The 288,358-nt window shown below is 41.1% G+C and overlaps 6 protein-coding genes and 2 non-coding genes across 20 annotated transcripts; 4 read left to right on the top strand and 4 right to left on the bottom strand.

Annotated features, from left to right (window-relative positions):
• The first annotated feature begins 7,420 nt into the window (after window positions 1-7,420).
• On the top strand, window positions 7,421-8,008 carry Ascl3 (achaete-scute family bHLH transcription factor 3). Its single transcript, XM_076844202.2, has one exon. The coding sequence runs from the start codon at window positions 7,421-7,423 to the stop codon at window positions 7,964-7,966; it is 546 nt and encodes a 181-aa protein (XP_076700317.1). The 3' UTR covers window positions 7,967-8,008.
• A 3,679-nt stretch (window positions 8,009-11,687) lies between these two features.
• C2H11orf16 (chromosome 2 C11orf16 homolog) lies at window positions 11,688-20,869 on the top strand. Its single transcript, XM_076844198.2, has 5 exons — window positions 11,688-11,854; window positions 13,309-13,465; window positions 15,022-15,256; window positions 16,064-16,705; window positions 19,783-20,869. The coding sequence occupies exons 1-5, from the start codon at window positions 11,688-11,690 to the stop codon at window positions 20,076-20,078; spliced, it is 1,497 nt and encodes a 498-aa protein (XP_076700313.1). The 3' UTR covers window positions 20,079-20,869.
• Window positions 19,624-28,878, bottom strand: Akip1 (A-kinase interacting protein 1). Of its 3 annotated transcripts, XM_076844200.2 has the most exons (6): window positions 28,793-28,878; window positions 28,353-28,580; window positions 27,817-27,897; window positions 24,952-25,056; window positions 23,453-23,533; window positions 19,624-21,472 (listed from the first exon to the last, which is right to left on the bottom strand). In XM_076844200.2, exons 2-6 carry the CDS (start codon window positions 28,572-28,574, stop codon window positions 21,329-21,331), a joined length of 633 nt encoding a protein of 210 aa, XP_076700315.1. In that variant the 5' UTR covers window positions 28,575-28,580; window positions 28,793-28,878; the 3' UTR covers window positions 19,624-21,328. The 3 variants fall into 3 exon arrangements, with proteins under 3 accessions (XP_076700315.1, XP_076700314.1, XP_076700316.1); XM_076844199.2 differs by lacking the exon at window positions 28,793-28,878 and having other exon boundaries at window positions 28,353-28,761; XM_076844201.2 differs by lacking the exons at window positions 27,817-27,897; window positions 28,793-28,878 and having other exon boundaries at window positions 28,353-28,763.
• Window positions 28,879-68,350: 39,472 nt separating this feature from the next.
• On the top strand, window positions 68,351-219,268 carry Dennd2b (DENN domain containing 2B). 9 transcript variants are annotated; one of them, XM_076846837.2, is made up of 23 exons: window positions 68,360-68,432; window positions 102,198-102,396; window positions 122,152-122,240; window positions 170,933-171,037; window positions 184,893-186,152; window positions 189,450-189,586; window positions 193,493-193,564; window positions 197,274-197,425; window positions 198,878-199,093; window positions 199,953-200,049; window positions 200,657-200,701; window positions 201,648-201,832; window positions 203,157-203,266; window positions 203,482-203,551; window positions 206,185-206,262; window positions 206,497-206,637; window positions 210,414-210,562; window positions 214,002-214,203; window positions 214,491-214,532; window positions 215,779-215,890; window positions 216,555-216,794; window positions 217,772-217,858; window positions 218,477-219,268. In XM_076846837.2, the coding sequence occupies exons 4-23, from the start codon at window positions 170,958-170,960 to the stop codon at window positions 218,509-218,511; spliced, it is 3,510 nt and encodes a 1,169-aa protein (XP_076702952.1). In that variant the 5' UTR covers window positions 68,360-68,432; window positions 102,198-102,396; window positions 122,152-122,240; window positions 170,933-170,957; the 3' UTR covers window positions 218,512-219,268. The 9 variants fall into 9 exon arrangements, with proteins under 9 accessions (XP_076702958.1, XP_076702951.1, XP_076702961.1 ...); XM_076846839.2 differs by lacking the exon at window positions 68,360-68,432 and adding an exon at window positions 68,450-68,594; XM_076846843.2 differs by lacking the exon at window positions 102,198-102,396 and having other exon boundaries at window positions 68,351-68,432; window positions 214,026-214,203.
• A 6,846-nt stretch (window positions 219,269-226,114) lies between these two features.
• Window positions 226,115-228,146, bottom strand: Rpl27a (ribosomal protein L27a). The gene is made up of 4 exons (XM_076846835.1): window positions 228,039-228,146; window positions 227,705-227,780; window positions 227,093-227,267; window positions 226,115-226,291 (listed from the first exon to the last, which is right to left on the bottom strand). Exons 2-4 carry the CDS (start codon window positions 227,734-227,736, stop codon window positions 226,163-226,165), a joined length of 336 nt encoding a protein of 111 aa, XP_076702950.1. The 5' UTR covers window positions 227,737-227,780; window positions 228,039-228,146; the 3' UTR covers window positions 226,115-226,162.
• LOC143393251 (small nucleolar RNA SNORA3/SNORA45 family) lies at window positions 226,388-226,518 on the bottom strand. The gene has a single exon (XR_013090550.1). It is a non-coding gene; the product is annotated as a small nucleolar RNA SNORA3/SNORA45 family (small nucleolar RNA).
• LOC143393252 (small nucleolar RNA SNORA3/SNORA45 family) lies at window positions 227,423-227,552 on the bottom strand. Its single transcript, XR_013090551.1, has one exon. It is a non-coding gene; the product is annotated as a small nucleolar RNA SNORA3/SNORA45 family (small nucleolar RNA).
• A 10,824-nt stretch (window positions 228,147-238,970) lies between the features above and the next one.
• Window positions 238,971-287,184, top strand: Trim66 (tripartite motif containing 66). Of its 3 annotated transcripts, none has more exons than XM_076844197.2 (20): window positions 238,971-239,053; window positions 256,578-256,681; window positions 258,497-258,644; window positions 259,653-259,785; window positions 260,106-260,222; window positions 262,458-262,572; window positions 263,120-263,266; window positions 265,508-265,625; window positions 266,718-267,625; window positions 268,866-269,027; window positions 280,435-280,956; window positions 281,109-281,301; window positions 282,751-282,811; window positions 283,258-283,432; window positions 283,848-284,053; window positions 284,533-284,659; window positions 284,980-285,054; window positions 285,457-285,609; window positions 286,048-286,266; window positions 287,009-287,184. In XM_076844197.2, exons 1-20 carry the CDS (start codon window positions 239,005-239,007, stop codon window positions 287,066-287,068), a joined length of 3,792 nt encoding a protein of 1,263 aa, XP_076700312.2. In that variant the 5' UTR covers window positions 238,971-239,004; the 3' UTR covers window positions 287,069-287,184. The 3 variants fall into 3 exon arrangements, with proteins under 3 accessions (XP_076700312.2, XP_076700310.2, XP_076700311.2); XM_076844195.2 differs by having other exon boundaries at window positions 283,764-284,053; XM_076844196.2 differs by lacking the exon at window positions 238,971-239,053 and having other exon boundaries at window positions 256,673-256,681; window positions 280,435-280,960; window positions 281,206-281,301; window positions 283,764-284,053.
• Window positions 287,185-288,358: the final 1,174 nt, after the last annotated feature.

The raw sequence follows: 288,358 nt of genomic DNA, 5'->3' as shown, positions 1-288,358 counted from the left end.
TTCAATCATGACTGAGTGAGATTTATCCCACAGCATACAAGACTAGTTCAACATTTTAAAATAATATAATCTATCACTTTTAGAGAAGAAAACCAGATGATCCTATCAGTGGACACCAAAAAAGAACTGAATAAAATCCAACACCCATTCATAATAAAAACTCTCTCCAGGCATGGTGGCACATGTCTGTAACCCAGCAACTTGGGAGATTGAAACAGGAGGGTCAGAAGTTTGAGGCCAGTCTGGGCACTTTAGTGAGACCCTGTCTCAAAATAAAAAGGAAAGGGGGCACGAGGGCAGAAAAGATGGTGGAATGAGATGGATATCATTACCCTAGGTACATGTATGACTGCACATATGGCGCAACACTGCATTGTGTACAACCAGAGAAATGAAAATTTGTGCTGCAGTTGTGTACAATGAATCAAAACGCATTCTTCTGTTATATATACCTAATTAAAATAAGTTAATTAATTTTTTTAAATTAAAAAATAAAAAGGGATAGGGATGTGGCTCAGCACACCCTGGGTTTAATCTCCAGTACCACAATCAATCAAACTAGGAAGAGAGGGGAACTTCCTAAACCAGATAGAGAATGTATACAAAGAGAAAAAATGTACAAACATTGTATTTAATAATGAGAAACTAGAAGTTTTCCCACTAAGAACAGGAACAAGGCAAGGATATCATTTCTCACCATTTCTTTTTAACATTATACTGGAGTCCTAGCTAATGCATGAAGACATGAAAAAGAAATAAAAGTTATACAGATTGAAAAGGAAGAAATAAAATCATCTTTGTTTATAGATGACATACATGATTGTCTGTTGAAACCCCAAAAGAACCAACAATAACAAAAAATCCTGGAACTAATAAATGATTATAGTAAGGTTGCAGGATACAAGGCTAATATGCAAAAGTCAATTGCTTTTCTTATGCAAATAATGAACAAGACGAATTTGAAATTAAAAACACAAGAAAATTTACATTAGCAACCCTAAAAAATGGCATTTTAAGCATAACTCCAAAAAAATATGCATAAGATTTAGGAGAAAAATTACAAAACCCTGATAAAGAAGTCAAAGAATTGAATCAGTGAGGGATAGTCCATACTAACTGATAGTAAGGCTTGGTATTGTCAAAGTGTCTGTTCTTGCCACCTTGACCTGTAGATTCAATGCAATCCCAATCAAGATCCCAGAAAGTTACTTTGTAGATATGGACAAACTGATTTTAACATTTATTTAGAAAGATGACCAGAAGAGCCACAAAATATTAAAGGAGAGGGCTGGGGTTGTGACTCAGAAGTAGAGTACTGCCTAGCATGCATGAGTCACTGGGTTTGATCCTCAGGACCACAGGAAAATAAAGATATTGTGTCCACCTATAACTAAAAAATGAATATTTTTTAAAATATTAAAGGACACTACAAAGTCTGAAGACTGACACTACCCAACTTCAAGTCTTAACTATAAAGCTACAGTAATCAAGACTGTATGGTATTGACATAAAGTAGATTAATAGATCTTTCACAAAAAAGCAAAATGGAGAAAAAGATAATCTTTTCAACAAATGATGCCAGAACAAACAACATCTATACACAAAAAGATAAATAATAATCTAGACACAGACTTTATAATCTTCCTAAAAATTAACTCAAAATGCACCATAGGCCTACAAATAAAATGCAAAAATATAAAATTTCTAGAAATAACCTAGGAGAAAATCTAGATGGTGATGCCTTCTTAGATAAAACTCTAATGGCATGATCCTTGAAAGAAATAATTGTGCAGCTGAACTTCATTAAAATGTAAAACTTCTACAAAAGATATTGTCAAGAGAATAAGAAGGTAGGCCACAGACCAGGGGAAAATATTTGCAAAAAGCATATTTTTGATTATTCAAAATATACAAAAACACTTAAAAACTCAACAAAAAAGGAAAAATCTAATTTGGCAAAAATTCTAAACAGGCATCTCACCAGAAAAGAAATACAGATGGCAAATATTTCTAAAAGATGCTCTACATCATATGTCATTGAGGAAATATGAATTAAAACAACAATGAATCCAGACGTGGCACATCCTGTAATCTTAGCTACTCAGGAGGCTGAGGCAGAAGGATCACAAGTTCAAAGCTAGCCTCAGCAACTAAGTGAGGCACTAAGCAACTCAGTGAGACCCTGTCTCTAAATAAAATGCAAAATAGGGCTGGGGATGTGGCTCAGTGGCTGATTTCTCCTGAGTTCAATACCTAGTACTCCCCTCCCCTGAAAAAAAAAAAAAAAGAAAAGGGCTGGAATGTAGCTTAGTAGTAGAGCCCCTGTGAGTTCAGTCCCCTTTACTACCACTATACATCTATTAAAATGGCCAAAATCCAGAACACTAATTCCAAATACAGAATGTAGAACAACAAGAACTCTTATTTATTGCTGGTGGTAATGCAAAATGATACAGCAATTTTGGAGAGTTTGGTGGTTTACAAAACTATATGATCTAGCAATTGTGATCTTTGGTAATTAGCCAAATGAATTGAAATCTTATGTCCACTTGAAAACCTGCACATGAATGTTTATAGCAGCTTTTGAGCTTTCCAGCTATGAAAGGACGTGGAAGAACCTTAAATTCTATCACTAAGTGAAAGAAGCCAATCTGAAAAGCCTATCTATATACGGAATGATTCCAATTATATGACATTCTGGAAAAGACAAAACCATAGAAACAGTAAGAAGATCAGTGGTTGTAGGGGTTAAAGAGAATGGAAAGATAAATAGACAGAACATAAAGGATATTTAAGGCAGTGAAACTATTGTGTATGATATTGTATTGATAGATATACACCAGTACACATTTGTCAAACCCATAGAATATAAATATAAAATATAGACTTTGGGTGATAATGGTGTATAGGGTCATCAGTTGTAAGAAGGGTACCACTAGGGTGCAGGATATTGATAGTAAAGAAGACAGTACGTGTGTGGGGGCAGGGAGTATATGGGAACTATGTGCTTTCTGCCCAGTTTTACTGTGAACCTAAAACTGCTCTAAAAATAAGAAAAAATTAGTATTTTTAAAAAGATGTAATGCTGAGCATGGTGGTGCATGCTTGTAATCCCAGTAATTCAGAAGGCTGAGGCAGGAGGATCCCAAGTTTTAATCCAAGACAACTTACCAAGACCCTACCTTAAAATAAAAAGTTAAAAAAAAAAGAACTGAAGATGGCAGTAAGACTCTGTGGTGCATGCCTGTAATCCCAGTATCTTGGGAGGCTGATGCAGGAGGATTGAAAGTTCAAGGCCAGCCTCAGCAACTTAGTGAGGCCCTTAGCAACTCAGTGAGACATTGAGACTCTGTACATGCTAGGGTTGTGGCTAAGTGGTAGAAAGCTCACCTAGCACATGCAAGGCCCTGGGGATGGATCCTTAGCAACACATAAAAACAAATAAATAAAGGTATTGTATCCAACTACAGCTAAAAAATAAATATTAAAAAAAAAATACACACACACACACACAAAAAAAAAAAAAAAAAATGCTGGGGATGTGGCTAAGCACCCCTGGAGTCAATCCCCGGTATCAAAAAAAAAAAAAAAAAGGAGAGAGAACTGGAAATGTATCTCAATGGTAGAGCGTCCCATGTTCAATCTCCAACATAACACATACACCCACCACACACACACACAAAAGATATAAGTTCTTATTGACCCTCCTAGTTCTGGCATAAATCTCTAAAAGAATATTGACCAATATTTGCACATTATGAGACTAAAGATCTTTTCCATAAATAATTTTGATATAAAATCATATATCCCAGATGAATGCAGGGGCATTCTTTAAACAAAAGAATTTGTTACAAGTGTCCAGTTTTGAAAGCAAACCTTTCTTTTTAGTATTGTCAGGTGTTGTCATGCCTACATATTAGGTAGAAAAACAGCTAAACCAGAACCAAGCAGTTCTGTTTAACTGTAAACTACTTTGCATATTGTTACTAAATGACCACCTATAAATCAGGTTAAATCTGACTCAGCCCGAAATACAACATCTTGAGCGACAAAACTCAGGTAAGAGACACTTCTCCAGAGTGACCCATAGGAGAAAATAAGAACCTGATTTTTAAGAAAGTCCCTAGATACTATTTTTAAATTATACATTTTGTCAATCTTATTATTCCATTATCTTAAAATACAAATTATTGTCCATGTTACAAAAGATCTAGATTTTACTGGTGTTTAAATAACGTGGAGGAGTGGGAAGTATTTTGTGCTAGTACCTTTGCAAGCTTAGCAACTTTTACAACCTCTGAGGGATGGGAAAAGAGGGTTTCTAAGCTTCCTCCAAGCTCTGATATTCTATAATTCAATTGTATGTGGTTTTTACCTGCCAATTTTTTTTTAATCTATGAAAACAGAAGCTTTTATAAAGTTCAGCAGAGCATCTGGAATCTCTTAGGATTTTATTATTAAGAGCTCATCATTTATTTTCCAGAAGGGCTCTAAGATAGAAACCCAAGATTTTCCCAAGATAGGTGTATTTGTTAGTTGGTCATGTGTTTGTAATCATGGAGCCCTAGCACTAACAATCCATGCTGCCTTCCTTTAAGATAAACTTGCACTTGATTCCTACAAACACATCTAGCCTAGTGGAGTCTCTACTAGGCTTCCTATCTTAATTCTCTTCACTGCTGCATTTTTTTCACACTCTTACTCTGTTGTTTATGGCTAAAATGTCCTCTTTGAACGGAAGCTGATCATATTTAGATGGTACTACCTTGATTGGTGGACTTATTAGAAATGCTCAATTAAAAAAGAAAAGCTTCTTTATCAATATGTCCCCAGATACTTTTTTTCTAAGAATTACACAACAACCTAGAAACTTTTTTTTAAAAGAGAGAGAATTTTTTAATATTTATTTTTTAGTTTTGGTGGACACAACATCTTTGTTTGTATGTGGTGCTGAGGATCAAACCCGGGCCACATGCATGCCAGGCGAGCGCACTACCACTTGAGCCACATCCCCAGCCCTAGAAACTTTTTTTTTTTTTTTTTTATTGGTTATTCAAAACCCTAGAAACTTTTAATTACCTGTAGTATATATCAATTACTCAGATTTCATCTGAATCAAGATTTAATATGTTATTTCAGTTATGCTTCAGAGTAAAATCATATCCAAAAATGTAATTTTGCATAATTAACTTTGATATCTGCTTTACTTTTGGGGGGAACCTGTTGTAGTTAATAAATTCTGGTTGGTTAGATGTACACAAAAATAAGAATGTTAGGGCTAGGATTATAGCTCAGTGGTGTGAGGCACTGGGTTCAGTCCTCAGCACCACATAAAAATAAATAAATAAAGATATTGTGTCCACATTAAAAAAAATCTTTAAAAAAGTAATAAAAGAGTGTTGTCAGAACTATAGTTGTGCAGTCTCCACATCCATTTGCCATCATTTTGTAGCTTCTGCCATACATGTTCATCTTGCCCTCTAGATTCCTAACTTAGGAATTTCCCAACTAGTTTCTCTCAGCAACTTTTTCTATTTGACAGAATCTTGGCTAATTGTTAATATTCCAGAGATTTTTGTTTTATGTTAGTTATTTGAGGTCATTTGGTCAGTAATTTGGACTCTTTCATTTCCTGTTCCTCTGTTTCAATTTTTAATTGAATATATCTCACTTATCTCATCCTCCCTCACTCCCTTTTGTAGAAAGAGTGTTTCCTGGCATTGACTCCTTTTCCAGCCTTTTTCACCATGACTTATAACCCTTCTCACTCATCCTTCTCCCCCATCCAGAACCTTGCATATCCTAGACAAGTGCTCTCCTCTGAGCTACATTCCCAGCGCCGCCTTTAAAAAAACAAAAAAGGGCTGGAGTTGTGGCTCAGTGGTAGAGCATTTGCCTGGCATGTGTAAGACCCTGGGTTAGATCCTCAGCACCACATATAAATAAATAAAATAAAAGATCCATTTACAACTAAAAAGTATTTAAAAAAAATTTTTTTTGAGACAGCATCTGCCTGCCTCCTAGTTAACTAGTCAAACTACAATGCCCCTTAAAAACCTCTTGTGGCTACCATATTATAGTTAAATGCAAAAAATCAATAGATGTTGTAAAATGAGTTAGGGATTTGGGGTATAGCTTAATGGTAGAGAGCTTGCCTCCTCAGCACAAAGCCCCGAGTTTAATTCCCCAGCATTGAGGAGAAAGTAGATGGGATTATAAGTGAGGATTAGTAAGTGAGGATTTTTGATGCTACAAAAAAAAAAAAAAAAAAAAAACACTAAATAATATTGACTCACTGGTGAGAAAGTTGTTCCCATTCCAATTCTCTTTCAATCCTTGTGACCTCAAGTTATAGTCTTAGACTGGTGCAAACATGTCTTCCACATCACTAGAATGCCTTCTAATCTCCCTCATACAACAAGAATAATATCTAGCCTGAATTTAATATTTGTACTGTTAAATGCTATTTATTGTGAATTATACTGATTTCACATTTACAGTAGGGTTATAAAGTTTCTTTTAAAAATAAATCCTTGGGCTGGGGATGTGGCTCAAGCGGTAGCGCGCTTGCCTGGCATGCATGCAGCCAGGGTTTGATCCTCAGCACCACATACAAACAAAAATGTTGTGTCCACTGAAAACTAAAAATAAATATTAAAATTCTCCAAAAAAAAGTAAAAATAAATCCTTTTGAGGGGCTGAAGATTTAGCTTAGTGGTAGAGTACTTGCCTTGCATGTGGGAGGCCCTGGATTCAATCCTCCAGTACTGCAATAAATAAATAAATCTGATTGAGTAAAAAAATGTTAAGTGTTTTTTAAAAAAATAAGTAATAGTACAAGTGAAACACAGATGTACTTTTTATCACTATGGTATATGCAAATAACTGAAGTTTAGGAAACACTGAAACCACAATATTCAAATACATGTTGGGAAAAATTACAAACTAGTTAATGATCATGCATCCTCACAGGCATAGGCTTCTTAAGTAATACCTGATATACCAGGGGCAAAACAAAATAAAAATAAGAAAGGAATCATTTGTTCTTAAATATTTACTATAAAATTTTTTAAAGAAACTCCCTCACACATTTAAAACACAGAACTTAATTGAGTAAAGTGCAGCTATATTCAGATTTTGTGTCCCCTCCCACTGCATCCCATGGAGCACAAGGATAAAGTATTATACTCCAAGAGGTCCCACACCAGCACATTCCCTCTTCCTGAATAGGTCTACATCTATCTCATTTTTAATTTTTCTTCCTTCCTTTTTTTTTTTTTAATGCTTTCCCAAATGAGCTTAGAAACTAGTAATCTAAATAGAAGACTTCAAAACACTGATCTCTAAGAATACAAACCTTGCTCTGTTTTTAATCTGGCCAAATTAATAAACATGGTTATATTTCTAGGTTAAAGACAAAATGACGGACAATAGAAGCTACTCTAATTCACCAGACAAATTTCCTGTCTTCTCTGATTCTGCCCACTTGCCGCTGCCCAGGTCCTTCTATCTGGACCCCATGGTCACTTTCCACCTGTGTCCTGAGACCCCAGTGCCATCTCCTTACTCTGAAGAGCTGCCATTGCTGCCATTTTCCAGTGACTCCCTGATCATGGAAAATTATGGTGAACCCTGCTCCTTCACATTTCCAATGCCTTATCCAAATTACAGAAGGTGTGAATACTCTTATGGGCCAGCCTTTATCCGGAAACGGAATGAGCGGGAAAGGCAACGAGTGAAGTGTGTCAATGAAGGCTATGCCCAACTGCGACATCATCTGCCAGAGGAGTATCTGGAGAAACGACTCAGCAAAGTGGAAACCCTTAGAGCCGCAATCAAGTACATTAACTACCTGCAGTCACTTTTGTGCCCTGATAAACCCGAGACCAAGAATAATGCCAGGAAAGGCTCCTCCCTAATAGCAACCACCAGTCACCATGCTGACCCTATTTTTAGAATTGTTTGAATCAGCATTTCAAAATAGAGACAGATAATTTCACAAAATAAGATCTCTGACAGCATCCTTCAATAGTTTTTTCTGTATGTAATTTCTGTGTGGGCAGATACAGTTCCCATGCTAACCTATGCTGGGTATTAATAATACATTATCTTATGTAGACTGATAAAATGCTTTGCTCATTTCTTTCAAGAGCTCTAGTAGAGCAGAATGGATTCCCCAGGAACCTCTGTACTTTTCACCCTGCCCTTCTCACACACTTGGCCCACTTCTCAGGTGTCAGAAGCTCTCACAAAAGCATGAAAAGTGACGAGTGACTACTTAGTGTTAGAGGTATATTTTGCAGCTACTTTGTGCTAAGCTGTCAAAATGAATCTGCCTTGATTTGTCAGATGTTTGGTGGTTCTTATTTATTTGGTGTTGACAAAAGTAGTCTATAAAACTTTTTGTCCTTTGAAAAGATTTCAGGGTAAAAACAAAAGTAGTCTATAAAACTTTTTGTCCTTTGAAAAGATTTCAGATTTATCTTTTTCCTGCACTTAGACTTCCTTAGGCAGCTTAGTACAGAGCTTCAGAAGGTAGTCTCTGGACACTAACTGCCTCAGTTTCAAATTTCACTCCTGCTTTCATTCTAGATCTTGGTTCTTCATCTGCAGTGTGTGAATAATAACAGCAACATCCCTGTGTTTATTATGAGGATTAACTGTGCCTAACACTGAGTACATATTCATAACCATTGTTTTCTATCATCATTATTTTTATCTTGTTTTGTCCATAGTATTACCATCCTCCAGCCCAGAAAACTTTCAGCTTCCAGGCCTTTCCTTCACCCTTGGGAAGGAGAGTCCCTGGCCTGTATCTTAGAGATTGCCTTCAAAATGTCTCCATTTCTACTCAAGGCTAGCTTCAGTGCTTCCTTCCCTCGTTTTTGTTTTTTTTTTTTTTTTTAATTATTATTTTTTAGTTGTAAATAGACACAATACCTTTATTTCTTTTTATGTGGTACTAAGGATCAAACCCAGTACCTCACATATGCTAGGCAAGCTAGCGCTCTACTACTGAGCCACAACCCCAACCCAGCTTCTTTCCCTCTTAACTCCCAGGTCCCATCTGTCACCAAGCACAGTCAAGACTTCCCTCACACTGTCACACTCATCTTCACTGTCATGTCTGAATTATTTCCCAACTTCCATTCCCTGCCATTAGTTGCACCTTCATTTTGTATACAAACTTCTCTTGTAGTTCCTGTCCTTTTATCATTATGCACTTATCTCTGTATTTTCAGTAGACAGATAACAATCATATTCATTGTATTTTCCTTTTAAAGAGCCTCAACTCAGGTAGGTATCAATAAATATATGGTGTTACTATTTTCCTATTCCAATCCTGTCATCTTGCATCTGAATCTTTGTTAACTATGGCTTCTCTGGCCTCCTAGGCTTGTGTTTCCAACTGATTCTACCCTCACTCTGATGTCTTACAGAGTTTCAGGTTACTTTGTTGCTCCAACTGTTTGATGGCTTCTTTTTAAATTCTTGTTTAAATGTATCCATTTGCTTTTCAAAGCTCACTACAGTCTATTCCCATCCCAAATGGGATAGGACACATACCCTGTCAGAAGCAAACCACAGGGCTGGGGTTGTAGCACAGTGGTAGAGCACTTGCCTAGCAGATGTGAGGCACTGGGTTCAATTCTCAGCACCACATATAAATAAGTAAAGGTCTATTGACAACTTTAAAAAATTTTAAAGATTTCTTGAAAGTTAAAGCAAACCACAGTCTTTCAAGTGTATTCTTTGCTTTGTTCTTGCCTCCTACCTAATCTAGATTATTCTCCTTTCCCCCTCCACCATTGAAATTCTATTGTCTTATTCAGGACTCCCCTCAATGGCAGCCTTCATCAGTCTTTTTTAGACTCTATGTGCCAAGTAATTCCGCCTTTAAAGTATATGGGCCTGGGCTACAGTTATTCTTGTAACTACAAAATTATGTGTTGTGTGCAATCGTCGCTTAAGATAATTTGGGTTGCAAGCAAGAAAAAACCCAGTCTAGATTGGCATAACCAAGAAAGGGACTTTATAGGCTCATATAACTGAAGGACTCAACATTGCCAACAAGGACCTATTTTTTATAGGTCTATTCTGACTTTTCCTGGAAATAGCTTTGGTGTCCCCAAAAGGCTATCATATGCCTTCTTATTTGTACACAGGAAGAAAGAAAAAGTCTATAACCCAGGATTCCCAGAAAAAAGTCTTGAGATCCCTTCTGATTGGAGAGGAACATACCATGCCTAATGAACCCCTGTGACCAGGAACATGAATGTGCTGACACACCTGGAGCTGGGAGTACAGTCTACTTCTCTGTGTATAGGGATCTGCAGACAGAAACAAGAACCCATGGAAGGAGGGAATGGATGTAGGGGAGATATCCACAAATTCCCTACATATTTTTTAGCTATTCAACACAGGGCCAGACACCATCAGTGCACAGTAACTGTGAGATTCCTCAAAATACCAGCCTCTTCCTATGGATATTCAAACAAGAGCAGAATCTAGACTTCTGTTCCTTTGGTCACCAGTGTCCACTCCCTATATTCCTAATGGTTACCACACCTCTGCTCTTCAGTAAAGTCCTGTCTGTTTCAAGCATAACCACACCTTTGGTTATTTTGTTTTAAACCTTGAAAAATTCTTGGAGTCCTTAGGCCAGCCAGTGGCTTCCCCCACCCCAGCCTCCTTTCAGTTTAGGGTAGAGTTAGATCAAAAGCACTGAGTCTCTTTAGAGGTCAGCTCCCTCCTCACATGACTCCCCTGGATCCGTGGGGGCTTCCCACTGTGAGTGACTGACTTTTCTGGCAGTAGTGAAGCCCGAGCTTTTGGAAATTGGGGTCACAATGTCTTTCACTCCTCCTCTCTTTTCCCTATCCTCAAAGACAAAGATTGAGAATAGGCCTTCTTTCCTCTTCCCTGTCTCCCATGGCCTTTCTTCATCCCTCTGCACATGCTCAGTGCTCTCACTGGCCTACAGCATTCCTTGTAGATGCATCCATGGCAACCTGCTGGGCAACCAAGAGTCAGTTGGGCTAAAGCACTGGGCCCCAACTGTCAGAAGGTATCTGAGACTGAGGCAGAGGCTGGGTTTCAAGCTGTGAGTAAGTCCCTTTGGAGTTAAAACTATAATGGGCAGGACCGATTCTAACAGGGCTCTGGTGGGCTGAAGCAGCTAAGTTTGATCTTGAGTCCTGAGTGGCAACTGTGGCTCTGACCCTGAGAACTCAGCTCCAACAGGTAGCCAGGTTAGGAGGGGAGTTTTTGGCTAGGGTTGGGGTAGTTTGTCATCAGGGTTAGAGTTTGTGAAGAGAAGAGTGGGCTTATCCCTGCCACTGGGAAAAAAAAAAGAAAGAAAAAACATACTGAGCTTATAGTCAGCTGCTTTCCGTGTCTGCCGAGGTTAAGTGAGCACCCAGCCTAAGGATTTAAAGCTGGTTTCTCTAAAACCACAATTCCTGCTCTTACAACCCCTCCTGTCTCCTGAGCTGAGGTTTCTGAGACAGATGATCCAAAGAAGAACTGGGTGTCTTGTGGGTGAGGGAGGGACAAGGATGCAGCTGTCCCTGAGACAGCTAATCTGGAGGTGAGTCCCCCCCACCCCCCGCAGGTGCCCTTTGCTGGGCTGAGGGCTGTAGCTCTAGTAACGCTGGTGCTTATTGCAGGTGGTCTCTCGGAAGGCCATGCAATCCTCCACCCAGCTCGGAATGCCTTTGCCCAAATTCTGCAGTGTGGCCACAACACTGAAGACCCCTGGCTGGAACTGTGCTGCTCCATTCTGGGATCTCTCCTTCACCTGCCCCTTTGCCCTCCAAGAACCCTACATCCCCAGGCACCATGCTCTCACAAGGTACCAGCATCAGCAACTCTGGAGGGAGTGGTGGTTGTTTTCTTTTCCCTTTGTTCTTAGTTCTAGATGGAGTCTCATGAGGAGAGAACTTTCTTTCTGTGTAGGCTGACAGGGCTCTTTACTGTTTGGCCTGTTGTGTGGGGTATAAGTCTATATTACCCTGGCCTAAGTGGTACTACCAGTGACCCAGGTTGCCTGGCTTTTGTCCTTCCCTGGGCTTTTACCTTAGTGGCTTCTTACTCTAATTGTGGCTTTCAAAATTGGCATCTGTGAGAGAAGGCTTTCAGCGATGACCAGTTTCAAAGTTTCTAACTCATTTTGCCATCAACTATAAGACTTGCTGTGGCAATGAGACTTAGAATTTCTAAAACCAACATCTAAGGTGGTATATCTAGGTTCTCCCCAGATCCCCTCAGTATTCATCCTATATGAATTTCAATTGTCATCAGGGTTAGGTTTTGTGAAGGAAAAAACAGGTTTACTCCCAGAAGTCCCACCTCTGGGTTGGAGGAAGGAGGAAAACACTAACATACATTGAGCTACTTATATGCAAGGCAATTTCCGTGTGTATCTGCTGAGCAGTAACTGAAGTGCAGAGATTAACTGAGCACACAGCTAAGGGGCTTATAAGACAATTGAAAATCCTCAACTGTTCAGGATTTTTGTGAATAATATCCTCAGTCATTTGTTTTAAAGTGTGACTACAAAGGGGCCAAGCAACCTCAGCCTATAGCAGTTACAAGTTGTGTAAATTCCAGGGATCAGCCCATGCTACTGAACATTATTAGTCAGCCTGGGTTAGAAACAGACTTTTAGTGCTCCTTTTTTTGATTCACCTATTTCTACCATCCTGTTTAAGTCCTAATTAAGCATCTTTGTGTTCAATGTTGTCTACAAAACAGTTTCTTTAAAAACCTTAACCCTCAGGCAACAGCTCCCCCATACCAGCTGGCCCTGCCCACCCAATTCCCCAAACTGGCCTCTCCTTTTCTGCACCACAGCACCTTAGGCAGCTCCTCTGTGCTGCCTCTGCTCCTGCACTAATTCATCCTTCTGAGCCCCTAATGCCAAGTGCTTTACAACTTTGCTCCTTTGGCATTGCAGTCTACACTTCCTTTCCTCATTCTGAAATCTCATATATAGCTTTAGGGTTTACCTCATGGTACCCTTTTCTGGTCTGTTTTTTTTTAGTTTCAGAGCAAACATTAATTAATTTGAATATATCAAGGATAATTATGTTTTGGTTATCTTGTAACTATTTCCAATTTAAAAATTATGGTTCCCTTCACAAAAAGCTTACCTTATCTTACTAGAAGTCATAGATAGCCACATTCCACATTCCATCACATACGCTAATGTGAATTCACATGCCTTGGCATTCCTCAGATCTGTGAAAAGTGGTCCTTAATGTTTTGGAGGTTGTTGTTCACCCCCCTAAATTTGCTTTTTTCCAGGTATTCTTCTTATCACCAGTATCTCCACATTGCTGACCCAGCATGGCAGGGGCCTGGCTGGCTGGGAAGAGTTGGAGGTGCCACTGACACTTGGGTCCTGGCTAGAAGGGAACCAGATGGCTTTTATTACCTGGCTCAAATAAAGGCAGCTCCAGAGGCAAGTCCCTGACTCCCAGCATCCCCCTAGTACACTCCTCTAGGTGATCCTATTCTATCTGATTAGTCTTAGCTACTAAGTGTGTCCAGCAGTTCAGTTTCTTAGATCTCCCATAGCCAGACTGTAGAAGTGAACATAGAGTATCAGTGAGCATATTAGTTTGCTAGAGCTGTGTGCACACAAACTGAGCAGCTTAAATAATAGAAGTCAGTTGTCTCACATTTCTTGAAGTCCAGGTATTGGCAGCATTTGGTTCTTTCTAAGGGCTTTAAGGAATAATCTGTTCCCTGTCCCTCTCCTAGCTTCAGTGTTTGCTAGTAGTCTTTGGTATTCCTTGGCTTGCATCACACTGATCTCAGCCTTCAACTTCATATGGCGCTTTCCCTGAGCATGTTTCTATCCAAATTTCCCTCTTTTATAAGAACATCAGTCACATTGGTTGGGGACCTTCCAAGATCATTATGACCTCATCTTAACTAATTTTAACCTGCAATAATCATATCCCTTCCCCAAAAAAGTCATATTATGTGATGGGTAGGGGCTTGGACTTAAATATATGAATTTTGGAGAAAGGGAAACATAATTCAACACATAACAGTAAAGAAAATGTACATTTAAAGTATTTTGCTCAGGAAAATCAGTGTATTGAATTGTTGGCACTTGCCTAGAGAAAAAGAGAAAAACATGCCTTTAGGCACACGTGGGTTTCTGTTCCTGCACACAGAGGCTCATTCCTGGCACACTAGGAACCTGATCTGGACTTTACTTCAGGGGCTTCTTACCGCTTTGGGACTTTTCAAAGTCATGTAAATTGATGAAAGGAGGATAATGTGAATTCTCAAAAAATATGAATTATAGGATTTCCAATCAGAAGTCATTTTACTATTTTCAAGCAACTAGTAGATCAATTCAAATAAATGTTAGCAGAATTTTGCTACTATACAGGTCCTGTTTTGTGATTGGTTTAAAATTATTTATAACTTGATTTTTTCTTCAAAATCATATTGAGTATTCAAACCAACTTCTATTTTGAATTAGCTGAAGTACTTTTTCTGTTGTATACTATTTATTTACTTAAACCTTCCCTCTTGCTGCTGGCAGGTTGGGGACTGCCCTCTGGCCACAATCACACCTGGCCCAGGTGGGCCTCATAAATCAATGATGAACTATCTCCAGTTGGTTTTAGACTCTGGAACACATTTGGCAGTATTGGAAGGAGAGAAGAGTCCAGAGAACCCAGGTTACTCCTGGGAATTGTAGACCAAATATTTGGTTGGAGGAAAGAAAAAATAAGAGAACAGAAAGAGAAAGACAGAATGTGGTAATAAATAAGGGTTGCCCATTGCAGGAAGTAGAGAGAACAATAGTCCCATTACCCTCCCTGTTTCCACTTCTTTCATCTCTAAGCAGCACTGCCCCAGTCCTGACCTTTATTTGAAGGGTCCTTACTCTTGGTAAGGAAGAACCTTGGCCTGGTTCTGGGTCATTGTAGGGAATCTGGGTGCTCCCTATTGCACTTTCTAATGCCAAATCTTACTCTGTTGTCTTTCCCATAGCTAGAAAAGCAGGGGATCCTGCTTGTGGAATATGAAGTTCCCCTTGTAATGTGCCCAAACCTGCCACCCCAGAAGCAGAGTGTGGTCTTAGAAGAAGATGTCATTCAACTCTCACCATCCAGAGACTATTCACTGCAACCTGGGGACAAGGTGCTGGCACCCTGGGAGGCAGACCGACAGCGGTATGGTCCTGGCACTGTTCTCTTAGGCTTGGAGACAAAAGATCCTCAGAGAGGTAAGGGAAGCTTCTCTGACCCATCAGTCCCCAGAAGGAGCCAGGCTGTGGATAAAGCCAGAGCATATAGACTGAAAGCCATTAAAGAAAGAATCTTGGGGCTGGGGCTGGGGCTCAGCAGTAGAGTACTTGCCTAGCATGTGTGAGGCACTGGGTTCGATTCTCAGCACCACATAAAAATAAATAAAATAAAGGTATGGTATCCAACTACAACTAAAATATTTTTTAAAAAAGAATCTTTATGCCATCACTTGCTGCTTAACTTGGGGGTAGCAACAGATGCATGTTCATAACTTTCATATTTTAGGGAAAATAACTCCCAACTACCATTAGCTGAATCATAGTGTGGTGGGATTATCCTGGATTCACACCAGGAGTCACCATTCATCCCTAACCAAGTCCTCTAGGGTCTAGGACTGAAGCCCACAAGTCTATAAGGAAGTGGTGATCAGTGGCCCATGAGGATATCACTCTTGCCTCAGGGGTAAGGGCTTTGTAAGTTTTTACCCCCAGAAAGTTGAGAAATTATTTTTTCAAAGAGAAACTTTCTTGGGTGACTCCTTTGAACCCTGGTTTTTGGCATGGGTGGGAGTGTATATCAGTCAGCTTAGGTTGTATTTTATGAGGGCTGCAGCTTTCTCAGGCGCCAACACTTGTACAGGATCTCAGAGAAGGGTGTGTGAGGATCCAGGCAACAGAGCAGAGAATTCAGCTGAGGCTTTGCCTTTGTGGATGGGAGAACTCTTATTATTCTAACCCAAAGAAGAGGTAATTGTAACAAAATGTTGCTTTTTTGCTGTTATTTAGCATCAAAGGAAGAAATCACTGTTCACTTCTGGAATGGCAAGACAGCTAAAGTGCCTCAAGGTGGGGTCAGGTGGGTGCCCCCTGCTGCCTGGAAGAAGGCTGTGGAGAGGCTGCACTGGCCTTGCACCAGGGAGGACCTCAGTCCCCTCCTCTGGGCCCCTTGCTGCTCTCTGTTGGGGCCAGTCACTGGATGCACCACCAACCTGCCTCCTCTGGATGCTCCTTTCCTGTGCCCTCCCTGCCAACCCCATGCCTGCTGCCGGCTGCTGTGCCAGGGCTGCTTCTGCTGCTGTTCCTTGATGGGCCCCACCTGGTGGCCTCTAACTAGGACTTCAGAGATCACAGCTAGGGAATTCCTGGAGTCAGGACTGAAGCCCACAGCACAACTTTTGCCTCTGGAGGGTTCTAAAGAGGAGGCAGTAGCAGTGCATGCTCCCATGGCTGTTTCTTCCTCCTCCTCTTCTTCTTGTGAAGAGTCAGAGAATGAGCTGGAGATGGGCCTTCCCCAGAGACTGATGGTGAACAGCGCAGTCAACACTGACCCCATCCTTCCTGAGAAGTGTTGGAGGCAGAGTGGCCCCTGCCAGCCTGAGTGGAGGTATTGGAGGAGGAATGGATCTGAACCACGTCCTGGGAAACCAGGTAAACCAAAGGCACTGCGTTGTCTTCCAAGATAGGTCTGAGGCTCCCCATCCATGTGTGTCTTAGCAATTGGATGCACCTGTCCACTCTGTTGGGCTTGGGAGTAATACTTTGGACACCAGCCAAGTGGAAGGGGAGACTATGAGAAGAGAGAAGTTATAGGGTTCCATTTAAACTGAGAGAGGAAGGATGGGCTATCCTTTGTGCTAAGGTTTGATATTTTTTTCTTTCTTTACCAATCTCTTTTGAGAGGAAACTGCCATTGTCCATGTTTTCTCCCTCCTTTTTTTCCCCTGGAGGCCTTGATTTTTCTCTAGTTGAACAGTTAAAAATGTCTGCAGGTGTTGAGATTTGAGTTGAAGCCATGAGAAGCATAAAAATAGGTCCTTAAAAACATTGGTCATCAGGCCACATAAGCCCCATAGTAAGTCAAAATGGGAAGGACAAAGCACTACCTCATGCAATTCTTTACAACTAATAGAGGAAACCATGCTAAATTGTCATGCCGCCATTCCCAAGCTTCTTTACTTCGAACTGAGGACTATGACATGGCTTGATGGATTTGAGAAGCAGCATATTATTAATCTGCTCCAGACCCATTCTATCTAAATTCCTAATAGGGCCTAGAAAGAACAGAAGCCTAGGTCAATTGGCAGAGCTGTGTGAAGAAGGGGGCCTGGATAAGCCCAGCCTTAGGAAAGATTCTTGGAGCCCTGGAGACACTGATTTAATGTTCATTGCAGAGGCATCTGGGGCAGGCATACTGTGAGCACTAAAGAACATCACTGCTAAGGGCTTAGGGGTCTCTAGCCACTGCCCACAATGGGACCCACAGGGAGTCCTTATTTGGAGCCATTGCCTTATTTCTAGGATAGCTCAGCTAGAAGGACTGCTCAGCCCATGAGGATGTCACTCTTGCCCCAGGGGTAAGGGCTTTATAAGTTTTTACCTCCAGAAAGTTGAGAAATTATTTTTTCAAAAAGAATCTTTCTTGGATGACTCCTCTGAACCTCTGGTTTTTGGCATAGGTGGGAGTGTATATCAGTCAGCTGTAGTTGTATTTTATGAGGGCTGCAGCTTTCTCAGGTTTCCAAGGTGTGGGATCTTTTCCCCACCTCTGATAGGGAAATAGAAGCATAACAATTCACTTATGGTCAGCTGAGATCTTCCTCCTCTCTCCAAGAGGAAACTGTGTATTGAAAATATAAGGTGGAGGGGAAAGGCCTTGAACTTCTATGAAATGGATCACTCTGTTCTCACAATGGTAAGCCTTGGCAACAGCTACTTGGAAACAGCTCTAAGATCTGCCCTCCCAATGAGTGATAACATAAAAAGAATGGTGCCAAAATTGTTTTCGTACAAACTTTTCCATAGCTTCTACTGTCTCTTGCTTCAGCACAGCCTAGAGAAACAAAATCTGTACTTATCCAACAGAAAAGTTGGTGGGAACAATTTAGATAGCACCAGGCCTAGCACAAGAGAAGGGAACAATAAAAGGGTGACCAGAGGCTACATGGTAGTCAGGCCCCAGTTACCATGTCTGCATTCTGTGGCTGTGGCTTCCTCCATGGCAATCTCTAGAATGGTTCCAAATTAAAATCCAAATTTTCCCTGGCTCTACACATTCACCACTCTTATCTCCACTGCCCAAAGTCACTTAAAACCTATATTTAGTCTCTCTCCCCATCAATACACTTTAAACAGATTCAATCCATTACCCCCCAATTCTAATAATTGACTGTAAAGAAGATAAATATACTATCTTTTTAAGTACTGTTTCTTTTGCTATGCCTCAGGGAAAGTTAATTCCAGGTCTGAACCCTGAGCATCATCAGGCATGTTCCCTAAACTTTGGACAGCAGGCCTGCGATGGGGCCTGGAGAAGGGGGCCATCCCCAGCCCTTGTCACAGATGCAATACTGACTGTCAGCTAAGTAGAAAAGTTGAAGTGTATCAAACCATGTATGGACCACAGCTGGAAACAATGACAAATTACAGCTTTATTCTCCCCTCCAGACTTTGTTTCCTTTAAAGAAAATGTGCTGTTTTGCTTCTCCTAAATGATTGGTATTTAATCAGTACTAGATATCAGTACTTGATCTGACAGTATTTGATCTGACAGTATTTGATCTCAGTGTGGTCAAATACTAAAGCTTGATGGTCTTGCTCTGTCTCTTATGAAACCTCTTAGTTTCTTTCAGCATAGGCAGCAAGAGGTCTCTGATCCCAGAACTCCTAGGGAGGCAGATTGTGGGTTGCCATGCCTCATGGTGCTTGCTTCCCTTAAGACTGAAACGGGATTCAATCTGCAATATTAAAAAAATTAAGTATTCCTCCTTTTTTAGATTGTTCTTCTGTTCCTCAGAAATCCCATTTGATTTTTGTCTCGTATAACTTTTTTTTTTTTTATAAATTGTCGATGAACACGGTACCTTTATGTGGTGCTGAGAATTGAACCCAGTGCCTCACATGTGCTAGGCTCTACCATTGAGCCACTACCCCAGCCCATTATTCAACTTCTTAAAACTTGTTTTTTAAAACCATCAGCCTGGGCTGGGGATGTGGCTCAAGTGGTAGCGCGCTCGCCTGGCATGCGTGCAGCCCGGGTTCGATTCTCAGCACCACGTACAAACAAAGATGTTGTGTCCGCCGATAACTGAAAAATAAATATCAAAAAATTCTCTCTCTCCCCCCCCTCTCACTCTCTCTTTAAAAAAAAAAAAAAACCATGAGCCTACTATCTTTCCTTTGTAATCAATGTTATTGATTAGTGAAGGAGTAGAAGCTTCTTCAATTAGAGGCAACTGGTTAATTTGTTTCCTCTATTGGCTGTTTAAAAAAACTCTGATAACTTCTTCCCTCCCAACTCCAAATTTGGGTATTAGATAATGACCTTTCCCAAAAAAATAATGGCCAGAAATGATTAACAAAGTTTATTTCTCTTTAAAGATACAGTACAATACTAGCAGCTTACAGATGCTTAAGTTCAGTGACCCTTAATGTAGTTCCACTTGTCATAAAGACCAATCTCATCAAAATTGTAGCATATTCACCATATCTAATTATTTTGCATTTAGGAACAAGAGGTTGCAACATCTGGAAAGAAGAGAAGGACAACAAACAGCAGAGAGTACAAACTGCAGTAGTGGGGACTGCCAAGGAGCTGACCCTGAAAGCAACCAATGTGAAGCCACTGCAGACCCCGCCAGAGGAAGCTGAACATAGAAAACTAAGTCAGGGACACATCCAAGGGACAAGAATTCCCAAGAATTCAAACTTTCAGCCTGAAAGCAGCATGGCTGAGAAGGGTCATTTCAGGGGCTCCTTACATAGTTCAATCTATCTGGAGTCACAATCACTGTGTGAGTTATAAAACCCAGGGCTCCCTTTTCCAGAAAATTGTATTCATAATTTTGTATACAATTTCAGAAGGCTTATAGAAATCATGAAACTCATCATCAGGGAGGGGAGGTACAAGGAAGGCTCTCCATTTAAATAATGCTGTCCCATGACATTAGACACAGGTCTGCTTTAGTAGGCCTTCTGTCTAGGTGAGTCTGTTCCTTGCAGGAATGCTATTATAGATCTATTTAAAACTTTGTTTGTCAGATAATATGTAGCATTTTTCCTGAGGAAAGATTAGCTGTGTTCAAAATGATATGATTCAATAGGCTGTTGGTGTGATAGATTAAAGTCTTGGGATATATCAATACTTTTTAAAAATTTAAATCCAAATGATTCTTGGATTTAAATCCAGTGATTTTTGATCCTTAAAATTTTTAAAATATTTTAAAAAATATTTTTTTTAGTTGTAGATGTACACAATAGCTTTATTTTTATTTTTATGTGGCGCTAAGGTTTGAATCCAGTGCCTCGTGTGCAAAGCAAGTGCTCTACCACTGCGCTACAACCCCAGCCCTTGATCCTTAGAATTTTAGCATGAGACTCCGGATTTTTCTTTCTCTTTTTCTCTTTAACAGAAAATCAAAGGATTATGATGGTAAATACCTAACGAAGAGTTATAAAGAGTGGCTGACAAGACCTTCTTCAATGGAAGGTAGAACACAGGCTGCAGGTGAGAATCAAGTAAGCAGCAGCATCTTCACCCCATTAAGACTTCCCTGCAGATGAGCAGCAGGAAGGCACCACTCATAAGGGGCACAGGAGCCAGTGGCTCTGTCTGGTGGCACTGCTTGAGAATGCCACTTCCACAGAGGCCACTTTGGAAGACCCATAGTAGAACTGCTTTGGGCAAATGTCTCCACAGCATCTCTGCTGTCTTTTCATAAAACCTACAGTTGTACATGGGGAACATTGACCTCTTTTTAATAGCAATAAAATGAATTCTCTGTTTCCAAATCTTTCCCTTTATTATCATAATTAGACTTGACTTGGAAAGCTAGTAGTAAAAACTGTTCAGACAGCATCATCACATTATTTCTTTGATGGGGGACTCAACGTTAAAATGGGACTGAAAGAAACAGATTCCAGTTCCCAAGAAGGCTGGCCTCTACAGTCAGCACTAAAAGCAGGATTAATGTGTAGTTATTAAGAAAATCATATGGTGACTTTATTCTCCTTGCTACTTAAAAAAGAGTGATGTGATAGCAGTGAAGGCCAACATCATACAGGGAAGACCAAGTCCACACTTTGTCCTGAATCAACTGCTACTACATGAGTCTTCTTGGTCAAAGCAGTTGAGCCCACAGTGACAGAATAGGTCCCTGGATATACTTCTATGTAGAGGTCCTTTGAGATGTTCTCAGCCTGAAAGGAAAAAAAGACACCATAAAGAATTTATATCTCAATGCCAACACAGCACCTCTACTAGGCTACCTTTGTGCCAGAGATATGATGGAATAAAGAACTGATGGAGGAGATAGAGGTTCTGTTTTCATGGCTCAGTTTGGTCATACAATAGCAATGTCATTTAGATAAACCTCAGCCTTAAGCTTGTTTCCTTATTTCTAAAGTTGTGATAATATCCACCTCACAAATAAGCAGAAAACACTTTGTAAATGTTAAAGTGTTATAGAAATATGAAGGATTATAAAAGAACACTCTAGTTGGGGTAAGAATTCGGCAGAGGGACAGACTAATGGTCATTGTTTTGCACTTGTGAGCAGAGATTGACAGTAATGACAAGGTCCCTAGGATAATGGGAAACATTCTTTTTTATTGTGTTTTGCTAAATTTGTTATCAAGAAGATGAAGCACTTCTTTTCTCCTAAAGCTAAAAACAATATGAATGGATGTCATTTTGTCACTGAAGCAGCAAGTAGCTGGAGGAATGGTTCTACACTGGAAGCTGGAGTTAATGAGTTTAGAGCTGATCTGAGTGCAAATCATTTTGTGAAATAAACTTCATACATGGTTGGGAAGTGGATCATGGCAGGTGTGCAGGCAGAAAATGGTTTCAGTAAAGAAGGCAAAAAGAAGTCACGAACCAAAAAAGAGTCAGTAACAGCAAAGTGTCAGCTATGATGCTCATTTATGTTTGGTGAATATTCAGGAGGAGACACACCAGGAAAAATGAAACCACTTGCCAGCAAATCCACCACCAAGAATAAATAATATTTATGAAACTCTCCCTGCCTTGGCCTTCAGGTAGATTTGAAGCTGACTTTACAAAAGTTGTTTTATGTTATATCCTTGTATTCCCAGTTACTGCAAAACTGGAGGTCTATTATTTAACAAATGTGAATATATATGACAATGCCCTAATTATTTACCAGTTGTCAAATATAAATAAAAGGTTTCAGAAAACAGCCGTATCAGAATTGCAAAAAAGTCAAAGATGCTCTGTAATTAAGATTAACACTGGGGTAAGACTATATTTGTGACTCCAACACTAAGGAACATCAGGAAGATTAGCATCACCTAAAATCAGCAATGATGGAGGCATCTAAGCCTAATGATTTATATTTGTACTAGAAACAGAATATTCTTAGTTGCTACTAATGCTAGTATATTCCAAATCATGGCTCCCAGCAAACTGAATATAAACAAAAAGAAATTTATTGTAGCAACATGCTGAAGTTCCTTTCCTCAGAATTCCATCCCTTCCAAGTTCCAAAAGATTCTCTGAGGCTCATAAACTAATGAGTAATTTTTTTAAAAAAATATTTATTTTTTAGTTTTTGGCAGACACAACATCTTTGTTTGTATGTGGTGCTGAGGATCGAACCCGGGCCGCACACATGCCAGGCGAGGGCGCTACCGATTGAGCCACATCCCCAGCCCACTAATGAGTAATTTACCCTAAAAATGAAAAACTCATCATTATACATTTTTTTTAGAGAAAATGGAAAATGGAAACATGCTTTTAAATGTTTTGGAATCTGATATCTCACCAAATGTATATGTTTCAGCATTTTAGCAACAGTTGCACTTTATAAAAGCAAGCAGGGTCAGGCCCTCCTGCTGCTTGAACAGATGGTGAAATTCCAGCAGGACCCAGTGCCAGCCCAGCTGAGCCTTAGGAAACAAGATGTGAATACTTCACATTCTTTCCAACCACAGCTATGAATTAGGCACAAAAAGCATGTCTGAAATTTTGAAAGAAGGATACCAATAAAACACAACTTTACACTGAACCAAAATTTTGTTCACCTTCCTTGAGTGTAAAATCATCACAACTTGAAAATACTACAGATTCAGTACAAGCAGCCCTATAGTTAACAGGTCAAATGGTTCATGGAATTGCAATGTTTGTGAAGCGCAGCACACTAGCAGCTCTGTACTCACCGGCTGGGATGACTCTGAAGCATGTGCTAATGTTTCATAGATGCTTCCTGAACTGAGGGATGTCTTTTCTCTGTCATTTTTCTGAAGAGACAAATATTGATCAGTGCCCAAACTTTGACTTCTGTATTATAAAGAGAAATTTTCTCCTGCCTTATTAGGAGAATTCTTCTGTACACTTTTTCTAAGTTATCATCGACGTTATTAAGGCTCTTTTTAGTGAAGTCTGAGTTATTTTTAGTCAGATGCTTACCATGATTACTTTTTATCCTTATATGGGCTCTGGAGTCAGAAAGGCCTGAATTTAAATACTATTTCCAGCTATTTACTAAGTCAGATAGATAAACCTCTTTTAATAAGCTTTAGTTTCCTAGACTATAACATGGGGCTATTTGGATTTTAGGGAGGACTGAAAGTGCACAAGTGATAACACTCAGACAGTGCTCAGAAAGTATTCTCTTCTGTGCTTCTAGGAGTGTGGGTACTAGAAGGGAACAGGCTGACAGAGCCAATTCCCTTAGAGTCACAACTTAAATTTTACATATATAGAGAAATGACTACCCAACAGGTAACAACTAAAGGTCAGGTGCACTTAAGGTGCTCTGATGAGGCCCCCAAAGGGAATCCAGGATGCAAACTCCTACAGCTCTCCACATCCCAGGAAAAAACAAGATGCCTCCAGTCTGTGCTCAGCCCTGCTTCGTATCCCTGCGCTCACTGCCTATACTTTTCCTAAAACTCTTTGCTCTGATACCCCAAGGTGACCCACATGCCAGAGAAGTCAGGAGTCTGACATGAGGATTAGGATCGGACTTAGGTTTTTTGCGTACAACTAGAGGAATTCAAGAAAAACAAAATGCCTATTCTCCCCTTGAAAACTACCACCACCACCTCCTATTTAACAAGTAGAACATTTGGCTTCCCCAAAATTTGACATGTGAACAGGTCGGTAGTGAGTCAGAGGCCTGTAACTGTTACTATCTTTAGAAAAAGTATCACTTGAACCCAGGAATTCAAGACCAGCATGCACAACATAGGTAGACCCTGTCTTAAAAACAAAACAAAACAAAAAAGGATTTTGAGACACCCCCCCCCCCCCCCCCCCCCGCACCTTCCTTACACTTTTTTTTTTTTTTTGGTCGGGGGAGGTAGGAGAGACACAGGGATTGAATCCAGGGGCACTGTTACACTGAGCTATATTCCCAGCCCTTTTTGTTTTTTTATTTTAAGACAAGGTCTCCCTAAATTCAGGAGGCTGGCCTCAAACTTGTGATCTTACTGCCTCAGCCTCCTGAGTCACTGAGATTACAGGTGTGAGCCAAAGAACCTGGCTGCACTTCCTTTTTAAAAATTACCAAAAACATGATAACTATCATTATCTTAATCAGATATGTAATTATTAAAAATATCTTTTCTATCCCTTGATGCAGAAAAGGACATGTGAAGCTCTTTTCTTTAAGCATATTCAGCAATCCCCCAGCCCAGGTTTTGAAGACACATACCTGACCATGCCTTCTGTAAGAGTACATGTCTAGCTCCGACTTCCCTCTGTGATAACGATAGACATGGGTTGCCCCTCCTTCCTCTGCCACAGATGAATAATATTTCTAGAGAAGTAATGTGAAAGATGTTGGGTAATTAAATAGTCTGGTCAATTTTTCAGTAAATAAATAAATAAAACCTCCAATGCTTGGGCAAAGTATGGTTAAGGAGGAAGGCAAGAGAGCAAAAGTAAATCACCTGTTTGAGAGGCCTCTGAAGGCTTAGGCCATGTAAAGTGGCTACAGAGAAGAAAACTGCATTTGGCATTACTTTGCTGCCATCTGCTGCCTCAGTAGGGCAAGAACTCTGGCCAATTAAAGTTGGGCAGGACCATGTTCTCTGCCAGGTTAAATAATTTTTCACATCTTTGCCTCAATGTCAAATACACATGCCCTTTCCTTTCCTCCCCTAACAAGGTTATCACATGCCCTTTCCTTTCCTCCCCTGACAAGTTCACCACATGCCCTTTCCTTTCCTCCCCTGACAAGTTCTGATGAACAGTTCCCCATTTACTAAGTCTTAGACAAGGACATGGGAAGAGAAGGGTACATTTGCTTGAGGTTTAGAAATATAGCAGGAAATGAAACATAAACCCAAGAGCTATACAACCTTTCTCCTTAGGGTTCCCATGCAGGGGAGTGGAAGGAGAGGTCTCCAGTTTAATAATAATTCAAAGGATCTGAAAACAGTTACATTTTTCTTGTCTATTTACTTCCCTCCCTCAAAGTTAACCTCAGATTTGCCCTTGATTATGACTAATGATGAAGACATCACAAGCCTGCTTGTTTTGAACATACTGTAGGGACAGTGTCCAAAGCACATTACTAGAAGAATAAGCCAGGGAAAGCACTCAGAACATGGATCTAATACCTTGTAGGGGCTGCTTCAAAATTGTGGAGGCATATCCATAATACTATCCTACACCTCTAGAAAACCAAAGGGTTCTGTTGGACCCATTCTAAACAGATTTGAACTGAACCATGAACTGAAAACCAACATGAAAAATATCAATTTGCTAAACCTCAAACCAAAGACAAATTGTATTCTTTTTATCAAACCATGAAGCAAGCATTTATCACTTCACAATAGAGCTAAAAAGTTATAGATTTTTCTACAACCACTTCAGTACAAATGAGAACATGAAAATATACTGAGTAACATCACATTGGTTGGAATACTTATTCTGGTCACAATGATTTTTTTAAAAAATATTTTTTAGTTGCAGTTGGACACAATACCTTTATTTTATTTATTTATTTTTATGTGGTGCTGAGGATCGAACCAGCGCCTCGCACGTGCTAGGTGAGCCACAACCCCAGCCTCCACAATGATTTTTATAAAATATGTAGAAAGATTAAGAGTTTATTTTTTTATCTTAACATATGAAATGAAAAAAGCAATAAAACAAGGATCCTCTTCCTTTTCCCTTACAGATAAGTATCCTCAGAGTCAAAAAAGATTCATAAAATGTTAAGGCTAGAAGAAGAGAGTAGAGTTTGGTGTTAATCCAAGAAGATAGAGAGTACCTTTCTTGCAGGTGATTTCCCTCAATGTTGGCTAGCCTGCCTTCAATAGTTCCTAAAAAGTACTTTTAAAATGGCCTAAGTGCATGGGTTTCAGAAGAGGAACTTAAAAAAAAAAAATTACTTTTAGTTGTTGATTGACCCTTATTTTATTCACTTATTTCTATGTGGTGCTAAGAATCAAACCCAGTGCCTCACACATGCTAGGCAAGTGTTCTACCACTGAGCCACAACCCCAGCCCCAGATGAGGGACTTTAAAACATTTGTTCACTCATTTCAATGAATGGTACCAAAACTTCACCTAAATCCTGCATCCTAGAGTTTGTGATAAATTTGCTGCTGTTCCTCTCAGTGGAAACCAAAGAAATAAACTGTAAAGGCTGGAAAGGATTTTAAAATTCTTAATTTCATGATGGGAAACTAAAATAACTTCAGGTCCTGAAGTACTTTCTCCAGCGTATCATTGTTCTTGTCATATGTTTAGGAAAGACTGAGAGAGACTAACTGGCCAAAGACATTACACTGGTAGAACATGGGTATGATTCTTGGGAAGTAGTTCCTGACACTAAATCACACACCCCTGACCAGGAAATTCCATCGGTCCTATATAACCACTTTTATCACCAACAACTGCTTATGGACCCACTGGGACATAAAGTCTGATCACCAGGGATTTGAAACAAACATTACAGGTTAAGATCCAATGCAACTGTTTCAGTTTGTGTTTCAACATGTTTTGCTGTTGTGTGTATGTGATACTGGGGATTGTATCTTCTGAGCTATACCCCCAGTCCTTTTTTATTTTTGAGACAGGGTCTCACTAAGCTGCCCAGGCTGGCATCCAAATTGCAATTCTCCTGCATCAGCCTCCCAAATAGCTGGGATTACAGAGTATTTGAGTTACAGGCCTGTGCCCATAATATTTCAATGAAAACTGAAGAAAAAGAGGCCCAGTTACAGTTTAGAGTGATCCTATTTTTTTTTTTAATCTTCAGTTCAATATTGAAAAACAACAGCAACACCCTGCAATTTGACCTGTTTTAGAATCCAACAGATATCCTCATACACGCTAGACTGAAAACTCAATGAGGGCAGAACCATTTTCTAGCTTGTTCACTATTGTATCCTCAACAATTAGAGTTAGGAATTCAATAAATATTTGTTGGATGACTTCTAACTTGGGTGCAGGCCTGGTGAACAGAAGATTCAGGAGTGTCCAGGTCTCCCTAAATTCCAGAAACATCCACATTGAGATCATCCATTGATGATCAGGGGCATGGCTTTGGTTCACATCAACTTACCCCACACTGACTTGAAGTATAGTCCATGAATTCAGCCATTGTTCTGAAGGATGCACTAAGGGTTGGGTGCCTTTCTTCTCTCTATTTGAATAAATGGCAAGTCACAAGTGAGGCCTAGGATTCCCTGATACAAAATGAAACCATTTTGGAAATAGTCTTTTCATTTTTGGAAGTCAGTAAGAAGGATCTTACTGAGAAAGAATTTCAACTCAATAAAATAGAAATGCAATTTATTCAGGACCTAAAAAAAAAAAAAAAAGTTTGCTATCTTTCCTCTAATATCATATAGTGTCTATGTGAGAATTTTTTGTTTGTTTAATCAACCATGGCCAAGCACTATCATTGTTCTACAACTACCCAACAAGAATCTGTCAAAAGGAGACTTTCCAAAGGATTTTTCCATTCATTGTCCTGATAGTTTCCATCTTTCCGACACGGGCAGAATCCCTCAGGTCCTTCTGAGGGGTGTGCCCAAGGATGCCAGAAGGCCACCGCCTACAGAATCACTGGTTGGTCGCCCAGCACCAGGTCCTCACCTCTACAGGAAGAAAAGGCTGGGGGCCCGCTGCCAGTAGTCTTTCTTGGTAGGACCCCTCCCGGGAAAGAATCCCCATGCTGCCTTTGGGGCGCTCGTGTGAATGCCAGTCCACCGCCCGCCTCTTGGCCCGCTCCAGCACTTCTTGACCCAGCCTAGCTGAGCGCTGCAGGGAACGTCGGTCCACCCCGGTCAGCGTCGCCGCGACGAAACAGTTGTCCATGTCTCCCTGGGCAGGCATATATACACACAGAGGTTCAGTCGGCCTGCCGCGACGCTGCTCCAGTTCAGTGTGGGAGCCCCGGCCTCGACCTCCCCGGCGATCACCGAACCCCTTCCGCCCCCAACGCGCACTCAGCGGGCGCCCAGCCAGAGGGCGAGGCTGCGCGCGCTGTTCCCCTCCATTTCCGCATCCCCTCCCCACGGCAGAGACCCCCTCACCAGTCCCGCTTCTCAGTGCGCACGCGTCCCGCCGGAGAGGGAGGCGGGCCTGGAGCGCCAGGCGCCGGCGCAGCAGACCCTGGGCGGAAGGCGGGGAGAGGCGAGGCGGCGGGGCGCGCCGCCTGGGCCGGACACGCCTTCGCGTCCCGTCCGGGTCCCCGAGCTCTGGTTGCCTGGATAACTGCAGCGTTCCGGGGCGAGGTGCAGGGGCGGGGCGTAGGGCTGGCTGCTGCGGGACGTGGGGTCCTGGGTGGAGCCGGCAGCCCAGGCCCCTAAGAGAACTTCGCCGCTTAACTTGGTGAACCTGGTGTAATGTGAGGTGGTCTCCGGTTGGGCTAAAACATTGTTGGGACTAAGACAAGTGCTTCCTGCACCTCTTTCTACTGGTCTATAATTTTTTTAGGGTATCTCTAAAAACACTTTTTTTTTTTTTTCTTTCTTAAAGGACGAGCTTAGTCTAGGCCAAACAAAGAGGGTGCCAAGATGGCTTTTGGAGACCGCAGATCTGTCAGACCCGCAGTCTGACAGCTCCGGACAGAGGCCGGAGGGAGGCGGGCCTGCGGCTCTGGAACACTTTGATCTCAGCCGGAAGATAGGTGTGCCCGTCTCACCGGGCAGGGGGAGCCTGGAGAGCCCGAGGGTCTCTCAGTCCCCTCACCGCCGCTTCCTCACTCCTCCAGGGGAAAAAATGAATTCGTACATTTTTGGAGGTCCCATTCTCTTGAATTTTGAATCCACCTTTCAAGAATAATTATAGGGCTGGGACTGTAGAGTGCTTACCTAGTGTGCTTGGAGCCCTGGGTTCAATCCCCAGGACCATTTTGGAAATGAGTCATCACAGCTTCTAACTTGGTGGCATAAATTTGTGTATGTATTCAAGCGGTAAAATAATTATTTAACTAAAAAGAAAAAAATGAATAATTGCACCATTTTTTTAGGTAAGGAACTGTGTGCTTCGTTACCTTTCCACTCTTCTAAGGGAGATTAATCCAAGGTCTCAGTGCTAAATAGTGACTCAGCTGCCCCACCCTATAAGCAGCAAACTACTGATGCTCAAGAAGGCCCACTTTAAGGACACTGGTGGTGGGGGGGGGAGTCATTTTAAAGGACCCAAGGAAGTTCTCAGTCTTCAGCTAGTCTCACTCAACAGATGGGCTTGATTAGCAGTGATGAGTTACTGCCAGGTGAGTATCAGGATACTAGTACAACCTCCATCTCTATTGTTGATTTTGCTCACTTCCTGCTTTCCCCTTAAAAAAGAACAGTGAAAGAAACCCTGCAGCCAGGCGCGGTGGTGCACACCTATAATCCCAGTGGCTCGGGAGGCTGAGGCAGGAGGATCTCGAGTTCAATACCAGTCTCAATAAAAGTGAGGCACAGAAGAACTCAGTGAGACTCTGTCTCTAAAAAAAAAAAAAAAAAAAAATAGGGCTGGGGATGTGGCTTAGTGGTTGAGTGCCCCTGAGTTCAATCCTCGGTAACTCCCACCCCAAAAAAATGAAACCTTGAATTTTCCCTGAATTGTTTTTTCAATTTAGGAATATTCCAAAACTTTTTTCCCATGTTTATCAGGTGCCTTCTTTAGAGCTTAGTGATTATGTGCCACAGTCTCCTGAATATCCAGTTTGGCAGCTGGTTTGAATTCTGGTTCTGCTACTTTTTTCTTTTTCTTTTTCTTTTTCTTTTTTTTTTTTTTTTTTTTTTTTTTGCTGTGGTTCTGGGCAAATTACTTCTTTGAGTCTCACTTTTCCTCATCTTTTTCTTTCTTTCTTTTTGAATATTTCTTTAATAATTATTTTTGGGGCTGGGATTGTGGCTCAGCGGTAGAGTGCTCTCCTAGGACAGGCAGGACCTGGGTTCAATCCTCAGCACCACATAAAAATAAAATGCATTGTGTTGTGTCCATCTACACCAAAAAAATAAATATTTTTAAAAGTCATTTATATTAAAAAAATTTATTATTTTTTAAAATTTTTATGTGGTGCTGAGGATCAAACCCAGGGCCTTGCATGTGCTAGGCAAGTGTTCTATCTCTGAGCCACAACCCCAGCCCATTTTTCCTCATCTTTATACCTTAAAAGATATAGCAACCCCTCTAGATTTTCCTTTTATTGAGGGCAGGAACAACTATATCTATCTTTTTCACTGAGTTTAAGGTGCATCTAGTATTTTATCTGTCACAGTAGCAGGCTAAAATAGCTATTGAATTGGGTTGCTGTAAAGTTTTTATGAGATAATTCCTTTAAAATGCTTAACAATGCCTTGGAAAGAATAGGCATTCCATAAATTTAGCTAGTGTTATTATATGCTAGGCACTGTCCTGGGAGTTGTGGAAAGTAGAAAGTGAATTAGACTAAAGGAGAATAAGAAAGCAGAGATGATGCACATAAAGTCTGTAACACCAGAAACAAAGTATTATGACATGCCATGAGACTGATACAGAAAAAGTGCTATGAATCTTAGAAAGAAACTGTATTCAGCTGATCGAGAAAGGCTTTGCACTAAAGGCAGTATTTGAGCTAGACCTTGAAAACTGGCATAGGAATTCATGAGAAAAGAGGTAGCTAAGGTACCCATGAACTTCTCTTACAATAGTGTGTTTGAGGGTGAAACAGAATTTGGTCTTTATTATTTATTCATTTAAAGATCCTGGCTCTGTAACTTTTGGCTGTTACTACATAACCATGAGTAGGTTACTTAACTATTCTATACTTCAATGATGTCATCTATAAAATGGGAATAATAATAGTACATTTCTCATAGGGTTGTTTTGAGGATCAACCAAGTTGGCACATGTATAGTGCTTTAATAGTACTTGGCACATAGTAAATGCTCAATACATATTAGCCACTATTACAATTTTAATCAAACTTCAGCCTGGTTTCTCAATATGCTCTCACTTACCCAATACTACAGCCACACCTCACCTCATTTGGATCTCTTCTCTGTATTCTATTACTACTCTTCTCCAGGATATGCCATTCATTACCATTAAGGCATTTTCTTTGTGTTCGGTCAACTCTGAAAACTTTTCCAGTTGCTTTTTTGTTGTTGTTTTATCTTTTGGAACATTGTGATACTTATCCCAATCTAATTTAAATTATGTATAGTTATGGTTCATTCCCAACAGCCTATAAACAGCTTGAAGGTGTTCCTTATTGGGTCCAAATATTCCAAGGTTTGCTAAGGAGTGGGTATTCAATGCACACTTTTAAAAATTACTCTGATTTAATTTTTAATTTAAATATACCCTTGTTAGGCCAAATAAGAGCTGACTAAAAAAAAAATCTGCCTACATGTTCTTTAATGAATGTAATGAGTATTCAATTATAACTACATTTCCCCAGAATTTAACATTTAGAAATATATAGGAAAGAAAGTGGTTGGAATGAAATTGAAGCCAAGAGGGCTGGGGTTGTGGCTCAGCAGTACAGCGCTTGCCTAGCATGTGCAATGTGCTGGGTTTGAGCCTCAGCATTACATAATAACAAATAAATAAATAAAATAAAGTTGTTTTTTTTTTTTTTTAAAAAAGTGAAGCCTAAAGACTGATAATAAATTAAATCTTTGCACTTATTTTTATTTTTCTACTTGCAAATATATTATTTATATGTTTATATTTATAATTTCAAGATCTATCCTATAAACCACAAATCAAGAGCTTTCTCTCTCTCTTTTTTTTTTTAAGTTTGATTGGGAATAGTGATGGGATACGACCTACTATCAGGACCCCTGTGAATCAGATACAGCCCAGGCCAGATACTCCTAAAAGCCACTGGTGAGTCTTGGGAAAATAAATGGAGGGAGGATAACTAATTGGGAATGTTCTGGGACTACAGAGAAATATGAGTCTGCATGATCTCTCTCTTTACAAGGATAAATTCTCTACAGAGCATAGATAAACGTTATTTAAGTTATTTCTCTTCATTGTCTATATGTTTTGGGTATATAGATGAATTGGGAAAAAATTTTTATTCTTAAGCTCTGAAGAAAAAGATTGGTAATAGATTTGTTTGGAACTTTTTGAGGAGGAAAAATAAGTCCATGTGAAAGGGGACAAAACAGGTTAAAAATCCAAGATGCAGAAGCAGATATCATGTCAGAATTAAAACAATGACTTAACATTGTACACACCAGGGAATGTACAAATCATCTTATTTGACATCTCAGTCGACTTAGAGGCTTTAGAATTATTATAGTTTTGGAAAGTAGTATGAAGTTTGAGTCATTAGGTCGTTCAGTTTCCCTGATTACGTCAACTTACTGGGTTATTAAGGAATGAAAGAAACCCATTATCGAAAGTGTCATCTTGATTATAAAGATTAAATAAACTAAATCCAACTCATGAGAATTAGCTTTCACAATCTGTTAAAAATTAACAATAAGTTAAAAAATTGGTTGCAGAGCAGGAGTGATTAAAGTTTTATCATTTTTGAAATGCAGAGATTAAATGAATAATATATGGAAGACATGAACAGTTGAACAAATCCATGCAGTTTTTTAAAAACTACTTTTGAAGTATAATATACATATCCTAAAACTCAATATTTTTTGCTAAATTTAAGAGTTGTGTCAATGCCACTACAATTCAGTTTTGGAAAGTTTTCATTTCCTGAAAAAGATGCTTATTACCCACCACATGTGACCTGATCTCAGTACCTACCTCTAGATCAAGCAAACAGTACTCTGCTCTCTGCCTCTATAATTTTGCCATTTCTGGACAATTCATATAAATGGAATATATGATATATGATCTTATCACCTGACTTTTTTATCTAGCATAATGTTTTTTGAGTTTATTCATATTGTAGATCTATCAGTATTTCATTCCTTTTTTACAGCTGAATAATATTTCATTTTGTTATCCATTCACCAGTTGACCATTTGAATTTTTTCTAGCTTGGGGCTATTCTGATAATGCATACAAGACTTTATGTAGATATATGTTTTCATTTCTCTTGTGTAGATGCTTTTTTGGGGGGCTGGTAATTTGTGTGTGTGTGTGTGTGTGTGTGTGTGTGTGTGTAGATGCCTAAGAGTAAAATGGATAGGGATATAATAAATTTATGTTTAACATTTTAAAAAACTGCCAAGTTATTTTCCAAAGTAGCTGTATTATTTTATATTCCCACAAATTACGTATGAGGGTTTTACTTTTTCCTCATCCTTCCTGAAACTTATTATTGTCCTTTATTTATTTATTTATTTATTTGGGGGGCGTTGTAGGGGATTGAACTCTGGGGCACTCAACCACTGAGCCACATCCCCAGCCTTTTTTTTGTATTTTATTTAAACACAGGGTCTCACTGAGTTGCTTAGCACCTCACCATTGTTGAGGCTGGCTTTGAACTTGTGATCCTCATGTTTTAGCATCCCAAGCTGCTGGGATTACAGGTGTGTGCCATCGTACCCAGCTGTCCTTTATTATTAATGACTAATAATATTGAATACCTTTTCTTGTAGTTATCAGCCATTCCTATTTCTTTTGTGTAATGTCTATGCAGAGCTTTTGCTGTTTTTCAATCCAGTTTGGGTTCAAATTCTGGACAAGGATACTTTATCAGATGTATGATTCATAAGTATTTTTTCCCCAGTCTTTGTCATGTCTTTAGTTTTCTTAACAATGTCTTTTGAAACATAAACATTTAAATTTTGATGAAGTTCAACTAATTTTTTTCTTTTGAGTGTGTTTTGGGTATCATATCTAAGAAATCTTTACCTAACCCAAGGTCATAAAAATTTTTTTCCTGTTTTCTCCTAAGTTCTATATTTTAATTTTTAAAATGTATGTCATTTTGCTGGGCAGTTGCGACATGCTTATTATCCTATCAGTTGGGAGGTCGAGGCAGGAGGATTACAGGTTCCAGGCCAATTGGGGCAACTTAATGAGACCCTGTCTCCAAATAAAAAGTGGTAGAGTGCTTGCCTACCATGTATGAGTCCCTGTGTTCAGTCCCCAATAAATAAAACAAAAAGAATATGTCATTTTGTGTTAATTTATAAGTATGTTAAAAAGCAAGGGTCTAAATTCATCTCTTTTTATGAAGTTGTCCATTGTCTCACTATTTGTCTAAAAGACTATCCTTTGTCAAAATTAATTTGACCATAAGTTTAATAATTAATTTCTGGACTTTTAATTTTGTTCTATATGTCTGTCTTCAAGCCGTACTACATTGTATTGATTATTGTAGTTTTATAGTAAGTTTGGAAATTGGGAAGTATAAGTACGTCAGCTGTGTTTTTCACTTTCAAATTTTTTTTCATCTGCTAGAGTATTTGTATTTCCGAAATATTTGTGAACTTCTGTGAAATGATTATTGGGGTTTTGGTAGAGTTTGCACTGAATTTGCAGTTGGTTCCAGAAGAATTGCAATCTTAATAATATTGAATATTTGAATTCATGATCATAGAATATTTGTCCATTTGTTTCAATTTTCTTTAGTTCTTCTCAGCAATATTGTATAATGATTAGTGTGTGTCTTGCATTTCTATTAACAAATTTATTATTTTCATGCTGTTGTTAATGGAGTTGTTTTCTCAATTTCATTTTTAGATTACTTACTGCTAATATATAGAAATATAATTAACTTTTTCATATTGATAATATATCCTGTGACCTTGCTGAACTCATTATCCAGTTCTAGTATTTTATTGTTGTTGAAGTTTTAGGGGTTTTTACTTACAGGATAAGATCATCTGTGGATAAAGGAAGACTAGCCTTTTTTTTTCTTCTTTCAATCAGGATTTCTTTTTCTCACCTGATTGAACTACTTAGAACCACCACTACAGTGTTCAAGGAGCTGGATGCAGTGGCACATGCCTGTAATCCCAGCAGTAGATAGAGGCAGGAGGATCAGAAGTTTGTGGCTAGCCTGGGCAATTTAGTGAGACCCTTTTTCAAAATTTAAAAAATATAAAATTTAAAAGTAATAAGTTCTATCCTCAGTGCTGCAAAAAGTAAAAGAAAAATAAAAAAGAAAAAAAGAAGAAAGAAAGAAAGGGGAATGAGGTTGTAACTCAGTGGTAGAGCACTCACCTAGCATGTGTGAGGCACTGGGTTAAATCCTCAGCACCATATAAATATAAATAAATAAAGATATTGTGTCCATCTACAACTAAAAGATATTAAGAAGAAGAAGAAGAGGAGGAGGAGGAGGAAGAGGAGGAGGAGGAAGAAGAAGAGGAGGAAGAGGAGGGCTGGGGTTGTGGCTCAGGGGTAGGGCACTCAGTGCCTAGCATGTATGAGGCCCTGGGTTCAATCTTCAGCACCACATAAAAAGATAAATAAATAAAATAAAGGTATTGTATCCAACTACAACTAAAAAATAAAATATTAAAAAAAAAGATAGGGCTGAGGATGTGGCTCAAGTGGTGGCACACTCGCCTGGCATGCGTGAGGCCTGGGTTCAATCCTCAGCACCACATACAAACAAAGATGTTATGTCTGCCGAAAACTAAAAGAATAAATATTAAATATGACACCTTTAAAAAAAATAGAAAGAAAGAAGTGGCAAAGGGGAGCATCCTTTTCTTCTTCCCAATTGTACAGCTAAAGAATGATATTAGGATTTGTTTGTTTTTAGGTTTTTTGTTTTTTTGTAGAGTCTCTTTGATCTCTTTTGGTAGATTGAGGAAGTTCCCTTCTATTCCTAGTTCAGAGTTAGTTTTTTTTTTTTTTGATTATGAATGATAGTTGGATTTTATTAAGTACTTTTTTGTGTGTCTAATGATGTAATAATGTGTTTTTAAACTTTTATTATAGTATATTATATTGATGTTTAGATGTTAAGCAAATCTTTCTTTTCAGGATAAATCCCACTACATGATGTATAATCCTTCTTATATGTTGCTGGATTTGGTTTATTAATATTTTATTGAGGAATTTAATGTATACATTCATGAGGTATTTTGATCCCTAGTTTTCTTCTTTGTGTCTTTATCTGTATTTGCATAAGATAATATTGGCCTCATAGAATGATTTAGGAAATGTTCTATTTTCTGCTAGAGTTTGTGTTTTAAAAAAAAGGATATTATTCTGCATATTCTATTGAAACCATCTGGGTTTGGGCTTTTCTTTGTGGAAAAGATTTTTTCCCTGGAGATTGACCCCTGGGTTACTTTACCACCAAGCTACATCCCCAATCTTCTTACTTTTTACTTTGAGAGACAGGGTCTTGCTAAATTCCTGAGGCTGGTCTCCCACCTGCAATCCTCTTCAGCCTCCTGAATACCTGGGATTACAGGTGTGCACCACTGTACTCAACTTCTTTGTGGGAAGATTTTTTTTTAAAGGTTTTTTTCTTAGTCATAGTTGGACACAATACCTTCATTTTGTTTGTTTATTTTTTATGTGGTGCTGAGGATCAAACCCAGTGCCTTGCATGTGCTAGGCAAGCACTCTATGGCTAAGCTACAACCCCAGCCCTGTGGGAAGATTTTTAATTACTAATTCAATTTCTTTATTTGTTTTACATCCACTCATGTTTTCTATTTTTTTTTTTAGTCAGTTTTAATATTTTGTGTCTAAGAATTTTTTTATTTCTTTTAAGTTGTCTAATTAAGACTCTGCTTTAAATTCTTTTCAGTGTTGACAAAAGTTATTCATAGTATTCCCTCATATTCCTTTTCATTTCTTTAAGATCTGAGTGTAGTAATCTGTATCTCCTCTTTTTATCTTGGTCGGTCTAATAAAAGTGTCAATTAAAAAAATCTTTTGAGGGCTGGGATTGTGGCTCGGTGGTAGAATGCTCTCCTAGCATGTGCAAGGCCCTGGGTTTGATCCTTAGCACCACATAAAAATTAAAATAAATAAATAAAATAAAGGTATATAAAAAAATCTTTTGAACCTAGGGCCTTGCTTATACTAAGCATGTGTTCTACCACTCCACTATACCTCCGGCCCTCTTTTTCCCTTTCTAATATAGACATCTATATTTGGGCAGATAATCCCCAGTGCTATGAAAATGGTTCCATTCAGTAGACATGATATGTGTACATGAAAAATTCAACACTATACAATAAACTAGGGTTTGCATTAGATGATTTTACCTAATTGTAGGCTGCTGTAAGTGTTCTGAGCATGGTTAAGGCAGGCTATGTTAAATATGATGTTTGATAGGTTAGTATTTTTGACTTATAATATTTTCAACTTATGATGGCTTATTAGGACATAATTCCACTGGAAATCAAAGAGCATCTGTCCATTCTTTGAAAGACCTAAGCAACCTCATTCTACTTGGGATCTCATTTTGCTCTAAACTTAACCCCTGATCTACTGAAGTCCTAAAGTCAGGAAAATACCACAGAAAAGCTCTGTGGAAACAGTTCTCAGAAAAGTCGCAGATGGTGATCACCTAAGATAGGCCAAGATATTGAAATATCTGAAATTCCAGAAGGCCCCCACCTAGGTGTGATAACCAATATCTAAACTAGAAGCCCTGCAACTTGGCAGGTACCCCCCTTGTGAAAACCAATCATTTTTAAGTGCATCAACCCCTTGAACTAACCAATAATTCTTTCCAGATTCTTTCCTGCCATTTGATATGCTAATCACGTTTTAGAGTTGTTTTATGATTTTCCCACAGTGTGTGATGATTTGCTAAGAGATGCTATGATGTATGTGAAGTCCCTGCCTTCCCCAAAGAGTGTATAAAACTACTGCAAACCCTGGGCTCAGGGCCTCTCAGTGTCACCAGTTACTGTGCACGGAGGACCGAGCTAGAAATAAACACCTCTTTGTTGCTTACATCGATCTGGGTCTCTGGTGGTCTTTTGGGGTCCTGAATTCGAGCATAATATCTTCTCTAATCATTGCTTTGGACTGCCTTACATACATTTTAATGTGTCATGTGTGCAAATATCTCTTTAAGACTCTGCTTTAAATTCTTTTCAGTATATAACCAGAAGCAGAATTTCTGGACCATATAATAATTCTAATTTTAACTTTTTGAGGAGATACTGCCGCAGTCTCTGGCTGGGCACAAATCACGAGCCTCCACACAGCTTGTAGATTCAAACAGCAATTCTTTATTCCCGATCTCACACTGGCCTTCTACAAACACGCTCTGGGGAAATCCACATTCTCTGCCCAAATCCACACTCCACTGGGCTTCTGTCTCCCAAATATACTGTCTGACCCTAAGAACTCAAGAGGAACTCAGGCAGCAGGATACGCCCTATTCTAAACGGGGAACACCCTAATCTCATATTATGCTAAACCAGGAACACCCTAAACACGGATCCGCCCTGGTCCTTGAGCAAGGTCACCTTACATGCAATGTAGCTGCAAAATGTCCTATTTCCACGAGTCCTTCCACTAAAGAAACATGGGGGCATGCTAGCAAGGAAATTGTCATACCTACTTGGCTGATGGCTCCCAGCATCTCCCCTCTTCTGATTAATTAAACAACAAGTAATGTGGCTTAAGGACCGTGCCTGGTAGGTTGTCCAATTCAACATATGGTTCTTACCCATCATCGGAAAATTGACCTTTAGGTGTTAGCCTCCTGTCTTAGGTTGATACCACTGCAACTGGATCATACCCGTCACTGACTACCGGTCCAGCATACAGACATACTTGTGGATAGGTCTATGCACCAGTGGGGGGGTGAGGTTCTTTGCCTCACCTCTGTTGGCCCCCAAATTTGGCCTTGGTGCCAGTGGGGGAGTGAGGTTAATGTGGCTTAAGGACCGTGCCTGGTAGGTTGTCCAATTCAACATATGGTTCTTACCCGTCATTGGAAAACTGACCTTTAGGCATCAGCCTCCTGTCTTAGGTTGATACCACTGCAATTGGATCATACCCGTCACTGACTACAGGTCCAGCATATAGCCATTGGCCCCCAAATTTAGACCATCACTAGCAGAAGGGAGGAGGATACAGAAATGCCACGACACCAAGCCAATTGACAGTTCCTTTGGAAAAATTGCATCACTGGTGACACCATCAGCAAATATATGCCAGCACTACCACAATTAACATGGGGTGTGCTGGCAAGGAAATAAAAATTGCATCACTGGTGACACCATCAGCAAAGATATGCCAGCATTACCACAATTTGCTGCACTAAACGATAGTTACATAGTCCAGGCAAGTTCTGCAAGCGGTTCAAAGTGGAGGAATCTATCAATATGTCCGTCTCCTCCCAAAGTCCGTTTCCTCCCAAAGTAAGTTGACTCCTTGATTGAGCATACTTGTTGAGTTATATTCATTGGGATGAAGATAGGAATTCTGGCAATGATGCTAAAGAGACATTATCCTGAAAGAATTATTAAATATAATGAAAAGGAAAGGTGAAAGTAAACAAACAGATCTGTTAACCTCCTTAAAAAACAATCCTTAACAGCTGTTTACCTGATTTAAATTAGTAAACAAGCAGATCTGTTAACCACCTTTAAAAACAATCCTTAACAGCTGTTTACCTAATTTAAATTAAGCCATTTAAATCATGTGAATAAAAAAAATAATAATTTGGATCCATTTTTCATGAGCGCTCCTCATATATGAAATATGGACATATGCACACACAGACATACAACACAAAACACAAATGTGCAAACAAATGTACAACACATAAGATAATAATAAAGGCCTTGTAGCTTTACCTAGGTGAAATCTCCATTGCAATGTTTAAAAACTCCACAGTCAAAAAATAAAACTGATCAGAAAAACATTAACCTAGGTTTGTATGAGCTCAAAAAATAAAAATAGAACCTTATGATGTGGAAAAATGCAATAATAAAATAGATATTGAAAAAAGCATCCTGGTTAATCACTGTCGCAGATGTAAGAATGGCCAAGCTGGAGTTCTGGATATCAGCTGTTATGGATTTGAGTCAAATCATCTTCTTTTCGATCTGTAGAAATCGTTTTAGTTAGTCTTTCTGGAATCCAAATCGGTTGCTGTTTTCCCTGTGGTAAACACAAACAGAGCCCCGACTCCAGACAATCACTGGGTCAGGACCTTTCCATTGTCCTGTTAGAATATCTTTCCAAAGTACCTTAGGCTTATGTACATTTTTTGGATACATATGCCTTTCCGCAGCACTAAGTCCTGATGAATCCAAATTTAAAAAGTTTAGAGTAAAAAGCGTTATTTTAAGTTTATCTTTGGGGGATATATACCCCCTTCCAATTCCTTCTTTTTGCTTTAATAAGTACGTTTTAATAGTTTGATGAGCTCTTTCAACTATGCCTTGTCCCTGTGGATTGTATGGGATTCCTGTTATATGAGTAATACCAAATGATGAGCAAAATTATTTAAAAGAGGTAGAAGTATAGCCAGGACCGTTATCGGTTTTTAACTGTTTAGGAACGCCCACAGTGGCAAAATTTTGTAAGCAATGAGCTATATAACATCTTTAGTTTTTTCTCCGGCATGAAGGGAGCCCATCAAAAATCCGGAAGAGGTATCAACTGTAACATGCAAATATTTTAATTTTCCAAATTCTGGCAAGTGTGTGACGTCCATCTGCCAAATATGGTTAGGTATCAGTCCTCTAGGATTGACTCCAAGATTAACTTGTGGTAAAAAGGTCACACAATTTTGACATTGTTTTATTACATGTCTGTCTGTTCCTTGATCTATTTGAATTGGTGCTGTTATACCTTGTCCTTGTTTTCCTAATCTTTTTTCTTTCCTAAAACCTTGTCTAGCCCTAGTACTAGGCGCATTAGGATTGATGTTATTTGTTAACATCAAACCTAATTGATCTAGGACATCTCGTCCCCATAAATTTATAGGAAGATGATCCAATACATATGGCTGTATAGTTCCCTCACATCCTTCAGGATCCTTCCAATCTAATACCATTGCACTTCTATGGGGATTAGTAGCCATTCTTAGGCCTCGAAGCGTTTGAGTGGCTTGTTGTAATGGCCAATGTTTTGGCCATTCCTGACTAGATATGATGCTAAGGTCAGCACCTGTGTCCAGTAGCCCATTAAACTCGTGTCCTTGAATATTTAGTTTTAGCATTGGGCGAGAATCTAAATTTAAAGACAACGTAGCCCAATCTACACCTGTGGAGCCTAATCCCCTGGAACCTCTTTCTACACTATGACTAGGAAATTTATTATGTAGGCTGGGTATTATTAACAACTGTGCTATTCTATCTCCAGGTGAAATTACTGATATACCTCTTGGAGAACTAGCTATAATTTTTATTTCACCTACATAATCGGGATCAATTACCCCAGGACTTATCAAAAGTCCTTTTAATGTAGATGAACTACGTCCCAATAATAAGCCTACTGTCCCTTGGGGAAGAGGTCCTTTTACTCCTGTGGGAATGATTTGAACTCCCATCTCTGGAGTTAGTACTGCTCTGGCAGTGGCGCAGATGTCCAACCCTGCGCTCCCTAGGGTTTGTCTGATGAGGGATTTAATGGACAATGTGTCCTGGGCATTACCCTGATGGTGTTGCTGGGTTCCTTCATTGCCCCGTATATTTGTGGTTGTGGGCCCCGGAGCATTGGGCCCCCTTGTCCGTTTTTTGGCAATGGAGCCTGATGCCTTTCTCCACGATATCGTGGGTAAATACCTGGTCCTTGTCCGTTTTTTGATAAGGGAGTACCCTCTATGGTGGTTTGAGAACGGCATTCATTAGCCCAATGTCTCCCTCTATGGCATCGTGGGCAAATACCCGGTATTCTATTTCTTTGATACCTAGTTTTGTTAAACCCTCCTCCTATGGGGCAACTCCTTTTAAAATGTCCTGTTTGTTCACAACTATAGCATGTTTTTGGCCTGGCATCTAAAGCCTGTTTTACTGCAGCTGCCAAGACTTGCCCTTGTTCATTAATATCTCTACATAATTTAATATATGTGTTTAAATCTTCATGTCTCCATGGTCTAATAACCTCTCTGCAGCAACGATTTGCTTGGTCATAAGCCAGTTGTTTTATTAATGGCATTGCTTGTTCCTTATCCCCAAAAATTTTGGCAGCCGTTTGAATTAGCCTATCTACAAAGTCAGCGTAAGGTTCATTAGCTCTCTGTATTACCTTAGATAGCTGACCTTGTAAATCTCCATGTCCTTGTAAAGTCTTCCATGCCCTAACTGCGTCTGCAGCAATTTGTGAGTATATAGCAGGATCATATTCAATTTGTTGCCGCTGACCCTCATAAGGTCCTTTTCCTAACAACATTTCTAGATTTCTTTGAGGGTAACCGGCTGCTGCATTTCGCCTAGCTGTCTCTGCGCAAAATTCCTCATTGGCAACCTTCCATAACAAATATTGTCCTCCATTTAGCACAGATTTACACATGCTAGCCCAATCTGCTGGTGTCAAGTCCAAGTTAGTAATGGACTCGACCATGCTTACCGTGAAGGGAGCTTGGGGACCGTAGGTTGTTACAGCCTCCTTTAACTGCTTCACTGTTTTAAAATCTAAAGCACGGTGAATTCGCTGCCCTCCTACCTGTTCAAGTACAGGGCATGCTAATCTTTGAGGTCCTGTCTCAGGATCCCAATTATCAACTACAGGGTTTGAGGGCCACTCAGCTGTCTCTATCGGTGGGGCTGTTGGTTGAATTACACCCTCTTGTGATAAAACGGAGTTACTAACAGCCTCCTGTTGTGGCCTTTTTCCTAACAACCCCTTTTCCTTTAAATTTTCTTCCTCTGACTAGCTCGAGAGACCTTCTCTTTTGCTTGATCTAAAATGTCTTTCTCCATGTTCTGAACCTCTAATAATTTACTTAACATCTTTTCAGTTTGTTTTAATCTACTATAAAGATAACGCAACCCAATAAGATAACACAGAACAAAACCGAAACTGAATGAAACAAAAACGGAATAAAAAATCGTTGTATCAATTTTCTCTTCCTCAGGGCCGACAAACTTCAAACTTTCAGTCAACCATTTTTTCCAGTTTGCCTGAGAAATTTCTAGGGATAGGCAGCTTGAAAGAAAAACAAAATAAATCAAAAGAAGAACATATTGTTTTTTGAAATGGTCACCCATTCTCTCGCCTTCCCTCAGGGGCGAGCAATTTCACTTACTCCCAAGCTTTAGGCGTTCCACAGACGAGCCACCAGATGCCGCAGTCTCTGGCTGGGCACAAATCACGAGCCTCCACACAGCTTGTAGATTCAAACAGCAATTCTTTATTCCTGATCTCACACCGGCCTTCTACAAACACGCTCTGGGGAAATCCACGTTCTCTGCCCAAATCCACACTCCACTGGGCTTCTGTCTCCCAAATATACTGTCTGACCCTAAGAACTCAAGAGGAACTCAGGCAGCAGGATACGCCCTATTCTAAACGGGGAACACCCTAATCTCATATTATGCTAAACCAGGAACACCCTAAACACGGATCCGCCCTGGTCCTTGAGCAAGGTCACCTTACATGCAATGTAGCTGCAAAATGTCCTATTTCCACGAGTCCTTCCACTAAAGAAACATGGGGGTATGCTGGCAAGGAAATTGTCATACCTACTTGGCTGATGGCTCCCAGCAAAACACCATACTGTTTTCCACAGTGGATGTAACACTGCATTTCCACTAAGAGTTTACAAGGGTTCTAATTTCTCTGCATCCTTCCCCATACTTATTTTCTATTTTATTATTTGTTTTTACATAGTAGTGTAGTAGTCTAATGATTGTGAGACGGTTATCTGGTTGTGGCTTTTTTTTTCTTTTCTTTTTTTTTTGGTACAGGGATTGAACTCAAGGGCACTAGACCACTGAGCCACATCCCCAGCCCTATTTTGTGTTTTATTTAGAGACAGGGTCTCACTGAGTTGCTTAGCACCTCTCTTATTGCTGAGGCTGACTTTGAACTCACAATCTTCCTGCCTCAGCCACCCCAGCCACTAGGATTACAGGCTTGTGCCACTGTGCCTGGCTGGTTGTGGCTTTGGTTTACATTTTCCTAATGATTAATGATGTTGAGCATCTTTTCATGTGATTATTGGCTATTTGTATATGTTTTTTTCCTTTTTTTTTTTATTTTGGTGGCATTAAGGATTGGACTTGGGTGCTTTACCACTGAGCTACATTGCTAGCCATTTTCATTTTGATACAAGGTCTCACTAAATTGCCCAGTTTGGCTTTGAAGTTAGATTCCGCTAACCTTAGCCTTCCAGATTACTGGAATTTTAGGCATGCACCCCTGTACCTGGCTTGTATATCTTCTTGTGTGAAATGTCTACTTGAGTTATTTGCCTACTTTTAAATTGAGCTTTGTTGTTGCTGTTATTGAATTTTAGGAGCTCTCTATATGTTTTAAATATCAGTTCCTCATCAGATACATGATATGTGTATATTTTCTTCATTTTGTGGTCTACATTCTTATTCTGATGATAGTGTTTCTTTTCTTTTTTTCTTTGTTTATTTTATACCAAGGATTGAATCCAGGGGTGCTTAACCACCAAGCCACATTCTTAGCCATTTTTTAATTTTTTATTTTTCTAAATTGCGTAGGGCCTTTCTATGTTGCTGCTGAGGCTGGCTTTTTTTTTTTTTTTTTTTTAGAAAAAGGAAAAAAATGGGCTGGGGTTGTGACTCAGAAGTAGAGCACTCCCCTAGCTTGCATGAGGCCCTGGGTTTGATCCTCAGCATCACATAAAAAAATAAAATATATTGTGTCTACCTATAACTAAAAAGTAAATATTAAAAGAAAGGAAAAAGAAGTTTTGAGAAATGCTGGGGACTCCTGTCCCAAAGGCTGTGATTCTGCCCACCAGCAGGAAATCTTCTCTGTTTGAGTTGTAATTCATTTGTTAATTTGGGAGACAGTCATTTCTGAGATCTTTTGGTACCATCCCCAAAGTCTGGATTACTATCCTTCCTTTGGTGGGTGTGTACTCAAGGACAAATAAATCTGCCCAAAATGGGGAAGAAAGGTAGTCCATTTCCCCTGAGATTAGGGAGGGAGCAAGATTAGGGAGGAGCAGGGAGAGAGGAAGAGAAAGAAACATGTTCTTTTAAAAAATAAGTTGCAGTGACAGAGCAGCAGGGGCTATATTCAAAGCATAAAATGGACCACTGTTACAATTGGACAAGGTATACAAAGTGCAGGGATCATGCGAAGACAATAAACAAGAAAGCAAAGCATTACTCTTTTGCAAACAATTAACACAAAATCAATTAGTATTTCAGCTAGTCTCTGAAAACCATGAAGACAGTAACTCACAATCATATCAGTGAAAAACAGATTGAGTATATCAACGTAGTGGTTAGGAAGATTTGTAAGTTCTATGAGATCAGGCTCAAACTAACTCAGGACCAACTTGGAACACTAGAGTCCTTTGTGATCATTATTATTGAGCACTCCCACAAAAGAACCCTTCCTTTATAGCTTCCAGCTTTACTTACTTTTTGTGGGGCTGACATAAGTGTACATGTTATGTCACATGTTAAGTTACATTTTTAAAAAATCATTGTTTTTCCTTTTAAATGACCACATAGGACTGTGCTTAGGTTATACTCTCCTGCCACGTGTTTAAGATCAAGTTGGTCAAAACTGACCTTGTTTCTACTCTTAATAGTCAGCTGAGATTCCTCAGAAATTATCCTTGGAGACATGTTGTCAGCCTCTTGGCTTCTTTAGCTTGCCTCTACCAGTGGTGCCATCTGCCAGGATGGGTCAGAATCTTGCTGGCCATACTTGGTTTCCTTTGGAAACATCAGGGACATTTCTATCTCCAGTGACCCTCCTGTTTGCAGAATGTGTACTGGTTGGCTTCCTGTTCGGCAGGGTCCTCTTGATCTCCTGGATTGGCAGATCAGTTAATCCACCAGAGTTACAGGGTCCAGAGAGAGGTCCCATCCTTCTCTAGGTCCTGGCTGACCTTAGAGGGCAAGAGCCAAAATGTTGGCTGCTTTGTCCTTTGCCCTTTTACTTCCTTGACTTTGGTCTCCAAATTTTTGGTTTTAAACATCCAGCAGGCCAGTGTTGTCAGTCTTATAGTGGGAGTAACGGGCTATAACTTCAATATCTATACTTTTACAGTTATCTCTTTCATTTAATTGGGCTTAGTGTTAATACTGGAAGTCTGCATTATATACTATCTGTCCTATTGGTGATGGTTTACTATCTCAAAGTAACTCAAGTTGTTTTGTTAGATGCAAAACTTCTGCAAAACACTAACAGGCAACAGTTATAAAGTTTACAAGGAAAATACAAAATGAAATTAACAGAGCAAAAAAACCATCAATTTGCGCAATATCTAGGAACCAAGAAAAATGATTTTTATTTGTTTATTTATTTTTATTTTTAATATTAATTTTTTTTAGTTGGACACAATACCTTTATTCCATTCATTTATTTTTATGTTATACTCAGGATCGAACCCAAGACCCTGCGCATGCTAAGCGAGCACTCTACCGCTGAGCCACAATCCCAGCCCCAAGAAAAATGATTTTTATAATCTTCAAATTTACTTAATTATACATTATATCTTCTGTTTATTTTGAGATCACAGTAATATTTACAACAATTGAACACAACTTTAAATAAGCTGAAATCTAATCTATTTTGGAGCCATTCTAATATGGAGTAAGGTGGGAGGCAGAGCCTTATCTCAGGTAAGGCGAGGCCCTTGACAAATAACAAAACACAACATTATATCTGAAACACAAATCAAACAAAGGCTAAGAGAGCTTGTAACTTTCTTTTTGTGGCAAAATGCTTTCATGTTTTACAGTGTCACCCTTAGACAGATCAGGCTTTCCTTACTACCTTCCAAAAATACATTTAAATTCCTATTCAAGTGTGAAGAGTAACACAAAAATGTATGCATAACTTATTGACAACGTTACTGTATTCAGCTATAAAACGTCAAATGACATGAATAAATGCCACCCAAATTTGTTATTTCTATACAAACCTGAGACTATTGCTACAGATAATTTTAGTTTGGAGAACATCAAATTGATAATGTGCTCTCCTCTAAGCTTTACATTTAACTAAGTTTAACTTTTTTTTTAATGGAATATATTTTTTTAAATATTTATTTTTTAGTTGCAGTTGGACACAATACCTTTATTTATTTTTATGTGGTGCTGAGGATCAAACCTGGGGCCTCTCACATGTACTAGGTGAGCACTCTATCGCTGAGCCCCAACTCCAACCCCCAACATTTATCTAAGTTTAACTTTTAAAGTACAGTTTAGAACCCATAGTGTTCCATAACAATAATCGCAGGTCTGCATGGGTTAGCAGTACTAGCAAAAAATCAAAGGATAGCCTTAAATCTCTTATACATTTAGGAAACAGTTTTACTATCAGAAATAGATTTAGTCAAAGCAAAAAGATATAAGACAAGTGATAAATGACAGTGTGGCCCTTCTATGTTAGATACAATGTATGAAGGACAGCACTTATTAGTTACCTTGCCAGTAAACCTCCAAATGCAAGACTGTACAAAAAAGAAACAGAGATAACAAGAGAAGAGCCCCAACACCATGGCCAACAGACAAGAACCTTAAATTGACCAGCTGAGATCTTTCCTGAGACACTATTGAGAAACCAGCCTCTACCTCAGAGCAAAGCCTGTCCAAGGAAGGGGGCGTGACCCTTGTCCTTGGAAAGACCCAAGGAGCACTCCTAGGCACATACCCACCCTGCTGAGTTGTTTATCTACAAATAACAGGAGAGATCTGCAGCACCAGGTGTCCCTGACTCAGTTAGGCTAGGTGAAGTATGTGCAACCCTCTAGCAACCACCAATTAGCAAGAGACAGGGAAAATACCTGGAATGCCAGATGACCCTCCCAGTAGTTTATGGTGGTGGTAACATGTTGGGAAACCATGTAGCTCAGTACGTACTCCCCTCATGGCTTAAACCAATCAGTTCAAACGAATCCCCCTCTTGTACTAACCAATCACCCTTATCCAACTTGTTTCCGCCAGTGAATGTGCTAATCATGTTTTAGAGTTGTTTTATGATTCTATGATGTATGTGAAGTCCCTGCCTTCCCCAAAGAGTGTATAAAACTTCTGCAAATCCTGGGCTAGGGGCCTCTCAGCGTCACCAGTTGCTGTGTGCGCGTGGAGGACCAAGCTAACTCGCAATAAACACCTCTTTGCTGCTTACATGGATCTTGGTCTCTGGTGGTCTTTTGGGGATCCCGAATTCCAGAATAACACTATCTATATGATCAATGCAGTATTAGACATGTCTTAAAAGGGGCATTAACAGATACAAATAAAACAAAAACAGACAGACAACTAAAAGGAATTCCCAAACCCAACGCTAACAGATGAGACTCTAGAATAGACCAAAAGGGAATAAATATCCCTAGGTTCTCAAGTCCCACTTAACCATGACTCCTACACCAGTGGTGCCACAGAAGTCCCCACGAAGTGGGTCCAGATACTCCCATGAAGACTAACCAGAGGTGTGGAATCAAGGGTCTCTGCGTGCACGCCAGGGGACTTATCAGAAGGCCAAGGGTGTCGTGACTTTAATGAGTTCAATTGTTTTTTTCTCTCTGTGACATTCAGAGAGAGAAGGTGGGATTCCCCGAAAGCAAAAGGAACTTCAGCAGCTGTTGGGATGGTCCCTCAGTCCTTACCTTTACTCACAGGAATAGTTTCTCCAGTTTGACCCAAGGCAAATTCACCCATCTCCTAACTCTTCTGCAGTTAGCTTTCAACAAGTTTGCCAACCACCTTGCATCCTCACAGGGAAATGGGGTTCCTTGGAGAGGCAGAGCTGCCCAAGAAAGCTGGAGAGGGAGCTGCTTTTGGGTCCTACCTGGGGTACCAAATTTTTTACTGAAACTTTGGTCCTTGTCCCCAAAGCCAATTCAATAATAAGGACATGGTTTTGAGAAAAGGAAAAAGAAGTTGTATTGCTTTGTTTGCAAAGGAGAAACACAGAGGACTCCTGTCCCAGAGGCTATGATTCTCCTGACTCTGACTTTGAAGTTGTGATCCTCCTGCCTCAGTCTCCCAAGTTGCTGGGAATATAGTCATGTGCCACATACCTGGCCGATAGTCTTTTGATGCCTGAAATTTTAATTTCTTAAAATCCAGTTTATCTATTTTTTTCTTCTGTTGCATTTGCCTTTGTATTATAACCAAGAAATCATTGTCAAATTTTTTTTGAAAATTTTGCCTATGTTTTATTTTAAGACTTCCATATTGCAACTTCATTCTTGCCCTCCTGTGTTAACTTCTTATTACTGTAACAAAATACCTGGGATTAGCAGCTTATAAAGAGGAAAAGTTCATTTTGGCTCACAGTTTTGAAGATTTCAGTCCATGGTAGGATGGCCCTGTTGCTTTTGGGCCTCTGGCAAGGTAGCACAAGATGCTAAGATATGTGTGGAGGAGCAAAGCTCTTTACCTCATGACCAGATCATGAAAGAGAGAAAGAGATTGGGGTCTATGGTTCTCTTTGAAGTCACACCCACATGACTGGAAGACCTTCTGCCTCTTAAAGTTTCTACCGTCTCCCAATAGTGCCAAGATGGGGACCAAGCCTTTAACACATGGGCCTTTGAGTGATATTCCAGATCCAAATGATAGCACTGCCTCATGTCTGCACCTCAGTGATCAGAAGGTGCAGTCAGCAGTCATAGCATAGATGCTGATATTTGGAGGACTAAGTCCTTTTTGCGCAAACTGGATCCTACAAGCTGCATGAACATTGCTTCAGGAACACATGCTACCTGCCATGGGGATGGGGGATGGATATCTCCTACTGTTCTGAGAGTTGTGATTCACTGAAATTTACTGTCCAAGCCTTTCCCTGGAAGTTGCATGCCCTCAATAGACCCTAGAGTTTCAAAATAATTACATCAGATAGATTCTGCTTGTGCAATTTCTGACTAGGGCATAGATTTCTGGTGGTTCCACCATCTTCCCAGAATTCTCTCTTCTTCTGAATTTTGTGAAGAGAGCATAAAAGAATCTTTACACAAAGTTTCTTTATTTTTTCCTTTCAATCCCCTATAGTAACTAAGGCAAGAATGTCCTATTGCAGAGGAAGGGCACATTGGTTGGATATTTAAAGTAATGGCTGGTAATTGTGGATACCAGGGAGGGATCTTGATGTTGAGATGGGATCCAGTTGTTATTTGAGGTGCCTTGATCATTGGATGAGGCAAATCAGGTAGGCAGGTATGTTATCTTTCATAGCACTTTGTTCCTCATTGTGACTGGGCAAGATTGAGCATAAGTTGGATGGAGCAGAGGCTGCTTCCTATGTGAGAAAGGAAGCAGAAAAGATAGGGGGTTGGGATTGAAGCTGAATAAAACTGTTGGCAGGTGGAGACAAAAAGGAGTTGCAAAAAGGCTGAGTAGACTTTATGCGGGACAGATTTCTTTGGTGGGTAGGAGGCCTTCTCACTAGGCACTTAGATTGCCATCTGCCTTTCACAGTTAAAGACATTTAAAATGAGATGAGGTAGAGGATTAATTTAGTAAAGATGGTAGTGTGATTTTCAGATTGTGATTTTCTCCACACACAAAGTGGAGACAAAGGGAAATTTTCTAGAAAATGTTTGGGACTAATTGGTTCTAGACCTAACAATCTTTGACTACAAACAAATTATTTATTATGCCTAAGTGTCAATCCTGGCCCTTATGCAATGAGATTGTAGGGGAAAATTAAGATAATGGCTATAAAATATTTTGAAAAATTTACTGTTATATAAATGTAAGAAAGAATTACCATTCTATAATGTTAAAGCATTTAAGAGCTGTTGCTAAATGAGAATTTCTCATAAGATAAAGTTTCACTAAAATCATGATGAAAATTAGTAGAAAGGTTTACTACAAAATTCCAGTAAGCAACATTGATACTAGCTTGTTGAGCAGTTAGGTTCATGTGAATTTAAAGTAGGTGCAGACCATTTAATTGTCACAGATCCTAAAGGTACCAACCTTTAAACATTCTCAGATCCCTGTTCTACTTAGTGTGTTTATGATGCTGGTTAAATTCAGTACATTTGTTTTGTAAGAAGCTGAAGAGAATGTTTTCCTAAAAAAGATGATAGTCTGTTTATCTAGGACCTCCAAAAGCATTTCCTGCCAGGCAGTTGACATGCAGCCCTGGCACAACTTCAGGAAACTATTTTCTTCTGTTTACCCTTTCCAGGATAACAGCATCTCCCAGGAATTGAGATGAGGGATCTCCTTTAACTCTTTCAAATTGTAGAAATACATTTATGTAACACTCCCAAACTACTCTTTATGTTAGAACAATGAAAATGCTTGTCTTTAAAAGGAAAATGCTTTGTTTTAGTAATTTGCTAGTAGAAAAGTTAGAGTCTTAAAGTGAGATAGTCCAATAAAATGTATTCAGAAGAATATTCCTTTCCCATAAGGCTGTTCAGGTCTTTCAGGAAACTCACTGCAGCTATATCTGAAGATACATAACCTGGCAATTATGGGATAGTTGTCCACAATTCCAAAATCCTGTTTCACCAGGAGGAAGAACCCACCATTGGTTTTCTTCAGAAGAGTATCTTCTACTTAATTCACTTATAATATTTTCTTTTATATAACATTTCTGAAATATTTTGTGAAGGGGTGTTGATACTATATTTGTAAAATAAATCACTCAAAATTTTCACTCCTTTTATGGAACCAATTTGTTTCTAGATGCTTTTAATACCATTATACAGTTAAGAATGCAAAAGTGTATTATAGCTTTATGTTAATCCCAGATCGCATGTTATTTTAATAAGTATAAATGTATCTTTGAGAAAATGTAGTGGAAGATATACTAATTTAAAGATGGGAGGGGCTGGGGCTGTAGCTCAGTGGTAGAGCACTTGCCTCGCATGTGTGAGGCACTGGGTTCTATCCTCAGCACCACATAAAAATAAATAAAGATATTATTTTAAAAAATGATGGGAAACTTGACATATGTAAAAATTTGAATTGATGCATATACTACAATTAGTTGTGAGCAAATTTATATATTCTTTGTGTAATATTGTTAAATAAATAATTTCTTAATTCTTTTGTCCTTCCAGAATGATCTAAAAAAGATTCCATGATTCTGGCCAGCCTTAGAACTGTAGGCAGCAGTGTCAGGGGAAACAGGACCAGAGCTCTAACAAGACGGAAACAGGTGGCAAGAGAATGAACTTAGTCTGTGATCAAGCATCGGCCAAGGCTTCTGGAGCCAGTTAAGGGTTTCAGATTAGGAGCATATCAATGACCCAGGATCAGAACAAGGCTTTGGATCAGAGCCAAGTGACCTCTGAATGACAAGGAACTGGGAAAACAACAGGTTAGAGACAAAAAGTAGAGGAGATTGTTACACAAATACCAATGAGATAGGTAGGTAGAGTTGAGTGAGTAAATGTCCACAATTTAGACTCTCACATTTTAGGTCTACCATTAGAATCTGACCCTTTAGAATCTCTGTACAATATAGCTATCTCACTTCTCACCCACCATCCCACTCTTCATGAGGTTTCAGACTTAGTTGGAAGATATTGTGTCTTTCACACATGGATACTGAAGGCTTACAATATGAATGGCTCCCTGCTTTAAGGGTCAGAGGTCAATATCTTGCTGAATGAGGCCTTGAGAGTTCTGCCTTAGAGACTATAGTTAAAAAGGCAAAAGATTCAGCAAACCCAAGGTCACCACTAGTACCACACAAAAAAGGGTTATCTTGGCCTTATGAATACGTGACTTTGGTCTGTTTCAGGACTTATCTCTGTCTCAAAATCATGTTGACTTCTAGATTGCCTGGCCCTATAATTCCAATCACTGAGTAACTGCTTTAACTCAGTCCTGTGAATCTAACAATTTTTAGGACTTCCAGCTACATATTCTAGAGGAACAAAGAACAGGAAATCCAGAGTCAGGATGAAACCAGCAGATTGACTGAGACAGTCCTTTCTGTAAGTTAGTAAACCAGTGTCCTCTTAGGAAATGAGCTCATCCCCACCCTCCCTGCATTGCCTGTCATGGAGGAAGCCCTTAGTAAATATTGGTTGAATATTGAATTAGAAGCTCTACAAATAATGAAAGTAACTGAATGAGAGAAGGAGTGAGGGGGACTTTCCCAGCCTAGGCACAGAGCCTGAATATGCTCAGATGTGAGATGGAACTCAGGATTGTTCTACAGGTTAACTAAGGTATGAGGTAATTCTTGACCTACCCAAGGATACAGAAACATTCCAGTCAGCACTGGAGAAGAACTAGGTATCTTCATTCTTAGTCTGATGCTACATACACTAAACAAATGGTTTGTTAGAACAAAGCTTAAGTCAGCCAAAATTTTTTATTAATATAAAGTTTGAGTAAGTGAAATTTTGAAGATGATGGAATCTAATTGACAACTTCCGTACAACTTAACCTTCAGATAATCTCCCTTTTTAAAGTGCTCATTATAGTAGTGATTATACAGTAAAAAAGCCTGTGATGAAAATATGGTATAAGATTGTTCTTTGTTGAGCAAGTTAAAACAGGCTGGTCTGTAAGCAATTATTATCTTCATCAAAATTCCTAGCTCTAATGTTTTGGCTGCAGTGGCCCAGCACGTATGCCTTCTCAAACAATTGGATGGATTTAAAACACTTAAGAGATGTTTGTGCTTATATCTTAACATAGCATCAGTTCAACAGGAAAAAGAAAAAAAAATGTAAGATTTGGCATTAAGGCTTAGTTTAGAAAAGAAAATCGAACCAAAACTAAAGTAAACAAAAATCCGAAACGCCTAATCCCTGCATATAAACGAGAATTCTTGATTCAGCCTTATAGGGCCCTTAACAGCAGTACTGTGGTAGAACACAGGGATATCTTTCTTTCTTTTCCCTACTCTTTGATCACTTAATATTTCTGGAAAAAATTATCACAGAGTTGGCATGCCAGTGGGTTACCCACTATCAGCATTTTTATATGGGTGATACATTCTAAAGAGATTTTTTTTTTTGGTCATTTTTTGGTTTTATGCTTATCCCAAACAACAAAAAAATGTGTTCTGTATTCTGTGGAAACTGTTCAGGTACCTATTTGGATGAGGAGATGATTTAAAACTGAATTAGCTTTTCAAATTCTGAGTTTATACATATGCAAAAGACTATGAAGAATGTGCTTTGGATAAGATTGGGAAAGTTTGGTTTAAATATCATACTCTTTTAAGATTAAAATAACCATAGATGAATTTTGAAACTTATGTACTACTGACTTAAGGTACTGGTTACATTTTATACTTAGTTAGAAATTACACTGTCAAATATTTATACTGTAAATTCATTTAAAGTTATTATAATTCAACACCTATTATGGAGTTAACAGTCATTTGCTAGATGTTGAGGATGAAGCTCAGGCTAACAGATGACTATTCCATGTCTTCAAGAGGCTCACAGTAAGCAGTCTACAGATTGGGTCATGGTAAACAATTCTTGTGAACAAGTGTTATAGGGTTTAAACTGAACCTTGGGTGCCAAGAGAGGGAAGAATCTATTTTGCTGAGGATCAGAAAGAAATCAGAGAAAGTAATCAGAAGTTCAGTTCTAGAACTTAAAAGAGAAAAGTGGAGCTACCAATAGTAGATTATAATAGTTTGATAATATCAGTATATTTAATTAAAACCATGTAAGCAGATAAGATGACTAGGGAGAGACTGTATGTAGAAAAGCACCAAGAAAAAAATCTTCCACTTAAAGGTTTTGCAGAAAAAGAGGTAGTAATGACAGAGACACTGAAAAAGAGGGGTCATAAAAATAGGAGAAGGAACCTACCACAGACCATAAACTAGCTTTTCCTTAAAAGATAGAGGTGAGCCAAATGTGGTGGCACATACCTATAATCCCAGCTACCTGGGAGGCCGAGGCAGGAGTATCACAAATTGGAGGCCAGTCTGGACAACTTAGACCCTGTCTCGCTATAAAAGATTAAAAAAAAAAAAAATGAGGATTTGGGAGTTAGGGTGTTGTTCAGGGGTAGAATGCCTTTGAGTCCTCAAGTTCAATCTCCAGTACCACCCCCCTCCCCCCCAAAAAAGAAAGAAAGAAATAGGAGAAGGAGTTGATAGTGACTAGGAGCCTAAAGAAGGTCAAGCAAAAAGCTCAAGATGTTATTATAAAAAGAAACAAGAGCCAGAAATTTCCAAGTATAATAGTTGAAATAAAAAATAGAGAGTTGAAAAATTAGAAGTAAAATTTTTTAAAAAAATATTTTTTAGTTGCAATTGGACACAATATCTTTATTTTTATGTGGTGCTGAGGATCAAACCCAGGGCCTCAACCCCAACCCAGAAGTAAAATTTACAAAATTTCCCATAAAGTAGAATAAAAAGACAGTGAGGTGGATAGATCAATCAAGTAAGTCATATCTACCTATCTGTCTCTAAAGGTTATGAGCCTCCAGATTAAAAGGGCCCACCAAGTGCATTAGGAGAGTGTTTGAAAAAGTACCCAGGCCAAGGCTCATCATCATGAAATTTCAGAGCCTATAAAACTTCCCAAGACAAAAAGTTGTATGTGAAATTTTATATATGTATATATAATAATAATCATTACTGAGGAATATATTCTCCAGCTGCAATATTAGAAAGTATATGAGTCTGTGACCAGTAGAGCAATTCCTTCTAAAATCTTGACATTTTTTTATTTACTTATACTTTTTTACCCAACCCAACTATCAATACAGTGGGACAATAGATTTAAATAATTTTCTGCCTTTCAAAGGAACAAAAAGAATTACTTCCTATACATCCTTTCTCAGAAGACCAAAGGAGGAGGTGCTCACAAAATAAGGGGGTAGAACAAGAAAGAGGAAGATATGAAATGCCAGAAACAGGAGAATCAACAAATAGAGATAATTCTTCAAAAGGAGTAGGCATGTAAAGATACATTCTGGCAGGTAGAGGAGAGTTGAAGGAGTTTACTACACCTCTCTTTTCTTAGTGGCAAAGGCAGGGTTACCTTCCAACAGTGAGTAGTTGTGGGGAGCCACTCTGAATGACTAGCGCCTTCCATCCTGAAGTGAGAGGCTTTGACCATCACTACATTTCGTAGTGATCTAGGCATTGTCCCGGTTCAGGAAGTTGATGGCGTGTCTTCAGATGAAGGTGATGCCCCTTGGGTTGAATTACACTCATGTGTTCCTTGTAACCCTGCCACTTCTGGCCTTTTTTGGGTGGAACTTTCTAAGAACAAGGGTCCCCCCAGTAAAAGCCCACTTTGGAACTAACACTCTCTCTCTCTCTCTCTCTCTCTCTCTCCCCCCCTCCCCACCCCCCACCTCCCCCAGCCTCTCATGACTTTCTTTTGCTCTTCCATTTGGGGAGCCTGAGGCCAAGAGCAAAGAAGCCTTCCTGAAGCTTGTTTAAAGGTAAAGTGTGTGTCTGTGTTTTATTTGGAGTCCCTGGAAATTCACACAAGGGACCTTAAGTTCAACTGCCCCCAGGCGGCAAGTGGTTAGAAACTTTTAGAGTACAGAGGCTTGGAACATCGCCTGTGGGGAACAAGAAAAGAACCCAAATCTCTAAGAATTAAAGGATTGTTGAGGGCTGGGGTTGTGGCCCAGTGGAAGAATGCTTGCCTAGCACATGTGAGGCACTGGGTTCAAACCTCAATTATAAAAAATAAATTTAAAAAATAAAGTTAGAAAAAAGGATTGTTGAGGTGTATGGAGGAGGTTTGCAGTGAAGCCTGTTAGTTTCTCTTATACCTTACGGCAAGATTTCAGAAGTGATGAAGGTACTTTTTCTGTCAGTCAGCTTGAGTACTACTATTTATTAGAGATCATTTTCTGTTGAGATGAAGATGGGTTTTTGCCACACAACTTGAATGGTTGTTATCAAAGGATTATTGCTTTCACAATATTGGAGTGTCTATGCTGGAAATAAGAAGCTCTTAGTAATTATATATAGTAAATAACACTGATAGTAAAAACCACACATACACCCTTCCTCCTCAAGCAACTAAGTTTCCAATATATTTGTAACTTGGCTTTTTGAACCTTTAAGTATCTTGGCTGTTAAATCTTGATTAATTTGAAAGTTGACTGATGAAAAAAGATGGAACTAAGACAGTATAGAATGCCAGTTATTCTACTGGATTGAAAAAAAAAAAGAAAAAGTGAAAATTAGATGTGATATAGGAAACAGGATGGCTCTGTCCTCTGTCTCTGGTATCAATCATGTTTTCTAGTATAAAAGAAATATTGGGGTACGTATCACCTAGAAGTAGAATGTCAGCCAACTGCTACGCCCATTTTACTGATGTTTAAGAAACTCCCTAAGCATTGATCATTTTATTTGTAAGAATAATAATTATTTTATTTTTTTATTTTTTGGTGCTAAGGATTGAACCCAGGGCCTTGGGCTTGCGAGACAAACACTCTACCAACTGACAAACACTCTACCAACCCAGTCCCTTATTTTATTGTACTATTTATGTGAATTTGGCAATCTCTGAACTTAGCATTTCCTCCTTGCCTCTAATCTTTAGTCTAGAATTCCCCATATAATTTTTTTTTTCATTTATATGTGCCTAGATCCCACCTCTAATGATTCTGACTCAGGATCTTTGGAGATATCTTGGACTAGAACATTGCATTTTGAAAAGCATTTCAGATGATTTTTTTCTCCCAGAGAATGAATATTTTATTGTTTATGGAATGTGAAAAGGAATTAGAAGAAAGTACGATTTTCCTGGAATATTTTTTAATGTGTAACAGTTGAAAGTACTCTATACAATGTACCAGAGTTATTTTCCTCAAGTGCACATCATGTCAGTCTCCTTAAAAGTGTTTGTAAATTCAACATCCTTCGGGGGCTGGGGTTGTGGCTTAGTGGTAGAGTGCTTGCCTAGCATATATGAGGTACTGGGTTCGATCCTCAGTACCACTTACATAAATTAAAGGTATTGTGTCAATCTACAACTAAAAATATTTTTTTAAAAAATTCAACATCCCTTCATGGTAACACCTCTAAACAATTAGGTATAGGAGAAATGTATCTCAAAAGGCTACATATGACATATCCATATCCTAGATCATATCCTACATTACACTGAATGAAGAAAAACCGAAATTGTCTCCTCTAAGATCAGGAACAAGACAAGGATTTTTTTTTTTTTTTTTTTTTTTTTTTTGTTAAACTGGGTTTTGAGCCTAGGGAGCACTCTATCCTGAGTTATATCCCCAGCCCTTTTATTTTAGTTTTTAAATTTTGAGACAGGGTCTCACTAAGTTGCACAGTCTGGCATTTACACTTCCAAGTCATGAGAATTACAGGCGTGCATCACAACTCTCAGCTAGGGTGTGTTCACTTTTACCACTATTGTTCAATGTAGTATGGAAGTCTTAGCTACAGCAGTAAGACAAGAGAAGGAACAAAAAAGGGCATCCAAATAAGAAAAGAGGAGGGAGGGCAAAATATCTCTATTTACAACATTATTTTATGTATATAGGAAAACTTAAGATACCACTAAAATACTGTTAGAGCTAATAAACTAACTCGGTAAGATCACAGGGGATAAAGTCAACATACAAAAACTAGTGGCTTTTTAATGAACCAATAACAAAATTGCTGAGAAGGAAATCAAGAAAGCAATCCGACTCACAATAGCTACAAAAGAAATTAAAATACCTGTGAATTAATTTAACCAACAAAGTGAATGATCTCTATAATGAAAATTTCAAACACCATAAAAGAAATTGAAGAGGACACACACACACACACACACAGAAAGACATTCTATATTTATGGATTGGAAGAATTCATATTCTTAAAGATGTCTATACTCAAAGGGGAATGAAGGGAAGGGAGGGAGGATGGAATAGGAAAGATGGTAGAAATGAATCAGACATAAATTTTCTATGTTCATATATGAGTATGTGACCAGTAAAATTCCACATCATGTACAACCACAAGAATGGGATCCTAATTAGAATAAGTTATACTCCATATATGTATAGTATGTTAAAATACACTCTACTGTCAAGTATATCTAAAAAGAACAAATAAAAAAAATGTCCAGGGCTGGGGTTGTGGCTCAGAGGTAGAGCACTCACCTAGCATGTGTGAGGCCCTTGGTTCGATACTCAGCACCACATAAAAATAAATAAATAAAATAAAGATATTGTGCCCAACTACAACTAAAAAATAAATAAATATTTTTTAAATGTCCATACTATCCAAAGCAGTCTACAGATTCAGTATACTTCTTATCAAAATACCAATGACATTCTTCACAGAACTAGAAAAAAATAATCACAAAATTTATAAGGAACCACAATAAATAGCCAAAACAGTTCTGAACCAAAAGAACAAATTTAGAGCTCAGTTGTACTCTCATACTCTCTTGTGGGATGACACTGCACAAAAGCCTTCAGCAGGTATTAGACGTCTAATATTACCTTGATATTAGAGTTCCCAGTTTCCAGAACTATGATAAATAAATTTCTTTATAAATTTCCTAGCCTCAGGTATACTGTTATAGCAATATAAAATAGATAAAGGTACGTGTTAAGTAGTTATTCTGACTTCTCTCTCCCCTGAATCCCTGTCAATCACTAATTTGCTTTTTGTCTCTCTAGATTTATCTATTTTGGATAGTTTAAATGAATGGAATCACTTAGTATAAAACTTTTTGTGCCTGACCTCTTTCATTTAGGTTAGGTTTTCAAGGTTTTTCCACATTATAGTGTTTATCTATAGACTTTTTTTTTTTTAATTGCCAATAAGATTTTATTGTGGGGGCTGGGGATGTGGCTCAAGCGGTAGTGTGCTCCCCTGTCATGCGCGGGGCGCTGGGTTCAATCCTCAGCACCATATAAAAATAAAATAAGAATGTGTCCACTGAAAAAAAAACTAAAAAATAAATATATATAAAAAATTCTCTCTCTCTCTCTCAAAAAAAAGATTTAATTGTGTAAATATACCATGTTTTGTTAATCCATTGATAGACATTTGGGGTTTTTCTTTTTCTTTTTTTTTTGCTATTGTGTAAGAAAGTTTGTATACAAATATTTGTTTGAACAACCTGTTTTCAATTCTTTTTAGTATGTACCTGGTAGTAGAATTGCTGGGTCATATGGTAGTTCTGTGTTTACATTTTTGAGAAACCATCAAACTGTTTTCCATCTAGTCTACCTTTTCAACCTGTTACTTTAGTCAAATGAGGACCAGTCAAAGTAGCTGTTCTTCTAGTTTGTCACTTTCATAGCTTAGGCAATTACTTTAGTTTTGAATTATCTCCCCTTATTTTCTACTTACTAAGATAAAAATTCTAACTCATTTAAAGTTCTGTTTTAAACCCTTTTCCCTTAATTCTATTAAGAATCTATGTTACTTCAGCAAATTCTCACATTTCTTCTTCTTTAATGTTTTATGTCATTTATTTTATTCTGACTGGTTTATATACATATCTTCCTTGCTAGATTTTAATTTGATTATACAGTTTATTTATTTTTTATTTTTCAGAACCACTTTTTGGAGATGTGTAATAAATTTTTATTGAATGAATAAAAAAGTAATGAATGGCTATAAATACAACCATGGTGTTTTGAGAGAGGGTAGTGTAGTGTTTTTTTTTTTTTTTTTTTTGCCAGTAATATGAAGAATAATAAGAAGATACTACATTTTTACAATTCTGATTTCTTGATTGTTTGTTGGGTAGAGTCAGTGAATTCAGGGATAAGTGTAAAATATTTTTTAATCTGGAGATAGACTGATCATATTGGAACAAATGTTGATAACTAGTCTTTCAAGTTAGTACATTTTTAGACTTTAAATTCTTCCAATCAAGAATTATCTTCATGCTTGTAGTGGTGGTTCATGGCTGTAATCCCAGTGACTCTGGTGGTTCAGGGCAGGAGGATCACAAACTCAACAATTCAGTGAGACTGTCTCAAAATGAAAAACAAACAAAAACTGGGGATGTAGCTAAGTGGTAAAGTGCCCCTTGGTTCAATCCAGTAAAAAGAAAAAAAAAAAAATTACCTTTAGCTCCTAAGAGAAAAGACCACTCAGCAAGACAGACAAAAATGGTCCAAGTTTAGGGAGCCTTTCTGAGGCTGCTCTCTCCTGACATCGTCAGTCATCTACCCAGTATCATCAGTCAAGTTGCCCTGACGCTTTCTTTTAAATTACTAATAGTCCAGTGTTTAGAATACAATCACAAGCATTATAGAACAAAAACAAATAAACAGACTTAGGTTTGACTGAACTTTTTTGAGAGATGATTACAGAAAGAGAGCTTTGATTTTATCTACTATGTTTTTTGTATAATTTGGAAGGGGAGATTGAAAGGCATTCATGGGATCCAGGCAAGAAAATAAATTCTACTATGAAAAAGGAGTTAAGTAAGACAGTTCAGCTATACCATACATAATTTAAGAAACTTACTTTTAATTTTATATTAAAATATGAATAACCCTTAAGAATAATCACTGAGGGCTGGGGCTGGGGCTCAGTGGCAGAGCGCTTGCCCAGCATGAGTAAGGCACTGGGTTCAATCCTTAGCACTGCATACAAAAATAAGCAAATAAAATAAAGGCATGCCGTCCATCTAAAACTACAATAAAATAAAATAAAAAGAATAATCACTGAACTCCAAATGAGATTTACTAGATAAGATGAATATATATCTTAAAGGTTATGGTTCTTCTCTTTAACATTCTTATTAATAACCATGTAAATTGATTAATTAATGTAGTTAAGGAGTATTAAGTTAATTTTTTACTCAATTTAGTGCAAATCTAAGTAATATCTTACCTTTCTCAACAGAAAATTTTCAGGTTGGAAGAGAAAAATATCTGTTGTATTTGTGTATATACTAGAACTTTTCTATAGATTTTCATTGTCAATACAGTAACAGAAAGAACTATTCTTTGAAGGGATAAAAATAAGACAGAAATAAAAATCAGGAAGTTATTTACAAACAGATGTGGTATTATATAACCACATCTGCATGTTAACCAACATTATTTGCTGATGTGGTTTTGTTGTTTGGAATTGAACTTAGTAACACTAAAAAGCAAACTCCAGGTTGCAATTCTCTTAATCCTACCAATAGATTGGGTAGAGTACAAATCCTTTAAGTTCTAGAGCAAGGCTAAGGCTAAGGATTTTAACTGGTTTGAAATTATGAACTTCTTTGGGACTCTTTTAAAAGCTATGGTCCTTTCTTCCCCCAAATGAATTCTACATATATAAACAAATTTGCATTCCCATTGGACATCTGGATGAATACTCAAGAAACTGCAGTGATTGCCTCAAGAGAGGGGAACTGGAAGGCAAGAGTGAGAGGAAAGAATTATTTTTCTCTATTATTTATTTTAAATATGGTTTTTGAAGTTTATAATCAGATATTTATCTTCCCTATATAGTATATGAAAATTGTTAAGTCACAATGTCAAAATTTATATATAAAATTTTGAGTCCTGGGTTTCCTAGCCCTTGTAATTTAAAAAATTAAGTGGCTTTTAATTAGATATGCATTTAGTCAAGTTTTAAAAAAAATTTTTTTTAGTGGTACTAGGAATTAAACCCAGGGCTTCATAAGTGCTCTGTTACTGACCTGCACCCCCAGCCCTGTCTTTTTTTTTTTTTTTTTTAAATATTTTTTAGTTGTAGGTGGACATAATACCTTTATTTTTTATTTTTATGTGGTGCTGAGGGTTGAACCCAGTGCCTCATGCATGCTAGGCAAGTATTCTACCTCTGATCCACAACTCCAGCCCAACCCTGTCTTTTTAATTTTTTATTTTGAGGCAGGATCTCACTAAGTTGTGCAGGCTGTCTTGAATTTATAATCCTCCTCCTCAGCCTCCTGAATAGCTGGGATTACATAATGATCAGTCTACATCTAGTAAATTATTGTGGATTACAAAAAGTAAAAATGTAATTGATAGTTTCAGTGATCTGTTAATGCTATTATATTCTATAAAAATATTACTGATTTCTTAGTGATCTAGTGATCCATTCAAGTCTTAGTCTAACTTCACTTAGACTTTATTTGGTAGGAATTAAGTTTAAAAATTAGCTTATGGATTTTTTTTTTTTTTTTTTTGTCTTAGAGGTAGACCATAAAGATAGTTTGCCCAAGTAAGTTATTTATTGTGAAGAAGTGCATTACATTTCAATTCACATAATATCTGCTTGATTCCTTTTGGAAGGCCTGTGGGAGTGTATGGTGGTGGTGGGGCTTTTCTGTAAGGAAAATCACCCCATGTAGAACCAACAAATTAAAGATCTTAGAATTTAGTCAAGCATTTCTTAACACTGGAGGTTCTAATTTAGTAGGTCTCCGAGTGGACCCAAGAATCTGTGTTTCTGACAACTTCTTTGATTCTGATTTAGGAACCAGTTATTTTGTTCATGCCATTATGCTTTCTTTATTGGTTATAAAAACTAGTCATGGGGATTCATACTGTTGCTTTAGTTGCATCCGAGTGAACGTAAGCCCTATTTGCCTTTTGAGGAGCTTGGAAAAGAAGAAAGTACAAAAACCAAAGGGATGACAAGGCTATTCCTTTGCACTATGCCTTTGACAGGTATTTCTGATTGTCCTGGGCTCACCGAGATTACATATCAGAGGCATTTGATGCCTAAACTGGCTCAAAGTCTTAAAGCTTATGATAAAGCCTCAAGAATGAATATGGGCTGCTTTAGAAATGAAGTTCTACTCTAATCAGGGGAGATTGAAAAGCAGAATTAGGTTAAAAGTGTTTGTTGAGGGCTGGGGATATAGCTCAATTGGTAGAGTACTTGCTTAGCACGTGTGAGGCATTGGTTTGGATCCTCAGCACCACATAAAAATGAAATAAAGAAATTGTGTCCATCTACTATAAAAAAACATTTTAAAAAATTAGTGTTTGTTGAGGTTATAAATTAGTGATCAGTAATTATTTTTCAAAAAATGTTTTGGGATGATTCAATCTTTAGCATTTACATTTATCTGTTTCAATAAAACAATGTTTTTATTTTAAAAAATAAAAAAGGAAAGGATATTTGGAAACATATGGCCTAGAAAACTTAAAGGTCATCTAGGCCAACCACCTCTCCCAGTGCCTGCCTTAGAGAAACCTTGAGGTTTAGATCATGAGGCATAAATAATCTCCCATTGCCCCCTTTAATAACTATATATAATAATAATACAGGCAGAATACCTAGGAGGAAATAATTGTTTTGTGAGTACTAAAGCTTCAAACCTTAAAGTCTTGCTAGAAAATCAACCCCTCTAGCCCTGAAGAGAAAAAAACAAACAAAAAACCATGCCAAAGCAAAATCCATGATCCTGAAAACCCAAACAACTCGCTATGCTTAAGTGCGGTATTTAACATAGCAAAAGGAAGTAAAGCCCATCTCTGTGATGTTGAGTTCTATTTTGGTATATAATAATTTTAAGTCCCTCAAAGTTAAATATTAAACAGACCCTTAGCTAGATGTGTTGCCAGGCATCTGTATGGAATATTACCATGTAATCAGGGTGCATTGTACTTCTCTATACAAAGAGAACCAAAGCTACTGCTTCTAAAGTTTAGGAAACTTTCATTAGACTGACAGAAGACAGTACAGAGGAAATGGCTTGGGGGTGGAGGAGAGAGGATGAAAGGAACAGTATTCATGCTATCCAAATTAGAGTCAGGATGTTTATGCTCAAATCTTGTCTTGGCTTTGTGTTGCGGGTACTGAATAATGGGGACATGGGAAAGTGTATCTCTGAAGTTCTAAATTAGGCATTAAATATACTAAATTCCTCCTCCAAGTGCTTCATATTTTCAATAGTCTGTGTATATTTCTGCATATATATTGTGATTAAAGTCCACAGTTGGCTAATGCTAATTATCTCTCTTGCTTTTTTGTTGCTAGTATCTTCCCTATAGCTATTATTTTTTCATTCTGTTGTTTACAAGTTACATGCTTCTACAGGATTGTAACTTAAATGGGGAGTGTTTTTATTTATTTTTCTAACTACTTTTTTTTTTTTTTTCATTTTTGAGACAGATTCTTCCTATGTTGCCCAGGCTGGCTTGGAACTCCTAGGCTCAAGGAATTCTATTAGCCTCCTGAGAAACCATTCTCAGGAGAGAATGTGCCTCTGTACTTGACTTATTTATCTTTCATTTTTTTTCAGACAAGGTATTTATTGTGCATTTATTTCATGCTGGGCATTATGCTGGAAATATAGCATGTAATTATTAGCAAGATAGAACAGGATTATATCCTTAAAGAGTTTACAGTCTTCCTTAGCATTGTATACACACATAGTTGGCCTTGTTGATTAAATGATGTGAACATTAGTTTAATGCAAATTACTAAGTTAATGCCACTCAAAATAGCATTAAAATATTTTAGATGTCAGTGTCTCTAATAAATATTTGGCTAGTATTAACATTAACTAATGTTCATAAAGTGGGGTCTTAAGACACAAGACTATATTTACAAAAGACTATATTTAGATTATTATTTAGAAAATTAACATCAAGAGTAGATTTAATAAAGGGTTTTTTTTTAGCAATTAAAAAGTCCCATGCATAATTTGCAAATAGAATTGGCAGACAAAACTAATTATTTGTATCTCATTATTGCCTTCTTACTTTATTTCATCACACAGAAGAGGAAGTAGCAATAGCTTTCAGAGATGAAAATAATTACTCTTCTGGGTCTGAACAGTGAAAAATCTTGATGCCTTCTGTTGAATAGTCTTTCTTTACAGATGTCACAAGAAAAACAGGACTTTAACAGAAGTTTTAATGGTTTTAGAAATGGAAACTTAAGAAACTAGTTCAGTGTAGAGCTTGTGCTTAGCATGCTATGTATGCCTCCCTTCAATCCCCATAAACAAAACAAAACAAAACAAAACAAAACAAAAGCTTTGTAAAGGGCTTTGTAAGCTGCAGGTGGAATATACCTGGAGCTGTGTTAAAATCTGTGGCTTTCTTTCACATCCATGAATTCTTTCCTTCTGTGTTGGGATTATAACCACCATAATTTGTGATTGTAGAAGGTTGGAGAGTTAAATCTATCTAAATATGACCCAGTTTTCCTAAGGGGTTCAAGAATGTGGGTGAACTACAGTAGAAAGTGTTAAATTTTGAGTTGGAATAAAATCTGTTCTGACTCGCCTAGTTTCAGATTGTCTTCTGTGTTTTCCAGTGTGCTTCAACAATAGCTGGAATCATGGGTTTTCTTAATTTAGAACCAATTCAGTTTACCAGGAATCAGTTTATTTTCCACATATAGACAACTGAGTCACACTGCATATAACAGGCCAAACATATCCTCTGGCATCAATGTTAGGTAGCCAAAGAGTTAATACTAGTAGTTCATGTATAATATCCTTTATTTTTTAGGCAAAGACACAATAGACTTTATGAAATCAAATAGTGGTTCTTGCCACTATTTGTGTTTGATCATGAATAGATTAAGTTATTTGCAGGCTGAACCTTAAACTCCTTATTGTTTTTGATGCTTGTCTGCAGCTGAGTAAATAGCTCTTTAGGATATGTGACAATTGAATTGGTTTGGGTTTTGAAACAGCTTTGCTTTTCTTTTTTAAATTTTATTTTATTTAAAGACAGGATCTCCCTGAGTTGCTTAGAACTTCACAAAATTGCTGAGTCTGACTTTGAACTTGTGATCCTCCTGTCTCAGCCAACCAAGCAGCTAGGACTATAGGCATGTGCCACAGTTTTGCTTTTGGTTCTTGGTCCATGGAAAATTGTAAATTTTGAAATTCTAAACTTCGAAAGTCAATTCTTATTATTGCTCTGCAGATTTGTGCATTTCAGTACCAAGGTTTATTTATAGATATCACTATATAGGAGGAGAAACTGGGTTACATCTCACCAAGTATATATGGGTTTGGATTTTTCAGTGATTTATTGTTTTTCAAGCAGATTGCCATAATGAGTTAACATTTTCCTTAAGAATTCCACTAATAAGGCACATATTCTCATTGCTAGTATTTCATTGCTTTATTATTAAATGACACCGTTTTCAAGTTTTGGGTTTTATAAGCCCATAGAACATTTTAAATTCTGAAAATGCCCTTTGAGCTTTTGGCTCAGACCAGGAATCTAGGAACCTTAATGCTTTTTGAGTTCGCTACTGCTTCAGTACCTAAGGTAACTTCTTGCCATTTGGTTTTGTGGGGCTTCCCGAGGCCAAGATCTGGGAGAACGGAAAGAACTCATCAGTTTGTACGAAGACAGGCAGCATTTTCCCAGACTCTCCCAGCTCCGGCTTTTCTTGCATACCAGAAGAGCCGCTTTTTTCCTCCAGTGATTGAAACCATCTGGACTGCAGGGGGGTCACGTGTGTATGAGAAAATGACATAAAGTTTTAGACCTGCTTGTGCTTTGCTCCAGACCCAGACAATTCTTGGTCGGACGGTGCGGAGGTGAGGGCTGTTCAGTTTGAGGGCCAACTTCCCATCCCGGCCTCCCCCGCCCCCTCCCCACCCCTATCTCCCACCTTCCCTCGCGCAGTCTCTGCGCGGGTTCCTTGCTCCCCCCAGTGCCTAGGAGCACACCCCTCCGCCAGGCTCCAGCAGCCCACCCTCTCTGTCTTGGGTGGAGGCACACATCTCCACGCCCCCTCCCCTCTCCGGCTGCAGCCGGGACGCAGCCCAGGGCGCGGATGCTTGCTCGCCGCCCGCCCTCTCTGCGGGAGCGGCTCCTCCTCCCGGCCGCGCGCGGTTCTCCAGGAGCCCAGCGTTGTGCTGAGCGCGCGGCCTGGCTGGGGAGTGCAGAGGTGAGTGCCTCTGGACCTCCACCCAGAGGTCGCCTTCTGGCCCTGGTGCCTTTGCTCGGGGGTGGGTGGCCCTCCGAGGGGGCACAGGCTCTGGTTCGGCCGCGCCCTGCCCCACCCCTGCACTCCTAGCCCTTTTCCCGCTATTCCTGATTCCTTGTCCCGGTAGGTTCCAACTCCGTGAGTATTTGCATGGGGGCAGTGGAAGGGGCAGAGTGGAGCAGCCGTGGGTGGCTCCCAGGGGGTGGTGGGGATTGCCCTCCGGGTGGTCGTGGCCAGCCATCTTCCGCCAGGCTGGGGCCGCGCGGTGGGGGGTGGGGAATCTCGCAGCGAGGATATGGGACAGTGGGAAGCTGCTGGGAGCCGAACGGAGGACGAGCGGCGGGCAGTCTGGGAGTGGGCTCAGCCTTCAATCGTATTCCCTCCACGCACCCAAGCTGCTCTTACCTGGAGTCGTTTTGTGCTCGTGTGCAGACTCTTAGAGAACACACATACAGACTCTGCACTGAACTCAAACAAAGGAACATTAACTTTTCACTCTATCCCTTCAACCATTTAAACTGTGTTTATTTGCGGTTGAGTACTTTTCATTTTTGCCCTTGTTCTAATGTGCACAAAGTAATAAAATTGTTTTTTAAAACAGTGACCCAGGACTGAAGGAACACATTTTAGCCAGTGTTTATGCTGCCTTGACCAATAATATAGTAACTGAATAGAGTTCAAGAGACTGGATGTTTTCAAGTGTTTCTGAAGAGGAATTATTACATTTTCCTGAGATTTTTGTATGAATGTGGTTTATAATTACTTAAGTATGAATAAAATAACTTCTTCAATGAGTAAGCCTGTGATGCTTACTCACCTTGACTCTTGAACACCCCCCCCCCCATTGGGGTATTTCTGCTGTTGGACAGCAGGGTCTTAGTAATGAAGAGGTCATCATCCCATCTCCAAGACAGTTTTGAGCTACCTGTTATGTGCACACACTTCAACAGACCATTTTAGGATAGGGCCACAATGATAAAATCCAACAAATTGCATTATTGCTTTGTTTTGTATTTTATAAGTGAAGGTAATCCATCAATCTTCCTGCCCTAAAATAGGGGTTTATAAAGGATCAGAAATAGTCTAGGTTCTAGAAAGCTAATCAGAGATAGAGACTGAATTACCATAGTCTGTCTCCCATGCTGAATTAAGGAAAAACCAAGCAAGACTTCAAGAGCCTATTGGACACATGAAGTACAGCAAAGGCTTCCTGGATTCTGCTGGGCTGGCAGAGACTTACCAGGTTACTCACACAAGTTTAGCTTTCCTTTTTATTTACCCAGTAAATATTATCTTTGGAAAAACTCCCCCAAGATATTGAAAGAAATTCAGATGTGTATGGGAAGTGTTGTCCCTTAATTGGACCAGAAGGGCACCCATTTTTGGTAGACAACTCCAAGGCAGTTTTTATCTTCAAAATATTTTTTTCCCCAACACTTAGATTGTGATGGACTTAAAAATTAGTAAAATCCTTGCTTTTGAGTTTGTGGAACTGTTAGGGAAAGAAGACTGACATATAAGAGAATTTCTGGTTGACTGGCTTAGAATATTAGAATGATAGAAATTCAAGGAGAAAATGATGATGAGGCAGGGTGGCTTCAAAGAAGAAAGGAGTTTTCAACTGGGCTTGGAAGTGTGGTGGTGAAACTGGTGAAGAGTTGCTGGGGAGAGTTTCAACAGAGCAGAGAGTTGGCTGTTTGGATGAGAACTAGGGATAAATAACAGGGTATTGATTCTGTGTCATATGCCATTCTCTTTCATTCTTTACTGCAGTGAGGCAGGTATTGTTCCTCATGTTTTAAAGATGAGGGAGTTTTTGTTTTAAAGAAAGAATATCAGAAAGATAAGTAGCCTTCTTAAGATGACCTGTAGTAAGTGGCAGAGCTGGAATTCCTGTGCCTGGTTGCCTGATGCTTGTGCTTCTATAGCTGCCTTTCTAGTGAGCAGTGGGAGGTCCAGCTGAAGCCTACTGTGGTCAGCTTGAATTCTGGCTCAGGGGTTGGAACTCTATCCCATGGACATCAGTTAATTTTAAAGATTTTTGAGAAAATGAGTGATGAGCAAAAGCAGTGTTTTTAGAAGATTAATGTGACATCTGTGTACAGGAATGTGATATGCACTTCACAATCACATGCAAGTCCTAGTTCTTAATTGGGAAGTTATAAAAGGGAGTATAGCCAAGATGTTTGAGTGTTTCAGTTTCTGCCTCATTTACAGTACCCTGCAGTAAGTAGTGTGGTTCACTGGGTAAGAACTAGTTGCAGTGACCACAGCGCTGCATCTTAGTCGGCAAACATTGAAAAGGAATGTGTATGTGGAACAACATGACTGGTGGCTTGCCCTTTATGCTCTCCACATGTTTCACAATGCTTTGGTAAAAGTTATTTATTTATTATTATTATTATTATTATTTTAACAACTACCCTGTGAGGTAGATCAATGCTATAATTTGTTTAAGAGCCTTTTTTTTTTTGCCTAAATATTTTATTTGAGATGCATTCCCACCAACACACATATAACATTCTCTTGTTTCTTAAAAATGCTGAATTTTAAAACTTGGCAAAATAAAAATGATTTGAGATTGCTTTTTCTTTTTTACTGAGGCCAATTAAGAGAAAATGTGCATTTATTTTACTTTTTTTTTTAAGAGAGAGAGATGACAGAGAGAGAAAGAAATTTTTAATGTTTATTTTTCAGTTTTTCGGTGGATACAACATCTTTATTTTATTTTATGTGGTGCTGAAGATCGAACCCAGCGCCCCACGCATGCCAGGAGACGGCGTTACTGCTTGAGCCATATCCCCAGCCCACTTTTTTTTTTTTTTTTTAAATGGGGGAACAGTAGGAGGCGTTTGGAGAATTACTGTGTGGGAATTTAGAAGGAATATAATTGCCAGGATTTAGAGATGTGCAAAGCTCTCTCTGCCTCTCCACATTTCTTACCAGTGACTTTTGTCCTTTATATATGTGGTTGGGGAGTTTACAGAACTGTTGAATACCCAAATTTATAGCTCAGACCTTTGATTCTCTGCAGATAATGGGCACAGGAAGGGCAGCTATGGGTGGAACCATTTTATTAGAATTGTCTGCCACTTTGAATACAATCTGGATTTCTTGCTGTTCCTTGTGCAACCTCTAGTCCTTTTCCTCTTGTTTGTGCTCTGAAGAGGAATGTCAGGTAACAGGAGGTTGCACAGAAAAGTGTAGCTGACAGAAAACTAAAATTTGTCAACCAGAAAAGTTTATTTTAACTAATGTCAAAGTTCTTTTTTTTTTTTTTTTTTCAAAAATACAAAACCAAGGTGTGATTTTAGTTCTCCTTCAGGAGAACTGTTTTTACTATCAGGAGTCCCTACCCCTGGAGGACTGCCTGTTGAATGGGGTTTTGAAATGATCACCAGCAACTCTTAAGGACATGATTCAGTTTCGGTCCTGGACCTGTGAAGTACCTGACCTCTCTTAGTGTAGGGATTTTGAAGTTCAAAAGCCATTTATTTAGAGGGTTCTGGAATTTAATGTCTGAGGGATCTCCTACCTGAGTATTTCTTTTATACTTCTAGACCATGGTAATCCCTTAGGACTGGACATTGGAATTCATGCCAGAATTAACCTCTGGGTTTCTTCTGCCATTTTGTATCTCATATCCTCTAAAAGTCATTTTGTTTTATCTGTAGCCTCTGTTTGCTGATTGTAGATCAGAAAGGAAAACTGTCTAGGGTTTCCTCCAGAGAGTGGCAGCACTTGGTTGATGAGCTTTTGGTCAAAGTTCATGTGAGAATGCTCTCAAGCTTCATTTTGAGATTGGAGGGGTGGGGGGTGTGTCACAGAAAGAATCTTTGTCAATGCTGTTTTTTAAATGTCAGAAATGTTCGGTTGCATTTAAAAAAATATTTTTAGTTCTAGATGAACACAATACCTTTATTTATTTTTATGTAGTGCTGAGGGTTGAACCCAGTGCCTCATACGTGCTACACAAGCATTCTACCACTGAGCCACAACTGCAGCCCTATTTGGTTGCATTTTTGATGCATTGCTTATACAGTTAATGTTTTTATGTGGTAAGCCTTTGTCATTTTTATAATTTATTACAGAAGTCATTTAGGTTTTTTAAAACAATTAAAATCTTAGAAAATAAGACTGGAATATCCCTTTGTTACTTAGATATAATCTCCTAGTGTAGAACTTTTTAGTATTTTAACCTACTTCATATCCATTTATCCTTAAATCTTTCTCAAGAGATTTGAGCTCTTTCAAGCAATTTCACAACCTCCCTAGGCAATGCTATCTAAGGTTTCTAGATATATGATCACAGTTCATCTCCTTGTAGGTGGCCTGTTTTCTTTTATTGTTTCTTACCTTTACTGCTTAAAAAAATTATAGTTGTAGATGGACAGAATGCCTTTATTTTATTTGTTTTTTATTTTTATGTGGTGCTGAGGATATAATCCAGTGCCTCATGCATGGTAGGCCACTAAGCTACAGCCCCAGCCCACCTTTACTGCTTTCTTATTCCTCTTCTTGTGCATAGATGTTCACAGTGAAATGTCTTTCCTGGACCCCAGTGGCAGCTAGGAAATGTACAGATTGTCTCATCTGGACCCATCCCTTCTGGGCTAAACAAGCTGAGCCTTCTCTGTTTTTCTTTGTAAGCCTTGCTTTTTAGACCTATGATTACATCGTATACTTGTTGCTTTGTGTTTTGTTTTATACAGGAAGTCAATATCAGATATGTTGGCAATTAGAGCTTTCAGTTTGGAAGGACCTTTTGGAATAAAATGTTCTCCTCCCACCACCAGCATAAGTAATCGTGGGACATATATAAACTCTGGAGATGATCTTTTAAAAAAATTATCCTCAAAAGAATTCTACCCAAGTCCTTTAAGGGCTTAACAAGCATCCAGCCTTTGCAGGATTGCACTGAAAGTAACAGACTATCCCAATTAAGGCCTTTCTAGAAGTGTGGGAATCATTTGTTTAAACTGGAATTTAGGACCCCCACTCAAATATGATAGAAACAATCTGCTTAACCCTTTGTTAATGGCATAAGAGGTAAACCTGCTTTTCTGGGCCTCTTGTGATAAAGGACCATAGTGATTAGAATATGCTGGAGGTATATCCCTGTTTGTTAGTGTTCTGGAAATTACTTTGAGTGGGCAAGGGTCAATTTTGGTGACTTTTTGTCTTTTTTTGTGGGGCAGGGGGTGCGATACTGGTGCTTTACCACCAGCTTTTTTGGGGGGATTACTGAGGATTGAACTCAGAGGCACTCGACCACTGACCCACATCCCCAGCCCTATTTTGTATTTTATTTGGAGACAGGGTTTCACTGAGTTGCTTAGTGCCTTGCTTTTGCTGAGGCTGGCTTTGAACTTGTGCTCCTCCTGTGTCAGCCTCTGGAGCCACTGGGATTATAGGCATGTGCCACTGCATCTGACCCCAGCCCTTTTTTTTTTTTTTTCAATTTTTAATTTTTTAAAATTTTGAGATAAGGTCTCCCTGAGTTGCTTAGGGCCTCACTAATTTGTTGAGGCTGGTCTTGAACTTGTGATCCTCCTGTCTCAGCTTCCCAAGTTGCTGGAATTACAGGCATGTGCCATCGTGCCTGCTAGCTTTTTGACTTTTTCTGATGTGAAATTAGGGTCTTGGATATTAATTTAGCTAGGGCAAGTTTGAGTATAGATATTTGTGAATTTCCCCCCTTCTCCCTATTTTTCCTTTTGGGAGAGGCTAATTAGAGCTGCACAGAGACAGTTTCTAATGAGGGTTGGTGTCCTGAGAGGTTTTGTCAGAGAAGACTGACCTGCTGGGAAGCACTATACTGTTTCTTCCTTATGGCTCTATGGAGAAAGCACTGAGCTAGTGCTTATGAGCATCTGTTTATCCTCTTATTACTTTTCCTCAGTGAACATAATATTAGGGGTTTGATAAATCAGTGAGTAGGTGAAGTTAAGAAATGAGGTGGGAAATTACTTTTTAATATGGGGGTTGGGTAACTCCCAATTCAAATGCGGCTATTGGCAAGGGGCTGTTTTACATCACTTTGGTGTCTGCCCTGGTGCTGTGATAAAGGGGTTCAACTTAAATAGATGTATTTTCTAGTGAGTAAACATGGCCTAGTCCGTTATTTTTCTATTAGTCACATTAGAGTATATTTAATGTTTCTGGGAACTCTAGTTAGCATGATATCCCCTTGCATTAGGGGGTGCTCCTCAGTGGTTGGTAGGAAAGAGTACCTGGAAAAGCTTTTCCTGAGTCTGTTCTTTTCTGTTGAGTCTGGAATGGATTCTCAGGCTTAAATCCAAAGGCTTCTATATACTGGGACCAAGTCTAAGGGGAATGGAAGTTCTTTCAAAAATTGTTTACTTGGATGGCAAACACTATACATCCTAGGTATAGGTATAGGAGGCTCAGAAGGAGAATAGCAAGTTTGAGGACAGCCTCAGCAATTCAGCAAGACCCAATTTCAAAAGAAAAACAAAAAGGATTGGGGATGTAGCTCAGTGACCCCCTGGCTCCAGTCCCTCCAAAAAAGGAGGGGGGATGGGGGGGCTAGAGGTGTAGCTCAGTGGTAAAATACTTGCCTAGCATGTGTGAGGTGCTGGGTTTAATTCCTAATATGCAAAACAAACCAACAAAAAATTGTGTACTTATATGGGAGGAAAATCAAAGTTTCTTGCTTCTTAGTGGACACCAGAGGGTTAGGGTTAGCATGGAAAAAGCATGGAAAAGCAGGACTTAAGATCAAAACATTCATTTAAATCCTCAGTGTGAAGATCAGTTGTAAGTGTTCTGTTTTGCAGTTTTCCCCCTACATCTGTGTGGTTTTTAAAAAATATTTTATTAGTTGTTGAGGGACCTTTATTTATTTATTTATTTTTATGTGGTGCTGAGAATCGAACCCAGTGCATCACACATGCTAGGCAAGTGCTCTACCACTGAGCCACAACCCCAGACCTACATCGGTGTTTTGAGTAGTATTTTAGGACCACAGTGTTTGTATAGGAATTGCTGCAAGAGTCATGGGAGATGGGCAGAGGCCACCTTATATCTTGTTTCAGGTGAACCATTTTTAAAACTTGCATAATTAGCTCAGGATCAAAATTAGTTAAAAAGAGAATTAGTTGATAAAAATAACATCTTTATCTATTCCAGGTTTAGATTTGTGCAAGAAATTCAATTTGGGAGTAGTATTACATTCTCAGCTCTGTTTACATTTAAATCGCCTATGTAGTTCCCATGTAGTTGTCACTGTTACCAGTCCCTGGAGGGTTAGGGGTGGATCTCAGGATATGAGGCTCTGACTTGGTTGAAGTCTCATCATGAACTGGTCCTGTGGTGGGGCGGGGGACGGGGCGGTGCTGGGGTTGTGGCTCAGTGGTAGACCTAACACATGTGAGGCACTGGGTTCGATCCTCAGCACCACATAAAAATAAACACTTATCTATAACTGAAAATAATAATAATAAAAAAGAACTGCATATACTGATTCTTCCTTGTGCCTCTATGGAGAAAGCACTGAGCTAGAAAGAACTTTGAAGGAAACATTGGATTTTGTTGGGCATGTAAGAATCAGGAATATATATTTTTAAAAGACTTTTCAACCTTTCTGTTTATGGAAGGGGAAACTGAGCTCAGAGAGGCAAAAGACTTGTCTAAAGGCACACAACTAGTTTGCACCATAGCCATACCTGGAATCCAGGTGTTTCAGTTCCCTTTTCTGTCCTAGTGGGTCAGCATTATTTTCTGTGGTTTATCACCAGGGCTGGGGGTGTGGGTGGGAGGGTGAGACAGGGAAGAAAAATGGAAGGGCAGTCAGTTCTGTGGAAATTGATAAAAAATTGAAAAAGTGAAAACCTTTTTCCTCCTTACTTAGACCTTTGTTCTGTGGGAAATTCTTATCACTTAAGGTTGCTTTATAAATACTCTTGGTAGCTGGCTTAAGGTACCATGACTCCTGTACATTGGTGGGGAAGAGCCCTGCTGGATGATTCTCTGGATGTGTATTTGAGTTATTCCCATTTTCTTTTCCTCTTTTCCTCCTAAGTTTTGGTGTTGTGTTTTTTTTGGGGAATATTTTTGGCTTTCGCCTTAAGATTATTGTAGGGCCATGAGGACCTGGGCTGGGAGCACGTGTGATGTGTTTTCAGGTTGGGAGGTTTTTACACCTAGACAAATTGTCAGGAAACAAAGAGACAGAAGAGTTTATATAGAGAGCACGAGGATTGGGAAGTCAGTGGAAAAGTGGCATGGCACATGGTGTAACTGATTTGGTTACTGTGATTGTCTCTGCTAAGATGGGACTGATATTAGATGGTAGGATGGTTCTGAGATACAATGCCATCATTTCATGAAGAGGAGGATGATTTTTTTTCTTAAAAAGTTGTGTATTATCTTGATTTATTTGAAATTTATTTGACATTATCCATTAATGAATGTTTGCAAATACCCGAGTATGTGTCTTTCTTAACTCTATGCCAGGCATAGTGGTAGATATACAAGTATCTACCACTGAATCTACCTGAATCTCAGAACATGGATTTGTTTCTAAGGAACCATATAAAGTATTATTACCAAGCTCTAAAATGGTGAGTTACAAAGAAGGGAGTAGGGACCCAGACAAGGGTTAGGCTGATGACAAGGGTTAGGCTGATGGCCAGTCTTGCGCACAGTGGAGGTGTTTGAATGTATTAGAGTGCCCAGGGCTCAGTCTTCAGCCTCCTTTTTGTAGGTCGTTGCATGGCTTTAAAATGTTAAATTCATGGTCTACTTACTCTCCATTGGTAAAGGTTTTACATGCACTAATTTAACCTTCCAGACAGCATCATAATGTAGGCACTTTTGTCATTCTCACTTAAAGGTGTAGAAACTGGGCACAGAGAAGTAGTGAATTTTCTTTTTCTTCTTTTTTGGTACTGGGGGTTGAACCCAGAGGTGCTCAATCACTGAACCGTATCCCCAGCCCATTTTTTTTTTTTTTTTTTTAATTTTGATACAGAGTCTCACTAAGTTGCTTAGGATCTTGCTAAGTTGCTGAGGCTGAGATCCTCCTGCCGCAGCTTCCCAAGTCTCTGGGATTACAGGTGTGTGCCACTGCGCCTACTGAGAGATCACCTATTCATGCTCTGGAGAGGCAGATGTGAGGCTATGCTGTGGTATCCTGAATGTAGAGCCCTGACTGATTCTGTATAGCCTTCTCACTGGTCCTAGCTCTTCCACTTCTCCTGTCCCTTTACATTCCGGAACATTATTTAAGCCTCATCTGGGATCATCACACTTCAAATCCAGATTTCTATTAAGTCCTTTGTAAACTAAGCTCCAGCCCTCCACATATTTTCCACCCTCCTTCTGTTCTCCTATCTCAGGTCCTTTGTCCCTCACCTGGAATGCTCTTTTTTTTTCCTGAATGCTGCTAGTTTGTACCCCTAGTTCATTCACATGTGGGCTCAAATGCACAACCTCAGGGAAGCTTGCTCTGACCATCCTATGTAAAATTGCCCTGAGTCATTCTTTGATCCTGCTTTGTTTTTGTTTTGAAAATTATATTACATATTTGTGTTTTTTCCTGTTTGCTTTCTCAAATAAATTCCATGAGGTGGGTACTTGGTTCATTTGTTCACTGACATCTTTACTTTGTACAATAGTACATGGAAGATTTTCTCTATAAACAGTTGTTACATAAATAAAGGGCACATTTACACTTTAACATGAATTCACTTGGATAACAAAGTAGTGAAGAAAGGAATATGTAGTTGATAGATACAAGTCTGAGTCTTAATTGGCTTTGTATTTATTTCCAAGGCTTTTCCATGATATCTAGCCAAGAAAACGCTCGGAATATCTTGGTTGAATGAAGACACTGTGTCTCAGTACCATACATTGAGTCCTTAGGACAGAGAATAGTGTGGGCTGGAGTGCTCAGAGAAAATCCTTGGAAGACTTGTACACTTTGAAGGGAACATTGGATTTTGTTGGGCATGTAAGAATCAGGAATATATATTTTAAAAAGACTTTTCAACCTTTCTATTTATGGAAGGGGAAACTGAGCTAAGAGAGGCAAACGACTTGTCCAAAGGCACACAGCTAGTTTGCACCATAGCCATATCTGGAATCCAGGTGTTTCAGTTCCCTTTTCTCCATGTAGTGCTGCCTTCAGAGTTGAAGGGGACACTTTGTGAGTGGGGTGGGGTCTACTGGGAGCAGCATGAGCAAAGGCCCAGAGGCAGAAAAGATACTGGCTTTTGTGGGATGGAAATTTTAGATCATCCTAATTGAATCCTCAGGTTTATGAAAGATCGCTGGGAGACAGAGTAGGCTGTCTGAGGTGAATTCAATCCTAGAGGATCCCAAATGTCATCTTGAAGACTTTAAATTTGGAAAGAGAGGATGTCTAATGAAAACGCTTTAAATGTTTTTTTCTTTCCAGTGAAGGTGACATACAATTAGTGGTGCACAAAGTGGATTGGAACTGGGGAAGAAGCTGCAGACTAACAGCAGTTAGGAGACCCTTGTAATAATCCAAATATTACTACTGAAATGTAGTAGCATTTCAGTTTGTTTTGTTTTTGTTTGAAAATCTGTGGTGGTTTTGGAGAAGATAGCATATAATTCTCAGGTAAGATGTACCAATTCAGCTTCTAAAGAGTTTGAAGATAAGAAGCAGGAAGTCCAGTATTTTGCCTTAATTCTGTGTATGCCTATAAATGATATTTTAGTATCCAAATGACACTAAAATGATCCCAAATGATACTAAAATGATCCATGTTAGGACAGGGGATAGAAGGTATCATTATACTGGTGTGGAAATAGTGATGGACGGGGAGAAGAGCAGTGGAAGGTGAATGTGAGCAGCTTCCAAAGGGGCCTGAACCTCTCTTGTTGGAGGAGCTGTATTGTGGTTGGGGAGTCAGGCATCAGTGGACCCTAGCCTCAACTGGTTTTTAGTATAACCTGCCTCCTGGGCCCACAAATGCTTTGGACAGATGTGCTAAAGTCTAGGCTGCAGAAGTTTTAACCAGAGCTGATGAGAATAGATGAATATTGTCCTTACCAGACCAGTGAATGGCACAGGGTAAAAGCTGTTTTTCCCCATCCTCAGAAATCCTTTTCCATCTCTTAAGGGAAAACTTTGAAAGTCAACATGAAATTGAGAACCCAGACCTTTAAATAACATAATGGATCTGAAAGTTTGGGTTGCAGAAAATATCCTGGAACAATCAAATATTTATTGAACAACACCTACTAACCACCAGATACTGTGCTGAGTACTAGACCATCACTCTTGATATATTCTGTGAAATGTTACTAATAGAACACTAACGTTTAATTCTATTTCATGGTAAGTTTTTTTTAGTCCCAAAGGATATATAGCTTGGTCCATAGGCTTATAGTTACTTCAGACTGCTTGTTTATGTTTGCATTCTCTTATTGAATGTTTACTGACTAATAGGTAGTATGCTGGATGCTGAGGTGTTTTTTAAGATGAATGAGATTTGATGAGGGTGCTTAACTGATTGACTAGAATTTACCTAGTAGATCTGTCAGATTTCCAGTTTTCTAGGACTTCTGGCCAAGAGGAGAGTACAGTCAGTAGTAATGGAATCCCTTACCTTTTTCTGTGTACACTGGACCTTCTTCTTCCCTGCTTATTCCTGCTCCTGAATCTGCATCTTTAAATTTAAGAGCTGTAATGGCTGAGGATATAGCTGAGGTCCTGAGTGTGATCCCCATGAAAATTAGCTCCTTTGCATTATGTTTGGGAAGCTCCATTAGGGTAGTACTTTCCTGATGAAATTTTTTTTTGGTATCAGGGATTGAACTCAGGGGCATTCAACCACAGATCCACAACCCCAGCCCTATTTTATATTTTATTTAGAGACAGGGTCTCACTGAGTTACTTAGTGCCTCACTTTTGCTGAGGCTAGCTTTGAACTGTGATTATCCTGCCTCAGCCTTCTGAGCTGCTGGGATTACAGGCATGCACCACCGTGCCTAGAATTCTGATGAAATCTTGAAGTTAGAAATCTTTCCAGAAGAATCACTGCTGCCTGTATAATTTGAAGAAAAGCCTTCTCTGTGTGACCCTTCCTTATGAAAGTTGCTTTTGCCTGGAGCATGGATGCAGACATTGCATTGCTTAGTATTTCTTGGGCTCTTCTTCACTTCTGTCTGCTTGATTGGCTCCCTTTGGAGGTGCTGGTAGAAGAATGTATCTCATTTTCTTAGATTGAATGATACAAACAAGAGGGAGGCAGTTATGCCAAATGTTCCCATCATTTGGAGGGATAGTTGATGAGAACAAAGAGAGGAAAAATGAATATAGAAGAGGAGTGTTTCTTTGAACTTCTGGATTGCCAACTGGAGTGACATTGTTTCCCCTCCCTTGCATGGCGTCTGGAGCCAGCTCGTATAGTGTGTCTGAGGTTGCTTCTTCTACTTTGGGTCTGTGTGCTCCTTTCAGAGACAACCACAAAACAGAAAATTATCTTTACCTTCAACTTCAACTTTAAATTGGTTCTTTAAAAATTACATGTGGGAGCTGAGGATGTGGCTCAAGCAGTAATGCGCTCGGCTGGCATGCACGGGGCGCTGGGTTCGATCCTCAGCACCACATAAAAATAAAAGAAGATGTTGGGTCCACTGAAAACTGAAAAATAAATATTAAAAAAAATTACATGTGCATTGTAATGCATCCTAAAAATAAGTAAAAAGTTTCACTTTCCCAATGCCTAGTTATCATTATTAATGTCTTGGTGCACTCTTTTTTTAGGTCTTTCTCTAGGCATACAGATGTACATATTTGTATTCAAAGTAAAATTAATACTATATAGACATTCAATCTTGTTTTTAATTACTTCTGTTCTCTAATTCAATACATTTTAATTTTAATTAATATTCAGACTATATTTAGGTTTACTCATCTCTTATTCTGTTTGGGTTGCTATAACAAAATAACTTAAACTGGGTAGTAATTTATAAACAACAGAAATTTATTGTGCAAACTTCTGGAGGCTGGGAAGTTCAAGATGAAGGTGCCAGCAGATTTAGTGTCTTGCAAGGGCCTCTTTGTAGATGGCATCTCTCTGTGTCTTCACATGTCAGAAGGAACAAACAGGTTCCCTCCTGCCTCTTATAAGGGTACTCCTCTCATCACCTCCCAAGATTCCCATGTTTTTGTTGGGGGAGGGGTATGGGGATTAAACTACTCAGGGACACTGGACTACTGAACCACATCCCCAGCACTATTTTGTATTTTTATTTAGAGACAGGGTCTCAGTGAGACCCTGTCATGGCAATCAGTTGTTTTAGCACCTAGTGTCTTGGCAATCAGTTGTTTTAGCACCTCGCTTTTGTTAATGCTGGCTTTGAACTCGAAATCCTCCTGTCTCAGCTTCTTGAGCTGCTGGGATTATAGACAGGTGCCACCTCTCCCAGCAAGTTCCCACTCCTTAATACCTTCACCTTTGAGGATAGGTTTGAACACTTGAATTTGGAGGGACATGTCACTGAGACCATAGGACCATTGACCCTTATTGTTTTTTCTGTACCAGTATTATACCTGTGATCATGTACTATATCTGGTTATGTCGGTAGGCTTCTTTTAATCTACCTAACCTAGACCTTTTTGTACCATAATATCTTGTTGAAGAATTATCCTTACTGGATACTTTAAATTGAGTGTTGAAGGTTTTTGGGGGGTGGGAGGTGGGAAATGGGGATTGAACCCAGGGTGCTCTACCACTGAGCTATATATCCCCAGTCATTTTTATTTTTCATTTTGAGATAGAAGCTCACTAAGTTGCCGAGGCTGACCTTGAACTTGCAGTCCTTCTGCCTCAGTCTCCCAAATCTCTGGGATTATAGATGTGCGCCTTTAGCCCACGGCCAGCACAGGCTTCATAAATGAAGGTTCAGTACGTGAGAAATCCTTAGGGAGTTTTGAATTAAAGAGACAGGCTCTAATTACCTTTAAACCAGCTCCAGGACGGCTTCTCCTAGCTCCAGCCTCCAGCTACCTATTAGAGTAGCCAGGTTTACTGAAGAGGCTAGCGAGAGAGAGAACACACCAGGGAGTGGACTTTTATTGGGGAACAAAAAATTCTGGGGAAAATCCCATCTAATGAAGATTGAGGGGGGCAGTGTCCCAAGGTCAGGTGCGATGATTGGGTCTTTGGGGTAGTGGCCAGACTCGCCTCCACAGGGACAAGCCCTTGAAACTGAGAAGGGTGGGGAAAGCTCTGGACACAAGGATGTGTCTCAGCGCCTCTTGCCCAGCCAGGGAAGTAACTCAAATCATGTGCGAGGATGGCTTCCCACATGCGCCACTATGCCTGGCAAGTGTTTAGGGTTTTATAAATATCATCTCATTAACCCTTGCAACAACTTGGAGAAGCATGTTTTCATTTTTTTTTAAAACTTTTTATTAATTTATTCATTTTTTAGTTGGACACAATATCTTTATTTATTTATTTTTCTATGGTGCTGAGGATCGAACCCAGGGGCCTCACATGTGCTAAGTGAGCGCTCTACCACTGAGCCACAACCCCTGCCCATGTTTTCATCTTTACTTTTATCTACTCTTTTCCTATGGGATCTCAGTCATACCCAGGGCTTCGGCTATTTCCTTTATAGCAGAGATATTACCACCTATATCTCAGTGTCACCTTAAGAATAAATATGGACTCTTGAGACATCTGGAAAAATCCTTTTATTAACCACTTATTGTATGTTATCCTAGAAAGTTTCTTAATCTCCCTGTGACTCAGTTTCCTCATCTGTAAAATGAGATAACAATAGTACCTGCCTCATAAAGTTGTGAAGCTAAATGAATTGATCTATATAAAATGCTTAAAAGATGACCTTCATATAGCTAGTGTGATTAGACAACGGGATGACCCACAAGTACCTTAGACTTCCCAGGGTTTTATCTCTGTAAAGTGGCTTTTCTTTCTCCTGTTTTCACTGACTCTGTTAATGATATCAGAGTCATCACTGATTTTTCTTGGTGTCTTGGCAATCAGTATTCAAAGTCTTACCACTTCTACTTCCCAAACAAGTCATGAATTCAGTTCCTTCTTATTGTCTTGCTGCCTCCAGTCCAACTAAAGCCTTGGCCATTTTTTTTGCTGGAAGGCAGCTTTAATGTCTCAGAATGCCTGCCTCTGGATGTTCTTGTTTCCCAGGCCGTTCTAAAAGTGAGCTTTCTAAGATACATCTTGATAGTAATACTGTCACGAGTGGTTATTTTTTTATTTTTTATTTTTTAAATGTTTATTCTTTTAGTTTTAGGTAGACACAATAACTTTATTTTGCATCTATGTGGTGCTGAGGATAGAACCCAGTACTTCATGCATGAGTGTATTGACTCAGTCTGAGGTGCAGTTAGATTCAGTCAAACCTATTTTTTTAGCAAAAAGTGTGCAAGAGCATAAGTTTGTAGCCTAATGGATTTCAACATTTTTGTACTTTCCTGTAACTCACTCAGAACATTTCTAGCACCCCAGAAGGGGGTGCCTACTCCCAGATAGTAGAATAGTAGAATGCTGATTCTTACTCATCACAACTCTTCTGTTAACCATCTGTTTTACCTTTTCTTGATCTTCATATATATGAATCACAAAATCTCTGTATTGATTCTTTTATGGTATAACTTTATCCTTTGATGTGACATTTAGAGGTCTTTTGCCTGGCTTTTACATCATGTCCTTCATGCCTGCCCTGCATTTCCCACCAGGCCAAAATTCCAAAATTGTGTGTACTTTATCAATGTAACAGGCTCTTTTTCCCTCCATTTTTTCCATTTCATATTCTCTTGTCTGCCTTTTTTTTTTTTTTAGTTGTAGTTGGACACAATACATTCATTTTATTTATTTGTTTTTATGTGGTGCTGAGGATCAAACCCAGGGCCTTGCATATACTATGTGAGCGCTCTACCACCGAGTCACAAACCCAGCCCTTGCCTGCCTGTCTTTCTTCCTTTATTCCTTCCTTCTTTCTTTTTTTGGTATTGGGGATTGAACCCTGGGGGTGCTTTACTACTGAGCTACATTCCCAGCTCTTTAAATTTTTTTTTTTTTTTTAAATTTTGAGTCAGTGTCTCACTAAGTTGCTGAGGCTGGCCTGGAACTTGTGATCCTCCTTCCCTCAGCCTCCTAAGTCACTGGGATTACAGGCGTGTGCCACCATGCCTGACTTCTCTTGCCCTTTCTGACTTCATTCCTTGGTAAATTCTTCCTTAAAACTCATCTCCAGGCAAAAGTAAGCCATCCTCTGCATTCTGGAGGCAAGATCATTATAGTTAGTTGCTTGTTTACACATCTTTTCTCCTTTACTCATTGCTTTCATGAGCCCATGAATGATGGAGTATATCCCCCTAATTGGTTAGTTGAATTTTATATAAGTAGTTCATGTACTTTCTGGAAAAATTAGAAAATTAAGACCCCCCCCCAAAAAAAAAATCACCACAATCCCAGTATGTAGAGATAATCATGGTTTACATATATGTCAAAATATATACCAACACTGTAAAACAAATATACATTCACAAAATGCTAAATATTTATCTCCTTCAATCTCTTGTTATTTTATACATAGGGTTCCCCCTGCTCCTTATTTAAACTGCTTATAGAAACTGTAATGGCAGGGGATAGCTCACTGTATATGAGCTCTTGTCTAGAAACACTATGATGAACATCCTTATTCCTTTATTTTAATGTAATTCCTCAATTATTTTGGGGAGATAAATTTCTAAAAGTAAAATGGGATAGATGAAAGAGAAAGACATCTTTAGAGTTCTTGATGTGCTTATGCTAACTGCCCTTCAGAAAATCTTTCACCTGTGTGCACTTCCACCAGGGTGAGCATGCTCCTGACTTAATATCCTCTATTCAACCATCATGATGTGTCTTAGCTGTGACTTTTATTTAAATTGCATATTTGAATTAGGATTCATATAATACCCACACTCTGCATTTGGTTGATATGTCTCTTCTATAAATGTTAATTAAATGATATGTCTCTTCTATAAATGTTAATTAAATGTTTAAATAACTTGTTAATTTATTTTCATGTGCTGACAGCTTCTGCCTTCTCTGTTGCTTCTTTTTTTTTTTTTTGTATTTTAAAATCTATTTTTGATGACTACTCTTTCCTGCTTAACATTTTGTTTATCTTTTTAATGAGAATTTGTTGATTTTGATTATTTGGACTTATTTTTAAAACAAACATTTAAGTCTCCTTTAAAGTTGTTATTTCACATATATTTTGGAGAGAGGTATGAGATGGGAAAGTCAAATTTCTAAAGATCAAAGCTCTAAGAGACAGTTCTTTTTCATTTGCCTGAGGAGTCTGTACTCTTTGTTAAATAATTTGAAGTAAAAATACTTTCTCTGAGACTTTTATGTGCATATCTGGGCTTTAATAGTATCCTCTGCCAAACTGGAAGAAGTTTGGATTTAGGACCTCTTTACATGCAGGCTTTTTTCTTGTACTTAGTATATATGAGAATGTCAGCGGTAGTCCCTGTTGTTGATTTTGTTCAGGATTCTTTAAATCTTTTATATTGAGACCAAACTCTTCCATCCTTCTAGAGTTTGCTTCTATTAAACTTTTAATTATAGATTTGAGACCATTTGTTCAAAGACTTCTATTATTTGCAGGGTGGTTCTCTGAACTGCATTCCTTTTCATGGCTGTCATCTTATGCAGTCTTTTAATCTATTTCTTTCATTAAAAATATATTTTTTACCAGACATGGTGGCGCATGCCTATAATTCCAGCTACTTGGGGGGTTAAGGCAGGAGGATGGCAAGTTTGAGGCCAGACTGGGCAATTTTGCAAGACCCTATCTCAAAATAAAAAAAGGGATGGGATGTAGCTCAGTGGTGGAACTGCCTGCCTAGCATGCATGAGGCCCTGGGTTCAATCCCCAGTATTGCAAAACAAGGTAATAATAATCTTTATTCTGTGACTTTTTCTGTTTTTTTTTTTTTTTTTTTTTTTTTTGTAGTATTGCTTCTACCTTTATTACAATCATCTACTCATTGAGTTTTTTTTATGGACCTAATGTTTCTACTATTTCTTTTTATTAGGCTAGACTGTTTCATTTTCTTGAGAATCAGTATCAGCCATCCTGTAACAAATATTTAATGAGTGTTTATTGTGAGGAAGGCAGTCCATTACAGGGATTAGCTTTATTCTTCTACCATAAACTTTTTTTTTCTTTAGCTGCTATACCTTTTTGCATTTATTTATTCATTCTTTTGAGTTTACTGTTTGATCCTCCTTTCATAGTTTTAGTCTATTTTGTTCATACTGTATTTACTGAGATTTATGTTCAGGTTCACTATAAAGAATTAAGTTACTGAGGCATTTTTTATTTTGTGATGGTGAGTTTCATTAATGATCATCCAATTATAAATCCTGCCTCACTCCATTTGGGGAAATAATTTTGTATAAGGGAGATGAAACCTTGAATTCCCATTTTATTCTAATTAAGATTAGCCTGAGGAAAGGGCCTGTCCTGGTGGAGGAATGCTTTCTTCTAGAACATGGTTTGTACATGAGAGACTCCCTATCTGGGCTTTTTTTCCAGACAGCTGGCTGAATGGTGCTGTAGAACCCAGGTAGAGCAGCACCTGAGTGATTTTGTGAAGTTTCAGAGTGCTTAGCAGGAGTGAAGCTTAAGCTAGAGACTATGAAGGACCCAAGAAGAGCTCAAACGTGTATGGTCAATTCTTGATTATGTAAAAGAGTCAGACACTTGGGAGAAGTGAGGTATCAGTGTGTCCACTAGAACTGTGGACTAGTAGTGTCCTGCACAGCAAGTTCATTGAGGCTGATTCTGTGGGATGGAAAGACCTGAAAGTCATAGACCCTGTCCTCAGAGAGGCATAAAATACCAACCGGAAAAAGATGAAGGTGAGTACCAAAAAAAAGTGGATTCACAAGGCACATCAGAAGTCTTATGATGTGCATGTGATAAAAACAGAATGATGAGGGTTTAGAGGTGGAAGAACTGACTGTGAGCCAAAGGGGGTTAGGTGGAGGACAAGGAGCACAACATAGGGAGGGCTAGCTGGATTTGATTTGGTGAAGAGGAAGGGAAAGGTGACATTTAGCTGGGAAGTATATCCTGAGGCCCAAGGCAGGAAATATTTCCTAAAACTAGGTTCATTTGTTCCTGTCTGTAGGCTCTGCCCCTCCTTCCAACAGTGACGACTGAGCCTTCTCAGGGAGCAGTGCTTTGCCCAGCATCTGGGTGCTGCTTTGGTTCAGATTGCACTTCCTTCTGCTATGACTTCTGGGCCAGCACTTTGTAGAGGGATCTCCCTCTCAGCCTCACCAACCTTACCAGCTTCTTCTCAAGCCCTGGATTCCCTCATACTGTGTTCAGCCTGGGTCCTTGCTACTTGCCATCTTAGCTTAGAATCTGTCCATCTTCCTCTTCTCCAGATCTAGGCTTCCCAGTTGCAATTCCATGAAGTTTACAGCAAACCTCAGCAGTGTCCTTTGGGCCTTATCATTCTGTGTCCTCTGACACTTTCTCGTTTGGGTTTCTCTGTGGGCTACAGTCTCCTGGGCTGGTGTCTAGAAACCATCCTGTACAGTGGGGAATGATGTATGGGGAATGATGTACCGTGTGGAAGGGACAGTAGGAGCCAACGCTAGATATATAGGTGTAGACTGTGATTTTAGAGGGACTGGGTTTAGTTCTTAAGGGAAACCACAGAGTTTTTTTGTTGTTTTTGGATGCTTCATCACTTATTTAATCAGACCTTTATTGAAACCCACTTAAGTTATTTGCAATCTCTTTCTGTTAAAATGTAACAGTAATTCTCTGTGAATAAACAACAGTATTAATTTTTAGTTTTGATAATGCTGCCATTTTGATTAGAGAGGCAGAAATGCTAGTGGTCTTTAAACTGGAGAAAATTTCTAGATCCTTGACTTCCTGTGTTCTCTTTCTAAGAGTTGATCTGTCTGAGGATACAGTTGTAACCCAGTGAGTTCCTTCTCCCAATCACTTTTTTCTTTTAATTTTAATTTTTTTTGTGGTACTGGGAATCAAATCCAGGATATGTGAGGCAGTGCATTTGCCTGAGCTACATCCCTGCCCATTTTATTATATTGTATTTTGGGATAGAGTCTCACTAAGTTGCCCATCCTGGCCTCAAACTTGCTATTCTCTTGCCTAAAAGCGTCCTGAAATTTTTTTGGGAGGGTGTTGTTGCGGATCTAATCCAGGGCTTTGAGCATGCTGTGCAAGTTTTCTATCACTAAGCTATGTCCCCAGTCCTCCCAATCACTCTTCTCCCACTTTACAAAAAGAAGGCTCAGCGTTACTCATCTTGAATCTTGCTGATTGTTTGCCTAGAGCAAGTTAGCAAGCAAAGGCACAATTAGGAATATTATTAGTAGCTGGGTGTGGTGGCATATGCTTGCAATCCCAGCAACTTGGGAGGCTGAGGCAGGAGGTTCGAAAGTTCAAAGCCATCTTTAGTAATTTAGCAAGCCCTGTCTTAAAAAAAAAAAAAAAAAAAAAAAAAAGGCTAGGCAATATAACTCAGTCGATAGATGCCCCTGGGTTCAATCCCTAATACCAAAAAAAAAAAAAAAAAAAAAAAAAAAAAAAAATATATATATATATATATATATATATATGATATACATTTATGCTATATGTATATACTAATAATTACATATATTATTAAGAAAGTGAATGACTGGGTAAAATCCTTTTCTAAGTCAGATGGTTTGCAATCCTTGATTTCAACAAAATTTCTGGAGTTATCTGTTGGTAGATAATTAAAAAATAGTTTTTGATGATAGGATCACTGTGATTTTGACATGTAATTCTGAATAAGTATGAAGATATTGACTGATATTACTGTAAAAAAATTTCTTTCATTACTGTCTAGTTATTTATGTGAACAAATTTTTTTTTTGGTGCTTGCAGCTATAAAAATGAAAAATTAATACATTCCTAATAGCATTTACATTTTTTGTTTAATAGTACCATTTATAATGTAAGAATATTTTGATTAATTGCATATTAATAATGAAGATGAAAAATAAATCCAGAAGAAAATATTTTTTAACATTTATAGTTTTTTTTTTTTTTTTAAAGCGAGAGTGAGAGAGAGAGAGAGAATTTTTAATATTTATTTTTTAGTTTTCGGTGGACACAACATCTTTGTTTGTATGTGGTGCTGAGGATCGAACCCAGGCCGCACGCGTGCAAGGCGAGCACGCTACCGCTTGAGCCACATCCCCAGCCCCAGCATTTATAGTTATTGTTGTGGGAGGATTTAAACATTTAGGTGTGTGTATGTGTGTGTGTGTATATATATATTTATATTTATAATAGATATATTGCAGGGAAGTTTCATAGGCTGATCAATAATAGGTTTTGAAGCATAAAAGGATAAAATTCTGAAGAGGAAGTAAAAAGGAATTAAGAATTCAAGGAGAAAAAGGAATGGTATAGGGGGCTGGGGATGTGGCTCAAGCAGTAGCGCGCTCGCCTGGCATGCATGCGGCCTGGGTTCGATCCTCAGCACCACATACAAACAAAGATGTTGTATCCGCCGATAACTAAAAAATAAATATTAAAATTCTCAAAAAAAAAAAAAAGGAATGGTATAAAATTTATGTTTTATATTTTTACTCTATTATTTTGTGGTATTAGGGTTTGAACCCAGGGGTACTATACCACTGAACTGTATATCCCCAGCCCTATTTATTTATTTATTTAAATGAAGGCTTTAAAAAATACTTTTATTTACTTATTTTTTTAAATATATATTTTTTAGTTGTTGCTAGATATTTATTTTATTTATTTATTTATTTTATGTGGAACTGAGTATGGAACCCAGTGCCTCACACATGCTAGGCAAGCGCTCTCCCAGTGTACTACAACCCCAGCGCATCCTTTTTATTTTTTATTTTGAGACAGAGTACTTGTTAAATTGCTGAGGCTGGACTTGAACTTGTGATCCTACCGCCTCAAGCCTCCAGGATTTCAGGTCACTCAAATTTATGTTTTATAAATGGATGGAGATAGATTTTAAAACATTATGGATCTTTTAAGACAGTAATATAGGGGCTGGGGTTGTGGCTCAGTGGTAAAGCACTTGCCTAGCCTGGGTGAGAAACTGGGTTCAATCTTCAGCACCACATAAAAATAAATAAATAAAAATAAAGGTATTGTGTCCACCTACAACTAAAAAAAAAAAAATTAAAAAGATAGTAATGTATGTAGTAGTTTTATTTTAAAATATCATCATTTATAAAATGGCAATCTTTTTTTTTGGAGGGGGGCTGCTGGGGTTTGAACCCAGGGTCTTGTGCATGTTAAGCATGTGTTGTAGTAGTCAGCTACACCACCAGCCCCAAATGCCAATACTTGTCATATGCCAGGAAGTACATCTCTACTATTGTTTATGATGCAAAGATTTAAATGTTTTATATATATACATAAAACATTTTATATATATGTATACATATGGAACATAATGGTGTTCATGGTGTTCTATAAAATTCTTTTAGGCAAATATGGTAAACATTTTCAGTGGAGTATGATAAAGGTGCTTGACTAAAGCAAAGCAAAAAAAGTTAAAGAGATGAAGGAAGTCCCAAGATCAGACAAAGCCACAAGAAGAGGTGCTGTAAGAGCTGAACCTTGATCGACTGTTGAAGTTGAATAAGCAAAATTGAGGTGGGAAGAGGGAGCAGTACCTGCCAAAGGCCTAGAGGTGTAAAAAAGAACATGAAAACTTTGGGGATATGGCAGGTGTGGCATGAGCAGAATGGTGATTTCCAGCCAGTCAGCTAGTATCTTTATGTGGCCCAGAAAGGGGAGGTGACTGGCTGGAGGTCTGTGGAGGCAGTGATCCATGAAGGATACTTCCTTCTCAGGGGTTGCTATTCTATATTAATAATCATCTGGACATTCTTACAAATGTAGAAACTCTTTTATATTCAGCAAGGGGAGGTTAATGGGGCCCAGAGAGAGTATTTCTTTTTGCAAGTTTTGTACCTTATTAGTTATGTGTAGGCTGAGATTAGTGCTACAGGGCAGGGGTTCTTTCCACTGACTGTGTGGTTGATTGGGGCCCTCAGCTTGTCATCTGAAAGGGTGAGTACAATTTTGGAACCAAAATTTGGAATCCTTGGGCCAGTAAAGAATATTTGTCTCAATTTGTGAGTTCATTTACATGAGAAGCTTTTATAAAGTACTAAAAACTAAATCAAACAACATATGTCTTTTCTAATCATTTTTTAATTTGAAGGAATTCCACTTAACAAATTCTCTGTGGTCCCAGGAGAGGTAGCACGTACAGCCACTCTTCTGGGCCATTTGGTATGCTGAATTCCTTTGCTTTCATGATGGAGGATGGTGCTGTAAAGTCAGGTGTGTGCAGAACTGAAAAAAATTCAACAATTTTTTTCAGTTCTGCACACAGTCTGACTTCACAGCACCATCCTCCATCATGTTTTTGCCCATTTGGAGCATTTGTTCAGCATAGTGATAGAGTCTTGATGCTGTGTTTGCATAGAGCAGATTGAACAAACTCCATAAGGACACCATCAAAGGGTTGATTTGATACCACACAGAAACACGAGGCAGTCAGATGAGCTCTTTTCCACATTTTCATATTTTCCGGGATGACACTGAAAGCCTTGCCCTTAGAGAACCCTGAGCCACCTAATAATTCATTCTTCCAGGCTCTAGAGAGGAAGAAATGTGAAATTTGTACCCTTGAATGGATGCCCTTAGTCTTTCTTATAAGAGCCAAGAAAGGAATTGAGAGCAGCATGGTAACGTGACTAGGAGGCAAAGTAAGTAAGAAATTGCCCACACCACTTTGGTCTTTTGTGGGAAAGTGTATTTTGTGTCATTTCTGATTTTAAAAATGTCTGAAAGGTCTGACTTTTGTGGGAGGACAGGGAAAATGCTGTCAAGAAATACTGAGTCAACATAGGGGACCTACTGTGTGCCATTCACAACTGGATACTTTACTTTCATGAGTCTCATTAATTGTCTGAGGAGGAAATCATACCCCAGAGAGATCAAAATGACTTGCCCAAGATCCAGAATTCAAAAACACTGGTTCATTTGATTCCAAAGCTCTTCCCACTGCTTTGTGGTGCCTTTTCTTACTGAAATCATGGAGAAGGAAGGATATTCTGGGTTGAATTAGGGAACTTGTGGTATCCAGCTCACTCTTTTGAAGAATAGCACTCTTTCATTTCCTCTCCATTGGGGAGAGGAATAATGCTGTTCAAGGGTATGAGTCAAGGGGGAAGACACCAGGAATTCTTCAGACTATTCTTGTTTCTTGGGGAGGGAATTTTGTGCCATGGCATCTAGGCCTTGGTGGTAGTTTGGAAGAAATGGGTCCTGAATTCACCCACCACCAGTTATGCAAGTGAGGGAAAAGGCCGGAATGTGGAGCACAATAGGGATGTTGGATTTTACGAAACACTGTTTTTGTTTGTTTCTTAAATTGGGACCATTATAAAATTTCCAACTCTTAAATTTTTCCCAAGAACTAAAAACAAACAATAACCCTAGAATCATCTTCACATCATATAAGAGAGGACATTTGCAAATCAAAAATAATAAATTAAAAACAAAACAAAATAAGATTATAAGACAACCAAGAAAGGGCCTTATACTCATCTATGACAATATTAGGTAAGATTTAAAATATTTTGAATTAAGTAAAATTCCAGCATAGATTTTTTGATTTGTCAGTTGAGATTGTATTTGGTTTTGCACTTCAAGGGAAGCTTGACTGCCAGGAATGTTTTATGCTTTTTTTTTTTTTTAATCAGTTTTTGTTAGGAGTATATTTTGACAGATATGTTAATGAGTGCAGTCTTAACATTCTTTGGCATATTCTGGTAAATGTGGAAAAGGAGAGTAAGAACAGTTCTTAGGCTTTCAGACCTGTGGCCAGGCCAGGAAGAAAGCAAGAGTGAGTGGTGCAGGTTCCAGAAAGAGGCTGCAAGGACCTTTCTTGATTCATATGTGGGGTGGGGATTGGGGCTGCTTAGGACCCTTGCTGCTTAATATGGAACAGGTAGGAATTTGAGAGGGATGCTGTGGATGGCATGAATTTTCATCATGCCCTGGACCACATTTAGAACCATTGCTCTTGTCAAGGAATTATCCTGTTTGTACTGCAAGGTAATCTACAGAAGGCACAGACAAAGGCCCATTGTTTTCTCCAGGCAGCTGTTTATTGCATTGGACTAAGAAAGGGTGTGGGGAGACTGCAGGACTCTAGCCTAGGTGCTCAGATGTGGCTATGGTCCTGCTGATCCGCCTGCTTTTTTTCTTCTGAGTCTATTTTGTGTGGACATTTGGCAAACTGCATTTTCTTCCAGACAGCAAAATCTTAGCTCCACCTTCTATTTGGTCTCAGTGCCTGGAGTTTGAGTGAAGGTTATGAGTGCTTGGGAATAGAAAAAGAGCCTAAAAACCTCTGGGGAATTCCCTAACTCTCCTAGCGTACCTCTTTTGTCCAAGGGAACATCCACCTTCTGTATTTCCAAGGATTCTGTTGGGGGAAGTGTGTGTTTTGGCCTCTTTGGAGAAGGGCACATTAGCTTCCCTGGCCTGTTTACCTTTGTTTGGTCCTTTTGCCCTTGATTACAAATGAGGCCTTGGGTGGGGGATTTCCCTGCTGTCATGGAGGTCAGTTCTTTCTTTTGTCTGCTTTCTCAATTTTTCCAGCTGGGAAAGAGTCTTTAAAAAAAAAAAAAAAAAAAAAAAAAAAAAAAGAACTCCTTGCCTCATAGACTTTGCCCAGTGAATGGATGAGTTCATAATCAGGAAACAATTTATCTGCCTCTTAAGATTTCTTTCTACTGGGTTCTGGGACTGGTAGACCCTTTCTTATTTGCCTATCACTGCTGTAGTTGTCAGCACTCTCCCCTAAGGGAAGGAATAATCTTGTCAGTCTAGGGTCTGGACCATTTGTTGGTGCTTGTGGAGCTGGTGTTGATGCGAGGGTCCCTCTGTTCTGTCTCCTTTGGTGAAACATAGATATACCTTTAAGGTTAAGAACTCCAAGTTCTTTCTTCCTCATTCCCCCTGTCTGTACATAAAGCACATGAGAGGACAGATGGAAGAGATTACCAGTGGCTTAATTTGCCAATGGGGTCACCTCATATTGTTCCCAATGCTGTCTGCTCACAGAGAGCATGGACACAGCCACTTCCTCTCTGAGGCCATCTTTATTAGGTGTGCCACCTAATGAAGGTAAGCCTGGCTCACAGGGTGAGGGGAAACTCTTGGCTCCTGTTGGCATTGGTAGAAGTCCCCCTCTTTGTTCTTTTGTGTATCCCTCTTTTCTTTTTTTAAAAAATTGGCATATATTAGTTATAAAGAATGGTGGAATTTATTGAGGCATATTCATACATGCTGATCACATAATTTGGTCAGTTTCACTCCTAATACCTCCTCCCTCCCCCTAATGGTCTCCCTTCTATTGATTATGTCCATTTTTACCCCCTTTGAAAGTTCCTTTTCTTGATCTTTTTTTTTTTTTTTTTTTTTTTTTTTAACTCAGGGGTGCTCAACCACTGAGTCACATCCCCAACCTTTTTCTATTTTATTTTGAGACAGGGTCTCATTAAATTGTTTGGGTTTATGCTGAGGAGTGGGATAATTGGGTCAAATGATGGTTCCATTCCAAGTTTTCTGAGGAATCTCCAACTGCTTTCCAGAGTGGTTGCATCAATTTGCAGTCCTACCAGAATGTATGAGTGTGTCTTTTTTTCCACATTCTTGCCAACATTTATTATTGTTTGTATTCTTGATAATTGCCATTCTGATTGGAATAATATGAAATCTTAGTGTTGTTTTAATTTGCATTTCTCTAATTGCTAGTGATGTTGAAAATTTTTTCATATATTTGAGGACCTTTCATAGTTCTTCTTCTATGAAGTGTCTGTTCAGTTCCTTTGCCCATTTATTTTATTGGATTATTTGTTTTTTCAGTGTTAAGTTTTTTGAGTTATTTATATATCCTGGAGATTAATGCTCCACCTGAGGGGCAAGTAGCAAAGATTTCTGACATTCTATAGGCTCTCTTTTCATGTTCTTGATTGTTTCTTTTGCTATGAAGAAGCTTTTTAGTTTGATAAAATCCCATTGATTGATTCTTGATTTTACTTATTGTGTTTTAGGTCAGACTCCTATTTTTAAATCTCATCCAGCATTTTTAAAAAACCCTGACTTCTTTGTCCAGCTTGTCCTCAGTTTAAGATTGCAATTTTCCTTTTTTGTCGCCCATCTACTAGCCTGTGCAGTGGTCTTCTCTTCCCTGTGTACTGTGCCTGCCCCTCTCCCACAGTCCTCCCCTCTGGTGAAGGTCACAGAAGAAATATTTAGTTAGTCTCTGCCAAACATTCTGACTGTGTTGTTTTGCTTAAAAAAGACATCCAGATAAACTGTTTTGCTTCTTGCTCTTGCTGCTCTAGGGCAGATGTTTCTCTGTAACAGGAGGTGTTGTGGTCAGTTGGGAAGAGTGCTAGACTGGAGTTTGAAGAATTGGATTCTAATCCCTGCTGTGCTACTAATTTGTGGTGTGATCTTGTGCAAGGCACATTTCTATGTTTCAGTTTCCTTTTGTCAGAAGGGAACTTATTTCATTCAGAATGCATTCTGCTGTTATATATACCTAATCAAAATAAATAAATTAATTAATAAAAAGGGACCTTATTTCGTGATAAAGAAGTCAAGACTCCAAACTGGGTACAGTGGTGCAAGCTTGTTATCTCAGCTGTATAGAAGACTGGACAGAAGGATCTCAAGTTTGAGGCCCACCTGGGCAACTTAGTGAGACCTTGTCTCAAAATAAAAAGGGCTGAGAATGTAGATCAATGCTAGAGCACTTGCATAGTATGCACAAGTCCCTGGGTTCAAATCCCTGGTAAAACACACATACACACACACACACACACACACACACACACACACACCCTTATGGGTGTGGGATGGAACAGAAAAAAGCAAGCCTGGGGAATAAGGGAAGCATAGTAGGCTAAAGACAAAAACTTACCATGAGTGTGGCTCAGAACCAGAAGAGAACTCAAATGACCCATGAAGATGAATTAATATATGAAGTTACTTTGAAAAATAGAAAATGTTTCTTCTCAGCAAAGGAAACAATCAATAATGTGAAGAAGGAGTCTACAGAATGGGAGAAAATCTGTATCACATGCACCTCAGAGGATTAATCTCCAGGATATATAAAGAACTCAAAAGACTTCAACTAAAAAAAACAAATAACCCAGTTAATAAATGGAGTGAGGAACTGAACAGACACTTCACAGAAGAAGAAATATGATTGGTCAACAAACATATGAAAGAATGTTTAACATCTTTAGCAATTAGAGGAATGCAAATCAAAACTACTGTAAGATTTCATCTCATCTCAGTCAGAATGGCAGTTATCAATAATACAAACAACAATAAATGTTGGTGAAGATGTTGGGGAAAAGGTACACTCATACATTCTGGTGGGACTGCAAATTGGTGCAACCATTTTGGAAAGAGGTTGGAGATTCCTCAGAAAACTTGGATTGGAGCCACCATTTGACCCAGTTATCCCACTCATTGGTATATACCCAAAGGACTTAAAATCAGCATACTATAGTGAAGTAGCCACATCAATGTTTACAGTAGCTCAACTCACAATAGTTGAACTATGGAACTGACTTAGGTGCCCTTCAACAGATGGATTAAAAAAATGTGGTAAAATATATATAAAAGGAAATAAAATTAGAATATATATATTCTACTTTTTTAAAAAATAAAAGTAGAATATGTATGTATGTGTGTGTGTGTGTGTGTGTGTGTGTGTGTGTATGACGAAATATTACTTAAAGAAGAATGAAATTTTGGCATTTGCCAGTAAATGGACAGAGCTGGAGAATATCATGCTAAGTGAAATAAGCCTTTCCCAAAAAACAAAAGACCAAATGTTTTCTCTGATATGCAGATGCTAATTTGCAATAATAGAGTGTGGCTAGGGAAGAATAGAGTTAGTTTAGGTTAGATAGAGGGGAATGAAGGGAGGGCTGGGGTCTGGGAGTGCATAGTAGAATGAATCAGGCATTATTACCATATGTACACACAAAACTGCATGACAAACATGACTACACAACATGTCCATCAGAAAAAATGAGAAATTATACTCTATTTATGTATATGCATAAGTGTATTCTACTGTTATGTATAACTTATTAGAATAAATTTTAAAAATTTACAATAAAGAAAAATATAAAATGTGATAGAATGATGGAAATTCTTTGAAGAGGCTCACTTTAGATAACTGCTTTGCCCACCCCTGGGTTTTCTCTGGGTCCAACCTACTTGCTGTCACTTGGGATGTGGGAGGCTTGTTCTTCTGTGGGTTCAGTTCCAGAATTCTTCCTCCCACCGCCCACCTCCCACCTCCTTCACAAACCCAGGAATATTTGAAACTCAGCCCAGATCTTCACCTGGCTTTGATTTCCCCATCATGTGGAGATTGGGCCTTGGAAGTTGTAGCTTCCAGATACCTTAAATGTTTGCTAACATGTCCAGCTTCTATATTTCTTGATCATTCCTTCTGTGTGTGTGGCTTTGTTCAATTCTTATGCCCTGGAGAAGGTGTGATTTGGTTCCAGCAAGGAAAGGGAGACTATTTGGGGGATCCTATCTTCAAGAACTAGGAAATAAAAGTATATCAAAAAACAAAAACAAAACAAAAAACCTGAGAGATGCCTTTTAAAAACACCTAGGGGGTCTCTGAAATAGAAACAAAATGGTTTAACTTCTGCCTATATAAACCATTACTTTTTTTTCCCCAACATGTGTTAATCGGATAGGCAGAGCTACACTCTCATTGTTCCCTTCTGAAATTAGTCTGGGATTTAATCAGATCTTACCTAGTGTATACTTTCTTTCCACTTACAGATTTGCTTTAGCTTCCTCCATTGCAGATGAGTTGGACAAGGCAGTCTCTTAAGTGTTTTTGCTACCCTGTGGTTCTTTTTAGGATAAAAATCAGCAGAAACTTTCCTAAATGAGTACACAGGGATACCTGTCTCTGAGAAGTTAATGTTGAGGATGTGGGCTTACTATTGCTGTGTTAGGCTGCTGAAACTTGCTAGAGAAAACTAGGGAACTTGGTAGAGCAGTTCTGGGGAGAGTTATTTAGTTGACTCTCCTTCCAAGTAGCCCTTCTCTGCTATCTGCTATTTTACAGTCACTTAAAAAAAAAAAAAAATATCTAAGTCCTAGTGACATTCACCATAGGGCTCATCCTATATTTTTTTGTATTCCATGGTCCTCACTCTATCCTGACCCTGCATCACCAATGAGGGAGCCTTCTGCTTTATTGAGACTGTTAGGACTACGTGACATAGAACCTTGGAATAGTTTGTTTTCTTCATAAAGATTGGCACTGCCATCCAACTAGCCCAAGAGAACAGACAGTGAGTCTTGCCTGTAGGCTCTGTAGATGTGTTTGTTGTGAATGCCAACAATATCTGGTTGAAATAATGCTTTGATTTTGGGCTTGATAAGAGTGTGAGCCTGTGTCTGGCATTTGGTGCTCATCCCCATCCTATGTGGTCTTAAACCAAGTTGTTTTAAGCTGATCACTCAAGTGATAACTGACTCTAATGCTGAATATGTCCTCCCTTCCACTTCTGTTCTGGGTCCTCATGTACCTGCTAGCCTCTGCGTCTCTCACCAGTCATGGGTAATTCAGATGGTTGTTTTTCAGATACTATTCACATCCTCTTTATTTTTTTATCTTTCTTTTTCTTTACTACCTGTTCTGCTTAGTTATATCTAATAAACATTCTTCTTAACTCATTCCTCTTTGATTATGAGGTAAAACCTCATAAGAATCAGTGCCCTCAGTGTTGCCCTAGAGAATACCTTATCAAATCCTACCAAATATCCTGTCTTCCTTCCAGGGCTGCGATTTGAGGTATATAAGCATTATTTAATTTTATTTCTCTTTTATTTTATTGCTTACATTTCCAGAGATGTTATTTTGTATCTTGATTATATATAAACCACATTTTAGCCATGTTCTTAAGGGATGGGCTTATCTGGGCATTCACATATCATGTCTAATTTTTTTTTTTTTTTGAAAAAAGTCTTCACTTTATAAAAGTGATTGATGGATCGAGGAATGTTCCATTACAACAGTCTGCTTACCTTCTGGCCTATACTGGTGATGTTGCCATGGAAGGGGCTGTTCCTCTTATATAGAGGAAGAAAAGGCTGCCCAGAGCCAGTTCAGGAAAGCTTGGTCTTTTTTTTTCTGCACCCGCCTCTAAGGTAGAGGTGCCAGTGTGTCATGCTTGATTTCCCAGAGCTCTTTTTCTTTTATTCTCAACTATGTGTCATTTTAGTTAGTACTCTAGCTTAAAGATTGACAAGATTCCCTCTGCTCTGAAAACATAAGCTAATTATGGAAAGATCAATTCTTTAAACATGTTGTTTAGTGGAGTTAATATAATTATCCCCTCCCATTTTTGTCTAGGAAATATTAGATTCTTATTTTGCTGCAGCAGGTCTTAAGTGGAAATCTTCTGGTCTGGAGCTGTGTATAAATAGTGTGTGTCTTATGAACAATTCAGGAAAATGGAATGGCTTTTTGAATACAATTCCAAATTGTCCTAGGTTCCAGGTGACTGACATTTACTGTGAGGGTGGGAAAGTTTATTCAGATGTTCATGCCTGGGGGTTAGTGTGTGTCATATTGTTCCAGAGAAGTATAGCCATTAGCTGATTTTATCTCTGTTCTTTCTGTGATGCCCAGGGATGTTCCTTTTGAGTTTATCTTTGGTCTTGTCTCTGGAAAAAGCAGCGCACATTTTGGGTTGGGTTTGGGAATAGAATCTGTGGCCACAGGACAGGATGATACTCATGATTCTTATAAGTAGCAAACCTTTCACTTTCACTGCATTGGCACCACAGGCCTGTAAAGAACTGAAGAAACCAGCTGCAGACCCCAGTTGTGCAATTCGAGGTGAGAATAGGCAAAATCCCAGGGGCTGGGAGACAGACGTGTGGCTACCAGAGACATGACATCAGCTGGTTTACTGGTGCAGTGGAGGAAGGGGAGATTCCAGGTGCTTAGCCTCCTTCCTGCATATGCGGGTGTCTGGCACCACCCCCAATCCTATCTGCAGCCAAGGCTTCTGCCTGGGAAAAGCCTTGTCTAACTTTCTGCCTCCTGCTGTTCCCACTGGGACCTGAACTTGGAAGGGGTCTTGCAACCTTGGCTGTGGGAACAAAGCTTTGAGGAATAGACAGACAAGTTTGTCTCTGTGCACTTCCCATCCCCCGCCCCCCCTTCTGTACTGCGAATTGAACCCAGGGCCTTCACATGCTAGGCAAGCACTCTATCACTAAGCTATATCCCCAGCCCTTGTTAAAAATTTTATTTTGAGACAAAGTTTCGGTTTGTTGCTGGGCTGACCTTGAACTTGTGATTCTCCTGCCTCAGCCCCCTTGAATAGCATATGTGTACATTTTGTGTTGGTGCTAACAAGCTGATTAAGGTTTGCAAACTCAGTGTTGGATGAAGTGAGAAAGGGAAAGCGTTGTCTGGGTTTTATGGACTCCGTGGTGGGAGTTCACTTTTTTTTCTTGGAAAGAAAACAATCTATGATTTAAATTTAAATAATTTTTAAATTAAACTTATTTTAATATTATTTTCTTTTGATGCCTTAATGAAGACTCTCCGTATATAAGAGAAAAGCATTTCTAGTGACTTCCTTTCTGTGTTCTGCTCTGTACCCTCTACCTGTCCTAGAACAGAGCCTCACAAGGCCATACTTTGGGTGACAAATTCTGGAGAAAGTGTGTCTGCAAGGAAGATCTCTGTGCTAGCCTAGCCTGCTTACAGGCTTCTGGGAACTGTGGTGGGGCTTGTTGGGAAGCCACAGCTGACAGGGCTGGAAAACACTTTATGACTCTGAAGCATGACAGAGAGACTAGAGCAGGGAGACCTGGAGCCAGCAAAGTCCATCTGTTCTCCAGCTTTACTTTCCTGTCAGATGTTGGGCTTCCTCTCTGGTTCCACTCTCTTCCCCGAGGACATGTTAAAAAATGAAGCCTGTTGCATGGAAAGCAGGTGATGCCAAAGCTTATACTAGGAGGATTGGTCACCCCAATTCCCAGGTTGCTTAGGCTTCTCTGTGACTGATAGCTTAGGATTTCTCTATGACCCTTGCTTACATTCAGGTATGGGCACTGCTCACTTGAAGCTGTGGAGAACCACCTCAGGCTTATTCTCCCTTGGTGACTTCCTACCACAGTGTTTTCTTTTTGGGGGTTTTCACAGTTTCCCAGCTGCCAGAGTCCTTGTTCTGAAAGCCCAGTGCCTCCCCTTCTGGGCCCAGGAAACTGTGGGTAAGCACTTGGTTTCCTTCTCAGCCGGGCACTTCTGGGAAGCTGTCTGCATTCCTTTCTGCCCGACTGGCTGCCTCAGGGGCTGTGTAGGGTGCAGTTTCTTCATGCCTCTGTGATGCAGAATGCTAGAGCAGTTCAACAGAGACTGGCTTCTGAAGGTGTCCAGGAGTTTGGAGGTGAACCTGCTTTTTTTACAGTTCTGGAACTAGGAGCTAGCTTTTCATGGGGTGTGGTGTGGTATTGATTCTTTTAAAAACTTTTGCCATTTTTGCAATCCCTATCTTCTTGCAGAAAGAAGAAAGAAGAAAGGACAAAGGAGGGTGAGGAGAAAAATTGGTGCCCAGTTTCCTGTGATCTTCCTTTGGCACTGGAGATGAGTATAGCAGATGCCTTTTATCAATGAAGAGCTATTGTGCGAGGCTCTCTCTCCTGGCTGCTGTATATCTGGGGTCTCCCTAGTCTGACTTCTTGGAGCTGTGAATAGTTTTCTGTAAGTTGAACCCTTCCTTTGAAGGCAGGTGCCATCTTTACCTGCCTTAAAATCTTTCAGACGGCAGCAGCATCAGCTCCCTTAAAATAAAAAGGGGCCCAAGAGAGCATTAAAACATGAACATGCTGGATAGAATATGAGCCTGAGGTTGGGTGCCCAACCCAAGGGTGTGTGAGGGTGGTTAGAAGTAGAGGTCAGGGCTGAGCCCTTCTATTGAACAGGAAAGAGTAGTAAATCTGGAGAGAGGATGGAGAAGGCTGGGTGTGGAGAGCAGGAAAGCTGGGGATTTTTACAGAGTTGTGTTCCAGAGTGGCTGGAAGCCAGAAATACCCAGGAGGTGGGTTTGGGCATTCTTGGTTGAGCCTGAGATGCTGAATACCTGGGGCATGATGGCCCAAGATGCCTTCTTGGGGAATAGGCCTGGCCCCACACCTGCCCTTCTCATCTATACCTACAGTATACCTGGCTTCTTGCCTATCAGGCAGGTCCTGGTTTAGGGCATTATGGGATGGAGGCACTGGGTCTGAGTGGACTGGCCAGCCAGAGTCCCACCTCCAAGTTTGTTGGCTGCCTCAATGTTGAGAAGTTTCTTTGCGGCTGCTAGTCCTTGCTGGCTTGACCTGTGGAGGTGTCTGTTCCCTGGCAGGATAAATAGCTCTTCTCACACGTGCCCTGCCTCTTTTAGGGCTCAGGAACAGATGGGGCTTTAATTTGAAGCAAACTACCTCAAGGGCCTAGATCTTAAATTACTACTAGTCTTGGCTCTTCTTCCTCTCAGTCTCTGTCTTCCCATCACCATCAGGCATTGTAAGCAGCCATTGCCATCACACAGGCTGATTAGAACATCAAGAATGGAGCTAAAGTGCTGAGATGTAGCTCAGTTGTAAAGCACTTGCCTAGCATGCATGAACAAGGCCTTGTGTTTGTTCTAAGTGGCATTAAAGTCTACTCGCTGCTGCAAGCGAGCTCAGACTCATCTGTAGAGGTTGATATGAGCCTGCGAAGGGGTCTATTTCCACCCTAACTAGAGTGGGTAAAATCAGTGAGGAAAGGATGAGAAAGTACTTTGGGGTTGGGAGGGTATTGATTCCATTCCTTCCCTCCTCCCTCTCGCACTCCCAGAATTGTCAAAGGCTGGAGAGAAAATCAAGATCTTGCTTTCTCTAGCCATCAGGTAGTCAACAATCACTTGAAGCTGAAATTTTCAGCTTAACCAGCATTGTGATACAAATATGTTTTCTGATCTGAGGAAATTTATACTCTATTGGGAATATAAATTAGACAATTAGAGAATATTGAAGATCTTATGTTGGTTGCTAACCACAATTATAGTTCAGAAATGAGAAAACTATGTATTAAAATCCCAGGAATACTTCCTTGGAATAGGCAGGATTTTTTTCTGGTCTTTGAGTTTAATCAACTTTATGGGCAAAGGATGGGTGGGATATATTCTGAGGACAGCAAGTAAATAGAATTTGGCACTCCAGGTCACTTGTGATAAACGGTCTTGAAGTTGTTGGTCTGGAAAAGCAAAGCCAGAAGTTTGAACTCTATAAGTTCTGCCCTGGTGCGTAGGAGATGAGAAGTGATGCAGTGGAAGTGGAATTTTGTGGAAATCTCTCTTGTAGAAGCAGGGTGATTTCAGAGAGGATTAAAACTGGTAGTAGGAGAACCTGCTTAAGGGGATGGGAGGTTGGCAATAGGAATACAGAGGAAGGATGTGAATCCTGGAGAATATTTCAAAGTGGAATAGGCAGGACCTAAACACAGGATATTAAGGATGAAGTTGAGGAGAAAGATATAGTGCTAAAATTTCTGATCTGTGAGAGTTCCAATAGTGATATGTGTTTGAGAGGTGGTTTACACTTTTCAAAGCTTTCATTCAGTATCTCACAGTTGTCTGGACTCTTAGAGCTTATGCAATCTAGCTTCATCCTATAGGTGGGGAGATTGGAGCCAAGAAAGGGTAAGGGACTATTCTTAGCTTTAGTAGTAGAGCAAAAACTCCATTGTAGACCTTCCCTCTACTAGGGAAGTTTTAAGACACGAATAGCCTGGAGGAAAGAGTGTGGGGTCAGAAGAAAATCCATCCAATTGACACTGACTCCTTGTCTCTCCAAGCCAAACAAAACTTACTCAGAAGTGTTCAGAGCCCATCAGTGATTCTGCTCCTAAGAACTGTTTTGAGAACCCAGATCAGGAAGATGGAATCCTTGGGTTCTTCTTGTTCTGAGATTCTTTTTTTTTTTTCCTAATATGTATTTTTTTTTTTAGTTATAGGTAGACACAATACCTTTGTTTTTTAAAAATTATTTATTTATTTAAATTTATTATACATGATGGCAGAATGTATTTCATTTCATATTACACAGATAAAGCACAGTTTTTCAAATCACTGTACACAAAGTATTTTCACACCATTCGTGACAATACCTTTATTTTATTTTTATGTGGTGCTGAAGATCGAACCCAGTGCCTTACAGGTGCCAGGCGAGCACTCTACCACTGAGCCACAGCCCACAATCCTCGTTCTGAGATTCTTAAGTGCACACAATTCACGTATATGAAAAATATTGAGTTGAGTTTCCTGAGAAACAGTGGCTGGGCCCATTGGTGCCATTCTAAGAAAATTTCCACATGGTTTTCACTATGTGCTGACCATAGAAACTAACTGCAGAGGTGGTCACAGCTTACTGCTGTAGATATGACCAGTGATAATCAGCAGCCAAAGATCCAATGTCTGCAGTTAGGGCTTGGCTTTTCTATCTGCTTCCTCTTCCCATCTCCCCTTAAAATATAAATGTGATTTCTCTCCTTCTCTTTCTCCCTCCCTCCCTCAGTCCCTCCCCCCCACTTCACTTCCTCCCTCCCTCTCCTCTGTTCCTCTTGTCTCCTTCCTTCATTTTTTTTCTCCCACAATGTTTTTCCATCCTGATGTCCTCCACTCTTGTCTGTCTAAATAACTTCCTGTGATGCAGCAACTTCCCCTCTTGGTTAAATGCAGACATGACTTCTGCAGAGCACTTTGGAATATTGTTTTGTCTGTGACTGGCACACAGTGGTCCAAGCAGAATCTCGGAGTTGTTTTGGAATCTTCCTCACCTTTATAGCCAGTTACCCTCCAAGTTCTTGTTGTCTATTAAAAGAGCTCTTGAGCCTCCTCCTTTATTTCTGTGCCATGGTGCCAGAGAGGAAGAAGGATTATGGGTGAAGAAGGAAAAATGACACCTTCGGTGTTCTTGAAAGCATTTTGAGGAGGGTGCCTCTCTGTGTTCTGACCCTCAGCTACCTCACAGAGGCAGCTACACTGGCTACATTTCTTGAAGACAAACCAGAGAAGTGCCATGTCCTGGGGAATAGGTCTGTGCTTTGCCTGAGATCTGGGCTCCTAGATGTCTAATTGTGCAGCTATAACTGCTGAATTGTGTTGTTGAAGGTATGTGGATGTTTCTGTATACTTCTAGGTGAGGAGGTAAAAGCCATTGTGCTCAAGTGAGGTTCTGTGTGCTTCTCCTAGTTGTCAGTGTCTGGCCTTTCCCTTGCTTTAGTTTCTGGCCCAGCTATGATGGTAGGAGCAGTTCTCTTCCTAAAGCTTCTCAAGGTGATACATTCATAGTGCCCTTAGTTTAGTCTGAATGATTTTTTTATTATTATTAGTTGTTCAAAACATTACAAATCTCTTGACATATTATATTTCATACATTTGATTCAAGCTAGTCTGAACGATTTTGTCCTTGATATCTATCCCAAGTACGGAGCCATTGGGGACCCGTTTCTCACTTTCCCTCTTTCTCTCCTCCAGGTAACATTGCTGTAACCCACCAAGTCTCCCCTTCTTCACTCTTAGTCTGGTGCATTTGGGACTTAAAGGGGGAAATGGACTACATGGGTGATAGAGGAAATTTGTTGGCTTGAGAGTTGTTATCTTAAAGATCTATTCTCTTCTGCCTCTCAGAGAGGCAGGTGAGGTCAGGTATAGTTGAGCTGTCTCTCTTCTCAGCCATCCTTGATAAAACAGAAATAGGTTTGAAAAATAGATGGCTCACTATTTGGAAACAAGATGAGATAGTCTTGTTTATTAAAATGACAACAACAAAACAGAACCCCCTTCGAACCTCCAAATCCCAACCATAAGTCTCCATCTGACAACACTGGCATTTCTCCCTTGGTCTCTGACCCTCTGTATTGCCAGTGGCTGTACTTCTGCTGGGTTTGGAGAACTCCAGAATCTGAAAGGGAACAGATGATTTCATTCAAGCAGTAGTAACCTGGTAATTGATTCTTGTTAGTATATAGAGTCAAGCCTTACTTTGCTGAATTTTCCATCAGAATGTTTCCCCTTCTCAGCTCCTGTGGCCTGTTCCTTAGAAGAGGTGTGTCATGCATTACTGATGGGGGATGTTATCTTCATGGTTGATGAGTGGCTAGTCTCTCAACACTTTGGGTTGATTTCCTCCTCTGCTCTGGTTGAGGCAAGCCAGTTTACCTGCAAATTCCATGATTTTATTCTCTTTTTAAGGCTGAGTATTCTAATGTGTATATATACCACAGTTTCTTTATCCACTCATCTATTGAAGGATCTCTAGGTTGGTTCCAGTCTGTCTGCCTGTGGAGTTCCACAGCCTTGGGTGAGAGAAGTCTTTTGCCACTTTGCTGTGCTGGGGACAATAGTCCTTGACCCTGTGTTCTTTTCTAGGAACCCCATATGTTGAGGGAATAAAGGATTTTCTGAATTATTTATTTTCTTCAAAACACTAAGTGGTTCTGAACTAAGTTCTTTGATGTCCCTGGGAGTAATTAATGCTCAGGAATCCTCCCAGATTTGCTATTCTCAGACTTCCAAACAAGCTTCCCTCTGTTTCTATCCTTCAGGATCTTAAATTACTCTCTCTTCTTCCTCTACACTCCTCTGGCTTTCCTCTCATCATCCCACCCATTTTCCCCTTCCTTGCATCTTGGAGTCTTAGGTTTTTCCTCTATTGTTTAAGTTTCTCTGTGTTGATCTCTTAAGTGAACAAGCATTTATAAGCACCTCTTTTTACACAAAAGGCAAACTAGATCTATTCTGTGTGAAAATAGGATATACCCAGTTCCTGCACTGTTAAAAAAGGAGCTAATCATTGCATAGATTAGAAACTTTTATGCTTCTAACCTTGGGGGAAAGTGGGATTTTTTTTTTTTTAATGGCATCTTCCATAGGATTTTGAAATTCATTTAGTGTAACACTCAGGATGGGGAAATAACTCAGCAGTAGAGTGCTTGCCTATCATGTAAGAGGCCTTGGGTTCGATTCTAGCACCACAAAAAAGAAAGAAAAATTACATATATAATATTTATCTGTAAACCTGAGCCATCTTTCATGTCTAGGCTTTTGAGGGACCACTGCTTTTTTCTCTTCCTAAATCAGTAGAAGAGCATCGGAGTTTCCTGTTAAAGGCTGGTTTGTTCATATCCCATCAGTGCCTGAAGAAGCTGGAGGGCTGCATTCCTACCATCTAATGTTTCAGACACAGCATTCAAATTCTCATCCCTGCTCATAAATGGCTGTTGGGTGACAGCTTAGTATAGAAGGTTATCTAAAGATTCCCTACAAACTTGTTGTACTTTGACAGTTAAAAATAAAACTTGGTAATTCTGATCATAGTAAACTGTAGTTGGGGGAAATGGTGGGTACAAATTGTTTGGATTCCTGAGCTGCTTAGTGTTTGTGCTAAAACTTTAAAGGTCAGAGTCCCAGTTGGGAGGTTTTGATGTTAGCAGGAGGGATAGAGCTCAGCTGTCCCTTTTTTCTGTGAGCATTTTTTTTCCCCCACATTGGGGATTGAACTCATGGCCTCACATATGCTAGGCAAATTGCTCTACCACTGAGCTACATCCCCAGGACCTTTTTTCCCATTTTTATTTTTTGAGATAGGATCTCACTTAGCTGGCCTTGAACCTGCAATTTACTTGCTGGGATTAACAGGTATGTGCCATTGTGCCTGGCCTCTGTGGGTGTCCTTCATGTTGTTTAGTCACAAGTTTCCCCAGAGATGACTACACAGGGATGAAAGTGGTGGTTTTTTACCTTTCTGTTCTGCAGGAAGACTTAACGGCCTTAAGAACTAGACATGCAATGTTATTGCTCAGTTTAAGGGGCTCCACGCTCTTGGATTTCCACTTTTTTCTTTTAGTCTACTTGCCTGAAATGTTATTCAAGACTCCATTTACCCCTGGATCTGTAAGTTTAGTGTGAGTCTCCTAGAAACATTTTGTTCTAACTAGAACATGGACCTCATTTTATCTGGGCTCTGTATTTCAGCCATTTAAATTCAATATCACATTGACTCCCTAGTTGACTCATATTGAACATTTCCTCAGGTCTTTTTCACTTATACCTTCTTTGTTCTGTTGTCATACAGTTTTTCCCCTAATCTTAAGCACACAATTATTATTTGCCCATTAAAAAATTCACCTTGAGGGGCTGGGGATGTGGCTTAAGTGGTAGCGCGCTTGCCTGGCAAGCGCGGGATGTTGGGTTTGATCCTCAGCACCACATAAAAATGAAATAAAGATGTTGTGTCCACCAAAAACTAAAAAATAAATATTAAAAAATTTTCTCTTTGTCTCTCTCCTTAAAAAAAAAAAAAAATTCGTCTTGGGGGTCAAGGATGTGGCTCTGTGGTAGAGTGCTTGCCTAGCATGAATGTGGCTCTGGGTTTGATCCCTGGCACCACCAAAATAGAATAAAAGAAAAATTTTATCATGTGGGCTAGGATTGCAACTCACTGGTAGAACAGTGCTTAGCATGCTGAGAACCCTGGGTTTAATCTGTAGCACCACAGTAAATACATAAATTATTTTTAAATTAATTAATTTATTTGTTATAATTTGTTACACATGACAGCAGAATGCATTTCAGTTCATAGTACACAAATGGAGCACAACTTTTTATTTCTCTGGTTGTACACAAAGTAGAGTCACAGCATTCATGTCTTCATACATATACCTAGGGTAATGGTGTCCGTCTCGTTCCACCATCTTTCCTACCTCCACGCCCCCTCCCTTCTCCTCCCTCCCCTTTGCTGTATCCAAAGTTCCTTCATTCCTCCCATGCTCTCCCCACCCTCATTATGGATCAGTATCCACTTATCAGAGAAAACATCTAGCCTTTGTTTTTTTGCGATTGGCTTACTTTACTTAGCATGATATTCTCCAATTCCATCCATTTACCTGCAAATTCCATGATTTTATTCTCTTTTTAAGGCTGAGTATTCTAATGTGTATATATACCACAGTTTCTTTATCCATTCATCTATTGAAGGATCTCTAGGATGGTTCCACAATTTAGTATTGTGAATTGTGCTGCTATAAACATTGATGTGGCTGTGTCACTGTAGTATGCTGTTTTTAAGTCCTTTGGGGTATAAACTGAGGAGTGGGATAGCTGGGTCAAATGGTGGTTGCATTCCAAGTTTTCTAAGGAATCTCCATATTGCTTTCCAGATTGGCTCACCAATTTGCAGTCCCACTGGCAGTGTAAGAGTGTGCCTTTTCTCCCACATTCTCGCTAACACGTACTGTTGCTTATATTCCTAATAACTGCCATTCTGCCTGGAGTGAGATGATATCTTAGAGTAGTTTTGATTTGCATTTCTCTAATTGCTAGAGATGTTAAACATTTTTCATATATTTGTTGATTGATTGTATATCTTCTTCGAGAAATGTTTATTCAGTTCCTTAGCCCATTTATTGATTGGGTTATTTGTCTTCTTAGTATTAAGTTTTTTTTTTTTTTTTGAGTTCTTTATATATCCTGGAGATTAGTGCTCTATCTGAAGTGCGTGTAGTAAAAATTTGCTTCCATTCTGTAGACTCTCTATTCACCTCATTTATTGTTTCTTTTGCTGAGAAGAAGCTTTTCAGTTTGAAACTATCCCATTTATTGATTCTTGATTTTATTTCTTGTGCTTTAGAAGTCTTGTTAAGGAATTAGGGGCCTAATCCGACATGATGAAGATTTGGGCCTACTTTTTCTTCTATTAGGTACAGGGTCTCTAGTCTAATTCCTAGGTCCTTGATCCACTTTGAGTTGAATTTTGTACATGGTGAGAGATAGGAGTTTAATTTCATTTTGTTTATATGGATTTCCAGTTTTCCCAGCACCAAAAACATATATTGTAGAAAAGAGGCTATCTTTTTTGGCACCTTTGTTAGTATGAAATAACTGTATTTATGTGGGTTTGTCTCTGTGTGCTCTATTCTGTACCATTGGTCTGCAAGTCTATTTTGGTGCCAATACTGTGCCATTTTTGTTACTATTGCTCTGTAGTAAATTTTAAGGTCTGGTATTGGGATGCTTTTCAGTGCAGTTGCTAAGGATTGCTTTGGCTATTCTGTGTCTCTTATTTTTCCAGATGAATTTCATGATTGCTTTTTCTATTTCTATGAGGAATGTCATTTGGATTTTGATTGGAATTGCATTAACTCTGTATAGTGCTTTGGGGAGTATGGTCATTTTGACGATATTAATTCTGCCTATCTAAGAACAAGGGAGATCTTTTCATCTTCTAAGGTCTTCTTTAATTTCTTTCTTTAGTGTTCTGTAGTTTTTATTATAGAGGTCTTTCACCTCTTTTGTTGATTCCCAAGTTATTATTTTTTTTGAGGCTATTGTAAATGAGATAGTTTTCTTAGTTTCTCTTTCAAAGGATTCATTTATATTTAATTTATGTCTCCAGTTTGTGGAAGCCTTTTGCTTAATTATCCCTACTATATTAATTGTCCCTCCTAATTAATTTGTCACATGCATATTTGATAAAGCAGGTCTTATCTAAATTATCAATGAAAAGTACTATCATAATAAGATCTACTGCCACCAAAAGAAAAAAAAAAGTATGTATTATATAATTTCCAGTGATCAGTGCTTCTCCAAGTCCTTGTCACTTTTTGGAGACACTATTCTGCAACTGAATGACAATTTTAAATCTTCTCCCAAACCGTAATTGGAATGTTTTCCTCAGTTTGAGACCAAGGAGGCAGGTCTCTGGAAAGAGGATCCACTTTTTAAACTAGAACTCAGAGTTAAGACAAGTTTCTTGCTCTGTAGAATACTTCAGGCTGTCAGGAAAGCCTTGGTGTATTAAGTCACGAGGCAGCAAGGTGCAGTTGACACTGGAGTGGCAAACTGCTGGTTCCAGGAGCACTGGGGTGGGGATAAGAATCCAATGCAGCCAGGAAATTCAGGGAAATTGCACAGAGGAGGTGACACTTTACAACACTGCCCAGGTCTTATGCCTAGTGGTACTTCTTTCTGGGCTCAAGGCATTTCTTGATTAGATCATGGGAAAGCAGTCTGAGTCCTCTTTTCCTCCTACCTCTTCCCTTGCCCTTCACTTTATACCCTGTTTCTCTCTGAAGCTCAGTCACAACAGGTTAGGATTTTGGTTGAGCTCACAGTTCTAGACCAGGTCAGCTTGTAAAACCCATTTTATTTTATTTTTTTTATTCATTGTTCAAAACATTACAAAGCTCTTGACATATCATATTTCATACATTAGATTCAAGTGGGTTATGAACTCCCATTTTTACCCCAATTACAGATTGCAGAATCACATCGGTTGCACATCCACATTTTTACATGATGCCATATTTGTGACTGTTGTATTCTGCTATCTTTCCTATCCTCTATTATCCCCCCTCCCCTCCCCTCCCATCTTCTCTCTCTACCCCATCTACTACAATTCATTTCTCTCCTTGTTTTTTTTCCCCATTCCCCTCACAACCTCTTTTATGTAATTTTGTGTAACAATGAGGGTCTCCTTCCATTTCCATGCAATTTCCCTTTTCTCTCCCTTTCCCTCCCACCTCGTGTCTCTGTTTAATGTTAGTCTTTTCCTCCTGCTCTTCCTCCCTGCTCTGTTCTTAATTGCTCTCATTATATCAAAGAAGACATTTGGCATTTGTTTTTTAGGGTTTGGCTAGCTTCACTTATAATCTGCTCTAATGCCATCCATTTCCCTGCAAATTCCATGATTTTGTCATTTTTTAGTGCTGCGTAATACTCCATTGTGTATATGCCACATTTTTTTTATCCATTCATCTATTGAAGGGCATCTGGGTTGGTTCCACAGTCTAGCTATTGTGAATTGTGCTGTTATGAACATCGATATGGCAGTATCCCTGTAGTACGCTCTTTTAAGGTCTTCAGGGAATAGTCTGAGAAGGGCAATAGCTGGGTCAAATGGTGGTTCCATTCCCAGCTTTCCCAGGAATCTCCATACTGCTTTCCAAATTGGTCGTACCAATTTGCAGTCCCACCAGCAATGTATAAGAGTACCCTTTTCCCCATATCCTCACCAGTACTTGTTGTTGTTTGACTTCAAAATGGCTGCCAATCTTACTGGAGTGAGATGGTATCTTAGGGTGGTTTTGATTTGCATTTCTTTGATTGCTAGAGATGGTGAACATTTTTTCATGTACTTGTTGATTGATTGTATGTCCTCCTCTGAGAATTGTCTGTTAAGGTCTTTGGCCCATTTGTTGATTGGGTTATTTGTTTTCTTATTGTTTAATTTTTTGAGTTCTTTGTATACTCTGGATATTAGGGCTCTATCTGAAGTGTGAGGAATAAAAATTTGTTCCCATGATGTAGGCTCCCTATTTACCTCTCTTATTGTTTCTCTTGCTGAGAAAAAACTTTTTAGTTTGAGTAAGTCCCATTTGTTGATTCTAGTTATTAACTCTTGTGCTATGGGTGTCCTATTAAGGAATTTGGAGCCCGCCCCAACAATATGTAGATTGGAGCCAACTTTTTCTTCTATCAGGCGCAGAGTCTCTGATTTGATATCAAGCTCTTTGATCCATTTTGAGTTAACTTTTGTGCATGGCGAGAGAAAGGGATTCAGTTTCATTTTGTTGCATACAGATTTCCAGTTTTCCCAGCACCATTTGTTGAAGATACTATCCTTCCTCCATTGCATGCTTTTAGCCCCTTTATCAAATGTAAGAAAGTTGTAATTTTGGAATTGGTCTCTGTGTCCTCTGTTCTGTACCATTGGTCCACCTGCCTGTTTTGGTACCAGTACCATGCTGTTTTTGTTACTATTGCTCTGTAGTATAGTTTGAACTCTGGTATCGCTATACCTCCAGATTCACACTTCCTGCTTAGAGTTGTTTTTGCTATTCTGGGTCTTTTATTTTTCCATATGAATTTCATGATTGCTTTATCTATTTCTACAAGAAATGCCCTTGGGATTTTGATTGGCATTGCATTAAACCTATAGAGAACTTTGGGTAATATCGCCATTTTGATGATGTTAGTTCTTCCTATCCATGAACAGGGTATATTTTTCCATCTTCTAAGATCTTCTTCTATTTCTCTCTTTAGGGTTCTGTAGTTTTCATTGTATAAATCTTTTACCTCTTTCGTTAGGTTGATTCTCAAGTATTTTATTATTTTTTTTGAGGATATTGTGAATGGGGTGGTTGTCCTCATTTCCATTTCAGAAGATTTGTCGCTGATATACAGGAATGCCTTTGGTTTATGTGTGTTGATTTTATATCCTGCCACTTTGCTGAATTCATTTATTAACTCTAGTAGTTTCTTTGTAGACCCTTTGGGTCTGTTAGATATAATATCATATCATCTGCAAATAGTGATAATTTAAGTTCTTCTTTTCCTATTTTTATGCCTTTAATTTCTTTCGTCTGTCTAATTGCTCTGGCCAGTGTTTCGAGAACTATATTGAATAGAAGTGGTGATAGAGGGCATCCCTGTCTTGTTCCAGATTTTAGAGGGAATGCCTTTAGTTTTTCTCCATTCAGAATAATGCTAGCCTGAGGCTTAGCATATATAGCTTTTACGATGTTGAGGTAAGATCCTGTTATCCCTAGTTTTTCTAGTATTTTGAACATAAAGGGATGTTGTACTTTGTCGAATGCTTTTTCTGCATCTATCGAGATGATCATGTGGTTCTTATCTTTAAGTCTGTTGATGTGGTGGATAACATTTATTGATTTCCGTATATTGAACCAGCCTTGCATCCCAGGGATGAATCCTACTTGATTATGGTGCACTATTTTTTTTGATATGGTAAAGCCCATTTTAAAAGAACAAAATGGTGCTGTCAGTGGGGGGTCTGGGATATTGCCTTTGTGGTCTAGTCTTGTTGGGCTTCAAAGACTGTGTATGTGTACAGTGTTGGAATGCTGGAATTGGCTGGGCATATGGTACATGCTTGTAAACCTGGCAACTTGGAAGGTTGAGTCAGGATGATCGCAAGTTTGAGGCCAGCCTCAGCAACTCAGTGAGGCTGAGACCAACTTAGTGAGATCCTGTATCAAAATAAAAAATAAAAAGATTAAGGGTGTAATGTGGTGGTAGGGTGTCCCTGGGTTCAATCCCCCAAATTGCTGTGACTTATTAAGGGACATTGGTAAGGAGCTTGTGGATATGAGAGCTCTCAGGAAATTACGAACATCATCTCTAAGCCTTGTGATAGATATTCCAAGAGACTGGATCAAGCCTCTGAGCACATGTGTCCTGGGGATCTGAACCATGAGCTTCATATTGAGGGTTGTGAACTTAGTAGAGTTGAACTGGGGCTGGCAGACTGGCAGACTGGCAGACTTGAGGAGAGTAGGCTCAGCTTTCCTAATTGCTTCACCATTGGCCAGGGGGCAATCTAGGTTGAATTCTGTACTTCTGTAGTTCTGGGCCTGAGGGTGGGGTGAAGTGGGGGTAGGTGCCTGGCAGGAGGTTTAGGGCAGGACTAAGGACCTGCGAAAATTTCCTATCATAAAATGCCAGGCATAATGGATATTTTTCTGTTTTCCTAGGAAGGCTATACAGCAAGTTATACGTAGCATTGGCCAGCACACTGGTGTTCTACCAGATACAACTCCTTCTGGGTAAAGGAGACTGGAATTGTTATTTGGAGGGAGTCATTTATTTTGTTGATCTCAACGCTCTAGTAGAGATTGCTTGATTTGCAGTAGACAAATTGTCTTTTAAGAGAACTTAGTTAGATACTGCCAATTCTTCTGCTCTGTACAGGTGACTTTGAGACTGATAACTGGCGAGAATCCCATAGAGCCTCAATCTTTTTCCACACACATCCCAGGCCATTTCCTTGTTTCTCCATTCTGTGTTTGGTGCCTTTAATTTCTCTGCAGCCTTATGTAGGCAGGCAGCCTGACTCTCTTACCTTTTCCTTCAGGAAAGATTGCCTTTTATTGGTGATGGTCTTCTCTCTTATCCCAGGCAGATGACTCCAGAGCCCCACACCAAGGGCTTTGCTAAAAGGGTTAGTTATAGACTCTCTACTCCCTGAAAGTGAGAAGTCTTTCTGCTGCTTGAACTTACTCAGAAGGCAGTAGGACTGGTGACTGCAATGGAACATTGAAGCTAGAAGAACCCTTGAAAAGAGAGTACAGTCCTCTGATTTGTGAAGGGAAAAGCAGAGGCCCTCAGGGAGATAGGGAATTGTTCAGAATCTCACCACATCAGAAGGCTATAAGTTAGAACTGGGCTCTAGTCTGCCGACTAGATTTAAAATTTTGTTTTCCTTAGCATATTGCCGCTCACAGGTAGAAAAATGGAAAATGTGAAGTCCTTAAGGCTTTTCTGTAAGTGGTTACCAGAGTCTAAGGTAGAATTGGATTGATGTTGGTGGTGGGGACACATGTCTGGTTCCCTATGAAATTGGGTAGAACAATCTGGTCCTCAATGGAGATGCTGCTGGACCCCAATCTGGTAGGCCTTGGGTTCTGGGATCTCCAGAGCATCTGAAATTAGATAATTTAAGCTGGGTGTATTGGCACATATCTGTAATCCCAGTGACTCCAGAGGCTGAGGCAGGAGGATCATAGTTCAAGGCAATTTAGTGAGACCCTGTCTCAAAATAAAAAATAAAAAGAATTGGGGATGTGGCTCAGTGGTAAAACATCTGTGGGTTCAATTTCTCATAACAAACAAAACCAAAAGTTAGACCATTCAGATCTTTTAGACTCCAACTAGCAATATTAAAACCACAGTTCTTTTTATCCCAAAGTAAGGAGTGACTTTAAAAGATTTACTCTGTTCCTGTGTTTTTAGGTTCAAAATTTTAGTTGTTTTTAAAGAGACAAGAAAGTACTATAAATTCAAGTGATCTAACCTGGACTCTGATTATCATACACATAGAATAGATGTATTATGTGTATGATAACATATATGTGTATATGTACATATTCTCTTTTTACAATGTAAGCCCATCCACTAAAATTCCCTTGTCCTATGGAGAGAGCAGCTGTTTCTGTCTGGGGATTCTTTTCAGCGATTCATTCATTTCATGCATGTTGACTGCCATAGTAAGTGAAATACTAAAATCCACACACACATCTGGAGAGGCTCGGATGTGTGTGGGACAGGTGTGCAAGTAGCAGTGATAAAGTGCTACACACTCTATAATAGAGGCATCTGGGCTAGCAGAAAAGGCAAACAGATTCCTGCACGAGACCAAGAAATAGTTTACAGAGGAGGTGCTAACTGTGTTGCTCCTGGAAGTGAGTTCAATTTTGTTAGTGGGGGAAGGAGAGGCACCAGCTGAAGGTAACAGTATGAACAGTGGAGGGAGGGAGATACAGGCAGTTTTTGGAGCACCAGGCAATGTGCTGTGGTGTGCCATGGTTTTACCTATAATGGGGGATGGCAGCTGCAGAGGTGTGGGTAGGAAATGAAACCAGACAGGATTTCAGATTTTGTAGGTGATGTATGTAGTTCAAGAGAGTCTGAACTTAATCACACTATAGTTGCTGATGTTTAGATCTTTGCTACTTTCCCCCCATATAGTAGTTTTCAGCATTTTGTTTTTTAGTAATGGAACCCACCTTTTTTTTAGAGAGAGAGAGAGAGAGAGAGAATTTTAATATTTATTTATTTATTTTTTTAGTTTTTGGCGGACACAACATCTTTGTTTGTATGTGGTGCTGAGGATCGAACCCGGGCCACACGCATGCCAGGCGAGTGCGTTACTGTTTGAGCCACATCCCCAGCCCAGTAATGGAACCCTTTTTCAAACTCATTTTATATCCATCTCTACTTATAAAACATGAGAATTATTTTTAGTAAAAATGTAATTTTTGCCAGCCTAGAACAATTTTTTCTATGTACAGTAGAGGTAAGAGACAGTATTTTGTCTCCAAGTGGAACTGACCCCAGAGAACCCTGCCATCGTGGGAGCTGGGTCATTCCTGCAGCCCGCTTGGTTTGGCAATAACACAGTGGTGGTAGAAGGACTGTGAGTGGGCACTCTAGTAGTGGGAGAGGCTGTAAAACCCTGGATTGTGTCCCCAGGAGAGTGACCTTACAGGGAAAGTTCTGGGAAACAAACCACAGGGAGACTTTACAGGAATTTTTGGTTGAGCCCACAGGCAAGGCACATGAGGAAAAGAGATGTAATTATAGTTTGTAAGTCTATGAAAAGCTACAATGAGTGTCCTAAAATAGCTGTTCTGAGTTTCTCCTTCTGGTAGAACAGGAAGAAATGATATTTTTGCATTCATTCAGCAGAATTTATTGAGTGTTTACTGTGAGCTGGACCCTATACTAATGGTAGAGACTGTGGTGATTAGCAAAATAATCCAGGTTCCTGCACCCAAGGAACTCATGGGGGAAGACTGAGATTAAGCAAATAATTACACAAATGTGTGATTACAAATCATGGTGAGTACTTTGAAGGATAAATACAAGGAACCTCATTTAGACTGGAGGATCATGGAAGTCAAGATGAGAGAGTCAAGTTGAGACAAAGTGAGTAAGAGTTATTCAGGCAAAAATTGTGGGACTGTTGAGTGTCTCAGGCAGTGCAAAACCTGGAAAAAAAAATCTGTTACCTTTAGAGAACTAAAAGACATTCTGTGTGGCTAGTGCATTGAGGGGGAAGGGCAGGAAGTTATCTGAGAGGTGGCAAAAGGAGAATTATGCTAGGCCTTGTAGGTCTTGGTAAGAACTTAGATTTATCCTTAGTGGGAAACCACTGAAGGGTGTTAAGCAGGAAGTGACATGATTTGTGATATTTGTGATATATTAGTGACATGATTCAGATAACTCTGTGGAGAAAGGATTTGTGAGAATATGATATTGTGAAATATATATTTGATCTTCCTCCTGTTTCCTGGCATATGACTCCTAAAATCCTTGGACTCTCTAAAGTGGTAACTTTTTTGTATGCTATTGAGTTGACTGATAGCTGGGGGTTTCTGGATAGCCTCAGGATGGGCGCTGGTTGTCAGAGGAACCGACCATGTGATTAGAGGGCTGGTACTTTTTAGTCTCCCTCTCCAACCTCTGGGGAGGGAGAGGGGGTAAAGTTAATAAATTGGTCACCAGAAGTCAGTGATATCATTAATTGTGCCTGTGTAATAAAGCTTCCCAAAAGGACTAGATTGGAGAACTTTGAAAGAGCCACACACCGGGAAGTTTCCGAAGGTTGGCAGCCTACAGAGTGTGGAAGCTCTGTGTCCCTATCCCCATACATGGCCCTATTGATCTCTTCATCTGGTGTTCATATGTATCCTTTTAAATATCTTTTATAAGAAACCAGTAAACATATGTTTCCTGGATTTCTGTGAGCCACTCTAGCAAATTAATTGAATCCAAGGAGGGGGTTGTCAAAGCTTCAGATTTATAGGTGGTTGGTCAGAAGCGCAGATAAAACAAACTGAGACTTTCATTTGGTATATGAAATGGGGGGAGGCAGTCTTGGAGACTGAGCCCTCAACCTGTGGGTTCCGATGCTGTCGGTTGATAGTGCCAGAACTGAACTAGAGGACATCTAGTGGGTATCCACTGCAAAACTGATAACTTGCTTGATGTATGGGGAGAAAACCCCTACATGGCTTTCATGGAACTCTTTTGTGTTAATTGTGGAGTAAGAGTATGGGAGAAACTGAGTTTATTTTTTTCTATATTCTCAGAGAGGGTAGGAGTGGAAGCTGGGACCATTAGAAGGTTTTTGTAGTAATAAGGGGAGAGAGAGGTAGCAATGGTCGTGGAGAAAAATGGACAGATAGTAGACATATTTTGGAAGTAGAATTATTTGGAACTGGTAAATAGGTTGGGTGTAGGGAGAGGCTCCAGTGTGCATGTGGATCTCTTAACAGATAGTAGACAGCATAAGCCTGTAAAATTCTTATCCTTCAGGAAGGGTCAAGCAGGATTGATCTGAATTCAGCCTTGCAGAGCAACAGAGAGAAGCAACTGGCCTCTGGATCTGCCAGCTCAAGGAACTCATACATAATAATACACCTAAACAAGGATTTTAGTTCTAGGGCCCTGTCTTGGGGCCCTTTGTCACTTTCCAGGACAAGGCCCTTAGGAACCTCTATAAATCCAGCATGCCACTAGGGGGAGTATGGCCTGCGTTGTGTGTCTGGTTTGGAGGACTTTTTGAGTTTGGATTACTTTTATCATTTTTAGTACTCAGGATTGATCCTGACCCCTACTTAAAAGAATGCCTGACACATGGTAGGAGCTCAATAAATGATAGGTAGTCTAACTTTGTAATGTGAATTTTATCTTATTGTAGAAATAGGTAGGATCACCTTTTGGTTTTCAGTATGGAGACTGGACTAGTGCAATGTGTGTTTTCTGGATCAGAGGGATGCTTGTTGGGCATGGGAAGAGGGAACAATTTGAAGATTTAATGATGTTACACTTGTCCTTACATTTTGTCTTCCTTTGTAGACTTGGGACCCAAGGGCCCATGAGGGGTTTCTGAGCTGGACTTGGGTATTGGTTATTTTATTTTTTATTTTTGCAGTCCTGGGGATTGAACCCAAGGTGTCTACCTTTGAGCTATAGCCTCAGCCCTTTTTTAAAAATTATTTTTTAGTTGTAGGTGGACACACAATCTTTATTTCATTTTTTTTATTGGTGCTGAGGATCGAACTCAGTGCCTCATGTGTGCTAGGTGAGCATGCCAGCACTGAGCCAGAACTCCAGCCCAGCCTTAGCCCTTTTTATTTTTTACTTTGAGACATGGTCTCGCTAAGTGCTGAGGCTGATCTTGAACTGTAGTCCTCCTGCCCCAGTCTGCTGAGTTACTGGGATCATAGGCATGCACCAGTGTACCAGGCTAAGATGGGTATTTATAGTGAGTTAATTGGGTACACCTCCTTTGAAACTCTGAATGTCTCACTAAAGCAATAGTACCCCCCATTTTGGATCTGTGCCAGCCTGTCATTTCCTGTTGGATTTTTATGGCAATTCTCCTTCCTTAATTTCTTTACATTTTAAACTCAAGTCAATCCAGATATTGATTTGAGGATTTTGCAGTATACTGGAGATTAATCAAAATCAAAAGGAGGGCTGAATATAGCTCAGGAGTAGAGCACTCACCTAGCCTATGTGAGGTCCTGGGTTCAATTCCCCAGAAGGATTCTGCAAGGGATTTTGATATTAACAGTGCATCGTTAACATTGTTTCGGAAAGCATAACAAGCATAGGAAAATGTCCTCGTTGAGCCTAAGTGTCCTCATCTAAGGGAATACCACCAGTGGTTTTTGCTTGTTTTTGATGAGGAGCTGCTGAGATCAATGACTTAAGGAGGGTGCTTTGAGGTACAGCATGTTTCTTGATGCCCATCCCTGCCCTGTTAGTTGCCTAGTTGATACTGGGTGGTCAGGTGTCTTGCCCAGTAGCAGGTGGCTGATTAGTGGTGGAGTCAGGCACTGCCAGTGTCTTCTGACCCCTGCTCTGCTTAATGAATGCTAGATAGCTGAAAGCTTTGGGCACGTTTTTTTTGAAAGTATTTTTTTAGTAGTAGTTGGACACAATACCTTTATTTATTTATTTATTTATTTTTATATGGTGCTGCGGATTCAACCCGGCGCCTCGCATGTGCTAGGCGAGTGCTCTACCGTTGAGCCACAACCCCAGCCCATTGGTACTGTTTTTAGATCTATTATTTCCTGGTTCTGTGACGTGGGGCATGTAATTTTATTTTTATTTGAGATATATTAAAAATTTATTGAATCAGTATAATAGTATTAGTCCTAACTTTCAGGCCTATCATGTTGAGTAAATACAAATGAACTGAGATTTGTGAGAGTATTTTGGAAAAGTGTAAAGTAATGTGTAGCCATAGGATAGGATATTTTCCCTCCAGTCTGTGCATCAGAATGTTCTACATCTCATGGATCCTATCATAAATTCTTTAGGTTAGAAGGTTGGTAGTTAAGCCTACCTCACTAGGACTTGGAAAGATTCTCTCCCCTCTTCTGGGAATACATAACTCCTATATCACATAACTGGTTATCAGAAAACTAGCTAGTTTTCAAGATCTGGTGGCAGTGTACTTTGATGGAAAGTACACTGGACTAGGGCTGGGGCATTTGACTGGTCTCTACTGTTAGTTCTTTGCCTAACTAGCTGTGGACTGTGGATTGAACATCTGATTTCTCTGAACCTCAGTTTTTCCATCTATAAAATGGTCATACACTTATCTGTCCAGTGCATTTCAAAAGGTTTTGAGGATCAAACAAAATAATAAATGTAAAAGGGTTTTACACCAGGAGTGTACACACATGCCATGAAACTTAGAGGTTTCGCTGTGTCCTAGGCATTGAGCTAGCTCTTGGATAGCAGCCCACAGGTAGCCTAGACTTCAGCTGCAGGTTCTGTGCAGGGCAGAGAGAGAAGGCTGTGTTTGTATCATGTTTGTTGCCCTGGCTGTGACTCTGGACATGCCCAGGACTCCTTTTCCTGACTAGTGTGTTTCCTCTCCATTGCAGGAAGATGAGAGACTGCTTACGCACCTGCACTAGTACCATGGGTCCCTGTACTGGTTAAAGCCATCTCCACGACCTGGACGGGCAGCAAGGTAAGCAGAGAGGCCAGTCCAGGCGAGCTCCTGAGATGTGAGTGCATTTCCGCCCCAACGACCGGGAAATCCCAAGTACACAAACAAGTCAAGGCAGTGCATCAGGGTCCCTCCTCCCCAAGCTCCACAACCCACAGGAAGGGCTTGCTTCCCCTCCGAACGCTCCAGCTAACTCCCTCCCCGCTGGCGGGGATTCTTCCAAGTTACAAAAACTGTGACACTGGAGGAGAGGAAAACAGGTCCACTGGCTGTGTTCTCCCTTCTCTCTGAGCTGTTCAAACAAGTTCCCAGGAACATTGAAGAGCCCCGCTTGACCGGAAGGGAGGTAGGAGGAGTGGAATGCGTGCAAAAGCTGAGCTGATCAGAAGGCAATGCTGCTTCATGAAAGTCTCCCAGAACTGAGTGTGTGTGTGTGTGTGTGTGTGTGTGTGTGAGAGAGAGAGAGAGAGAGAGAGAGAGAGAGAGAGAGAGAGAGAGAGGGGAGAGAGAGAGAGAGAGAGAGAGAGAGAGAGAGAGACAGAGAGACAGAGAGACAGAGAGGGAGAAGAGAGAATGCGTGTGCGCGCGTGCTCGCTGGCGGCAGAGTGAGAGCGTGCTCTGCCGTGCGCGCCTCCGGACCAGAGGACAGGGTCTCCATGACAACCAGCCGGGCCGGCTGGCCGCGCTCTGCTCACTTGGCTGGAAGGAGCGCCACTAAAGGTCAGAGGAAGAAGCTGTGGAAAGCTCACAGCAGGTATTAGAGTTTAAGGCAGTGGACTTGGGGCCCTGAGCTCCCTAACCCACAAGGGTGTGAGCCGGACTCTGCTGACAATGGAGTGGGCAGGAAAGTACCAGGACTTTCAGGTAAGGGCAGCTCCGATTGCTCTCCTTTTTTCCTGGCCTTGGTCTTTGGCTGTTTTCTGGGAGGCAGGCGAGTGTCTGTACTCTCTGCTCAGGGTTTGGGGCTCTGGAATGATGTCATGCTCCAACAGTTGGATTCTATTAGCTTGAGCAGGAGGGAAACAGCCAATTTTCTTGACTTTGCAAATCTAGCTGATCTCACTTTTGCTGAATCTGAGGTGTTTAGGCTTCACTCTTTTATTTAGCACAAAGCCACAGGATATTTTTACAGGAAGATTCTTTTATATAGAAAAAATTAATTCTCACCACTCCAGCACTGTTTGCAGTTTTTACATGGAGATTCCAGTGTCTTTTGAGTGGCTTTGGTTCATTCTAGTGGACACCATCTGTTTCGTCCCTTGGTACTAACTATGTCTGACCTGTAGCAACAACAGAAAAGACTGGTTAAACTCAGTGAGGAGGCTGCGGTGAGTTCCAGCTCCCTCTGGAGCAGTCATTGGGATGGAGATATTGTCATTCCTTATATCTGACCTTGCTCTCTCTCTACCTTGATTGTTAATAAGATTGAGTCACAGGCTTTCCTGAGTTGTGAGGAGAGGGCTACCCTGGGGTTGGGAAACTTCCAAAGAGGTGTTTTATCCAGATGTTGCAGCATGAGCTCTCAGATTCCTTTAACTAATATTGTAATCAAATCTCAGGGCACACAGTGTCTGTGTTGTGTACTCCTTTTACTTTGATTGCCCTGCAAATTGGTAAAACTGTTCTGACCTGGAGGAGTGGTGTGTGGTGAGCTCAGAAAGATGATGAGGTAGTTAGGTAGTTAGGTAGTCAGTAATATTGTTAGGAGCATGAATGCTGCGGTTACTCTGTGCAGGAGAGACCCATCAAGAGATGTCCTTCCACCACAACCATGTTCTATCTTAAACTTATTCCTTGGCCTTAGGAAACTTTGTGGATGCTTTTGGTTTCTCAGTAGGACAAGGGAACAGCTGCTGTCCTGGCTCTCCAGTTTTTCTTCTTGAACTTTCTGAACAGAATGTCTTTTGTATTCTGGAGAACAATGAGGGGGCCTTCTGATTAACTTCGGGTCAGCTTGCCAATGCAAGCACTGGCCATGTCTCTGATTCTCACTCCCCGAATGTGTACATGTATGCATCAGTGTTTTGGCCTGAGGGTCCACAAGGGTGAACTCAATGGCCCTGGACCTCAGATGGGCCACTTCTTTAGAAATTCCTTCTCTTACTGTGCTTCTCTGCTTGATTGAAACTGTTTTGCTGGCTTAGCGCTATTAGATGAGATGCAAAATGGGTGATGTGGGGAGGAGGTCTCTGATTCCAGTGGTTTCTTCAGGCACAATGTAAGTCTAGAATCTCAGGTCTTCTTGACTTATGGAGGTATAGTTAGGGCTCCTCCAGTTTTACCATCCTTGCATTTGTGAAGAGGACTAGCAGCGGGTTTCAAGGAGCTGGTGCTCTTTCTTTTGATGTAACAGAGAGGAAAAACGAATTTGGAGTTAAGAGGAGCTGATTCCATGGCCAGGTTCTGTTGCTTGCTAGTTTGGTCACTGTGGGCAAGCATCTTAACTAATGCAAGCTTCAGATTATTAACTGTGAGACAGAAATAATGATAATAACCACAGGACTTTTGGGAGGAGCAAATGGGATAGTTACCTTGAAAGTAACTTATTTTAAACAAGTAAAGTCCTACATTGTGAATTAAAGCTTGAGGAATGGTCTCCGTCTTCTGGAAATTCATTTTACCTCTCTGTTCTGGTTCTACCATTTATAAAGTATCTTCTTCTCTTCTGCATTTGTAAATCAAAATGAGAAAAACCTTAAAAATCTTCCAGCTTTGTAAAAAAACAAATAGTGGTTTCTTTAGGTTGGGAAGTTTAATGTACATGATATTCCTTCCTTATAGACTTTGGACCTCATAAATGACCCTTCCACAATGAAGCTTTCCGGAGACTACTCAGCTTGTGTGTTTTAGTACAGAGGAGAGGGATTCCAAGTGACCCTTTGCTTTTCCAATATGCCACAGCTCGCTGCAGTTATGGTGTCATGCACTTTGGTAGTTAGAGGAGAGGCCACTGTGTGTCAGGTCTTGCTTCTTTGTCCTGCTAGGTTCTGCTGGAAAAACTTATCTTGAGTGGGCAGAGGACCTTTCTCCTCTGTTCTGGGTTTGAAAGGTAGGCTTCTATCTGGTAGAAGTTTTATTACTCTGAAAGCCTTCTTAGGAGCTGGGCAGCTCGTTCAGGAACTTGTAAGGCTATATCTAGGGGGAAACCAAAAAGAAAAACACGGAAGTGGGAACTCCAAGGGCAGATACTTGATATGTTGTGGGACTGTGCCAAAGAATGGAATAGCAGAGAAGGGGAGACTCCAGGGAAGGGCACACCGGACCTGTCCTCCATGAACCTACAGGGCGTATAGCATAGAAGGCACCCTGCCTGCACCCTTAACCCTTTACTGAGGGACAGGGAAAACCCGCCAGTCATGCCCTGGAATGGTGTCTGGGAAGAAGCCTGAGAAGAATCAAGAGTAGGCTTTTTTTTTTTTTTTTTTTTTTTTTTAACCCACAGAGCTTTCTTTCCAGGTGAGTCACATTACAATAGCTTCTTAAGTTCTGAAGGAGAAATTGTCCACAGCTTGGGTTGGCCTGCATTTGTTCCCCACTCCTCATCAGTCCAACTTCCCAGAGCTGAGTCACAAATTGGATCCCTCTATGTTCCTTAAGGATTAAAAAGTAACATTCCTATTCTCACTCCCTCTCTCCTCCACTGCTCTCTGCCTATGTTCTTTCCCCTTGGGTTCCCTCTCTCTAAAATTAGAATAATCAGTCACCCAAGGAAGTTGAATCTTTGAAATATCTTGGAGCACAGACTAAGGGCATCCTCAGTTCTGCTGGCTGTACTTCTGTCCCTGGAATGAACAATTTCGGGAAGGCACCCCCAAATCCAAGTATCATTTGCTCTTTTGGCCTAGAACTAAGAGAGGCTGTGCCCCACACTCCACTGCCTCTGATTGTAAGAATTACTTTGGGTGAGGTGGCCTGGTGCCTGGAGGAGCTGGGAGGGTCTGAGTCCCTGTGGGGCAGTGGGAATGAGTGACTGAAGAGTATATTTTCCTTCCTGTCGCTTCTCATATAGCTGTTAGCTGTCACTGCCCTGGTGACTCTTGATTTCCAACATTGGGCCCAAGAGAGTCTGCTGAGCCAGCCAAGCAGCGGCACCACATATCTGAGCCTGGAGGAGGGCAGGCAGCAGCCCTTCGGAGTCCTATCTGTTCCTTTCTGTGTGTCTGTGTTCCATTCTGGAGGATTGGGAAGGGGGAGGGGAATCCACAGACAGATAATTGAGTTCTTTGAGTTAGAGAGACCATGGAAAGTGGAGAAGGGGCCAGGAGGGCATGAAAAGGGGTTGGGGGGAGGATACCATCTGGCATAGTCCGCAGAGATTTCTCTTTAAAGCCTGTGGGAAAACTTGCATTAGTGTGTGCCTTCTTCTAGGGGTAGGGGGGAGCGAGATTCTGTGTGTGTCTCTTTTGTGCTAGAGGGTAGGGACCATGAGTCTCTAACTCGGTGGATGGGGAAAATACTGGGTGCTTCTATCTTAGGGAAACAGGCCACATAATATTGTGCTGATAGAAAAAAATCTGGGGTCTCTTTTTCTAGCCATAGGTCCTAGAAAACTCATGTGTAGGTGTGTTTTGAAGGGAGAGAAGGGTGTTAAATGAGTCTAGACGACCTTATTAGAGAATTTCTCCAAAGATCCCTTCTCTTATTTTCTTTGGCTCTAATATAGTGAATATAGTGTTGTTGGGGGAGCTGTTGAAACTATCACAATGCTTTTCTCATCTGAAAACTACCTCAATATTTGATTTCACTGTCCCTATAAAAGGGTGAATTATATGCAATTAGGGTAAGAAGCTGCCTTAACCAAAGCAGGCTTGTTTCTAAGGATATGTCATGAAACCATTTCAGTTTCTTAGATTCAGATTCTTCTGTGTGACCTTGTCATTACTGAGGGGGTTTGTATGTGAACTGGAGATTGATTTATAGGAATCAGCACAAGTGGTTGGGGGACTGTTTGAACCAGAAGAAAATGAGATAAACTGAGGGTCGTGGGAGATATAATCTGGAGCTGGAGGAAGACTACTAGAAAGAAATAGGAGAGAGGCGCTGGGTGTGAGAGAAGGTAGTTCCCAGGGGCAGCAGGTGGTGATAGATGGAAGGGCTGTCCTGGGAGGCTTTCATAGTGTAGTAGATCACTGGCCTGCCCCCGGGGACCCCAGGAGACAGGGTTGTGCAGGTCTTCCCAAGTGCTGGGAGGGTGGAGTGGCTCGCATTGAGGTTGACAGCTATGTTCACTTACTCTTGGGCTCAGAGTCTCATCTCTGGTGCCCACATATGCCCTCTTGGACTCTTCACCCATTAAGTCAGTAAATACAGTAACTGGGTCAAGAGCTGGGAAGTATCCATAAAGATGTCAAGTGTGGGACTTCCTCCCACATATATTACACCCAGATGTCTTGATTTCTTCCCTACTGACCAACCCCTTCAATGTGAGCCTCTGTCAGTGTGATTAAGGGAGAAGAAACATAGACCTGCTGAAGTCTGGGGTTTGACGATAGAGTTAATGACCATCTCATTCTCGAAGGCTGGGAAAAAGGAGGAGGGGTCCCACTCTTAGACTGTAATTTAAAGCTCTGTTTGAATAGTGGAAGAGAGCCAATGAAAGGACTGGACATATGAGGGTGAGGGTTCTAGGGCTCTAGGCCTGCATTGGAGATTTTCTGAGATTGTCAAAGGATAGGATGTGTGGGAGGGAGGATAGCAAAGGGAAAATTTCAGTGTGGAAAACCTCTAAAGTCAGCTAGTTTTTAGAACACTAGCTGAGAAGGACTGAATTTTGGTGTGCTTACTATTTCAGAACACAGGCTACCTTATGAAGTTCTGACAGTTAAGTTTTATAGATAATTTTTAAGTGAGTTAACCCATTATGTTTGTTCAAAATAATCAGCGACTACGCAATACTCAGTAAGTGTGTAGTGCTATCTTTTGGCAGCTCTGGTGGAACCATTTATACTTACCACGAGTGTTTGTATGTGCTGTGTGCTGTGCAGTGATCAAGAACTGGAGTTCAGGGATCTGACCTATCTCTGTGACCTTGGCAATGTATTTAAATCTCTTTGTGCCTCAGTTTTCTCTAAGGCATCTGTGAAATGGGTGTAATAATAGTATTTAGGTTGTGAGGATTAAATGAAATTGTACATGTAAATAGCTCATTGCCTGGAGCATGGTAAATTCTCAATGCTTTCATGATTTTCAACTTAGAATGGATGGCCTTTTGAAAGCAAGAGGGCTGATGTCTCTCAGTCCAGTGTGGGATTACTATATGAAGAACAAGTCAGATTGTTCTTTATAGAAGTCAGGTACAACTTTGTATTTTGTCCCTCTTTCTGTGAAGATTCCAGGAGGGTCTCTGCAGTAGTTCTTCTCAACCTTGCTTCACAGGTGCAACTTCATCTTCCTCTAGGATACTCCCCTCCACAGGCAGGGGAGACCCTTCCAGAACTGCTTCCTGCCTGCTGGCCAGCCCAGGCAGGGCCCCTGAGGTTCTACTTAACCTTGTGTTGGAGGCCCTGTACACTGCTTTCAGTGCTCTGGACACACCCTTTTCCCTAGTAGGCTTCCTCATCTCGGCTGTTGCTTCTTCTTCTTCTTCTTCTTCTTCTTCTTTTTTTTTTTTTTTGGTACCTGGGATTGAACCCAGCGGTGCTTAACCACTGAGCCACATCCCCAGCCCTCTTTTGTATTTTTATTTAGAGACAGGGTCTTGCTAATTGCTTAGGGCCTAAGTTGCTGAAGCTGGCTTTGAACTTGCCATCCTCCTTCTGCAGCACCTGGCTCATCTCTGCTTCTGGGAATACTACCCATGTATCCTTCAAGACCCAGTGTAGAGCACAGGCTCTCCAGCTAGCTCTGGCAGTTCATAGTCTCATAGTCTAGCTTTTCTTACTTTTGTAGACTTCTGGCAAGTTAAAACTCTTAGGCCTCAATATCTTCATCTGTAAATTGGGAGTAATAATCTTACTTATCTTGAAGGGTTGTTGTAAGGGTAAAATGAGTTTTAATTCATGTAAATCACTCAGCTTAGTTCTGGACCCAAATATGCTCTCAATAAATGTCAATAGCTGCTGCTGTTAGTGATTTCTACGTCTTAGAACTTTCTCCACTGACGTACAGCAGTTAGTCAATAGATCTGAATTTTAGTTCTGGCTCTATCTCTGACTTGCTGTTTGACCCTGGGGTAAATAACTTAGCTTCTCTATCTATCTTTGTTTCTTCTAGAAAGTTGAAGGTATTAACTGGGCATGGTGATACATGCTTGTAATCCCAGTGATTTGGAGGCTGAAGCAAGAGTCTCATGAGTTTAAGACTAGCCTCAGTAACTTAGGTCTAGGTATTGAAGAGTGGCAAGTAGTTGTGACTAAGACAGTAAGCAACATCTGGACAGGCTCCTGGCACTTTATCTCTCCAAGAAACATCTTATATTTTATACCAGCCCTAGGTGGCACTTGCCCAGTGATGATTACTCTGACACTCCTGAGGACGGGGGATCAGGATAAGGGGGTTCTAATCTATTTCTTTATTTTATTTTATTTTTTTGTAGTAGTGGGGATTAAACTCATGGCACTCTACCACTGAACTATATCCCCAGTCCTTTTTATTTTATTTTGAGACAGGGTCTCATTAAATTGTCCAGGCTGACCTTGAATTTGCAATCCTCCTGCCTCAGCCTCCCAAGTAGCTGGGATTACAGGCATGTACCACTGTGCCCAACTCTAATCTATTTCTAAAGAGAGTGACTAGCTTCTTATCTACAAGTGTAATTATTATTAACAGATTTCCTCTTCCAACTGCAAGGAACAGGAACTTTTGCTGCCAAATTTAGCAGTGTTTTAAGTCCCTCAAATCTCCTTTGAGTACTACCAAAGCTCTCAGCTTTGTTGTTATCTCTTGTTGACATATAGCCTGGAAAGGTCATATCAACAGTGCCAATTTATGGGCCTGCTGAACCCTGGCAGGCCTAGGGCCGAATGGGAGTTCCTGGGAGTAGGTGCTTCACAGAGTTTCTCTTTGAGTGAGAGGCTGTTTAAAATTTAAGGCTCTTTTTGCTTTAGAAGACTCTGCAGATTAGGTTAAGATTTTTTTGTTTCTTTTGTAGTTTTACTTCTGTAGATTTCCATAGACCGGCTCAGATTCCATAGTAGCTTCCTATATAATCAGAAGAAGCTCAGCCTTCATGATACTCATAGCCACCAACATTATACCTCCTATTCCTTACTGGAAGTAAGTTTCCTTGGCATAGAGTTATACCAGAGTCTCTATCCTGTTAGTTTATTGGTAATTTATGACCTACCATATGTTCTGATGCAATAATTAAAAGATGACAAAGACTAGAAACTGCACATGGGACTCTATACTCATTTTCAAAGATGTGGGGACAAAGACACATGTGTCTATGTACTTCGTCACTTGGCAAAAAGGAATGCAAATAGAGAAAGGAAATTAATGTGGCTGACCCTGTATCTATAAAAAAGTGGGATACATGAGTGTGACAATAAAATGCTTAGGACAGTGGAGATGATCTTGGCAATGGCAGTGACCTTGGTTTGCATTCCTTGGCTTGATTAACTCAGCTTCTGTATTTAGAGAATAAAGGCTTTGGAGTCTAGTAAGGAAACAAAGTACAGAAGTTCCTTATGTCCCTCCACACCCCACTCCCCCATTCTCTCACCCTTTGGTTTCTGGCAGAATGGACTGGGCATAATGGGCCTCTCTGGGTGTGAGTCATCACTGCTGCTCAGGGTTGGGTTACAGCCCAAGTGTGCTGGGAGAGCCAGCTGTGAGAATCCTGGTTGTAAGAAGGGCTGTGGGTTTTATTAACTCACTTCTGAGTAAGTGCCCAAGAGGAAGTGGCAGGGATCACGTTAAAAAGAAAACAACTGGAAATTTTTGTTCTATGTAAATCTCATTAAATGGAATTAAAGAAGCCCCCTCACCTCCCAATCTCATAACTCACAACTGGTTGGTAAATCCAGGTGGGTTTCAAAAGCTATGCTATCCAGACTTGTTTTCCCCTGAAAATCCCAAAGTCAGATGTCTCCATGCCCTCACTTGAAGAAGTTTAAAGCAAAAAACCCTTGAGACTGTAGTACCTGTGAGCCTCCCCTGATAGCAGTTGATGTTTTGTCGGGGGTAGGGGTGGGGTTGTCTGGGATGACTTTATTTGTTTTGCTGTTCTCCAATGGTTTACCTTCTGCCTTTTCTCTTTCTAATTTATAGTCTTTCCTTGGGATCCCATTTTCCACTGTTACCAGTAATTAGAGAAGGAAGCGGGGGAGCCACCTCTGCCTCTCTTGTTTCAGAAAACTGAATTTACTTATTCATTCAATTAATATTTTAGTATCCATTCTGTTCTGACTTTATTTCTATATAGTAGGGATGTAGAGATGACCAAGATAGAAAAGCCCTTGTCATGGAGCTTAATGTATAGTGGGGAAACCTTTTAGTCTACAAATCAATAGTTGAGATAAAGATAATGATGTGAGGGACTAATGGTGATGTAAGAGAGTAACAGGGACTTGAGAGGGTAGAGAAAGTCTTTCTGTGAATATGATGTTTGAGTGTACGCTCAAGGGTAAGAATGCATGAATGTGTATATTTGGAGAAGGTACCTTTCTAAGAAGGAAGCAGCCAAGGCAAAGCCCCTGAGGTAGGAAAGACATGTGACTAGGAAGTCCTCATTGGTAAACAGAGAGAGCAGGTGGAGGTAGGGTGTGAGATGTAAGCAGAGCCTGGTTCAGACAGAGCCTTTTGGCCATTGTCACAGAGAGAAGTACATACTCTAGGTCTGTGGCACAACTAGGGGATAAAATGTGGAAATTTAAGAGGAACGGCTAGCTAAGAAGAATACTGAACTGATTGAGAAGAGTTAAAAGAAAGACTAGGGGGATCCAAGCTAATTAGAGTAGGGATAGCCATGTGGCCGTCAGCTAACAATTTGATTGAACATATTCTGCTAATTTATGGGATTGAGCAATGTATGTTATATAGTTTTCTGAAGATTTTAGGTTTCTGGTATATCATTAGGAGAATACTAATTCTAGGAATCATGTTATACTAGGTATTTTTATTTGTGTTCTTTAGTAAACTCTCATGACAATCTATGGGTGAATTTGTTGATATCCTAATATCTATAGGAACTCTGAGCCGCTAACTTACTTAAAAAACTAAATCTGTGTGATTCCAAAGCATGTGCTTTCTCTGTGTCCAAACTCTGAGATAGCAAATGCAGCTCCTCTTAGTTATCTAAACATTTATTGATTTTTTCCCCCTGAATTATTTATTTATTTTCTTATCTTCATTTCTATTCACTGGAAGCTACAGTAGCTTTTGAATGTAGAATTGGATGAGTTATTTTCCAGTTTCTCTGAAGGAAGTTTCTGGTTAAAATACTGAGAATGCCAGTCCATATCAAAAGCAGGAGAGTGTGTATGTGCGGGGCAAGACTTGGAAACCAGTACCTGAATTACCTCACTTAATCTGGGCAGGAAGCAAGATGGTCCTTCACGTTAATAATTCTATAAGTAGTTAGATTTCTCCTATTTTACATAGTAAGAACATGGAATATTTTTATACTAAGAAGATAAAATTTGGGGCTGGAGTTGTAGCTCGGTGGTAGAGCGCTTGCCTAGCACATGTGAAGCACTGGGTTTGATTCTCAGCACCACCTTAAAAAAAGTAAAGGCATTGGGTTCATATACAACTAAAAAAAATATTTAAAAAAAAGAAGATAGAATTTGGTTTTGGAGAAAAGTAATTTGTCAATAAACTGGCATTTGTAAATAAATCCTGATTTTCTAGTTTATAGATCTCTTCTAGAGTCTCCCAACTTTGTTGGAAATGTTTGAGGGAGGAAATTTATCAGGCCACAACTTTGACTTCATGGAAATTGAACATTGACTAGTTTCTATAGTAGATACTTCTTTTTCTAAAGGGACTGATTCTGTAAATCAGGGTCCACGTTTCTGAAATGAAAATGTGCAGGGCATTTATTTATACATTCTTATTCCTTGGTGTTCAAGAGATCTGTGAGGCTGCTGAGATGGAATCATTTGTGAAGAGCAGAGCAGGGTGAGATTAAATTTCAGATGTAGCATAGGTTTTTGACCCAGAGAGGAATTTATTTGGCAATTGAATTCTACTTTCCTGTCTCCCCATCTCTGTTTTTTTTTTTTTTTTAACTACTTTGCTTCTGAAAGAAAAGATCTGTGGCTAGAAGATTCCTTGAGAGTGTGTTTTTCAGATTATTATTATTAATATTATTTAAAGTTTTAGTTGCTTGTAGACATTATTTTATTTTTATATGGTACTAAGGATCAAAGTGCTTCACACATGCTAGGCAAGCGCTCTGCTACTGAGCTACAGCCCCAGCCCCCAGATTATTTTTTAACACTGACTTACTGAGCAGATTTACCATGAGCAGGGACATAAGATTTTAGTTAGGGGTTGAGACTGAAAAGATGGACTGAGGTCAGAACTTAAAAGGGCCTGAATCATCCAGGACTTAAGGAAACACTACTCTTCTGAAAGCAGGAAAGGAGCACATTAGGTTTTGGTTTGTAGAAAAGAAGCTATAAGACCATGTGGAGGACTGTAAGACCTCTGAAGTGGAAGGAATCTAGTTTATCTCTTTAGGTTTCACTACAGAGGTGATATTTATTCTCTCAAATTTCATTTGGAATAGAAGATAGGGAAATTGGGTGGGGGTCTGAACTCCAGATTGCAGAGTTCCCTGAAGGCTTAGAACAGTGGTTTTCAGACTTGAATATGCACCAAACCTGGAGAGCTAGTTTTTGATTTAATAAGTCTGAAGTGGAGCCTGAGAATTTGCGTTTTTAACAAATTTGGAAAATGCAGTGGTCTGTGGCACAGGGATTGAACCCCGTAGAGCTTAACCACTGAGCCACATCCCCAGCCTAATTGCCTAATCCCAGCTACTTGGGAGGCTGAGGCAGGAAGATCGAGTGTTTGAGGCTAGCTTTGCCAATATAGAGAGGCTCTAATCTGCCCCTCTATCCCCCCCAAAAGAGAAGGAAAATGAAAGTAAGAAAATTTGTAATTGATACTGCTACTGTTGGTTGGGAACCTCACTTTGAGAATCACTCTTTAAGATACTTGGCAGCTAAGAGGCAAAAGGAGGTTGAGAGCCAGATGTTAATTGGTATTCTTCTGCTAACCTAGAATTTCATGTCTGTTGAGTCTATGCTTCAGCATTGTTGGGTGGCTTGCCCTATAACACGAAGCCTGGTGAAGGTCTGTGCCCTTACTCATAGTGGCTCTTCCCATCACTTACAGGCGAGGTTACCAGATGTGTATTTCTGAACAGCTGCTTTTCACATTTTTGGAAAAATACCCATTGTGGGGCACTTTATACCATTAGGATAGGTGACATTTGTGCCATGAAAAGTGCCCCCCTCTTGTCCCCCGTCCTTGAGCATAGCCTCCTGGTTGGCAAGGCCGTTTGAGGAACTGAGAGCAAGCCCAGCGTTTCAGTTGTGTTCTTTTGATTAGCCAAGTTTACACAGGACATGCCTGGGAGATTATCTCTTTAGCTCAGGAGTTGAATTTCAAGGGCAAAGTCCACAGTTGGCTGTTGAAAGGCTGAGAACACCTGGAAGAGAGGATTTCACTTACCCAGGCCTCAGTGCCTCTTCCCACAGAGGTCAAGTTTTCTACTTGTTGCTGCCCAATCAGGCGACCTTGGGATGTTTCTCTCTGAGCAGCATGGCTCCAGGCACTGCCCTTTGCCTTCTACTTCAGTGGCTGTGGCTTCAGGTGAGACCCTTGGGTTAGTAATATAAGCTGCCCTCGCTTCCTTGGCATTCTCAGCTATTTAATCTTTTCCTGGTCTTGCTTCTCCCTTTGCAGGGAGGATCATCATTCTTCTCTTCGTGGTGAGCGACTCTCAGGTTTTCCCCTTGGCTCTTCTTTAGCTTCCCTCATTATCCAGTGTAACTATAGAATTCTGTTGCCATGTAGAAGGAGTGTTAAAGGTTGCCTGACCCAGTGTTGCCTCGTCTAAACATTGTTAGACACACTGGGATAAAGGAGGCAGCTGCTGCTAGTCTGAGACAACCAGCACAACCAGCCTGGGGTTCCTATCCCCAGTGCTCCCCCAGGATTGGAGGAGTCCATACATCCACACAATTGTAACCCATTCTTGGCACACTAGTTGGGAACTTGGAACTAGTCCCAGGGGCCTCAGAAAACTAAGGACTCATGATGGCAGAGTGAGGGCTAGGACTCAGGGCTTTCCACTTGTGCTGATTAGGGCTCTGCTGTGTAGTAACACAAACACTACAGTGTGTCCCAGCTCAGCAAGCTGAAACATGAAGTTGTCTCAGGCTAAGTTTTTTTCCTAACACTTTTTTTTTTTAAAGTAATTAAAGCAACCCATGAGAAAATACAGAAGGTAGAAAATGTGCCTCTTCTAGAAAACCCATGCTCCAGAAATAGAATTACTGTTATATTTTTTAATGATACATTTTTATATATTAATTTTTACAAAAATATCATACTCTAATAAAAAATGGAAAATAATAATAAACATTGGTGAGGATATAGAGAAGTTAGAACCCTCAGACACTTTAGGGGTAGAAACGTCAGAGGTTCAGCTTTATGGAAAATAGTTTGGCCATTGCTTTAAAAATTGCCCTATGATCTAAAATTGCCCTATGATTCAGTGATTCTGCTCCTAGCTACGCATCACAAAGAACTGAAAACAGAGACTCAAATATCTGAATGCCGGTCTTCACTGTAGCGTTATTCATAGTAGCCAAAAAGTGAAAAACAACCCAACTGTTCTACTTCTAGATGTGTAAAAAACCAAAATGTGGTGTATACATACAAAAATGGAATATTATTTGGTCATAAAAAGGATGAAATTTTGATATGCAACATGAATGAACCTTGAAAACATTGTGCCTAACCGAAATAAAATATCTAGAAATGGCAAATTTATAGAGAAAGAAAGTTCTCTGTTACTTGGAGCTTGGAGAGGGGAGAATAGGGAATTATTGCTTAACGGACGCAGTTTTGGGGGTGATGAAAAGGTTTTTGAAACATTGGTGAAGGCTGCATGACACTGTCAGTGTAATTAATGTCGCAGAATTGTACACTTAATGGTTGAAGTGGCAAGGTTTGTATTAATACAGGAAAGAAAGATCATGCTCTACTCTGAAAATTTTTACCAAGGGTATTTTTCAATTCACCGAGGGTATTTTTCCATGTTAGTACATTACTTTGAACAGCACATTGTGTTTCTTCAGATGGATGTATCATTTATTTAACCAAACCCCTAATGATGGACATTTGAGTTGTTTCCAGTTTTTCCTATTATAAAAGAGCTGCAATGAACAGCAGCACACAGCTGTTTTTGCCTTGTGTTCTAGTATTTGCATTTCCTTAGGCAAAATTCCTAGAAGGAACGATTTGATGATCAAAGGGTATGCTCATTTAAAATGTTAATAAATATTGCCAAACTGTTTGCCAAAGAAGTTGCATCAACTTAATTCTCATCAGCAGTATATAAAGGTGTTGTTTCTGCCACACCCTTGCCAACGTGAGTATTTACAATTTTTCTTTTTGGTACCAGGGATTGAACCCCAAAGAGCTTAACCAATGAGCCGGATCCCCAGCCCTTTTGAAAAAAAATATTTTGAGACAGGGTCTCACTAAGTTGATTAGGGCCTCATAATTTGCTGAGGCTGGCTTTCTGCCTCCTGAGCTGCTAGGATTATAGGTGTGTGCCACTGTGCCCAGCTAAATATTTTTAAGCTTTGCCAATCTGATAGGTGAAAAAACATTTCTTATTGTTACTTTATTTAGGATTTCTTGAATTATTAGTGAAATTTTGTCTGTTTTAATTCTTATTGGCACTTATTTCTGTTCTTTTGCAAATTTTTTTTTCTCTCAAATATGTTGTTCATTTTTCTGGGTTTTTTTGGGGGGGTTGGTGGTGGTGGTGCTGGGGATTGAACTCAGGGCCTCACACATGCTTAAGCAAGTTTTATGCTACTGAGCTACATTCCAAGCCCCTGGTTATTATTGTTATTATTATTTTGTAGATTTGTACGAAATTTTACATACGTATTACGTTAGGACTCTGCCATATATGTTACTGATGTTTTCCCCCCAGTTAAATTTTTTTTTCTGAGTTTGTTTATGCCAATTCTTTGCATTTCACATGTTTTAAATTTTTATATAGGCAAAAGAATGATATTTTCCTTTATGGTGTTTTTTTACCCCCTTCATGGCTTTTGAGTTGAATTTTTTGTTATACTTTTCTTAATGTTGGGGAATCATTGTATCAGTTCCCTAGGAAGAGCTTCACAGTGAAGTAAATCCTATATTGAGTTGTGTTAACACTAGGCCTAGATGTTGTGACACATCCTCTCTCTTAATCATTCCTGGTTTGATGAACTCATCCTGGCTTAAGTGGGAACATAGGTGAACACCAGGGACATAGTGACACAATTGTCAGTGGGTTAAAGTCCCAAGGAGTAGTAAGACCCTGAAAAGGGGAAGAGCAGGAAGATGTGAAGAAATGTGGCTGCTTAGAGGATAGATCAAGGCAGATTTTAAATAAAGTGTTTTTATTAGTACATTGTAGTCATACATAATAGTGGGATTCATTTTGACATAATCATAATCCATGCATGGATTATGATTTGCTCCATTTCAGTTCCTAGTACTTCTTCTTTTCTTCCCTCCCCCAGTTTGCCTTCTTCTAGTCTACAGTTCTCCTTATATTATTTATTATTATTTTTTAAATTGATGCTTTATAAATACACATAAAGGTGAAATTCACTGTGGTATATTCATACATGTAATAGCATAATTTGGTCAGTTTCAGATTTTTGAAGTGAGAAAAGAAAGAAGACTACTGTTTATTGAAGACTTTATAACATTAAATTAATCGGGTTCCACTTAACTATATTTTGTTTTATGTTATTATTATTTGGGATGGGGAGTACTGAGGATTGAACCCAGGGTGCTTACCACTGTGCTATGTCCCTAACTTTAAAATTTTTTTTTTTTTTAATTTTTGAGACAGAGTCTCCCTAAGTTGCCCAGGTTGGCCTTGAACTTGCAGTCTTCCTTTCATGCCTCAGCCTCTCGAGTCTCTGGGATTACAGATGTGCCACCACTGCGCCTGGCTGTGGCCTGACTGTATTTTAAAATGCAACTTTTAGTGCTTGGTTAGCCTAGGGTTGCCCTTCCTGAGGGTTATGAACCCAGAAGAGAAATCCTCAGAATCAGAGTATAAATAGAATTCTGAAACTGACAGAATTTGAGAGACTTGAGGAGAATAGAACTGAGCTGGCAGTATTTCTGCTCCTTTAGCCAGGAGCTTAGACAGAAATTTTAAGGAAATGGGCTAAGTAAGGAAGCAGAAGGAGAAAGGATTCAGATCCACATTCATTAGGCCCCTTCAGGGAGAGCTGTATGGTGACATACAGTCCATCACCAGACATTATTGTTTGGTGGACGAGGCATATCAAAGACCAGTTTACTGCAGTGGGATCTGGGCCACTTCAGACACAGCCCTGGGAGGAAAGGGTTGATTCAGTCATGGTGGGCAGGGAACTTCTGAACAGTCAGGGCAGAGTGAGGAGAGTCAAGATGAGAGTCAAGGGGAGCTCTTGACAGGCTGGATCTACCAGTGTCCTGCCTATCAAACCCTATCCCCAAACATATTGGCAATTGTTTTACTATTATATCTTGGTTCTGGGTGGCTTGCTTGGGGTCCTGTCATGTAGTTTTAGTTGGTTAGGTTGGGGCTGCAGTTATCTGAATGCTTGCAGACCTCCACGTGTGGCAAGTGAACTGGGAATGTTGGCGCCTCGGGGGGTCCTCAGTTCACTTGCTTGCTCTTTCTTTTCTCTCACAGTTTTCTTTCTCTCACCACCGCCCAACCCGGTAGTTATTGTTCCACATGGTCCCTTGCCTAGCAGCATCAGGGCTACTTGAGTTATTATGAGGTGGCTCACAACCTGAGAGCAAATGCCCCTAGAGACACAGGCAGAGGTTGCATGGCTTTTATTTCCCCTAGTGTTGGAAGTTACACGCATCCTGACAGACCACATTGTGTTCCTTGAGGTAGTGACAAAGGCCTGCCTAGTTCAAGGAGAGAGGAATATCATTTTGATGACTTGTTTTGAAATTACCATAACCATACAGAGAGAGAAATTTTAATTTTAAGCTATAGGACATTGTTTTTTTTTTTTAGATTTAATTCATTGTTTATCATCTTCAAAATATTACCAAAGGTTCTTAATAATACCTGAAGTATTATTTACGTAATAATTAAATCCCCTCACTTTTCCAGCTTAATTTATTTTAAAAGGAAACATTATTTCACTTTCTTAAAGTGAAGAATTAAATATAACCTTTATATTTACTTTATAGTAAATACAATGAAAACAAAACATAGTTTAAAAATTTTAGCAAAAACTGCTGCCAGTGAAAGTCCCCTCTCATTAAGAGATTATCAAATGTTCAGAAGATAAAGATGGCAGCAATTAGAGACTTTCTCCTTAACCTAATGAAAAGGTTTGTAGAATTGGAAAGTGAATGACTTATTGTGTTGTGGTTCCTGCCACTTAATGCTGTGTGTGATGTACCATGTCATATGTTGAGTGCCAGGTAGTTCCTCACATTTTGGGAAACCTGCTGGGGCAGTGGAGCTGCTAAAAAATTTTTAACACTGATGTGATTAAATATGCATTTTCAGAAAGATGCAAAGAAAAAAGGGTAGGAGTAGAGTGAAGAAAGTAAAACTGGAGCAAAGAGATGATTTTTAGAAGATTGTTGCAGCAAGTCAAGTCTTGTTGATGGTGAAGTCTGAGGTAAAGAGTGGCAGGGAATGAAGGCGAGACTAAGTCATCGAGAAGAGAATTTGCAGTACTTGGTGATAGATTGAACTAGAGCAGAAGGAGAACGAAAAGGCAGTGATGACTTGTAGGAACTTGGGTGACTTTGTGGAAAAACTGGAGGAGGGGGGAGTGTTTTTTTAGGGGTGGAGTGGGAAGTGATGAGCTTAGTTTTGGACATTTCTTTTTATTTTTTAACATAAATTAACTTTTCACTTTATGGATTTGTCTGATCATTCTTTGGGTGTTGTTCAGGTTGTTCCCCCCGCCCCCCACCGCCACCCCTCATGTTTTCTATAAACTGTAAATTAGATGGAGAGGCTTGATTGGATTGAGGTTAAACATTTTCAGAAAAAACTCTTTATAGATGATGCAGTGGGTCAGAGGCACATAATTTCTGGTTCTCTATTTTTTAAAATATGTTTTTAGTTCTAGATGGACACAATACCTCCAGTTTATTTATTTTTTTTATGTGGTGCTGAGGATGAAACCCAGTGCCTCACATATATTTTGTAAGCACTCGACTGCTGAGCGACAACTCCAGCCCCTTCTCTCTATTCTTGATGCTAAATGTGGTTACTGGTTAAAGTAATCCAGCCAAATTTTCATTGTAAAATTATAGTTTTCATTTTGTGACTAGCAGGCAACCTATGGGTGACTTTTGGCACATTCTCATTAATCTTTCACTTAAGTGCTTTTATTTTTTAAGCTTTTTATTATGGAAAATGTCAAACATACTTAACAGCAGAAAAAGGAAATGATAAACACCCTTTTATTCACCATTTGGCTTCTACTATTATCAACATATGTACTAGTTTGTTTTATTTCTGTTTTTGTCTACTACTCCACCTTCTTCACCGGCTTTTTTGAAGCAAATTCCAGGCATTGTACAATTTCATCCATAAATACTTTAGAATATCTCCAAGAGACCATTCAGATGTGTTTAGACATGTTGATTTCTGGTCAACAATTTTTAGTTGCAATGACAAAGGAACAGAAAATCAATGATTGATTCAAAGTCAGGGCTTTTTAGGTTCATAGAGTAGAAGGAAAGAGGGAGAGGCGATGGGTTCTAGCCTGGATGGACAGAAAGGAAAGGCCAGGAGATGGCTGATATAAGCTGAGGAAAAAGGGGAAGGACTGAGGGCAGCAGAGATCTGGCTAAGGTAAAAGAGCAACTGCTGGGTATTAAGAAGGTCCAGAGATAGGCAGGAAGGAAAATAGTGGCCACATGGAAGGATTTTAGAGATCTATAGTCTGAAATGATAAGGTCCAAGATTTGTACATGACTAAAGTGGAAGTAAAATTGAAGTCAGGGAGTCAGTCGTGAGACCAGGGTTTCTAAATGGTTATAGGTATTGAAGTTACCAGTATGAAGAGCAAGCTGTCAGAGAGCCTGTATTTTAGGACAGATGGTGTGTGATTCTGTTGGGAGTTTGAAAGGATGGTGTAGCTGCCTAAAAGCCAAGCTGGGGCACTGTTGAAGGTTAGAAACCTGTTCAGTGGCAAGAGAAGACAAAGTGAGAAAAACACAAAATAGGATTTTGCATAGCTGTCAATCTGTTGTGCTCTATGACATTGCTGTCCACTCATTGGGATGGGGCAAAACTAAAAGGGAAGAGGGTCAGTAGGGAGAAGGCGAAGAGTTGTGGTATGTGAGTGGGAGTTGAAGCAGGAGACCTTTAGAGGAAATACACTCAGTCACTTAAGTATTGCCAGCGTTAGGGAGGTTGGCTAGGCAGCCCTGCTAACTGCTTTATCTCTGAGGAATTGCTTTGTGTAGTGGCCCTGATGTGTTTTTGATTGGGGTTTGTGTTACTAGCCAATCTTTGCCAGAATTTCTGTTATGTTCTTTACACTTTGCTTACAGGGTTTGGATTGGGGGGGGGTGTCTGTAAAGGGAGTGCTTGTCCCTCTGGATAAAGTAACTTTCAGCATTTTCTTGCTGCTGATGACCACTGTCTACTAAATTTCTGGAAAACTGACCAGAGGTATAGCAACCCTTTTTCTGAACCCAGCTTTGTGTCTAAAGTACCAGGGAAGAAATGTATCTCCTAGACAGTAGCTTTCAAGCTTATAGGAAAGAAACATGTAGTAAGTTTCAGAGTTTTAGAGAACTTAGATTTAAAGTCTTAGATTTGTGGATGAACTAGACATAAAAACCTGAAATGGAATTCCTCTTGTCAAAGATAATATTTCTTAGAAGAATGCTTTGAGGATGGTCATCGCTGAAGGAGAAGCAATGAAAAGGGAGCTGGGAAAAAGGAAGGCCCACCTGCCAGATACCAGATCTCCTTGATGGTAATGCGAAGGAGCCTGAGTCCAGGCAGGATGATTCTCACTTGCCAAACACCTCTGTTTAGAGGAGCAACTGATCCATGTCGCTTTATGAATTTTGGTGTGAGAGAAAAGTTTTTCTATTTAGCTGTTTGGAGTTCATTGCCTGCTGGCTTTGCCCACATGCATGTATGTGTAGTGGTAATGTCAGCTCTGCTTTATCCATCTTTTCCTGAAGGACAAGGTTGCGATTTATTTTCAAATACTGCCTTAAAACATATAGAATATTTTCACATACAGTATTTCTTCAGATTTATATTCTCTCTTTCCAGAAGAGGAATTGATGTGGCTAGCTACAGAAGACATAATAAAAACAACACCCCCTGTACATTCCATAGGATTGTAGAAGGAAGGGGAATTTTGAATTCTGGCTTCTCCTTTTACTAGCTATACAACTTTGGGCTTTGGTTTCTTATTTTGATAAAATAGAATTAGAAACATTGACCTCATAGGATTGTTTCAGAGTATTAAATGAATCAACATAATTAACACATGGGAACAATGCTTGGCACACAGTAGATGACTGGTAAAGGGAGGCCCTAATCCTGTTAATAACAGAGTAACAGATAACGGGCATGAAGGAAAAGAAGAGCACGCAAATGTCTGGGTTTTGTTCATCATTGTGGATGCTGTGAAAGACTTTCCACCCTGACTTCCTTACAGTCTGTGGAATCAGTCTCTCAAAGCGGGTAAAGATTTTTTTTTTTAAGTTTTATATTTTAGTGAAATTTATTTGGATATCTAAGGTGATGTTGAATGACAATATTAGGTATTCTTTTTATTAACAAAAATGTACATTTTGTTTTTTTGTTTTTACAACCACAGCCATTTTCTTACCATTTTTACAACGAATGCTTACGCAGTGTTGATTCCCTATAGAGTCTTATAGAGATTGCTGATAAAATTCAAATGTATTATATAAAATTGCAGCTTGGTGAAAACTATTGTGTAAGAAGCTGGGCTAATGGCATCTATGTGGCTCTTTGGTGACCTGATAGAAAAATGAAGTTTAAAATACCCAGGGGACACAGATATATATCCCCTGCCCCCTGCCTTAGATGGTCATCTTTAAATATCTTCTCTTTCTGCTGGAATTTCTTGAGGGTTTGGTGGTAATTCAAGGCCCTGAGTTCTATATGCTATGTTCTCTACTCTGTATTTCCAACTAAAGGCAGAGTTGTAGACTTTGGGTAACAAAAGAATTGACTTTCTACCAGCAAGTTAGAGTCATATAACTTCTGTTCTTGCTTATATTAAAACATTATTTTATTTCACCCTTATTATAGCTCTGGGAGGGAAGGGGATTGACCTAATATTTGATTCCCTCTCAAGTACCAGCTATTGGGCTTTTCCTCCATTTACTAGCAGGAGGTTGACTCAGTGATGAGAGAACAGGTAAATAAGCCCTTTACATGTCTCTCCTCTTTTCTGCCATCTCTTGGATCATAGAAGGTAGGCAGAGATTGCCCTTTCCTTTATCTTTGTAACTCTTTTGGATCTGGAAGTAATCCAGCCCAAGCCTGGGGCATTTGCTGAACAAAACCCTCATCACAAATAAATCATGAGATTATAGTGACCAGGGAGAGGCCCTAAATGGGAAAGGGTGATTATTCCAGAGGCTATAAAACAAGGCAGGCAGGTGACTACCTCTCAGCATACCAGGTACTTCATTGTCTATGTCATCCCTTTTAGATAACATGAATTGGGGATTTGAGCCACAGAAGAATTTGCATGTCTTTTTTGTTTTTTCTTGTGCTGTTTCCTCTTTGCAGCAGTGATTCCAGGAAACTGGAAAAACTGCCGTGATCTATATCAGTTTTTAATGTAAGAAAAAGATGCTGCTGGTTTTTCATTGTCATAGGGCATATTCAGGTTTTGGGACTTGGGGATGAAGCTGAGTATAGGAATATAGGCAGCTGGCTCCCTGGACAAGATGCACTGTCTTGAAAGTAGAAGGTTGGCTTTATTTCAGTGGACATCGGAGGCATCTCAGGTGATTGACCTTCCTGTGGTTTCTTAACAACTAGCCTACCCTCTGTGGGCTTGTGTTAGGGGGTACCATACATAGAAGGAGGACATACATGCAGATACATTCTGTCCTAGTTCTCAGATGCCCCACAGCTAGTACTTCCTAAGTTTAGGTTTTAGGTGTTTCACATTTGCCTAAATGCTAGCCTGGCTTGTGGTTACCATCTGGCTCATCAGCCTTCTTCACTGTGTTCCTTGAGCTTCTCTAGTCTTTATCATTAATTGTAGAGAAATAGAGTTGCTCACTGTGCAGACTTGACCCAGGCCACTTTGAGGCCTTTGCTTTTGTTTCTGGGTCAGCCCCCTTGTCACAGATGGCTCAGTCTTAGGCTTTATGGGGTATTTACAAACAGCTTTCTTTCCACTACTCCAGAAAGAGCTGAGCTCCATGTCAGCTTCAGAGTCCGTGAAGTGGAGAGTTAATTAATATAAAATTTTTGGGAACTGTGCCATTTTCTCTGTCTTGTACCTTGCTGTTCAGTCACGAGCAGCTCTTCCAGTCAACCTCCTACCTTCTTCATTTCTGTTACTGAAAATTCTTAACCTAGATGAAACCTTTAAGCCTTGCTCTTCCTCCCAACTCTCATTTTTGTAGAGGTTTTGTTACAATTCTGTCTACAGCATTTTTTTTTCCTCTAATATTTTTCATGATTCCAGGTAAAACACATAGGCTATTGGCAGAACAGTTTGTCCTTATTTCCTTTTCTTTACTTTTTCTTTTTGAACTTTATTGATTTTTTTAATAATAAAAGAAATACGTGTTCATCGAAGAATATAGGGACAATAACACAAATATTAAGAAGAAGGTAAAAATCACATAATTTGTTAATTTTTTGGTGTATGTTTTTCTTTTGGATTTCTTTCATATATGTTGTTTATATATAGTTTTTCAAATATGGCATCATTTTGCACTTATGTGTTGTAGCCTACTTTTTTTTTTTATTGGTTCCAGGGGTGGAACCCACAGGCACTTAACTATTGAGCCATATCCCTAGCTCTCCCACCCCCTAATTTTTGGACTAATACTTTTTCTTGAATATATTCCACAAAGAGAATATATAGAGCTACTTTTTAATGTTGATTGCTGCATGTAATTCCGTTATATGAATGAATGATTATTTATTTAACTGATCTCCTGATGATAGTCTTTTGGGTTATTTCTGTTATTTTGTTATTAAAGGCTGAGAAGTAAATGTCTTTATATAAATATAGCTGTGCCTACTTGTGTAACTTCAGGATAGTTATTTCTAAATGTTTCTGAAAATGGGATTAACTGGTTCAAATGGTACGTAACATTAAATTTTTTTTTTCGGTACTAGGTATTGAACCTAGGGACTCTCAACAACAGAGCTATATCCCCAGCCCTTTTTATTTTTAGATAGGATCTTGATAAGTTGTCTTGGCTGGCTTTGAATATGTGATACTCCTACTTCAGCCTACCAGTTAGCTGGGATTATAGGCATGAACCACTGTGCTGAGCTTAATGGTTTTTTTTTTAATCAAACGTAGATAACTAAGGGCAGGGGATGGAACTCAGAGATAGCGGCCCCTGGCTTCAATTCACAAAAAAAGTTGTTCTAACTTTTGTGTATTACAGATTGTTATAATGAGCATATCCTTGTATTAGGACTGTGCAAGAGCTTATGTATGCTAGCTACCTAGAAATGGAATTGCTATAGTAGGATGTAAGATTCTTCTTTTTGTCTATGGTTTGTGTTTTAACTTGGTATAGGATGCCATTGTAAGCATGTATTTTTTAGAACTTTTGATATACACAGTCATGAGCTGCAAAACAACATTTCAATTAATAAGGAACTATGTATATGATGGTGGTCCCATAAGATTATACTGGCTAGGGCTGGGATTGTGGCTCAGTGGTAGAGCGCTCGCCTAGCACAGGCGGGACCTGGGTTCGATCCTCAGCACCACATAAAAATAAAGGCATTGTGTTGTGTCCATCTACACTTAAAAAATAACAGTTTTTTTTTTAAAAAAAGATTATACTGGCTAGTGATAGGTAGCCGTCTTAGTTTGTGTCAGTACATTCTATGATGTTGACATAACAATGACAAAATCACCCAACAATGCATTTCTCAAAACGTATCCCTGTCATTAAGTGACACATGACTGTGTGTTTGTGTTTGTATTTCTGTATTGTCCTCCAGAAAAAATTGTACTGGTTTGTAGTAAATCTGACAGTATCTTTATCATCTTGTCCAGTGTAATAAACAAAAAATGGTATTGCCCATTGTTTTCTACCTTTTTTCTGAAGCAGTCCTGCCTCTTTATTATAGTTGAGAGCTGGATTTTCCCTGTGACTCACTTGTCTTGTGATTTTCTCCAACGAAGCCACTTCTTCTCCTCCCTTGACTCTCACTCTGTGCTCCCTGACATGGTTCCCAAGTCCTGCCTGACAACCTTTCCCATGAGAAGTTAGTCCTTCCCTTCACTTACATCACCTTTCCTCATTCTTGCTGCTTTTACCTACCCTTTCACTTCGCATTCATTGTTTTCAACCTTCTTTGTGTGTCCCCTTTTTGGCATAATTAGGACGTGGGGATTCACACTAAGATTTGAATCCTTCAATGCTCTGGACTCACAGTCCCCTAGATTTCTTTTTTTTTTTTTTAGCTCTAAGGACTTCATTTTCAATACTCTTAAGGTACCTGCAGCATGATCATATCTTTGGCTTCATCGCTTGAAGCAGTTCCACTTTCAGTATCCACTGGAATTCCCTTCCCTCCCATCCCCTGTTCATATACACCTCCCATTCCTTCTTTGACCCTCCCAACAGCTGGTTCTACAACTCCCTTCCTGCATGGATAGCTTCTTACCTGTTCTGCGAACTGTTGACTTATTTTTCTGTTTAGCTTGAACCTCAAAAGAGGAGAATTTCTGTCATGTACTTGTTGATTACCTCACTTTTTTCTCTCCCTTTTTCTTCCTAATCATGATCAGATTATTCTGTTGAAGCCTGTAGACTTGAATACTGCAGAACATGGTGACTCTGAGGGTGAGGGTTTATTTTCATCAAGGGAGACCAGTTTAGGCAGGAGGATCATGAATTCTGAGCTAGCCTCAGCAACTTAGTGAGGCACTTAGCAACTCAGCAAGATCCCATCTCTAAAATATTAAAAAGGCCTGGGAATGTGGCTCATTGATTAAGCACCCCTGGGTTCAATCCTCAATACCCAAAAAAGAGAGACCGGTTTCTTTCCCACTTACTTCCTGGGCTTGAGGCTTAGTGGGATATGAGAAAAACACTACAGGAATAATATTTGCTCTTCTTCCTGCCTTTGAACCTTGAGTCACAAACTTTTCATGTCAAATAGCCTTCTGTCTCATTTTGTTTGTCTACTGTTGTGCTTTAAGGCCAGGCTCACTTCCCTTTCCTACAGAAATCCTACCTTGAGCTGTTCTATCCTTGGCACCCCCACTTGGGTTATAGGGTGCTTTTAGTAAGTATCCCCCACTTGGATTGTTTGCTATTGTGTCTTGTTTCCCTGCCTTAACCTGTGAGCTTCTTGAATACAAGAGTCACCTCAGTTATTGACTCTCTGATGAAAGTAAAGTAGTGATTAAATAATTCCTGTTGGTGTTATTAAGAGCCAAATGTTGGAACTTGGGATGATCTGCAGCAAGTAAACTGAAGATGGGAAATTACATGAAAGTAAAATAGCCTTGGTTGGTTCTCCAGAATTTGTCTGGGGAGGCAGTGCTTGTTCATCTTTCAGTCTCCCAATGTCCAAAGGAGGAGAGTTTGTTTCCTGAATTCTGGCCACTTGAAGCTCTGCCTTCTACAGTAGCCAGGGTCCATGCAGGTGAGAGAATGAGGTGTCAGGGCATGAACTACATACAGGGAAGAAGAGCGGGGTGTGATTGCTGGGGTCCTGCTCAACAGTGACTTACTGGCACCATACCGCCTGGCCCCCTAGGACATAGGAGCTCTTGGGACACATGGTCGATTGAGGCTGGAAAGATCCTTCACCAGCCTCTTTCCTGAGCTGGAAGCAGGACCAGGAACAGCAAGCCAGTTGGCAGACTTGCCTTTTCTGCTTTAAAGTACTTTGTTCCTGTTGCTAACAACAGAGATGGTTAGTATAAATAAAACACAGACACACAGGCACATAGACACATATGTGCAGACTGAAAATTTGAGTTGTCAGGAGCAGGGGGAGGAACTGGAGTGGACAGGGACTGAAAATGAGTAGCTGGGTCTGAGAAGGTGCTTAGGGTGTTGTAGGTTGGTGACGGGTTGACCAATAGTGCAAGCTATGTGGGAGAACCCTCTGAAGGCAGTTAAGTAGGAGAGGTCTAAATGCTTCAGGCTTCAAAGACTTGTTATAGTTGGATGCAGATCTTTACGCAGATTGACACTCCTCTGAGGTAGACACTAGTGATCTGAGGGCTGATGGCAACTTCTTTCCTCTGCCCTGCTCTTTCTTTAAGGCTTTACTTACTGATCTCTGAAAGTGCTTGCATGTGGTGTATGTGGATCAGCAGCAGCCGTGGCCTTACCAGCTGACCTGACTTATAAAAGCCACCTAAGGCCAGACATTGTGGCTTAGGCCTGTAGTCCCAGTGACTCAGGAGGCTGAGGCAGGAGGATTGCAAGGCCCTAAGCAACTTAGCAAGATCCTGTCTCAAAAAATAAATAAATAAAAAAAAGGGGCTGAGGAAGTAGCTCAGTGGTAAAGCACCCCGGGTTCAATCTGCAGGACCCTCTGCCCTCAAACAAAGAAAAAAACCAACTAGGTCTTTACCCCTAACCATGAGCTTGTTATTTTGGGTAAACTCTAGGAAGGTACGAGCTTCCTTAGTGTGGAGTGAGACTGATTCAGCCTCTCTCAAGGTGGGTTTTAGTAGTAGAAAGCTGAACACTTAGTGCTTATTTAGGGGCTTAAGTATAGACAGATTGCCATGAGGATGGATGATGAGGAAGACTAGGAGTCTCTGTTGCTGGAATTTTAAGTAGAGTTATGTTAGACGTTCCTCCTTCCCTCTTCTCTAGGCCAAACAGGAATCTGTGGTTATATGTAGAGAGGTTTTTCTGGGTCTGTGATTCTGGGGGAAGACAGTAACTGAATCTGTATGAATTTTAGAATAAAATTCATGCATAGTTTTGAGTACTTGGTCCAGAGTTTCTGACACACGGGATGATTATCTGAGGGTGTAGGTATTGAAGTAGTTCTTGACTGTGCTCTCTTTGACATTTCACTGCTTTCTTGGACCATATGTGACAGGCCTAAGGGATGTCTTGCCTATCAGCACAAGTCAATAATAGTTTCAGTCTTTTCAAAAGCATAAGACTATTTCAGCGTGAGGTTAAGATATGAAAATGTGTGGGCCTTTTTTGTCCAGGCATTGATGTAGCAACATTTGTCTCCCATAGGTAGGGAAAATGGATTAAGTCTATCCTTTGGGTTTAGGCTGACAAACCTATCTTAAAGTGTCATTTTTATCTGGCAGCCCTCTTGGCTGTCAGTGGGCACAGTGTCAGATGACAGCAGCTACTCTGACTGGTGGCTTGGGACTAGATGTGAGGCACGTATCACATGATATTACTAATGGAGTTAAAGGACCAGTGTACAAGTGAATGTTTATCTATTTTTATGTTTAGAAAGTACGCAAAATCATCACCAAATTGATAGCAGTCTGATTCATGTTCTGGGAAGCTTTCTTGCTAGGAGAGAGAAGGGTGGGGTTACTATTAGGATCCAAGAACTGCACATTATCCTGTAGAGGCCTTAAGGGGTTGTCTCCCATGTGATATGACCCCCATCATCTCTGTAGTCACAGTGGCACGAAGGCTGGGAACCCCCAGAGAGAACATTGGTCATTCCGTCTCTGTTCCCTGTCTTAGGACAAGGGTGTGAAGCCCTATGCCTGGTCCTAAGGAGGGATGGTTGCTTGGGCTATTACTGAATGATACTGGCCCCAGCCTAGCTCTGAAGCTGATAAGACTCCAAAGCAGGGCAGGGTGCATGCTTTATCAGAGAGAATGGTGGTTTTTGTAATACCATATATTCTAAACCACCAGGGCCTGGTGGCTTCTTGGAAAGGACACAAGATGACCTCATCCAACTGGATTTCATGCCCTGTCCTCAACCTTAGTCCCCGCAAGTATCATAGTAAGCTGCCTGTGAGGTCTGATTATCAACCTTCCTGCCTGTATGATTCATATGAGCAGGCAAATTCATGTTGAAGCCCCTCCCACCAGTCAGCAGTGTATAGGACTTTGCTGTTTTCCTTACTGTGTCCTCTTGACTGGCTTAGCACCTGTCACAGAAGAGGTGCTTGATCATTGTGAATCAAATGGTTTCCTAGCCTGAGGGAAGAAAGACCTTGGATTGGGCCCTGGGGCATGAATGGAATTTGGGCAAGCAGATAGGAAGTAGAAGACACTTTAGGCTGGCAGTGTTTTGGGCACAGTAACATAAGGCAGAAATGCACATTTGGAGCAGGAGGTATCCTGTGGGGAAGTGCATTTGTGATGTATGTTTGTCTGTGTAAATCTGTGGGGAAGGGAATGGGGTAAGGTGGTAGACCAGAAGATGGCCAGAAACAGAAAAGAGGGAAGGGAGTTTTGTTGAAACTGGAGGAATCTGGGTCTGGTGATGGGCAGTTAGAAGCCCAGAATGCCATGATGATATTGGTATTCCAGGATGCTTACTTAGTTGTTTATGAGCAGGAGGACTGGAGGTAGAAGAATAAAGTAGAAATAGTAATATAATGGTAATACTTAACATTTTATTTAAGTGCCTCCTGTGAGCTGGCACTCAACAAAATGCTTTCTATATAACCAGAGACTATTGCAGTAAACTAAGTATGAGGTGATATGCTAGAGAAAAATTGCAAGACAACATAATTAGTTTCTTCATATTTAGCTATATTTGGTTTTTATTTGGTTAAATAAGAAATGGCTCCAAGGACATCTTCTTCCTAAAACTTGTCCTTGAATTTGCTGGGGCTGTTATCTGGCATGGTTGGGGCTGCTGAGATTTTGCTTATTCCCCCACCAGAAACTAATGTCCTTGGGCCTCAGATGGGGTGTGTCCCCAATCCAGCCATCTGGAAGGTCAGAGAAATTAGCCACTAGAATGTGCTCATTAGTGCTTGGAGGGGTTACAATCTGTCAGTGGAATCCTGAGCCTGGGAACTGCTTCACTCACAGGCTTTTCACAGTTGGAACACGCTAACTGTTTTAGTACTGACTGCTCCCTTATTTGGACACTAAATTTTCTGGGTGAGATTGGCTTCTCCTTGTTTCGGGTGAGTTTTTAAAGTACTGACATCCTTGTGAGTGATTTTTCATGGAGATAACATGACACCAGAGACTTACTTTTTAAATCTGATTCTTTCCTTGGCCTCTTGCCCATTGACTTATAAGACGAGGATGAGGTTCTTAGACGTCCATTCACCTTGGCCTGCCCAGGGAAGAAGAGAATACCACCATCATGGAATGAAAATCAGGGTGGCTGAGATTCAAGACTCTGGCTTCACCAGGGCAACTTTACTGGGGACTTATTTCTTGGCTTTGGGGACCTTGCTATGCCCATTGACTTGGCAGATTTTTAATTTATTAGTCTGGCTTCATGTGGGGCCAGGGTAGTGGGAGCCGGGTGTGGGCAGCGGTATGGAGTACTGCTGGGCTTAGTGGTGCTACCAGGGGTGAAGAACCTTTTGTGGCAGTGTTGAGAGCTTACTTCCCCTTCTCACTCCTGCCACCCCGGCTAATCCTACCAGAACTCCAGCTCTCTTAACTTTGGGATATCCTTCAGATTGACCCGTGCTGAACCTTTGGGAAATAATTCAGCTAGTGGTAGTAATGTTGGATGCTAACAGAGGAAGGGAAATCAGGAAGAAGGACATGTTTCTGTCAACAAAGGTGTGCTTCCACCAGTTGGAACTTGCTGTGAGACTTCCTTTATTTAGCCTTTTGGTGATTGCTCTGCTTTGGGCTTCAAGGTCGTGCTATAGTGAAAGAGTCTATAAATCATAAAGGCAGGTAGCAGTGGGAAGCAAGGTGAGGCCTCCACCTGAAGCTGTCAAGAACCCAAGGTAAAAGCTAACTGAACTGAAAATTGCTGCTGTCCAGAAAGAAAACACTTAGTAATAGGAAGTTCTTTCTATGCAGTACAGTATCTTATTTAATCTATTCAAAAACACTTCGTTGTTGGAATTGTCATCACCATTTTACAGATGACGAAACTAAAGCTTAGAAAATTAGGTAATTCATCCTGAGCTTAATAGCTACTAGAGGCTGTTTTAAACTTCAAATTCCATACTCAAAGATCATTCTTTCCCCATTATTCTTAACAGAAGAAAAAAAATTTAACAAGCAATTATTTTCAATAAACTTTGTTTTAGAATATTTTTAGATTTTCAGAAAAATTGCAAAGATAGTACAGAGAGTTCCCATAGATCCTATAAGACATTAATTTTTTCCCCCTTTTCTGGTCCATTTTATGAGGATTCATTGGGGGTGGGGAACAGATTTGAAATGAGAACATTTTTTCCAGCTTGGCGAGTTTTCAGCTAGGGTTTTTTGAGAATCCATCAGAGTGTATTATTTCTTTCCCAGTTGCTCAGTTATTATTTCTTTCCCAGTTTCTCAGTCAGCTCTGCTGGACTGAGCTAGATCCGCTTTGCCATGGTGTTTCAAAGTCAAATACCCTACTTTCTGACTCTTAGCAGTAGGAATTTCAGAGAGTTAGGGAAGACAGGTAACTGAGAGAAGAGTCTTTTGCAACCTAACTTGGGCACACTCTGTTATCTGAGGTGACTCTTACACGGGAGCGTTCATGTTTTCAGCTGGTGTTTGATGGCCTAGAACTAGGGGGGGCAGAAGGAACATCTATGTCATGAATCTTGTTTGCTGAATGCTCTCTTGAGTCTGTCCTTGAATGGTGCCATGGTGCTTCAAGGTGGTTGGTGCTGTTTTGAACCCAAGCCTCTGTCTTTAGGCAGGCTGTGGATAGGGTAATAACCACTGGCAGCCGCTTTGCTTTGCTTTGAGTCCCAGGCACATTCTCCATTTAAGGGAAAGGGGTCTGCAATCTTCTTGGCTCTGAGTGTGAATGGGCTGGCTCGAAATTTGCTCATGGCCTTTGCTGGATGTGCTTTTTCAATGAGATCATTCCAGAATTACATTCCTATGAAATTATATTTCACTCAAGACGTGAAGCTGGATTTGTGTAAAAGCATTGGCACTGAAACGTAGGGCTCAGAGTGGGGCAGAAATGAGAATAGGGATAAAATAGCTCTTCTTTAGAAGGAGGGGAAAGAGAGAGGAGAGAGAAAACAGTTGTTAAAGGATTTTCGCATTTAAAGTTGGTACACTGTAAGCATACCTAGGGAATCAGATTGCCACTTAGAATGGAAGGCAGACTTGATGTTTGCTATCCCAGTAGCCAGTCACCCCCAAGGCAATATGGGCTCAAAAAGGTGGGAGATGCCGTTGAGGCTCCTGTCTATGGTTGTTAAAAAGCTGGGGGAGTCAGAAGTTTTCTTGTCTCGACATTCAAGGACTATCCCTGTTTTTCTAGCCTCATTTCATCTGGTTCTCTCTTTCTCCCACTGTATTTCTCCTCCTGTGCTCACAATACTCCCGACTCCAAATATATGGGCTTTTCCCCACAACAGCCAATTCTCCAACTCTCTGGATGCCAACTGGATAGCCTATAATTTAATTCAATTTGACACTTAACTACTTGGAGTTAGCACAAACCCCACAGTTTAAGGACTTAGTCCCACAAGACTGCCTTCAATCACAAGTCCAGTCTACCCATATTTCTGACCTGTTAGCCATGAATATAGTTGAGGGTGTTTCCTACAATCCCCTCTTTGGGTTTGCCAGAATAGCTCACAGAATTCAGGAAAAAGAGCTAGGCGCAGTGGCACATGCCTGTAATCCCAGTGACTCAGGAGGCTGAAGTAAGAAGATCGAAAGTTCAGGGCCAGCCTCAGCAACTTAGTGAGATTTTAAGTAAATTAGAAAGACCCTGTCTCAGAATTAAAAAAGGGCTGGGGATGTGGCTCAGTGGTCAAGCACTCTTGGGTTTAATCCCTGATATCAAAACAAAAAACAAACAAAAAACTTCAGAAAAAGAATTTACTTATGCTTACCACTTTATTATCTATAGCTGAATTAAAGACATACAAAGGTAAGGTTTTGGGATGTACTTGTGTGCACCAAGAGCTTCCATGTTCTCTCCAAGTGTGCCGTCTTCCCAGCACCTCACTGTGTTTGCCACCCTGAAGCTCTCTAAAAACATTGGAGGAGTTTTTTTTAGAAGGTTTCTTTAATATATGTCATTGGCCATCTGTGATCAATTCAATCTCCAGCCCTCTCCTCTTACCAAAGGTTGGAAGAAATTTTGACCCTCTACTCATGTCTCAATCTTTGTAACCATCAGAGGATCACCATCTTACACTGTCTAGGGGCCCACCAAGAGTCATCTCATTAGCATAAACTCATGTATGTTGAAAAGAGTTTGTTATGAATTACAAAACAGGCACTGCCCTCTCAGCTACCACTCAAGAATATTAATGAGAAAATTCCAAGGTGTTTTGAAGCTTTCTGGGAGAAGAAACCAGGGAAATGTATATTCCTTTTTGTGTCACAACAATGAACATATAGCCCCTACTTCGTGGTGTTGTGTTATTATCATACTCTGTATGATGTCTTGCATCATTATGTATATATTTTTCTCTTGGATTGAAATGTTTACTCTCCCCTTGTTTGTAGAAAGAACTTCAGTTACTATAAAACTCATTTCAGTATTACCTTCTTTGAGATTTTTTTGTCCTGCCATCAGAGTTATTTTCTGGTACCTTTGAACTTTCACTACCCTTCTAGTTCCTGCACTTCTCATTTGATACAGGATAGAGGACAGAGATTGTTTTGCCCTGTACCTAGTACAATGAGGCTTGGCAACCATAAAATACCTATGAAATGGTAATTGAAGGAAGAGTTGGCTATAAGCAGCAGGGCAAGCCACAGAATGGTGGCTAACATAGTGTAAGTGACATCAGAGGTCCTGAGACTAGAAAAAGACTTGCAGAAAAGATAGTGGGTGTATTTCTCTGTGTGTACGCAGGTATAGAGAAATTTGTGGAGTGGCAAGATAGAGAGCCTAGTGAGTTCTGTGTTCATAGATAAATTATAGGACATGGGCCAGACTTACTCAAGATTAGGTGAAGCTGTTCTTGAATAATCTTTGTAAAGCTGCAGCAGGATAAAGGGAAAAAAGCTTTAGATTTGGAGAATTGGCTGTCCTAGGTGGTGGTGGTGATAATACTTAGTAATAATGATAACAACAACACTATGAAGCAGAAATCATTTCAGACATTTTATGTATATTAACTGATTTGTCCTTACAGTAACCCTGTGAGGTAGCTATTATTAATATTTGACATATGAAGAAATTGAGGTTATAGCTACAGAGCAGTTCTTAGACCTGATTCTGCATTTATTAGTAAAGTGATCTTGGGGAAAATTACACAGCCTTCATGACCCTGAGTCCCAGCTGCCTCCTTTTTGAAAAGGAGAAAATCATTGCATTTAACTGCCTGGACTTGTTGGTAGACTCAAATGAGCTAACATGGGAGAGTGTGTTTGAAAAGTACTTAGAGCCAGCACTGGGGAAGAAGGAAAACTTGTAAAGTAATTGAGGTTAGGTATTAGACTCAATCTTAATATGTGTGCTTCTCTAAGGTATGAATTACAACTGTACTTCAAAATCATTAGGCTAGTTAGTGGCAATGTATTTGATTATATTTAGTTGGGGATTTGAACTGCTATTAAAAAAAAACAACAAGAAACCAGTTTTTATTGGAATCAAATGTGTATGTGAAATGTCTTTTGTGCTAAAACAGCCTTTCCCTCCCAGCCAGGGAATTCATGGGGAAATACAGTAGTGGGCATTTGCATGGTGGGACAGTGACTCTGTGAGGCCCTTGGGAACAGTGGGGCCATTGCAACTGGCGATAGAAAGGCTGTCTCAGAGGAGGGCCTCCTGCCTATGACTGGCTGCGTGATTCTGTGGACTGTTTTATGTGCTCAGTTTTTCTTAGGTGGAAAATGTGTGTGGAGTTTAATTGCTTTACATTGCTGTTACCTTGATAATAGAGATTGTGTCCAACAAAGTGATCCACAGCGGGCACTGGACAACTAATTGTGCCCATACTTGAATTTGGGGAGTGAGCTTTGCTGAGCCAGGCAGTGGAAGAGAGGAGGGCAGGATGAAGGGGACCAAGCGGGGAGTGCCTCTATGGGCAGCCAAGGTGGAATAGTGTGGTCCTTCCTCAGCATACAGCTAACAGTATTCTCTGGATCTTCCTAGAGCCAAGTAGCCTCCTCCATGAAGTTTGAACCATAGCACTTCCAGGCTTGATTGTTGTCTGGATTGACCATGATGCCTGTGTGAATAATTATAGGTCACTGAACAGAACCACTAGTTAGCTACATCCCTCAAAAATGTCTAATTGTAGGCTACAAATATGAAAATACACAAGGGCTTAGATACATATTATACCTCATTACAGAAAGCAATGACATGAGTCAGCTGTGACTTGGGTGGCTTTTAGTATGTTGGAAGCAGCTTGGTGAGCATGCTGTCTGGCTCAGAAAAGGGTAGGAGCCCCATTCTCCAGGATTCCCAGGGAGATGGGGGGACTTTGGGAAATACAGGCTGTGACCATATCCTACAGTGTTTACCTCAGTTCCACAGCCGAGTGAGTCTGGTTTCCTGCAGGTAGATCTCACTTTTCTGTGGTAGTTGTCTCTAGAAGCAGTTGTAAAAATCACTTTAGAAAATACCACATTTGTTTGGAATTCTTGGCATTTGCAAGTTTTCTATTTTTAGATTTAACTATTTCAAACACTCCTTGTGAGCCATGACATATAGTAGTTTATAAATTGTTGACACCCAAGTTTGAAATATAGTGCCCAGGAACTCAGGAAAGCAGGATACCTACAGTGAGTAAATGTCTTTTAGTGCCTCGCAGTGGCATATCTGCTGAGCTATGAGCCTCCATTCACAATTACCTATACATTTGTGGGAAAGGCAAAATGGGTTAGGACAGGAATTCTTTTCCTTCCTTCTTTCCTTCCTTCCTTCCTTCCTTCCTTCCTTCCTTCCTTCCTTCCTTCCTCCCTCCCTCCCTCCCTCCCTCCCTCCCTCCCTCCCTCCCACCAGGGTTTGAACCCAGGGGTGCTTAACCACAGGATCTTGCTAAGTTGCGTAGTGACTTGCTAAGTTGCTGCGGCTGGCTTTGGAATTGCAGTTCTCTTGTTTTAGCCTTCTGAGTCACTGGGATTATAGGTGTATGCCACCAGGCCTGTCTGGGACAGGGATTCTTAAAATGAATCTTGGGGAGCTTATGAATTCTCTTAAAGGGTAGACAGGAACTTAGGGGTGTATAAATTTTCTGTGGCAGTGCTTGGGACTTATTAGATACTTAAATATCTCTTGGTTTCAAAATGAATAACCACTGTAATGCTCAAAGTGTAGAGATATAGGACTGTTTGACATGCATTCTTTTTGATATCAAGGCTCTGCAATGTATGCTTGATGGTTACTGCATGTTCTGCCCTAAGATGTTATTCTGTAATATGCACCTGTTTTTGTTATTTGGCTCTGAAGGACTTAGCACTCATGAAGGATGCAAATTTTTCTTCGGGGTAAATTCAGATACTGTCTCCAAACTGATGAGGGCAATTTCCAAACAAGAATTTCAGAAATGTTTTGAGAATGTATTTGAATAAATGTGTAGGCCTATAAGGACTACTTTGAAGAGGATAACCTCTGGCATTATTTGTTAAATAATGTCTTATTTCAGTTAGATAGTCTCATGCCCTCAGTAACTGGAACTGGGCCTTTAGCCCCAGTATAACCTGGGCCAAAAATGGCTCCATAGTCCTTAAGTTGTCATTCTTATGATCTCTAGCAGGTTGGGGAAATTTTTAAGTTCTTTGAGAGAAGTGAGGTAGAATAATAATATCTACTATCATCTAACCAGACTATACTTATTTATTGTTGGGTTGGAAGGGCCCAGGTTCATGTGGAAACTATTCTGTCTGGTGGTGAGGTGTGGCCCTTGATACATGCCCCATTAGTGCTGCCTCTGTGTGAGGCCTCTCTCAGCTGAGAAGGAAGCCATGCTTATGAGTATCTCCAGGCTTATGAGTAGTGGTGGTGGTGGGTTTGTCTATGGCCCTTGGAGGTACTCTTTCTTCTTAGTTTTAATTTTTTTTAGTCACATATAAGAATGAATAAATTGCAATATTGGAAGGGATGTTGGGTATCATGTGGGCCAGTCTACAAAGGATAGGAGGTTGGCTAACCTTATCTGTTTTTCCACTGTTGTAATCGCAAGCATGTAATCGAGTGGATAACATGCAGTAGGGTGTTGTGGCACCACTCACCCTTAGTCATAGCACTCAAGAGGCTGAGACAGGAGGATATCTTGAGACTATGAATTCCAGACCAGCCTGGGCTGGTAGTGAGATAGTGAAATCCTATCTCAAAAAACAAAAAACAAAAAACAAAAGAAACCCTACAACCATATAGAGCCAGTGAATCCCTGTAAATACCAACAGTTTTTATAGACCATTGTCATTGCTTCATTTGTTCATTTCTTTGACACACAGTAATAAGCTTTTATTATATGCCACTTTAAGTTCTGGAATAACAATGGAAAAGGTAGTCCTATCCTTAAGGGCTTACCCTTAAGAATAGTGTGTAATTGAGAAATAAGAAATTGAAAAGAAGCATAGTCTGTATTCAGAACTTAAGAATAAAAAGTTCATCCTTATTTTGTCCTTTGATTGTCTAAGATGTCTTTGGGGGATCATAGGAATACATATTTAATCCCTTTTTCATTTGAATGCCTTTCAGAATTCTCAAGGCAATTATCTGCACCCCCCCCCCCCGCCCCCGCCCTCTCTTCTCAGGTTAAACATTCTCAGTTCTTTAGTCATTTCTCCTGTGACAGGTTTCTTGAGTATCTTCTCCATCCTGGACACTATCTGAAGGATGCATTTCAAATTAGCAAGGTCTGTCCCTCTGCCAGTGTGGAGCCCAGAACACAATACAGTATCCCAAATACTCATTTTCAGGGGGTGTTCTAAGTTATTCCAGAACTTAAAGTGGCATATAATAAAAGCTTATTACTGTCAAACAAATGTTGCCCCTGTTTTTCTGTTTTTCTCTGTGCCCAGGCAGTGGACAATGGAAAGCCAAGGCCCCAAGTTTGGCCAGGCCCAAAACATCTTTATTTTTGGCCAAATCTGGTATGGAAATCATCTTTCTTTTTTCTCCTCTCAGCCCACCCCGCACCCTGACCCAACACCCACTAGTTTTAGATAGGTCTGCACACAGTCTTGCTGCCAGTGGCCTGCCTTTCCTTTTTTGAGTCATTGCCCTTTATTACCACGGAAATTAGCATAAAAAAGAAAATTCCAGTTCTATAACTGTATTCTATTCTTGTCTTTTGTCACATTCTCCATCCCAGTGCCCCCTCTTAAATAACAAAAGTTGAGTTCAGTGACATCACAACAGTTGTCTGTTGTATCAAAAGCTGTGATGTCACCAAGGGAGGATTATGACTTCAAGGAAGAATGGAAGGAGGGAGTGTAGCTGGCAAGAAACCACATTGGAACAAAGAAGGTATTTTCATGCAAATCTTCACCCAGAAAGCTGAGTTGGCCTTTCCGTACATGAGTGCCAGTGGAAGCCCTCTGGGTTCCCATCACTCCACCTCCCTGTGGATTAATGGTTTGGTGTGTGGACATTGCCCAAGTCTGAGTATGTGTGGAAGTCCCCTACTGGCCTCCTGGCTTCTGGGCTGGCTTTGGCTTTTATTCATGAGGTTGGTGCTGAATAGAGCTTTTCAGGGAGGGAGTTGAGAGGGGCCTGGCATGAATTTGACAGATGTGCATGACCCCTGCATGGAGGGATAGCTGCTGCGCTGCCACTTCTTTTTCAGGCTGCAGGGCTGTTCTTGGAGTACACTGCCCAAGGCCTGAGTGTTGCTGGCTCCTGGGGCAGGTTTAGACCTGTCCTGGGAACTCCACGGAGACTTACAAACATCTGCACAGAGACTTCCAAACTTTCTCAATCTTAGTGGTATTTTCATATGTGTACCCTAACAAATGGAGTAACCACCTGAAAAAAAATACTCACATAAATTGAAAGGAAAAATATTTTTATTTCATTCTTAAATAACCATAATTACTTGCCAGTGGGACATAATGGATGATGCACAATGTCTCACATGGAGTACTGCCATCCTCATTTCCTGTTCCACATTGCTTTTCACGTGGTCCTTGGTTTTTTTCACAGCAACTGTTGAAAACCCAGGTTCACAAGAAATGACATCATCAAAAAGAACATAGTGAAATATGATGTTGAAACTACACTTGTGGGTTGTCTGACAAATGTTCAATATTTGCTCTATTTCCCTCAAAAATTTGAAATATCTTGCAGTGAGTTCACCACAGTGCTCTGGGGCACCTTATCACACAACCTGAGAACAACAGACCTGCAATTGCCAAGAAGCACTTGTTCTATTTGAAGGTAGGGATATGAGGCAAATTCTGTTACCATCACGACATTTAAAGGAGTTGGACATATGGTTGGACAGACTTCCCTTACCTCCTCTCTCAGCTCCAGAGGGACTGCACTATTAAGGGAAGGCCTTTGACCCAGGATTTTCTTTTGTGAGCTGCTCTGTCTCTAGATGGGGAAGAATGATGATGAGCATCTTTTATTGAACTAGATGACTTAAAGAAAAATGAGGTTGAACACCAAGAATTTGGGGGCCAGGCATTGGATCTTCTGCCAGTGCCCTTTTATAACTCTTTATCCAGACAGAGCTGGACTATAGGGGGATACTTGGGATGGAGGTTGGCTTCCTGCCAAAGATAGGAGAGCCACCAAAGGACTAATGTGCTTGGTGTTAGTTATAGAGCCTAGTGCCAACCTCTGTAGACTCTGGGAAAATTTCTTACTGTCTCTGAGCCTCAGTTTCTTCGTCGATAAAACAGAGATAATGACAGCTATCTCTTAAGAGTTGTAAATGCACTTTCCTCTGCTACCTTAATTGAATAACAAAGGGCTTTACCCCAGAGGGAAATTGAACCCTAGTACTCTAGCTTAGACTTGCAGTTTGAATGTGACTTTCTATTATTTCTTGATAATCTTGTTCTCTGGATCTAACCTTCCCAAATCTGCTGAGCTCTGCATCCTATGTGCTATGTTAAAACTTTATTGAAGTATGTTATATAAACATGAAAGTATGTTTACATGCAGCTTAACACATTTTTACAAATAAACCTATGTGATCAACAACCGGGCAAGAAACAGAATATTAACAGTATCCCAGAATAACCCTCCTGTCTATTATTCCCTTTATGGGTACCCATTATCCTGACTTCTAATGGCATAGATATGTTATTTTACTGTTTTTGTATTTTCTATAAATAAAATCATGCAGAATATTTTCTTGATGTCTTTTTATTCAACATAATATTCCAGAGATTTATTCATGTGTTATATGTATCTATAGATTGTTCATTCTCATTGCTCTGTAGTATTTCATTGTGAAAATATACATAATTTACTTTCCATTCTTCTGATGATGGACATTTGCATAGTGTTCAGTTTCATTGCAATTACAAATGGTGCTGCTATGTATATTATTGTACTTGCCTTTGATACACATATGTTAGGAATATACCTAAGAGAGGAATTTCTGGGTCATGGGGTATGCATATGTATGTAATAAGCAACATTCTTCCAAAGTGGTAGTATTAATTTATACTTCCACTGTAAGTGTTTGAGAGTTCCAATTGTTTCACATCTATACTACCAATAGGTATTTTCTATATTTTTCATTTTATCCATTGTGAGTATGTTAATGGTATCATACTGTGGTTTTGATTTGCATTTTCTGGAAAACTAATGAAGTTGGATATCCTTATATCTTTCTTAGACATTTGGATATCCTCTCTAGTGGAATATCTGTTTCAGTCTTTTGGGTATGTTTTTCTTATTGATTTGTAGGAGTTATTTGTATATCCTGGATAGATAGTGGGAATATCCTCTTTCACTCTGTAGATTTAAAAAAAATTTTTTTTTGTAGTTCTAGATGGACAGAATGTATTTAATTTGTTTATTTTTACGTGGTGGTAAAGATCGAACCCAGTGCCTTACACATGCTAGGCAAGCGCTCTGCCGCTGAGCTACAGCCTTTAGATTTCTTTTTCTCTCTAAATGGCATTAAAAAGAATGAACAGAGTTCTTATTTAATGTAGTTTACTTTATCAGTGTTTTTCATTATGGTTATCACTTTTTGTGTTCTATTTAAGAAATCTTTGCTTGCCCCAAGGTCTCTTTGGCTTTTGCTTGTGGTTTTTCTTCCACTTACAATGTTTTTATGCCTTCTTTATCTCCTACAAATCCCGAAAGACTTAAAAGACTCAGCCCAGTGTTACTTTCTGTCTTCTCCAGCAGCCCTCCCTATATACATTCTATCCACCTGATCAGGAGTCTTTTTCCTTGCTCCCAGAGCTCTTTGTAGCACTTCTATCACAACTCTTGATACATTGTACCAGAATTTTTTCTTGTTTATCTCAGGCATGATGGGGACCTGCTAAGGGTAAGGACCAGAGTGTACAATAGTAGCATGGTGGCTCAGCTAGAAAGACACCCTCAAAAAAAGACTGAAGTAAGCAAATGAAAGCTTTTCATGCCCATACCTGTTTATCTTTCTATGCTTTTCCTACAGTATTTCCCAGTCTTTCTTAACTTATTCCCCCTTTTGTTGAGTGTAAAGATCTTCCACACCAAGGTTATGGTCCAGACTGAGAGTAAACTACAATACTGTGATCCTGGGAGTGCTGATCAGTAGTGTCCAAAACAGTAGACATCAGGAAAGGAAGCCCAGAGAGATGACCTTTACATTCTATAATGAGAAAGTCATTGCAGCCATCTTTTCAGAGAGCAATTTTAGTTGAGTTCATAAGCTGAAACCATCCCTACTTACCTTTTGGGTGCTCAAGGGGTGTTGGCCCCCTTTTGAATTTTCTGAGTGGGTATGGTTGCTACAGGTAGGTCAGACCCTTCTCTGGGAAGGATGGTAGGGACAGAAGATGGGCAGTAGAGCTCAAAGTGGCTCACCCTACGGAGGGCCACTATGAGGTGGTGGACAAGTGTTTTGTCAGGGCCTGTTGTGTGGTAGGGACTGTTTTAGGCAGTGAGGATACATCACGAACAGACAAAAATTATTAGTATCATGGAGCTTACGTATACATAAAAGTAGAAAAGAAAAGTAGTATGTTGAATGATGATAAATGCTGTGGATAAAAATAAAATGAAAAAGAGGGGAGAGTGGCTGAGTTGTATCTATCCAGAGACTTGAAGGAGGTGAGGAAGCAGGCACTCTGGGGGAATGTGTTCCAGTTACAATAGGAATGAAGGCCCTGGTGTAGGAATGTGCCTGGTGTGTGTAATGATATAAGGAGATAGTGTGGCCAGAGTAGAGAATGAAATCAAGTTTATGAAGATTAAAGGCCTTGTAAGTCATTATAAAGATTTTGGCTTTCACTTTGAGTGAATGGAAACTATATTTTTGAGGGTTGTGAGCCGAGGAGTGACCATCCGCACTGATGCTGCTGGTGGGTAAGTGTGATGGGTGGTGGTCACTTATTGTAAGTCTGTTCTGATCATTTCTATTTTCTCAATCTAGTAGGAACAAAGTTATCTAAGAATGAGGATGAGTGAGGAGGTATGAAAGTTGAGTGTGGGTAAAGGTAGAAAGTTAGACCTGAGGCTTCCATTGTGTTCTCTCTGGATTCCGAATAACTTCTATTTTTTAATAGATGACTTCCCATTGGTCTTTATGCTCTAATTGTAGAGGCAAGGCATTCTCCTTATGCCACAGATGGGGAAACAGAGGCATGGAGATTAGCCCAGTTCCTTTAGCTCTTATTATTTCCTAGTCCTCCTCTGAGAAAGTTCAGCTTGTAGGTGGTGTGCTTTTCCAGAGCAGGGAAGTTTCTTGCCATCAGTTGGGTTGTGTTCAACTAGATCAGAGAGCATGGGAAGGGTGAGAATGAGGTCAGGACTTAGGGACAGGAAAGTCTTCAGAAAGAAATTGACATTTGAACTGGCTATTAAAGAAAGAATGGGCCTAGAGGACATTCAAGATAGGAGGGATTGACTGAACAAAAGCTTGGAGGCATAAACATTTCTGGCATATTCAGGAAACGGCAGCTACTGTAGTCTGACAGGGCCGGCCAAGGACAGGCACTGATATGGTTTAGTACTGTGGCCTCTGCATGGTCTTCATAATATTTCACCCACCATGTTTTTTTTTTTTTAATAAGTGAAAGAAGGGGGTGGTTAGGTCCCCCAGAAGCAGGTTGTTTGTGGGACAGTCCTCCATTCTGCTTATATTTTTTATATGGGGACAAGGCATTGGTCAGCTCCACTGACCGTGCAGAGCCAGGTTAAACTGCTTGCTGGGAGGCAGTGTCCAGACTGGCAGAAACAGTTGTCTTGGTTTTTGAAACTATGTTGGAAGCTACCAGATTTTCTTTAGAGTTGCCTAACAAGCCCTCACTCCAATTCAGGCTTTCAGGAAGTGTTTAAACCCAACTACAAGCCTCTACAAAATCTGTGCTAAAGTGGAAAAGGACCATCTGGCTGGAAGAGTGGTTTGAAAACTGGTTGAGGTTGAAAATCCAAATTTAAAGGAAAGTCTTTCTATGAGAGAGAGGATTGGGAAATAGTGTGTAGGAGGAAAGAAGCCTTGATTTTTTTCTGATTGTTATTTAACAACAGCAAAATAAACTTCTATGGTTGATTGAGGGAGATTTCAGCCTCCCAGGGATTTGTAAAAATACCCGGCAATCCTTCTGACCTCCCAGCAAAACAAGCCCTGGTTCCTTTCCACCTGACTAGGCTCATTATTCACTTCTTATTTCTGCTTGAAGGTCTTTCTGGATGTAGATTCTCAGACCCTAAGGCTGAAATGGAAGGGATCCAAGGTACCAGGTATATAGAAGTGGTGAAGGAAAAAAGGGGTCTGGCATTTTGGAAGGAATGGGATTGACTTGAGGAACCTTATCCCTGTGTCCCCTTCCCTCCAGCCCTCTACCATTATCCTGGTATATTCACTCATTCCCCTTTCCTTTGTAATCTGTCATTTTTAGGCAGAGCAGAGCCAAATAATCATTCTAATGGTGACCTTTCCTGGGTTGTGTGTAGGTGTGTAGGGGAAGGGAATTATGGCAGAAGGAGAATGAACGAGGCAGGCCCAGGAAGATAGAAAAGGGCCATACCTGTATCTAAAGTTCTTTTCTTGGTCTGTTTCTAAAAGCCCTTCCATCCTCACGGGAATCAGGCAGGTGGTTGGTGAGGGGAGAAGGCAGGGAAGGATTGTGTTTACCTCCCTCAGTAGCAACTTTAACCCCAGGAGAATGGAAAGCTTCTCTCCTCTTCACTCGTTGGATTCCTCAGGGGAGCAGGGTCGGGGGGCTTTTCCACATGGAATTTAGCAGGGCTTTTCCTTTATCAGGAAGAATAGGGTCTGATGTGAGGATCCAGAAGATAGCTGAGTGCTGAACGTGAGGATGGAGAGTCATGAAGAAAAGGGTCATCCTCATTAGCTGCCTTTGTTAGGCCTCTTAGGATATGAGCACTTATATTGGTTGCTTAGACTCCTGGAGGAAGAAATGAAAAAGCAAGCCCCTCTTTGGGTAGCTGCTGGTTGTTCCCTTATCTCCTTGGCCAGGACCTGTGGATGAGAAAGGTGCAGGAAGGAGTTGGTAAGAAAGTCTGAGTAGGTGTTTACTGGACAGGATGAGCACAGGTTAACCCCCAAGAGTAGTGAGACGCAGCTGCACGCTATGTGGTAGACTGTACTGTTAAGGGGCTGGTTGCATTGCCTTGGCTGTATGTGTGTTCTCAGAACACACACAAAAGATTAGTCCCCCTTGCCACATTTTTTCCCAGCCCTTCCAGTTGCTTCTTAAGCTATAACTTCTATGTGAACAGATTGCTTGGGAAGTTAAAGTCACATAGATGTCAGCAGAAATTCTCTCATGTAGTTTAGAGGCCTCCTTTTCAAGTCTCTAAATTCTCACCTGGACTAGTAAATAAATTGTTTGCTTTCAGTAGCAACTCTAACCCCAGGAGAATGAAAAGCTTCCCTCCACATGCTTGTGTCTCTTCCTCTTTACTCTTAGGGTTCCTCAAGGCATGTTGTCACATCCACAGTTATGCTTGCTGAAAGGCACCAAATGGACTTTTCCTAAACAAGAGGAAACGGTTCTTTTGCTCTAGGATAGGAAGGTTTATTCTTGAGAAACAGCTTCATTCAGAAACTGAACTCCAATACATCCCTTCCTGGACCTTTGGGAGTGCATCTGTAGATGGGGTGGTAGGTTTGGATTGAGCTCAGAGCCCTCCGTGCCTTTCCACTTTCTAGCTATATGACTTGGGAAAGCTAGGTCCTTGCTCTGTATGTTCATTTCCTTAGTAAAGTTTAAGTAGTAATAGTTCCTACTACACAGGGCTGTCAAAAGGATTAGATGTTTCAATACCTGTGAAGGCTTGTAATATTAACTATTATAATTATAAAAGGAATCTAGCAGCCTGTCTCATAATAAATGTACCTTAGCTTTTCTTTAGATTTTCTTATTGTGAAAAACAAATAGATTATGGCTTAATTGACTTCCCGATGAGACCTTCTTTTTTTTAAAAAAAAAAAAATTTGTAGTTGTAGATGAACAGAATGCCTTCATTTTATTTGTTTATTTTTGTGCGTTGTTAAGGATCGAATGCAGTGCCTCATACATTCTAGGCAAGTGCTCTGCCATTGAGCTACAGTCCTAGCTCTCCATGAGATCTTCTTAATGTCTACTTTTTTTTTAATTTATTTTTTAGTTATAGGTGGAAACAGTATCTTTATTTTTATGTGGTGCTGAGTATCAAAATCAGAGTCTCACGATGGTAGATGAGTGCTCTATTCTGATACACAACCCCAGATCTTGATGTCTACTTTTTACTTGAGTTTTCTCCCTTCACAGTTAGATCCTGTAAGGCAGAGAATGTTCTAGCACCTTACCCAGTTCCTGGCATAGGGTAAATTGAATTGCAATATCAGGAAGTATAAAAAATGACTCAGGCTTGGGAATAGAGTGGTTGTCTCCCAAATACCCAGAGAAGCGTGATCTGGAAGAAAAACCATTTATTAAGCTTCTGTGTGCCCAACATAGCAGTCAAGAGAAGTAGGTCATGTTATTTCAGTTAAAGTGAAAAAATGAGTCTTCAGGCCATACTTGTGCAGGGTCACATAGCTGGCAGTTGACAGAGGCATGGCTAGATGCAGTTATTTGACTCTGACAAGTATTATTCCCACTGCACCTCAAGTACCTGGGAAACACTTACTGTGTTCCTTTCTCTGGATTTTAGTTATTCAGATGGTTGTCTGTAATTTTTCAGAGCTGAGTTTTTGAGGGATTGGTGATTGGTTGTAGATGCTAATTGGACAATTTCATTTTCCAAATATGCAGTTTCTCTCTGGACTTTGCCATTGATGGAGCTTTAGATTTGTGAAACAGTCTCATATCCCCCTTGCCTCTCTGCAGTATTCCCAGTGGGCATTTCCTCTGCTTCAGAGAATCTTCTCTCCTTAGCCTGACTAGCCAAGGAACCAAGATGAAGGTATAGATGAGAGCCTAGGGCTGCTGTTAGAGTACTGGGCGGAGCATTATGGCCTAGGAGACCAGCATGCCTTCCCAGGATACCTGAATTCCTAGGTCACTTCTAAGAATGGCACCATTCCCAGCTATGAGATTTTCTTGTATGTTTTCTTTTTATTTTAAGTTGGTCTTAATAGAAACCATTTATTAATTGTGACATTGATTTAAAATTTTTTATTTGTTCTTTTTAGTTATACATGACAGTAGAAGGTATTTTGACATATCATGTATATATGGAGTATAACTTCCCATTTTTGGGTTGTACATGATGTGGAGTTACATTAGTTTGTATGAATTTTTATAAGCTTTGTTTTTGTACTTTTTGCTTCTATGTTTAGGTTTATGGTTCATTTTTACTTAATAATTATATATGGTATGATCCAGGGGTACTATTTTATTTTTTTGTAAGTAGATACCCAATTTTCCCAGCACCATTTATTGCAGAGACTCTTCTTTCTTCACTTAATTGTCTTGGAATCTTCATTGCAAATCAGTTGACCATAAACCTGTTTTTTCATGTATTCTCAATCTCTATTCCTGTGTCAGTATCATACTGTCTTGACAATCACTGTAGCTTTGTAATATATTGTGAAATTGGCAAGTCTGAGCATTCCACCTTTATTTTATTTATTTATTTATTTATTTTGTATTGGGGATTGACCTCAGGGGCACTTGACACTGAGCGACATCCCCAGCCGTATTTTCTATTTCATTTAGAGACAGGGTTTTACTGAATTGCTTAGTGCCTCACTTTTTTGCTGAGGCTGTCTTTGAACTCGTAATCCTCCTGTCTCAGCCTCCCGAGCAGCTGGGATTAGATGCAAGCTGCGCCCAGCCCACCTTTATTCTTTTTCAGGTGTTTTTATTCTTTTGTTTTGGCTGCTCTGGGTCCCTTGCATTTCCACGAAATTTTAGGATCATGTTGTCAATTTCTTTAAAGAAGTCAGCTGGGATTTTGATGGATCTTCTGTTGAACCCACAGATCAGTCTGGGGAGTATTGCCATCTCAACAATATTAAGTTTTCTGATCCATGTTATCTTTCTATTTTTCTATGTCTTTACTTTCTTTCAATGATATTTTATAGCTAACATAGTACTTAAATCTTTTGTTATTTTTTTTCCTAAGGGTTTTATTCTTTTTGCTTGTTGTTAATGGAATTCTTTTCTTTTTCTTTTTTGAATTATTTTCTTAATTTCATTTTCAAATTGTTGCTAGCATATAGAAATAACATTGATCTTTTAATACATTTTTTTTATCCTACAAGCTATTTTGAACTTATTGTGTTGGTCAGCTTTGCATTACTATGGCAAAATGCCTGAGGTAAACAACTTGTAAGGAGGAAAGGTTTACTTTGACTCACCATTTCAGAGGTTTCAGTCCAGGGTTGCTTGGCCCTGTTGTTTTGGGTCTGTGGCAGCACAGAACATCATGCTGGGAACATGAAGTGGAGAAGGCCTGTTCACCTCATGGTGTCTGGGAAGCAAAGAGAAAGACAGGAAGGGCCTGGAGTTCCAATATCCACTTCATAGATTTATGCACTTCCCATTTATCTTTCTTCCACTAGGCCACCTCCTAAAGGTTTTACCACCTCCCAGTAGTGCCAGTCTGGGGACCAGACTCAGAACACATGGACCTTTGAGGGACATTTAAGATACAAACTATAGTACTTACTAGTTTAAAGGGTTTTTTTCATGGAATTTTTAGGATTTTCTACCTACAAAATCATGCCATCTGTAAATGGAGATAATTTTACTCCTTATTCTCCAATCTGAATATATTATTAAATTTTTATCTTTTTTTTCCTGTTCATTGTTTGTCATAAAATAGTGTTCTCTGTAGAATGGAGCTTTTACCATTGGTGATGGATTAGCTGACTATATGGTATGTGAATAAATATTTTTTATTTTGTAAATATTAATATCTTAATGCATATTAATTTCATTTAACAAGAATTAGAAAAAATATGATTAGCCCTTCTAGCTCACTGTTTTATGTCTGCTTAAATGTCACTTCATCCAATGGTCTTCTCCAAACATCCTATTTAAAATACCACATCCTCTTTATTCTCTTTGCCTCTCCCTTGCTTCATTTTTAAAATATCACTTATCAACTAACGTATATACACAAACACACACTTAATCATCACACACAGGACGCATACTCATTATCTGATTCTCTCCACTAGGATGTAACATCCAGGAGGACAGGGGCTTTGTTTTATTCTTTGCTGAATTGCATTTGCCTTTGACATAGTTGCTCAAGAAATATTTGTTGAATGTTTAGAACAAGGTTAAAATATTTTAAGAAAGCCAGTTTCAAGCTTATTCACACAAAAAATATTGAAAAAATAGTACGTCAGGAGGTGTACAAACATGGCAGAAATCATAAGTGCTGTATGGAATGATAAAAAATTGGGAAACCTAACTTAAGTAATGAGGAGAGGTGGGAATTAGAGGAGATGGAAGGTTTTTTTTTCTCAAATCATTTTCTGTGAGGTTATAGGTTATCTGTTAGCTCACAGACTCTTTCCAACCCCACGTGGGGGGTTTCTTGAGGCTTTTAAGCTATAACATGTGGAGTTAAACATATGTGGCAAAGTGGTTTCTACCTTCTGCCACAGAAACCCTTTTGGAGGTCATCTGGAAGAGGTTTGAGGTACTTCTGGCTGCCGTGGAAACTTGTCTTACAGGACTTGTCTTCTTTGCAGGGCTCTGGGTTTGCAGAGAGCCGAAATGACCATGACTGCCAACAAGAATTCCAGCATCACCCATGGAACCGGAGGCACTAAGGCTCCTCGGGAGACTCTGAGCAGGTGAGTGGGGGAGCATGGCTAGGAGATGGCATCAAAGGATAGCCGAATAGCCTGGGTCCTGGTGGGATCCTTGCCAAAATATTAATAATTATCATTATGAGTCTGACAGTCATCCAGGTGACTTGTCTGGACTCAGCTCATGCTGACCATTAGGCAGAATTCTTTGATAAATGCATTATTTTCTAGTTCTATTCATCTCCATAGAAATAACAAACAATAACCCTAAAACAAGCTTTGTTGTGGTCTGTTGGAGGCCCCTAGTACTCCACGGATGGGGCCAGCAAGAAGCAGCTTATATAATCTCTTCCCAAGGGAGAGACAGCTTGGGGTTACACTGCCATAGGGGAGACTGACCCCATTGGGGTAGAGGTTGGTAGGCAGTTAAGCATCTTAGCACAAGTTCCAAGTGGAAGTCTAGACTAAGAATTTAGGTTGGGCTGTAAAGAAGATAGTGTGGGAAATTTTACTGAAAGTAAGTTATAATCCACTTCTGGTTTTGTCCTCTTTTTAAAAATGGGAATGTAGGACTATAGAAAAAAACACAGATTTTGGAATCCTATAGAATTGGGCTCAAATTCAAGCTCTAACTACTTGCCAAATAGATCTCAGAACATTTCCCTGTGCCTCCTAAAATCTAAGTTATCTCATATATAAAATTATCTCACAGAGTTGCTATGAAGATTAAATGAGATAATATATCTTGGTGCTTAGCATAGTGGCTAAATCTCCCCGTGATGAGATAAAAGCTTCCAGATTGGCAGATAGACATACAGTGCTCTCACTAGGGTTTCTCAGTTCATGGGCAAGACTGAATGCTAATGTCTTAGACTAGCCTTCAGACTTGTCTGCCTGCGTTTCTCTCTTTCTCTCTCTCTCTCTCTCTCTCTCTCACACACACACACACACACACACACACACATACTTTTCCAGCCTCTTCTGATGAGTCTCAGTGGGCAAGTTTGACTGTTGGGTCCTCAGCCACTAGGCTAGATATCTATAAGACTGTCTAGCTGTGGGTTGGGATAGGATTAGATCCTTCCTGGATGTCTGAGCTGTACAGTGCTAGGCTGAGGCCCAACTGGGTGGGGCTCCCTCAGGTCTGGCCAGAGGTAGTGGTGGATGTTTGATTCATTCAGAGTTGGCATCAAGATATTGTTGGTAGAAAGGACACAGGATGTACCCGCTGGGGAATGGCTGGCAGAAATGAGGCAGGGGTTCTCTGTACCATACATGTAGGACTTGGTACTAGTAGAAATAGTCTGATAGACTGTGTCAAACACACAGGGATTGGCAGGACTGCCTTGCTAGTTATGTAAGAACATGGAACTTGACCAAACAAGTTTTATATCCACAGCAAGACTAGTAAGAACTTGTGTCCAAACTGAACTTTTCCCAGAACATTTGGTCAAGGCAGAACTAGGTCTAGATCTCAAAGTCTGCCTCTTACTGCCTGTTGTGGGAACTACTTTGCTATGCTGTCACAGCCTGGTGTCTTGTCTTGCTCTTTAGTCTTACCATGATTGAGTTGGCAGGCGGAGACTGGAATTAAAGTTCCCATTTTTTGGTGGGGGATTGGGATACTGGGTATTCTATCACTGAGCTATGTTCTCAACCCTTTCTTTAGATTTTGTTTTGAGACAAAGTCTCGCTAAGTTGCCCATGCTGGTCTTGAACTTATCAGCCTCCCAAGAGGCTGGAGTTACAGGCATGCACCACCATGTCTGGTTTTTCCCCATTTAAAAAAAATGACAGACTATCATGGGAGTGAAATAAATATGAGATTCTATAGAATTATTCTTAATTTTAAAGAAATGGCATATTTAATAGTGCATTTAGAACTATACTTGGAGATGACCATACCCAGCAACACTGAACTCCTCTAATCCTTTTTTCATCTGATTTCCACCATGCATGGGTTGGTATGGGTGGGAGGTGATATGCAGTATTTATGTTAAGTTTCAAAGCAGAATGAAGAATGCTGACAGCATCCCCAGTTTCTATTTGGAATATACGCCTACATGTTTTTAAACGTTTTTAGAAATTGCTCTTCCTTTAGCTTCTCAGCCTGCTTGTTATCAAAACATGCTGGGTGGTGTTTGTAAATATCTGAGTTTCAGATGGGCCTTAAAAAAGCATCTTTCCAGCCTCCCTTCTAAGTCTTCATTTCCTTCCTGCCACATTTCCCATCTCTCCCTCCCTCCTTTTCTGGGAACCTGGCTTTTGGCATGGAGTCATAGGCCTCTGTGGCTAGCTATGCCCTTCTCTCAGAGGCAACCCCTGGGCTGTAGAGGTTAGTTAGACATTGTGATCTTGTGGTTTCTTTGGTTGTCTTAACCCCCAGTTGGATAAAGCAGGAAATCACTAGTTCACTTAAGAAGTCATTGTGAGTGAACTCTGAGGATTCTCCTAGGTGCCAGGCACTGTGCTGGACACAGGAACATAGAGGGCTGACCCATTCTCTCTCTAAGGCATTTACAACTTAGATCTATGATCATGGCACCTGAATTTCTTAGTCTGATCTTTCAATAGATGTTTGGCAGTGACCTGGGATCCTTTTATCATTGCCAGCCCAGAAATCTAAGGAAGAATGAATACTTTGGTATGGTTAGAAGTTTGTTTGGTGAAGGCAGGGGCTTGGAAGGCTTGGTCTTTGACATTCTGGCCACTTTGGAGGCCTTCACATCATCCACATGAAGGCAGTGGAACCCACTGATTCTAAGAAACATTTATTTCTAGCTTTGGGGAAGGGAGGAGTTCTAGGGCACGAGAAACTGGTGGAGATGGGCATATGAGACCCTGCGCACTGTCCAGATACATATTTGCTGTGCTTTATCCTTAATTTGCATAAGAGTGCACCTTATATAATGTTGCACCAGTCTGTGTTAAAGATCATGGATTCCATTTCCTAGGTTTTTATAGGTGTTTTACTACTTTATCTCCTTTTTTTTTTTTTTCCTTTGCAGCTTAGTTTTGATTTGGCAGGGATCTATAGGAAGAGGAGATCTGAGATTTTTCATTTGACCATCTAAGTTTTGTTCTTTGCTGTGTCTTTGGCTCCTGGAACAGGTTTCTTTTTTCTCATTGGCTGAATGGATGCACTGCTTCATCCTTTCCTGCCAGATACTATCACCTCCCCATAGGCTCTTCTGACTCCAACTCACACAATTTGGCACCCAGCTCTTGGGGGTGGGGGTGGGATTCTCAAACCTCTGAATTTCAGAGGTCAGGCTTTACTGTGTTGGTGCTGCTGACCTGGAGTAGGAGCAGAACCAGCTGGCCACTTGCAGACAAAGAAGTGTCATATTCAGAGGTAATTCAACTGTTTTTTTATTATTATTATTTATGTATATATAGTTTTAATTGTTGATGGACCTTTTTTTAATTAATTTGTTTATATGTGGTGCTGAGAGTTGAACCTAGTGCCTCACACATGCCAGGCAAGCCCTCTACCACTGAGCCACAACCCCAGCCCAGTTCAATTGTTTTTATTGGGGAACTTGACTAAGGGATTTCACTTGTGTAGTAAGACCTGGCAAGCAGAAGGGGCTCTTCTCAGAAGACTTTCTGTGTCTGCAGATTTCTTCCACAACTTTTTTACTGTGAAATTCTAGTACTGAGTCATTGTGATTTGGAAATATAGGATATCAGTCTCATGTTTGAGAACTTGCTTCTGGTTTTAGGTGCACAAAACCTGGATATCCGTAAGAATATGGAATTCTTAAGGGCAAGGATTTTGGCTTCTTTTTGTGTTTTCAATGCTTAGCATATAGAAGGTGCCACCTGCTTATCAGTCAGTTGACTAAGTAGCTGGGAGGGCAATATTTTTATAAAGCATAGACTGCTGTGCTATTGGGGTCCTTGAGTACTTCCCTCGTGGATTTTCTTAGCTTTGGACTCTATTTCCATCCACTCTATAGATCTTAAAAGGGCAGAGTTGAGAAGAGTTCTCAGAGCTTGCATTATTAGTCATCTTTCTGTCACTGTGACAAAATACCTGAGAAAATCAACTTAGAGGGGAAAGATTTATTTTGGCTTATGGTTTTACGTGTTTCAGGCTGTGGTTATCTGGCTCCTTTTTTTTCTGTGCTTGTGGTAAGGCAGCATATCATGGCAGAGGGCATGTATGGTGGAGCAAGCTGCTCATCTCATGGCAGCAGGGAAGCAGAGTGAGTGAGTAAGGAAGGGGCTGTGGAGGAGATACACCCTTCCAGGGAATGCCCCCAGTGACCTGCTTCCTCCAGCTAGGTTCTACCTCCTATACTTTCCACCACTTTCCAACAGTTCATTCAATTATGAATCCATCAGTGGATTAATCCTTTGATGAGATTAGAGCCTCATAAACCTGCCGCAGTCTGACTGGGCACAATTCAGGAGCCACTTGTCAAAAGAAACGAACTTTATTTTTAGAACCACACACGCCAAACAAAACAGCTCCTCAGGAAAAACCTTCAGAGCCCAACTGCCACCACCAGCTTCCCACAAGCCTCTCCACCTCCCACAGTCCTCCTGCTCTCGAGGCCGATTGGCTGGGTCGCATGGGCGGAGCCAAAAAAGTCCCCCAATGAGCAGCTCCGTGGTCTGAAAGGGCGGGGAAACAGCCCAATGAGCATCACCGCAGAGGAGCCAGTCAGCTAGAAGTTGCTGGGGCCGCTGTGAGCCAATCATCAGCTGGCGGTCTGAAAGTTTGCTGGGGCCCCTTCCGCTGTGCCTCTCAACATAAACCAATCACCTCCCAAAAGCACCACTGCTGAACATTGGTGCATTGGGAGCAGCAACCTTCAACACTTGAGCCTTTTGGGGATATTCTGGATCCAAACTGTAAGAGAAGTCATTCAGTTTAACCCACCTGATTTATATATGGGAAAACTGAGGCACAGAGAAGAGGGAGGATGCAGTGTTAATGAGAGGAATAACCAAGCTTTCCTATCTTGATCCTTCTAATTTTTTATAGTACCACCACATTCACATTCCTTTAAACATTACTGTCATCTCCCTGCTCAAAAATTATTGCCATCCATGATAAGGTCATGGATGTTTGGCAAGGCTTCTTGGTTTGGTTTGGCCCTGGTCTTTCTTTCTACCCTTAGTCATTCACCAAAGCAAACTTTATATTTCTGCATCTTTTTTCCAGGGATTTTCTTAACCAGTCAGCTAGGATTGGTTAAGAAACAGTAGCTCCTCTCTACATTTACTCTTAGAAACCTTGGTTTGAAGCCTCCAAATGGCACTAATCATAGTGTACCCCAAAGGGTGGATATCCACATGAGTCTTATTTTCTTTCCTCAATCAGAGCTTTTTGGGGCTCAGCACATACTCTTTTGGAATGTTAGAGTTGGGAAGGAATTGGAATTCATCTGGCCTAGTTTCTTATGTTACATGAGAAGATGGTAAATCCCACACGGGTAAACAGTAGTAGAACTATAATTTCAATTCACATCTGCAGAAGTCTATGCAGTAAAAGAGAGGCCTCTTTTATTGATATGGTGAAATTTGGACATGCCTTGAGGTTCCACTGTCAAAGTGGGCACAGATTTGGACCCCATGCTTTAGATTTCAGGAAAAGTGTATGTGTCAGCTTTTGTTACTGTGACCAGAATCCCTGACATAAATGGCTTAAATTAAAAAGAAATATTTTGGCTCATGTTTCCAGATTTCAGTCCATGGCCACTGACTCCATTGATTTGGGCTTTAGGTAATCAGAACATCATAGCAGAAGGGTGTTGGCCTTAAGCTCCTACTGACAGTCCCAGAGTCAAGGAGTCAATATTTTTAAAAATTTGCTTCAGTAGCATCCCACTTAAAAATACCAAATTCTGTTTCAGTTATTGCCAAAAATCACTTCCAGATTTAATGGTATAAAATAGCCATTTTATTTTGCTCCCAGACTCCAGGGATTAGGAATTCAGACAGAGGACTACCGAGATGGCTTGTCCTTGCTTCAAGACATCTGGGACTTTGCTAAAAAGACCGCAAGGTTTAGTGATTCCTTGGCCAGGGACTGGTATACCCTGGCAATGTTTTAACTCACACATCTGAAGGTTGATCCTGGATGTTAGCTGGGACTTCCACTGAGTCTTTCAGCCAGAATGCTAACACATACCTTCTCCACGTGGCCAGACCTTGCTTATAGCATGGGGATCAGGTATTACAAGTTGCTAGTTTCTTGAGGCCTGGTCCTGAAAAGTGGTACAATAACATTTCTGTATTTTATTGCACAATGAGTTATAGAACCAGATTCACGAGGAGAGGTCATTTTGACAGGAAACACACCAAAGAATTTGGTGACCATGTTTTTAAAACAACTACAAGTGCCTTTGGCATGGTTTCCTAGAACTAGATTTCTGTCCCTCTTGGCTCTGCATAATGCCCACTGTGCTTTGTATAGCAGCCCAGTTTGTACTGATTTAGGGCTTTTGGGATTTTGCTCTCAGGCACCTATAGCCTCAGAGGGGGCTTCTACATTATAAATACTGTATGTTCATGGCTGCTACTACATAGAGTTTTTGTGATTCATAAAAGAGCTCACCACTTCTCTTTGGGTTTCCTTAGAAATCAGCTGGGAGACAGGTATAGGTGGCTTTGGAAGATCCTTAGATGTGCTTTCTGGAGATGAAAAGTCAACTTAATTTATGCTCCAACCCCCAGATACTTTTCTGCCTATCCTGACAAGCTGTGATAAAGCTTGCAAGTCTCTGTGTCTGTTGGTCTGGATATAGCCCCACTTGAGGCTGAGGCTGCTCTGAATCCTCTTAGGGCTTCCTAGCCATTTGAGAAGAGATCGCTTTGGGAAGAGGAAGGACAAGTTGCAAGTGACACCCTGTCCTTTGGCTTTTTATAAGAACTGTTCTGGAGTGAGATGTTAGCACTAGAGTTACTGGGAGAATCCCTTCTGTAGCCAAGGAACAAAATCCAGGTCTTGTGGATAGGACTCAAGCTGCCTTCCTTCTTTTCCTCCTCCTCTGTGCTCAAAGTATGGCCTCAGGGTAGCACAGTGAGAATGTCATACCTAGAGCTGTGGTAATCACTAGTGATGAGAGATTGCTGGTGCCTGCTGATCCAACAGGGTGCACCTTAGTTGAGCAGACCTTGAATGGTAAATGGTCAACTTTGAGGCAGTTTTGTTTGAAGCAGGCTAGATACCTGTTTAGTAGGGACAAGCCAGGCTCCTGCAGACAGGCTTACCACATCATGGGGCCTCTGAGGTTATTGCTCAATTCCTAGAACTTTTCCCCAAGTGGCTCCAACTTGGTCCCTTCCTGGGACTAATATTTGTAGTATCCCTAGGACCAAAAAGAAAAAAAAGCAACTCTGAGCATGCCAAGTTCAAAACTGCCTTATCATCAAGGGCTACACACAGCCTTCTCTCCTCAAAACCCCTTGATGTCCCTGACAATCTGTAGGACATCCTTTAACATAAAGGCTTCCTGTTATGTTGCTTGAGAGGGCACACACTGACCCAAGAACTGGGTCATGTTCATGAGAAACAGTGTCAGATTGAGTATTTTGCATGTTAACTCTCAATTTCTGTGGGTAAGCCAATATGCACACACATTGTTTACTCTTTAAATTTGTTCTCTTCCATACCTTACTTCATACCCTTTTTATCCTACTACTTGTCATAAATATGCTCTCTGTGTATGTTTATTGTTCTCTTTTAAATTTCCCACACCCCCACCCCACTTTCTTGAGTGTTTATCTTCTTCCCTATGCCCTGAAAATGTTAGTTTTGGACGGTTGTACATTGTGGTTGTTGGCATCTCTACCCATGCTGAACAGCAGAACTAGCTGCTGCTGACGGCTGTGGTGCACCAGGCACCCAGTTGTACAGTGGCTGCCTTCCCAAGGGGCAAACTGGGATTGTAAAACAGAGAGAGATGACAAGAGCCAAGTCTGGCTGTCTGTTGACTGCTTCGTTTTTACTTTTCTTTTGTCATTATGGATTATTTATAGTCTTCACTTTTATAAATGGACATCATCTTAGTTACACAATTAGTATCTTAAGGATATTCAGAAGTAAGTGTTTTTCCTGTTTTATAAAGAATTTGAGGCTTAGAGGATGTAGGTGACTTGCCCAGGAACACACCTAGAAATTGAGGAACTATTAGGACCCAGATGTCTAGACTCTTGGTCTGATATACAGTTTTTGCCTTATAAGAGAGGACTGAGAGCTGTACTAGGCTTCACTAATGTGTACCTTTCTGTACAAACAACAACAACAAAAAAAGACAGGTAGGGAAGCCTATAGACAGTGCCATGGGAAGACATAAAGGAAATGAACATTTTAACTTTTTTAATGTTAATTTGATACAAACATTGGGTTTGTATTTTAGGTTCAGTGCAAAGTGCAGATTATATCAAGATTAACAAGATACTGTCGCTACCTTCATGTAGTTTTACTCATAGTCTAGTTAGGAAAACAGGTGAAGGGCTGAGGATGTAGCTCAGTGGTAGAGCACTTGCCTAGCTTGCACAAGCCCTGGGTTCAATTCCCAGTAGTGGGGGAAAAAACCAGGAGTAAACAGTATGACATAATAAAGTGTTATACATACCATAATAGATCTTTTTTCCAGGCATAGTGGAGATGTCTAAAATTGGCCACCTCCGCCTGGGTGAGGGGGTAGGGTGGGAAAAAGCTAGGAGTTTGATGTGTCTGAGGGTGGGATACAGGATCCGTGTGGAGAGAAACAGTGTGAGATGATGAAGGTAGGGAACAGCTCATGCCTTGTCAGGCATGCCAGTTAACTTTTACTTTATTCTGCAGATAGTGGGGAGTTTCAAACATAATCAGCTTTACATTTTAGAAAGATGTCAGAAGATAAGAGGATGGACCAGAATAGGTGCTGTACTGAAGGGAGAGAGGGAATTTAAGAGACTGTTTTAATAGTTTTGGTGAAAGATAAGGAAGTAGTAATGGTAATGGAGTTGGTGCGGAGGGGACAGATCTGAAAGATGTCAAGAAGCAGAACTGATAGGATTTGGTCATCAAAAAGGTTAGTGTGTTGGGGGAGGTGTTTGGATCCAGATGTTTGGAAGAGGGAAGAAAAGCCCTGACCTTTTCTCTCCTCTAAGGAATGAGTTGACAGTACATAACACCAGTAAAGCTAGGGGCCAAGGAAGCACAGAACAGCCCAGGGATGAGACCATGTGAGATGATAGCTGGGTCAAGTGGACGGCAAAGAGAATGCTATACAGTCAAGGCAAACCCTTTTAGGTGAGCATTGGATTCCTACCTCCCCCCTGCCCCCCCGACCATTACTCCTGTACTTGTATCCTCTGTGTGCTGCACTGACAGTGGTTCTGTCTTATTGCATATCATTCAAAAATGCTGTAATATCTCCTAACCCAAATGCTTCCACATTCCAACTACCATCTCATTTTCTTGTTCCCTTTCTTGGGAAAACTGAATTGTCTGAACTTTCCTCCACTTCTATTTCTGTTCCCTCTTCTACTTCTTGTCCTTCCATTTTCTTGAATTCCTTCCAGTTAGGCTTTCCTTCCTACATCTCCCATATCCTCTCTTATCAAGATCACAGTGACTGCCATGTTGCCAAATCAAATGACCATTTCTCATACATTCTCTCACTTGACTGTTGGCAGATGTGACTCAGTTAATCCCTCCCTATTTCTTGAAGTTCTCAGGATATCACTCTTCATGGTTTTTCTGTTTTCTCACCAAATGCCCTTCTTTGCTAGTTTCCTTCTCATCCTGACCTCGAACACTGGAAAGAAATCCCAGGATTCAATCCTTGAACTTCTTTGGCGATGTTTATACCTTAGATGACCTTCTCTGGTCAGATAATCTAAAATAAATATCTGTATATTACTAATCACTCCCAAATTGAATTGAATAATATGAATTCCATTTTACCCAGTGCTCAGGCCCAAAATCTTGGGTCATCCTTGGCTTCATCCCTCACTCCCCTCATCTAGCTCATCAGAGAATCCTGTTGACCAAGCTCTCAAAATAGATCCCTCTCTACTGCTACCATTGTAATCTGAGCCATCATAATGACCTTGTCTGGATTGTTGCAGTAGCCTTCTAATTAGCCTCCATCCTCACACCTCTACACATCATTCTCTGATGTGAAGTCAGGTCACATCACTCCTTTCCACATCCCTTTAGGAGCTTCCTTCTACTTTTAAGTACAAGCCCAAGTCTTATCAGTGGTCCCTGGTGTCTTCCATGAGAGGCCTTGGTGCCTCTCTGACTAATCTCCAGCCCACTGCTCTTCTCTTATTTCACACTGGCCTTGTTGCCCTTGGAATACAGTAAGTATGCCATTGTCTCAACCTGTATACTCTTTCTGACTTGAACATTATTTCCCTGGGTTAACACATTGCTTCCTTCCTTTCGGTTATGTTTACATGTTCCCCTGGCAAAGGGCCTTCCTTGATCTTCCTATATAAAGCAGAAACTCATCCCCACTATGAATCTCATCCTATCCTTCTCTCTCTCTCTCTCTTTCTTCTCTCCCTTCCTTTTCTTTCTTTCCCTATCTCCCCCTCCCTCTCTTTCTCTTCTATTTTTTCCTTCTATCACAAGGTCTCTCTGTGTCACCCCTGCTGTCTTTAAGCTTGTAATTCTCCTGTCTCAGCCTCCAAAGTAGCTAGAATTATAGGCATACACCACCACACCCAGCTCTCCTTTATTCTTTATTGGCCTCATAACTGACAGAATTGCTTTGCTTACTGACTAATCACTCTAAAATGAAGCAATGCTGTGTTTGTCTACCAAAATGTAAACTATAGAAAAAGAGACTTTATATTTTTACTCTTTGCTGATCCTTAATGCCAAGAATGGTACCTGGAATGTGCTTGGTGCATAATATAGATTGATCAGATGGGTGAGGAGCCAAGGTGCATCTCAAGGCTGGTGCACCTGACATTGTGGTCCGGGTGATAGGTATCTTCGTTTGTTCCCATATTCAGTGAAGGTTATCAAGGAGCTGTCCCTAGAGCTCTGAAGAAAGGAAGCTAGATTTTCTGTCAGTAGTGGAGTGGAGACCAGACCTAAAAGTAGTGTTTGCTCAGATGGTTGGCTTCTTGACACTGCCTGGATCTAGGCACTTTCATTCTGCTGGCCACTATTTCCTCTTGCCCAGCAAGGGGAGAATTATCTTACATTCATTTCCAATATCAAGTTGAGGACTAAGAAACAACTAGAGAGAATGAAACTGAAGCCCAAGAATGAGCAGTCTCTCATTCATTCCAACATGTGCTGTATGTCCTGTAAACTCATTGTCACAAAGAACCAGCATCCTGACACCTGTCTTTTTTAAGCCTCCCTGCTCTAGGTGACAGATTCTTCTGAACTCTTCCCTAACCTGGGAACAAGACTGATGGACACAATTTATCTTACCTCCAAATGAGAATAACTAAAGTCAAGTCCTTTTTTGGAATGTAACCACTCATTTCACTCATTTACTTAGGAGGATGGACTGAAGATTTTTTTTTTTTTTGTACTAGGGATTGAATCCAGAGGCACTTAACCACTGAGCCACATCCACAGCCCTACTCTCATTAAAAAAAAATAAATTTTGAGGCAGGATCTCACAAAGTTGCTTAGGGCCTTGTTGAGTAGCTTAAGCTGGCTTTGAACTCATGATCCTCCTGCTTTAGCCTCCCAAGTCATTGGGATTATAGGCATACATCACTGCACCTGGCTAGGACTGATGGATGTACATGAGCAAGCAGTGACAGCAGCTTGGCTCAGGGGCAACTGGCTGCTGTCCTTTGGATGGCATGGCACTCTGGAGCCTAGCTTTGAAAGCCATGGTGTCATGATCAGGTAGGTCTTTGCAAGGTGCAGTGTAATCCTGCATCTTTTACATCTATGGTTCCATAAAGTAAATGAGACCTAAGGTTTGTATCAGATCTGGAGCCTGGCTGGAGCCTGGTGTACTGTCCTGTTCCAGCTTACCCTAGTGGGGGCTGAGGCTTGCTGCATTTACACATCCTCACTGGACAGTCTCTTTGGTCATTGGCTTGGCTGGGCTCCGAATTTCTCTCATCTGTGCCCATATACATGTAGGATAGCTCTTGTTTGACTTGCCCTTTTAAAAACAACTTAAGTATGTTGAGGTTTCCTGTTGATTGGGGGCAGCCAGAGGCTATGACCCAAGAGGGAATTCTTGGCCAGTGCCTAACTCACCCGAGCTCCAGTTTTCTGTACATGAACAAGCGGTGACAGCAGCTTGGCTCAGAGGCAGCTGGCTGCAGTCTTGTGGATAGCATGGCATTCTGGAGTCCAGCTTTGAAAGCCATGGTGTTATGATCAGGTAGGTCTTTACAAGGTGCAGTGTTGGCCAAATCCTGCTATTTTTGAACAAAACCTATTCAGAAAGAGTTCCTTAATTTGACAATAATTTCTATAGTAGACAGAAAGATGCGCTGTAGAAGTTTGCTCATGGTTCTCTTCAATAAGCTCATTTACCTTTATCTTTTCCTTTTTTTGTTCATTTGCTAGGCACTTTCTAGATACTGACTATGTGTCCCTTGACCTAGAAGAAATAATCTAGCAGGGAAGACAAAAAGTGTTCCCTGATACTTAAAAATCCTGCATTCCAGCCTGGGGTGTGCCCAGTGCTAGGGGTTTCTGTTGAGCCATATTTGAAGGCCTAGTGGTTCACAAAGATGACAGAGGCTACTGGGTTCATATCTGTCATCCCAGCGGCTTGGGAGATTGAGGCAGGAAGATCACAAGTTGGGGGCCAGCCTCAGCAATTTAGCAAGACCCTGTCTCAAAATAAAAAATAAAAAATAAAATGAGCTGGGAATGTGGCTCAGTGGTTAAGTGTCTCTTGTTTCAATATTTTGTTCTTAAAAAAAAAAAAAAGATGTAAGAGGCTACTGCTTATTCATTATAGAGAGGCAGCATAATGTAGTGTGTAAGGTTATGTCCTGTCTTCCCTTACCAACTAAGTGACCTTGGATGAGATATTTAACATATCTTAGTGTCTTTGATTTGTACTATGAAGTTAATGTAGTAACACATAATAATAACCTTATAAAACTTACATGAAGCTTAAATAAGTTAATATGTGTAAAACCATTGAGAACTGTTTTTAGTATTTGCTAAGGTCTGTATATGGATTTGGAGCTGGAAGATAGCTGAGGCTTGTTGGATGTGATGCCATTTTTGTAGGATGGAGCTATCTAAGGAGTTGTGTCCCTTCTCCATTGGTTTCCTGATTGAGAGGGCAGAGAGGACTCTTTCTTGAGGATTTTTTTTTAACTTTGTTGTGGCCCTTGGGGAATCCTAGTTCCTGTTAGGACCCAAGTGAGGAAGTAGGATTTTGTGTTCAGTAGCATAGGTGTAGGAGAGAGGGGATTAATAGTTCAGGGAAAGAGCAAAGTATGTATTTGGGTTACTTCAGGAAATAGTGTGTGCTGAAGCTTCCTTGTACCAGCTCACAGGAGTTGATCACTCTACCTGCTGCCTTCTCACTCTATATTTAATGGTATCACATTAGTAGCTGAGGAATAGTAGGAATATTTATACTGTAGAAATTTGTTAGCCATTTAATAGTGTATCACTGACCTCAGTGACCTCTTGTTGGCAGGTACGGATTCTTGGGATTTCTAGTCTGTCATAGAACAGGCTTCTGCTCCTCACATTATGTGGGGTCTCTGGGGGAAAGTTGGGCAAAGAGACCCATTGAGTTTGGCTTGATGTGGCTTAGGAGCTGTTTTTCTCCTTGAGGACATCCTTGAAGGTGCATTGCTTGAACAGAGTGCTTTTGACTTTGAGAGTTCTACAGGAAAGAGGTGCTGGGTTCTCTAAGAATAAAACATGATGCCTCTGGTTTTTAACCTACTCACTAATGTTTTTTTTTTTACCCTTTTTTGCTCCTAGGTCTCAGTCAGTCTCTCCACCTCCAGTTCTGTCCCCACCAAGGAGTCCCATCTATCCCCTCAGTGATAGTGAAACCTCAGCCTGCAGGTACCCTACTCATTCCAGCTCCCGAGTGCTTCTCAAGGACTGGCACCGCTGTGATTCTTCACCCCGAGATCCTCAAGATCCTTCCCCAGATACTTCTCCACCCATCTGTCCTATCAAGGCCATTAGCTCCAATTATTTGGACAGAAGCCCTTCAGTGTGCAAAAGAGAGAACCAGAAGGAGAATGTCCAGTGTGCAGCCCAGGATGTAGAGGGAGTAGCTGCTTGCCTCCCCCTTGCCCAGAGCACCCCATTCCTAGGGCCAGCACTTGGCTCACGGAGTGTCTTGCTGACCCGCACTGGCACCCGTGCCCACAGCCTGGGCATCCGAGAGAAGATTTCAGCATGGGAAGGTCGCCGAGAGACTTCACCCAGGATGAGCCTCTGTGGAGAGAAGCGGGAGGCCTCTGGGGGTGAGTGGGTAGTCAGTGAGGGCTGCCCCAGTGTGGGCTGCCCCAGCGTGGTGCCATCCCCCTGCAGCTCAGAAAAGACCTTTGATTTCAAGGGCCTCCGGAGGATGAGCAGGACCTTTTCTGAGTGTTCCTACCCTGAGACCGAGGAAGAGGCAGAGACACTCCCTGTCCGGGACTCTTTATACCGGCTGGAGAAGCGGCCAGGCCGGAGTGAGCCCAGTGCCTTCCTCAAGGGGCATGGCAGCAGGAAAGAAAGCTCAGCAGTGCTGAGCCGGATCCAGAAAATTGAACAGGCCCTGAAGGAGCAGCCAGGCCGGGGGCTCCCCCAGCTCCCCAGCAGCTGCTACAGTGTAGATTGTGGGAGAAGGAAGACAGGAACCTTGGACACCTTGGAGGAACCAACAGGGAGCGCGAGTGTGAGCGCTGGCACCTGGGCAGCAGGAGTGCCTGGAGTTGGGGGGGAGGCGGGCCTGCCCCTGGAGAGGGAAGGCAGTGGTTCCTTGAAGCCAGGGACCCCTGGAAATAATCCTAACTCCCAGCTGCTGCCATCAAAGAGTTCCCCTGATCCCGCTGTGAACCCTGTCCCCAAACCCAAGCGCACCTTTGAATATGAGGCTGACAAGAACCCCAAGAGTAAGCCAAGCAATGGTCTACCTCCTTCGCCCACACCTGCTGCTCCACCCCCCTTGCCCTCCACCCCAGCCCCACCAGTCACCCGGAGACCCAAGAAGGACATGCGTGGTCATCGCAAGTCCCAGAGCAGGTAACATGCCCTTCCTTGTGTCTTATAGTGGGACATAGTGGCTTTCTTTTAAATGAAGGATGCAAAAGCAGATTGTAGTGTGGAGTGCTTCCTAGACTCTGAAGCACTGAATAACCATTAGTTTGGTGGTGGTTGTAGTGGAAAATGATATTGTTTCTCTTTTCTCATAGGATATGTGCATGGGTGTGGGAGAATGAAGACACTTCTTCCCATTTCTATGTATTGCAGATGTTGGCTGGGTTTGGCCTTTAGGGTAGAGCTGGGCTGTTTCCTGAGCCCAACGGAAACTCCTTAATCCTTCATGGGAAGATCAGAGCCATCATATTCTTAGGTCAAGCAGGTGGTCCCTTGAGGAGACTGGTAGGGTCTCAGCCTCACTATTACCTGAAGTGCCAGCACTGGAAACTTTTCTAGTGAAGCATTATCTGAATATTGCATTCTATGATTCACACAGTAGTGTTGGCAAATTTAACATAATTCTTTTCTCCTGAGGGCCTCCTAGCCATATGGAAACTCTGGGCCTGTTTCAAGAGAGGATTCTTAGATCTTGAAAGGGAAGACCAATGGAGGAGGGAAAGATGAAACTGATGGAAAAAGAAGTGAAAAAAAAAAAAAAAAACAAAACAAAACCATTTCACCTTCTTCTTGGCTAAGTCCAAGAACTACCTATTCTCAACTTCTTATTGGTTTCCCAGTCAGCCTTTCTGACCCTGGACTACCAGGGCCCACATGGTCTTGGGAGCTGGAGCTTCTGGAGTTGGTTAAAATTGACAGGCATCTGTTCTCTGAAGGTTGGGAGCCAGCTTCCTTTGGTAGACTTTTTCTCCTCCCCCTCACTGCCTTTCTCATTTAGCTTAAAGACAGATGGACATTCAGGTTTGTTTCATTTCTGGGGATTCTTCAGTCTGTTCCCATACCTTGGGCTTCATCCACCATATCCCATCTCATGTTAAATTTTCCTGCCATGTGTATAGAGGATGAATCATAAAGGTTTAGACCCCTGAGCCAGAACACCCCATGGCTAAGGTTAATCCCATGTTTTGGCCCACCCCAGAATACTCAGTTGCTTTTTAATTCTTTACCAGCCTGCCAGAATTGTTTGCTTTGTCCTTATTCATCCATTTCTACAAACACCCATCCAGAGCTTTCTGTGCACCAAGCCTTGTGCTAGTCAGAGATACACAGAAGCAAATAACATGGTTCTTCCATTCATAGACTTCATGGACTAGTGCACAGATAAATTTGTAGACACTGTGAGGTGTTCCATGACCCGTGTCAGCACAGGACTGCAAATACCCAGAGGCAGGTAACTTAAACTGGAGAGTGAGGGGAAGCCCCTCAAAGACAGAATTGCTAACCTAAATTTAGAAGCAGTTAACAAGAGGGAATGGGGGAGAGTTCATTTATATGTAATATATACATAAATATCACATACACTTTATATGATGGAGTTACTTCATATAAGAATTAAGCAAATGAAATCTTTGCTCTTGGAAAAAAGAGAAACAGTTTTAAAAGTGTAAGCTGTTCTATTTGACTTCCACAAGGTGAACATATTCCTCTGAGGAGAATGAGCTGGTAAGTTTGTACCTCCTAGCCTGGTGTGATTCTTATATACTTTTTAATCATTTTTAAATTTTTATTTATTTATTTATTTATTTTTGGTGGTGCTGGGGATTGAACCCAGGGCCAAGGCAAGCACTTTACCAATTGAGCTATATTCCCAGGCCCCCTACTTTTTCATTTTTTAAAAATGCAGGTCTGCTGGTATTTGACCAAAGAAAAAGAAATCTGTTTTAAAAAATCAGGAAGAACTGACTATATTTGTCTTAATGAGAGACAATATGTGAGGGTCTTCAATATAGACCTTTCTGGGAGATTCTCAAGGATAACTTGACAAAACATGATTTGTGTCTCATTCACGGACTTGAGAGAACTGCTTGCCTAAGATTGATGCTTTTCTGCTGTATGTGCCAGTGGATACTTGGTCTTACATCAACATTTGGGAACCACTACACTCAGCTGTTGGATATTTAACTAGTCAAGAATTTCTGAGCTGGACACAGAAATTTGGGAGTCATCAAGGTATGAATGTTAGATAGAGTGTTGGCCCATGGATATTTACCCCTAGTAAGTGCAGTGGGGGTGGGGAAAGAGTCCTGAAGACAGAATTCTGACAGATCCTGGCATTTAAAAGGCAAGTGAAAGAGTATCCTTCACAAGAGCCTGAAAAATAACTGCCAGAGAGGTAGCTGAAAACTGGGAGACAGTGCGTCATAGGGGCAAAGGAAGAGAGTGCCAGCGTAGAAGGTTCTATCGTGTTGAGTGTGGAAGAGGGGCCAGGCCAGCGAACAACTCAATGTGGTCTTTAGGACATTTCTCAGTCATTGATTTGCTTCCTAGGATTCTTAGTAGTTGTTTGGTAAACAAGAGAGAAAAGGATGTCATTGGAAGCGGGAGGTGTTCATGGGAGGGATTCCTCCTCAGGAGCCCGCTGGAACTTGCCTTGAAGAGGGACAGGATACATCTGGGGTCCCAACTTAGATGAGGGGAGAGGCGTAAGGAGTGCTGTGGGCTCAGGGCATCTTAGGGACTGATAAGCTGTGGTTGAAATTCCACAGTAGAGGGACAGTAACCTAGGGGTGGAAAGGAACAGGCAGCTACCTGGAGAGAAGTTTGTAGATTGTCCTCCTAGCTCTACCTCAGAGGAGTTTGATTTGTTTTGAGGGTTTAGTCCTTGCTATTTCAACAAACCAGCCCATGCCAACCAGTCACTCCAATCTCCTTATTTGTAAAATGGCACAGTACCTGTCAGAACAGTTATGAAGGTTAGTGAGATAATATGTATAAAGGTGCATTTGATGCAGTACTTGACACCAACAAACAAATGTGAGTAGTGTCTAGAGGCCTCCCTGTAATGAGCTGTTGTCTATTCTCCAGACTTCCCTGGTGCTCCGAGCTACATTTCTCTGACCTCATCCCAAATATCCTGTATCATCAGTGGTCCTCAGAGGGGCCTCTCCTACCTCTGTGTGATACATAGCATGTTTTTAAGCTGTGGTAACCATTACCTGATGTTGGTGTTATTAGGGATGAGGCATATTGCAGGCACCCGCACTGGGACCCTTTACACCATACCTTCTCATTTGCATGGAAAGTTTTGATCCACCTTAATGCTTTTTTTCGGTAGCTGGTTTTCTGAGGAAGGCCTCTAGTTTTTGTTGTCTGTGGCCATTTCCCAACGAGGCAGCAGAGATCTGGCTCAATGGGAATGACTTTTGCTCTTATTATTCACAGAAAATCCTTTGAGTTTGAGGATGCATCCAGTCTCCAGTCCCTATACCCCTCTTCTCCCACTGAGAATGGTACTGAGAGCCAACCCAAGTTTGGATCCAAAAGCACTTTAGAAGAGAATGCCTATGAAGATATTGTGGGTAAGCAGTGGCAGATGTGGTGGGCTGGGCCATCTCTGGGGTATGCAAAAGAATAGGAAACAGGAGATCCTCACAGGTTTGCCTGTGCGCAGATGTGTTCTTATCTTGGAGAATGCCTCCTTGAAATGGGCATCAGAGGAAGTACCTTAGCAAGATAGAGCAGCTGAGTGACTAAAGCTAACCCTAGAGTGAACTGAAATCCAAAAGGCCTTTGGGATCACATGAAGGGAAAACTGAATCATTCCTTTCTTTTACTTTTGAAACATGAGAGCCCAACAGGCACTCTTCTTAGCTGTGTGTCCTTAAGCAAATCACTTAACTGTTGTGAGGGCTCTGTTTTTCTCTTATAAAGTGATCATGATGTGATATGAACCACCATAAAAATAGTATCAGTAATAATACTTTTTAAGGTTTTTGTTAGAATTAAATGAGCTAAGAATAAGACACTGGCAGATTCAGTGTCTGGTGAGGGCCTGCTTCCTGATTCAAAGACATCGTCATCTCCCATGTGACTGAAGGGGCGGGGGAGTTCTCTGGCGTCCCTTTTATAAAGTCACAAATCCCATTCATGAAGTTTCTGTCCTCTTGACCTAATTACCTCCTAAAGACCCCACCTACCAGTGCTAATTAGGGATTAGGTTTCACCATATGCATTTTCAGGGGGCACAGACATTGTTTTTAGTATAGCTAACAAATTTCATAGCCCTAGATTCATAGATGCTTTTAGAAGACGTCAGACTTTTAGGTTATAGATAAAGTACTTTATTATTTATGACACAGCAGGCAGCATGAGCTTAATGTTCCCCTGGGCCCCCTTGCTCACAAGTCCTATGCCGCAGTATGGCGGAGGCCCATGTAGAAGCTCCATACTGTGTCCCAGCTGAAAAACCCAAGAGCCTAGTCTTGGTAAAGCCTAGTCTTCTCAGGGGCTACCAGCAAACCTTCCAACCTTTGCCTACAAGGAGACATTATCATTCCTGATCAGGAAATAAATCTCCCTCTCCTCAGAAGAGAGAAAAATATCTCCATTTTCCAAGGCTGTTTGCTGTATAAACTTCCTGGAAAATATAGTCCAGAACTGTCCCTTGCTCAGAAAAAGGGCAGAAATGCAATACTCCATGGAAAATTGTTTCCAACAAGTGGAAGAACATGGTGTTGGCAAACTTGAGTGCAAAGGTCAACAAAAAATAGATGGTCTAGGCTGAGTTAAGTTCATTTTTGGCATTCATTTTAATTCTGATCTCATCCTCTTCAGTGGGGGGCTTTGATTCTGCTTAAATAAAGTGTGTGTCTTAGTGTAAGTCAGTGAAGGGGAGGTAAGTGGTGTGCTGTGTGCTTGCTTGCTTTTGCCCTCAGAAACTTTTTTTCTTTTTATTTTTGACTAGAGATGGAAATCAGGGACACTTTCACCACTGAACTCCATCCCCAGTCCTTTTTTAAACATTTTTTTTTCGAGATAGTGTCTCACTAATTGTTGAGGGTCTTGCTAAGATGCTGAGACTGGCCTTGAACTTACAATCCTCTTGCCTCAGCCTTGGAGTCACTGGGATTACAGGCATGCACCACCATGTCTTTAGTTTGGAAACTGGAGAGCATAGTCTTAGAATTTACACATTAGAGAAAGAGTGAACCCTCCAAATTTTCAGAATATGGGAATCTTGTGAAGAGATGACCATTTAGTTGGTCGTTTGATCGGAGCCATCACTTTCATAGTTTTCTCCTTACATCTTGCTGGACTAGCATTTCTGGGGGAGATTAGCAGCCATGCTCCAACCCAGATTATCCAGGAATGATGCATATAATATGTAGCCATACAGTACTGGACTATAGTAGGAAGACTGTAGGAGTGAGAGCCCTAAAACAACTGAACAGTTTTGGGAGGGAGGACTTTTCCCTTTCTTTTGGGGAAATGACAGCTTTGTACCCATGATCACCCAGAGCTGAGGTAGGGCTATGGGGATCAGAGCCAAAGATTCAGAAATGAGATGAACTGTTAAAGAAGATGTCCCAATCCCAACTCTATTTCATACAGCCCTTGCCCCTAGCTCTAGTTCATCTTTGCCCTGGGACTGAGGGAAAGCTTCTGGGGACTTCAGTGGAATGCAAGCTAGGGACAAGGACAGTCAGCCTGTACTGCAAAGCCTTTTGAGTTTACACTCAAATTGTAATATCACTGCTGCCCAGGGCTCTTGGGAACATCTACTTTGGCTGTTGCCGCAGTGGTCAGAGAGGCTGGAGTTTTCTGTTATCCCCCCAGCATACCCAGCCCTAGAATACTGTAGTCCTCACTGTTCTCTGACAAGAATTGGAACCCTTATGTTGCTGCCCAAGAACATTATCCAGGTGGGGATATGTTCTTTAGCAACTGAATGGAAATAAGAGAAGGGGATAGACAGCTTCAACTGTTTTTCCCTGTCCAGAGTTCATGATCCAGGACTCTGCTTATGGTTATTTAGGGGGAGGGTCTAGGAAAAAGTTTTGGAGGCACTAGACAACAGAACCGTTTCCTGGGCTGCTTTAGGTCTAGTTAGAAGGAGCACAGAGAGAAGACAAATGTCTGGGCCTCTTCTCTTCACTCAGAGAGACTTCCTTCCATGTTGGGATGTTCCATGTGGTGACAAGAAAACATAGGAGCAGCTGGTTGCTTCTTGAATGAATGAGGTAGAGTGAGGGGTAAGGAATATACAGGGTAAAGCTGGGGTTGGGGGATCTTCCTTAACTGCTCACCTAGCTTCTGGATCACTGGAGCATTGTGTGGAGAACAGGAGAAAACTGAAAGGGGGAGGCTGCAGGAAATAGGGCAGGAAAGTGATCCAGGCACCTGTTTTTGGTGTTTAGGTTTTGTGGGTTGGGGTGGAAGTGGTCTTGAGAGTCTGCAGTTAGAACATATTTTTCCCCCACAGCAGCCCAGTCTGAATTTTCTAGAACCTCACCAGGGAGGATAGAGGGAAATACAAGGGAGAATATTCTCTTCCTATTAGATACTGGTTGATTTATCCTTCTCTCCCTCCCTGGAGAGAGCTCAAAGAATTTGGGGCCCCCCTAAAGGATTCAGGGGGTCTCTTGTTGCTGAACTCTGAATGCCAGATTTCACTTTTTAACCCCAGTTTGACCAGTGACTCTGACTTTCTGCGAGCCCTCTGGATTGTCCCGCCAGACTATACTTTGTGGATTTAAGGTTGTTTCTGACTCTGGCTGGATTATTCAGCTCTTGTGTGTCACTTGTCCATAGGGACAAACCCACAGGAACAAGCGGAGCTTTGTTTCAGGCATGTGATGCTCATGCTGAAAGGAAGGCAGAAAGAACCCATGCTAAATCTCCATCTTGGGTACAGATGATTGGACTGTAGTTCCCTAGTCTGTTAGGAGGTTGAGGACTTATTGGCCCAGAGTCTTCACTGTGTGCAGTGAACTTGAATGAAGGGCCTTGGGGAAATCCACTGGCCTTGAACCCACACCAGGCATTATGCCTGGGGAAATGGGGTAGGATATCTGCACAGGCTGAGGTTTTGCCTGCTAACTTATAATAGAAAGATTCAAAAAGAAAGTTGCTGCCGTGCTGCTTCCTGGGGCTGTTTAATTCTTGCCCATCTAATTTGATATCTACCCTTGTAAGATGCTGCTGTTCTGCAAAGCCTTAAAATCATTTGCATTCTGAGCCTGACACTGAAGAATTCACCCAAGGAAGCAGCTTGTTAGGGAGTTATGTGGAGTGGCCTCGGCGCCTGACCAAGGAGCCTGGGCTGCATTCCTGCAGAGATTCCCACTCCCATCAGCTAGCTAGGGCTGAGGGAGAGTTTCCAGGAACTTTAGTGGGATGCAAGCTGGGGACAGGGCCAGTCAGCCTGTACTGCAAAGCCTTTTGAGCCTACACTCTCTCTGCCTTCTTCTCTCATTCACCTCCAGGCTGGGCAACAGTAAGGAACAGAGGGCACCTACCAGGATGGAGGTTGCAGCAGGAAGCAAAGCAGCCAAGAGGTGCAGCCCAGGGAAAGGTGCTGGGGCTGTTGGGAATTGGTGTCAAGGCTTGGAGGGTGGGTAACAAGCTGGCCCCAGGGAGTTGGGCCCCTGGCCTCATCCTTTCTCTACTGTTAGAAGGAGGGGGAGAGGTGGAGACCCAGGAGAAACAGCCACTTAGAAAAAGAGGAAAGTTGGGGAAGGAAGCTACAGACCAAGGCCCTAGCAATGGGTATGGTCCAGGAAACTTGGACTTTGGAGAAATTCTCAGATTCTGTGCATATACACACACTCCCTAACTGGTTCTTCCAGTTGGGGGATAGGGGGAGGGGGTGGGTGTTGCATGTGTGTTTAATAACCCAAGGAGTTATGGGGAGGAGTGGGAGTAGGGACAGGGCCTGGTGGGGCTGGGTTCTTCCTTCAAGAGGATCAATGTGCTAAAATTGGGTTGTAACAAGCCCCTTTTAGAAGAGTGCAAAACAGAAATTGTTGGTCATGCCCTTGTTGCCTATTTCATTAGCAAAGCTGGGAAAGTTTGAGACCTCTGGCCTCCCCAGCTGAGCTTGATAAGGGCCAGGCCTCCCGAGAAGACAGCCTACCTCTTTATCCCTCTCCAAGCTCAGTATGAACTGTCCTTTGCAGGCCATGTGGGCAAGAACCCTGGTAGAAGTCTTGCTGTCTGTCACGTTTCCTGTTTCCTGTCCATGCCTGCTAAATCATCCCATGCTTCTCCACTCAGCTCTGGCTTCTCTAGCCATCCTGTAGTTGTTTCCCTGTAGGACTTTCTGATTGCCATTTCCCACTCTTTGCTTTGATGTTTACTTGGTCTCAGCAAATTCAGTTTAGTGGCTCTGGGACTCAGGGTCTGCTTATTCTTTGCATACCCGCATCCCTGGGGCATCCTTCCTGTCTGGAGAGATGACAGAGAATCTGTTATGTAGTCAGGGATAATCTGTAAAGTTGGGGATCACAGATGGACTAGGGCTGCTAAGGAACCTAACTGAGGCTGAGGAGGAAGGGCTTGGTCTGGGGTCAGCATTCATTTCCTGGAGAAGTGATAAGGGCATAGGTTACATTAAAAAAGAAAGAGACTGGCATTAGGGCTGGGTAGGAGGAGTGGACATTTTAGACCTTCCTGTAATCTAGTTTCTAGAGACAGTAGTAGTGTGGAGAACCTGATATTTCCAACTATCTTCCCTAAAAATATCACAGATATGCATAAATAGTATATTACTTCAGGGCCTCAGCGTCCTACATCTTGTTCTTGGAACTTTAGATTTTTTATCACATTTCAAAGCTCTTACTCTGGAAGAAAAGGAAGGGGAGGGAGAAGAAAAGGAGGGGAAAGAGGAAGGAAAAGAGGGTTAGTCTTGAGACTCATGGCATGGTGCTCAGAAGCTATTAGGAAGTTTAGAAATATCTTTCTGAAGCAATGGTTGTCAATGGGGGGCAATTTCATCCATCTCTCCCCTTCCTCTCTTCCTTCCATCTATCCATTCACCTGTCTGTCCACAGGTGTCATTTGGCAGTGTCAGTATTTTTGGTTCTTACATCTGAGGGATACAAATGTCAGCTAATTGATAGAGGCCAGGGTTGTGGCAACTAAACTTCCTACGAATGGACAGGTCAGCCTAGCAACCCAAAATGTCATTAACTTAGAGAAACTCTGATCAAAACAGATTGAGACAGGTGTTCCAATGGGTTGAAATGATGATAAGGATTCTGACTGGTCATGTATCCAAGGCAATTTGGATTTGATAAACTTGGAATAAATCTGCCCTGATCTGGACACTGATGCTCTGGTTCTGTTTTATGGAATTGGGAAGAATGTGTTCTGGAATTCTATTCTTAATCCCCTTTACCACCTCACCTTTACAGGATATATGTTGGAGAGGGTCCAAGAAGTAGAAAGTCCACCCTGACTCCTCCTAAAGCATCCCCACAGTGGAGTGGGCTGAAGAAATCATGCAGGGGATGCCTGGTTTGATATTTGGCTTCTTGAAGCAGAATGGGCTGGCTTTGCTTAGTCAGGGCTCTGGAATGGAGACAAGTCATTTCAAAAGCATGAGTGTTACAGGAAAAGATTTGCTCCATTGCTGGAGACCCTGCTTGGTATTGAGAATCACTTAATCCAGTTCTGAATCTTTTCTTGACCCATCCTTGGCTCGTAAGTTTATAGATATTTGTGTTGTTCCCACTGTAGTCTCATTAGTTGTGACTGCAATTTTCACTTCACACCTCCACCTCTGTAAAGTACTTCCTGAATTCACTGTGGTTTTTCATGATGTTAATAAGTATGCCACAATTTGAAGGAACCTCATATTTTTGAGGACTTTCTAAGAATATAGGGGTTGGTTTTTCTCTTATGGTCTCTCTGGGAGTGCTTGCATTCCCAGCAGTCTTTGTTTCCAGTCTTATAGTTTTTCTGCTTGCTGCCAGAGGAGTGCAGTCTGAGCTGCTCTGGGTTGTAAGTCACAGGACAGCGTGGGACTCAGTAGTCACCCAGGCTACTGCTGCTGATGTTGAAGTGAGCCCAGCTTCACCAGATGTACTAACCTCAGCAAAGCCTATTCTTGTCACTGGTACCCAAACAATGCTAGGTCCCAAGTCCCAAACAGTGCTGCTGGGACTGGGGAGAAGATACAGAAAGACAAGGGCAAAGGGAATGAGGGTTGTCCCTACAATGATTCTATTGCTGGAATTAAGCCATGTCTAACCTGACTCATGGTATTATTGTATTCTAGAAAATTTTAGGCATGTGTTGGAAGGGGCAGAAGGTTCTAGCTATGACAAAGAATGTCTCAAAATCTTATGCTTTTCAAAAGCAGGGACTATGTTTTGGACTTTTTTGAAATTTTCTAGTAGTGTCAATATGGTGCTATTGCCAGGGTTTTAGAAACTGGTTCTGAGAAGCAGAAACTCTCCCACCCCCACTCTCTGGCCCAGAGTCCTTCCAAGCCTTCACACCTCCCTGTGTCACAGCAGGAAATTTTGTGCCAAGAAGGGAGTGATGATAGTTCTTTTTGCTGAGATCTGCAGTAGAGGAAATAGACTGACCCGTGATCAGAGAGATCCTTTGAACAAATAATTACTGAGCACTTACTACTTGATAATCATTGTTCTGGTTCTGGGGTTGCCTCAGACAATATCCTTCCCCTAAAAGAATTGTTGAACAGTGTAATAAGTAAGAGGGAAGCCTGGCAAAGCCCTGTTCCCTAGACTAGGTTCTTTGAGTTCCTGCATGACCACCCCCAAAATTGGGTTCCATGGAGACCCACCAAGAGTTGCAGTTGTGTGGTTTCTGAAAGCCTTTCCTACCAAGAGGTGCATATCCCTGGGTCAGGGGTGGGATGGGGGTTTATCAACAGAGAGAGACTGGAGCCAGGGACAGACTCCTGATGCTGGTTTTGTCCTCTTGCTGGGCACAGGCAGGAGTAGCTGAGCCAGTCTTGTGCAATCCCTGAATTTATAAAGCAGAGGCCGGACAAGGCTGAGCTGAGCTGAACTGGAGGTGGGGGTGCGGGTACTCAGCTTCTGGACTTGAAGCCAGGATCTGTTTGTAGCCTTCCCACTGCAGACAGGCAGCTGTGTGACTCATGAGCCAAAGGGACGAGGCAGAAGCCATTCTCTTTGGTTCACAGGAATTCTACTTGTTTATTTGTGTGTGTGTGTAACTCTGTGTGTTTCCTTCTTCCCTTCTCCCCCTTCTTTAACTTTTCCTCCTCTGCAGGAGAGCTGCCCAAGGAGAATCCATATGAGGATGTGGACTTAAAGAGCCGAAGAGCTGGAAGAAAATCTCAGCAACTGTCTGAGAACTCCTTGGACTCTCTGCACAGGATGTGGAGTCCTCCGGACAGGAAGTACAACAGCCCACCCATGCAGGTAACGCAGCCCCAACATGGGCCTGTAGAGACAGTTGTGAGGGCCACATTGAAGGCCTGTTCTCTCAAGGTGTAAGCCTAGCTCTCACTCAGACTTTCTCCCTCACTTGGCAGAGAAGACTACCTCAGGAAAGAGCTCAGCACTCAGGGACTTCTGTCATATTGAAATCCCTGTGGAAAATTGAATTATCCTCTTAGGGGAATCCTCTCCTACCTTCTTTCTCTTACTGCCTGACCTCTGAGCTGCAAAACTAAGCCAGGAACCCCTGAGATCTCCTGTCTTAGTATTTCTCCTCCCCTTCTGTGGGAAACAGGAAGAAGGGCCCTGATTGGAGTTCTGGTATTCTGCAACTCAGAAATTATCTCAGTGCTGGCATGTGGGGGCCAGGTATAGGCCCCAAGCCAGATTTGGAGAACCTGATATTCACTAGAGTCATCTCTATTGGAGGAAGTAAGAATGAATCTTGAAGAATGGACTGAAGGAGGGCAGAATGAGAGGAAAGGTAAAAAAAAAAATCAAAGGAGGTCCTTAGACATAAACTCATTTTGGTCTTGTTGGACAGGAAACAGGAGATTCAGGAGAGGGAGAGGCTTTCTCTGACCTGTCCAGTAACTTATTCTGTGCAAATGGAGAGACTTGAATATTTTATAATATTGACCAGAGAATATATAATGGTTTCTTCTGGCTTTGGAGTCATATGATTATTTTTAATAAAAGATGTACCCTTCTAATGTGCTCTGTTCAAATAGGCTATTATTTAATGTGTAGTGCCAAACTGATTGGGTGGGAGAGGTGATTGTGAGCAGTGGAGGAAGGAGGATTTACTGAAGAGTGAGGAGAGGCAACTCCAGATCGAGACAACTATGGAAGTCTTCAGGGGGTGTCTGCCTTCCCAGCAGTGTGTAAGATCCACTGCCAATAAGGTACCCCATACTGGAAGGGTATATTTGTGGTGAGGTAGTCCATTGAGTATAGAGCCCAGAGCCCTTCTGCTGTCCCTGGAAGAAGGGAGCATTGCCAGGCTGCCAGGATCATCCAGCAGAGCAAGCTGGCATGTAGTTTATGGTCTCTGTTAGGATAAACTTTGGGGACTGGCTCCATTATTCAGACTCAGTAATCTTTGTCCCAGTGCTCATAAGGTACCCAGAGAATTCCTGATGTGCCTTCTCTTTCCACTCAGGTGAAAGTGCAGTTTTCTTAGCCCCTGCTTTTTTTTATTTCTGGCAAAAGAAGTGAGGCTTCCTTTGGTCAAGTTAAGTATCTAATCTATTCCTGAACTAGCCAGTTGGCAATGAAGTCTTAAAAGCATAAGCTGTGGTAGATGGAAATTTCAGGATGGGTTTCAGGGAGCCATAGATGCCAGCCCAGGGCCTCAGTGCCCAGGTTCCAACAGATGACCTGGCCAAGATATTTGTGACAAGCCTCTCTCCCACATCCTTTTCCCTATGTCAGCTCTCCCTGAAACCCAGTAGCCAGTCCCTGCGCAGTGGGAACTGGTCAGAAAGGAAGAGCCACCGGTTGCCACGATTACCCAAGAGGCATAGCCATGACGACATGCTGCTGCTGGCTCAGTTGAGCCTGCCATCTTCACCCTCCAGCCTCAACGAAGACAGCCTCAGCACCACAAGTGAGCTGCTCTCCAGCCGCAGGGCTCGCCGCATTCCCAAGGTATCCCCCAATGGGGAGAGAGGAGGCATGGGTCTAGGCAGGGAGGCTGCCTTCCTTCCTTAATCTGGGCTGCTTTCTCATTTCCTTTTAAGTAAATTATGGGTCCTTGCACTGCCCTTTTTCACCTTATTAATTTTCTTTTCTTTTCAATAAGGATGCATTAATTGCTTCTTGGTGCTCAGATATCAGAAGAAAAAGCTAGCTCCCCATTAGTGAGTGTGATGTGTGAATTTGGGGGTCTCTGTGCACACCAAAACAGTTCCAGGCTTTCAGGGACCTAAGAATTCAAACACCGGCCTTCCCTTTTATAACACTAGAAATTGTAGAGTTTTCAGCAATGATTTGCACATATGGCAGTTAGTCCTAAGTCCCCAGCCCACAGCAGCAGGATTTAGCTAAATGGTATTTTTAGCCTGCAAACAATGCTTGGGTATATTGGGAATTTAACTTCTTCCTGTCAGGGCCCCAGGTTATGCTCCAGAGGGGAAAGGCTAGAATCCTTGTTCCTGTTTTTGCATCTGAAGAGCTCTTTGTCTCAGTTGGTTCAGTGACTCTTGGGACCCAGGAGCTCCCATCCTGTCTAGTTTGATCACAGTTCCTTCCTCTGGGGAGCTAAGTTTAGTGTCCTTGTCTTGGGGAAGAAGACCATTGCTAGGGGACAGAGTAGATGGAGAGCTACCAGGCATGGCTGCTGAGTTCCCACTTGAGATCATTTCAGTAGAAAGACCATTGCTAGGCCAAGTGGGTTGGGTGTAGAAAGCTTGCACCAGTAAGGGAAAGGATGGGCTCCTAATCTATTCTTGGAAGTTAGGGCAGCTGGTGTCAGGGTTACCTTACCTTCTCTGATTTTCTCATCCAGCTTGTCCAAAGAATTAACTCCATCTACAATGCCAAGAGGGGAAAGAAGAGGTTAAAAAAGCTCTCTATGTCCAGCCTTGAGACAGCATCACTGAGAGGTAGGCCTTGGTGTCTAAGCTGGTTCAACTATCTGGGGCCCTTGGACATTAGGAATGGGGAGAAATGTGGGCTTCCTTTAGTTTGCCTTTCTGCAGGCCAGTTGTGGGGTCCTTCGGCCTCCAGGGAGGGTAGTCCTGCCAGGAAATGTCTAGAGAAGGAGAGCAAGAGACGAAAGTCAGCCCTGGGATGGGTTCCTTCAGGCTTGAGGCTCTGTGTAGGGAGGTGGTGTGGGAATCTGCTCATAGCAAAAGGAAAGGCCAGACTTACTGAACACTATGGTCTGTTTTCCATTTCAAATCTTGGCCTGCTAGAGGCAGGGCTCTTATGTTCCAAGCCTGTAGGCCTCTCTGCTGGCTCATCCTCTAAGTTGGGCCTTTAGCTTCCCTGAGACCAGGCTTGTTAGGTGTTTGTATATAGAATAGCACCAATGAACTGAAGTCTGAGGGACCCTGGCCCCAGGTCACTGAACTCCTGCCCTTGGGCCCACAGCAGCCCAGACTAGATACAGATTTATCCATCATAGAAAAATTGTGGGGTTGGGGGCACCAGAAACTTGCTGTGAGGCAATGGCTGAGCAAACTTGCACTCCTGCTGTTACTTTTCTAGATGAGAATAGTGAGAGTGAGAGCGACTCTGACGACAGGTTCAAAGGTAAGGCATGACATCACTTCCCACCTGTGGCTGCAACAGCAGTTAGTCTTCCCTTCCTCTGCAAGGGTGGTTCCAATGTCCCTAATGAAACTGGTGTGGAAAGGCAACAGGTAGGCAAGCTGCTAGGCCACCAGAGCAGGAAGTTGTAGGGAAGTCCACTCTTATAGTTCAGCCCTGCAATGTTAATTCAAAAAGTTGATCTCCCTTTGCCAAATTTAGTACTTATGGCTCTAAGCATACTTTCCTAAGCCATTATCCATGGGAATTGGGCACTACATTTTCTTGATAAATGTAAATCTAGTGTCAGAGATGGGTTCACATTACAAGTACCTCTTCTGGTTGCAAGAATTGTACCAGAGACTGAGGAAACTGGTCCTCTGGAGGCCCCGAGACCACTCATCTCCCCAGTCTCTAGAGAGGAGACTGCTACAACTCTGTGCTTTCTCTACTGGAAAACCCTGCCTAGACCTCCCAGAATAATTAAAGTACATGGAAACTTGCTCCTTCTGCCCTTCCTCCATGGGTTTCCCAGGCAAGTTGTCATGTGGACTTTGGACACAGGGGCAGCCCAAGCAACAAAGGATGAGACCCTTGTGGATGTTCATACATTCTGGTCCATGCCTTCTGTACTAAGAAGGACCAAAGGGTAGGTGCCAGTGATATGTCTCAGGGCTTGCCTAACCTTGGTAGTCCTATTGACCCCAGATCAGTCTTCAGAGGTTCTAGGAAGATCCAGGCTGGTGGCTTCCTGTGGTAGGGGAGAGTCTTTGTGCAGATGTCGATGCCTTGTTCCTGCCACATCTCACTTAGCTAAGGGAGGATGTCAGACAAGGCTGATGTACTTAGAGGTGATCCTCAGATGGAGCCAGAGTCGGGAGTAGAGGAGCTGATGGGAGGTCTGTGAGTGGCCAGCCTGCTTTTTCCCTGATGTGTGACCTGCTCCCAGCCCACACACAGCGTCTGGTCCATATCCAGTCGATGCTGAAGCGTGCACCCAGCTATCGGACCTTGGAGCTGGAGCTGCTTGAGTGGCAGGAGCGGGAGCTCTTTGAATACTTTGTGGTAGTATCCCTCAAGAAGAAGCCATCCCGAAACACCTACCTCCCTGAAGTCTCCTACCAGTTTCCCAAGGTGAGGCCGTGTCCCCTTGTCTGCCCTACCTCCCTGCCTGCTGTCTCCTGTCCTGGCCCATCTGGGAAGAAGAGAGCCTGTTTCTGTTGTAGTGCTCCATCAGTCATCACAGCCCTGTGCCTGCCTCCTCATATCCAGGAGGGAAGACAGGGCTTTGGGGTGGGTTTGGGCCAGTGCTTATTCAGAGGATGAGGGCTGAGAAATGCCCCCAGCTACTCTTCCCATCTGCCCTTCTCCCCCAACCACTCTATAGTTTTCAATTCAGTGTTCTTTCTTTGTTTTTGTTTTTTAATTCAGAGCATCATATTTATACATAGTATCTGGGTTCCTTTTGACATACATGCATGGAACTTGATTTCAATCCCTGTTCCCCCTCCTAAGCCCTCCTCCTTTTCTCTCTCCTCCATTCTGCTGATCTTCCTTTCACAGTTTATTTATTTAACTTTGGTTGATACTTTTTACTGATAGGATATAGTCCCTTTGGTATGTTTATGTGTGTATATAACATGATTCTGTTAGATTTGTTCCGTATTTCTTTCCCTGTCACTTCCTTCCCCCCTCTTACTTCTACTCTACTGATCCTTCTCCATATCTTTATGATATCAGACCCCTCCCCCCACTGTCTTCTTTCCTTTAATTATGCTTTAGTTTCCACATATTAGTTTAGTGTTTTTTAATATATTCAAAGAACTTTACAATTTTAGAGTGTCTTATCGCCCCAAAAAGAAAACGGGCCCACTACCAGTTACTCCCCACCTCTCCACCTACCTTATTTCTTACCACTTCTCTTCTACTCATCATCAGCCAGCCTGGTCTCATTTGTTCCTTTGAGAAGAGAAAGCCCTTTTTCTCTGCCCTTGCCTCTGCCTGTCTTTCTCCAGCTTTTCATATGGCTATGGACTCTGCTCAAGTGGCCCCTCTTCCAAGGTCTTTCCAGATGCCATGATGTGGCCCTTCTTCTTGCCCATTTCTCTTTCACATATTACTCTGCTTGTTTCCTTTGTGGTGCATGCACCAGAATGCACAGGGTCAGGGACCTTGTCCACTTTGCCCAGCATATGGGCACGCTATCAGATGCCACATGCAAGGCATTCTGTTGGCCTTTGTTGACTGATTGAATGAATGAATGAATGATATTACAATTCACACTCAGACCTCTGTAAGAATTAGGATCAGGACAAGTGTTGCCAAAAAACTTGTTAATTGGTAGGGTGGCTTCTAGAGCTGTCCGAGAAGGAGATGCTTCTCAGCTGCCCTCTGCCTCTACCCCCAGATTCCTTGTCATCTCTTGGTGTCTTCTCCCCTTTTTCTTCTTTTCCTGCAGCTGGACCGACCCACTAAGCAGATGCGGGAAGCAGAGGAAAGGCTTAAAGCCATTCCCCAGTTTTGTTTCCCAGATGCCAAGGACTGGATTCCTGTGTCAGAATATAGCAGGTGAGGCCCATCCTGGAATGGCTGGAGATAGACTCTCCTTTCCCCACATAGCCCTGGACAGTTAAGTGGGGCCTGTCCTAGTCTCAGCCTACTCTCCTACATTAATTTCAACCTCATCTAATCCCTGAGATGACAGTTCTTATTCTTGGGGATTCTTTCCTAGGTGGTCTCATAATTTCTCTAATGCCAGATCTCTCCTTCTTTCCTGTTCCCAGTGAGACCTTTTCTTTTATGCTGACTGGGGAAGATGGCAGCAGACGCTTTGGCTACTGTAGGCGCTTACTGGTGAGTAGGGCTGTTCACACCTCTGGGGCTGGCTAGCAGGGAATGGGCCAGGGTATGTGTATGTTTCTGTGCCCGTCTATGTCTACATACTTTAGCTTGTATGAAATCCTTCAATCTGCCCCTGGATGACCCTCCGACACACACACTTTCACAGATGAGGCACCTCTGGGATAGCAGGGCTCAGAGTAGCCTGTCCAGTTAGATCTTAGAATGTGAATATTGAAATCAGGGCAGAGAGTGGATCACCTTTTTCTGGTTCGTCATCTTTTTAGCTTTTCCATACTTTTTCTTTTCATTCATTTTCTTTGGGATTATGGGCTCTGATTGCTACCTCTGGTTGAGATCATATCACTCCAGCAGTGTGTGTATACATATCAAATTGGGTAGAGGACAACTTTCCTCACCCCCATAACTGGTCAGCATAATAAAGGGAGTAGTCCTGTCTGGTAAAGCTACAATCTGAGCAAAGCAAAGCTCTAAGTTCCTTCTCTGGGATACCGGGAGAGATTCCTTGAATGTTAGGAAAAGAGTTTAAAAAACAAAAGCCATTTTTCTAAGAGAAGAGTTTTCCCAATTCCCTTCTATCAGTCCTGGGAAATAGATTGATGTAGAGTACCAGTGGGAGGGCTGGGCCCAGGACCTAGTTCCTATTGAACTCTCCCCAGAAGTCACTGGGTTGTTGATAATATTCTGGGTATCCAGGTCTTAGTGGGAAAAGCCTGATAGGAGGATTCTGGCCATTCATTTAGAAGCACTTCTCATGTACCCACCGGGGGTCAGGCCACATGCTGATGAGTTCCTAATCTCAAGGAACTTTAGCTGGTCTAGTAGGGGAAGCCAAACTTTGAACATTGAGGGAAAGAGCCAAGGGAATAAACCTGCTTAGGATCTATCATGTTCTAAGATAGACACTTTAAGTATGTCTCGGGTTTTTTGTTTTGTTTGGTTGCGCTTTTCTAGCCCTCATAATAGTCCAAGGGATATTATTTTCCCTGATCTATAAATTAGATCAAGTTCTGGGCTTGGTACTATTCAAAAAGGGAGAGATGAAATGACTTGCCCAAGGACACATAGCCAGTGAAGGACAGAGCCAGAATTGTTCCAGGTCCTTTATTACCAATCTGTACTCTCAGATCTCCTCCAAAAGATAGTTTGAGGAGAAGGGATATTTGGATACTGAATGTCCATTGAGTGGAGTTGAGGGGATATAGAATAGTCCAGATGCCAGGTAGTCAAGCCAGGAAGAGGCCAGCATGTCCCTGGATCCCCTGGGCTTGGAGAGGAGCATTTTGAAGACTGCCTTTGCTGGAGAATCGATGGAGCAGAACTGTTGCTCTGCAGTGGGCCTACTGCCCCCAGGGAAGAGCATGTTTGTCCTGGCGTGCTCAGAGAGGGCCTGCACTGGGTCCCTGCCAAGGGGGCTGGCACTAACTCGGCATTCCTACAGATTGGACACAACAATTCTAACCCAAATCCCACATACTTGATTTAATCACTTGGGGCTTTAGGGGAGGCGGGGGAGAAGGAAAGAGAGAGGAGTGAGTTTCAGACCTAATATGGACAAAAACAGATTCTGCCTTCACTTTAGATCTGTGACGTGTGGCCAGCAGGTTTGGAGACTGAAATAGCCCCATCTGCATTTGCTTAGCAGTCTGCATGAGGGGCCAGCACCTGCCGCTCTGCTCCCTCCCCACTAGTCCTTGCCAGGCACTCCAGGGTCCTGCCAGTTCCAGTGGACTGAATGGACTCTAGTGAACTCACCCCCTCTACTTGAGGGGGCTCCAGGCCTAGGGCGCTCAAAAGTGCTTGTCTCCTTCTCCAACCACCCACCTTTTAAATTCTGCCCTCTTTTTGTTCTTCACTTCATAGCAAATATCCTGTGTCTTTGTGTCCCTTTCCCTTCCTTCGTGTTAGAAAGTAGCATGCTTTGGAGGTTAGACGATAAAAACAGAGGCCAAAACAGACTCCCAGCTCCACAGCTTCTAAAATGCATGATCTTAGGCAGCAGCTTAATATTTTTGAATTCAGTTGCTTTATCTGTAAGATGGGGATAATAACATCTCTCCCTTTTTGAATAGTACCAAGCCCAGAACTTGGACATGGTACACATTTAATAAATAATAATTCCATTCTCATCAGTTTTCAGTTTGCCTTCCTAGAATGGGGGTGGATCAAGAAAAAGAGAAAAGAGCAGTGACAGAAGGAATATTTTTCAGAAAGTCCCTTATTGGAGGGCATAAGGCTATATGGCTTGCTCCAAAGAACATACACAAGTCCTTCCCACTGTCATCTAGGCTTAGGAATATAAATCCACAAATTATCCTGCAGCCTTTGCCAAACTGCTTTGTCCTTTGCCAACCGCTGTCAGTGTCCTGGAAGAAAACATGGAGCCTTGTAGAGTTTGGCAGGAGCCTGGCTTCTTGGGCTAGAAGACCCAGCAGAGGCTAACATCTACCCCCAAAGAAAAGCATCCTTTCTTTTGGGGACCTGGTTGAGTGTACAAGAGGCATGCATTCTTCCTCCATTGAAGGGCAGTACTTAGTCTTCTATTCTCAAGGAAAGCAGTGAGGTATGGTATTCATGCATTCTCTGTGTCTCTCTCTCTCTCTCTCTCTCCTCCTTGTCCTGGCCAGCCAAGTGGGAAAGGGCCTCGGTTGCCAGAGGTGTACTGTGTCATCAGCCGCCTTGGCTGCTTCGGCTTGTTTTCCAAGGTAAGAGGCTCTGGCTTGCTCCCCTTCCCCCAGCTGACAGCTCCCATAGGACCATCTGCAGCCAGCTTAGATGAGAAAACCACCTGTGTGGGATGGGGAGGGGAGAGAGAATGCAAGACCAAGTACAGTTGAGCTCTCTGACTCCCTCCTTATTCCCAAACCTGGCTCTCTACCTGAGGTGGGAAGGGCAGATCTTGACATCCTTTCACTTTGTGCTGCTGGCGGTGGGCACAGGTCCTAGATGAGGTGGAACGCCGGCGTGGGATCTCGGCTGCATTGGTCTATCCCTTCATGAGAAGTCTCATGGAGTCGCCCTTCCCAGCCCCAGGGAAGACCATCAAAGTGAAGACATTTCTGCCAGGCGCTGGCAATGAGGTGAAGATTTCTGCTGCTCCTCTCTCTGGCTCTGGGCTGGCACTGAAGTAGGTCCTGCAGCTGAGGTTACAATCTGTGGAAGATGCAGAGCGTGACACCCTCCTCGCTTACCACATTCATGCACTTAATCACTAGGGACTGGAAAAGTGACTATAAATGTTGCCCAACTCTCTACTCCTTCTAGGGTAATTCTCTGACCTGTTTGTGCTCCACCTTCCCTTTTCTTGTCTATTTAGTAAATATTTACTGAATATGTGCTCTGTCACAATTAGGGATTATACCAGACATTGAGCCATATAGTTAGAGAGACAGGGCTGTTTTCCAGGAGTTTCTAGTCTAATGGGAGATCCTAGTTAAATATATACTTCTACATATAAATAGATGATTTCTAAATATGTTAAGAGACAAATGAAAATATATGATCCTATGAGAGTATTTAACAAAGAGTTTGCTGTAGATTAGAGACCCAGAGAAATTACTCCCCTAGAAAGTGACATTTTATACGGGATCTAGCAGTGAATAGAAGGTGGCTAAATGAAGTGGAAAGAGGGAGACTGAAAGAGAAAGGGCATGGATGGGAGATTATTCTAGGTAGTGGAAATAGCATATACAAAGCCAGGAGCTAGGAAAGAACAGTAAGGAACTGAAAAAAGGCTAAGGATGGTTGAAAGGATGGGGTGGAGAATGGATAGGCAGGCAAAGACCCAATTAGTGTTCCTGCTAGGGCGTAAAACACCCAAGTTAAGGGTTTTGGATTTTATCTAAAAGAGGGTTTGATAAGATCTATAGGTTTTTGAAAGGCCATTCTGCTGTACAGATGACAACACAGGGAGACCAGCTAGGATACTGCTGCGGTAGTATAGGCAAGAGACGGTAGAAGCCTGGATCCAGGAGTGGAATTGGAAAAGTGACTATAAATGTAAAGTAGATGGATTTGAAATATATGTTAGAATTAGAAGCAATTACCCAGTGTTTGATTGGAAATAGGGAATAAATGTTAATGGAAACTTTTAAGCCTGTGTAGTAGATAAGGAAAAGAAAAGATCCTAGGACTAGGTCCTCCAGTGAGGAATGATCAGGTGAGTCTGATACCACCAGGGGTCAGGATGAGGCATGGCAAAATACCTGACAGGAGTGAATTTCAGAAGGAAGGTGGGGGTCCGGAAGCCTGGGTAGAGTGAGTTGAGAAGGAAATGGGAGTGGGAACAGCTTATATAGACAACCTTTCTTTTTCTTTTTCTTTTTCTTTTTTTTGTACTAGGGAATGAACCCAGGGGGTGTTTAACCACTAAGCCATATCCCCAATCCTATATATATTTTATTTAGAGACAGGATCTTGCTAAGTTGCTTAGGGCTTTCCTTAGGCTGGCTTTGAACTTGTGATCTTCCTGCCTCAGTCTTCGAAGCCTTTGAGATTATAGGCATGTGCCACTGTGCCCAGCATGTATAGACAACTTTTTGAGGTGCTTGGCTGTGAAGAGATAATAGGGAATGGGGGACAGGAGGTGACAGGAAATGAGGAGCCAGGGGAATCTGTTAAAGACAACTGTTTAGATGCTAGAGGGTTGTTTGGATGCTAGAGGAAGATATAGGAGAGAGCAGGGACAATGAGATTGACACTGAGAAGACACAAGTGGTTAACTCTTCCGGGGAAATGACTTTTATTAGGAGAGGAAGATAGGACTGTTATTTGTAATTTTAGATTCTCATCTGATGTTACCTGTTTTCTCAAAATAGAAAGGACAGACCTCCTCTTGAGAGTAAGAGGTGGGTGTTGGATTCTAGGAGTTGTTAGTTGTTGTAGAGAGTGGGAGAGGGACCAATTAAAAACATAGGTTTGTTGGGCAGTGATAAATACCCACTGACAGTCTTTCTCATGACTTCTTTTTCTCTGCCCTCCCATTAGAGGGACTTTAGGCTTGATGAGTGGTCTGGGGGTAGGACAGCTGTCCCTTCCTTGACAGCCCAATGTTGTACCTGGCAGTTCTTCAGGATCTGGCCTAGCTGCCTCATGGGACTTGTTCTCATCTCTCTGACTTGGATTACTTAGGGTTCCCTGAATGCTGCTTGCTTTTGCTCAGAAGAAGCTCACCTTCTTTTCTCTGCAGAGTCTAAGTCAAACAGCCTTTTCTCTGAGATGCTTCACTATCTCTCCCCAGCCCAGGCCTTGGGCCTTTCCTATATGCCCTGCAACTTTTCCCCTATGCTAACACCAGCCTCAGGACTGTGATTGATTGTTCAGGTTCACTCAGCTCCACTGGATTGTAATCTCAAGATCTCCTTGAGGGCAGGGATGAATGAAAAGAGGGCATGTAAGCATCCTGGGTGATTTCTGGGGGGCCTGGATACTCTGGGACAGTGAGAGAGTAGGGCTGGGTGCTGGAGAGTAGAGCTTGTTGAGCTACATACGAGGCTCTCAGAAGGGATTTCTGGGGACAGGGACTGGAGAAGATATAGAGGGACAGGGACTAGAGAAGATATAGAGGCTTTTGGCAAAATCATGGTAGAGCATTCCTTCAGCCCATGTTGACTGCTGAGCACTTAGGGTGTCCCTAGCATCATACTAGTCACTGGGCCTTCAGGAAATTCACCATCTGGCAGTAGAAACAGTGTAAACCAATTATTGTAACCACTTGTGTCCATTTTGCTGCTTTTCTAGGGCTCAGAGGAATGAATACTGAGCTAGGAGTTAGAATTCTTTCATTTGCTTAGACCTCAAGGAACAAATGAGATGGCATGGGGTAAATGCCCCTTAAAAAGAGTTATCTCTTGCTGGGGATATCTGGTGCAGTGGTAGCATGCCTGCCTAGCATACTTTTGGCCCTGGGTTTGATCCATAACCCAGAGAGGGTGGGGAGAAAGAAGAGTTAGCGCTGATATCATAGGGCTATAAGAGGGTATTTGAATTTTTCACCCCAGTTCTCAGGAAGCCTGTTGCCCACAGACACTGAAGAACAAAGAATGAGACTAGGTAAACCCCAGCCACAGCTGCTTTGGCACAGCCTCAGTATTAGAAGCTGCTCCCACTGTCATAGCTGGGGTCATTTGCTACCCCTCACGCCCATAACTGCCCCCAGAGAAGTCCCCCCAGAGCTGTGGCACCGACCTTGGAACAAACAGACTTTGCAGGGAGGACAGCTAGGCCTGGCCCAGCCCTGATAAAGACAATCCTGCTTCCTGGCAAGGTTTTTAGACTAGCTAACCCTTGTGTTTTCCTTGTCCCTGGCATGAGTCTTAGGATAATAGAGATAAAGGCCAGAATGGCCTCTGAAGGAAGCTGTAGCAGGAAAGGGAGGGGAAATGGCAACAAGGACAGCAGCATTGCCTTCCCACAGATAGCTGAGACCAGAATCCTGGGGTGTGGAGATGTTGCTCTTCTTATAGCCTGAAGAGCAGTGATCGATAGTGGTGTCTGATTAGCATGTGGGCCAAGACCTTTGCTTGGGGAGAGGAGCAAAGGATGGGGAAGACTGTGCAGATGAGTCCTCATTCTTTTTATCCATAAAAGCAGTCAACTCTCCCTTTCCTAAAATCCTGTACATTTCCCTTAGTTCCATCTCTGGAGCCTCCCCACTTTCAGTTAACCCTCTTGCCTGCAGGCTGGTGTTTGAATACTATGTGAGCAGAGCTATAGCCTTAGAGGAGGGGAGACCAGGCCTTATTGCTTAGTGGTGGGGGCTTTGGGACCCTGGGAAGGACAGAATGAGAAAGGCAACAGCTGCCATGTGCCCCCCAACCAGCCTGCTTCCACCCACTTCTTCATTGTTTTCCCACAGGTGTTAGAGCTGCGGCGGCCCATGGACTCCCGGCTGGAGCACGTGGACTTTGAGTGCCTTTTTACCTGCCTCAGTGTGCGCCAGCTTATCCGAATCTTTGCCTCATTGCTGCTGGAGCGCCGGGTCATTTTTGTAGCAGATAAGCTCAGGTAGGGCCCAGCAGGGCATGGAAGAAGAGGGAGGAGGCAACCCACTAATTAATTCAAGAGATTACCAGTCCTAGTTGTGTGCCATACTGTAGTATTGGTGTGTGGGGTGTGTGTGTGTTAAAATCTAAATAGAGAAAAGTTTGCAAACCTGGAAAGAGAGGATAGTTGAAGCAGCAGCGTTGGAGATCACAAAAGATGGCATGATTCAGAACCCAGTGGAGTACTTGGCCTAAGGAAGAAGAAAGACACTTCTTTGCAGCAGCTACAAATGCACAGCTGCAGATATATTTTTATGGAAAAGAGTAAGAAATGGAGATTTCTGACTTATGGCCACATTCCCTCTGGTGGGAAACAAGGGCACCTTTGTGGGAGATAGGCTGAGGAGGGTGGTGAACTCTAGAAAGAACTGTTGAATGAAGAGTGTTGAGCCAGTCAGTGAGGAGAGCTGATTGAGGTGTACCTGGAACAGGCAGTGGAATGGAATGGCCCAGGGCTGAGTCTTGGGGGAGAAGGATGAGGTGAGTGCATTGAAGGTTATTGCAGAAGGTTGGCCAACCAGACTGGGGCAAAGATGTCCAGGGACTGGAGGTACCAGGGAGCTAGGGGGAGCTGGTTTTGGAGAAGTAAGGAAATAACTGGTGGATCATAAGTCTTGGTCCACAGTGTTGTCATTTGTGATTTTAGAGGTAGAGGTCTGATTGAGACCATGGGAGGGGTGGCAGAAGTGGCTAGTCACTGAACATGAAGTATTCAAGGAAGGAAGAAGACAGAAACCTTCATAATAGCTGAGCTTTAAAAAAAAGTGTTGCGGGGGGCAGGCAGGAAGAGGATACAATGTTGGCGATGTGATCTTTTTGTCAGACTCTTATCACAAGCACTGGTTTCTCTAAAGTGGTAGAATTCATTCAGTCATTTAGACAGTAAGCTACCTGCAATGTGCCATATCATGTATCAGGTGCTGAGATGAAGGTAGTGAAGAAAAATTCTCTTCCTGGCTTGTCCCCCCATTAAGTCCCAAATCCCTGGGATATTTCCTTCTGTATTTATGAGGGGGTAACTTGAGAAGAGCAGGAGAAATGATTTTCTACTTGCTTTCAGAGAGAACAGGGGCAGGAACCCAGGTCCTCATCCCAGGAAAAGAAAGGAGGAAAGCTAGAGCTGTTGACTCAGAAATAGCCAGGGTCTAGGACAGTGCCCTTCACATGATCTGTCAGCCTCAGTGCTTCTGTGTTCCATGGTCTAGGTGTTTCATGGCCCGTCACGTCTTTGTGGAGGGACCCATCCTAGCAGCTGGAATCAGCTGGGTATAGCAGCACCTGGAGACCCCTGCCTCTTCTTTCTGGGGCATGTTCATTGTCAGTCACAAGGCCCCTGGCTGCCCAGCTATGGTGCTTGGGCCTGAACAGACTGTAGTGGCCCTAACAGAGCCTGGACTTTGAGGTTTCCTTTCCTGAAGGTTTTGCCCCCACTTGGGGCTGAGCCTCCTCTCTGCCACCCCCACCATAGCTCGGCTCCCATAGGGCTGTTGAATACAGCTATTGTTTCCGGTAGTTGCAGCTGCCTCTGAGCCCATTCCAGAAGGAAAATACTCCAGGGTACTGTTCTTGGTCCAGTCAGCATTTCAAGTTCTGCCTGTCCTGGGTCTTAGAAAAAATGTTTGTTCTCCTCATTTTGGTCTACCTGATTAGACCGGGGAAGGGTGGGCAGCCCTGTGATATGATGGAATATGGAGGCTGAACTGTGATAGGTCTAGCCAGCTAATGCAGCTCATGTCCACATTTTAGATTTTCCACAAGTCCTTTATCACTCTGGAATTGTTCTGATATATTTGTGGGAAGATGGTTTTGCATTAATTGGCCCTAGAGGTTTTATGAAACCTTTTGTCTCCAAGCTTTTGGCTCCTTGGAGGGGATTGTGGGGATTAGTGTGTCCTCTGAGCCTGATAGCCCCCCCCCCCCCGCCTTTTATTTTCAGTTGTAGATGGACACAATACCTTTATTTATTTATTTATTTTTATGTGGTGCTGAGGAACCTCTTATGTGCTAGGTGAGTGCTCTACCACTGAGCTACAACCTCAGCCCCTGATTGCCCTTTTCCAGGTCTTTCCAGATGACTCTCATGCTTTCTCTAGGGTAGAGGCTATCAAGCTAGGACATGTGTCTCTGTCTATAGACCGAGTAGTATTTTAGGTGTACAAAGCTGGGCAGGACAGCCATGCAAGGCCCTGGTTGACAAGCATTTGTGAATATATAGAGGTCCTTCTAGAAAAAGGGGTTTGTTTTTTTCATAGATGGGATCCAAGTTCCCTCTCTGGTGGTAGTTTAAAGAGTGAGAGTCCTACCACAGCTGCTCAGGTAGCCAGGGCTTTTATGTCTGATAGGTGGGGTCAGTGATGCAGAGGTAGTATCATGTTTGAAAATGAGCCGGACTATAGGACCCTGTGTCCTCATTTGTCATATGGGCCCTAAGAGAGAGGTTTTTTTTTTCCTTGTTGTTGTTTTGTTTTTTTAATAAGATGGGGATCTTGCTTTTAAGGGATGATCTTTGACTTTCCTACTAAGTGATGGGGGGCCCTTGAGGCCAGTGTTTTTCCTGTCTTTACTGGATCCCCACACCAGTCCTCAGCACTTGTGGGGACTGTGTACCTACTTGTGCACAGTCCCACTTCTGTGCACCCAGTCCCACTTCTGTCTCCCATTGGTTATTCAGCTTGACTAGTATCCCTGTGGGTGTGGAGCCCCCTCCAGGGCAGGAGAGGGATGACCTTATAGGGACCTGAGAGGAAAGAGGGGAATGGGTTCCTTTAGCCTGCCAAGAATGGTACGAACCTTACCTTCTGATTTCTCTGCACGCCCTCCTCAGTCAGATGATTGTCATCGGGAGGAGTGGAAAGCAAGAGGGCAGAGCAGTAGTAGTGTTGGGCTTGGAAATAGCAAAACAGGCGGTGTCCCAGTTCTTCCACTTATGATCAAACTGACCCTGATATCTCTGGCCCCAGCTTTGAAATGTGCAACTGGTATGATGACCTCTGCAAGACCTTCTGGGTCTTACAGACTATTAATTTGTGATGAACTCTTGCCCATTTTACCCTTTGTACTCCCCATCTTGAGCTGATAAGTCCACCAGCTCAGGCCTACTTGTGCATCTGGGTGGCCCTTTGTGTGTGTGTAGGTGCATGCAAGAGAGAGTCCTTTTATGTTTAAGTGTTGCTACAGACCTTCATCATTATTTCTTGGTGGAGTCCCCAAAGAGAGTAGCACCAGTGTCCTTGAAGCCCTTAGCAATGGGTAGGCACGGCTTCTCCACTTTTAGGGGCTGACTCAGACCCCTGAATCCCATTAGCATTTTTGTTACACTGGGAGGTTTAACATCAAAATGTGTCCTGAGCTCCCAGCAGACTCTAATTACCCTTTTCCTAAAATGCTGGGCCTGGGCTCAGGTGTTCTGTCTGTCTGTCCATTAGTACCCTGTCCAGCTGTTCCCATGCGGTGGTGGCCTTGCTCTACCCCTTCTCCTGGCAGCACACCTTCATTCCTGTCCTCCCGGCCTCCATGATTGACATCGTCTGCTGTCCCACCCCCTTCCTGGTTGGCCTGCTCTCCAGCTCCCTCCCCAAACTGAAGGAGCTGCCTGTGGAGGAGGTGGGCTACCTAGGGAACCAGTTGGGGGGAAGGGTTGTGGGGGGAAGGAACAAAGCCCTAGGAGAACAGAGGGGGAAGGGAGAAAGACTACTAGGAACTTGTAGCCTCTAGGCTTCTCTATCCAAGTTCTTGTCCTCTCTTGCCTGGAGGTTTATCCCTGCTGGAACTATTCCTGACATCTGACCCTGGGAATATTTGGGGGTGGGGGTGGGGGGTCTGGAGGCTTGGCAGAGGGCATTGCAGGACTTATTCCCTGAACCACTGCTACTAATGACTCCTTTTCTCAGGCACTGATGGTGAATCTGGGATCTGACCGGTTCATCCGACAGGTAAGAGCAGTGCAATGCAGACAGTGCCTACCCTTGGCTGGGTGCTTGTCAGACTCAGGCTCCGAAGCATCCTGCACCATCATGCAACTCAACCTTCACAGTCTGTCTGTTGAGCTCCAGGCTCTATATTCACATTAGACAGGGCCTGGAGAAGTTGATCTTGACCTCAGCAAGCCTTTCTGGTTGGCATCATTAGCTTCTGGAAGGCATTGTGGAAGTGTGAACAACAGGGCCTGGGAGTCTGAAGACTTGACCTCTGGACTCTGCCACCTTTGAGCCACATGGTCTTGGACAGGCCTCTGAACTTCTCTGAGCCAGTGCTCTCATCTGCAAAGCAGAGATGGTGATAATACCCGACTTAAAATGTTGCTGGGGATTACACAGATCACTAGAGTGTGCTTTGTAATTTCATGTTTGCAATCATTGTTGATAACTGTAGAAAGCCTTTATTATTCATGGTAATCCTATTGGCTTTCTATAAGGAACATACCCCAGTGTGTCTCCTCTGGGATTGGACAGTCTATTACTACATTCCACTCATACAGCTGAGGATTCCCAGGTGCAAGATACCAATATATGGACACTGAACCAGAATGTAGACAGGAATGACAGCCCAGCCTCATATAAAGACGCAAGTTGGGCCAGTCGCCCTTTCTTGAGCTCACTGTACTTTCCACCTGAAGAGATGGAGAAACATTGATTTTGGCCATGATGAGCTCTGTCATTTTTTTTCTTTTAGGGATTGAGCCCGGGGTGCTTAGGTGCTTAAGCACTGAGCCACATCTCCAGCCTTTTTTCTTTCTTTTTGAAGACAGGGTCTCACTAAATTGCTTAGAGCCTAAGTTGCTAAGGCTAGTTTTGAACTTGTGATTCTCCTGCTTCAGCCTCCTGAGGCACTGGGATCATAGGTGTGCACCACTGCACCTGGCAATTAAATTGCTTGTCTTTTTTTTTTTAGTACTGGGGATTTAACCCAGGACCTTTCACATGCTAGGCAAGCACTTCACCACTGAGCCACATCCCTGGCCCTTTTTCTGATATTTTTTAATCTTTGTAACCTGGGCATGTTTCTAACATTTCTGTGCTTTAGTTTCTCATCATAAAATGAGGCTGATAATATAGTATTGGAGTTATTGGGAGAATTAAATGAAATTTTATATTTAAGTTTTTGTACAAACTTAACATACAGTAAATATTCATCAATCTCAGCTGTGATTATTATCTCTGTTTCTTCCTTCTCCTGCAGATGGATGATGAAGACACGTTGTTACCTAGGAAGTTACAAGCAGCTCTGGAGCAGGCTCTAGAGCGGAAGAATGAACTCATCTCCCAGGACTCAGACAGTGACTCCGATGATGGTGAGAAGGCTTCCCTGGCAGATCTGGCTCTGGTCTGTACAGGCCTTTCTGGCTAATAAGGCTCCAAGTGTAGGACCTTGGTCTCACTTTAGTACCTTTTCTACTCCAGGAGGTTTTGGAAGGAAAATCCAAAGACATGGCAACAACAGAGTCTCTTTTGGCTGATAGGAAACTAATTGGTCCTCCTCTTCAGCTTGCCATAAGCCACTGCAGGAGATGGAAGGAACTTCCTCTTCATGGGAAGCCAGGAAAATCACTTAAAGTGAGGGATGTGGGGAAAGTGATGCTGTAATCTCTGATTTCTACTTTCATTCATTTGCAAGCATTTGCTGAAGTACAATTTATGACCTCAAAGAGCTCAGGGGTAATTCACAGCCTGTGAGCACTAGAGAGTTTCAAGAACAGATAAGTGGGGGCTGGGGTTGTGGCTCAGTGGTAGAGTGCTTGCCTAGCATGTGTGAGGCACTGGGCTTGATCCTCAGAACCACATAAAATAAGTAAATAAATAGATAGAAAAATAAATAAATTAAAAAAAAAAAAAAAAGAACAGATAAGTGGTGCTGGCTGGAAGTTTTGTTGGGGAGAGGGAGACTACACCAACCAGAGATTGGGAGGCCCTATAGCTCTCAGCCTGAACCTCAAGATTTGTTTTTTTCCCTTCCAGAATGTAATACCCTCAATGGGCTTGTGTCAGAGGTGTTTATCCGGTTCTTTGTGGAAACTATTGGGCACTACTCCCTCTTTCTGACCCAGAGTGAGAAAGGGGAGAGGGCCTTTCAGCGTGAGGCCTTCCGCAAGTCTGTAGCCTCCAAAAGCATCCGCCGGTTTCTCGAAGTTTTTATGGAGTCTCAAATGTTTGCTGGCTTCATCCAAGACAGGGAGCTAAGGAAATGTCGGGCAAAGGGTAAGGCCAGAGGAGCTTGGGGTGGGGGTTATGGGCCTTCTTCTCTAAACTATTTTTGCCAGCAAAGCTGAATAACTAGCTACTGTGATGGAAGCTCTTGGATGTCAGCTGGGGCCGGACTTTTTTCCTTCTGATAGAAATTTTCAAGGGATTCTCTTCTTTCCCTGTCCCAGTAAATGCTTTTCACAAGGCTATGCACAGATGGGAGCCATGTGGCTAGAGAGTGGGATTACAAATGCTCCACCTAGGAGCATCCTGACACTGATTTTCAAGGGGTTCTCTTCTTTCCCTGTCCCAGTAAATGCTTTTCACAAGGCTGTGCACAGATGGGAGCCATGTGGCTAGAGAGTGGGATTACAAATGCTCCACCTAGGAGCATCCTGACACTGATTGCTCAGATAGCTATCTTGTTCAGAGAAAAGAACCAGGTTAAGAAATTTGGGAACTTCTGAAGACCCAGGGGTTAGGAATTTCTTTAGAGATAATTAGACTAGCTGTCTTAGGTTGTTGGCAGTCCCCATTCAAGGCTAGATGGTTATCTGTCTCTAGTTATTTTAGCATCTCTCTCTCTAGCATTTTTTTTTAACCTCAAGACTTCATATCTAACCTCAAGGGATATTATTTCTTCTGTCCACTGATACTACCTATTTAGTTTAACAAAACTGTTGGGAACAACATGGTAGAGTTGTAAGAAGCTAGAGATTTCCACTGTGGGCTGCTCTGAAATGTAGAACAGGATCTTCACCATAATGTGCACCCCAGGCAGGCTATGGAGGGTTTTCTTGTTGTCAGTAGAGAACATCTATGAGATACTACTTATAATACTTTAGATGAGCCAGTCTGAATTCTGATAAAATGTTCTTATGAATTATAATCCCAGATGCTTTACTTCTCTTTTGGCATATCTGACCCATGGTTCATCATACAGACTTCCAGTGACTGTTCTTTTCCATGTTCCTATTTCTTCTCTTAACCAGGTCTCTTTGAGCAGCGAGTAGAACAGTACTTAGAGGAGCTCCCTGATACTGAGCAAAGTGGAATGAATAAGTTTCTCCGAGGTTTGGGTAAGTAGATAAATGATATAGATATTCATCAAGGAGGGAGAGCATCTGCATCCCCAAACACTCTAAATTAATGACAACAGGTATTTATGTAGTGCCATAGAGAGCAGGAAGAAATACCTTGGGGAATGAAGAGAAGGTTCCCAGTCATTACTCCAAGGGCATTTAGCCCAAGACTTACCAAACTTTAGAACAAAGAGAAACCAAGGATTATCACCTAAGTCTTTTAGGATGCTTGACTTCCTGTGTGAATATGAGGATTGTTAAGACCAATGAGCTTTGCCCTTCCAGCAAATCTCCACCACATCAAGAAGCTCAGCCAGCTAGATCATAGAATAATAGCATCTCTCAGTTTAAAGGGAAATTGAGGCCAGGCAGGTGAAGTGGCTTTCCCAAAGCCACACAGTGATTAATACTTGGTGCCCTTATTTTGGAATGTTTTCACTACACTGATGAGAGCTATCATAGCTGTACTGTAGTTTTTCTAATTGTTTCCTACTGGTAAGGGTAGGGTTGCAAGGAGTGGGAATGAGGTTGGTAAGGGTAGGGTTGCAAGGAGTGGGAATGAGGTTGGAAGAAATATCATTTAATATTCTTACTATTGCCCTCTCTGGCCCACAGGCAACAAAATGAAGTTTCTTCATAAAAAGAATTAAATCCCTTTTCCAGTAGCAGAGTCCAGTGCCTTGCAGAACCTGGAGCCTAGGGAGAGGGCCCAGCCTGGGACTTTCTGGGCTACTGCGTCTGCTCTGCTCCTACAGACCCACCTCCAAGCCAGCCCACCTGTGCCTTCACCATATCCCAGGATACTGTTTGTAAATAATCTGCTGTAAGCTTTCTTTTAACTGTTTTTGTAACAAGCAAAGAGAATCTGATAAATATTTGTATATTCCCAAGTGGCCGGGTGCTTTCCTGCCCTGTCTGAGCATGGATGGAGTTTTGCTGGGTGCTGGTGACTGGCCAATTATGTGCAGCTGACTGTCTCAGCCAAACCACTGATCTTCCCTGGAGGCTTTTGGCCTGCCTGCCTGCCTGCCTGGGGCCCCTGCTGCCAGTCTTGGGCTCTGGAGAGCGAGTGCTATCTTGTTGTGATGTACAGGACGACTTTTTTTTTTTTTTTTGTAATCTTAGAGTTTTATATTTTTTTCTAGTAGTCCCCCTTCCCTAAGCCTCTGTTTTTGAAAGGCAAAGGCCATTCATTTTCCAATTGCAACATGGCATCAGGCTCTTGGGCCTGGTTCTCTCTTGTTCCTCCTCCCCTCAAGAGATGGTCAGTGAGTTGTGGGAAGCCCAGCCCCCAGCTCTGCCTGTGCTCTCTGGGCCTGGCTCCCAATCAATGGTGGCCATGATGCGGTACAGGGCATCTCTCCTTCCCACCATCTACAGGTGTTCTCAATAAACAATGTACAGTCATTTGGGCCCAAGAGCCCATGTGTTCCTTGGCTTCATTATCTGGAGTTCTCTCTTCTGGGAATTGACTGAGACAGGTCAATCAGGGATGAAATACTGATACCACTGTTGACCGTGACGAGTCCTTGCTTCCCCGATGTTGAAGAATAACACCAAAGAAGCACGCCGAGGCAAGGTCAGAGTAGAAATTAGAAGTTTATTAAAGGACTTCTCCCGGAGGAAGAAGGGGACCCAAGAGGTGGAATCCGTGGAAGGACTGTTGTCTCCCCTTTTTATAGTTCATTTAGTGTTGGAGTGTAGGTGGGAAGGCCCGAGGGGTGGGACACAGGTGGGCCAAAGAAGTAGTCTGACCAGGAAGGACACTTCTTTGGGATGGGCTATCTTCAAATCTGCTGGGGCTGTTCATTAACATTCCATGAGTTGTCCTGCATTCCCGGAATTCATTCAACATGGCCTCCATTTTAGATTTCACTCGGTATTAGACCCGATTTATCTAACCATACTGACTACCTAACTTTAAATCTGTCTTCAATACCATCATGCAGGAAGCTGAGCACTTGATAAGGGGTTAGTTTTATTATGGGTCATTGACCAGCCCTGATATAGAGTTCTCTTGGCCTGGTTGTATGACAGGTCTTACATTGTTCTCCTTAGGCTTCCCTCTCCAGTAGCCTACTTTTCAGACTCAAATATGAGTGTTTCCAGTGATGGAAATAATACTTCTTGCCCTCTGCCTCTATCATTAGGTAAATCTTAACATTTTGGTATTCATTCTGAAGCCCTTAAGACACCATTGGGTATCCTGACAACCATTGCCAACCCTGGGGTGGCTCATACCCTTGACCCATTGCCTGTGATGCTTCCATGTCATTCTGTGAATAGTTTTTCCTTCGGAACCCTCTTTTGCATCCAGAAAGTCCTAGTATATTCCATGAAGAGGAAGGAAAGAAGCAGGGTGGGGGAAAATGGTGACTTAGGCTTTCTACCCCCAAGACCTTGAAAATAGAAAGTAGAGACCTTGAAAATGCCCAAGATGAGGCATTTATGGAACTCTCTTCACTGATTCTGGGTTTGGGTCTGGAAGGATTGAACTGTGAAGGTTTTGTAACCTTCCACCATAGCCTATTTAAACAGGAGTTTTCTTCCCTCATCTCCACTGACACCTACACAGGTCCCAGCCTGTCCCTGGAATGGGAATCATAAAGCCAAGTTAAGTGTTTGTCTTCTGAGGAGACAAAATCACCTTCTCTGGAAAAAGCTTCCTATAAAATTGGCCTTGGCATTTGCCAGGAATAGAAAGGGAGGGATTGAGGCCTCATAAATCTGGGTTTTCAGTTGAGGATGAGAAATAAGAGGGATTTACTAGGGGCTGGGAGAAGAGCTCAGTTGGCAGAGTGCTTGCCTCGAATGCACAAGGCCCTGGGTTCAATACCCAGCACAAGGAAAAAAAAAAGGGGGACTAACTAGAAAATTCATAGTAGTGTGTAGCAAACCCCAGTACTCATCACTGTTAACTCAGCCTGGGCTTCAAGACAGAGGATGATTCCTTACTAAAAATAAATATCTGGTTCCCCAAAGGTGTTCTTGTTCTTTTTCCCTAACCCTGTCTTTTCTTTCTTTCCTTTTTTTTTTTTTTGGTACTGAGGAATGAACTCACAGGACTCAACCAGAGTGAGCCACATCCGCAGCCCTATTTTGTATTTTTTTTAGAGACAGGGTCTCACTGAGTTGCTAAGTGCCATGCTTTTGCTGAGGCTGGCTTTGAATTCTTGATCTTCCTGCCTCAGCCTTCAAAACCACTGGGATTACAGACTTGGGCCAGCATGCCCACCTCCAACCCCTTTTTATGTGACCCTAAAGTACCTTCAGACGTGATCAGATGATAAGACAGAGGTGCAAATTATTATTGTTTTTTGTAAAGTTTGAAACATCTTAAAAATAGTCTATCAACCCTGGGTGAATGCCAGAAGGACATGTCTCCTTCCTCCTGTGGCTGAAGCTCTTATCCTAACTTAGAAAATGGACATTGGCATACAGTGGCTTGCTAGAGTGATCACTGTGGCCAAGGCACAGCTTTACGGGGAGGGTTTGAATACAGTTGGTCTAGTTTGGAGTTCACAAAAAATGTTCAAGTCTTCTTTCCAAGTTCTGCTTTCATACAATCTCTAGACTCCTAAAACAAGGACTCAATCCTATAGATCCGATTTTTTTCTTCCAAATAGCAAGTACTGTAACTCACCTCTTCATTGTCCTGAAATGAAATCCATAGACAACACAACTTTTTTAACTATAAGAAGAGAAATAAAAAGAAAGTAATTTGTTTTAAAATAAATATGTAAATGCTTGGGCACACCTGCACTAGAAGATACAATGAAGTTACATATCTAAACCTATACATAGAATCACTGTGAATATGAGTTGCATATTATGTAGGCAAGTATGCTGTATTAGCAACTCATATCTGATTTTGCTCAAGGGAGTTTTCTGAAATCAATATTTTTGTGTGTGTGGGTACTGAGGATTTAATCCAGGGGTGATTTTATTATTGAGCTACCCAGACTTTTTATTTCAAAAGACAGCGTCTTGTTAAATTGCTTAGGGCCTTGCTAAGTTGCTGAGGCTGGCCTCAAATTTATAATCATCTTGCTTCAATCTCCATGCCTGCACTTTGTAATGTACAAGATTCCCCTGGATTCCTAGAAAACTGGAAAGTATAGGAAAGTATATAAAATCTCTGGGTGGGGAGACCTTTTTTTAAAATATTTATTTCTTAGCTTTTAGGTGGACACAATATCTTTATTTTATTTCTTTGTGGTGCTAAGGATCCAGCCCAGTGCCTCATGCATGCCTGACAAGCGTGCTACTACTTGAGCCACATCCCTAGCCCTGGGGAGACCTTCCTAACCTGTAAATGGAATTTAAATTCTAAGTTGTATGTTTGTTGTGAAGGACCAATCCACATATTACAGAACATCTAGCATCCCTGGTAGCTTCCCCCATATGATTATGACAAAATCCAAAAAGTGTTCTGAAGGAGTGTTGTGATTCACACTGGATAGTTTGGAATTAGAGAGCATTCCCCAAAATAAGCCTAATTACATTCACAGCACCCCACCCCCACCGCCCTTTGGTGGTGCTGGAGATTGAACCTAGGACCTCATCGTACTAGGCACTCTACCACTAAGTTACACCCCCAGGTCCCTCAGTTAAATTTTTGTTTAAAAACCCTCTTTATATCACATGTGTATTACTTGTCTTGTACAAGTAACTTACAGGGGTATATAAATGGTATTTAAAACAATTTAAAGTGGGAGTGAAAATACAATAAAAATTGGTATATAAAATAAAGCCAGCAATAAAATATACAACTTAACCTATATTTTTACCTCGGAGTGGTACACAAAATTATAGTTTCTACAACCAGATGTAGTGATATGCATTCTAAAAATTCTTAAATTCATTTGCCTGTGGAGATCGTAAAAGACGCCCTGAAAACTGGAGAAAAACATTACTTTTCATTAATTTCTGTAAGCTAAATTATTTTTTTGTTCATTTATGTCATTTTTAACATGAAATATGCATTTGGTTTAAAAGCGACTACCAAAACACCATCTTCCTCCCTTGCTTTCCAAAGCTCAGTAAAGGAAATTCCTTTTATGTTCTTATAGAACATTTCCAGACGAGCGTTTTCTTTTTTAGCTTAAAAGATATAAAAATCATCTTTTATGGCAACTGAAACACTCTTGGGGTTTGCAAAGTCAACTTTTTGAAAAATGCACAAAAAGACCACACCTTCTGTTCGTAAGTGCCCTGAAGGGAACTCCGATAGGAGTTAAATCTTCCCGCCTCGCCCAGGAAAGTACCAGTGTTCCAGCAAAGGAGGCTGGCTCCACCTTCTATCGGAAGTGACTAGCCCGTGTTTCCGGTCCGGTCCGGACCGACACCGTCCCCAGAATTTTTCACACAGGAAGTGGTTCTGGGGGGGGCGGGGCCCGAAGGGAGCCGCTTCTGAGCTCTGGGGCAGTAGCAGGAGGGCATTACTGTCTGGTGGTGCGGGTGGGAGAAAACAGCAGCAAAAGGCTCCAACCACTGGAGGCCCAAATAAGCCTTAGTTCAGATGCCGCTCATTTTGCCTTCAATGTAACTGCTTTCAACTTGTTTCAGTCCCAGAGGCTGCCTGATCATAGGCTAATAACAGGAATATTTACTTGAACTGAAAGCATACATCTGGTGATTTTGATTAACTGCATTTGCAAACTGTGTGGCATTTTCTGTTAAGTACTAAATTACAACTGCAATTGGGATTTGGATGAAAACCTATTCCAAGAAATTCGTATTGGGCTAGAAATTACATCTTTTGTAATCCAAGTTTATAAATGATTGGTTGTCAACTTACCATCCTAGTCATACAGTTTTCATATTTTAAGTTTCAAGCCATCAAGTCAGAGATTATCACTGATAAAGCCGTGCTTCCCACATCTCGGAGGACCTTTCCAACCCCAGTACTAGTCAGCCCTGAATATAGTGCTAGTGAACCTTTATGCCTATGGGATAGGCCAGTCAGTACTTGGGCAGTCTCATGAAAAAAATACCAGTGGTTGTAGGCTCAAGAAAGCACTACAATTCGGGTGTATTGGGACTACTTCTTAGTCTGGTCCCAAGTAGGACACAGAACCAACTGTTCTCACAATTTTTTAAAAAAATTTGTTATACATGGTATATTTTATTTTTATGTGCTGCTGAGGATGGAACTCAGGGTCTCACATGTGAGAGGTGAGCGCTCTACCGCTGAGCCACAACCTCAGCCCCACCCTTTTTAAAAAAAAAAAAATATTTCTAGTTGTAGGGAGACAAAATACCTTTACTTCATTTGTTTTTATGTGGTGCTGAGGATGGAACCCAGTACCTCACGCATGCAAGGAAAAGGCTCTATCAACTGAACCACAACCCCAGCCCCTGTTCTCACCAATTTTGCGTTCCTTTACTTTAAGTGACAGTTTCTAAGCAGTAGGACCTTTCCCTTTAAACTGAAATATCCATCAAAACATTGTCTAGATCCATAAAGGCGATTCAAGTTGTCACACTTAGAGAATAGGATCTTTGGCTTGTCACCTAGCCATCTAAGATTAATGCCAAAAGGGCTGGGGATATAGCTCAGGTGGTAGAGTGCTTGTTCACATGCACAAGGCCCTGGGTTCAATCTCTAGCAGCAGCACCACCTGCTCCCCCCACAAAGGCATCTGCCCAAGGTACCTCAGCAGCTGTCCTCTAAGCCAGGAGATGGGATTGGCCTGGGGAGGAGTACTACTATGACTTCTTTATTCACCTTCCTCCAACTCCACCCTTTCATGCCTGATCAACATCCAATTCAGTAATCAAATCCTACTGTCCTCTGAAATTTTACCCATACACCCTCCTCCCCATTTTGTTGCTGCCTTTAAGTTTCCTCAGGCCCTGAACTATATCCTGGCCAGTCCTTCCTTCTCCTGGCTCATATAGCACCATCCACATCCCATTTGCCCAACCTTTCCAAATTGGTTTCATAACTCATCATCTTGCTATTCCCTCTGCTTGGACCACTTATTTTCCCATGCGACAAAACAACATGCACAGTAACTGATTCCTTCATCTGCCCCCTTAATAGTTTACACTTAAGCTAACAAATACAAAAGGTGAATGTAAGCTTTCCATTTTATTTATACAAAGTGCACAGGAGGCAATTTTAACTGAAATTTAAAGATGAGGAATTAGATTGAGCTTCAAAAAAATCATGCAGTTCTTGGGTAGAAATCATTTTCCTAATTATAACGGTGCAGTTCCTTGGTCTCAGTTCCATGCTAGAAGCCTTCAAGAAGACCATAATGCAGAGCCTGTATTTCCACCTTTTCCCATCAGAATATTTAAGATGCAAACTCAGACAATCCAGTTTTAAGAGTGTCCACTGAAAAACGTTCCTGACCTCTTACAATTGTCTCCTATTCTTATCCCAGTCTATCCAATCAAGTTTCTCTCCTGTTCTTTGTATTTGACCTCCAATATTCTCTATAACACTTGTTTCACAGAAAATCATGATTCTCCATATGGCTAAGAGAGTCACTTCCACTAACAAAAACATCATAGAGTATTATAAATAACATCTTACACTTTTTTGCTCAGGATCCTAGATGCAAGCTTCATTCTGGGTCCAAAACAGTTCAAATTTCAGGAAAAGCCATAAAGCTGTTAACATATCATAATTTATCCTGACACCCATGAGGATGCAAACAAATATTGGTCATGGGTTTTACAACAGCAAAACACCAGCCCTAAAAAACACATATCTGGTTTCTGGCCCTCAGGATTTTTCAGTCTTCTCCATACTTCAGACTAAAAAAATTAACAATTTCATGATTATTTTTTGAACATAAAGACCCTTTACAGTTGCTTTGCTGAATCCAATGCATTTTGATATATCCAGATTAAAGATTCTGATTGTAACTAGAATGGTTTGGTCCAAGATGAGAGAGCCAGGTTGGGGTAGGGGGATCTTATACTCATGAAGTAAGTCAAAGTACTCCCTCATCTTAACACTGTCACTGTTTAGTGTGACTGATCAAAGTCTTGTTAAGATCATGCCCCATACAAAAGTGAAGGATACACTCTCACTTGCTGTAAAAGTCACTGTACAATACCAGTGGGCCTTTCAACATATTTCAATCATCAACAGTTCTCACTTTCACTTTAGAAAGCCTATTCCCCTCTATGTATCTAACACCTATAAAGTAGGTTCCTAACATATGACATACAGGTTGTTGTATGTAGAGATTTGTTTTAAGTAGAGGTGCCAAAAAACCTACTTAGACCACAAAGGAAAAGTGTTTGATAGCATTTAATGAACCTCCAGAGCTCTTGGTGGCTTTAAGCCACCAGAACACAGGCACCCCCAACACCCTTAATCTTCTCCTCAGCTCTTCTGCTGAAGAATTTGGCCTTCACGATGACAGGCAGCTTTGGGAGCTTTCCCTTCCCCAAAACTTTGTAGTAACCCTAGAAGAGAAAAAGATTTATAACACATCATGCCATGTACCAATTTCTTGGGGCACATGGAGAGAAGCCAACATTAACTTTTAAGTCCCAGGTAGAATATGTTTCTGATCTGGGCACTAATGGGGACATTAATTGTCCCCCCCAGTGAATCAAGACCAGCAAATTCTCTCCGAGAACTGTAGCACACCAGGACAAGTTCTGTGTCGGGATGTGACTCTAGTCTCGGCAAAGCATAGACCTCCACATTATGTTTGATTATCCCTATTAAGTAAAAAGGAAAGATTTTCCCAGTAATGCTCAAAATCCTGACTACCAAAATTGCTCAAAAAGCATTAAAAAGGCTGGAAACAAGAATTTAAAGTTACCTGAACATCACCCTAGGGTTTGGGCCTCCTTAAAGATTACTTCCATGTTCATGGAAGTTAAAGACTAACAGAAGGTTCTGAAACCCCAAAGATATAAGACTATGAGAAGCAGGGCAATGGCAGTACAAATTAGGAAGACATTCAAGCAAAAATTAATCGAAATTAATTTGAGAGGAACCATTACTCTCCAAAGGTTTTTCCAGAAATACAAGCAAGATGTGATAGACATGCATTCTCTGAATGTTTACTTCTGAGAGCAAAAATGCACCCAAGACAGAAGAGTGGGGAATAATTCCATTCTGGTCATGACAAATTCTATCAAAAGGTTGTATTTTCTAGCAGGTAATCAGAGAGATATAGGAGACATTTAAGTGTATCATAACTCAGAATTTTGTAAGGACAAAGGGACTTTATAATTAATATCTAATTTACTCACCGATCGGACTACATCAATTATGGGAGCAGCTCCCGTCTTATTTTTGGCAGCATTTACTCGTGTCTGTTCACTGACCAATGTCCACAATTTATCAAGGTTGACAGTTGGGCAGAAACTCTGGTTCCTCTTTAAGTGGTAATGCCTCATACCAACTTTCCCAAAGTAACCTGGGTGACTGGGAAAGAAATGGCCAACCATCTTCATTAAAAAACTACATTTGATAGTACTCTATAGAAAAATCTACACTTTCCTAACAGAGGTCCCCTAGAGATACAGTCAAATACATCATTCCCTAATCGATGGATACAAGTGAATCTAACAGTTATCGGTGCATGTAACTAACCTGGTGACTAGCTGTGCCATGAAGCCCACAGCCAGTGAATAAGGTCAGCAATTATTTTTCGAGGACTCTAGCACACTAAGGCAACAGCCAATACCCAAGCGTGACTCTAGCCTCGATGATGGTTTTTCAGTTCACATCATCAAAAGTTAACTCGGCAAAGCCAGTAATAGGCAAGGTTTTTAAGAGGCCAGCTTCCACCGATGTTCTAGGCTGGCTTTATATACTGTGTAAAACAATGTCAGTGAAAGCACAATCCAGGAAACACTCACTATTTGTCGAAGTTAATCCTGTGGTGATGCATGCCACCAGCATTACCCCGGCCTCCTGGGTGCTTCCGGTGCTTGCCTGCAGGAATACAAAGCTACAGAATTCACATAACCTTTTCCAACCCCTCAATACCCGCTTAGCCAAGCGGATAACTTCCCCACTTCTGCGCCGCTTACGCTGCTTCCTATCTATAAAAATTCTCTAAAACTGGAATACCAGAAGATCCTTAAATAGGGGGAGAAAAAAGTGAACATCTGTTCAATTCAATCCCTACTCAACCGCAAAAGTCTTACTTCTACGCTACGTTAGTTTCCAAGCCGAGCAAGAGAAACTTACCGATGCGGCCGTGGCCATGGCTCACGTGTCCCCGAAGTTTCCGGGTCTTCCTCAGTCTGGATGGCTGCGTGGGAAAAGGAGCTTATTGATAAAGCCTAAAGAAGAAGGGTTGGGAATAATGCTTGCCAGCTTGAGACAAGCCTGGGAACAAGGGCCTGAGTTCTGGCGCATTCGGCAAGGATGAGGTTACTGGCTGGCCCGACGGTTTCATCAGGGCGGCGCCAGGGCGCTCCGGCCCTCGTGTCTCAAAGATACGAACCCTGGGCCTAGCACGCTACACCAGGATCCCTGCCCCGGGTCCGCGACAGCCATCCTGCCCTGCGGCCTGCCAGGCGCAATCTGGAAAACCGGGTTATGTGGCTGGGAGGCAAAGTGAGTAGAGCTCCGCGTCTCTGGCTGCAAGAAAGCGGAGGCCATAAAAGAAACACCTACCATGTCGGCGGCTAAGACGAAAAAGGAAGGGCTCAGCGAAGTCTCGCGAGGTATCGAAACTTGGGGGCGGGACCAATTACCTCACTTCCGGCAAGGAGGCGGGCCTCGGGCAGGACCTCATTGGTCTCGCGGGTTTCAGACTCCGCCGGTAGCATCCTCTTTCTGCGGGTAGTTCTGTTCACGGTGAAGTGCTGGTGGTCTGTATCGGGGAACTCTTCTTGGTGCAGCCGGTTGCATCTGGCTCGGATGCTGAAAACTGTTGAGGAATCTAGGGCTTGGGGTGCTTTACCGCTGCGACCAAGGTGAGCCAGGCCATTTCCTGGCGCCCTGACCCGGGTACCGCCTAGGCTGACAGGGAGGACCTCTTTGTCTCTCGGTGCCTGGCCAAAAGCCCCAGCCTTGAGCCCCTCCCCTGCTCTTAACGTTCTGCTCAGGCCTGGTGGTTGGTGGCTTCCTCGGCCGCAGTGAGGGGCCCGAGGCCCCGTCTAGCCTTCAGTGTGCTCATCTGTTCGCAGCTCTTGGGAGTTGCTTTTGCAGAGCCTCTACCGCCTCAGGGACTTGCCGGCCATCCTTCTGAGTGGCCGCTTGCCCCACTTACTTTGCCCTTCTGCTGTCGTCACCGATGTCACCTCAAGTTTAAACAACTACTATGCTTTGGGGATCTAGACATTGTAAATGCTTTTTCTAAACGCCACATGTGAATTTTCTCTGGAACCTGGTTGGGATGCCCCCGACTCCTTCCTCTTCAGTACCAGATAACCCCCATTCAACCTGCATCCTATGCAAGCATTTTCTTTGTGAAACTTCTACCAGTTATCATAGCTGCTCACTTGCTCACCTGTACTGCCACACAATTTAGTACATAGCTCTTATATAATTATTTTATATATATATATATATAATGTATATATATATTTATATATAATATATATATATATATATATATATATATACATTTTTTTTTTTTTAATTTAACCTTCGTTTATTTTTTTTATGTAGTGCTGAGGATCGAACCCAGCGCCTCACACAGTGCTGGTCAAGCGCTCTACCACTGACCTACAACTCCAGACCCTCTTTTCCTTTTTTTCTTTTTTTTGAAACAGGGTTACACTAAGTTGCTTAGGGCCTTGGTAAATTGCTGAGGTAGCTTCAAATTTGCAATGCTTCTGCCTCAGCTTCCTGAATCACTGGTGGCATGCTGGGCTTAATTGTCCACCATTTAAATGCCGAGATTCCTCAGCCTTCTATCCTTTTCCAACTTACCTTTTCACAGTACTTGGTCACCTCATGTGAGTTCAATTCACATTTCTGTTGCTGTGCTCTACACCCATACATTCACTTAATTACTGGTTAGCATCCCTTGGATTCTACGGATAAATATATCCAAAGAAGGGGCTGGGGATGTGGCTCAAGCGGTAGCGCGCTTGCCTGGCATGCGTGCGGCCCGGGTTCGATCCTCAGCACCACATACAAAAAAAAAAAAAACAAAGATGTTGCGTCTGCCAATAATTGAAATAAGTAAATAAATAAATAAATATATACCCAAAGAACTCACTCTTCCTTGCTCACTAGTGCTTTCTTTCTTTTATATTTTTTTAGTTGTAGTTGGACACAATGCCTTTATTTTTATTTATTTTTATGTGGTTTAAATTTTATTTATTTTTTATTTATATATGATAGTGGAATACATTACAATTCTTTTTTTATTATTATTTTTTAGTTTTTGGTGGACACAACATCTTTATTTTATTTTTATATGGTGCTGAGGATCGATCCCCGCATGCCAGGCGAGCGCACTACTGCATGAGCCACATCCCCAGCCCTACAATTCTTATTACACATATACAGCACAATTTTTCATATCTCTGGTTGTATACATAGTACATTCACACCAATTTGTATCTTCATACCTGTACTTTGAATAGTAATAATCATCACATTCCACCATCATTAATAACCCCATGCCCCCTCTCTTCCCCTCCAACCCCTCTGCCCTATCTAGAGTTCATCTATTTCTCCCGTGCTCCCCCTCCCTATCCTACTAGGAATCACCCTCCTCATAGCAAAGAAAACATTCGGCATTTGTTTTTTTGGGATTGGCTAACTTCACTTAGCATTATCTTCTCTAACTCCACCCATTTACCTGCAAATGCTATAATTTTATTCTCTTTTATTGCTGAGGAATATTCCATTGCTGAGGATCGAACCCAGCACTTCGCAAGTGCTAGGTGAGCACTCTACTGCTGAGCCACAAGCCCACCTCTGCTTCTTTATTTCTTTATCTTGGTGAGAGACATCATTGTCCATCGAGATCAGGCCTGAAAAATTGTTCCCAAGCCCTTATTTGCTCTTATACACTATTACCATCCTTTTAATTCTATATCTCTCAAATGTACTTCCTCCTTCAGCCCTAGAGTCACTGTCTTCATTCAGCTCCTCATCCTTCTTCTTTTTAATTTTTTTAGTTGTAGTGGACACAATACCTTTATTTTATTTATTTTTATGTGTGCTGAGGATCGAACCCAGTGCCTCACACATGGTAGGCAAGTGCTTTATTGCTGAGCCACAACCCCAGCCCAGCTCCTCATCTTCTTATTTGGAGTCTTCAAACCACTGTGTGATCACATTACCTGCATTCTATCCCTCAGCCAAACTCTCTATCCTTCATATCTTCTATCAGCTTAGTACCCCCAAAACATAACTGTCATTCTTTTATATGATCAAAAATTTCAGTGATTCCCTAATAGCAATAGAATACAGCCTACCTACCTTTCCAACCTTACCTCTGATTCTCACCTCAACAAGCTTTCTATTGCAGGCATACTTCTGTCTCCATTTTGCCTTTACTCATGCCTGGGATGTCCTTTCTCTTCCTGACTGCATAGCCTGAATCTTCCTCAATCTTTAAGGGCCATCCTACATTCGACTTCTTCCCCACTCTAGTCCACAATAATAGACCCAACATTTTCAAAGCACCTTGCAATTCACAAATGCATCTGCCTGAGAATTCAGCTCTTCCAGCCTCATTTTATGCATGAAAAAAAGTCACAGAACTGAGTTACTTGCTGGAGAGTATACAGCTGGTAAGATAGAGAGCCTGGGTCTGCTTTTACCTCAATGACCACTCCCTCTCTGACCTCACAGCATTATGGTATTCATCACTCCTTCAAACTTAATCATATACTGCCTGTGACCAGCAGAAAGAGGAGACTTGGGAGAAGGAGGGTAAGATCTAAAAGGAGATCATCTTCTATTTGACATGGAAACTGGCCTATAAGTACTCAAGGATATGAATTGAGCTACCCAGAAACTACCTTTGGGAAGATGATCTGTCAATGAAGGTAAACTGGGCAGAGCAGTGGGAATGGAAATTAACCTCCAGGTATATTATAAGTGGGGCCTAGAGCAAGGATCAAGACTGTGCAAAGGGTAGAGGTAGGTTCTGGATGCTAGGACACTGTTTGCCAAGTTCCTTGGCTATAGAAGAGCTACATCCTGTTCTATAAGCCACCTGGCTGAACAGTGTGACTTAAAACATGGCTCATGTGGTGTTTTGTTCAGTATGGGTCAGTTTCCCTAAGTCTGATAGCTCTGAGAGAACAAAGTTCAGTTGTATATCTGCAAAAGTGAATAGCAGCTGGGATATTAGGCATTAGATGACCCATCCTCTTTACCAGACACATGGGACATGACCTTGGACATGAGCCCTCAGAGGTATCTTCTGTGACATCTTCTCTGAAGGAGCGCATGGCCTTGTGACATACCAGGTATTTGAGCTCCCTCAGCAAGTCAGGGCCTCAGAAAATACCTGTGAAATGAGTGGAAGAGAGTTGATGCCAGGCTGTAGCCTGGTAAGGCAGGTAAATGTGGTGCTGACCTTTTTCTATCTCTGAACTCTCTTAAGTGACCTTGGGAACACATTACATCCTAAGGAGGGCCTGATGATCTTTCTCCCTTTTCTTTTTCTCAGGGTTCCTGATTTCATCATCAGTCCTTCAGACTGCAACAATAGCTTAGATGCTTCCAGCCCCATTTCTTGATCTCCATCTTTAGACTTGAACATTTATGTTCTTATGTTGTTTTCTTTTTTTAAAGTAGAGTACTATTAATTCAAGATGGGGAAAGCCAGACTTTCTATTATTTTCTAAGTCAGAATTAGAGAAAAACTCAGAATTCTAAATTTATTTCAGAAAGAATTTAAAAATATATATGTAATAGAAAAAACAGTACAACATTAAAAATTTTCCTGAAAAAAGAAATCATAGTATAAATACTTCAAATACCATTGCACAATGCTGTTTTCATTTCTGAATATCACCTTTCAGCTCTTGCTTACATGGAGACATAGTGATCTGCAAAGATGATGGTCATGTGTATTAATCCTTTTGTATTCTGCTTTTCATTTAATTCCATAGTATTTTTCTGTAATACTACCCATTCTTCAGAATTATTTTTTTACAGCTGAAGAGTAATTTACCTTCAGCATATACTGTAATTTACAAAGTCATTTTCTTGTTTCCATTTTTTTGTTCTTATTGTATTCTTTGCTCTTAGAGACAAGGATGCAATGAACACTTGTGTATATATAGTTTTTTATGTCAAATAACTTCTCTAGAATAAATTCCCAGGAGTGAGATTGCTGGATTATAGGGTATGGACCTTTTTTATTGCTCATTTTATGTTGCTATTTTTGTCCAAATGGATTGTATCAGTTTATGTACCAGCAGTATTGTACAGTTACCAATCCCATTTCAACCTTTCTAGGCTTAGGAACTTTTGTTTGCTTTTCTTTTTTTTTTTTTTTCTTCAGTAGTTTCTCATGTATGGCATTTAGGGTGAAATTCATAAGATCACAGGTGAAGTTTTCTTCAGCACAAAGTAAAAATAATCTAATTTGGGGCTTAAGGATTTCTAATAGTATTTCTTGTGGTGGATAGATTTTTTTTAACTCATTGTACTAGATGACAATTATTTTACTAAAAGCTTTGTTGGAAGTTGGGATGGAAAACCTTGCCTTTAAACTTGTGATAGCAAAACATGAAGAAAGAAATTCTATGATCTTTGAGAGCAGTTTATTCAATAGTACAAAAAAGACTAGCTTAAATAGTTAATTTAATTTCTGGGGATTAAATAAATGGAAAGAACAAACAAGTTTGGGTTCATTTCCTAATTCTATTTTTTAATTATATTGCACAAACTTGCATAGTCTCCTTGAATCTCAGTTTTCTTGTCTTTTTAAAATTTTTTTTTTAGATGCCGATGAACCTTTATTTTATTTATTTATTTATATGCAGTGCTGAGAATCGAACCCAGTGCCTCACACATGCTAGGCAAGTGCTCTACCACTGAGCCACAACCCCAGCCCAGTTTTTTTGTCTTAACAATGAAAAAATAATGAGTCGTTCACTCATTCATTTTACACATGTTTATTGAGTGCGTATTACATTCTAGCATAGGTGCCAGACAATAGGGGGCAGATACAATGATGAACAAGAAAGACAAAGTCCTACTCTAGGGCTAGGACCCTAGGACTGTGTCTAAAAAAAAAACAGTAAACAAGCAAACAAATAGTGTCTCATGTACCACAGTCTAGCAAAGAGTGGATACTCTTTCATTACCTAGTGTTTCTCCTTCACATTTTCTCCCTAAAATTAATACTAAATTTTGAATATAATTTGTTCTGTACCACCCAAGCAAATATTCTTTGAAATTCTTACCTGCAATGTGATGTGGGATGATTTGTTCCATCATTCATAGTTAAAGAAATTCAGTAGATATTTCCCTTTCCTCATATCCAGATGTTAATATTACCCCATGGAAGGAACGGAACCCATTCCTTCCATTCTATCAGTTCCATGCTAAGGATTCCATTCTTTCCATCCTAGCAGTTGATGTTGCATTTAGTCCAGGTTACTCCATGACTTAAAGCAGAGGCCATAAGGTGGATGCTGCTGGTATATGTTATTTGACTTATGGTATGTTTTAAAATTTAGTTAGTTGCTGCTATAGTTTGGATCTTAAGTGACCCTGCAAAGATTAATATGGTATTGGCTTTTCCCATCACGGTACTATTAGGAGGGGTTAGAGCCTTTAAGATGTGGGGCCTCCTGGGAGGTCTTTGGGCCTTTGTGGGTGTACCTTTGGAGGGGATTGTGAGACTCTAATCCCCTCTTCTCTTCTTCTTCCTCTTTCTCTTTCTCTCCTTGGCCACAAGGTAAGCTTGTTCTCCACCAGTGCCATCTGGCACCACCCCTACCACTGACCTAAAACCAGTGGGTCTATCTGATCATGAACTGGAATCTTTAAAACTGTGAACCAAAATAAACCTTTTCTCTTTATAAGTTGGTTATCTTAGGTATTTGATATAGTGATGAAAACCAGACAAACACAGTTGCCAAAATTTTAAAATTCAAATAAAAATTTAGATTTCTGGTATTTTGAAAAACAAAGATTTGGCAATACTGGACCTAATTTTTTTTTAGGTGGGGACTTCCCTCAAATAGATTGCCTGGCTCCTGTGGGCATTTGAGTTGCTCCCTAGTCTTAAGTATAGTCTTCCAAACTATATCCCATCTACTTGCCCATGATAGGGAAAAAGAGCTAAGTTATGGTAAAAAACAGCCTGAAGAAGGGTGTAGGTGAGAAAGGGTTTATTTGACCTCTCCCTTTGCCCTCAGATCAGAGACTCATGTCTTGGATGTGCCTTTAATTCTTTACCCTCATAGAGTTACTTCAATTGCTATTCTAAAACAAAAATGAAATCCCTTTTTCTTTATATTCTTACCCCATATAGTGCTCACTGATGGTGGGAAGCCATGCCACTTTTCTGAATTCCCAGGATTATCATGTGACATCTAATGCAGCAGTTCTCAAAATGTGGTCTATAGAACCTGAGGGGGTCCCTGAGGTCAAAATTTTTTCATAATAAGATGTTTTTTGATCTTTCCACTAGGTTAATATTGCATTGATGGTGCCAAAGCAATGATGTAAATGCTTTGGGCATTAAACTGGTATAAGTCATTTTATTTGTGTATTCTTCACTAAGCATTTGCAGTTAAGAAGAAAAAAAAGAAGAAAAGCTAGTTTAAGCTAAGTGTGGTGGCATGTACATATAGAACCAACTCTTCAAGAGAATCACTGGGGCCTGGGAGTTTGAAACACCAACCCTTAAAAATAAAAAAATAAAAATAAACTAGTTTAACTCAAGAATGTCCATGATGTAGAAGTAAAAATTTTATTAAATCTCAATCTTGATTACGTCTTTTTAATATTCTATTTGAAGAAATTAAAAGTATGAAAAAAGTAGTTCTGTTATATCTCAAAGTACTGTACTTTTGCTTTGACTTGTATTGTACTTTTACTAAACTAACTTCCCCCTCCTCAACCATGGAACAGAAATTTTACATGAAAGAACAACTAACAAACTGTGGTTATTCAGGCTTGGGAATTTGGCAGATATTTTCTCAAAAATAAACAGTTTATTTTGACAATGATAAAATTTAAGCTTCCAACAAAAATTAGAATACTGGTAAGTCTTAGCTGCCTCTATGAGCTTGACTCATTAATTCTGAAAGAATTTTCCAATGAAATTAGAAGTGATTAAAAAAAAAGAAGTGATATTAAAGAATGTGATTTTTTTTTGCTATTATGTTAAAAAATGTGTTAGTATTTAGAATATCAGTGAAACAATTTTCCCAAGTGACTACTTCTTTGTTATAAAATTATGCTTGGGTAAAAGAGCAGTATAAGATATAAAATTATGCTTGGGTAAAAGTATAAGATAGTTCAGTGAATTTTAATTTAACAGTAAGTAAAGTTCATTGAGGTAATTTCAGCTTCCATGTTATAATTAATATGTAAGAAACTATTACTTGCTAATTTTTTGTGTAGTACCAAAGAATATAAAAAAAATCTGAAAAGACTATTAAAATACTTCTATACATTTTTCTAAATGTTTTCTGTGTAAGACTGGGTTTTCTTCCTGTTCTGTAAACAAAACAATGTATAACAGATTGTAAAAGAAATCCATATAGGATTTCAGCTGTCTTGTATTACATCAGACTTTAAAAGTTTTGCAAAAATGAAAAAAACAATGTCACTCTTCTCATTAAATTTATTTTAAGAAATAGGACTGGAGATATAACTCAGTTGGTAGAGTGCTTACCTTTCATGCAAAAGGCCCTTGATTCAATCCCCAGCACCACGAAAGAAAAAAAAAAAAATAGTTATTTTTCCTAAAAAGTATGTCATTCATTAAATTTTTAAAGATTTTTTTAAAATTTTTTTCGGACACAACATCTTTGTTTGTATGTGGTGCTGAGGATCGAACCCGGGCCGCACGCATGCCAGGCAAGCACACTACGGCTTGAGCCACATCCCCAGCCCCTTTTAAAGATTTTTTATCATCTTTTTTGGTGGGTTGGGAGTACTGGGGATTGAACCCAGGGGTACTCTACCACTGAGCTACATCCCCAACCATTTTTATTGTTCTGTTCTGAGATTGGGTATTGGTTAAGTTACTGAGACTGACTTTGAACTTGTGATCTTCTTGTGTCAGCCTCCCCAGTCACTAGAGTTATAGGCATGTGCCATTGCACCTGGATATTGTTAAAAGTTTTACTTATTTACTTATAAAAGTAACTAATTTACTCTTAATTTTTTTTTTTTTTGATGGTGGGGATTGAACCCAGGGCCTTGTACATACATGCTGAGTATGAGCTATACTCCCAGCCCAGATTAATTGTTTCAAATGAATTAATATCTTATAAATTTCTCAGTTTTAATTTCTGATGTGGTAAACAGAAATAGATATAACCCACATAAACAAAACCTCTTTGGGGTCTTCAGTAATTAAAAACTGTAAGAGGGGTTCCAAGACCAAAATATTTGAGAACCAATGCTCTAATGAAATAAACTTTAGCCATGCTTAAACCTCCTAGTAAAGACCACCCTTACTTCTACTGGGGCTGCTTCTGTGGCTACTCTATGGGAAGTAACTATTCCTGGAGCCTCAGAAGGAATTGCAGGTGATAATCTATTACTTTATGTAGTAGTATCTTTCTGACTCCAGACATCCTGGCCCCTCACAGTCCCAGCACCCTTCCTCTTTAGTGGGTTTGGTTCCCAAAAACTTTGGGCTGAAATAATCTTTTTTTAACTTGCATAATTACAGAATACCAGATTGAATTAAGTGGTTACGTTTTGTGTCTTAAATAAATACAAATGTAAAAGCAGATACAACTTCCTTTTGGTTTCAGTTCTTATGCAATTATAATACCAAATACAATTTATAGTTACTAAAAATTTAAAAACCAAAGCAATCAAATTAGCTATTAATTTCATATACAGATGATATTTTGCTAAAATTGCCACAATCCACTACAACTTAAATGTGGCACTTACTGTTGTGGATAAGCTCAGCAAACATATATTACAATGATGGCTTAATTTCCCCACTTTCTCTATTCCAAATACTGTACAATATTCATCATTGTGTGTGATGATGTCGTTTAGACTTCATTGGCATATTGCATGCCTCTTTCTTTTCTCATCATCAATATTGCCTAGTGTGAACTAGATCATAAACTCAACACTGCTCTTAAAATCGTATCATGGTGGATATGTAGATGATCCAGAATGTTTACACTTTAAAAAAGCTCTATTATCTAATTTTAAAAAGTTGTTGGAGAGCACTGATGAACTGCTATGTGGATCTCAGCTTGAGAATGTTTCAGTAGGTCACAGTGTGACATTTGGAATCAGACTGGATTTGAAATTTGTCCCTGTGTATTACCTCACCTCTCTGGGCCCCAGTTTCCTCAACCTTTACCTAATGGTTTTATTTAATTTGTGAAAAATAATAATCCCTATTTCCAAAGGTAGTTGTGAGGATTGAAATAGTCTAGAAAGCACCTGGTGTAAACTTGGCACTTAATAAATCTCATACCCTTTTCTAAAGTTAAAAATTGGATCAAACTTGTCCACCAATAAGAAATAGATCTGGGACATTTGAAGGCAAACATACCTTGTCAGAAAGATCTATTCTTGTAAACACCTCTAGGCTTCCTGCCACCCCCACCCCCACCCCCATGGCAAAGATGATGTATTCTCTAAACCCAAGTACAGGGTTGAGGCTGAGGCCCAAGCCTTCACCTCTGGGAAGGTGCATGACCTGGACTTCTGAAGTCTGAGGCTTTTCTGACCTGTTGAGGAACATCTCCTTCCCAAATGTGGTAAATCAGTCTGCTTTTTGCTTTACTTACAGGGAGTGGAGCTTGCTCGTTGTACACGCTGCTTCACACCTGAGGATGTCAATGGAAAAGCCTCAGTCCCAGGCAGAGGCACCAGAAAGGGCATGGACATGTTCATGAACTTCAAGAGGCAGCCGCTAGCTGACCAGAAACTCTGCTCTAGGGATGGACACATGGAAGCTGTAGCACAGATGTGCTCATTGTGCCAACAGGACCTGCAAGATGAGGGCTCTTGGTTTCTACCATGCCAACATTTGTTCTGTAAGGACTGCTTTCAGGGCTTGATGCAGGAGTTAGGGCATATTGCCAGGGCTTATGGGACTGTCCCAGATGGTAAGTACAAAAGCACCACAAGTTCACTTCCTTCTAGAGAACAGGTTTCTTCTTGTTTCTTAGGAACTGAGTTTCAAGCATAAACAAAATCAGAATTTAAATGCCCAAGGGACACTCACTGCCGAAAGCAACTCTTTGGGGAATCTGTGAGACAAAGCAAATCCTCTGATGCCTAATATATCTGTTTTGTAAACTGGGAACTTTTCATCTTTGGGATTTCCTTAAATTGGTGGTAGGCTAAGAAGCTTGTGAAGCTTTTAACCCAGGAGCAGTTACTTCCCATAGATAGCCAAGGTTTGACTGACTCCCTAGATGGAGAGGATGTATCTTGGCTCACTAAACTGCCATCATAGAAGAAGAACAGCTGGACGTCTAGTGTTAGTCAGGAACAGATTTTGAACAGAATCATACTGACTAGCGAACCATTCAATATTTAAGTTGCTGCCCAGCCTGGTGAAGCCTGTGTCTTACTCCTGCATGTGTGGTTTCCTAGGAAACAATCTGAATTGAGAACTCTGAAGTCCTTGGAGGCTGGAAGCAGGTCCTTTCATTTTAGTATTTTAGCACAGGGCACTTAGTACAGGAACAGTGTCTGTTGAATGAAATTGTACAGTGAGAAAGTCAAATAAATGGAAACATTTAGAAACATCATATTTGATGGTTTCCATTTGTTTAATTCTCTGCAGTATTTTCAAAGTGATTTGTAGCACAAATCTAGCTTTCTTTGAGGCATTGCTATTGAGAATGAGCTTTGAAGCTGAATCTGGAGCCCTCTGAACCTGTGGGCAAGCAACCTAACCTCTCTGAGCCTGCTGAAAGTTTGGAACACAGAAAAAATGTGGTCTATTTTGATTTTTAAATTTAACATGTAGCATGCCTATAATCCCAGAAACTCAAGAGGCTGAGGTGGGAGGATTGCAAGTTTGAGGCCAGTCTCAGCAATTTAGCAAGACCTGTCTCAAAGAAAAAATTGAAAAAAGGGCTATGGATGTAGCTCAATTGTAAAGTGCTCCTAGATTCAATTCCCAATACCAAAAAACAAAAGTGAATTAATATATGATTTTTTAAAAAATATTTTTTAGTTGTTGATGGACCTTTATTTTATTCATTTGATGTGGTGCTGAGGTTCGAACCCAGTGCCTCAGGCATGCTAGGCAAGTGCTCTACCACTGAGCCACAACCCCAGCCCCTAATATATGATTTTTAAAAATAATTTAAACTTCATTCTTTGTCAAGTTTTTAATTTTAAGTTACAAACCATATTCTACTTAAAAGTGGAATAAATTTTAACAATTACTTTTAAAGGAACTATAATTAATATTTAAGCTTATTTATAAACTTTGTTATATTTACTTTGTAAATTAAATGTGTTTTCTTTCTTTTTAAGTACTTCAATTATCTGGAAAACAGGCATTCCTACTTACTTAACTCTTGGAAATACAGTAAATTTATAAATATAGTGAATCTTAAATATGCTTTAGCAGTGTTTACACTGTTGGGTGAATATCCAGCATATATATAAAGAACTCCTAAAGCTTAACAATAAAAAAAATCTGATTAAAAAATAGGCAAAGACCTTAAATAGATACTTTTTCAAAGAAGATATATAAATGGCCAATAAGTAAATGAAAAAAAAATGTTCAATATCACTAATCATTAGGGAAATCTGGCCTGGGGTTGTGGCTCAGTGATAGAGCACTTGCTTAGCATGTGTGAGGCACTAGGTTTGATTCTCAGCACTGCATATAAATAAATGAATAAAATAAAGGTTCATCAACACCTAAAAAAACCATTAGGGAAATCCAAATTAAAAACTCAGTAAGGTACCACCACATGCTCATTAGGATGTCTATTCAACAAACAAACCAAAAAAGACCTAGATAATACCAAGTTTTGGCAAAGATACAGAGAAATTGGAATAGAAATTAGTACAGCTACTGTGAAAAATAATATGGTAGTTCCTCAGAAAATTAAAAATAGAATTACTGTATGATCCAGCAATTCCACTTCTGGTTATATAACTAAAAGGATTTAGAATAGGAACTTGAAGAGATATTTGTATACCCATGCTCATAGCACCATTTGCAATATCCACAAGGTGGAAGCACCCCAGGTATCTACCAACAGAATGGATAAACAAAATGCTGTATATCCATATAATGAAATAGTAATTAGTCTTAATAAGGAAGGAATTTCTGATGCATTCTGTTACACAGATGAACCTTGAAGGCATTATACTAAATGAAATAAACTGGTCACAAAAGAACAAGTACTATGTGATTTAGTTACATTAGGTCTTAGACTAGTCAAATTCATAGAAATAGAAAGTAGAATGGTGGTTGCTAGGGGGTGGTGGAAATGGAGAGTGATTGTTTAATGGGTATAAGTTTCAGTTTTGCATTTATTTATTTATGGTACTGGGGATTGAACCCAGGGCACTCAGCCACTGAGCTATATCCCCAGCCCTTTTTATTTGTTATTTTGAGTCAGGGTCTTGCTAAGTTGCTGAAGCTGGCCCCAAACTTGTGATTTTCCTGCCTCAGTCTCCCGAAGCACCAGGATTATAGGTGGGCACCACTGCACCTGGCCTTGCCCATTTTTTTAATGGGGTCTTTGTTGTTGTTGAATTGTATAAGTTTATTATGTATTCTGAGTATCAATCCCTTATTAGATATATGATTTACAAGTATTTTCTCCCATTCAGTGAGTTGCTTTTTATTCTGTTGATGCACTAAAGTTTTTATTTATTTACTTTTTATTTTGTGGTGCTATGATCAAATCCAGGGCCTCACACATGCTAGGCAAGTACTACCATGAGCTACATTCTCAGCCCCAAGCGCTTAATTTTGATGAAGTCTTGATTTACCTATTTTTTGTTTTGTTGCCTGGGCTTTTGGTCTCATATCTAAGAAATAATTGTCAAATGCAAAGTCATGAAGTTTTCTTCTGAGAGTTTTATTATAGTTTTAGCTCTTAGAACTTTGATCTCACTTAAGATTTTTTTGTTTGTTTTGTGGTGCTAAGGGTTGAACTCAGGGCCTTGTGCATGATAGATAAGCAATTCAATTAATATTTTTAATGTGGACTAATAGTGTGTGTCTTGAGACTTCAACTCTAATGTTAGAAGGTTAAATTCATATGAATGGTGATTATTAGAATCATAGTGTTTGTCACCAAGTTATTCTATGTGCAGTGGAGAATAAAAGCATAAGCTCTGCCAGGCATGATAGCACACTCCTGTTATCCTAGTGACTTGCAAGACTGAGGCAGGAGGATTGCAAGTTTGAGGCCAACCTCAGCAACTTTTGAGGCCCTAAGCAAGACCCTGTCTCAAAATACAAAACAAAAAATTCTAATTTCAATCCTTAGTAGTGAGAAAAAAATGGATTTAAAAGTATACACTTTGGTGTCAAGATTTGAGTGTCAGTACTAATCTGCCTGCCACTTAATAGTTGTATAACTTGGGCAGCTTACTGCATTTGTTAGTGCTCTAGGTTTTTATTATCATTATTATTGTTATTTTCCTGTAAAATAAGGTTGATGAAAATAATAACTAGTTCAAAGGAATGTTATAAGATTAAATGAGAAGATACACATAAATGAAGCATTCTGTAATAATCTAGTATATAGTAAGAGTATAAGAAATGTCAGAAATGTTGTTATTTATAACTTGTAAAACTGTGATATGGACACAAACAAATACACAAAAATTGTGTTAGGTATAAACATGCTTGATTTGGAACCAGAGAAGCAGTTTATGGTGTACGTGACTGTTTTCATTATGTCTTATGGTCTAGTTAGGCCATTGTTACCTTCCATATTTGCCTTTATAGGTGAACAGCGGAATAAGATTCCTCTTTATTTCTTGGAATTATTAGTAGTCTGTGCATTGTGGTATTTGTTGGTTTGTGTGTTTGTCTCCTGCACAGATATTTATTGTCTGCTCTGCGTCAGGCTCTATGGCATTTAAAGTACAGAAATAAAAAGACAGGAGCTCATATTCTAATAAAGATAGATAAACAGATTATTTAAAGTTTTATCAAAGGAACAATAACTCTGAAAGGTTCTCCATGCCTCAGGACTGGTGGATATCAGTCGCTCATTAAATATTTTCTGAAGGACTAAACACATGGAACCCCAATGAACTATCAGATGAAAGTCAGGGTTGTCACCTTTCTATGGCAAGTCTAGTGAGACACCTAATAGTTGAGCTCATATTTCTGGTTTGTAGTTTGAGAAACCATTCTTGGGTGTCTGATTCTTTGGAAAGAGCTTTCAGTGGTGCTACTTTATCCATCAGAATAGGAGCACAGCCTTTCTCAAGAAGGTTTATCCTCTTTCTGCCATTGTGGAATTTTTTAAAGTAAAATGTGGAATCAGGTAGAGGGATGGTAGGTAGATGGTTCGAGACTGAGGAATAAATAGGTTTCCTAGTATCTAGCTAGATGATGCTACATTGCATAGGGATGAATATATTTTCATAAATCTATTTCTCCTGGTTAAATGGAAGAGGGGCTTTGTCTGAATTCAGGGTCCATCCAGCTGGTTTTCAACTCTAACCCTTCAAGGTCTGTAATCCTTATTGGGATTTAGAACTGAGGGGATGGCCTAAGGAGAGTATCTTCTCATTCAACTGGACTGTGCCTTCCATTTCTATAACCCAACATAGAACATGATATAGAACAGGAACTGAAGTGAATATTTGCCTATATAGGAGACTATTTTTCACTTGTGACACTGTCCCTTTCCATTCTTTAATGTGGAGATACAAAACACAATTATTGCTGGGCTTAAGGTAGCACATGCCTATAATCCCAGTGACTTGGAGGCTGAGGCAAGAGGATTGAAAATTTAAGGCCAGCCTCAGGAACTTAGTAAGGCCATGTCTCCAACTAAAAATAGAAAAAGGCCTGGAGTTGTAACTCAGTGGTAAAATGCTACTTGTTTGATCCCCAGTACAGCCAAAACAAACAAAACCACACACAGTTAATTATCTAGCACTTACTATATTGGGCACTTGTTCCTGTATTATATTTTCTAAACTTCACAGTAGCCTATAAGATAGGTCTAATCATTCTTATTTATAGATGAAAAACTTGGGGACCAGGGAATTTATGGCTTAAGTTCTAACAACTAGTAAGTGTCAGGTCAGGTGAAACTCAAATTGTCATCTACATTATAGCACTTTGTTCGTGGGGAGAGTCCACAGGCACCTTGAATCACTGAACTGATGGGAGTCCCAATGGAGAATCTATGAGGAAAGAGCAAATCTTGCAGCCTGAATTATCACATGTAATTTTTTACTTGTTTATTTTTTAATTAAGAAACTTTTAACTTTTAACTTATAGATAAAATTATATGTATTTACCATATAAAGCATGATGTTTTGAAGTACAGATACCTTCTGGAATGACTAAATCCAGCTGATTAACCTGTGAATCATCTCACATTGTTATTTTGTGGTCAGAACACTTTATATCCACTCTTTCTGCATTTTGAAGAATACAGTATATAAGTAACTACAATCACCATGCCGTATAATACATATCTTGAACTTATTTCTCCTACCTAGCTGAAATTTTGTATCCTTTGACCAACAATTACCAACCTGCTCTCTGTCTTAGCCCCTGGTAACCACCCTTCTACTTTCTACTTGATGAGATCAACTTTGTTAGTTTCCACCTGAGGGAGATTATGCAATATTTGTCTTTCTGTGCCTGGCTTTTATTTCACTTAACATCATGTCCTTCAGGTTTATTCATGTTTCCCAAATGTTGGATTTCCCTTTTGTTCAAGGCATCACATACATATACCACATTTCCTTTATCCATTAATTCACTAAAGGACAATTAGGTTGATTTAGGTTGATTCCATATTGTGGCCATTGTGAATATGTTGCAGGAGTGCCTATTATTTCTTCAACATACTGATTTCATTTCCTTTGGATGTATACCCAGTAATGCAGCTGCTGAATTAAGTGTACATCTTTAAATTAATACATCTATACCAAGCTGAGATTCTCCCAAGCAACTCCAGAATACTAGGAAAATGGGTCTACATTACATCTGAGGTTCTGAGTAGACCAGCTGGGAAACATCTTTAAAAGCTAATGATGGAGACCAGAGTAAAGGTTGGAGTGTGCTGAGTACACAGTGACTTAGCCCTGCAGTGGGATAACTAGAGCTGCAGGCTCTGTGCAGAAAGGTTGGATATTGGAAATGCAGCTACTCAGACAATTAGAGTATCTGCTCAGGGCTATAGATGATTCTCTACTTGAGATGGTTCAGCTTTTAATTTTTTGACTTTTATGATTGTGTGAAAGAATATACCCATACAATCATTCTGTTTTTCACTTTTAATACAATAGTCAATAAATTTCAATGAAAACTTCAATACTTTATTATAAAATAGTATTTGTGTTAGATGTTTTTGCCCAACTATAGGCTAATTTCAATGCTCTGAGTACTTTTAAGATAGGCTAGGATAAGCTATGATGTTTGGTAGGTTAGATGGATGAAATGGTTTTTCAATTTATGATATTTTCAATTTATGATGGGCTTACCAGGGCATAATTCTATCATAAGTTAAGAAGCATCTGTATTTCCTTTTAAGCCTAATTGAAAATGGTCCCCAGGTCAAATTCTACCCAGACAGTTAACAACTGAATACCAAAAGTGGTACTTTAAATAATTGTAGCAAGCTCTGAAGGGAGTCAGCATCCCTGAAATATTTACCTTGTGCTGGCTCATCTTCCTATGGTTGTATTTGTTGTTTGGGGGTAGGTGGCAATTAATTGGGTATTTTCTTCCCTGTGTGAGTAAAAGGATCATCATTTTTTTCCTCTTTAAAGCAATTAAATAATGCTGGTCATTGTGGGCATGCCCGTAATCCTAGTGACTCAGGAAGCTGAGGCAGGAGGATTGCAAGTTCAAGGCCAGCCTCAGCAATTTAGTGAGGTCCTAGGCAACTTAATCAGACCCTGTTTCAAAATACAAAATAATAATAATAAAAAAAAAAAAAGGACCGGGGATAGCTCAGTGGTAGTGGGTCTCTGGGTTCAACGCCCGCCCCCCCCACAAAAACAACTAAATAACAAATCGTGTGGCTGAGAGACCTTGATTCTCAAATCTGAATTTCAGAATCTACCTATTTAAAGTTTTGCTTTTCTCATTTTCAAAGTGGGGGATCTAATTAAGATGTAGGAAGAATAATGGTCCAAATGTCACAGTTCTAGAGCTCATCTGAACTCTAGCAAGAATTGACTGGACAATTCCAGACCCTCTCTGCTTTTCAGGCTTGGATTTGATTAACTCTAAAAATATCAAATAACTACCACAGTTCCATGCCTCCTGAAGCTAGTTAAGGGTGACAGCATATTTCTCATACACTGCTAATACTAAAAGGGAGAGCAATCACTGTCCCTTGGTGGGCAGGCCTTGGAGGTTTGGGGAAGATCCAAAGAAAGGGAAATGATGCAAGATGTTACAACCTCAAAGTCAGAGAGGGAAATGACTCTTGTCTTAATGAGCAGCTCAGCTGGAGGGGTTCTAATGGTCTTTGGTGAGAATGGGAGGCAGGGGCTAAGATCTCAACCACAGGAGCCTGAGAGGCAGGTGACTGCTGTTTGTTTATTCAAGGTGCTGAATAGTATGTCCAACCTTCTGGAGTCTGGTGCAGGCAGGGACCCAAGTCTCCTAGGAAGAGGGTAGGCTGCTGAGCTGTTCTGAATGGGTGTGTGGCAGGTGCAGAAGCTGGAGCTGCAGAGCCCTATCATTGGGGTGGCTTTTTAGTTCATGAACAGCTTCCTCACCTTAATTGGCTCTCTAGGGTCTTGGGAGTAGCACTGGCACCTCTGAACAGTACCTGTTACTGTGAGAACAATTCCCCTGGTACCGGGAAGGAGGCAGGCTGTGTTTGGGGGGATGTGCTTGCTGTGCTAGTACTGACTAGGAAGCTATGCTTGGAACAGATTTGCTGAGGGAAGGGAGTGCAAGGTTCTGTGATTGCTAGGCATGGTGGCACTTGTCTTAACTCTAGCAACTTGGGAGGCTATGACAGGAGAATCAAGTTAAAGACTAGCCTGAACAAATAAGTAAGACTCTTAATGAGTGTAAAAATTAATTTTTTTTTTAAAGACTGGGTATGTAGCTCAGTGGTAAAGTGACCCTGAGTTAAATCCTCAGTGTCACAAAAACAAGGTTCCTATGATTGATGGAGGGGGCCCTGGAGGAACTTTTTGTCACTGGAACTCTCTCATTCAAGGGGGCTTGAGTGAGTGCTGTAGAGGCCTGAGAATAGGAAAAGCCCTTTCAGTTCGTCTCCAATACTCACTTTACAGATGGGGCATTGGAACCCAGAAAAGGCCAAGATCCTGCTGAAGTTCACATAATTGTTCATGTGCAGAGCCAGGAAAAAAGTCTAACTCCCTTGCCTGGCAGTCCAGGGTTTGCCTGGGCTTGTAGGCTGTAAAAACTGCAGACCTAGAGGGGCTGGGGATGTGGCTCGAGCAGTGGCGCGCTTGCCTGGCATGTGTGTGGCCCGGGTTCGGTCCTCAGCACCACATACAAACAAAGATGTTGTGTCCACCGAAAAAAACTAAAAAATAAATATTAAAAAAAAATAATAACTGCAGACCTAGAATAATGCTGCTCTAGATTCTTCCCCTGTTGTCTCTCTTCTCAGGCCCAGCTGGAAATGGGGTCATTCATTGGCTTTGCATGGAGTTTATCAGTATATCAAATTTTGGACTGACTCTTTGAGATTTAGGGTCAAAAGAGGCAAAAGGTACTATCAAATGAGATGAGTCCCGCTCTCACCTATATCTTCAACATTCCCACTGTGGATATTTTCTTGGCATGAAAAGCCTGTCTCAGCTAAATGGTTCCTAGGACTACGGGTTCTGGAGGCTGTGAACTATATGTTCATCTCCAGCCTCATCTAGTCACCCGCCTTTCATGTTCAGCTTATGACTTCATTCAGATCTGTTGCTGCTCAGTCTCCTGGATATTCCTGGTTGACCTCATCTTATTCTGTATTCCTTCCTATAGTTATATATATTTTTTTCTGATCTCATTGTACCTATTCCCATTCTGAGTTATGTTCCCAAATTCTGTAGCTTCAACCCTGATCATTCCCTCTGACTCTGGGCCTACATTTTAGCTACCTAAAGCCTACCAGTTTCTTTCAGTTCAGAATAGAAACTTAGTGCCTTCAAGTCTCTTCCCAACAGGGACTCAAATTAATTTTACAGCCTCATTTCCTACCATTTCTCAACATGTCTTAGCCTTACTAATATTCTCCTAAAGAGGACCTACATTTTGGCATTTATAATCTGTTTATAATGTTCCCTCTTTCTGAATTCCCTTTCCTTTTTAGTAACATCCTACCCAAATTTAAAGGTCCAGCTCAAATGTGAATCAGTTATCAGAACTAGAGCTCACAGGAATGAGAGTGGCCTTGGGAACAAACAGGAACCCCCAAATCATAATTGAATCCCAAAGGGTGAGGTTAGAACAACTTAAGAAGCTGTTGCTTTAGGGTAGATGTGGGTAAGCTTTTTGTATAAAAGAGTAAATAGTAAATGTTTATATCTTTGCTAGACATAAGTCTGTCACAACTACTTAATTCTGCCATTGTAGCACAAAAGCAGCCATTAACAACAGAAATGAAATAGGCATGATTATGTTCCAATAAATGGTTCCATAACCATGTTATTTATTTGCAAAAACAGGTAGGCTGTAGTTTTCTGACCTGTTTTAGGCACTGGGGAAATTGGGTGAGTTTGAACCTATGGGTGTCATCAAATAGGAATAACCAGGCAGGGATAGAAAAATATGGAAAGAGGGGCTGGAATTGTGGCTCAGTGGTAGAGCGCTTGCCTAGCACGGGCGGGACCTGGGTTCGATCTTCAGCACCGCGTAAAAATAAAGGCATTGTGTTGTGTCCATCTACACCTTTTTTTTTTTTTTTAAAGTCTATCCCAGGGCAAAAAAAAAAAAAAAAAGAAAAAAAGAAAAATATGGAAGGATAAGATGGGATTTGGCAATTGCCCTCTTCCTCTTCCACCTGTCTCTGTTTGTGGCAGCCTATCCACTTAACTCAACATACCACTGCTACCCGCAACATCCAATTTTGGTCATGTCCTACCAGTTCTGTCTCTCTCCCACCCCCACCCCTATACCAGGGATTGAACCTAGGGGCACTTAACCACTGAGCCACATCCTGAGTTCTTTTTATATTTTATTTTGAGACAGGGTCTCACTGAGTTGCTTAGGGCCTCCTTAAATTGCTGAGACTGGTTTTGAACTCACAATCCTCCTGTCTTACCCTCCCAGGCTGCTGGGATTATAGGCATGTGCCATCAAACCCAGCTCTTCTGTCCCTTTGTTCCACTTCTGCCCTCATCGAGGATTTCATTAATACTTAACTGGACAAGCCTCTTTCTGACCTCCCTGCTTCCAGTTCACCATGATAATCAGTTGTAAAGCTCAGCTCAGTCATGGTTCAGAACCTTTTTGCATTTTCTTTTAGTATAAAGGACAGGCTCCTTAGCTTAGCATTCAGAGCCTTTCAGAGCTTACTCTCCTGCCCGTCTGTCTCTCCAAGTTCATTCCCTGTTACTCCCCCTCCTTCAGATTTTGTAATTATCCAGTACTTGAAGTCTTGCTACATTCTAATGTCTTTTCTCCAACTTGACCCTGTTTTTCCTTCCTGCTTATGTGTGACTTTATCTCTCTGGGGGGTAGATTTAGCTGCCAAGGTACACACCTTCCAGGACCATTGTGCATCAAAAATATGTGTCTTCTCCATCTGAAGTCCTAATCCTCTGCTTGTGACGGACCTTTGGTCACTATAGCAACTGACTGTGACGTCACAGGATAAGGACTTCAGGTGAAGTGGCAGGAGCCAGGTGAGTGTGTAGGAGAGAGATTTTAATGTCTGACGTAGGTCCCCCCCACATCCTCCTTCAGTGCTGGGGGCATGGAGGGATCTCTCGGGCTCCTGCTGTTTTTTAAAATGATGCAGTGAGAGTGTGTGCCTGGCATCTGCGTGCTGCAGCAGTATGGGGCTGTCAGAGTGTGTCAACTTGAGCTCTGGCTGTGCAGGCACCGCTGCTGCGTGAGCCTGTTATTCCATTCTGGATTGCTATTTTGATACCCAGATTGCATCATTCTTCCTACGTATAAACAGGGGGTCCCCAGGGCCCTGCAGCTACTCACTTCTCCACCAACACTGTTGTTGTGATGAGCTCTATTTAAATGAGCTGCCGGATCGGGGCAGGTTCCAGCCACACATGAGCATTGTCATTTTGGGGAACATGGAGGGCTGAAGGATTTTTGGATCGAGTCCTAAAAGGCTGAGAGTGATGGCCTCCCGAGCTGTGCAGAGGGCGACAGAGCTAGTTCCTGAAAGTTGAAAATCTCGTTTTCTTCCTTCTGAGCTTCTATTCCAAGGCACCCAGAGGATTAGGAAGGAGATGCAGCTAGGAAAAGAGTCGCCTCTTTGAGGTCTCCCTCTTGCTGTTCAGTTTGGGAAAATTGCTGCAGAGGCTTCGAGATAAACAGGAACAGGAGGAGTCAACCAAGCTCTCTCTTGCAGGAGCATCTCAGGTGAGCTAGAGAAATGCAGCCCTGGCTGTGCATCAAAGCAAGGAGGAGAAGCTCCAGGCTGCTCCCCCTACCCCACCCACACCCCAGCTCCCTGAGGCTTAGGCCTTGTAGCCTTGCTGGCTGCAGCATGCAGGGGGGTTGCTCCTGGGCTCCTGGCAAGCACCATCCTCTGGGGCCTGTGGTGGTCTTACCTGTCGCTCCTCTGACTTCTCTCCTCTGACTTCTCTCCAAGGTGTTGCTCTAATCACAGGGCAGCAGGCGACAGGTAAGCCTGCAGGCAGCCAGGGGCAAATTTGGCAATCATCTTAGGGGTGTCTTGAATCTGTCTTTCTAGCAGAGACTGAGCATCTGAAGAGTGGGTGCAGCATGTTTCTTGAAGGTGATACTCTCTGAATTATGGGTTAGAGGTCGACTTCAGGCGTTGTGGTAGGGCCCTTACCTTCTGGGGCTGTCTGGAGTGGGAGGGCATGAGTGGTTAGTGAGAATGACCAACCTGTGAGAGCATGCAACCAGAGTATTTTTTCACCTTGCTTAGTGCTTGGTAGAGGCACAGTGAGGTAGAGTGTCTTACCTGTGGCTATAGAGGGAATCAAGGACTGTTCAGTGGTTCAGGGTACCCCCTGTTTTACAAGGGCTATGTGAGTTTTAGCTAAGTCCCTGCCTGTCTCGGGCATCCATGTTACCGTTCATGTGGTAGGGGATAGGCTAGATGAACAGTGAAGGTCTGTCCAGCTTTGATTCTACATGTGGGTACTAGGAGAGGAGTGTCAGGCTGCTCTAAAATATCCCACTACTCTGTCAATGTCAGATTGTAGGCCCCAGCTACAAAGTTGCCTGGATCCATGGACAAGATTTGAGGAATGAAAGGCTTCTCAACCCTTAACATTGGACTCAGGCTTTGCATCTGGCATGTTTGTGCTTATTTGGTAGCATAAGCTCACATAATACTAGCTTTCTGAGGCCTCTTTGGGATTTTTCTCTCACTCTAATCCTCTGGTGCCTGGGTTGCTTTGGCCCTGCCATTCATGTCTGAAGGGTAGAATAACCAGAGTAGGCCTTCCTTCCTGGCTGCCTCACTAAATCCTAGGCTCAGCACATTCTCTAGGCCCCTGTCATATTGCCAAACCTCAGGCCACACCCTAAGCCTGGGCCTTTTAGTTAAGGTTTAAATCAAGGGAGACAAAATGTATCTTCCAATTCAGTACCAATCCCCAGGGTATCTGGGTATCAGGACATCCTTCTGTCTGTTGGGAATCTGCCCTTTTCTCTGCCAAAGGGGAAATCCATCACAGCTACATTCATAGTTTTTCTGAACTTTCTGCCTTTTTCATCTTCATGATATGGGGGGCAGAGCTACCAGGAAAAGAGAGAATTCTAAGGTGCTGGTCCCCAAACTTGGTAATAAATTATAATCACCTGGAGTATTAAAAAAATGCTAATGACTAGACCACCTCCTGAAATTCTTATTTAATTGGCATGGGATTTGTGGTGTGTGTGTGCACACACACACCTGAGTGGCACTGGGGATCGGATCTGAGGCCTTTTACATATTAGGCAAGTGCTCTGAACTCTAACATTGAGTATATCCCTAGTCACCCCATCTGGATATTTAAAAATTCCACTTATGATTCAAATTTATAGCAAAGTTTGAGAACCACTACTCTATTAAATGAACCTACCTTCAGATTTATTTTTCTCTAAGGCATAAAACCTCCATTTCACTTGACTTTTCCCAAAGGTTTTATTTCTTAAAACTTTAAGCACAGCTCCCAACTCCTTCTGGATTCCCAGAGTCCAGAGCTGAGTCCAGATCATTATTATAGTTGGATTATTATTATTTTAAATATCTTTTTTGTTGGTGATAGACCTTTATTTTATATATTTACATGTGGTGCTGAGAATCGAACCCAGTGCCTCACACATGCCAGGCAAGTGTGCTACCACTGAGCCACAGCCACAGCTCCTATAATTGGAATATTATTATGGAATATTTTATTTAAATCATTTGCCTAATTAATTAAATTATCTTGTTTATGTACAATTTAGTTGTAAAGGAGAAAACACAGTGGAAAGGGCATGTTTTTTAGAGACAGATGGACTTGGGTTCCAATCAGTTCTACCCTTACCTGTAGGATCTTTTTTTTTTTTTTTTTTTTTTTTTTTTTTTTTTTTAGAGTACCGTGGATTGAACTCAGAGGTACTCCATCACGGAGCCACATCCCAAGTCCTTTTTTGTATTTTATTTAGAGACAGGGTATCACTGAGTTGCTTAGTGCCTTGCTTTTGCTGAGGCTGCTTTGAACTTGTAATCCTCCTGCCTCAACCTCCTAAAATGCTGGGATTATAGGCATGTGCCACCACGCCTGGCCTTGTATGATATTTGAAAGGTGATAGCTTCTTGGAACCTCCAGTTGTAAAATGGAGACAATGCTTATTTCCCAAAGATGGTCTGATGGTTAAATGAGATAACATATGTAAAGTGCCTGGCACAGAAAGTAATGGAAAACAGATGAAAATTTGTCCCACACCTCCTTGGGACCAGAAGTTTTCATTTTAGTGACTGATGGCCTGAACAACCTTGGCTTTCACAACTATTCTCCCATGTCCCTAGGTCCCCACCAGGATCTCTGGTGCCTATAAAACTTCTTCATTTTGGAAGCAGAAGCCCCATTTCTCTGGGACAATCAGATGGCCTTGGGATTAGTTCTCAGGATTGATGTTCCTGTGTGTGAAATAAAAGCTCAAGCCTGTTGATTGATAATTCAAATAGAAATAAGAACTATTATAAATAATATTTTATGTATGATATGATTTAAATATGTATCAATAACTGAATTAACAATGAATATTATAAGTACATGTTTGGTACAATGATTCTCCATCTCTGCTCTCTGCAGCATACCCCTTCAGAAGGATGGTCTCTTAAATCCAGGCCTCCCCTCAGCCCCAAGCCTGTCCTCAGAGTATCGTACAAGGATGTTAGCCAGGTTACTAATTGGCTGGCTGTCCATTCTCTTCTTGCCCAGATGAAAATTTCAGAAGCCTAGCTATAGTGGGCAAAGGATTAGGTAAACTATACTTTAATGGTAATTGTGGATTAGTTTTGTATGTAGAATATGAACAGGTAGTTAAAATGCAGTGTGATACTTGTTACGGGATGTCCAAGGTGTTATGAGAACCCAGAAGAGGAACTAATTAACTCATTCTGGGGGAAATAAATTCTGCTTCTTGAAAGTGGGATAATTGAACAGGTTTGAAAGGATGGATAGAAGTTTATCTGTATAGAAGGGGAACAAGAAAGCATTTCAGGGAGAGGATTCAACATTTTCACAGCCACACAAAGATTTGTTCTGTTCAGGAGATGGCAGAAATATTTGGTGAGGCAAAAACAGTATTCTTGGAAGATGAAGCTAGAGATGATACTAGAGGGAGATAAGCCCAATATGAAAAAGGTTCTTGAATGACAGACTGAGTATTTTGGCTTTAAGGCCATCACAAGAGGATGTGTGGTAAGACCTTGTTTGATTGATTAATTTCTTTCTCTGTTTTCATCCCCTCCCACCCCTGGTACTGGGTTTGGTTGAATCCAGGGGCACTCTGTTGTTGAGCTACATCCTAGCTTTTTTATTTTTTAACTTGAGATAGGGTCTCACTAAATTGAAGAGGCTGGCCTGGAACTTGCTATCCTCCTGGTTCAGCCTTCCTAGTTCCTGGGAGTACAGGTGTGTGCCACTGTGCTTGGCTTCATTCTGTTAATGAGGTCATGTTACTGTGACGAGTGCTTGGGCAGCTGGTACCAGGGAATTAGAAGTTTTGAGGAAATCATTTTTGACAATTAGAGCAGCATTTCTGACTGACAGGTAGATAAGGAGGCTTCCTCTAGAAGCCACCTGATTGCCTGGATGATGTCTCCTGTAAAGAAAATCCTTCTCTACGTCTGGCCACAGTTCTTGACCAGTGGGAAAATGCCCAGGAGATTCCAGATGCAATTCTGTAATTAATATTCATGACTCTGCAAAGACTAGGGGAGTTTTTCTTTTGCAGGGGGGAAACAATGTTGAACTATAATTTAAATGATTTTGATTTTTCCAGATTATAGCAATTAGCTTTTGCTGTACAATAAGGCACCCCAAAACTTAATGGTTAAAGCAACTGAACTTAATTCAGTTTATTATTCTACAGGTTGACAATCTGGGCTTAGATTCTCTGGGTGGTTGTTCTGGGATAGGCTGGACTTGGCTAATCTTGATTCTACTCATTCTTGTGTCAGAGTTTCAACCTGTAGGTTTCTTGGGGCTAGCTGGTATAGGATGGCCTCAGGGAATGTATGAAACAACTAAGGCCTCTCTCTAACAAATAAGGCCATCTTCTAACAATCTTGAGCCCCAATTTAAATTTTTCACATGGCAGTCTCAGAGTTAGTTCTAAGAGCAAGAGCAGAACCTCATAAAGCCCCTAAACTCGGAACTTGGTCATTGTTGCTTTTGTTGCAATTCATTGGTCAAAACAAGTCACAGGACCAGCCTAGATTTAAAGGATGGAAAGAACTACTTTTTTTTTTTTTTTTATTAAGGAAATAGATGCAAGGAGGGGAAGAATTGGTGGCAACTTTTTAAATCTGCTACTCAAGATTTTCTGGATTTCATCGCCAAGAAGAGAATCTAAGCCCAGTTGGTAATTAAGGCTATTGCTCTGCTATGAATGGAATATGAGGAATTTTTTGAATTCAGAGGTAACATCCATGGAGGACTATGTGTTTTTTTTTTCTTTAATTTTCTTTTTTGTTTTTGTGGTATTAGGGATTTTACCTAGGGGTACTCTACCACTGAGCTACACCCCCAGCCCTTTTAATTTTCGTTTGAGACAGGGTCTTGCTAAGTTATTGAGTCTGGCTTTGAACTTCCTTCTGCCTCTCAGCCTCCTAGTCTGTGAGATAACAGGTGTGTGCCACTGTGCCCAGTTGGATTATGTGTTTTCTTAAGTATCATCTAATTTAATTCTCATAGCAATGCTTATTTTCCTTTCCATTTTATATATGATGAACAAGCACAGGGGAGTTAAGTGAGATTAGGTGATTTGCCCAAGGTCATTGGATGGTAAATCTGGTATTTGGATTTACATTTGTCCAACTGCAAATCTGGAGCAACTGCTGTTGTACCATTCATTTCTATGTTAATGAGATAAGACAGAGAATATTGGTAGCACTGCTACCATAGCCAGCCCCTTTCTGGGTCCTTCTCATGCCTGGACACAGTTACCTTGCCCTAATTGAGTAGCTCATTTCTTTGTTTCTAGTTGGCTGACTACTTTTGGGATGAGCCTGAGGAATCACAATAGCTTCCAGGGTGTCAGTCTTATGCCACTTATATAGTTCAGAAGTGCACTTTGTAGAAGAATATGTTAGAGACTGTTGCATTTTTCTGGGGAGGAAAAAGTCAAGTTGATCATTCAGGAATTAAAACACACACACACACAAGTTGATCATTCAGGAATTAAAACACACACACACACACACACACACACACACACACACATACACATATACATGCATACAGCTGGGATTTGGAATGTGGAATGAGGAAGAGAGCAGCAGGAAGGTACCTGATTATCAGAAGCAGAGTAGGGTTGGGTTTGTAGTAGCAGGTTCATTCTACTACATGAGGGGAGGAAGGTAGGAATAGGTTAAAAATAGGAATGTGAGGAGACCAGATGGTCTGAAGGGAAGGCCTCTGGTGGGATGATCATGTTCAAAATACCTACATGATAACAGCAGACTATGTCATCACATGCAGCTCATTTTGGCCTATGTGGTTATTTCCACATATCTTGATGCTGCATATCTGAAAGTCTCTGCCTAGGCCTTGTATATAATCTTTTATGTTGCCCTGACTCTGTTGTCATTCTTTTCCCCCTAGAGCTCATCTCCTGTCCTGGATGTAAGCGAGTGTATCTTACCAGGGATGTAACTGAACATTTTTTTCTACAGTGCTTTCCTACTGGGCACCCCAAAATGGCCAGGGTAAGCCAAAAGGTGATCCTTTTCAGATTTGTGAGGTGTCTTTTCATAAGTCTTTCACCCATTACTCTGATAGTTCCTACTCCATTGATTTTCCTAATCATCCATCCATCCGTCCAATCATCCATCTATTATCTAAAATGAAATAAGAGATTTTGAACCTGGAGAAGCAAAGCAGGAATTTTTTTTTATCAAGTGAAAATTATAGGCGTATGTATGTGGCACACATAGGGGTGTGTGTGTGTGTGTGTGTGTGTGTGTGTGTGTGTGTGAATGCTTTTAGTGGAAGGTGAATGTATTTTAAAGTACATTAAGTATTGCTTAATTTATCTAGGTGTTTTCCTCTTTCTTATAGCTCTTACTGAAAAACATAATTACAGGGCTTTTATTTCCATTTTTCCCCCCAAGTTGAAAGTTACACTCTAGCTTGGATTTAATGGGCCCATTAATTTTGCCTGTGTTTAACAGCTATCACTTTTCTCCTTATTTCTAAATTTCACATCACTTACTGACTGGTACTCCTTCTGTTCCTCTTTCCACTGGGGTATCTTTACTATTACATTTATTCATTCAATAATTTTTTTTACCTGTTCCTGTATCTGATTCTTATTGGACATCTATTATGTGTCAGGCCCTATGTTATGTGCTAAGGATATAGACCCATAGACTCATGCATTCAATTTCTAAGGAATTTATAGAATAATTATAAAACTTTGAGACTTCATTTCAGTTTGATGGCCTGTATGATTCAGCATAGACAGGTCAAGATTCCCCAAGTCTTCTCTTTTTCTGATGTTTTACATCAGCCCTAGCAAGGTATTTGCTACCAAATGAATGAATATTTGAACCCTATAGGAAAAGACTAGGTACTCTCAGGCCAGACAGACCCCAGGTGTAGAAACACAGCTTTGAAAGTTTTTCTATACTTGGTTTATCTTAGGTGTATATGTCATCTTTCTGTGTACTACCAAATCTGGGGCTTTCTCCCCTCAGAAGGCAGGTTAAATGTTCTACTTTTCCTTGCTTTTTTTTTTTTGTATTGGGGACTGAATCCTGGGGCACTTTACCACTGAGTTACAGGGTCAGACTGAGACAGGGTCAGTCTTGCTAAGTTACTAAGGGCTTTGCTAAATTGCAAAGATGGCCTCAATCTTGTGATCCTCCTACACCCTCCCAAGTCATTGGGCTCACAAGCATGCGCTCAAGCGCAAGTCTTATTTTTAGTTTTTTTTGAGACAGGATCTTGCTGTGTTGCCCAGGCTCATCACAAATAGTTGGACTAAAGAGATCCCTCCTCCTCAGCCTCCTGAGTGCTGGGATTACAGGCATGTACTACTACACCCCACTGTGCTTTCCCTCTATTATAATTTTTTCCTCCCTGTCTGCCTGGTGAACCTGCTTGTCATTCATTATCCAACTCAAACATTACCTCTTGATGAAACTTTCCTGACCACTTCTGGGTCAAGTTCCTGGAAACCCCCCTTTTGCTTCCTTAGCACCTGTCACATCTTTTTATTACAGCATTACCCATTTAATGGGCATCACCCTGCCTAGTTTGTATATGCCTTCAGGGTAGATCCTTGGCTCATTCATCTGAGTATCTTCAGCCTTGGCACAGAACTTGTGTGAACAGCACCTAGAGCATCCACTTTTTTGTCACAAAGGGTGCTTTCCCTCACTAGCACTGCCAGGTGACTCTATAGTAGACTGTATCCCAAATAGTAGAAGAACAACCCTGCAAAACCCCAGTCTCTGGTATATTTTATACTTGTAGAGCAATGAAGATATGGCTAGTAATTCTACATTCTCTACTTTCAGAACTGCTCTGAGTGCAAGGAGAAGAGGGCAGCACACATCCTCTGTACCTACTGCAATCGCTGGCTGTGCAGCTCTTGCACAGAGGAACACCGGCATGGCCCTGCCCCTGGGGGCTCGATCTTTCCCAGGGCCCAGAAGGGATCTTCAGGTACCACTCCTGCCTCTCCCACCTGGCTCTCATGCCCTGAGGCAGTAGTAAACCTCAGAATCCCTGGAGAATTGTTTTCTGATATTATTTCCCAGCTAAGGGAGAAAGTAAGTGTGCTTCCAGAGCCTTTCTCAAAGGGAGGAAGTCTCTTTTACAGTCTAAGGGGGTGACTCATTACAGCTACTCCCTGCTGGGGTCAGGTGGGTAGGTGTGGGTGAGATGGTATAGAGAGCATAATCTTTTTTTCTTTTAATTTTAATTTTTTAGTTGTAGATGGACACAATACCTTTATTTGTTTTTTTACGTGGTGCTGAGATTGAACCCAGTGCCTCACATGTGCCACGCAAGCGCTCTACTACTGAGCTACAACCCAGCCCAAAGAGAGCATAATCTTGAATTATCCTGGGAGCTAGCTGAGTTTTACCTTCTACCTCTGTTTAGAGCAATTATGCCTCACTTATATTTAGTGACTTATTAACTTAGTATGGATCATGGTTGTCTTTGTCCATCCAACACCGTCTGTTATAAAAGACAGTCTTGAAAGGCTTTTATTAAGGCCCTTGAATTATGGAGAAAGGGGTTCTACAGTTGTCAAACTCATAGGAAAGGGAGCTGTTGGCCAGGCTAAGAAGCTGGTTTCAATCCCATGATAACAATTCTAATTAATGAAGAAGTTTAGGTTAATTTTAGAGGGATTATTATTCTGCAGGAGAACCACATACAGCATTAGTAAGCACCTTCCTCAGCTTCTGGCAGGTGGCAGGATGCTAGGGCTTGGTAGTGTGTTATTTCTGGACAGCTGAGCCTAGATCCTCCTAGGCTAAGCCTAAATTCCTCCTTGTCGTCTTGCCCATCCTGGAAAGAAGCATATCCTGTTTGTACCACCTCTCCCAAGCTCTGTGTCTCTATAGTGTTTGTTGAGGGCTGAGGGCTGAAGGCTGCTCAGTGAACTTAACTGAGAAGTCTACCAGAGGAGGAGAAGCCCACTTTCTCTATCTTCTGTGGCAGGAGTGAATGGTGATTCTGGGGACTTTGCTTTGTACTGTCCTCTACACACACATGAAGTGCTCAAGCTATTCTGCGAGACCTGTGATGTGCTCACATGCCATAGCTGCCTGATGGTGGAACACAAAGAACATAGGTGAGGCTTGTGGGTTGCCTGAAATGGGCTTGGGAGGACTCTGAACTCCTTACTTGTAAGGACTGTGGCTCCCAGAGCATCAAAATCCTCTTGATGCCCAAGCCAACCTGCAGTCCTTGAGCTGAAGTATTTCTCTGCTCCTGTTATGGCTTCTCTTGAGAAAGTTTAATGGGCCAAGAGCCTGCAGTGCATTTGTCTCAAGATATAATCATGGCCTCAATGGGCCTGGCTGAAACTATACACTATAGGACTCCTGCTTGATTAGCATGGTCAGAATAGCAGCCAATCCTCTTCAGCTTTTTCCTTGTCTCCTCCCCTAGATGCAGACATGTTGAAGAAGTTCTACAAAACCAGAGGATGCTTCTGGAAAGTGTGACTGCACAGGTGGCACATAAGAAATCCAGTCTACAGACATCTGCAAAGCAAATTGAGGACAGGTAGCACAGGCTAGTCCCTTGCCAGTGCTAGAAATGCTCTGCTCCCTCACATTCTAGGTCCTGGCACTAGGCAATCAGATGTGGTGTCTATGGAAAAGACATGTGGTTAAAGAGATGTGGGCATGTCCTAGAAGGCAGGCATCCTGGCCTTAGAGACCTCAAGGCTGGTGAGGGTCTTTGGGTCATCACTTGGTTAACTGAGGCTCATGATGATCAGAGTGAGTCTGGACCAAAATATTTGCTTCATGAAACTAGCCAGAAGTGCCTGCTTGAGAAGAGTTACACAGTAGATACTGGAGAAGAGTTCTGCTATTTATTTTTGAGGTTATTACAAGTCAGTGGCAGTTTGTTTTCCATAAAAATCTACAAAAGAGGGCTGGGGCTGTGTCTCAGTGGTAGCACATTTGCCTGGCATATGTGAGGCACTGGGTTCAGTTCTCAGCACTGCATATAAATAAATAAAATAAAGGTCTATCAACAACTAAAAACAAATATATTTTAAAAATCTACAATGACATAAAATCATTGTTATTTTTTTATTTTTATTTATTTTTTTAGTCATACATGACAGTAGAATGCATTTTGATATATAATACATACATGGAATGTACATACATCAATCATATTGTCTATTCTATTCTGCTGCCCTTCCTATCCTCCCTATTCCTCCCCTCCTCTCCCATCCTTTCTCTCTATCCAATCTAATGTGACACACTTTTTTTTAAAAAACATAAAATCATTGGAAATGATTTTATAGGAAAATTAGTAAGAACTGAAAGCTAATCACATGGGAGACTGGGTTGGGCATCATACATTAATTATTTTTTTTAATTCTAGAAATTCTTTCAGTCAGGAATTATCTCCATTTTATTGATGAAAAGACTGAGGTTCAGAGAGGTTAGGTGATTTACCTGAGATCATACAACTAATTAGTGACTGAACTGGATTTGGAAGCTAGGTCTGTGGTGACTTCAAAGCCTCTGTCCTTACTTTTTAAAATAGGTTTACTGAAATATAATTTATATACCATAAAATTAACATTTAAAAAGGCATAATTAATTAGTTTTTGGTATTTCACTGAATTGTGCAATTGTATGTAATTATTATCTACTTATAGAACATTTTTGTCACCTTAGAAAGAAACCCCATATACATTATTAAACTTGTTCTTCTCCTTTTCTCACCCCTGCCAGTCCTCAGAAATGACTGGTCTACTTTCCATCTCTACCCAAGTTCTTTCTTTTAATAAATTTTTTGATTTGTTTTAGTTATACATGATAGTAGAAAGCATTTATGCACTTTGATATATCATACATAGATGGGATATAATTTTTCATTTTTTCCGAGTATACATGTTGTAGAATCATATTGGTCGTGCAGTCACATATATACATAAAGTAATAATGTCTGCTTCATTCTACTATCTTTCCTATCCCCACATTCCATCCCATCCCCATCCCTTCACTTCCCTCTACCTAATCTAAGGTAATACTGTTCTTCTCTAGTCCCCCTGCCTTATTGTGAATTAATATCCACATATTAGAGAAAACATTCGGCCTTTGGTTTTGGGGATTGGATTATTTCACTTAGCATGATATTCTCCAACTCCATCCATTTAATGACTAATGCCATGATTTCTCTCTTCTTTAAAGCTGAGTAATATTCCATTTAGTATATATACCACATTTTCTTTATCCATTCATCTATTGAAGAACACCTATGTTCCTTTTACCTCATGACATTGTTTCTTGGAGCATCATCCTTTTATAGACACCAAATTGTATGACATGCCCTTATTCACTCTCTCCATCCTGTGTCTAGTGCTATGCCAACTGTGGAGCTTCTGGATATATGTGTATGTAGACTTAGACTTGAGGTTTTGCCTAGAAAAAAACAAGTTAACTTTTGGTGATGTGACATATGGGGTGTGTGTGTGTGAGGGTGCTGGGATTTGAACCCAAGGCCTCATACATGCCAGAAAAGCACTTTATCACTGAGCTATATCTTCAACCCCAAAAGTTAACTTTTGGGCCACTGGCTCACTGAGATCAAGTGGACTAGGCTTTTACAAAGGGTTGCGGGGAGTGGAGGAAGTTTTTTTTCTTTATTTGGTGCCTTCTGGGCCCTGATCTCTGTAGGCAGCTTCTAAATTGTTGACTTTTAGCTTCCTTGTCTCTTGACCCTTATGGGCCATGAGGGAAGGGCTCACTCTGTTTCATCCCATTGTGCTTACAGGATTTTTGAAGTGAAGCATCAGCACAGGAAGGTGGAAAACCAGATCAAAATGGCCAAGATGGTCCTGATGAATGAGCTGAACAAACAGGCCAATGGACTCATAGAGGAGTTGGAGGTATATGTAGACAGATGGATCAGATGGATGAGATCTATGCTGTCCTGGATCAGAGACCAGGCATATATGAAACTAGTCCCAGGGCCCAAAACATCTGGGGCTAGAATTCAGATATGCAGTTTCCATAGGTCTCTATTACTTGTGTATTAAAATTTCGAGCCTAATTTTGGGAAGATGGCTCATTAAGGGCTATGAGATCAGTTCAGACTTTCAGTTCAAACTCTCTTAGGCAGCTGCCATCCTTGACTGTTCAAGGTTACAGATTTAGAAGTGTCACAAAACAGCCCATCTTCTTCAGTGGGTTATTCCCAAGAGATGTAGACATTCATTTATTTCTTCATTCTTTATCCATTGCATATTTGCCACCATCTCTCCCTTCCTCTACCTGTCAGTAGTCCATGGCAGCACTTTGTCCTGCTGTTCTTCTCTCAGGGGTTCAATCTCATCTGACTCCATCAGTGCTTACACTAATACACACAGACCACTAGAGTTACCAAGCAGGCCTAAGAACAAGATCAGAGACTGTGTCTTCTCTCTCTGTACCAAGGGCATTACTAATGAGAGAAAGCGGAAGCTGGAACAACAATTACAAAGCATTGTGGTTCTCAACCGTCAGTTCGAGCATGTGCAGAATTTCATCAATTGGGCTGTCTGCAGCAAAACCAGCGTTCCTTTCCTTTTCAGCAAAGAGCTGGTAAGAGGAACCTCCCATCCCTTAGCATGTCCTTGAAGCTGATCATATCATCCTCTCTGTCTTAGGGGTAATAAGACTGCCCTGAGAAGTGCCTTTTCTTTTAACAGAATGGAAAAAGCAGCTCTATCCATCCTTCAAATTCAGTCACTGCTTTTGTGCTGAGATATTTCCACCTTACTCTAGTTAACTTAGCTAGGAAAGTCTGTAGTTCTTTATCTTAGGTCATGGATTTAGAAATTGTCCTGGACATGAGCAGTGGTGCAAATATGTCACAGAAAGTTATTGAGGTCCGAATGGTAGGCTAAGAGGAAAGGAGGAGTTGAAGTGTTAGCCTTGGGAGGATGGTGATACCCAGGAGAAAGAGGAAGAAGTTTGAGAGAAGTTTATATTTGGATATGTTGTCTAAGGGGCCTGTAGAGCTTCTAAAAGGCAACATCAAAAAGGTGTTTTGGTAGATGAGTGTGGAAATCAGAGAAAAGTCAGGGTTGGCAATTGAGATGAGGAAGTCACTGGGATATTGGTGGTATCACCATTAGGAGAGTGTGTGGAGAAAGAAGAGAAAGGCAAGTCTGGAATCCAGGGAATACCATCATTTTCTGTGTAGTAAGAGAAAGAGGGTTACTGAAAAGTAATGAGAAGAAATTATCAGAAATTGGAGGAGAAATAGGAGAGTGTGGTACACAGAAATTGACAGTCTCAAATTTAAATGGTCAGTGTTGTCCATGAAATAGAACAACACTGAAACAGCATAAACAGTGAAGAGTCACATGAGATCTGTCAATCAGAAAGTTCCTGGTGATCTTTTGAAAGGAGTTCTAGCAAAATTGAAGAGTAGGAAGCCAGTATGAGGAGACTATGTGATGGAACATGGGAAAGTAGAGATAGAAGGGAAATAAGTAGCTTGAGAAAGAGGCAGAGTTGGGAGAAAAATTTCCTTTCCAAACATATGCATATATTTATAGGGGAGAATAGATTGACAAGGAGGAGAGATGTGTGATGGAGTAAGCATACAGACAAGGCAGGACAAGATAGGATCCTAGAGTGAACCAGTTGAACTCAAACTCAAGGACACTCCCTCTGAGATGGAAGAACAGAAAGGGAACAGTATAATATAGCTCAGTGTGGAAATACACATTTGGGGAGTTTTTTTTCGGGGGGAGAGTTAAAATGTTTTATTGGTACATAATAATTATACAAAATAGTAGGTTTCATTGTGGCATCTTCATACATGCATATACATAATTTGATCCATTTCAGGGGAGTTTTTTTTAATGGTCTCTTCCTCTGCAAAGTTGAAAATGATAATAAGAGGGTTAGGCACTGGGTGAGTGGCACTGAAGATTTAGTCACCGAGAAAAGTGGGAGAGAAAGGAGACAAGAAGTGATAAGAAAAAGGGTTGAGGGTGAAATTAATGCTCTCATATGTAGCCCTGCATAACATGGCTTTGGGATGTCTAGATTGACCTAAGTTTAGGAATTGGTGATGGGGAGAGAATTAGGGCACTGATGATACTGTAAAATGATGGGAAGCCGGGAAGACCCTCTGGACTGGTGGAGCCTGCTTAGAGAGTCCAGTAAAGTTGAAGCAAATGCTCTGAAAGAGTAAGAACTAGTTATAATCTGGGAGTAGATTGTTGGAGTATAAGGTCTTGTAGGTAGAATGGTTCTAAATGCCAAAGAGGGTCTAGATATGGTGACTGAGCTGAAAAATGGGGTAAAGGTGACTGACATTAAAATATTTTTCAAATAAGTAAGAGGTAGTTAACTAGATGATATCAGAGTAAGTTGGATACTTGCCAGAGTCCTGAAGATAAGAGTTAGTGATGAAAAATAGATGAGAGTAATTACAGAGGAGGAGGGCAACTGACTAGGGTGGAAGGATGTTGGTAGAAGGACAACAATGGGGAGCTCAGAGAATGTCTGCCCTGTATAGTCTTTTATATTGAGGCAGTAGAATGAATGGAGCTGTCCAGGGCAACTGTTGTCCTGAGGGGGAATTACAAATCACTTGGATCTTGGAGGAGATAAAAATGTTGGGATCCCAGAAACCTTAACAAAAGGGAGAGGATCAGATGGGAGAATGAGAAGGTACTAATGTGAAAGGGAATGAGAATATGGGGAATGACCTGAGGCTGAAGAGGCATGACTTTTGAGCTCTTCAGCCTATCAAAAGAACAAGGGAGGGGGGGTTTCATTCAGGCACAAGTTGCCCATATAAATGACCTTTATTGCTGTTTTCAGATTGTGTTTCAGATGCAGCGATTGCTTGAGACAAATTGTAATACAGATCCTGGTTCCCCTTGGAGTATCAGATTCACCTGGGAGCCTAACTTCTGGACCAAGCAGCTGGCTTCCCTTGGTAAGCCAGGAACTAGTCTGTGGGCTTTCAACAAATTGCTAAGAATAAATATAGGAAATCTTAACTTATTGATAGGTCAGGATATACCCAGGAAAAATCCTGAGATTGCCAGTGGTCATGAAGTCACTTTGCAAACTTTTTCTTGTGTGTGTGTGTGTGTGTGTGTGTGTGTGTGTGTGTGTATGGCGGGGGAGGATGGGGCAGCTAAATGACAGAGGCAGTATAGGACTTTGTAATAACATTATAGAAGTCATGCCTGTGTTGACAGCCTAATGAGCTTGTTAAAATAATGACCAACTGCTGCCTTCATTTGATGCCATTAATCTCACTGAATGTTTTTTGAACTTAGCACAATGATAAGTGGTATTTAGATTTATTTTTGGCTTCCCTCTTCCCTTTGATTTAACTCAGCATACCCTTGGTGGGCACCTGTTCTGGGTTAGGCACTAAAGGACCAAAGATGGATCAAACACACCCCTTGTCCTTTAGAAGCTGTCTTCCCCTAAGTAAATTTCATCTAAACAAGATCAATAATATAATCCATTCATGCACTAGAGGCCCAGAGATTCCAGAGGGCAGTGCTGGTGTCTGGCACTGACCTTGTATGGGAGCTTCCCTATGCTCTTCCATCTTACTTGCCCAACACACAGTTCCTCAGACTTGTATCTAGAGACTTATCTGAGAGATGCCTGTCTTACCTTTGCTACTTTTTAGCATATGCCCTTCCTGCACCCAATGTTGATTCTTTTAGTCAGACTTTCCATAGGGCTGATGTGTTAGAAAACGAGTGGGTGCTATTTGAAAGAGCCCATGGTTTCCTTAGTAAGATAAGAACAGAGTCAGAACTGATAATCTGGTAAAAACAGCTAATTCTTAAATTTAACTGCCTGCTAAAGCAGGTTCTTGCAGGTGCTATTACTGGCAGCATTCTAGACTGAGTTTTGGAAATCAGAAGTTGAATTTATTAATCTTTATACTTGGTACAGGTTTGTTGAATAATGTCCTTTAGGCTTAGGGGCAGGAAGTAGCAAGCGGGGGGGGGGGAAACAACTGCATATACATTTGGAAAAACTCTCTGTTCTGAATTTCCAGGCTGCATAACTACTGAAGGTGGACAGCTTTCCCGGACAGATACTCCTGCTTATGGAGGTTTGCAGGGGCCATCTTCCTTTTATCAAAGCCACCAACCCCCTGTGGCTCAGCAAGAGGCTCTCAGCCACTCTTCACACAAGTTCCAGCCTCCGGCTTTGTGTTCTTCATCTGTGTGCTGCTCCCACTGCTCCCCCATCTCACCCTCCCTCAAAGGCCAGATCCCTCCACCCAGCATACACACAACCCAGAGTTTTAGACAGCCCTCTGAGATGGTACCCCAACAGTTGGGGTCACTGCAGTGCTCTACCCTGCTGATCAGGGAGAAGGAGCTGGCCTGTAGCAGTCATCCCCCAAAACTGCTACAGCCATGGCTGGAAACCCAGCCCCCTGTAGAACAGGAAAGCACATCCCAGCGGCCTGGGCAGCAGCAGCTGACTTCCCAGCCAGTGTGCATAGTCCCACCACAGGACATTCAGCAAGGAACCCATGCTCAGTCCACCTTACAGACTCCCTCCATTCAAGTCCAGTTTGGCCACCACCAGAAGCTGAAGCTTAGCCACTTTCAGCAACAGCCACAGCAGCAGCTGCCACCTCCTCCACCTCTACCACCTCCACCCCTGCAGCAGCCACCCTTACCTCTACCTCCATCCCAGCATCTGACTTCAGGTCAACATGAGAATCCTCCTGGGCCTGCCTGTTCCCAGAATGTAGACATAATGCACCATAAGTTTGAGCTGGAGGAGATGCAGAAGGACTTGGAGCTGCTCCTCCAGGCTCAGCAGCCCAGCCTGCAGCTGAGTCAGACCAAATCTCCTCAGCATCTACAACAAACCATTGTGGGGCAGATCAACTACATTGTGAGGCAGCCAGCACCTGTCCAGTCCCAGAGCCAGGAGGACACCCTGCAGGTGAGCTGCCGCATCCAAGGACTCTTCAGAAAACTCAGCCTCTCTGGTCATAGGGTGGCACAGGAAACAGTTTCATCATCTTAGGGTGGCCTTAAGCTCAGACCTCACATTTCACAACTACCTTAGATTCAAGCTCCTACCTCAGAGAAGCTCCAGAGAACATAGTACTTAATCCCAACATAGACCTGGGCTTGAGGGATGGAGTGAGGTATTCATTAGATCCTAGTGGTTGGCACTTTCTAACACTATACAGACATTACTTAAACTTTATTCACATCTACTGAGTTATGCATATGGTTTTCTATAACCATATCATTTATCCATTAACACCATTGTTCAGTAGGCATCACCATGCAGAAGTAGGGGTTAGAGAGGGCAAGCAGTTTGCCTAGAGATTATACAATTTTTAGAAGTAGAGATAAAACTTGGAGGCAGGTCTTCTGACTTTTCTATAATGCCACATAAGAGGCCTTGTTCCTTCTTTAGGGGGAAATTGAATGCTGCTCCTCTAATTTCTCAGCGAAAAGATAAGTAATTGAAGAGGCATAGTTTGTACTTCTGGAATCTTTGCTGCATTCCACATCTTCATTCTTAGCTCCTGTTTTGTTTTATCTCCTGCTACAGCCCCTTGTCACTACTCCTTCTCACTTTTGCTGTGGTAGTGTCTCCTTTAAACCTATAACTACACTTACATCATCAAAGAAGCTCCATAGATTTTTACTTTATTTCAAAATGTGAGGTCTCACAATTATGCTCCAACATTGACAACTTCAGATAATGCTTCAAATGACATCTCCAGCGACTTCAGTCCTTTGAGAGGGGATATGGAATAATTATTGTGATGCCAGAAAAGGGCCCAGGGTTTATTGAGGACTGTAGCCTAATGTAAGTCAAAACTGTGTTATGGGGCTAGGGACATAGCTAAGTGGTAGAGCACTTGCCTTGCATGCATGAGGTCCTGGGTTAGATCCCTAGCACCATAAAACAAACAACGAAAACCTGTATTATAACTATTAAAGTTAAATTGCTGACATAGTTAGCTCAGAATTCTTGTTTTTGATTCTATTATAAGACTATCACATTAGGATGTAGTTTTAGGAAAAGTTTAGATGACAGTATTTTTTTTTTTTAATTTTAAGCAGTTCACCATGTGTAGGTAGTAGCAGGAAGGGTACTAGATCTTGCTGTTGCAGCTACTCTCTGCAGTGAAACCCACCGAAGTTGTTATTCCCTCTTCTAGGTTACAGATGAGCCTCCAGCATCTGAGGGCCCAAAGCCAGCTCTCCCTCTTGAGAAGAATGTTGCTGCTTCCTTGCCCCAGACATCTGGGGAAGAAACTTCTCATAGTGTCCCCTCTATGGACAACACCAACCAGCACTCCTCTCCAAATGTGGTGAGAAAGGTACTAATGGAGACTGCTTCCCCTGACATGAGACCTACTGCCAGCCAAGACCCCAGGCACCTGGATGAGGATGATGGGTTGGGGGGAGGAGTGTCCCTATTCCATCCCTGGATGCTACACAGTCCTGATTCATGCCTTCTGTCCTAATGAATCAGCAACATAAGTCCTTCTCCACCTCCATTTCCACTCCTACATACAGGCTTAAAATGGGGCCTACTAGGCTTCATTTAGGGGAAAGGGAAAGAGAGCCAATTTATTGAATGCTTACTCTGTGCTTAGAACTATATATATGGTCCCTCTCAAGCATTATGTCACTTAACCTTCCCAACAATTTTATCAGTTGGGCATCACCATTGTGTAGCTCAGGAAACTGAAGTCCAGAGCTCTATAGCCATAGAGGAAAGCGCTGAGGTTTAGTTAAAATAAGATCTGTTGGAATCCAGAGCCTGAACTTTTTCCATCCTATAATGAAAATGGGGAAAGTATTTTATGTAGCCTCCACAACCCAAAGTTTATTGCCTTAGAATTTGAATCAGTTGAATTTGTTGGGTAAGTTGTCTGCAGAGATGTCCTGCAGAGGTAGCTGAGCACCTAGGGATACTGAGATCTCTTGAAGATGAATAATCAGAGGACTTCCTGTCTACTTGCCTACCAGCTTGCTAGCAGTGTTCATTTACCCTTGCAATAATCCAGATCCCCACAGCTCCTCATCTGTCTATTCTTCCTATGCCCTTCACCCCTGCCCTTTACCTTCTTCTAGCTTAGACCTAAGTACTGAGACATATGCTCCATTCACTCCTTCTTGTGTCCCTTGTCCCTGTTCCACTTATCCTATTGCTTTCTCAGATCTAGTGTCCTCAGTCTTCCTGGTGCATCCATCTAGACCTGGACTTGAAACTCTGTCAGCTATCTATACCCTCCTAGCTTGTTTTTTCAGCCTTACAACATCCCTCTGACTGTAGTCCAATTTCTGCTAGTTGCTTATTATACTGCTTCTCACTAAGTTTCTCCAGCTGCACCACCACCATATATGTCTTGGATCAGTAAATCTCCATAATTCTTGAGAAAAGAGTTTAGAAAAGGAAGGAATGGTAAAAATGAAATGTTAACTTGGAAATTTCTGGTGACTCTTGAAGTCTGGGAAAGCCTCTGATATTAGTGGTCTTTTGACTGTATCTTGCCTTTAAAAATAACTTGGCCTAGAAGCTCAAGGGGTGCTGTAAATAGGCTCTTAAATATTTAATCTTATAAATTTGGGCCATCCATCCATCCATTTATTTATAAATTTAATGTTAAAAATAACACGCACACATACACACACACACACACACACACACACACACACACACACAAAAAAAAAACCTCCACAAAAATCCTACTGTGTTTCAAATACTTTTCCAGCACACGTTGGTGGATAAGGTAGTTCTGTACTGCAGTTTACAGTCTAGTGGGAGAGATAAATAAGAAAAAACAATAAATTATAATGAAATACTGTGGTAGTCATTAAGGTGTACCCCATGGAGCAACGAACTCTGGGAGAGGGGGTGTTCACAGAACACTTCTCAGAAGACATATTTTTAAGCTGACATTTGAAGAAGAAGTAGTTTAGCTAGTGAAGAGAGTGTAAAGACAGACTGCATCAGTTAAAGGGAATGGCAACTTGGAAGGCCCAAAAGGGAGAAAAAACCTGGGCCACTTAGGGCTTCGGATAATCTGACTTGATAGGGTCAGGAGATGCACTGAGAAGTAAGAGTAACTGGAACCAGAGAGGTTGGAGGGCTTGTCAATTATGCTTGGAGTTGTGATTTAGTCTTGGGGCTAGGGTAGTAGTGACTGAAGGATTTCTAGTAAGGAGGGGGGGCATGGCTTGAATTCAATTTGAAAGTCCACTTTAGTAGTGGTAAGGAAGTTGGATGAAATCAGTAGCTGTGGGAATGAAGAAGAAGCAAGGATTTCGAGAGCTATCTGATCATGAGTTTTGGATTCGGTCCTGATTGACAATAGGAAAGCAGACAGAGAAAGACCTTTGGCTCAACACTTGGGTTTGTCTTGGCCCATTGAGATGGGAGCAAGGGGAAAAGAATATATTTGAGAGGACCAATAAGTTAAGTTTTGAATTATCAATATTGTCCTTTGAAAGATGCAGTAGAAAATGACCTGACGGGAGCTGTTCTAGGTGTCAGTAGTTCATCAGAAAGCCTAGAGCTTGCTATTGCTGAAAGCCATGCAGAAAATGCTGCTGCTTCTTTGACAAGGGTCAGTTCTGTTCCTGTACACAGCATGGAAACTGTGTTGCCTCTGTGATTGGCCTACAGGATTCTGTGTGCACCAAGAGGAAGCTGCTTTCCTCTGTGACTGAAGGGTGGCAGTGGGGTTTGTGAAGATCCTAGGAACTCTTTCTCATTTTGGATTGCTCCTGGCTTTATGAATGAAGGCTTATGCAGAAGTTTGGAGGGGCAGATGACTTGGCATTTTTCAGATGTTTTATAAGCCTTTTCATGGCTTGGACTCCCAGAAAAAGAACCCTCAAGGTTGTCACTTTGGCTCATGAGTTGAGAGAGAGGGGTACTGGTTACAACAAAGCTCCTGCAATAAGAAAAAGGGCTTTCTTTTTGAGGAAATTCATTGCCTTGTAGATGGGGTTGGATGAGTTAGAGGGTTTGAGGCTTGAGGATACCAAACATTTTGAGTACCCTTATCATTGAATGATTAATACATTGTATAATATTTTTCTACCTTTTCCATAGGTTTTTACATGGATCATCCCATTTTATTTTGTTTATCCTAGTAATACTATGAGGAAGCCCTTTCTTATTCTCTTTGAAAGATGTGGAAACTGAGATACAGAAAGGTTAAGTGACCCACCTGAGTTATACAGCTGACCATGGGTAATGTTAGGACCAGAGCACAGTTCCTGACTCAACCCTATGCTTAATGATTAGGTTAAATTGCCTCTCTTTGTATGCCACAGTGGGAAATATAGAACTCCATTTGGCCTCTCACCTCTGGATTTTCCCATCTTTATAATCTTTGAAATAGTGTGGGGCCTTGCTGGAGAAGTCTTAGGACCCAGTCTCATTTCATAGTGCTTAATTTAACTGGTAAAGATATTTTGGCCTGTAGCCACTTCTTAGCCTATACTGGCCTATTAGTGCCAGGGAAGTCAGAAGTCAATCTAAAGATAAAAGACTCAAACTTGTGGCACCAAGCATCTTTCTGTGTTCCATGCTGACCATAAGGGTGACAGAACAGAGCATCTGTGCACAAGGATGATGGAGTTGGTGCTTAAAGAGTTCATGGTGAAGACAGATTGTGGTTGAAGACTGTGAAAGTTCTTGAATGGGTTTTCTAGAGGCCTAAGCTCTGCCCTCTCCGAAGTCATTTATCCTACCAACTTCTTTGCATCCAACAGGATATTTTAAAGTGGATTTGGACATTTATCTGGTACTAGTTGTTGTCTAGTCCCAATCTTTGTTTAGCTACTCTGAAGAAATATCATGGTCAGAACTCTGCAACAGAAAACCCCTTACATTCCAAGAAAAACTGGAAGACATTTTGGTGGCTTCTTTTTGTACTTATGGACTAGTCAACTGCTGAAGAATACACACAATCCTTTCCTCAATGCTGTCTGAGGGAGTCAAAACATTAAGCATCACAGAAAGCTCTGAGTTCCAGTTCATCTGCAAAAAAGACTTCTTTGCTGCCGCTCATAATATAGTGCAGATCTACCACAAAGGACTTTAAGGCCAGCAGGATGCTGCCTATGACTTAAAAAGAGTCTGGGATATAATATACACTTCCAGTAAATGATAGAGAAGCAGTAAGCATTCCTATGACCCAGATTAAGAGTGATGCAGAAGAACAAAGGATGATGACTCAGGTTGATAGCATTTATGCCATTATCAAAGTACTTTGATGCCTGAACTCTTAATTTATCTCTTTATAATAGCTGAGATTTATATCAACCTTTTGAGGAGGAGATTAATGCCTGGAGATGGGAAATGAGTCATTTAAACTCATATTCAAAACCCTGGCATATATGAGGAAATACGAAGCATCTTTAGTCTCCAAATACACAGCAATAGATCAGATCATGGGTACTCAACCTCAGCAATGATCTTTTCTTCATAGCCTGACCCTCACAGTAGACAGAATATTCCCAAGGCCTGGTGAAGCACTCTTAGGGCATTTCCTATATCCTGGTCAGTTCTACTCTGTCCTACTCAGGAGACAAGGCAAACACTCCCCAGGTCTGGATTTCTGAATTTAACACCCTTTAAGAAGCTTGTGTTCTTAATTCTATCTTGATTTCGGTCACAAACCAAATCCAAGATCTTTGCCTAGGTCTCCTGGCCCATGAGAAAACAGGCCTTTGCTGGTAGGCTGTAAATTTCTTCTAGTGACCTGAGTAAACCTCTGACCAATTCTTCTGAGCCTCCAAATCTTTCACTCATCTCTTTCACTTCAGACTTATTGGACCCTCCTTATTCTTTTTGCCTTACTTCTCCCCTCAGAATCTGTGATAATGGTTTTTTTCTTTTCTTTTCTTTTCTTTTTTGACACTAAGGATTGGATCCAGGAGGAGATCTACCACTGAGCTACATCCTCAGCCTTTTTAAAATTTTATTTTGAGACAAGGTCTTGCTAAGTTGCCCATGCTGTCTTCAAATGTACAATCCCCTGCCTCCTGAGTTGCTGGGATTACAAACGCAATGCACCACTGCACCCAGCTCCTCTTTACTTTTGTGATATCCCCAGGTCATCAGGGCACAGGGCACTTTTTTATTGCCCATGAACCTTTTTCCAATTGATTTTGGTCAGTTTGCATATATCAGCATATTTACTTTCAATAGGAATAGCCTTTGGTAGTACAAGAGCTTTTCATTTGAGATGGAAAATCATTTACTGTCAACAAGAGCAACAACTTTACTATAAAAATCAACATGTAAAACCAATTACTGGAAAAGTTAATCTATTCTTCACTTGTCTTATTCAGCTACTTCAAAATATACTGCTATTAAACCAATCTGCCTAATATTGAAGATGTTGAAGCCCTCAAATATTTCAAGAGTTTAATTCACAAATCTGTTTACCTCTGTCCTTGTTTTCTTTTCTGTTTCCTCAGGCAGAGTGAAAGCTTTTAGTGTATTTCCAAGACAAAATTCCCAAGTATCTTTGGTGATTTTAACCACTGGAGGGAAAACCCTTATAAAGGATATAAGCAGGCAAACAAAAGCAGCAACAAAAGCAGATGTCACAAACCCCACACATTATTTTCTATATGAAATCATAACCACACTCAGTTATCCATCAGCATTTTTTATCTAGCAAGCTTAGATATGTTTTTTTTCTGAAATTTATACTTTTCCTATATTAAAATAGTAAGCAGATTAGAAGCAGGAATAAGGACTTCTATAATGGCAGCTCACAACAGGGAGAAGGCAAGATGCATGGCCTGGAAAAGTGCCACTGTGTGAGATCATTCATTGAAAGGGCAAACTAAACTCTCCATTCTTAGTAGTTCCTGAGAGCATCTCTGGACTAATTAGTGGGTCACCAAAAATTCTTGACTTACTAGGCTCCATTTACTCTGTTTAATAAGACAGGGTAGTGTGTAAAGTGTTTTAAACGTACTCCCATTCAAAATAAAGTCTAAGCCAATTGCATTTTGTTATTGAAAAAAAGTGTGTTTCAGATATCTGGAAAATTAATTTATGTGGAATGCTACTCCAACTGCATTACTTCTCTATAGTAATATTATCTAACTGTAAGAACCTAAAACTAATATTAAACTCAGGGCATGTGAACTAAGTGTCCGTTTATTGACTTTGTAATCACCTGTTACTAGGGTACTGGCATTCTAGCTATTGGCCCAAAATTAAGACCAGCCAGTGGATTTTCAGGTTGGGGCTGGATTTGTAGTCTTGGGCCTGTATGAGGCTTGGGAAATCTGAGAAATCACTCTTGTGTCTCAGTTTCCCTTCCAACTGTTTAAATGAGAAAACAATGCTTTCTCTTAATTTTGACAATACCATGTGGCAAGCATTAGAACAATAATGTCAACACATTGAGCTCCAGAAAGAGATCCAGTTGGTGAGGGTGGAGAGAGAGATGGCTGCAGATAACAGATCAAGCAGAAGACAGGTTAGATAGAATAAGGGCTCTAGGCATAAATTTACTCCAGGCATGGCATTTCAGACAAGTCAGAGAGGCAGCAGATGGAGACAAGGAGGCAGAGAATGACAAGAGAGAAGAAGAGGAAGAAGACAGGGATAGGAACATACAGTTTGGGAGAGTGAGAGAAAATTAGAAACAAGTGAGGATATGCTAGTTGAGGGAGATAAGGGGAAGTTCTTTAGGCCCAGGATCATCTCCCTTCATCTGCCAAAGATGACCTGAGCTGATACATGTTTTTGGCATTTTGCCTTTTTATTTCTGAACTAGGAAATAGTTTATTTTCACTTCCTCACTATGCATATTTTCATCCATGAAATCTGTTTTATATATGATTAATTCAAGGTGTCAGTTATGTAGTTGACAGCCTAGAAGAGTAAGTGATGGACCCTATAAGACTTTATGGTGGGAAATGCACCTTTGCCTTCTCTCATTTGTCCTCTGTACAATTCTGGGTGCTGGAGATAGTTGACACTATCATCTCCACTGGCAGATGGGTGGCTTCTGTATGTGAGGCAATACAGCCACCTTCCCAATCCCTTCTCTAGCCCTAGTATGCTCTCGAGAAGCCCTTTCTTTCCTTCCTGGCCCTAGAGACTCAGGCTCATTCCTTGCCTTGAAAGTTGGCCCTCACCTTGCCTGCACTCATCTTGTAGCACCAACAGCAGAGTGGCATGGAGGCTTTCAACTCTACTCTTTTCTTCCTGTACATGAAATAAGTAATTTTTGATTTAATATTTTGTAGCTCTTCCTTCCAGAGAGTCAGATGAAGTATCAAAATAACTAGTACACAGCATATATAGGTTCCAGAAGTGCTATTGTGTTTGTGTAGCCTACAGAAATGGGGTTGGGACTGGTTTCCTCAAAGCACTTTCCCTGGGTTTCTTCTTTGATGGAAATTCCCCCAGGTTCTTGTTTCCAGAGCTTTAGCTTACTTCCTTATAGCATTGGCCTCCTTGAATTTGGCTAAAGACATGAAGATGAAAGAGACCACTCTAGTCTGTGGTATCTTAGGACACATAACCTACTGCATACTGTCTTCTGGGTATTATGGGAGCAGATCCAGCAAGTTCACTTTAGAATTCTTTCATGGCTCAGTCTACATGTCTTCCTCTGCCCTATCCTTTGATTAACTCACATCTTACAAGCAATTAGCATAGGAGGTTGAAATCCAACAAATGTGATCTCTATCTTTTCTCTGGCAAATTTTGCCCTTGGGGATTTTATCTTGTGTGCATATCTGTGACATACAGCATCCTACCATTATTAGTTGGATGGTCTCAATGGATTTTGATATTCTTAATGCTTAGCAGCAAGGATCTCATTGAGAGCTATCAATTTAATTTTCAATGTCCAGCATGGTAGATGAAATGAATGCCAGAACTGCATTATAAATACATGTCAAGAGGGGAAAAGGTAAAAAAAAACCCAGTTCAAAGGATTGGACTGTTGTATATTATAAAAGGGAAAGCAATAACACTGGGTATTTGTGTCTACAGATGAGGATATGTAAGTTGTTAGAAAGCTATCATAGTGTGTAGCCAGGACAACTAGAGGACACCAAGGGATGCAGTCCTGGGTATATTGAGGAAATCATTGGTTTCTAGCTTTAGCCCCTTAAGCTAAAGCTGGGCTTTGTGCCTAGTTTCCCAATTTGGTTTGTGCATTCCTCTTACCTCTCTAATCATTTTTTTCCCTTGGGACTTACACTGTAGAACAAATTGAAGCCCTTTTATATAAGATTATTGAATTATCAAGGAACATATAAAAAGCAAAATTTTCTTTGGAGAGAGAAAAGATATTTAACTCATCTGCTTTTGAAATTGAGAATCAAGAATCAGAAGTATAAATTTTACTAATGCTGTTAAATAAAGGACAGGGGCAGGGAGAAAACAGAAAGAGATGATAATAAGAAAGAAAAACAGAAAATTAAAGGAAAGGCCATGAGAGAGGGCAAGGAGGATAGGGAAGGATAAAGAAATTGAAGAATAGAAAAATGAGAGAGAGAGAGAGTGAAGGGGAGTCAGCCCAGAGATGGGTAGAGAGAGAGCAAGGCCAAAATTAAGAGTGTGGCTTTGGTATCAGAGGTCTGGATTCTAAAGCTATGAAAACTTAATATATTTGGTGAAATATTGAAAGGATCCTCTGCAATCAGGAATGCAAGTAGGATGACATCCTTATATGTGTGGAGTAAAGTAAGAAAGAAAATTAAAATTCACTCTTCATAGATTACCTTATTTATGCACAGAGAAAATCCAAAATAAAATTCCAGAGTGACTTTAGCAAGATCTCTGGATGAGATTAATATAAAAATCAACTTTATTTTATTTTATGTTTTTGGTACTGAGGATTGAACCCAAGCATACTTAAATATTGAGCCACATCCCCAAACCTTTTGTTGTATTTTATTTTGAGACAGCATCTTGCTAAGTTTCTTAGGGCCTCACTAATTTGCTGAGACTGGCTTTAACTTGTGATCCTCCTGCTTCACCTCCCAAGCCATTTGGATTACAGGCATGTGCCACCATGCCCAAGCTCAATTTTATTTTAATATACCCTATTTCACAAATAAATGAAAATTACAAAATTATGTTTTATAAAAACATAAAAACCCTAAGTTGCTTTTCTGACTCTAATTTTCTCATGTAAAATTAAGGCTACAACAAAAATAATAACAATAACAGGAGAAATGGTAGAAACAGCTGGTGTTTATTGAGTATCTACAGTGTGCTAGAATGCATAAACCAAATTGGGAAACTAGGCACAATCCCAGCTTAAGGAGCTGAAGCTAGAAACTAATAGCTTTCTCATTTGTTCTAAATGTTTAAATGGGTTATTTCTTTAACCTTCACAACAACTCTTAAATGATTTTTGTGAGGTAAAAATGAGATAATATATGTAAACACTTAGCAAATTGCCTTGCATATAATATTTGCAATAAATTTTAGCAATACAAAAAAAGTAATTATTTAAGGGAAACTCATAGACTCAGTTGTTAGTAGAATAAAGCTGCTGTTCATTTGGTTAAGATTTAGAATGAACAGTCATGTAGTGCTGTGAAATTTTAGGTGTAGCACATTAATTCATTTTTTCATTCAGGCACTGCTCTTGGCTTTAGAAATACAAAATAGACAAAATTCATGCCCTAATAGAGTTCACTGTTTGGCAATGGGAATCAAATTAATTAAGTGCTATCACAAATTGGGCTATAAGACTAAAAGTACAAGGACAAGGCATTATGAGAACATAAAAGGTGTGTAGGGTGGCCTGGTCTGGACTTGAGAATGAAACTAGGCTTTGTTACAATACTGGCAGCTGAGCTGAGTTCTACATGATTGTGGAACAGGGTACGGGGGTGGGAGAATATTCACAAAGGAAGCAGTCTTTCTAGAGTGGGTGAGGGCTGGGGGTGCTTGAATGATACAGGAATTGAAGATAATGTCTGAAGATAACGTCTGGAGCTCAGAGAATGGGGAGTGGGTTGTAGTATGGGCTGTGACTGTAAAGGAGAATGTCAGAACATAGACCCTTGGGAAACTGTTAAGCATTTTTGTATTCATCCTAAGAAGAGTAGAATGCACTGCAGGGTTTTATGAAAAGGAATGATGATCATATGCACGTTTTAAAGTATTTCTTTACCGACGAGGCCATGCCTGTTGTCTAGGGACTATGAAAGTAGGTGAGGCTAGTGAACCATCAGTAGAGAGAGGAATTAGTAAGTATATCTGAGAGATATTTAAGGCAGAACTGATGGGCCTGCTTTTAGCTTGGGTGAGGGAGGAGGGGTACACCGTTGATACCTCCCACCTGGGATCTGACTTGCAGAGCTGGGTGACTAGGAGTGACATTCACTGAGATGAGGACAGTCTTTCTTCACTATGAAGTGGTTTTATTGAATTTATATTGAAACTTGAGAATGTATTGAAAGTGTTTATTTTCCTAAGGAAATTTGAATTTTTCATATATGGGGAAAAGAATGACAGACTTGGAAAACTGATTTTAGAAGCTTAGAGATGCTTATTCCTTGTTTTCCCTTTACTATTTTAAATAGTTAAATTGCTATTTATTTAGCATTAAAAAAAACAGAACTTATAAATTCATGAAGGTTAGATTTAGACTAGTCTCTCTCCTGCATCAAATGTTTAGCCTTCTCTCCTACATCAAATGTTTCTTTAATCGGAAAAGCTAAATAGATTCAAATGCAGCAGTCTATATATTTTTTATTTCTTTTCATCAACCCTTTAGTTCTCTTCTCCTTGGGTCATTCAGTAGTTTTATATAAGAAAAGAACTTTTGGAGCTGGAACATCATTGCTTCATTCCGTGATTTACATTCCCTCAACTTGGGGGAATGTCAGTCAACTTCCTCTGCGTTTCACTGGGCAAAAGATTGGCTACTGAAGGCCTTAGCTTAATGGCTCTGGGACTGCTGATGGCAAAAATGTCTGGGATCATCTTAAGTTAGTTGCTCACAAGTTCCCTTTCTTTGACTTGGAATGTCTTTGGCAGGTATATTAGGGCTAGAAAAGACCTTCAGATATCTTATTTAAAGCTTTTATCAAATGCTGGTGGTACTTGGAGTTGATTTGAAAAAGCATAGAAGAGGCCCTGGAGTTTACCCATGTTCCCCAGGCTGATTGGGACTCCCTCAGCGTTGGCATCCTCTCAAAAAAGAAGTTCTGAGGCAGATCAGAATTTGAGCCGTCTTAACCTCCTGCCACTTTTATGTCGGAAACTAAACTTTAGAACACCTTGAAAGGAAAAGAAATCACCAGTGGTATAGTAAGAGGGGAATGTGAAATTAGAGGGCAGTCTTGCTGACTGACTCTTTGCTTAAGCACAGGAGTGAAGGTGGGAGAGGTGGTTGGTTGGTTGATTGATTGATTGATTGTGTGTGTGTGTGTGTTTGTGTGTGTGTGTGTGTGTGTGTGTGTGTGTGTGTGTGTCTACCTTAGGTCAAATGGTAGGCTTTCTCTTTTTCACTGTCTGTTCCCTACCTCCACCCAATACCAGTGTCCTTAGCTTGTGCCTCCCTCTCTGTGTCATAGCCTAAGAACTTCCTTGGTGTCAAGGATTTGAATAGAAATTCATGTGCTGCCCAAGTTCCCCATCTCTCTTAGGCTTAGAGGCCAGAGAGGAATCTGAGCATGGGAGCTCTTGTGGGCTGGATCTCCCCTCTCCCTCCTGACATTCTCAGCTAACAGCCTGACTACCCTTTGTCTCTGCTCCTATAGAACTCCACCTCGGTGAGCATCATGGGCTTTTCCAACACTTTGGAGATGGAGTTGTCATCTACCAAGCTGGCAAGGACACTAGAACCACAGGTCCAGAGTGTGAGAAGCCTGACACCTGGCCCTCCTCAGGCAGTACCCAGTCTGCTGAGTGGCCCCCCACAAGCTGTGACCAGCCTGACCAGTGTTCAAAACCATACCATGCCCAGCCCGACAACCAGTCATCTACAGGTCATACCAAGCCTTGTGCATGGCACATTCCAGTCCATGCCCAACATGATGAATGAGACCTCCCCAGCCATCACAAGCCTAGCAAGTGACCATTCTCAGGCCAGGCCCAGCCTACTGTCTGCTCACACCCAAGCTGTGCCAAGTCTAGCAACTTGTCCTTTGAAGAGCATGCCCCTGGTTTCTGACAGGCAGCTGGAAACTGGATCCACTTCCAGTCCTGACCCTGGCCGAGCTGTAGAGAGCCTATGCCCCAAGGATGGAGTTGACCCCTCCCTGAGAAATGCCCTATGTAAGGTAAGTCATAGGGAAATGTCAGTTAACCTCTTCTGCTTGTCACTGGGTAAAAACTTGGCCACTGAAGGTCTTATCCTGGCTTTAGCTTAATAGCTCTGGGACCACTGATGGCAAAAGTTCTTTGATTCTTGTTGTCTTTTCTTTTCTGGAAGATGGAAAGTGAGGATTCCTCTCACTTTACTGACTCAGTGGGACAAGGCCCCATGGCCCCTGAACTGGATGTGCCCAAAGACTTGGCTATTACCTCAGAATTAGAGGAGCCAATTAATCTCTCTGTGAAAAGACCTCCCCTGGCACCGGTGATCAACACATCTAAAGCTCTACAGCAGTACCGGAACCCACAAGGTGAGACTCAAGTAAGAAGCCTGCCTTCATGTTGACCATAGACTTGTGCAGATGGACTAAGCACGTTTAGGTGAAGTACAGGGCAGCAGATAGGCTCTAAGCTTGAGGAGTGCTGCTTCTCTCTGAGGCTAAATGTACCTCTCTAGAAGCGAGTTCCTCTGTTCTGCTTTCCTCACTGTGGCTAGGGCTGATCCATGTGGCCAGCTTTCTTGTAATATTCCCCATGCAAAAAGTCCTGGGGTCTGGGTTGCATGTAGTGGGAGACTGGAAGAACTCACCTCAAGGTGGCTAGACTGGGAAAAATATTATAGGTAAAAAAGCACATCTGACTTTAGAGTTGGACATACATAAGTTAGAATACCAGCACTGTGTTTTTTGATTTTGAGTGATATACCTAATATCCTAGAACTGATTTCTTTCTCTGTAAATGGAACTAATCATACTGACTTCATAGGCTACTGGGACAAATAACTGCAGAGAACTAACTTGACAACTTACTCTGTAGTAGCAAGAATTTTCCTTGTATCCAGAAATACTATGAATTTGTGTTGTTCCACATAGAAAAGAGATTTTGGAACATTGTAGATTGGCTCTTATTTTCTTTTTAGTTACCCACACTCCTTCTCAAACTGGGCTAGGCTAAGATTTGTTTCTTCGTGGAAGGTGATTTGTTTATTTCTGCTGCTAAGAAAGTCTGGAATTGAGTACCATTGATCTCTTGGACTTTCTTAGTTCAAAGTACAATGTATGCTTAGTTTGTAATGATCAGTCTATTTTGTATAGATTTAATCACAGAAAATGAAAGAAATATTTTCCCCTTTTTTCTCACATTGAAAGGCCAACCAAAAAATTATTGGCTCTTATTATACCCAATAATGTAACCCTGCATTTTATGTAGTTGGATTTATTCTTCTGGATCCTGCTTGCCCATGTAAAGTGCCTAGGACAGTGCCCAGTGCTCACTGGGTGCTTTCAAGTCCTAGTTCCCTCTATTTGCCTCCACTGCTCCCTGTCCATCCATGAAGACTGTGCTATACAGGAGAGGGCTCCCTGAAGCCTCTAGCTCACAGAGTGTGAGCTGGATTCTCAGGCAGTTCTGGAATCCCAGCCCTTGACTGAAAAGGAAGAACAGAATGACTTCTCAGAGCAAGTGTTACCAGAGTACTGGAAACAAGTGATTTGTGAGCTCATTTCAAAGGTGAGAAGCTGGCCCCTCAGTGCCTGACCCAACGCTCACCTGTGGGCAGCCTCTGAGCATTATCTGTGCTCATCCTTGAAAGAAGGTGGCCTCCAGGAAGGATATCCATGGGATTGCCACCATTATGAATCATTACAGTGTAGGGAACAATTATGGGATGTGTGTGGCCAGACATGTGAATAACAGTTATGAATGGAAGGTACAGGTGACAGAGTATATCATCACAGGTATTTATTTGTCTTTTGCTTTAGAATATCAGAATTTTGAACAAAGACCCTTAGAGCTGGATAAAAAAGAGAATCAGAGCATCAGGTAACAGACTCTTGGTCAACCCCCGCCTCCAACTCCAAACAACTTTATGTCCTGTACAAGAAGTAAGCATCCTTCTTGACTTAACTAGAAGCAGAAATTTTCCTGCTTCTGTCTTCTTTGACCCCCAGGCCCTCAAGTGGGGTGTGTATGGTTGGATGTCTGGGATGATTGTGGGAGGGTGTCCTGGCTCCTGCCCCAGGAGGCATGCACTCTGTGTGTAGTCCTTGCTCTTCGTGGAGCTTCCTTCTTTGACAGGGACTACACAAAGGGCTTCCCAGTGTCTGACAGGGTCTGGCCAGGCAGAGCTGGCAAGATGTGGACCTCAGGGGGTTGGACCGAGGAGATCTTGAATAGTTACACAGTTGTGGGATCACAGATGAGCCTGACTTAGAGGTTGGGATCAGAGGAGGCTCTTGCTGATACCCAGGATATCTCTTTTGCCACAGAGCTTTCAACAGTGAACCTAAGATTCCCTATGTGCGACTGGAGCGACTCAAGATCTGTGCTGCTTCCTCGGGAGAGATGCCTGTGTTCAAGCTGAAGCCTCAGAAAAATGATCAGGATGGGAGCTTCTTGCTGGTTATTGAATGTGGCACTGAGTCCTCCAGCATGTCCATTAAGGTACCACTTTACTATGTTTTGACCTTAAACCTTGGCCCAGTCCAGGAGTCTCTCCTTTCTCTCTGCTGCAGCTAGAATTCTGGCTCAGGGGCCTCTCCGAGTCTCTGAGTGAGGGTGTAGCTTGGCAAGACTTTGTCCTCTGCTGTAAGGGGTCTCTGAGGTTCATAGAAGGAGTAAGCTGTCCCAGCACTTGTGGGACTTGGCTAGCTTGCAGTTCTGGAAGAAATGATTCTTATATTAAGTGCTCAGGGCTTGTCAGTCCCTCCCACTGTGTCCCTCCACATCTTGTTAGTACTGTTCTCTGACTACTCAGACTCACTTCTTCCCCAAGGTTAGCCAGGACAGCCTGCCTGATGCCATCCAGGCCCCAGGTCTGGGGGGAAGAAAGGTCACTGTCACTTCCCTGGCTGGGCAGCAGCCACCAGAGGTGGAAAGTACAAATCCTGAAGAACACAGACTCATTTCTCGAATTCCTGGAGCCAAGAAGGGTCCTCCAGTCCCAATAGAGAATGAGGACTTCTGTGCTGTGTGTCTCAATGGTGGAGAGTTGCTGTGCTGTGACCGCTGCCCCAAAGTGTTTCACCTTTCCTGCCACGTGCCAGCCTTGCTCAGCTTCCCAGGGTGAGTCATACCAGTCCAGTGCCATTGCCTGACTACCAGGTTATCTTCTATTATTATATTATTATTATAGGTCAGTCCCACAGAACTTCCCAGGGTGGGCCTACTCCCCTCTTCTGGGCCTACATGAAATGCAGGTCTGTGAGTTAGTGGGCCCTATATGTGCCTTCTGCACTCAGACAGGTAGATGTTGGAAATTTGGTTGACTTTCCTACTGCCTCTGTTCTCAGCTTCTTCCTATGCAAAGACTTGCCTCTGTACTTCTTCCCTGCCTTCTTCCTAAATATTTTTTCTGGATTCACTAAATCCTGAGTTACTGAATTTCTTTCAAGCTCATTGCTAGGAAGCCATTGCCTCAAGTGAAGAGCTACAGACTCAGTTTCCCACACTGTTGCCTCGATGCTTGTCTTGAAGGAGAGGGAGAGGGAAGGGTGCTCTGGGCAATTTGCTGAAGCCTAACATGGCCTCACCTATCTATGCAGGGGAGAGTGGGTGTGTACCTTGTGTTGCAGCTTGACGCAGCCCGAGATGGAATATGACTGTGAGAATGCTCGCTATAGCCAGCCTGGAGTGCGGGTACTTCCTGGCCTGAGCACATGCGACCAGAAGGTAGGGAAAGGTCTCTAGAAACAAGGTTTTCTGCTTGAAAAAGCCCTCTGTGCCTAAAAGGGGATGAGGTCTTTCAGAAGGGTGAGACCTGCTTCTGGGTACCTTTCTTTGGACTGTGGCTGATGATAACTTGGCCAATGGGAATTTGTATGGTTTTCATTCTCCTAAAAGCTTTCCTCTGGCTTGGGAGTCTGAACTGTGCCTTAGTATTATGATTGGAAACCTGTGGGACAAAGCCAGACAGTTATTAGTTTTCTCATGTTTGATTTTTTAAATGGGCCAGAACAAAGTGACACTGTTGCCAATTATGATTTCTGCAGAAATGTGAGAAGCTGGTATTGTCCTTGTGCTGCAATAGCCTCAGTCTGCCCTTCCATGAACCTGTCAGCCCCTTGGTAAGGAAAACCTTACTGTTTCTGCTTGCTACTGTCATTTCTGTTCAGAGGGCCTAGGCCATGGGGCAGGATCATGATGGTGTACCCAGGGGGCTCAGGATTCAACCATTGGAATAGTGACAGTATTAATTTGTGGATGGTCCAGGGGACCCTGGGGGCCATGGCCAGTCCAGTCTTTACTCTCCAGCTTGCCACAGCTGCTGCTGCATCAGACTTGACTTGGCAAGTGATACATTCCTCCTATTTCTTTTTTTTGTCTTCTCCATAATTTTATTCCTGCTGTTTCTCATCTTTCTTCTATTCTTTCACTTACATTCCAACTCATTCTCTGCCTCTTCTCTTATCTATACCTATTCTTTTCTCTTCTTTCTTTCCTTCTTTTCCTCTTCTCTCCTTCCCAAGGCGCGACATTATTATCAGATTATCAAGAGGCCCATGGACCTGTCAATCATCCGGAGGAAGCTTCAAAAGAAGGACCCAGCTCATTATACCACCCCAGAGGAGGTGGTATCAGACGTGCGCCTCATGTTCTGGAACTGTGCTAAATTTAATTATGTATGTCTTTTCCATTTTTCATCTTTTCTATTACCCAGTGACCCAAAGTTTATAATGGCTGAAGTGAGGGTTGGGGTATGGGGATCAGGTTTGGTTCGGAGCTGCCAGGAAGACCTAAGAGGAGTCCTGAGGTCTACTGTGGTGAGTTTTAAAGCTCTATCCCACACTCAACCCTCAGCATGGACTTAGGAGGAAGATAGAGAGGTGTTAGTAACTGGCCACTTGAGGGTACCTGTTAATGTCGCTTCTACTTTAAGAATTGTACCAAATTGGTTATCCTGAGTCTTAGGAGAAAATGCCAAGTTCCAGACAACCCAGGATGCGATCCCAGAATAGGCCAGATAGGCTTTGTGCTCTCTGTATTGCTCTTGAGGGAGGGGCCTGGAAGAGTTGGGCTAGTAGAAACAGGCCAACTACCACTGCTCTTTTCCCCATCAGCCTGACTCAGAGGTTGCAGAGGCTGGCCGCTGCCTGGAAGTATTCTTTGAGGGATGGTTGAAGGAGATCTACCCAGAGAAACAGTTTGCCCAGCCAAGGCAGCAAGACTCAGACTCCGAGGAGGTGTCTAGTGAGAGTGGATGTTCTACCCCTCAGGGCTTCCCGTGGCCCCCCTGTGTTCAGGAAGGCATCCAACCCAAGAGGCGGCGAAGACATATGGTAAAGCTTTACTGCCAGCTGGCAGGCATGTACATGGGTGGGTGATTGGGCAGGCAAGGGGTAACTGAACAACAGGTATAGAGCAAGCTAAAGTGAAGATGCTTGGGTAGCACAAGAGATAGTGGTGAAAATGAACCCTCACTTCAAACCCCTTATAATATAAGGGAGGCAGGGCAGTGTGGGGCTCACCAACTCCAGTTACTAGTGAGGCTTGATGTTTAGAGAGATGCATGTGCCTACCCAGTGTTACCCAGAAAATTAGCAGCAGAACTCGGGGAGCAACGAGCTGTCTTGACTCCAAGCTCAGTGCTGGTTGTACTACACTGTGATGCCAATAAGAAGAGAAGAATCTAGTCTCAGTGTCTGATCTTTACTTTGGGTTTGAGGGAGAAAAGCAGGGATCTTTTTCAGCCTCTTAGTGTGTGGAAGGAAGGAGAGATTTTGCTTACAGCAGAGAGAATGTCTCTGGTCCCACCTGTGTGGGCCTGAAATTTCAAGTCATTGCTATTAAATTCCTCAGAAATGTAATGTTTACCCAGTGTGCCAGGAGCTGACTAACCATCCCTGGTTATTTATTTTACTTAGCATATTAGGTATAGTGGCTTCAATAAGTTTTGCTGTTGCATTCCTAGGATAGACACTTTGACTCTAGAGAATCTGAGTCTTAACAAGTGGCCTTTTCATGTTAATAAATCCTACATATGGCTATTCTAATTCCAAATATATTTATTTTTTCTCTCAGGAGAATGAAAAAGCAAAGAGAATGTCGTTCCGCCTGGCCAACAGCATCTCACAGGTGTGAGAGCTGGAAGGAGACCGAGCACTCTGGTGGCTGGTGTCCCGTCCTTTTGACTATTCCTCCCCATCCTTCAGCTTACTCTTCAGAATGTGGATGTGAGATAAGATGAGTCTTGTTGAGCTGTGTAGTGCTCTTCTTTGTCATTTGCATCTACAGCATTTATTTGGGAGCCATAGTGCATCCACTACAGAGAAGATTCAGTAATAAAGAGGAAAGAGGGAGAGGTGTTCCTTGTTTCTGGAGTAATCAGATGTATGGGTCACCTTGACAAGACCATGCCTGGTCAGGCTCAGAAGGACCTAAATTCCTTGGTGATTCTCTCCACCGAGGAAAGCAGACCTTCCTCACTTTTCAGTGTCCAGGGCTCAGGAGCAGAGTATATTATCTCCTCGTGGCCCAGAAAGTAGGTAAAAGAAGGGAAGAAGTCTGGACACATGGCAGGTCTATGATCCCTGGCCCAGCATAGCCAAAGATTGTCACTGTTTACCATTGCTTGTCCTGTCAGGACAGAGGCGCCTGTCATAGGCAGAACAAGGAGGCATCTAGAGGCCATAGATCTCAATTGGTGCCTATGTAGGTTCTAACGGTTTTCAGGGTATTTGTTTTTCATACCCCCTTTCCTGAAGTTGACTTAGGTGGCTTCTGTGAAGATGCTCTGGATGGTATGGCATTCTTGCCTGAGCTGGGTGGCTGTGCAAAGATATCTTAGATCTGGCTCAGATTTCACTTGCATCAAGATGCCAACTTTGGAGTCTGCCCTTTGTGCTGCTTACTTTGTGCTAATAGCACTTCCTTGGTGTCAGAACCTGACTTCCTAGAAGTGATCATCATGCTTGTCAGTAGCTACTCCTTTATCATCTCCATTCAGACATCTGGGTCTTGAGTTCTGCATCAGAAAGCTGTGAGGCAGCTGCTGTTTGCTTCAGATACAGAGTTCCCTGGGCAAGGAGAATGACCACACTCAGCTTACTCTGCCAGGGCTCTCTTCCTGTTCTCTTCTCCTGGCCTCTCCTAGTTCTCCACCTCTCCATATTCACAGAGCCAAAGATCAGAAGTGAGTCTCCTAACTAGCTTGCCTTCAGATTGTCCATAGCCCAGAAAAACACTCCACCATATCCTTTTATGTTGAAAGTTGGAAAAGGCCATGGGACCATCAGGAGATAGACCCAGGAATTCCTGGAGGAAGTTCTGTCAAGGGTGGAGGAGAAGAAATTTGAGAGATGAAAAGCCAGGGTCCTTTGGGGTGACCCTAAAACAACTTCAGGACCTTAGTTCTCCTAGAATGCTGAAGGA

This window comes from Callospermophilus lateralis, chromosome 2 (genome assembly GCF_048772815.1).
Source record: "Callospermophilus lateralis isolate mCalLat2 chromosome 2, mCalLat2.hap1, whole genome shotgun sequence".
Classification (NCBI taxonomy): domain Eukaryota; kingdom Metazoa; phylum Chordata; class Mammalia; order Rodentia; family Sciuridae; genus Callospermophilus; species Callospermophilus lateralis.
The sequence above is the reverse complement of the archived record's forward strand: the minus strand, read 5'-3'. Positions and strand labels throughout refer to the sequence as shown.

Coding starts and splice junctions, on each gene's coding strand:
- Rpl27a (XM_076846835.1), bottom strand. CDS start 227,736: ATGCATCACCACAGGATTAACTTCGACAAATA. Junction 227,268..227,704: donor AGGATTAACTTCGACAAATA/GTGAGTGTTTCC, acceptor TTTCTTTCCCAG/TCACCCAGGTTACTTTGGGA. Junction 226,292..227,092: donor TAATTGATGTAGTCCGATCG/GTGAGTAAATTA, acceptor TTTCTCTTCTAG/GGTTACTACAAAGTTTTGGG.
- C2H11orf16 (XM_076844198.2), top strand. CDS start 11,688: ATGCAATCCTCCACCCAGCTCGGAATGCCTTTGCCCAAATTCTGCAGT. Junction 15,257..16,063: donor GACAAAAGATCCTCAGAGAG/GTAAGGGAAGCT, acceptor GCTGTTATTTAG/CATCAAAGGAAGAAATCACT. Junction 16,706..19,782: donor ACCACGTCCTGGGAAACCAG/GTAAACCAAAGG, acceptor TTTTGCATTTAG/GAACAAGAGGTTGCAACATC.
- Akip1 (XM_076844199.2), bottom strand. CDS start 28,592: ATGCCTGCCCAGGGAGACATGGACAACTGTTTCGTCGCGGCGACGCTG. Junction 27,898..28,352: donor AGCCTTTTCTTCCTGTAGAG/GTGAGGACCTGG, acceptor TTATTCAAATAG/AGAGAAGAAAGGCACCCAAC. Junction 25,057..27,816: donor ATACTTCAAGTCAGTGTGGG/GTAAGTTGATGT, acceptor TTACTTCTCTAG/AAATATTATTCATCTGTGGC.
- Ascl3 (XM_076844202.2), top strand. CDS start 7,421: ATGACGGACAATAGAAGCTACTCTAATTCACCAGACAAATTTCCTGTC.
- Trim66 (XM_076844195.2), top strand. CDS start 239,005: ATGCAGGAGTTAGGGCATATTGCCAGGGCTTATGGGACTGTCCCAGAT. Junction 260,223..262,457: donor GCAAAGCAAATTGAGGACAG/GTAGCACAGGCT, acceptor TTGTGCTTACAG/GATTTTTGAAGTGAAGCATC. Junction 284,660..284,979: donor TGAGCACATGCGACCAGAAG/GTAGGGAAAGGT, acceptor TGATTTCTGCAG/AAATGTGAGAAGCTGGTATT.
- Dennd2b (XM_076846836.2), top strand. CDS start 170,958: ATGACCATGACTGCCAACAAGAATTCCAGCATCACCCATGGAACCGGA. Junction 171,038..184,892: donor CCTCGGGAGACTCTGAGCAG/GTGAGTGGGGGA, acceptor TTTTGCTCCTAG/GTCTCAGTCAGTCTCTCCAC. Junction 214,204..214,490: donor AGGAGCTGCCTGTGGAGGAG/GTGGGCTACCTA, acceptor TCCTTTTCTCAG/GCACTGATGGTGAATCTGGG.